Raw genomic sequence first — 288,358 nt, forward strand, 5'->3', positions numbered from 1 at the left:
CACAGCATTGGCAGAAAACAAGATGGCCAAAGGGAACATCGAGCTTTCTTTAGACTCTATAACAGCACTCTGACTCATCAAGTACTCTAACCTGTGGGAAAAAGATTTAGCTTTATTTATACCGCTGCTGCATCCTGGAAGAGTTCCCTCAGTTGGTCTGTGAGAGAAAAGGATTCAAATGAACGTGTCGATCCTTATACAGTCTGTAGACATCACAGTATGAAAAAAATAAAGACCTTATTGAACATTAAAGCATGTAAACATTTTAGAGTAGTAGGCACAACATACAAAAAAGAACATGAAAATGAACACAATAATGTCCTCTTTAATACTGTAACATACATCTGTAAGGAAGTCTTTAGGTTATCTGCTGCTATAACACGTTCTACATGTTTCATCCTTATTTTGTATAATACTGCTTCTGATCTTTTTCTACCTAAATGTGCACTTATTTTATTTGTTATTATTATGTGCATGCCTTTTTGCTTTAACAATGTACATTTCCCCTACTGTAGGTGCTACGAATAAAGGATTTCTGATTCTAAACTGTCATTTTTTGTTGCTATCCAGTTTACTTTTACCTAAAGGAATAGTTTCACACCAAAAATATGTCTACAGGTATGAAGTGAATGTCTAATGTTTGCTTTCAGCTCTATATGTTTTATAGCCTATTGAGGCTAATTAACTGTCTGAAAGTGTTTTAAGATTCTTCCCCATGTGCCTTTCTCTACAATGCCAGCGCTTTGATCACAGCAGAATAACTAAATGGCGACACTATGGGCAGAGCTGTGAAGGTGGGAACAAATAAGAAACTTTGTTTATCTACCTCGAACCACGCTGCAAGAAGAAGGATCCCGAGACATTTCTATGGGACAATCCCACTGTGCAAGGTGTCCTAGTGTTTCTAATGGAATACAAAGCCAGTTAAAAAGCCAGCGGATGCATGCAAACAACACTATTTAAATCATGATGATAACATGAGGCTTGTATCTTTAACGCTAGATTAATTTCCTGCCAAGTTTTTTTGTAGCCATAAATACACAAACCACAATCAGAGCATGTTCTGTTAAAGTGTTTCTCATGCATCGACTCTCCTGATTTAGTCTTATTCTAAAACTGAGGCCGGGTTGATTCAGTCTGACCAGTGTCAGCAGGTGGATATTGAAATGTTCAACTATGGTGGTGAGTATGTTTTATTGAAGTTTAAAGCTGGTTTGTATGAAATGTCCTTGTGATTTAATCCCGCTGTTCTCTGTTTTGAGGTTTAACTCCATTGCATGCAGCTGTCTTGTCTCACAAGGCTGTGGTTAAAGAGCTGAGGACTCTGCGGAATCTGTGCTCATATATGGCAAAGGAGCTGGCGCAGAGGGCACACACATGTACATCAAGACTCTCCTGCTTACGGGAGCCTCCAGTGGGACGAAGGTAACTATTCAAATCATTTCACTTTGGTACATGTCACACTTGTCGCATTACTTTGAAGCTACAAAAAAGTGGAAGGACGTGTCTTCACATGGCTGCCAAGGAGGTAAACGTGGAGCTGTTCAACATTTTCCTGGACCAGCCGCACTCAGCTTTAAATGTTAGTGTGGTGTTTTCAAAAACACTTCATATAATTTGTAAGGTTAAAGTTCATAAAGTTATTTGAAGGTATCACTTCCTGTCAATCTTGCATCACTTCCTGTCATGCTGTTAGAAAATGGTAGAAACTCAAGGAGGCCACATGTTTAGGCACTGTTAGGATCCATTTGCATCTGCATGAAAAGACTGATCAATCAATGTTGTAAGTGATTACATTTCATTGTTAACATGTTGTAGTTCCTATATCAATGCTTATTTGATGGAAAGATGTTTAAGAAACATGTAATGTTATATTGTATACATTTACAATGCAACTAAGGGTGTTTGAATAGACAACACAAGACTAAGATCGTTTTGCATTCTGTATTTATTGTTACAGTTTTCACTCCATGTCATGGTGAAGGAGTTACCAGTAAAGTTTCCCAACTATGACGACGACTCTTTTTCTTCATTTTGAGTGGAGTTTAACTTTGTGTTAAGTCTGCGGCTCTTACGTCCGGATAAGAACATTATAGTGAAAAGACAGTCGAGATCAGTTTTTACAAAGGATTAAAATGGCTTCCAGAAAGAGTGGGAAATCATCAACCTCTGGAGGAAGATCTTCAACCTCTTCATCAACTAAATACTCGTGCTAAAGCAGAAGCAGCCAGGTACAGGCAATAGAACCAACACCTTGTCACCTGGCTGAAACAAGCGTGCTACCGCCTTCTGGTCGTAGCGTTTCTTCATGTTCCCCTGGGTAGAGGTCAAAGCTTCCCTTGCCAAGGAGCAAGCACGATTTAGACGATCCTTAAGTTTGGCGACATACTCCGGGATACTGCAAACTGTTTTCGTAGGCATGATCAAATGCTCTTTAAGAACCCTTAAAGTACCTCTGACCTCATGTCCAAACACTAGCTCAGCAGGACTAAAACCTAGAGACTCCTGAACAGCTTCACGGGCAGCACATAACAGTAAAGGAACACCGTCATCCCAATATTTATGAGACTCATGGCAATGTTTTCTTAACATGCATTTCATAGTCTGGTGAAACCTCTCTAATGCCCCCTGACTTTCAGGATGATATGGGCTGGATGTCACATGCTTGATACCTAAGGTGTCAAGTACCCGGGCAAACACTTTAGACATGAAGTTGGTACCTTGGTCTGTTTGAACTACCTTCGGTAGACCAAACATGGAGAAAAACAGAAGTGCCTTGGTGATGACCGGGGCAGTAATTTTCCGTAGTGGGATGGCTTCTGGGAACCTAGTGGAAGCACACATGACAGTTAAGAGAAACTGGTTTCCAGTTTTAGTTTTAGGTAAGGGTCCCACACAATCCACAATCACCCTTTCAAATGGCTCTCCCATTACCGGAATAGGAATGAGAGGAGCAGGGTGAATCACCTGATTCGGTTTACCAACAACTTGGCACACATGACATGTTCGACAATAAAGAACTACATCAGACTTAAGTCCTGGCCAAAAGAAGTGTTTTAAAAAACTCTTTGATATGTTTTTGTTACCCCCATGTGACCTGACCATGGATGATCATGAGCCAAGGACATCACCTGAGAACGATAGGTTGTTGGCACGACAACTTGATAAATTGCTAAGGAGTCTGACTCCTCACAGGCATCACTAATCCAGCGACGCATTAATAGGTGATCTTCCATAATGTAGGCCATCTTCTTTGACTTGGCCTCTTCCTGACTGATAACAGAAGAGACATTTAGAAAGTGTTTCATCACTTAACTGGGCTGCCATGAATTCTTCCCGAGTGGCAGGCAGTTGTACAAGCTCTGAGCTGTTACTGGGTGATCCAGCACCAGCAGACCGGGCCTCCTCTGGCAGTCGGTCCGACACTGTCATGTCTTCAAGAAACTGCCCTGTAGCAAGAAAAGAATCAGACAAGTCCTCTCCGTATTTCTTTGACTGTGCCCTTGTAACAACACAAGCAGGAAAGATTTCGGGAGGTACTTCAGCTGATTTCTCTGCATCTAAACTTAGATCAGGAGAATCAATGACCTCAGGTACTGGCTTAACTTTGCCCCCAGCCAAGTCATTACTGAGGATGAAATCAACACCTTTGATGGGCAAGGCAGGGAGGACAGCTACTTTAAAGAATCCTTTGACAAGAGATGAGTGAATATAAACATTGTGCAAAGGAGCCGCAACTAGTGTCATGCCTACCCCTTGAACAACAGCACTTGATCCACATGATGATCTGGAGGTTAAAGGTAATATGCCTTCCCTAATAATGGACTGAGAACCTCCTGTGTCCCTAAGTACCTGTACTGGCAGCTAGTCTTTAGGATCCCCTGTTAAAGAAACAAAGCCCTTGGAAATAAAGGGTTTGAAACAGGGATCAGGTACATCATCTTCCTGGGACATTTCTATGTCTGATAGGGAAACTCCTTTAATGAGTCCCATGCCTTTTGGCGTTTGAAAGCGTTGCGAAAATTGTTGTTTACGCTTTAAGAAATGACACCCTGAAATAAGGTGTCCTGTTTTATGGCAGTAGTTACACTCACGGGGCCCCCGTGGAGGTGATGGTGGTCCTCTAGACCTTTCAAAAGTTGTTGGGCCAAGATCAGGTCTTCCGGTTTGTGATATTGAAACTCTATCTGGGCGCAAGGGTGAAGAAAACAGAGTCTTGTGAGTGAGTATAAATTCTTCTGCTAAAACAGCTGCCTTAGCCAGTGAAGTAACCTTCTGTTCATTTAAGAATATCACCATCCTTTCAGGCAAAGAATTCTTAAAATCTTCCAAGAGAAGTAACTGACGAAGACTCTCAAAATGATCCTTCACTTCATTAGCCGCACACCATTTATCAAAGAGAATGCCCTTCTCTCGCGCAAACTCAACAAATGTCTGCGTAGCAGACTTTTTATGGTCTCTGAACTTTTGTCTGTAGGCCTCCGGCACAAGCTCATAAGCACGCAATATCGACTCTTTAAGCACTTCGTACTGCAAGCTTTCTTCCAAAGAAAGTGAAGATACCACTTCCTGAGCCTTACCTACTAATTTGCACTGAAGTAGGATTGGCCACATGTCTTTAGGCCAGACCAGTGCGGTAGCAATTCTCTCAAAAGCACAAAAATATGAGTCAACCTCTGACTCTCTAAAAGTTGGCACTAAAGCAATATTTTTACTAACATCAAAACTCTTTGTATGAGAGACTGTATGTGAAGGTCTTGACCTCTCAAATGTCTGCTCTGAAGAGATTCTCAGGGCATCAACTTCAAGCCGCTTTAACGTGATTTCTTTCTCAGCTTCTATCTCGCGAATCTGCAGCCTGTGTTCATAGTCCGCTCTACGCTCCTTTCCTGGCCCTCCATCTGAAGACGGACAAGACGAACTTTTAGTTTGGCATCACTACTTGCACCTAAGCTACCCGGAGAGAAAGCCTCAAACCTAGGAAGCATTGCAGGAGGAGCTTGAGGACTAAACTTGTCAACTCTAGGTGTAGCTAATACTCTTTCCCTATCATCTTCAATAGACACCTCAGCCCTAGGCTGAGTTGACATGCTTGGGATTACAAGAATCTTTAACTCCTCTAGTTTTTGCAGGATTTTCTCTCTTATCTCTTTTTTTACTTTATACTTGTCTACTGAAATGTTAAAGTGAGCTGCGATACATAACATGTCATCTTTGCGACAGGAATACAACGTATCAACACTTGGACTTTCAATAAAGTCCTGTAAGTCAAAACCCATTTTTCAGCCAATGTACAACACCTACAATGACTTCTCAATTATTGGTTGTTTTATTTCAGGAAATAGATATCCCGGACGAGCCCCCCATTTGTTACGTCCCCACTAAGGTCTAGGGGACCTGGAGACAATAACGTACAACCAATAATTATGAGAGAGTCAGAGTAAAGGTTGACAAAAGGTTTATTCCTTGTAACCTATCATATAATACAATTAAACAGAAACTCTGTTTGTGAGGAGGAGGAGGAGGAGGAGTCGTCAAAGGATAGTGCCAAACAAAAGAAACAAGCATAACAAAACCAGGCCTATCTCTACAACTATCCTTTGAAACCAAACTCAAACAAAAACCCTCACTAACTAACTACAAAGAATTTGACAAAACAATATACAGGGGTGGCAACAATCCGCTTACCTAGTGTGTCTAAACAATAGTTAGCTCGGTGGTGAGAAATGTACAGGGTACCCCAGACTTACCTAACTCCTCCACCTCTCAACACACACACATTAACAAAGTTCAGATTATTCAAATAGCTTTAGTTGCTAAACACAGCCGTGTTCCTTCCTCAGCAACAGGCCCAGAGTGAGAGAGAGAAGACTTCCTGGGTGCCTCCTTTATGGTCGGCCCTGGTTGCTGATAGGCCAGCTGAGGGTGAGAGGATCCAATCAGCCATCAGACTCAGGTGCACAGGCAGATACCGATCAGCTGCTGATTAGCTGTGCAGAAGACAGGGAGAAGAGAGAAACACAGGAGGGAAGGAAAACCACACATGTACAGCCTGCCTGGCACGTAACACCCACTCTGACAGGACACTCAGTCCTGAGTGTGTCAGAGAGGAATGGGAGACATCCCTCAAATACAAAGAAAGAACAGGGGAAGACCAAGATGCAGCAGTGCAAATGTCTTCCACTGTCATTCCTCCGTGCAACGCCGTAGAGGAGGAAAATCCTCTGGTGCTGTGCGCTTTGATGTTCTCCGGGGGATCCACCCCAGAGGAGACATACGACTGACACAGCCTCACACAGCCAGTGTGACAGGTGCTGTGCCGACAGAGGCTGCCCTATTGAGCGCTCTCTGTAATGCACAAACAGACGAGCCGCGTAAAGCAGCCATGCGTGCACAGGGTTGGGTTGTAACGGAATACATGTAACGGCGTTACGTATTCAGAATACAACAATCAAGTAACTGTATTCAGCCCCCTTTACATTTGAAAAACGAGTAATCTGATTACAGTTACTTTCGTAAACCTGAAGTGAATACATTTTGGATTACTTATTGGAATTATTGGTGGAAAGATTTCCTCTCAACATTTAATAATCATCACAGCCCACAAAACCTATTACCGCCGCAGATGGACCAAAAAAGCGTTTGAATAAAAATCGCGGGTCCGCTCGCTCAGTGAAACAATAACAACGAAACATGGAGGAACAAAAGTCTGCGTTTAAATCGCGTGTGTGTGTGTATAGGTGTGTGTGTGGTTAAAACACATCAGCCTGCGGTCGCCCTTTAGCCTTACTAATGATTATTTCTGAAGGTAAACACAGTGAAGGCGGTGCGTGAAAGGCACTGCGCGGCACGCTCGTGAGGCTGAGTTAACCCTCCCGCTGCCTCCTGGTGCTGCAGAGAGTTCATGAAGTGAAGGAGGTGTTCCTTCTATAAACAGCTGTGGGCAGCAGATACTGTGAGTGTCACGGACATGAATTCATAGATCAAGGCAGACTGGTGCACACTCTCCGGTTTTGCCAATCCGGTGCTTGAACAAATATAGCTCTACACTCCTGGCCGAAATGTCCTTAAAATGAAGTCCGAGTTAGACATTTTAATTCATACCAAACAACGTATCATTCGGAAGGTGTTTTTGAAAAATGTCACATTTGAGAGATTTTCTGCCCAACAAAAATCCCCCACACATTGACGCTGCTGAAAACACCTTCCGAATGACACGTTGTTTGGTACCATTGGATGCGGAATACGTAATCATTTCGGGGGTGTCCTCAAATATGGGGGGGGGGGGGGGGCTAAAAATTTGTCCCGAACCTATCCGAGCTTCCTGTCAAAAGTTATTCAAGGAAAACGGGATTTGCCTCAAACTCGGTGGGCATCCCTATAGAACCTGGTCTGGGTGATAGCTTAGGCCCCGGCCTACATGTTTGTGAAATGTGGGCCCCGTGGCGGTCTGCCTTGTTACTGCAATTGGACTTTGAAAACTTGAAATACATACATACCCCACTTGGTGTGTGCGTTGGCCCCGCCCCCCTTAAGGTGCCCACCGAGTTTGAGGCAAATCGGTTGTGCACATTCTTAACAACCCGTGTCCTTGAATAACTTTGGACAGGAAGCTCGGATTGGTTCGGGACCAATTTTTAGCCCCCCCCCTATTTGATCACACCCCCCAATCTTGTACCCAAGATTCCTTGCAAGTATGTCATCGTGCCACCAACATTTGTAAATGAAAAACTCTTCTCTAGTAGGGGTGTAACGGTATCCGTATTCGTCCCGTACCGTCACGGTTCGGACGTCACGGTTCGGACGTCACGGTTCGGACGTCACGGTTCGGCACATGCAGTCACACGGCGAATAAGCCTTTTTTTTACGAGTGGGAAAAAAGTCTGTCCTTCAGGGCAGCATCCACTACACTATATATAATCCAGGGGGCGGTATTGCACCTAAAAGCTGTTTGCCAGCCGCCCTTAAACAACAAATGAAGAACAAGAAGAAACACAACAACAAAACGAACTAAATACAAGAAGAAGAAAAGTTAGTATGGTGAGTTCAGATAACACACAGGAGCTAGAACCCACCTGCTTCTTTTAAATCAGCTGTGTGGGAACATTTCGGGTTCCCTGTGGACTACAATAACGATGAAGTGCGCGAGTGGTGGATCGGACGAGGACGGTGTGTCGGCGTTGTTCGACAGCGGTGCGGTATGCTAATGGTAACACACGCCAAACATGCTAAATCATATCAGAAGGCATCACCCAGATTTGCCACTCACCGGAGCCCGGCAAAAGACAACAGCTGTTCAACAGCTGATCCCCGCTGTTTTTAAGAAGCCAATAGACATGAAAGCGGTGAGACCAAAATAAATAACGGAAGCTTTTGAAACACTTTCTTATTATTTATGATGTAATATTTTCAAGACATCCTTTTTAGTTTTACAGCTTGATGAAACCTTTTTGTTTGACATCAGCCATTATAGATACTATGGCCATCTGAGTGTGTGGTACTGTGTATGGTTTGTTTTTAACTGTTTAATACAGTTAATTATTCAAAATGTCAGAGTTCTTTATTTTTAAACTGAAACTTGCACTACTGTTCAAACATAAATAACAACAAACATGGAATTATGCATTTGGGACTTTTTTTTGCTTTTTTGTTGTTGTACCGAACCGTGACCTCCAAACCGAGGTACGAACCGAACCGTGACTTCTGTGAACCTATACACCCCTATTCTCTAGGCTTTTACCTGAAAACCAGTGCAAATAAAGAGGATTGAACCAACAACCTCTAGTCTTCAAGGCAGTGTTTTATCCCACTGAGCTATTTGACCTAGGACAATATCTTGTGTTCGGTAATCTAATTCTGCACTATGGTTGTTAAACTACCAAAAATCGATGCACCTCATGAGGGTCGAACCCAAAACCTCAGCGCAACCTGGCAAGGCTGTGGTTTATCCCTGTGAGACATTTGTCCTGGGTAACCCTGTGTCACTTGGTAATCTAATTCTACACTTTGGGTCTTGGACTTCATTTTTACTGGGTGGGTGTTGTATTTGGAAAAATCAATGCACTTCATGAGGATCAAACCTAAGGCTGCAGTGCTTCAGAATAGTCTTGTATCTCTCTGAGCTATCAGATATGAGGTTTATGGTGGAGTTTGTGTCACAACCTCTGCATGTTTGACTCATTTATTATGGGTGTTGTGGTGTAGTGGGGATTTTTTTACTGGGGGGGACGCTATTTTAATTAGGTAATCCCAAACAATGCCACACAAGTGCGCACGCGTGCAGTGCACTCACAAAACGGGCAGACAGGTCCACAGAAACTAACGGTATGCTTTGTCCCACTTTTGTTACTATGCAAAAAGCAGACGGCGCTGCGCTCAACACACACACAGATTCAAAACCATGGACACACTGGCACATAAATTACATAAACAATGTATAGGCCTACATTGCATAAACTACAGTATTGCAACTAAGCAGACCTCTCTCTCTCTCAATCTATTTAAAACTCATAACAAACAAACAAAATTCCCAAAGTTGTCCTGAAATTAACTTATTAAATAATAAACGAAACGAAAAATATAGCCTATTTATGCAAACAACTGAATCTGAAATTAATCTGATTAGGCCTAGCCTACATTGCAAATAAACAGACAGCGCTGCTTCACTCACACACACACACACACACACACACACACACACACACACACACACACACACACACACACACACACACACACACACACACACACACACACACACACACACACACACACACACACACACACACACACACACACACACACACACACACACACACACACAGATATATAGATAATAAGTGTCAGTGCTATTTTATGTTGTATTAGCGTGCATTTCCTGTTCGGAAAGTGGTGCTGTAGGCTACTGAGAGTAAACAATACAAGGTGTCCCTATTTTTATATATATCTATATACTTTATGTATATAATAAGTGTCAGTACGATTTTATTTTGTATTTGCGTGCATTTCGTGTTCTGAAAGTGGCGCTGCGGCTGTACTGATAGTAACTACAATACAAGATGTCCGTATATATCTATATATATAGATATATACATATATAGCCTACATATGTATTATATTAAGTGTCACGATCCGTCACGATCCGATTTTATTTTGTATTTGCGTGCATTTCCTATTTGGAAAGTGGCACTGTACTGATAGTGGTGATTTTATTGTGGAATTCTTAGCGTGCACTTCCTGTACTGACAGTGGAGGTGTCCTGAGAGTGGAGGTCTGCACCGGAACTGTCCTGAGAGTGGAGGTCTGCAGGCAGACCCCTCTCAGCTCTCCGCAGGGTCACGAGCCTGATGACAAATCATAATTATTTAAGGAAATCGTTTTTTTTGTATTATAATTACTGTGAAATGTATTATGTTTTTATCATTATTACAACAAATACACACTTGCAACTGATAACACTGGCAATGATTTTATATTTATTAGACTATTAAAAAAAAGATCATGCTCCAAATAAGTGGGGGTACGCGGCGTACCCCCCGCGTCCAACACCCCTACACCACTGGTGTTGGACCTTAAAAACGTAGGTATCGAACACACAACATCAGCTTTACTGAGCTTCCTCATAAGTCCATGGGCTATATGACAAAGAAACGTCTAAATATAATCGCCTTTCAAAGTAAATGTCTTATTGGTCAACCCAAGATAGGAATTGGACACACAACCTCATCTCTACACCACACATCTTCCACTCTGAGCTATATGACTGAACACACTTCACAGTTGTTAGCCCTAACCTTACCCCAACCCCAACCCCAACCCCTCACCCTAACCTTACCCCGGCCAATCAAAATCTTCAAAACCAAATCTTCTGAAACCTGCTCATATCCACTTTTCACAAAATCCATTTTGCCTCTTGTAACGGAATGGCACCACCACCAGATGTTGATGTAAAACTGTTCTCTTTGCTTATATTAATTCATTATCTTAGGTGCTTGACCTTAAAAGTCCCTTCAAATGATAAGCATTGAACCCTCAACCTCCTGTCTTTAAGGCAGTGGTTTACTCCTGTGAGCCATCTGACCTGGGCTGACCAGTGTGGCTTGGTAATGTAATTCTACACTTTGGGTCTGACTCTTGGACTTCAAAAAACATTTGTACTGGGTGGGCGTTGTATTTGTAAAAGTCACTGCACTTCATGAGGATCGAGCCGAAGTTCTTCAGAACAGTATTTTATCACTCTATATGCTATAAAACCTGAGATAGGTCTCTGGTAGAGTTTGTGACACAACCTCTGCATGTTTGACTCATTTATTATGGGTGTTGGACTTTAAAAACCGAAGTATCGAACACACAACATCAGCTCTACTGAGCTTCCTCATAAGTCCATGAGCTATGAAACCTCATAGAAACAATATAATAACCTTTCAAAGTCATTTTCTTTGTGGTCAACCCAAGTAGGAACCAACAGTTGTTAGGGACACATTTGTTCTTCTTCTGTGGGGAATTGGACTTATAAAGTTACTGCACCTAATAAGAATCAAACACACCACCTCAGATCTTCTAACCTAACATCGAGCATCTGTATGATCAGATGTGCTTTCCATATTTGTGAGATTTTGATTTCTTCTCTCTTGGTGTTGGATCTAACGCTAAATTGATAAACATATTGCACACTGTGGGAGTTGCACTCACAACATTTCTGAGGGCTTTTTTCTATCACACTGAGCTAATCCATCTGACAGGCAGTGTTACATAGAAATACAGCTAGTATGCAATAAGAGCAACTCGTGAAATAAGTCATTCATTTAGGTGTTGAGCCAAAAAAGTCACATTACCTTAATAAGAATTGAACTCATAACCCTAAAGCTTACAACGAGCACGTCTGCATTACAATGTTCTTTCTTTGAAGAGTGAAAAATAATGTAATACAAACAATCACCTCTTAAACTTTATTGCACGGTCATTTTATTTACAAATGCAGGTTTTTAGGGCTTGTTAACACAGCGTATGAATATAGAAATGAGGCATAGAGAATAAAATAAAGCAGCAGTCTTGTGGCCTACTTTAACAGTTTTTGAGCAGCATAAAACACAAAGCTTGTAAAACATCCTTGAGGGATCATATTGACATAATAATATTAATTACAATAATAATGGCAAAAAGTTGCATGTGATCAATGCAAATCAATACAGGCATGCGTGAAAAAAATGCATAGTAGGCAACAAAGTGAAACAACGGTCACACTTAAGTGTGCTGCTGCATATATTTGCAGGAACACATGTCATCTAAATGCAAGGAGCATTTACCACATATGTAAAGAGCAGAGACTCGATGCAGACAGTGAACCTTGCATATAAAAAAAAGCAGAGCCCGATCCTTCACAATAAAAGCACAGTTCTTAAGATGTAACTTACAACGGTAACGTAGTGGATAATTACATGACCTTAATCTACCAGTACTTGTGTAAATCTGGACCACATTTGTTAAAGTTAATCTACCAACTGTAACATTAAGAGTGAATCAAAACTAAAATCATGGTTATGATACATGTTACATGTAGCGGGCCCTCGGGCTGTAGAAGCTGTCCTTTTTATGCTGTAGGTTTTGGTTTGTAGTCCTTGGCTCACTTCTCAAATCTCTTCAATTCAACAAGAATGCCTTTCATGTTTTTACCAGCGAAGGATTTCTCCCAGACGTACACCTCGATGATCCCTGATCCCAGACCCCACCGCGGATCCTGTCGTCAGTGAGGACGGAAGAAAAAGGAAATGTAAGTTTGATGAATAGTTGTTTAAGAACAAATGCAACAATTAAAAAATAACAATTCCAATAATCCTGTCAAAATATAGTGGAAAAGGTTTTCAAATAATACTTTCCAGATGTAGTTGGAAAGATTTTTTTTAAATGTATAATAAAAAAAAGTAAAAATTTAAAAAAGAAGAAAGATAAAATACTGTGATCATTTTGAAAACATCTCTAAATTGTAACACACACACACACACTTATTGATTGTTGTTTCAAGGTTTTACGAGAGACAGCAGAGTTATGGCAGGGGGGAGGGGGATCCGAGCACCGTCAGCAATATGTGTGCTGCTGCTCCATAAAGAAAGTGGTGGCATTTCCTGCAAACAAATACAGCCCTGCGCACGCACGCACGCGCACGCACACGCACACGCACACACACACACACACACACACACACACACACACACACACACACACACACACACACACACACACACACACACACACACACACACACACACACACACACACACACACACACACACACACACACACACACACACACGGCAACAGAGAAATCACATTATCGTAAATGTGGTTTTATTAATAATAACAGTATCTCTTTTTAATGAACATTGCAGATACATAATAGAAAATAAATCAGAAATAGGTCGTCTCAAGAATCGTGAAAGTGCCTGGAATAATTCTGTGCTATATATCGTCATTATTTCATCATTATCATCATCGTCATCATCATCATCATCATCATCAGAGCCCAGACATGTTCATTTCACCGTGAAACAAAAATGTGGATACTATGCTTCTCGCTGATGTCAAACTCCTGTCCAAATCTCATCCATTTAACCTGCAGTCAGGTTTAGTGTTTCTACTCTGAAATATGGCTCGATTGTCGTCATCTAAACCCCGTTATTTTCTTGATTATATTCACAAAATGCCATGTCATTGAGCACAACTCCTCCCGTGTTAGGAAGTGGGGCCCTACCTTGAAGCAATATCTTACTTTTCATAAGGGGGGAAGGTCTGATTGAGACATGTCCTTGGAGTGAAATCAAAAACTGAAGAATGCTAGAAGATAAAGGGGGAATAACACGTTTCTTCATTTATTGTTTCACCTCTTTGCATATTTTATGGCACTAACTGATCTTCATGTGATGAGATGCTGCAGGTGTTTTAGCATGAGGTTAGAAAGAAACAGAAAAGATGGCACAGCTGCAGGAGGGACACAGTCTGACATAGCTCTTTTTTTAGTATGATTTAAAGAGAAAAAGGACTATTCTGTGAATGGTTCACTGTAGCTCGTCTAACTTACTCTAAGTAGCATTTCTATAGTGTAGAAACATATAGTCCAGGATTGAATCAACATCTTTAAATACATTCTTGTCTCTCTTTATTTGGAAGGGGTTTACAATAAAAGGTTATTTTAGGAGAATACACCCCATGATTATTGGTCAGTAGGTCAGAAATATAATTAATTACATCCTCTAAAATGTTACCTTTAAATGTTAAAATGCAATGGGAACCACGGTGCATTCTGGGGCGGCCATCTTTAGAGGATAGCGTGTGTAGCTTAAGCAGCAGCTGTCAATATCCATCCCCCCCGCCTCCGACTCTCCAGTCCTCTTCATAAATCCTTGGCCGACCATGTTTAAGAGGTTTCAAAGTGAAAATGTTACGCTTTTCATTGAGTTGTAGTCACTGATGGCCGACTTGACCTTGATGGCGACACATCCCATTCACTTTAACTAAATATTACTTTGTCACCCAGTTAGCAAGTGTTACAAGCCCTCGTTTATGTGTCAACCCAGCTGACAGGGGGATGGCTAACAAATAGCAGAGCTTGAGGAGATACTTGTTTGGCCCCGGACAGCCTTGTTTGGTCCTTCAGCCTCTCCTCGCTCTGCACTGACATCGCCCACAGCTCCATCACTCACAGCTCCATCACTGTATAATCAGCAAAACATAAATAAATCCTGCTGAACTGCAATCTGTTTAAAATGACAAAAACTCCTCTTTCTAATGATGAAAACAACATTTTTCTTTCTCTAGCAATATAAGACATTTAGTGAATGACCTAGGGTGAGCTGTGCAGTTCCACATAACAAAACTTTTTTTTATTATCTCTCTCCGATCTCTACCTCCATCAGAAACTTGAACTAAGCAAATATCCCTCGGGTTACAAAAATAGACTTTTCTTTTTTCATAAAATAATACACATAATGAATCTTCCGGTGATATAATCATCTGTTAAGGTAAATAGCCAGGCTGGTTTTTTTTGTCTTTTAAAGTAATCGTGAGAGAAACAGAGAGATTTGTAGCCGAGCTCCATATTCTTCATATCCTCCTCCGCGGATGTCTCGAAAGCGTTCGAATATGATCGATGTGTGAACCCAGCGTGTCCCTGCTGTCTGGACTCCGTGTTTTGCATATTCTGGTTGAGTCCAGATTCTCAACCCTTTACGGCAGCCTCCCAGGAAATCCAAACCAAATCCCGAAAAAACTCCCAAAGCTTTACAAACTACACCGGCCAACACATAAAGATAAAGCTAACAACGGTTTATCCAAAACATCTCACAGGCCATTGCTTCACTTTTGTACAAACCGAAAAAGAAGATATAGTCCCAACTGATGATCAAACATAAGAAGAAGTCCAAAACACTGATGCTACAAATAATTAGAAAACGTATGTACAGGACCCTGTATTCCTTGACTCTCCGGGTAAATGATGGTGGCATACAGGCATACAACAAGTCTCCCTTGTTTTAGTTTTTTTGTTGTTGTTCAGTTTCAATAAAAGCTCTCATTGGACCAAAAAAAAAGATGAAAATCTGCCACCACCTCATCCCCAAAGTATCCACCCTCCCCCTGATGTTTCCTGGTGCAAATTCAACAGCAGCAAGTGGCCAATCAGGCGCCTCTGCCTCCGGTGCGTTCAGGGTCCAAGTGCCAGAGGTGAGTCCTCTGTACAGATCTCTGTCACCAGATGACGCTGGAGATGCTGGTCTCTCGGGGCAGCAGGGGCAGCATGGCGTTGTTCGCGTGGGCCTCCTCCATGCTCTGTTGCCGCGGCGACTTGGCCTGCGGCCGCTGCCCATTGATGAGCGTCATGGGGATGTTGCAGTAGGTGTGCTGGCTGCCCAGCGTGGACATGGGTGGGAGCGTGCCGCCGGGCGCCATGTCGTAGTCGTAGCTACGGTAATAGTGTTTCTGCCTCATCTGGGTGTGGCAGGAGTTGTGGAAGTTGGAGCGCAAGTCCGGGTGTGCCGTCGCCATGGCGGTGGAGGTGGCCGCCGCCATGGAGATGGCAGAGACGGTCTGCAGCTCGCCGAAGGGGCCCTGCTCGCTGACGTCCAGCACCTGCTCGTGGGAGATGCTCAGGGGCTCCATCTGCTTGAAGGGCATCTCGTAGAGCAGCTGCTTCCAGAACTTGGAGTTGAGCTGGTTGCTGGACGGCCCGCGCCACTTGATGACCGTCAGCACCTTGATGGTGTGTTTGAGGGCCTCCACCTCCTGGTAGTTCATGATGCCGCGCAGCTCGGCGCACTCGATCAGGATGACCTTGATCTCGCCGGTCACCAGCATGTTGCGCAGCCGCGTCTCCAGCTCAAAGATACTCCACCCCCTCCGCACCACGTAGCTGGGCGTCATGACGATGATGAGGCGCTTGCTCTGGTCCACACAGCGCGCCACATCCTCGATGTAGGCTGAGCACACACACAGAAACACAGAGAAACACTTAAAAGCAGCACAAATGAGAAGCATCTTGTTTACTCTCTTTGTTTACAGAGCTTTAATTGTACATGAGAGCTTAGGCTTGATGAAAATATGATGAAATATTTTACATTTGGAGAAACGACTCTTTTATCAAATTTTCAAAGAACTAAATCAATTAACATTTAATGTATTTTACAAGACTGATTGAAACTTAAAGTTATTTATATTAAACATCTGAGGAAAATCTGCAGCAACACTGAGTCAGTGTCACATTACAGGAAGATAAAATAGACTCTTTTAATATATACTCTTACGAAAATAAACAACTTAGCATTTAAACAGAGAATTATAGACAAAAAGAGGACGAGGGTTGATTACTATAAGATGACAGTAAACAAAGAACACTGAAAGCCAGCCTACAGTGTGTGAACCTTCACTAAAACACATTTACAGTATGGTGTTCAAATCCCTCTGCGTAATAATATCCGTGATAAAGTGTTTCCCCGGGTTGTCTTGGGCGTCGGGAGGAGAAGAGAAGTGTGTGTGTGTGTGTGTGTGTGTGCAGGTAATGCCTGCACACACACACATGCCTTTTTTGGAAAGAGTCATCTTCAGCAGCAGGTAGACAGGATTAACTGAGCTTCACTTTTTCTAATCAAGGAGTGAGAAGATAACAAATAATGTGTACTTCACAATTACAGTCCACTGCTTTGTTTTCTTCTGGAACATATAGACAGAGTAACACTCGCAATTCTATTGGCTAGCGCTCCAATATATTTTAAATGATAGGCTAAGGGGCGGGACATCTCTGAGCGGCTGACCAATCCCAACAAAGCTGTCCAAATAACCAATCAGAGCAGACTGGGCTCTGGTTTCAGACAGAGGGTGAACAGAGGTGCTACAGCACATTAAAGCATGGAAACATGTTGATTATATTCTTTCTGGGACTGACCCCACGCATCAATTAAAATAAAAATGGAATATAGCAATGTGCCTAATCTGTAAATAACGTAATGCGAGTAAAGAACATTTAAAAGTGTACCCCCTTTATGCAGGATGTTTAGGTTGTAACTAATGGCGTCGTAAATGCTTAAAAAACAGTATGTATTATTGCAGTAATAACAGCTATTAGCGACCACCTCATTCCAACATTAACCACTAGTAACAATGTTTAAACACTTAGATATGATGATTTCTTTGGGTGATTTTGTGAGAGATACTGCATCGGTGTGTGTGGACACGAGCGTTAAACATCTGGATAATAAGTACCTCTAAGTAGTCTTGTGTCATCCTGGAAATGATCATTGGTGAAACCTAAACATAGATATTTGGATTCAAAGTATGATCAGAAGTTGTGGAGAAAAAAAGCATTTAAAAATAAAATAACAGTTTTTCTAATGTGGGGACACGGCTCTGGCATAAACTGTGTTTCTGCACTGGTGTTTTTTGCACAACAATAATCGCACTGACCAGTTTATTCCAGTTTAATATGGGATATGGAGCATAAAAAAGCATAGGAAACACTTTACTTTGGTGGCAGGTATTATTTTGCTGCCATACTAAAAAACATTGAGATGTGTAGAAATAATCCAGCATACCGGGGAGTAACACGCTGCTTGGCAACAGCTCACGTGTTGAAACCCCAAATGGCCAAACTGTGGCTTATGCTTTATTATATCAACTGTTGAGATGCTAATAGACTCCCGATGGGATCTAAATGTTTATACACGGACACATTAAGCCAGCGAGCTGAAGAAAAAAAAGGCAGAGGCTCTTTTTAAATCCTTGCATTTTTATGCCATCTTTCCCATATTACAACAGTCCCCCTCGAAATGGAGCACACAACCACAGCAAGGGATTCAGAGTACCACGTTGGCACGGGGCCAACACTGGAGAGGAGCATAATTAGTAATGGCGGTATGTGCAGGCAGATGCATGTGTTCAAATGGAGGCTAATAACATAATGATATTATCAAACTCATCAAATTGCGCGATGAGTTAATCAACGATAAGCACGGGGCGGGGTGAGGCGCTCCATTAGAGATATACTGGGGCAAAACATGCATTCATATCCATGCATCAAGAGCTCATGATGGTGCAGCTGACACCAGCACACAGCAGCATGCAGAGGGACGCTTTATGTGGAGCGGAATGTTATAATAATGTTGATAAGCTCTATTTAATTCAGCTTGTAAAGCCTCCCATTACAGGCAGGCTTTACATTGTGTAGGTAATGGCCTGTAGATACTTGTTGTAACGCAGTTGCACCTGTCGGCCACCGTAGAACCCTCTATTGATATGTACAATCAAAATATCTTCATTTCATCATCACAGTGTTTAATTTCTGTGAGCAACATATCTTAAGATGAATTGTATTCCTCAAAACTCCCTCTCACCTTTCAAAAGACCATGCTTTTACCAGGCTTTTATTTTGAAAGGATCCGAGGGTCTTCATCTCAGTTTATTAACACACGGCCTCCCTGCACAGCATGTGTAGAGGAGGAACTATAAAACGGACCGCTCTAAACTGCGATGGTTCTTCAGAGGCGCTGCAGAGAGCACGGGGATACTTCCAACACCCAGAAACACGATTAAGATAACCTAAAACGGCCACAAGTGGAAACTCTGTTTGGAGCAGTGGTTCCTAACACTTTTGTTTGTTAGACGTACCTCCCCGGATGAATATAATATATATATATATTGTTGTTTCACTACATCAAAACCACCCGCCATGTTCCCCATTTGTTCATTTGCTTCTATGGAGGCTAATGGCTTACGTAATAAGGATACATACAAGTTAAGTGTATTCCCTCCCCCATGTGTTTCATTGTGTTTCGGCTACTGCCTGAATATTCTTATTGAAACACAGGTTTTCCTTTTATTTTCTTTGTTCTGTAAAAAACATCCTTTTGATATTTATTTTCTCTTCTATTTATTTTGCATGACATTTGATATTCAGCTAATTGCAAAAGTGCCACCACAGTGCCTCGTTTTATTTCCATATATTTTATATAGCAGGTACTTGAAGAATTAGTACTACCAGCCGTAGGGCAGAACTGAGTGATGTCGTTATGTCAATATTCAACATTGCCTCGTACTTTGTTATCCTACAGTACTAATTCTTCAAGTACCTGCTATATAAAATATATGGAAATAAAACGAGGCACTGTGTTTTACTGTGGTACTTTTGCAATTACCTGAATATCAAATGTAATGCAACTAAAACCAGCAGTCGGGCAGAACTGAGTGATATCGTTATGTCAATATTCAACATTGCCTCGTATTTTGTTATCCTACTTTAGTTCACTGCAAACGTGGATAAATAGTCGTGTTGAATGAAATAACCGAAATGGAAATTAGGAAGTTAAACATTGAAATGGCTACTAAAGGCATCGATAAAAACAGTTACATTCCCTACCATTACATTCTTTCAACTAATCAAAAGAAGTGCAATAACATAAACTTAGGCAACCCTTAAACCCTTAAAAACCCAATTTATTTGACACCTGTGAAGCATTTTCATCCAGCTCAATTCCAGTGAAAGAAGTTGAAATACTATCAAGCCCATGTAGAATTAAACAAGATAGCAGTGTGTGTGCACCGCTAAAAATATATGGTGTCTGTGTGCCTCCTATCTTTAAAGTAAACAGGTACTTTTGGTTGGAAATCACTGATTTTAGGACTAAAACACTTAAAAATAGTGTCTTAGGATGTTTTTCTCATGCTTATTAGATGTCCGTTCTGCCCTAATTGCGACTGTATCCCCTTAAAAGCTGTAATATGATGTTTATTTAGCGTATATCTTATTGCTAACAAGCTACTTTAAATGAAATAATAATGCTTGCTTTTGTTTTACATCCTTTTCTGCCATTGGTTAAAAAAAAGCCCATTTCATAATGATTGGAAACAATGACGATGGCTCTTAAAGGGTCTAGTTACGCCACAACACAAATGCATCACAGAAAACAAGGCATGTCACCACGGCACGGACAACACGAGCAAGCGACAACACATTCGAAACACAACGTGACATCGCCGCGAGAGAGAGAGCTTACTTCCTGTGGGGATCAAGTCCCTGTCTGGAATGAAGAGTTTATACCCATAATGCTTCTCCAGCACGTCGGGGAGGATCTCCAGGGCAAAGCGCTCTTCCTCTCGGGTCTCCTGGCTCCACTGGTCCGGGTCCACTTTGGTGTAGGACAGGTAAGCGTCGTAGTCCTTGTTATCTGCCGGTAGAGAGGAGAGACAGACGCCGAGATAGGAGAAATGTCAAACCAGCAGGTCTTTCTTTAATTCACGTTATAACCCAGAATCAAACAACATGTGCATTAAGAAGCTCCTTACACCACTTTGCTCCAATTAAATGTTATGCTTCCTGCTTTGGTCAACAAAGTCTTTCCGCTGCTGTTCCCTCCAGATGCTCGTAATCTATTTCCATACGGGTGCGAAGGGAGCTATTCATTCAGTGGGAGACTTCATTGAGACATTACACTGACCTCTTGGCACTTCTGCCCATCCGAGTGCTTTTCATTACAGCTCCGTCCCCACTGACGAATAATGTTACCTTGATGGCTACTTTGCCCACTGCAGGCAAAACAAATTAGGCTCCAGGCTGAGCCCAATGCCCAACGGTGGCTGCGCGTGGCGTGGCTCCATCACCCACATGAAAGCTCTGATTGATGACGGCTTTGAGAGGGCCGAGCGGAAAGTGAGAAGTGAGGGAGGGATTTAAGCTGCAGCACTTCAGTACAATGAGTCAGGGGGGTGCGGATACCCAGGAGCCTCTGCCTTACAGGAAGGAGATAACAGCTCATGCAACAACTCCAATTGTGTGCTCAAAGCAAACTGAACATTTTGTCAATTACAGAGTCTCAGTCTCTTAGTCAGTAACCTGTAGACGGATACAACTGGGTAGCACAATATAGAGAAGTGCTTTTCTGCCTCAAGCTGAGTCAAGAACATAAATAAACAAATGGTTTACATGAAACCGGATAAACAAATAAAGGTAATTGTGTTCCCTTACTTCTTATTTCGTATGCACAGTCCCCTTTCTGATTCTGAGCTACGGTATGCATACAAAAATATAAGATTCTCTGTGTTTCTTTATTCACTACAGAAGCCATATCTGTGCCACGAAAGGAGAGGGAATTCAGAATTTGGAACACTTTGAGGCGCGATGGGAACACAGCCCTTTGAGGTAAACTCATTAGAGACACGAGCAGTCGTTGGATCAGCGAGTTCCTGTCTTCATTATGACTGTGCTTTAGACCACACCTGCAGCGCAAGAGATGGGAGGAGATGTTTAACCCGTCAAGAAGAAGGGCAGAGAGGATGGAGGAGGGGAAGTGGAGGTGGAGGATGGGAGAGGAGACGAGCAGCTGGGTTCAAGAGGAAGAATGTGGCATCCATCTTCTTTTTTTCTGTTACACGGCTTGGTTAAATGCTCGATTCTAATTGGTCAATTTGGATGTTCCAGAAGACAGACAGGAAGTGAACACTGACGGGAACACGGTATGGGCTCTGGCAGTTTCTAAACACTGGTTAGTGGAAAAGAAAAGGTGGACAGACATGGACGGAACCTCGATCAGTGCTGCGGTCATTTGAAGTTACGTTGCTGTGGCCGCAGTTTCAGTAATGTCGTTATTCCTTTTTAATTAATGCACATTATCTCTTAGTTAATATCTTCTGTCAAGATCTGCTCACCTCTAGATATGTTTCCCTCTGACACAACGCTTTGTAATGAATCAAAACTCCTTTTTATAACATGCAATTCCTTTTTTACAACATTAGGGATGTAAGAGTAATTGAACTGTAACCTCATAATCACTTAGTATAACTAACCGTTGGGTTTATGCTGCCTCTTTGTGACATACAGTAAATCTCTGGTAGCTGTGGTAGCTGTGTAGGCAGACCAGGGGCTATTTCAGTGAGCTGATTCACTCGAGGGGAGTCTGGAAGGCGGGATGACCCCTGCAGGAGCACCTTGAGGAGTCACTCCTCACAGGAGACCGCTGAGGTGTATCTGAAGGCGCAGCACACCTCTGACACACTCTTCCGTCTCACATATCGACCGCAGAGGGACGGACACTCGGAGGGGCGAGCCCACAGTTAGATGGTGAACTCTTGAACCCGCGGTGGAGAGTGCCAAGAGAGTCGGAGGCGTGATCTGGGCTCCATTGCATCGAATGGAGAGGAGATTTGAATGCAACACTGGAGTAGAAAGGCACGTGAGGAGGACTGCTAATGAGACGCTGGGTATTTCTAAATATGCTGTTCTGTTTTCCATGACTAATAAACAGCTACCTGAGGTCGTAGGGCTGCGGCTAATGATAATGTCCATTATCAATTCATTCTTTATTCAGAAAAAAAGAGAAGATTCCTGGTTTTCAGAATCATTTCCTGTATTTATTTTGAAATGAATTAAAGATCACATATTCTGCTCTTTTCTCAGGTTCAATGCCACTCTGTAGGGATGTAACGATATATCGAATATATATATTTTTTTCAATAATTTTTTTTTTTTTAAACCTTTATTCAACCAGGTGGTCCCATTGAGATCATCAATCTCTTTTTCAAGGGAGACCTGTCCAACATGGCAGCAAGTAGGTTACAACATGAACATAAAACAACAGATAACACAAAAGGACATCGTATTTACAGGGCTACATGTATACCTAGAGACATTGACAAGTACCAACAGTATGTTTATATCTCGCCCCGTCAATAAGCCTCACCTTCTTGGCAACAACTGTATTGTTTTTGAAGTGGTGGAGAGACAATGCACAGTTTGACACACTGCTGGCACCCATGGCTAAAGCATATCTCTCTGTCCCAGCAACATCAGTATATCAGCAAGAGAGTTGTTTCCACAGCAGGGGATTTTGTAAACGCCCGAACATCCCAGCTTCTACCTGGAAATGCTCATATTCCTAAAAGATAACCTTGATGACGCCGAGTGAGTGAGTTAGAGTTGAGTTACTTGAAAAACTAAAGTGAAACTTGATTTATTCTATTGCAGGGTTATTATATTGTTGACGCTTTAAAATACTACTATCCTATAAAATGCTGTACAAATCAGATAGAGAAAATAATTCAAGTAAAAAAAAAAATTCACATTCTTTTTCTTTATTTTTCAATATCGCGATAAATATCGTACTGTGATTTTTTGGTATCGTTACATCCCTACTACTCTGTGATGTTTACCTCTGCGTCGTTAATATGCAAATGTCCCGGGATTCATTACAGTCGCTGCTGTGTGCGGGATGTGTAAACTATTACTGCTTGGTAACTCCAAACTACACCGAACACAGGCGGAGGCTCATAACTCCACGCCGTGCTGACAACACTGACATTCATATTTATGGCAGGGTGCTGATGAGTTCCCATCCTCCGTGACAAGCTCGCTCTGCTTTGTGATCGTGAAGCCTATTATTGATTCCACTGACACCCACACAATGTGACAACTGAGCGCTCTTTAACTAAATAGCCGTGCTGACAAATAGCTGACAGTCCCCCCTTTTGTTACGTAAAGCTTACAGTTTTACATCTGGCAGGAGAGCGAGGCAATTAGTTCTTCGGGTGGCCGCAATGAAGCACTTTCTTGGCAGTGTGTGAAGATGCATTTTGGGTACAATCTCTGTGTTGCAGACACTGGGCTTTAATCATGAACAATTTATGTGTTTTAATATCTTACATGCAGCTTGTTCTCAGTGAAAAAAACTAAAAACCCTAAAGCAAATTCAGGCATAAAGTATTAGCCTGCGGAACAGTACAGGCTCACAATAGGCTCTGCTAGTATTTTTAGAAATGTAACAGTAATTCAGTTATTTTGTATGCATCTGTAATACAGGAATACAGTTACTTTTTATGTATCCAGATCACATAATCCTGTTACACGTCAACTCCCCAAGCCGGCTTTATCTTTGCGCTGAAACTCAGACATGAGAGGTTCAGGTGCAGCTTGTGAATGTGGCCGTGCGGCGGTAGCAGTGATCTAATCGACCGCGGCGTGGAGGAAAGTATCCGGGCTCTCCCGAGACCCCCGGAGGCAGCGTGCTGTGTCTTATTGAACCTGATCCCCTTATACTGGAGAACAAATTGAAAATCAGTTTCTCTCTCCAAGCACTCACTCGGGGTGGCGCAATTAAAGGAGACAATTGCTGTTTGGCATTAGGTTCAAGGCCCTACATTTTGTCTTCCCCTTTTCAACAAAGCTGCCTTGGGCCATCCATTACGGCAGAGCTCGTCTTTCCCGCGGCCGGCACCGCCCGAGGTATTGACTTTCATTGAAATGTCTGATGGCGGTTAAGAGAGAGAGAGCTGGGCGTGTATACGGAGAGGAGCACAATACTTTTTACCTTTAAACACTCATAACTCTCTCGCTGTCTCTCTTTCCACTCCAGCCTCTCCAGCCTAATCTCATTCCCCCTGAATTCATTGCAGCGCTGGTACTTGAGAGACTCATTACGGGGGAATCAAATTAAAACGTGCTCCTTGTCTCAGTTTGATGCATTCTCCAGCCAAGACTCATCCACCAGGACCAATCAGAGTTTGGTTTTTGTTTCACGGTTGCTGATGGGGCCTCAGAGTTAATGTTTTTACTCTGGCACAGGGACTATGTTTGGATTTCCTTCAGCAGGATATATGATCCCTTTACTCGTGTTTGCATGCAGACACAAGCTAACTCTTAACTTCATGTTTTCTTCTTACATTTCCATAACAGCAACTCACGATTATGTGCCTTAAGTGCTTTTTTACACCACTGGCCTATTGGAAGTGGGTTGCTTGTGGAGTTGTCCAACGTGTTAGGGTTACATTTGACAGCCCTTAAGAAACACACACACATATATATATATATATATAAAGCAATAAACACAAGTGAAATATCATGTACAGCAAATATTGCAAACTGGAATGTCTCACATCATTTAGTCTGCCTGTGTGTTTAGGCTGGTTATTCACTGAAAGAAGTATAACAATTCTTGTATGTACCCCGAAATCACCTGCAGCTGCAGCATCCTCAGTGTTTTAGTGATCAAGGCTGCTTTCCCCTCTCATAGCTGAACTCGGCAGCTCTGCCTGTTGGAGGCCCAGCAAAGCAGCGAGAGGGAACTGTTTGAAAACCTGAACTCCATTACCCAGAAGTCATGCATTGTGATGTCAGGAAACAGCACGGCTGACTAGTGATTCGTTTTTCACGAGGATGAAGACATGGAGAAACACATCAAAGACCCGGGAGTCGTTTTGCTGCTGATTAGGAGACAGTTTACAGAATGTTTTTGCATAAAGATTTAGATTTTGCTCAGTGGGCTGAAAAGACACCTTGAAATTGACGACAACATTTCTGTGTATGTAACGATGGGAGGATCTTTTTAGGCGGCATTTAGACCGATAAAACAGGTGCCTATTTGCATAAGAATAGTGCCACATCAAGATATGGAAAATAGCCCAGGTGGATCTTTGAGTAAAAATAAATATGTGCAGAGCAGCACTGATAGCGCTCAGGTTAGGGATTTAATTCTACAGAGGAGAGAAAGGACGCTTTCACAGCAGAGGAAGGCGCTTTAGAGACCCCCCACCAAAACAGGAAACACTGACAGATTATGGGAGGATTTATTATATAACGGCGCAAAGTAATGATGTCTTGCGCATCTTACCTCCATCTATATCCTCGCTGCCAAAGTGGTTCCTGTAGAAGAGCATGAGCTCGATCCGGTAGCACTTGTACAGCGTCACCAGACAGATGAGCAGCATCAGGATGGCTCCCAGCCCGCCGGCCAGCTCCATCGTGTACATCAGCTCCGCTAAACACAGTGAGAGGGAGACATTTTAATAACTTTAATTAAAACCAAGAAAACCAGCAGCCAGTTATAGTTAAATAGGTTTTTACCATTAAACCACTAAAGTTCACTCCACCATTGGAATGTTTTGTTTTATTCCAGAACGTCACTATGGAAAACCCGCGCTTCTATTGGCCAGAGCTGAATAACCAATCAGAGCTGCAGCATAGGCAGTATGAGAATGTTTGCGAAATGACAGAAAAGCAAGTAAAACACATTTGCTTTAAATGATTACACTTAAAAGCAGTGCAGTTTGTTTGAATAGTTCAAAAGATTATACTTTTAACAGTCACATTCATCATTGTAATGCGTTTTAGATGCTGTGGGACTTTATTTATTCCCTTCTTAGAAACTGCGAAATGTCAGAAAGTTGCAAGGTCATTTTGTATTTCTCTCATAACTTCAGCAAGATAAATACTCTTATACTTAAATTATGCATGATGCAGTCAACATGGATGAGAAAATGTCCCTAGCTATCTGAAAAATAATGTGTGTTTCTAGGTCCAGGTTTGGATGAAAAAAGCATCTCCTTCTGTGTTCGCTTTTGATCTCTACCCTTCCATTTTGTTTAAATTCTCCTTATGTCTTGATTATATCCACATGACACATAACTCTAACCGTAATGAAAGTACAACCCTTTCTATTCCTGTCACCTAATATATCTTATGTAAATGTATTCAACACTCACTGGCTTGATCGCATAATAACAAAAGAAAAATCAAATTGAGGCAGCGGGTACAAAGCAATAGCACATGACAGATCTGACGGCCACGCTTATGAAGATTGGTTACACGTGTGTGCGTTGAGAGGAAAAGCGCCTTCATCGACAGATGGAAGCGCTCCGCTCGCCCCGCCATCCGTCATTGCTGCAGTCCGACGCAAAACTCATGAAAAGCATGAGTGGGTACTCATGGAAGTACTGGACTTCACTGTTGATTTGTCAGCGTCACACTAACTAAATATCCCCACAGAAGGGTTATTCAGGAGGGTGATACACAATGGACTCCATGGTGCAACGGCTCGCCTTGAAAACCGAGTCGTTTGATTTGTCTTTTCATTCTGTCTCTTTCTAAAGGCTTTTTTTCATTTTCTGTCGGATGTCACTCCATCTTTCGCAGTTCCACATTTCCTCCCGGCGACACCTCACAAAAGCCGGGTGGTCAGCCTTCGTTGGGTGACTAATGGACAACAGTAAAAAGGCAGGGATCGCGCACACACACAAACATGGCCGGAGAGGACTTAGCGTGCATCGCCATCCATCACCGGCGCACGTTTAACCTCGATGCAGTGCGCAATGCCCATCTCAGTGCGGCGGCCATCAGGCTGACAGGTCCCATGATGAAGGATGATGTCCTGGAGAGCTAACGAGCGAGGCCCCGCGCTGCTTCATCACGCCTGTCTGGGCACGACCTTCAGGCAAACTTATGTACTACGCAAACAAACTGTGCAGAATACCCTGGCTTCCTCGTCTTGTCTCACTTTCTATCCCTTCTCCCCCTCTTCATGCCCCCCCCCCTCACTGAGCACTGCTCCTCTCCTCAGATATCTGGACAGTGTAATGAGCCAGCTGTTCCTCCAGCAGCAGACATTACAGAGAAAGAGGCCAATTCTTCTCTGCCCGGCATCCATATTGTAGCGGAGCTGCAGTGGGACGGATTAAGACAAATTAGCTCCTGACGACAAGAAGGCTTGATTTGATGGAGCCACATGGCATCGTGCGATTCATCACCCTTTCCCCCCCTGCCTCTATTACTGCATCTCTGTCTGTGCCGCTAGGGAGAGAGATGAAAAGGCAAAGTGGCAGTCGAATTGTAAAACAAAGAGAGAAAAGCAGCAGTGAGAACGGCAGGAATCGAGGTACTAGGTGTCATATAGAAAAGGCAGCGGCCTGCTAATCCATGTTGCTGCTGCTGATGTGAGATACAAAATGTACCCGAGGATGTGAAAATGAAGGGAGAAAGTTGGCAAAGACGACCTTTTTGACTGGTAGAAGTTGAACAACAAGTACAACACGCATCTCCGTGCTCGCTTTACATACAAGTGAGGACATATTCTGCTTGATGCCGGACTGAGCCGATCAAATTCATTGGGAGTGTCGTTGAGACAAGCGGGGAAAACTTTGGTGCATTTTCCCCACAAAAAGTACACCGTGAATGTGGCAAAACGGGAACCGGTCGATTTCTCGTCGACCAGCAATCATGCGAGGACCAGCCTAATCTTCTCTGGTTTATTCTGAGATTTGACTGTGCGGCATAAACCCCTTTAATAAAGCAAATGGAGGGAACTCGGTTGCCATCAAAGCAGGATCCAAAGCTGCAAGCTTAAAAGAGAGGAAACATATCTTATGTAAATGTGTTCAACACTCACTGGCAACTTTAAGGCTGCAGAGGCCCCCCAGCCTCCCTAAAGAAACTCACTTATATAACCACTTTGGAGAGTGCACGTCTGTATTTCAAATCACCACGGACTCAACTTTCAAACAGTCATCCTCAGTGAAGCGTCATCAGAGGAAAAACTCAGAAATGTTTGCTTGAATTAAAAGACAAGGAGGAGGGGGGAAGGCAACAGTAGTCAGTGATGAAAGATGAGAACAAGTCTGAGTGAGAGCTTCGCGATCAAAGGAGGGTGTGTGTGTGTGTGTGAGAGAGAGAGGGGAGGTCATTACCAGACAGCCAAACATCATAACACTGAAGGCTCTCCGAAAGCGATTTCTCTTCAATCTAATGCTTCCTCAGGCCGAGGCAGATGAATGGGCTTTCTGCTCTACAGTACTGTCCCATTTCTTTCCTCCCTCAGGCGAGAACCAACTGGTCAATTCCCCTAGTCCCGCTAGTTGTTCTTCTTTATACTCAGCGAAAGCTGGTGGTATTGAATGATATATTCCACCAAAGCTGTAACACGCCATTATTAAACCTCAAGGCATCTGCTAGATTAATGCTTGCATTCTTTATTTCACATTGTTTACTGTTGTTTGCTTGCCTCACCTATCTTAGAGAGCTGGATGTTGGCCTGTCGTCGCCCGTTGCCGTTCTCCACGTAGCACGAGTAGTTGCCCAGGTCGCTCTCCTCCACAGACTCGATTGTCAGAGAGATGGAAACTTCCTGCTCCCCTAGGTGCTCCCGGATAGTCCTGCAGGGGCGAGAAGGAGCACAGGAAAATGGACTGGTTGCATGTCGAACACTAGCACTTGCATTAACCGTAACATTACCCCCCTTTGTGTGCCTACTCGCTCAAAGTATGCTTAATAAAGAGCACGTGTGGCCCTATTTATCGCCATGAAACCTATACTTTGCTCTACTTTGCAGGGGTTACATTTACTTTATCAACGAACCATAAGGTAGGAGGTGACGGACCGTGACTGACAAGGAGCCGGCAATAGAAGTCATGACAGATTTCTCCTCAGCGAGTCCTTTGTCGTCTCGCTGAGGCTCTTGATGTTTACCGGTTGTGACATGTTCGGGGACAATAGTGTGACTGTCATGATGCACTACAGCGCAGAGCTATCACAAAACATTTTGCCACAAGGGTTAGGAAAAGGAAAAATCTCTTTAGATGCTTTTGTTGCATAGAATTGAGCCAGTAATATACACTTCGACAACAACAACAACACATGACAAAGACTGCTTTCTTCACAGAGAGTCCTAAAAACAACACTGGGACACTTCGATGCTTATTTGTCTCCACTGGACACTTGGCATGGTGTTGTGTGGACAACATTTATTTTTTTAACAGCCTACCTTCATTATCAGTGTCTTCATTCATTTAAAGAAGCAAAAGGAAACAACTAGCTTCAATGCGAAAACGCTGACAATGCTAACGAGCCATGCAGGGGATGTCAAAAAGTCAAGACATCGCTTTTACACAAACTAAGCACGTTTCCAATTAACAGTCTGGGGTCATGTAAATGTATAAACATTTCACAGTAGAGGCCCAAAATACTAATATGAACCTTAACATTAGCATACTATGTCCTCTTAAAGCTATTGTGTGGATAGACGCATGCAAACACCATGGCTACAAACATCACAAAGCCCTGTTTAGTGATGCATGGGGGCTAATAGTGCAAAGAGGTATGGGTGCATCTGCATCTGAAAAGAAAAACAAAACTCCTCTAATTCCTGCTGATGTATAGTTAGACTAAACAAAGCAGATTGTGAAGTGCAGGGGAGATAACACACATCACAATACAACCACTGCTGCATGGAAATAACTCGCATTAGCCTTCCAAAGTGCTAATAATTGGTATCTCACATAGAAAACCTCGCTCCCGCAGTGACATTTATTTTATTGACCATGAACAACGAGGAACCATTAGAGGTAATTATGTTACATTTACGAGCTGCTTTTATAAAAAATAAAATATGAAGAATTTATTTGAAAGCTTCCGGAGAGTCCCGTCTTGTATGCGAGCAGGACAATTAATTGAGTCTTTTATTATAATTCCTGTGAGCTTTTTCTAACACTCATCCCTCTCCATTGTGTGGCCACTCGTGCAGGGACACAGGGCTGTGCAAGGTTAGGATATAGATCCACACTGATGGCTTTTTAAAGAGGCCGCACCCATGTGTGACTTAACATAGACCAAGCTGAAACACTGTAGCTGTTTGCAAAGAAAAGTACAAATCAATCTGCGTTAACAAAAAGACTCCATCGTGGATTCTGGCTGGGGACTGTTTGTCCGAGCAATTGATGGTGTTGAAAGCAAATATTTTGTGGATAGTGTAAAAAGCAGGATGGAGAAGTGGATGCTGTACACACTCAGGGACGTTTGAAAAACATCTTGGAGTTTATGAAATGGCTGAGGGGCCTAATATTACATCCTCATTATTTATTTCAAACAAACATCTCACATTAGCCCGAAACCTTTTATTCCTCTTTGAACGGCTCTCACAGGATATACCATCATCTCTATATCATCCAGTAACATCTCTCCGAGCTGCCTTTATGGGACACCTGCACTTTTGAACTGTGCCGAGTTGTCATGATTTGCTTTATTTGACTGGCTGTTGCTCCATAAAGTGTTTCTTTCCTGCTGCCTGCCCCTAAGGTACATCGGAATTAGATCAGACCACAAGCTCTTAAAAGCAGACTTCAAATGTAAAATTGTTTACAATGACAGATCACCCAATAGCTTGGAGTTAGCTAGCATTAGCAACAGTTTTTGTTCCAGTTTCTACCCAGTCTGACACAGGAAACAACTATCACTGCTCACTAGTGTTTGGAAGTAAGCAAAGGAGTCCAATTAAGGCTGGGAGTTTAGCCTTTGCAGACCATTTACATGCACACAAACCTATAAACACACTACATCATCCCATTGGTGAGACGTACAACGCTAATAGGTAGTGGAAGCAATGCTGGACATATCTGAGTTAGAAAACAATGATATCCTACACTTAAAAGGTCACTGGATGGCCGTGCACCAGGGACTGAACACTGCAGCTGTGACTTTGCCTCTGAGATCCATGAAGTGTTGTTGCCAACCATGTTGAAACACGGTGCCAAAAGCATCATTTCATGCATTACAGGCGGTTCTTTAGGGAATTCTCCCGCGTGATTAATTTCCATTTCAAAGCTAAGAACGCATGGAAGGATGTCAGGGAGTGGGTTTGAAGCGGCGCACATGAAAAATGGGAACAAAAAATAAAATAAATAAAGACACATCGATGGGGAGGCGGTATCACGCAACAAAAAGATGCACTTGAACACTTTTAAAGACGCTCAGGGCCACACTCTTGATCTCTTGGCTTGTTACCTCATGTGAGTATCATATGAAAGCAAGGTTCCTCACCGCATGTGGTACACTTTTACTTTATTCCTCATCCTTATTATCCCACCTACCCAATGCCGCCACCTGCCACCCCCCTTAGTCTTGCAGGCTCTAATTGGCCCGGTGTCCTTCACAATAGAGCGCGGCGCTGAGAGCTGGACACAGTGTGCTCGATGGCTAATGGAGACATCTCCAAATGCCAGGTCAGTGACTCGGCCGCTAGCTCTCCTCGCAGCGCTGTCAGGCTGCTTACAGTTAACCTTTTCGTTGGGCGGTGCTGGTGCCCAGCGTGGACATGGGTGGGAGCGTGCCGCCGGGCGCCATGTCGTAGTCGTAGCTACGGTAATAGTGTTTCTGCCTCATCTGGGTGTGGCAGGAGTTGTGGAAGTTGGAGCGCAAGTCCGGGTGTGCCGTCGCCATGGCGGTGGAGGTGGCCGCCGCCATGGAGATGGCAGAGACGGTCTGCAGCTCGCCGAAGGGGCCCTGCTCGCTGACGTCCAGCACCTGCTCGTGGGAGATGCTCAGGGGCTCCATCTGCTTGAAGGGCATCTCGTAGAGCAGCTGCTTCCAGAACTTGGAGTTGAGCTGGTTGCTGGACGGCCCGCGCCACTTGATGACCGTCAGCACCTTGATGGTGTGTTTGAGGGCCTCCACCTCCTGGTAGTTCATGATGCCGCGCAGCTCGGCGCACTCGATCAGGATGACCTTGATCTCGCCGGTCACCAGCATGTTGCGCAGCCGCGTCTCCAGCTCAAAGATACTCCACCCCCTCCGCACCACGTAGCTGGGCGTCATGACGATGATGAGGCGCTTGCTCTGGTCCACACAGCGCGCCACATCCTCGATGTAGGCTGAGCACACACACAGAAACACAGAGAAACACTTAAAAGCAGCACAAATGAGAAGCATCTTGTTTACTCTCTTTGTTTACAGAGCTTTAATTGTACATGAGAGCTTAGGCTTGATGAAAATATGATGAAATATTTTACATTTGGAGAAACGACTCTTTTATCAAATTTTCAAAGAACTAAATCAATTAACATTTAATGTATTTTACAAGACTGATTGAAACTTAAAGTTATTTATATTAAACATCTGAGGAAAATCTGCAGCAACACTGAGTCAGTGTCACATTACAGGAAGATAAAATAGACTCTTTAATATATACTTTACGAAAATAAACAACTTAGCATTTAAACAGAGAATTATAGACAAAAAGAGGACGAGGGTTGATTACTATAAGATGACAGTAAACAAAGAACACTGAAAGCCAGCCTACAGTGTGTGAACCTTCACTAAAACACATTTACAGTATGGTGTTCAAATCCCTCTGCGTAATAATATCCGTGATAAAGTGTTTCCCCGGGTTGTCTTGGGCGTCGGGAGGAGAAGAGAAGTGTGTGTGTGTGTGTGTGTGTGTGCAGGTAATGCCTGCACACACACATGCCTTTTTTGGAAAGAGTCATCTTCAGCAGCAGGTAGACAGGATTAACTGAGCTTCACTTTTTCTAATCAAGGAGTGAGAAGATAACAATAATGTGTACTTCACAATTACAGTCCACTGCTTTGTTTTCTTCTGGAACATATAGACAGAGTAACACTCGCAATTCTATTGGCTAGCGCTCCAATATATTTAAATGATAGGCTAAGGGGCGGGACATCTCTGAGCGGCTGACCAATCCCAACAAAGCTGTCCAAATAACCAATCAGAGCAGACTGGGCTCTGGTTTCAGACAGAGGGTGAACAGAGGTGCTACAGCACATTAAAGCATGGAAACATGTTGATTATATTCTTTCTGGGACTGACCCCACGCATCAATTAAAATAAAAATGGAATATAGCAATGTGCCTAATCTGTAAATAACGTAATGCGAGTAAAGAACATTTAAAAGTGTACCCCCTTTATGCAGGATGTTTAGGTTGTAACTAATGGCGTCGTAAATGCTTAAAAAACAGTATGTATTATTGCAGTAATAACAGCTATTAGCGACCACCTCATTCCAACATTAACCACTAGTAACAATGTTTAAACACTTAGATATGATGATTTCTTTGGGTGATTTTGTGAGAGATACTGCATCGGTGTGTGTGGACACGAGCGTTAAACATCTGGATAATAAGTACCTCTAAGTAGTCTTGTGTCATCCTGGAAATGATCATTGGTGAAACCTAAACATAGATTTGGATTCAAAGTATGATCAGAAGTTGTGGAGAAAAAAAGCATTTAAAAATAAAATAACAGTTTTTCTAATGTGGGGACACGGCTCTGGCATAAACTGTGTTTCTGCACTGGTGTTTTTTGCACAACAATAATCGCACTGACCAGTTTATTCCAGTTTAATATGGGATATGGAGCATAAAAAAGCATAGGAAACACTTTACTTTGGTGGCAGGTATTATTTTGCTGCCATACTAAAAAACATTGAGTGTGAAATAATCCAGCATACCGGGGAGTAACACGCTGCTTGGCAACAGCTCACGTGTTGAAACCCCAAATGGCCAAACTGTGGCTTATGCTTTATTATATCAACTGTTGAGATGCTAATAGACTCCCGATGGGATCTAAATGTTTATACACGGACACATTAAGCCAGCGAGCTGAAGAAAAAAAAGGCAGAGGCTCTTTTTAAATCCTTGCATTTTTATGCCATCTTTCCCATATTACAACAGTCCCCCTCGAAATGGAGCACACAACCACAGCAAGGGATTCAGAGTACCACGTTGGCACGGGGCCAACACTGGAGAGGAGCATAATTAGTAATGGCGGTATGTGCAGGCAGATGCATGTGTTCAAATGGAGGCTAATAACATAATGATATTATCAAACTCATCAAATTGCGCGATGAGTTAATCAACGATAAGCACGGGGCGGGGTGAGGCGCTCCATTAGAGATATACTGGGGCAAAACATGCATTCATATCCATGCATCAAGAGCTCATGATGGTGCAGCTGACACCAGCACACAGCAGCATGCAGAGGGACGCTTTATGTGGAGCGGAATGTTATAATAATGTTGATAAGCTCTATTTAATTCAGCTTGTAAAGCCTCCCATTACAGGCAGGCTTTACATGGTGTAGGTAATGGCCTGTAGATACTTGTTGTAACGCAGTTGCACCTGTCGGCCACCGTAGAACCCTCTATTGATATGTACAATCAAAATATCTTCATTTCATCATCACAGTGTTTAATTTCTGTGAGCAACATATCTTAAGATGAATTGTATTCCTCAAAACTCCCTCTCACCTTTCAAAAGACCATGCTTTTTACCAGGCTTTTATTTTGAAAGGATCCGAGGGTCTTCATCTCAGTTTATTAACACACGGCCTCCCTGCACAGCATGTGTAGAGGAGGAACTATAAAACGGACCGCTCTAAACTGCGATGGTTCTTCAGAGGCGCTGCAGAGAGCACGGGGATACTTCCAACACCCAGAAACACGATTAAGATAACCTAAAACGGCCACAAGTGGAAACTCTGTTTGGAGCAGTGGTTCCTAACACTTTTGTTTGTTAGACGTACCTCCCCGGATGAATATAATATATATATATTGTTGTTTCACTACATCAAAACCACCCGCCATGTTCCCCATTTGTTCATTTGCTTCTATGGAGGCTAATGGCTTACGTAATAAGGATACATACAAGTTAAGTGTATTCCCTCCCCCATGTGTTTCATTGTGTTTCGGCTACTGCCTGAATATTCTTATTGAAACACAGGTTTTCCTTTTATTTTCTTTGTTCTGTAAAAAACATCCTTTTGATATTTATTTTCTCTTCTATTTATTTTGCATGACATTTGATATTCAGCTAATTGCAAAAGTGCCACCACAGTGCCTCGTTTTATTTCCATATATTTTATATAGCAGGTACTTGAAGAATTAGTACTACCAGCCGTAGGGCAGAACTGAGTGATGTCGTTATGTCAATATTCAACATTGCCTCGTACTTTGTTATCCTACAGTACTAATTCTTCAAGTACCTGCTATATAAAATATATGGAAATAAAACGAGGCACTGTGTTTTACTGTGGTACTTTTGCAATTACCTGAATATCAAATGTAATGCAACTAAAACCAGCAGTCGGGCAGAACTGAGTGATATTATGTCAATATTCAACATTGCCTCGTATTTTGTTATCCTACTTTAGTTCACTGCAAACGTGGATAAATAGTCGTGTTGAATGAAATAACCGAAATGGAAATTAGGAAGTTAAACATTGAAATGGCTACTAAAGGCATCGATAAAAACAGTTACATTCCCTACCATTACATTCTTTCAACTAATCAAAAGAAGTGCAATAACATAAACTTAGGCAACCCTTAAACCCTTAAAAACCCAATTTATTTGACACCTGTGAAGCATTTTCATCCAGCTCAATTCCAGTGAAAGAAGTTGAAATACTATCAAGCCCATGTAGAATTAAACAAGATAGCAGTGTGTGTGCACCGCTAAAAATATATGGTGTCTGTGTGCCTCCTATCTTTAAAGTAAACAGTACTTTTGGTTGGAAATCACTGATTTTAGGACTAAAACACTTAAAATAGTGTCTTAGGATGTTTTTCTCATGCTTATTAGATGTCCGTTCTGCCCTAATTGCGACTGTATCCCCTTAAAAGCTGTAATATGATGTTTATTTAGCGTATATCTTATTGCTAACAAGCTACTTTAAATGAAATAATAATGCTTGCTTTTGTTTTACATCCTTTTCTGCCATTGGTTAAAAAAAAGCCCATTTCATAATGATTGGAAACAATGACGATGGCTCTTAAAGGGTCTAGTTACGCCACAACACAAATGCATCACAGAAAACAAGGCATGTCACCACGGCACGGACAACACGAGCAAGCGACAACACATTCGAAACACAACGTGACATCGCCGCGAGAGAGAGAGCTTACTTCCTGTGGGGATCAAGTCCCTGTCTGGAATGAAGAGTTTATACCCATAATGCTTCTCCAGCACGTCGGGGAGGATCTCCAGGGCAAAGCGCTCTTCCTCTCGGGTCTCCTGGCTCCACTGGTCCGGGTCCACTTTGGTGTAGGACAGGTAAGCGTCGTAGTCCTTGTTATCTGCCGGTAGAGAGGAGAGACAGACGCCGAGATAGGAGAAATGTCAAACCAGCAGGTCTTTCTTTAATTCACGTTATAACCCAGAATCAAACAACATGTGCATTAAGAAGCTCCTTACACCACTTTGCTCCAATTAAATGTTATGCTTCCTGCTTTGGTCACAAAGTCTTTCCGCTGCTGTTCCCTCCAGATGCTCGTAATCTATTTCCATACGGGTGCGAAGGGAGCTATTCATTCAGTGGGAGACTTCATTGAGACATTACACTGACCTCTTGGCACTTCTGCCCATCCGAGTGCTTTTCATTACAGCTCCGTCCCCACTGACGAATAATGTTACCTTGATGGCTACTTTGCCCACTGCAGGCAAAACAAATTAGGCTCCAGGCTGAGCCCAATGCCCAACGGTGGCTGCGCGTGGCGTGGCTCCATCACCCACATGAAAGCTCTGATTGATGACGGCTTTGAGAGGGCCGAGCGGAAAGTGAGAAGTGAGGGAGGGATTTAAGCTGCAGCACTTCAGTACAATGAGTCAGGGGGGTGCGGATACCCAGGAGCCTCTGCCTTACAGGAAGGAGATAACAGCTCATGCAACAACTCCAATTGTGTGCTCAAAGCAAACTGAACATTTTGTCAATTACAGAGTCTCAGTCTCTTAGTCAGTAACCTGTAGACGGATACAACTGGGTAGCACAATATAGAGAAGTGCTTTTCTGCCTCAAGCTGAGTCAAGAACATAAATAAACAAATGGTTTACATGAAACCGGATAAACAAATAAAGGTAATTGTGTTCCCACTTCTTATTTCGTATGCACAGTCCCCTTTCTGATTCTGAGCTACGGTATGCATACAAAAATATAAGATTCTCTGTGTTTCTTTATTCACTACAGAAGCCATATCTGTGCCACGAAAGGAGAGGGAATTCAGAATTTGGAACACTTTGAGGCGCGATGGGAACACAGCCCTTTGAGGTAAACTCATTAGAGACACGAGCAGTCGTTGGATCAGCGAGTTCCTGTCTTCATTATGACTGTGCTTTAGACCACACCTGCAGCGCAAGAGATGGGAGGAGATGTTTAACCCGTCAAGAAGAAGGGCAGAGAGGATGGAGGAGGGGAAGTGGAGGTGGAGGATGGGAGAGGAGACGAGCAGCTGGGTTCAAGAGGAAGAATGTGGCATCCATCTTCTTTTTTTCTGTTACACGGCTTGGTTAAATGCTCGATTCTAATTGGTCAATTTGGATGTTCCAGAAGACAGACAGGAAGTGAACACTGACGGGAACACGGTATGGGCTCTGGCAGTTTCTAAACACTGGTTAGTGGAAAAGAAAAGGTGGACAGACATGGACGGAACCTCGATCAGTGCTGCGGTCATTTGAAGTTACGTTGCTGTGGCCGCAGTTTCAGTAATGTCGTTATTCCTTTTTAATTAATGCACATTATCTCTTAGTTAATATCTTCTGTCAAGATCTGCTCACCTCTAGATATGTTTCCCTCTGACACAACGCTTTGTAATGAATCAAACTCCTTTTTATAACATGCAATTCCTTTTTTACAACATTAGGGATGTAAGAGTAATTGAACTGTAACCTCATAATCACTTAGTATAACTAACCGTTGGGTTTATGCTGCCTCTTTGTGACATACAGTAAATCTCTGGTAGCTGTGGTAGCTGTGTAGGCAGACCAGGGGCTATTTCAGTGAGCTGATTCACTCGAGGGGAGTCTGGAAGGCGGGATGACCCCTGCAGGAGCACCTTGAGGAGTCACTCCTCACAGGAGACCGCTGAGGTGTATCTGAAGGCGCAGCACACCTCTGACACACTCTTCCGTCTCACATATCGACCGCAGAGGGACGGACACTCGGAGGGGCGAGCCCACAGTTAGATGGTGAACTCTTGAACCCGCGGTGGAGAGTGCCAAGAGAGTCGGAGGCGTGATCTGGGCTCCATTGCATCGAATGGAGAGGAGATTTGAATGCAACACTGGAGTAGAAAGGCACGTGAGGAGGACTGCTAATGAGACGCTGGGTATTTCTAAATATGCTGTTCTGTTTTCCATGACTAATAAACAGCTACCTGAGGTCGTAGGGCTGCGGCTAATGATAATGTCCATTATCAATTCATTCTTTATTCAGAAAAAAAGAGAAGATTCCTGGTTTTCAGAATCATTTCCTGTATTTATTTTGAAATGAATTAAAGATCACATATTCTGCTCTTTTCTCAGGTTCAATGCCACTCTGTAGGGATGTAACGATATATCGAATATATATTTTCTTTAATAATTTTTTTTTTTTAAACCTTTATTTAACCAGGCGGTCCCATTGAGATCATCAATCTCTTTTTCAAGGGAGACCTGTCCAACATGGCAGCAAGTAGGTTACAACATGAACAGAAAACAACAGATAACACAAAAGGACATCGTATTTACAGGGCTACATGTATACCTAGAGACATTGACAAGTACCAACAGTATGTTTATATCTCGCCCCGTCAATAAGCCTCACCTTCTTGGCAACAACTGTATTGTTTTTGAAGTGGTGGAGAGACAATGCACAGTTTGACACACTGCTGGCACCCATGGCTAAAGCATATCTCTCTGTCCCCAACATCAGTATATCAGCAAGAGAGTTGTTTCCACAGCAGGGGATTTTGTAAACGCCCGAACATCCCAGCTTCTACCTGGAAATGCTCATATTCCTAAAAGATAACCTTGATGACGCCGAGTGAGTGAGTTAGAGTTGAGTTACTTGAAAAACTAAAGTGAAACTTGATTTATTCTATTGCAGGGTTATTATATTGTTGACGCTTTAAAATACTACTATCCTATAAAATGCTGTACAAATCAGATAGAGAAAATAATTCAAGTAAAAAAAAAAAATTCACATTCTTTTTCTTTATTTTTCAATATCGCGATAAATATCGTACTGTGATTTTTTGGTATCGTTACATCCCTACTACTCTGTGATGTTTACCTCTGCGTCGTTAATATGCAAATGTCCCGGGATTCATTACAGTCGCTGCTGTGTGCGGGATGTGTAAACTATTACTGCTTGGTAACTCCAAACTACACCGAACACAGGCGGAGGCTCATAACTCCACGCCGTGCTGACAACACTGACATTCATATTTATGGCAGGGTGCTGATGAGTTCCCATCCTCCGTGACAGCTCATCTGCTTGTGATCGTGAAGCCTATTATTGATTCCACTGACAACCCACACAATGTGACAACTGAGCGCTCTTTAAACTAATATTAGCCCGTGCTGACAAATAGGCTGACCAGTCCCCCCTTTTGTTACGTAAAGCTTACAGTTTTACATCTGGCAGGAGGGAGGCGAGGCAATTAGTTCTCTTCGCAGGTGGCCGAATAGGGGGAAGCACTTCTTGGCAGTGTGTGAGATGCATTTTGGGTACAATCTCTGTGTTGCCGACACTGGGCTTTAATCATGAACATATTATGTGTTTTAAATCTTACATGCAGCTTGTTCTCAGTGAAAAAAAACTAAAAACCCTAAAGCAAATTCAGGCAATAAAGTATTAGCCTGCGGAACGTACAGGCTCACAATAGAGCTCTGCTAGTATTTTAGAAATGTAACAGTATATTCCAGTTATTTTGGTATGCATCTGTAATCACAGGAATACAGTTACTTTTTATGTATCCAGATCACATAATCCTGTTACACACGTCAACTCCCCAAGCCGGCTTTATCTTTGCGCTGAAACTCAGACATGAGAGGTTCAGGTGGCAGCTTGTGAATGGTGGCCGTGCGGCGGTAGCAGTGATCTAATCGACCGCGGCGTGGAGGAAAGTATCCGGGGCTCTCCCGAGACCCCCGGAGGCAGCGTGCTGTGTCTTATTGAACCTGATCCCCTTATACTGGAGAACAAATTGGAAAATCAGTTTCTCTCTCCAAGCACTCACTCGGGGTGGCGCAATTAAAGGAGACAATTGCTGTTTGGCATTAGGTTCAAGGCCCTACATTTTGTCTTCCCCTTTTCAACAAAGCTGCCTTGGGCCATCCATTACGGCAGAGCTCGTCTTTCCCGCGGCCGGCACCCGCCCGAGGTATTGACTTTCATTGAAATGTCTGATGGCGGTTAAGAGAGAGAGAGCTGGGCTGTATACGGAGAGGAGCACAATACTTTTTACCTTTAAACACTCATAACTCTCTCGCTGTCTCTCTTTCCACTCCAGCCTCTCCAGCCTAATCTCATTCCCCCTGAATTCATTGCCAGCGCTGGTACTTGAGAGACTCATTACGGGGGAATCAAATTAAAACGTGCTCCTTGTCTCAGTTTGATGCATTCTCCAGCCAAGACTCATCCACCAGGACCAATCAGAGTTTGGTTTTTGTTTCACGGTTGCTGATGGGGCTCAGAGTTAATGTTTTTACTCTGGCACAGGGACTATGTTTGGATTTCCTTCAGCAGGATATATGATCCCTTTACTCGTGTTTGCATGCAGACACAAGCTAACTCTTAACTTCATGTTTCTTCTTACATTTCCATAACAGCAACTCACGATTATGTGCCTTAAGTGCTTTTTTTACACCACTGGCCTATTGGAAGTGGGTTGCTTGTGGAGTTGTCCAACGTGTTAAGGGTTACATTGACAGCCCTTAAGAAACACACACACATATATATATATATATATAAAGCAATAAACCAATTGAAATATCATGTACAGCAAATATTGCAAACTGGAATGTCTCACATCATTTAGTCTGCCTGTGTGTTAGGCTGGTTATTCACTGAAAGAAGTATAAATTCTTGTATGTACCCCGAAATCACCTGCAGCTGCAGCATCCTCAGTGTTTAGTGATCAAGGCTGCTTTCCCCTCTCATAGCCTGAACTCGGCAGCTCTGCCTGTTGAGGCCCAGCAAAGCAGCGAGAGGGAACTGTTTGAAAACCTGAACTCCATTACCCAGAAGTCATGCATTGTGATGTCAGGAAACAGCACGGCTGACTAGTGATTCGTTTTTCACGAGGATGAAGACATGGAGAAACACATCAAAGACCCGGGAGTCGTTTTGCTGCTGATTAGGAGACAGTTTACAGAATGTTTTTGCATAAAGATTTAGATTTTGCTCAGTGGGCTGAAAAGACACCTTGAAATTGACGACAACATTTCTGTGTATGTAACGATGGGAGGATCTTTTTAGGCGGCATTTAGACCGATAAAACAGGTGCCTATTTGCATAAGAATAGTGCCACATCAAGATATGGAAAATAGCCCAGGTGGATCTTTGAGTAAAAATAAATATGTGCAGAGCAGCACTGATAGCGCTCAGGTTAGGGATTTAATTCTACAGAGGAGAGAAAGGACGCTTTCACAGCAGAGGAAGGCGCTTTAGAGACCCCCCACCAAAACAGGAAACACTGACAGATTATGGGAGGATTTATTATATAACGGCGCAAAGTAAATGATGTCTTGCGCATCTTACCTCCATCTATATCCTCGCTGCCAAAGTGGTTCCTGTAGAAGAGCATGAGCTCGATCCGGTAGCACTTGTACAGCGTCACCAGACAGATGAGCAGCATCAGGATGGCTCCCAGCCCGCCGGCCAGCTCCATCGTGTACATCAGCTCCGCTAAACACAGTGAGAGGGAGACATTTTAATAACTTTAATTAAAACCAAGAAAACCAGCAGCCAGTTATAGTTAAATAGGTTTTTACCATTAAACCACTAAAGTTCACTCCACCATTGGAATGTTTTGTTTTATTCCAGAACGTCACTATGGAAAACCCGCGCTTCTATTGGCCAGAGCTGAATAACCAATCAGAGCTGCAGCATAGGCAGTATGAGAATGTTTGCGAAATGACAGAAAAGCAAGTAAAACACATTTGCTTTAAATGATTACACTTAAAAGCAGTGCAGTTTGTTTGAATAGTTCAAAAGATTATACTTTAACAGTCACATTCATCATTGTAATGCGTTTTAGATGCTGTGGGACTTTATTTATTCCCTTCTTAGAAACTGCGAAATGTCAGAAAGTTGCAAGGTCATTTTGTATTTCTCTCATAACTTCAGCAAGATAAATACTCTTATACTTAAATTATGCATGATGCAGTCAACATGGATGAGAAAATGTCCCTAGCTATCTGAAAAATAATGTGTGTTTCTAGGTCCAGGTTTGGATGAAAAAGCATCTCCTTCTGTGTTCGCTTTTGATCTCTACCCTTCCATTTTGTTTAAATTCTCCTTATGTCTTGATTATATCCACATGACACATAACTCTAACCGTAATGAAAGTACAACCCTTTCTATTCCTGTCACCTAATATATCTTATGTAAATGTATTCAACACTCACTGGCTTGATCGCATAATAACAAAAGAAAAATCAAATTGAGGCAGCGGGTACAAAGCAATAGCACATGACAGATCTGACGGCCACGCTTATGAAGATTGGTTACACGTGTGTGCGTTGAGAGGAAAAGCGCCTTCATCGACAGATGGAAGCGCTCCGCTCGCCCCGCCATCCGTCATTGCTGCAGTCCGACGCAAAACTCATGAAAAGCATGAGTGGGTACTCATGGAAGTACTGGACTTCACTGTTGATTTGTCAGCGTCACACTAACTAAATATCCCCACAGAAGGGTTATTCAGGAGGGTGATACACAATGGACTCCATGGTGCAACGGCTCGCCTTGAAAACCGAGTCGTTTGATTTGTCTTTTCATTCTGTCTCTTTCTAAAGGCTTTTTTTCATTTTCTGTCGGATGTCACTCCATCTTTTCGCAGTTCCACATTTCCTCCCGGCGACACCTCACAAAAGCCGGGTGGTCAGCCTTCGTTGGGTGACTAATGGACAACAGTAAAAAGGCAGGGATCGCGCACACACACAAACATGGCCGGAGAGGACTTAGCGTGCATCGCCATCCATCACCGGCGCACGTTTAACCTCGATGCAGTGCGCAATGCCCATCTCAGTGCGGCGGCCATCAGGCTGACAGGTCCCATGATGAAGGATGATGTCCTGGAGAGCTAACGAGCGAGGCCCGCGCTGCTTCATCACGCCTGTCTGGGCCACGACCTTCAGGCAAACTTATGTACTACGCAAACAAACTGTGCAGAATACCCTGGCTTCCTCGTCTTGTCTCACTTTCTATCCCTTCTCCCCCTCTTCATGCCCCCCCCCTCACTGAGCACTGCTCCTCTCCTCAGATATCTGGACAGTGTAATGAGCCAGCTGTTCCTCCAGCAGCAGACATTACAGAGAAAGAGGCCAATTCTTCTCTGCCCGGCATCCATATTGTAGCGGAGCTGCAGTGGGACGGATTAAGACAAATTAGCTCCTGACGACAAGAAGGCTTGATTTGATGGAGCCACATGGCATCGTGCGATTCATCACCCTTTCCCCCCCTGCCTCTATTACTGCATCTCTGTCTGTGCCGCTAGGGAGAGAGATGAAAAGGCAAAGTGGCAGTCGAATTGTAAAACAAAAGAGAGAAAAGCAGCAGTGAGAACGGCAGGAATCGAGGTACTAGGTGTCATATAGAAAAGGCAGCGGCCTGCTAATCCATGTTGCTGCTGCTGATGTGAGATACAAAATGTACCCGAGGATGTGAAAATGAAGGGAGAAAGTTGGCAAAGACGACTTTTTGACTGGTAGAAGTTGAACAACAAGTACAACACGCATCTCCGTGCTCGCTTTACATACAAGTGAGGACATATTCTGCTTGATGCCGGACTGAGCCGATCAAATTCATTGGGAGTGTCGTTGAGACAAGCGGGGAAAACTTTGGTGCATTTTCCCCACAAAAAGTACACCGTGAATGTGGCAAAACGGGAACCGGTCGATTTCTCGTCGACCAGCAATCATGCGAGGACCAGCCTAATCTTCTCTGGTTTATTCTGAGATTTGACTGTGCGGCATAAACCCCTTTAATAAAGCAAATGGAGGGAACTCGGTTGCCATCAAAGCAGGATCCAAAGCTGCAAGCTTAAAAGAGAGGAAACATATCTTATGTAAATGTGTTCAACACTCACTGGCAACTTTAAGGCTGCAGAGGCCCCCCCAGCCTCCCTAAAGAAACTCACTTATATAACCACTTTGGAGAGTGCACGTCTGTATTTCAAATCACCACGGACTCAACTTTCAAACAGTCATCCTCAGTGAAGCGTCATCAGAGGAAAAACTCAGAAATGTTTGCTTGAATTAAAAGACAAGGAGGAGGGGGGAAGGCAACAGTAGTCAGTGATGAAAGATGAGAACAAGTCTGAGTGAGAGCTTCGCGATCAAAGGAGGGTGTGTGTGTGTGTGTGAGAGAGAGAGGGGAGGTCATTACCAGACAGCCAAACATCATAACACTGAAGGCTCTCCGAAAGCGATTTCTCTTCAATCTAATGCTTCCTCAGGCCGAGGCAGATGAATGGGCTTTCTGCTCTACAGTACTGTCCCATTTCTTTCCTCCCTCAGGCGAGAACCAACTGGTCAATTCCCCTAGTCCCGCTAGTTGTTCTTCTTTATACTCAGCGAAAGCTGGTGGTATTGAATGATATATTCCACCAAAGCTGTAACACGCCATTATTAAACCTCAAGGCATCTGCTAGATTAATGCTTGCATTTCTTTATTTCACATTGTTTACTGTTGTTTGCTTGCCTCACCTATCTTAGAGAGCTGGATGTTGGCCTGTCGTCGCCCGTTGCCGTTCTCCACGTAGCACGAGTAGTTGCCCAGGTCGCTCTCCTCCACAGACTCGATTGTCAGAGAGATGGAAACTTCCTGCTCCCCTAGGTGCTCCCGGATAGTCCTGCAGGGGCGAGAAGGAGCACAGGAAAAGGGACTGGTTGCATGTCGAACACTAGCACTTGCATTAACCGTAACATTACCCCCCTTTGTGTGCCTACTCGCTCAAAGTATGCTTAATAAAGAGCACGTGTGGCCCTATTTATCGCCATGAAACCTATACTTTGCTCTACTTTGCAGGGGTTACATTTACTTTATCAACGAACCATAAGGTAGGAGGTGACGGACCGTGACTGACAAGGAGCCGGCAATAGAAGTCATGACAGATTTCTCCTCAGCGAGTCCTTTGTCGTCTCGCTGAGGCTCTTGATGTTTACCGGTTGTGACATGTTCGGGGACAATAGTGTGACTGTCATGATGCACTACAGCGCAGAGCTATCACAAAACATTTTGCCACAAGGGTTAGGAAAAGGAAAAATCTCTTTAGATGCTTTTGTTGCATAGAATTGAGCCAGTAATATACACTTCGACAACAACAACAACACATGACAAAGACTGCTTTCTTCACAGAGAGTCCTAAAAACAACACTGGGACACTTCGATGCTTATTTGTCTCCACTGGACACTTGGCATGGTGTTGTGTGGACAACATTTATTTTTTTAACAGCCTACCTTCATTATCAGTGTCTTCATTCATTTAAAGAAGCAAAAGGAAACAACTAGCTTCAATGCGAAAACGCTGACAATGCTAACGAGCCATGCAGGGGATGTCAAAAAGTCAAGACATCGCTTTTACACAAACTAAGCACGTTTCCAATTAACAGTCTGGGGTCATGTAAATGTATAAACATTTCACAGTAGAGGCCCAAAATACTAATATGAACCTTAACATTAGCATACTATGTCCTCTTAAAGCTATTGTGTGGATAGACGCATGCAAACACCATGGCTACAAACATCACAAAGCCCTGTTTAGTGATGCATGGGGGCTAATAGTGCAAAGAGGTATGGGTGCATCTGCATCTGAAAAGAAAAACAAAACTCCTCTAATTCCTGCTGATGTATAGTTAGACTAAACAAAGCAGATTGTGAAGTGCAGGGGAGATAACACACATCACAATACAACCACTGCTGCATGGAAATAACTCGCATTAGCCTTCCAAAGTGCTAATAATTGGTATCTCACATAGAAAACCTCGCTCCCGCAGTGACATTTATTTTATTGACCATGAACAACGAGGAACCATTAGAGGTAATTATGTTACATTTACGAGCTGCTTTTATAAAAAATAAAATATGAAGAATTTATTTGAAAGCTTCCGGAGAGTCCCGTCTTGTATGCGAGCAGGACAATTAATTGAGTCTTTTATTATAATTCCTGTGAGCTTTTTCTAACACTCATCCCTCTCCATTGTGTGGCCACTCGTGCAGGGACACAGGGCTGTGCAAGGTTAGGATATAGATCCACACTGATGGCTTTTTAAAGAGGCCGCACCCATGTGTGACTTAACATAGACCAAGCTGAAACACTGTAGCTGTTTGCAAAGAAAAGTACAAATCAATCTGCGTTAACAAAAAGACTCCATCGTGGATTCTGGCTGGGGACTGTTTGTCCGAGCAATTGATGATGTGTTGAAAGCAAATATTTTGTGGATAGTGTAAAAAGCAGGATGGAGAAGTGGATGCTGTACACACCTCAGGGACGTTTGAAAAACATCTTGGAGTTTATGAAATGGCTGAGGGGCCTAATATTACATCCTCATTATTTATTTCAAACAAACATCTCACATTAGCCCGAAACCTTTTATTCCTCTTTGAACGGCTCTCACAGGATATACCATCATCTCTATATCATCCAGTAACATCTCTCCGAGCTGCCTTTATGGGACACCTGCACTTTTGAACTGTGCCGAGTTGTCATGATTTGCTTTATTTGACTGGCTGTTGCTCCATAAAGTGTTTCTTTCCTGCTGCCTGCCCCTAAGGTACATCGGAATTAGATCAGACCACAAGCTCTTAAAAGCAGACTTCAAATGTAAAATTGTTTACAATGACAGATCACCCAATAGCTTGGAGTTAGCTAGCATTAGCAACAGTTTTTGTTCCAGTTTCTACCCAGTCTGACACAGGAAACAACTATCACTGCTCACTAGTGTTTGGAAGTAAGCAAAGGAGTCCAATTAAGGCTGGGAGTTTAGCCTTTGCAGACCATTTACATGCACACAAACCTATATAACACACTACATCATCCCATTGGTGAGACGTACAACGCTAATAGGTAGTGGAAGCAATGCTGGACATATCTGAGTTAGAAAACAATGATATCCTACACTTAAAAGGTCACTGGATGGCCGTGCACCAGGGACTGAACACTGCAGCTGTGACTTTGCCTCTGAGATCCATGAAGTGTTGTTGCCAACCATGTTGAAACACGGTGCCAAAAGCATCATTTCATGCATTACAGGCGGTTCTTTAGGGAATTCTCCCGCGTGATTAATTTCCATTTCAAAGCTAAGAACGCATGGAAGGATGTCAGGGAGTGGGTTTGAAGCGGCGCACATGAAAAATGGGAACAAAAAATAAAATAAATAAAGACACATCGATGGGGAGGCGGTATCACGCAACAAAAAGATGCACTTGAACACTTTTAAAGACGCTCAGGGCCACACTCTTGATCTCTTGGCTTGTTACCTCATGTGAGTATCATATGAAAGCAAGGTTCCTCACCGCATGTGGTACACTTTTACTTTATTCCTCATCCTTATTATCCCACCTACCCAATGCCGCCACCTGCCACCCCCCTTAGTCTTGCAGGCTCTAATTGGCCCGGTGTCCTTCACAATAGAGCGCGGCGCTGAGAGCTGGACACAGTGTGCTCGATGGCTAATGGAGACATCTCCAAATGCCAGGTCAGTGACTCGGCCGCTAGCTCTCCTCGCAGCGCTGTCAGGCTGCTTACAGTTAACCTTTTCGTTGGGCGCCATTTGTAGACGCCAGGGATTTTCTGGTCACACGTCGAGACCGTCAGAGGACAACAGTGGGGAAGGACATGAAAGGGTGTGTGGGTGTGTGTGTGCGGTGCACTACGACAAAAATGTGATTCGACCAGGATAAGATTGTTGATTTGGAGTAATAACAAGAACATTTTGAGATACAAGATTAAGTGAAAGGCTGTTATAATAAGAACAAATGGTTCTATGTTGGAGAAAACTTGTCACAGAAGAGGCACAACATACAAATGTGAATCAACTTGGCTGCTCTACATAAAGTTTTCTAGACTTCTTTTTCCACATGGATGTTTCGACCACAATGAAAACGATAGTTGCTGTTTCCTGACATAAAGTTGAATGGGAAGTTATTTGGAGTGTGCCGTTTGGAAATGATAACCTACTTGTTTGAGAGTTCAGTAAACTGGAGATGCAATGTCCTCTACCTGAAACCAACTTTTTAACCAGAAATAAACTCGCTTTTCATAACTTCAAATGCACGGAGACCTCTTAAAAACAGCTGTTTTCCACCAGATGTTGGAGTACTGTTTCCATTTGGGTGATCTCCATCTCTCTGATGGAGGTCACACAAATGGAAAAGGAGGCCAACACATACGTTTATTCCCATTTTCTGTGCTGCTCTGCTATTAATGCCTCCACTTTATATTTCAGTGCAAACTAATCTCTGATTACTTGCACGGATAGAACAATGCCTGAACCGTGCATATAGATTGTTCATGATAAAGAATGCATAGCTATCTGCATTATTAAACAGCCGCATACATCATGCATGGATTTCATTTAAATGATGATAAAAAGTTCCCTTTGTGTTGATGTGGTGTAACTGGGTTTAAATAGGTGTGTACCAGTTGTGCTCCAAGGCCCTTTGCTGCTTGTGACGAGACTAAATGCACCTCATGAATTGGTTAAAATATGATGCCCGAGCTTGAGTTTTACTCCCACACACTCCCCTCCGCCTGAAACTCCTCCATTGGACTCCTTTGTTCACTTCCGGAACATAGTGACATCACTATGTAACACTCGAACATGATATATTCCCTTAAACACTTGGGATTAACACTAACACTCTTACTTCATTTCGGTCTCTTGAACGCGCTCCTCATCCAGATCCTCGATGAACTTCTCCCCCTTCATCCAGTAGATAAGTGGACTGACTTCTCCGCTGTATCCGAAGAACGCTCTGCACGTCAGGTTAAGAGGACTTCCTGTTGGAGACAAGAGACAGGGGGATGAGGTAGGAACCTGTAGGAACATGTGAATCAGGAAGATTGTTGCTATTTTTTGACACTGTCAACACTATATCATTTGCACAACAGGTAATATGTAGAGATACAGAGTGCACGACATTTCTTTCACAACATAAAAAAGGTCTGGTCATATGTGATATTGCATTGACGCACCAAACACCTAAACGATCACGAGCTTCCTGTTTCTATTCTCTTTCCAGACTCCAATTTACCCATTTCAGAAACTCAACAGCAGCCTCGAGATTCCATCAACTTACAAACCGTCTCTTTCTCTCTTAAACCATCCCAGAACCTTTCTAAATTCCCTAATGGCCTCTTACACGTTTAAAACACACTCTTTTAGCCTCTTTCGTGGCAAATTCACAGCACTGATGCACAGTCATAAAAGCTTTTGCACACTTTGGCACACCCTTTCCATATTAGACCCTACATTTACAATATAATCACTACATTCTGCAGGCAGTGCTTTAGGGAATGTAGCTAAAGTATGGGATTGTGATTTGCACTCTTAATGAATGCATAAAGCTTGTGTCAAACTGTATTGGCCAGTATCTACACACACCAAGACGGAGCTCGTACTGCAACCCGTACGTGATAGGCTAAGGGGCGGGGCATCTCTAAGTAATAAACACTGCTTAAATGTCCTAAAATATGATATTTGGGAGAGTTTAAAATGTATTTGTGTTAAGTAATAGTTGAAGTATAGGCAAACACTGAAAACAAAACCAGTGCAGAGAATACGAGACTAGAAAAGCGGTGAAAAATGGAGGAGAAGGAGAGAAGTCAGCTATCCCAGCCATTTGAGGTCATTCTGTGTGCGCTGGCAGGGGGCAGGCGGCAGGCTTCCTGGGACGATGAAGACCATGAGAACAGAGAGGTAAGAAAGTGCACAGGAAACACATATCAACAGATAAACCCCCCCGCCTTCACACCAGCGGGAGTCCTCCTCTCCGCTCGGCTCATTTTGAACACATGCCCTATCTGAGGAGAGACAGATAAACTCCTTTTAAACGCGTTTTCGCTCTCTGCCTGGGATTAGAGACCTCTCATTATTCTTTCACACTTATCACACACACGCCGGGCCCACGGCACATCCGAGAGTGTGTGGCCTGTGCTGTGACAGCCTCACCGGGGGGGGGGGGGGAAGAGCCACATCATCAAAGCCTTGGAATGACTCTGATCCATAAACAAGCCGCCGATGATCAAGGAAGGCTCCGGCAGTTGTGAGTCGAGGAAAGGCAAAAAGGTGATTCAGCATCTCTTCATTAGCACTCCCTGCTCATTGGCCCTATGGCGAGGACTCAGAAGTCTGTGAGATGGTAGATAACAGTGCCGTCTAATTGGGTAATGCTATTTCAAAGATAATAGGGATTTTATTTTACCAAGACCTGCTCTAATTTGACCCTCTCGTGCACGCTCAGACGATAGCTAGCTTTAACAGAGAAGATCTACTTTTGTGATTCAAAAGAGTTGGAGGATTTTGTCTGTGCATAAGAGAGAGAAACAGAGATGTTAGGGATGCTGGAATCTGTCCTGGACCACACATACACATTCACACACAATGCTATTCTTCCCACTTCCACAAGGGGGCTCTATGGTGCTACAAAGCAGGAGGGCCAACGTGCAGTTAGGAGCACAAGAAACAAACACACAAACACACACACACGCACCATTTCGACAGGTGTAGGCAACAGTCAAAGAAAACACAGATCCTTTTGTGTGCCACCTTTGATGTCAAGAGGCTTCACCCATGGATGGGAACAGCATGTTGTGTTGTAGCACTGACAGCTCCACTGCTGTGCAGACAACAGCCGCTGCGTCACTCTCCAACACGTATTCCAAGGGGCTCTCATGCATATGGCTGCATGTTGTTTCCCTAACGACGGCGTGGTAATTTGTGCCGGTTTTACTGTGAGCAGCTAAGCTTGCACGAAAGAGCTTGAATGCTCAGTTTGGGGAAATGCACAAACAACCGTGCAGAGATTTAAAAATGCACAGATTCCAAATCCCAACCTCTGGTCTTGGTCAGGGGGTTAAAGTGAGTCTTAATGCGATTGTCTAATCTCAATTATCTCCCCTTCGCCTGTGGCAGCGGGACGGAGACGTCAGCAAGATTTCCGTGGCTAAGCGGACACACTGGATGCCATGAGACCATGGAACAGGGTAAGAGACACAGAGTGGAACAGAAAGAGTATGCATTTCTGCGTCTGTGTGCATGTGACATGTATAGGAGGCTAGTGTGGGAGAAAGAGGACATATGTGCACGTCAGCGTGGATGACAGAGGAATCACACACACGGGAGAGCAGAGCATTCTTCGTGGAGTCAAAAGAGCATCGTCTTTGTGCGCTGATTACACATCACTACATATACACTGAACAAAAATATAAACGCAACAGTTTTGTTTTTGCTCCTATTTTTCATGAGATGAACTCAAAGATCTAAAACATTTTTTATATTCGCAAAATAACCATTTCTCTCATATTGTTCACAAATCTGAACAAATCCGTGATAGTGAGCACTTCTCCTTTGCCAAGATAATCCATCCCACCTCACAGGTGTGGCATATCAAGATGCTGATTAGACAGCATGATTATTGCACAGGTGTGCCTTAGGCTGGCCACAATAAAAGGCCACTCTGAAACGTGCAGTTTTGCTTTATTGGGGGGGTCCGAAAATCAGTCAGTATCTGGTGTGACCACCATTTGCCTCACGCAGTGCAACACATCTCCTTCGCATAGAGTTGATCAGGTTGTTGATTGTGGCCTGTGGAATGTTGGTCCACTCCTCTTCAATGGCTGTGCCAAGTTATTGGGTATGGGTATTGGCAGGAACTGGAACACGCTGTTGTATACGCCGATCCAGAGCATCCCAAACATGCTCAATGGGTGACATGTCCGGTGAGTATGCTGGCCATGCATTCACAATGCCATCAATAAAATGCACCTGTGTTCGTCGTCCATACAGTGTGAGAAAAAGTTTTTAGAGAGTACTTGTCCATGGACAAGTGAGTTTGGCAATTTACTTGTCCGAATACATTTTTCACTTGTCCAGAATGGACAAATATTGGGGCCACTGGAATCTTCTTCTTTGTCATCGTATTTTACATTTTTCCACGTTTTTTATGACACCGCTAATGTAAGTGAGCGGTAAGATTTGACTGCATCACACATAGGGTTGTGTATCGTTTGGATTTTAATGATTCCGGTTCTGCTTTTCGATTCCGGTTATTTTTGGTTCTCGATTCCGGTTCTTTGAGAGGGTAAATAAGTCCCATGACAAACTGGGAGAAAAATATATTTATGAAAACATTAAGTCAAATCTGTATTCCTATTTACAAATCACTTCATACTGTTTAATTTTTTACGGTTATTGAATACAATTATATAAAAATAATCTCTGCATTGTTTAGTTAGTTCCAAGTGGTGCAGTTTGAGAATGTACAATTGGCCCATTCTCCTCTGATGTTACACTGCAACCTGCCTGTGAGACAGAGTCCAACCACACATGTCCAACACATAGGACATAACCTAATAATAATAATACATTATATTTATACTAGCCTATAGGCCTAGCACTTTTCTACAACTCAAAGACGCTTGCACGCTTACACATGTCCTGCAATACACATGCTGCAGCTGCCCAGCTGCGCACTGTTTGTAAAAGTAAATAAATAGTATTTTCATTTCAATAATGTACTTTCTATACCCTGCTTCATAAACAATACTGACATCCCTGTGCTCCTCCGAGTCTGGGGGTCCGGGGATGTGAGGACAGCGCGAGGACACAGACAGGGAGGCTGCTTCACTTCATAAAGGAAATGGTGGTCAATATTAACAACATAGGAGTTAAAACGCTTAATAACCTTCATTACGTGTTAAAGAAAGAACATAAGAAAGTTTGACAAAGATGAGGCTGTTAAACGGGCAGCGGATCCGCTGTGTGTAGAAAGAGAGATAGAGAGACGCTGAGCTGCACCGTGCAGCGATCAGCTGATACGGAGCATAGAGAGAGCTGCAGTCCGCGGGGCTCGGCCTCGCCTCCTGTCCTCACAACTCTTATTAATCCCGGTTCCGGACAATTGTTATTTGTTCCTACTCGGAACCGAGTTTTGCTTCCCAACCCTGGCACTGTACTACACTTCCTGCTCCGCCCCGCCCCCGTCTAACTGTACAGAAAGCGACGAGATGCATTTCCTTAGGAATCGACAAGCAGAACCGAAACTAACACTTCTAAACGAACAATGGCGGACACGGACAATTTGCGAATGAGTTCTGCCTTTTGTAAACTGAATGTATCAATAATTTGTCAATAAATCAGGGCAAAAAACGTCACTTGTCCGCCGGACAAGTCAATTGAAAGATCTACTTGTCCGATATTGTAAATAACACGTCCCGGACGGTGGGACGTGTACTTTTTCGCACACTGCCATAACATACGCCTGCCCATACCATAACCCCACCACCACCATGGGCCACTCCATTCACAACATTGACATCAGAACACCGCTCACCCACACGACGCCACACACGCTGTCTGCCATCTGCCCTGAACAGTGAAAACCGGGATTCATCCGTGAAGAGAACACCTCTCCAACGTGCCGGACGCCATCGAATGTGAGCATTTGCCCACTCAAGTCGGTTACGACGACGAACCGGAGTCAGGTCGAGACCCCGATGAGGACGACGAGCATGCAGATGAGCTTCCCTGAGACGGTTTCTGACAGTTTGTGCAGAAATGCTTTGGTTATGCAAACCGATTGTTGTAGCAGCTGTCCGAGTGGCTGGTCTCAGACGATGTTGGAGGTGAACATGCTGGATGTGGAGGTCCTGGGCTGGTGTGGTTACACGTGGTCTGCGGGTGTGAGGCCGGTTGGATGTACTGCCAAATTCTCTGAAACGCCTTTGGAGACGGCTTATGGTAGAGAAATGAACATTCAATTCACGGGCAACAGCTCTGGTGGACATTCCTGCTGTCAGCATGCCAATTGCACGCTCCCTCAAAACTTGCGACATCTGTGGCATTATGCTGTGTGATAAAACTGCACGTTTCAGAGTGGCCTTTTATTATGGCCAGCCTAAGGCACACCTGTGCAATAATCATGCTGTCTAATCAGCATCTTGATATGCCACACCTGTGAGGTGGGATGGATTATCTCGGCAAAGGAGAAGTGCTCACTATCACAGATGTTTTCAGATTTGTGAACAATATTTGAGAGAAATGGTTATTTTGTGTAAATAGAAAATGTTTTAGATCTTTGAGTTCATCTCATGAAAAATGGGAGCAAAAACAAAAGTGTTGCATTTATATTTTTGTTCAGTGTATGTAACGGAGCTTTGATGGTGTCCTGGAGACACTACTGAGGCTATCATTTGATCATTTACTGTGTTATCTCTGAATATATTAAGACAGAACTTTTGTTGGGTCGGATTAGCCCTTATTAACGGAGTGACATTGTTGAAAGGTCGAGACCAGAAATGGTCCCAGGTTGGATTCGGACCTAGGTCCTCTACCTGAACCCCAGTAAATGGGCCCATCAAGGTTAAGTACTTCTTGAATCAATATATATGCTTTTAAAAGCACAACCAAAACCTCTTGACAAAATGTCAGAATGACAATCCAGCAACTTCTGGCATCGATGGAAAACTCCTCTTTTATCCGGCCTTTTAGGAGCAAGGATATTCCCTCTGAACCGTAATTAGGCCTTCCTTTAATGCAACCGTCTGGGCTGAAGATAAGACGACATGAGATTGCCCAGAAACTTGTGATCAGCGTGATAGCAAGCAACTGATCTGGACTGAGAAGAAGAATCCCAGGAATTGAATCAGTTGATAATTTGATTGTCGATGGTGAAAGGAGGTTCCCAGATTTGCATGCGGGCAGCGATTCTTGAAAATATTTGTTTACAATCTCTAAATGAGAGCGAGCATTAGCTTCATTATCTGCAAGGCATCCAGGCAGCGAAGGGTTACATAAGTGATGGAGCTGTAATTGCAGTGGTGGGGTACCCACTCAGATCGGGGTTGCCAGATGTGCTGGTTTGATTGTCTCTCTGTTCAGCCTTCACTTTGTTTTATTTATCACAGCCCAAACCTCTCCAGTCACGCATTTGAAGACAGCCATTGTCTGTGCTATGTTCAATATTCATTTAGTATGGTCCATCTCCTCGCATAAGTAGGCAAACTGCTGCTGCTGCTGTTCCCCCTTAATTAATGCATGTAAAGCAGATATGAAGAGATGCAATACCATTTCCTGAGTTCTATAAGCATGTTAATGTGTGGCAATCATAACACATAATGCTCTATGATACGTTGTGAAATTACAATTTCTCTGCTCCGTGCTACTTTTGCCAAGGACGAGCCGTGTATGGAAATTAAATAAGGTTGTACTGTTTAATATTACAGGGCAGCGGGAAACAGATAAGAAAACAGGCGGCTCGGGGTTGGGTAAATAACAAGTCCAATTTGAGCCTTGTGGAACTGAGAATGACATTTGCAAAGATGAACACCCACTCTTTGCATTGATGTTCTCATAATACAATGTTCTCCAGCACAAAAGCAAGAGCCTCTTATTGCTGCCCAACCAAAACAAATAATCATTACCATTTTTAAACCTTGTGTTCCTTGTAATATTGCATGGAAAAGTCACAGTTGACTTCTCGTAATGAAAAGCTAATTAGACATTAATAAAACACTTAAAGGGTACTTCACATAACATTAGACAGATGCCACGTTCAATGGAGGAAACAAGGTTATACTACAATTAGAAAACAATGGGAAGATACTATTTTGCAGACGGTTTTTTGGTGAATTGTGAAAGCTTTATATGGCGTTCAATCACTTGGCTATTTTAAGAATAGTCATAGTTGTCTCATTTCACAGTATCAGGGTTTTTCGAGGCCCTCAGAATATGTGAATATATGTGCACAACCACTGGAAAAGTGATTTCTTTATGATATGTCCCTTTTAAACTTTTCAGAAATCCGAGTTTTTGAAAAATGCTGATGTTGCTGCAAGATGAGAATAAGAGACGGTGAAAAGGCAAGGATGTGATACTAACAGGGCCTGACTGGGCTCTGGTGCAGGGCTACGCAGGCAGAGGAAGGACTCATGGTGGGCTTGGCGAAGAACGATCAAACCGTCTCAAGAATGTTGTAATGGCCCCATGCAGTTTCAACCACTGACAGCAGGCCAGAGAAATGGAGAATGTTGCAGGGGTGCATATCAAAAGAGATTAATACACAATAAAGGGAAGAAAGGCACTAAATAGCAGGTTCCTTGAGGCCTTGCTGGCTTACCTTTGAAGCATGCCCACACTGCCAACAGTCTTTTCTCCTAGCTGGAGCTCCCTGTGGTCAGGTGCTCAGCTTGGAGCCACTTTAGCCATGCTTGCAAGTATTTTCTCTCCAAACTATTGTCCAGGGTATCTCAAGTGTTCTCCCCTACATGACTACACATGACATACACTACTGTGAAATTGAGAATCTCTGCTTAAAACGTCTCCAGCCAGCTTCATGCACACTTACATTTGCTTGTGATTTATTGCAGTTACCAAATCAATGAAATTATTTTCCTAACCCCTGTGTGAAGCATTTGTGACCAATTACTTACAATAAACGAACAATTTAAAAAAACATATCGTACTGTGCTGTACTATCAAATTGTATCGCACTGTACCGTATAGTTATCCTAACGTATTGTATCATTTTGCATGGTTCTTTTGCTGTATGGTCAGGCTTCACCAAAGCATTGATTGTGGGCGAAGTGGCCCTTGTCTCTCCTAAGCCATCAGTGAAAGGAATCTAGCCCCTAAATGGTCCAGTGGAGCAACCTCAGTAGCGAAGATCTAGACAGCTTACTGTGCTCAGTGAGTGAGAGAGACAATGGGACTGAGAGGAAGAGAAAAAGTTGTGTTATATCCAAATACCCTCTCACGGGTAGTCCATGTAATGAGAACAGGACTCTGGTGCCGGGTATCTGCGGCGCACATGAGACAAATGAAAGAGGAAGCAAGGTGAAGTGAATGAGTGGAATAGGTTTGAAAAAACAGGAGCAACTTATCACCTCAAATCTCCCTGCAGAGGGAGGGAACCTGTGTGAGTGAGTTTGGAAATCATTGCATCACATTTCTCCAGGGGGAAGGTGGGAAAAGTAGAGCACTGGGTTTACACGGTGTGACTGTGGCAGGATTGCATGTCCTGAGATGTTTTCTGAGGATAGCAGCTTCACATTTTTCTTGAAAACATATTGCCTTTTCTAGACATGAGGGAAGACAGGGACTCTGGTTAGCCTGCTAGCTAAACATGGCTACACATTTAATTGTAAGTGCATTTTATCGTTCTTAAAGTCTCGATATAATAGACAACTATTTGGCAACTGTATGCTATTTGAGAGCTTTATAGTCAAAGTATGTTGTATTTTTTGCTTGTTATGGAGTATTTCTACCCATAGTGTTCAAAACAACCCAACAAATCGACAACATTTATTAATTTAATTAATCAATACATATTTTCTTGTTTCCTATAACACCTATCACAAGTTGGATGTTTTGGGAATAATTTATGAAAACATATTTTTGTCTATTGACCAATTGCTGACTTGATGTAAAGTGTCATTGACATGCTAACAGGCAAATAAATGGTCAAACATCGATAACAGTTTATAAATGTTAACATGTTTCTGATTTATCTGTTCCTATTTCCATTGTTTATTCTTCTTTTCTATGTCATCCTATTTATCACGTCTCCTTTGTCTTCTACCTCACATGTCCTCCTTCTCTCTCATGCCTTGCAGCATGTCTTGGGATAGCTTGGTACACAAACAGGTTTCTGTGGTGAGAGCAGGATTCATCCACACCTCCTCCTCCAGCTTTCTACCTGTCCGTCACTGGGAAACAAAGTGTGAGATCTCTGCCTGTGTGCGTTTGCGAGTGCGTGTGTGCGTGTGTGTGTGTCTGAACCAGTCGAGCATAGGCAGGATAATTGGAGTGATTTGCACAACCCATGCTTCAGTCCTTCCAATTTGCATGGGCATATGGAGGTAAACACATTCATGTTCACATGTTCAAAAAGGGCATGTTGGGGTTTTTCGGCCAGCAATAATGTATTTGTTAAACACGCCGTGTTTATAAATCCTTCATGTATCCGTCTGGATGAATTACCACGAGATTGACACGATTGTGTGGGGGCAGCAAAATGTCACCGTCATGTGAAATATCTGCCATGAAACACGGCGACAAAACTCTCCTCGGGGGCGATGACATGACCGACTGAACGAGGCATTTTCAAAATAAAAGATTAACATGCCGTAAGGTCGGGATCAGTGAATGTCAGATTGAGTCTTCAACGGCGTCTTTATTCTCCAATGACCGGAAATCACATGTAAAGTCTGTCATACAGAATAAACCCCTCCGAGTCCAAATCTCACCCTTTGATTATTCAGACATACTGTGGATACATTGATTTGCCTGTTCCCACCCACGACTCCTATACTTCTATTAAGCACTCTGGTGGTCTGATCAGGCTCTTGCCAGGTTTGTGCTGCAAGGAGTGGACGCAGAGGTCAAAGAGAGGATGTGATCTGCACACAGATAGAAGACTTAAGCCATTAAGAAATGAACCTTTCTTCTTGGGATCATGTGTGGACATGGTTGGCAGTGGAATTGTCAACAAAAGTCAGCCCCTTTGTCAATTCCTAACCACTATTCCTTAAACTAAGGGAAAACCTTGTGAAGGAGACTTAGAAAAAGAGACTGCTCTGACATTTAGCGACGTATTTTTGATGCGCCAGCTGAACTCCATTTAATTTGAAGTTCTTTAGTAGGAAAAGCATCTCTGTAATCCAAGGCTGTGTCCTCTCTGATCCTCTATGCCAGACTGAGAATACATAACCAGACTGTTGTGAATCTGTGGTGTCCTGATGTCTGTGAAGTTGCAGCCGCCTGCTTTGTAGCTCTGTACTTTCTAAAGGTGACATTTGTTTAACTGTTCCGTCCCTGTGTCACACGGCAGAGCTATTCAGCTGTATAGTCTCGCTTTACAGTAGCTGAATTTAGAATTCAGATGAGAAATGGCACGTCTTCAACGAACTGCCGGGCACTTAAACCCTCTTGCCATCCATTTAATTAAAAACAATACGATAAATTACGAGCAACGCTATCAAGAGGTGGAAGGGAGGGAGACGAGGAAGTAGCTGCAGGCAAGGTAAATTATGACCTTATGCCGGAAAACATTTTAAAGCGGGGATATCACGGTGTGTGCATAAATGTAAAGAGTGCTGTGCTGATCTGTCAATCATGCGCCGCTGCCTGAATGCAAACAGTGGGGGACGGAGAATCAGTAAAGGTCCATATTTCATGGTATGTTTCATGCTCCACAAGAAGGCACATTTCTGCACGTATGATGAGAGAAGCGTTTTCCTCGGTGATAACACAATCACTGATGTCTAGGGCCCTTTCATTGTTAGTATTAGCAGAAGAAGTAGAGAATATTAAAGATGTAATCCAATATGAAAGGACCCCCCACCGGTGCCTAAAACAACACAAACATCATTTTGGAAATTGTACACCAACAAAACACGACCAAAAAGCTTTTATCGCTGTTTGCAGCCGTCGCAGAAATAGACTGACAAACATCTGTTATAATCGGTAAACCAGCAGGCACACGAGGAGCTTTTGAGCTTATTCGCTTTATCCACTGTTCGACTAGTAGCTTCTCTACTGTCGAGACTTAGTCAGCGCTCCCAAATCCACCCCGTGATCGCTGCTCAGGGCATAATATTACTAATACTGTAACAGCATGATTACCAATACCATCTGAAATAATGCAGCATATCAGAAGCTCACAGGTTCAGATCACATGAGGCTTTTAGAGCCAAGTCGAATTATTGCAGGTCTTTAGGTACTATTTGCTAGACTTGAAGGGAAAGTACAACTACCACTATTTACCAGAAATGGTGGTGCATTATGGGAAACACAGGATGCAGCACCTGATCCATACTAGGAAATTAAAGTCAATACAATATTTCAAAGTCTTTGACAGTCCCCATTTTAACAAAAGTACATTGTATATGATAGACTAAGGGGCGGGACATCTCTAAGCTCTTGACCAATCACAACAGAGCCGGTCAATACTCGAACAAAAATAAAGTAAGACAATAATATCTGAGATGAAAGGGATATAATTGTGTGTGTTGAAGCTGAATCTATAGGACTAGGAGAGTGACGGAGTGTTGAAATGATTTCACTGTCTACCTGACTGCCATCCCTGTATGCAGGTGTGTGTGTGTGTGTAGAACAGCGGGTGTGTGGCGAACACGAGTGGCATACTGATGAGTTCCCAGCATGCATCGATCAAATTACACTGCCTACTCTCTTTCTTTCCCTTGGCTTGTCTTTTCAGTCAATCTCGCCTGTTGCTCTTGCTGTGTCCTGCTGGTAAACAACTTCACTATTCCACTAGTGACGCTCATGACCGGGCTGCTGCCACACGTTTTCACTTCCTGATGGCCTGCCAGCCTTGTCTTGTCTTTAGGAAAGCTATCAGATGCACTTGTATGGGATTTCTTCCACCTATTCTATACGTGCTCCCGTTAGTCATGCCATAACGCCTGCATTGGACATTAAAGCATGGAGAGTAGAGACACTAGATACTAATATGAACCTGAACACGAGCACACTATGTCCTCTTTAAGTCAGTCGACTAAATCCTTATGAAACCATTTATGTCCTTACAACATTTCATGGCACTCGATCGATGAGTGTTTGGGATATTTTAGATCAAATGATGAGGCAACAGACAGATCTTGCCATCCCTAGAGCCAGTGTGGATGATCAAAAAGACTCTCTGGCAAGTAGTAACATTTGGAAGGACAGAGTAAAAGAGAAAGAGAAAGAATACATAAAACACAAGTTAAAGCACCACAACACAACCGATCGAATACAGAATCTCTATTATCAGTTACTGAGCGGAAACACTGACGTGCACAATCACGAGTCTTTTCCCGCACGGCAACCTGGGATACGATAGTTTGGAGTCGGAGCTGGGTACTAACACCAGGAGAGAGGATGCTCTGAATGCTCAGTGGCTCTGTGCAGTGGACAGCAGGCCAGACGCTTTCAGAGGTCAAGCACTGCAGTCCCACAGACCCAAAGGCTGCAGGAGTGGAGTGGAGACGGAGATGAGGTGGAGTCAGGAGCAAAGTCAGGCGCTGCTCGAGTGCTGAGGACTTTTCTTTTAAGTGGAGCAGAATGAGTCACCTTGTTATGAGTCACATCTTCAGAGGCTCCTTGGGCTTATTTGTGTTCAGCATCATTTAAAAAGGTCCTGTTATTCTTTATGACGGGTTTCCATGTCCTGTAGTGTGTTGTATAGGTGTGTGTGCACTCAATGGGGTACAATGCTGGTATAGGACTGTGACTATTCAATGCTGAAAGAAAGGACGATGCACCTTTGAAGAGAGGCCGGCGCTGCGTCGCTGCGAGGCTGGGGGATAATCTGAGGCTGGGTAGTGAGGCAGTAATGCCAGCGCTCATGGGGAATTACTGGGGAGATTTGGAGAAAATCTGCTGGCAGCAATTTCCCTGTCGCTTTTATTAGCCTGCATGTGAAATGTGCGGCTGGTTTCTTTAATATGACAGGCTACGTCTTGCTTGTGTTAAAAAAAAAAAAAACGTTTCACCCCATTTCCATATGAGCGGGTTGATGAGGAACACGGCAAGAGAAGACGATGCGTCACCGTTATGTAATACCATTTGATAATGTACTCTCCCTTTACAGTTTGATCCTCTTTAACAAGGTCAGACACCGTACAGGGATTAAGGGTCTTTCTTAAGGGTGCATGTGGTGTGGTCAAAGCACACGGCCTAACAGCATTTGTGCTAGTGCTGTGTTGTGTGGTGATGAACCGTATCTGTACCAACCCATACCCTCCCCTGGGATGCATGCACACTTCAAAGCATCCCCAAGCAACATGCTATACATGCACCTAAGCACACGTTGTCTATCTTCCACTCGCACACGGCCTCTGCACACCGGGCCCACAGGCTCTCCACTGTTTAGTATGCACAGAATACATCGGTTGAATATAAAGACACAAGCAGCTAATTGTTAAGCACCCCGTTTCAAAGTGAAGGCTTTAAGGGGCTGCTGATTGGCAGCAGGGTAACCAGGTGTGGATGTTTCTCAAATAATAGTCACGTCCTGCTGACTTGCTTACACATTACTTGGTAGGAGAGTCAACAGTTTGAGACGCCTGCTGGAGCTTAATTACCGAGTGTTGTATCTCGCTGAGCCCTTGAAATGAAGTTTGTTTCGTTCAAAACAAATCAAACACTGAGTGCAGCGAATGATTATCTCGTGAATGCACAGAGGGTGCAGACTAGAGAGGGTGCAGACTAGAGAGGGTGCAGCAGCAGCTTCTTTCTGATGGCTGGAGAAGCAGCCATCCCAATGCCTCCTCGACGTGTATCATTAGACCGGGAGATAAACAACAACATTTCATTTTCTACAAAGCGCAAAAACGCGGTGCATTCGCTTCTTATCGTGAAGGTAGCTGTTCAGAACAACTGCAGGAATAACGTACTGTACTGTAGGAGCTGTGCCAAGACAAGTGGGAGTGAAGGTAGGAGCTTATAGCATCGCTGAGTTTCAATCAACTGTGGCTTTGGGTTCTGATCCTAAGTTTGGGTAACTGTGAGTAAGTGCAAAGGGGAAAGGCTGAGCACAACAGTTTTGGGTAGATGTAGCTGTGGTCTGTTATATAGGTTCTAGTGCATGTCATTGGTCCTGTCATCAATGCAACACACATAGGGGGAGGCAGACAACATACAGATTCACGATTTGACCACACTGCCTCTTGGCACTAACTTAGATTAGCAAAATAAATGTCGATATAACAAGTGTCATTTCACCGCATACATCTTGATTTAACAAAGCTACGACCACGGTGGCGAGGATACTGTTCCCACATAAATACTGCTATCAACATCTCGTCTTGCTGCACTCAACGGGCATGTGCTCTCAATGAGAGGGAACCAAGTAGGAGATCAATGGGGGGTGAATACAATCAAAAGCAAATGTCAGTCATATAAACTCGTCTTCGAAGGCATCATCAGAAATAGAAGCAAGTCTTGAATATTCAGAATGTGTTTATTCTTTGCAGTAGGCATAACAAATGTCCAACTGGATTTTGAACAAGCAGCAGTAGCAGAGGGGATGTTTCCTGCTGCGAGTCTCTTGTTATTTCTGTTGATTTCACAACTGGCATTTGCTTCTGCACGCTGTGGCTGCTTAGGAGGTGACGAGTTGGATTGCGGCAGATCAAAACATGTGCCACTGTGTTCGTGATTCGCACTGACTACATGTCTGCGTGCACACCGTTATCCTATTCTGAGGTAAAGCCCCCGAGGACAGGAAACCGACTGTCTGGCATTGTTTGGTTTTAGGAAATGTGGTGTTAGAGGGAAAAAGAGAAACACTGAAAGGTGCCGTACCTTGAGGGACAGAGCTAATGAAGCAGGTAATGAATGAACCTGCGTCCTAACATATCAGCTCGCCCAGCTGGAGCATAATGAACTGCAAAGAAAGTCACTCATCAGCTGTATAAAGTCTCGCCCAGCAATGTTGTTGGTGCAAATACCAAACTACTAATTACAAAAGAAGACAAATACCTCTTTGTTAAATAGGAAAAATAGAGAAAGGATGCTTATCTAAAGGTGTACAGACCTTTTCAGATGCAAATGGGCAATTATTGCTCAATCATGCTCTTAGAAAAACAATGTCGTGACTTATACTTACATGAATGGTCTGAATGCGTGTTTGCTGATGCATCACGATCCTGACCTGACCTGGACCTTGGATGAAGGTCAGCTCAACTTTGCCCGAATGAGTTCTTGACACAGGTTGCCGACCCTAACCCTTGTGTTAGCCTTGATTGTCTGGTAAACGGGAGGTAAATGTTCTCTGTCACGAGACATTAAACACCTCCAAAGACGACTAACACTTTAAGCAGTGGATGCATTTTGCATGTTGCATTTGTGACACAATCTCTTTTTTAATCTCATAGCCGCTGTCACAATAAAACCTACAATTCTCAATAGAAACGAGGTAAGGAGAAAAGAAACCGGGCCGATTAATCAAGGGTGAAATGGAGTGGCAGGTGGCGTCCCTGCTGGCCCGGTCCCGTCGTCCTCTGGTGTCCCGCTGCCCCCTCCCGGCCCGATCTGGCTCACCCGTATGCTCCCATCATGACCCCCGTTACGCGCCATCAAGCCGGGCCGCCGCAGCCACGAGCCCAGACCTCTAAAGACCCCTGCCTGAAGAATGTGTGTGAGTAGCTGTGGACCTTGAGGGCGTTTCCGCCTCTATCAACACAGCCCCTGCTGAGGGTGACACCTGCGGATAACAGTTTAATAGCTGAGTAATGTCTGTGGCCTCCTCCCCAGCTGTGCCGGGGCAGCGTGGTGAGGCAATTGGACAGCCCTTTCTTTAATGTGTGCACATGGATGTCTCCTTACAGACACGTGTACCCACACTGTATCGTTTTTAATGCACACACTGATATAACAGTCAGGAGGCTGTAAAAAGGGGGGCATGAGTGCCACCAGCCGGCCAACGAATGGGCTTATACATCATGTGTCATCCTCCACCTGCTGCTAATGTTTTCTCCTCCTATAACAGGTGTGTGTGTGTGTGTGTGTGTGTGTGTGTGTGTGTGTGTGTGTGTGTGTGTGTGTCCCCGCTGGGGGATGGTGTTGTACAGTGAAGTGTATTCTGAGGCTGTGCAATCTCTGCAGACCAAAAAAAGCACATTGTGTAAAAATGTTTTCGACATCAATCCATACATTTTGCAGAATAGGAGACCAACAGAAAATCAGTACATATTGATTCAGCAATCTGATGAAATCTTCCCTATTCAAAGAGACCACTGATTATATGAACAACTTAAGTCAACTCTATACACATGGAGGGATTCTGGAGAGGGTAAATATTTCAAAGTATGAAATTAAAGGATTTCAATGGTAAATGTGCCACCGAGGCGGAGCAGGAGCACGTTAGTGTCTGTTTGCATGCATGGATGCATCTGTGTCTCTCGGCGCTCCTATGAAGCTACATTCATAAATAAGCATCTATCTCCAACCCTGCACAGACAGGAGTCATGTTCATATTTAACCAAACTTAAAAGTTAAAAGTTTCTATTGCCCTCTCTGTCAACATGTAAAACTTTGTTGAGGAGTTTTTTTACTGGGTCCTGATAGACAGAAGAAAACTCTCCCTGGAGAAATGGAAATGATGTCAAGGAGAACTTGCTGGGAGGCTGAATGTAAGTAATGACAAGACTAATCTGCAAGCTTTTAAAAAAAACACACTTAATAGATGTAACAACAAGATGACATTTCTGAGACATCTCTGAAATGCTAAGTCATTTCCTGTTGTTAGAAAATGGTTTACTCCACCAGACCTCCTGCGGGGCTTCTGTTTTTAACTACAGCTGAGGCGTCTGCCACCTCCTTAAAGATAAAATGTCTCACATTAGAGATAATATTCCACTTGACTGATCCAGTCTATTTCTCTTCCAGCACATAGACAGATACTTGGCATCGCTTCCCTTCTCTTCCTTCTCATTAACTCCAGCTATCTGTGATGATAAGGCGGCAACAGTCTTGTAATTGTTCCCTACACTCAGACTCATGAAGGCTTTACTGTAAGACCACTGTAACCCCCAGTTTCCACTAGGTCCGGCTGCGTCGCGGTTTTGGTCCGACCTCCTCTAGCGCCATAACCCACCGGACGCGTCCCAGAAGCGTTTCAGAAGCGTAGCGTCGTGCGTGCAGGCTCGCAGTTTTGTTATTGATTCGGGCATCCTGGACATTTGTACTTCTACAAGAAAGTAAGTAGGCTACGTAGTTAAATGTTTTATTGTTGTGTCTGTTTAAATTGTGTTTATTGAATGGCTCTGTACTGTACCTACAAGTATTAATTAACTTTAAAGAATAGAATAGAATATATCTTTATTGTCATCACACATCAGTGCAACGAAATTCAGTTGGCATCTCTCAATGCAATACATAACATAAATAAGAACACATCCATAAAAACAGTGATAAAGCAGAGATAGTAGCAATAATAATCAGGGTCATCATATGCACTTTACCAGAATGTTAAAATATATAAAGCTACAATGTTTAAATATAAATAGTTACTAAAAAATATCAGTTGATACTTAATAAATATACAAATAAATAACATGGTATTTTAGGCTGCAGTCTTTGATGGGAAGTAGTGTGTTTGTATGTGTGCATGTTATAGTGCGTGTTGTGGTTGGACAGGGATGGGAGTGATGGAGGCCACAGCTCTGGGGAAGAAGCTGTTCTTCAGTCTGTTGGTGCGTGCTTTTATTGACCTGCACCGTCTGCCGGATGGCAGCGGTTCGAACAGTGAGTGGCCGGGGTGTGTGATGTCTCTGATGATACTGCTGGCTTTCTTCTGCAGCCGACTTTTGTAGATGTTATCAAGGTTGGGCAGCTCAGTCCCAACGATGCGCTGAGCAGCCTTCACCACCCGTTGCAGGTCCTTCCGCTCTGCGGCTGTGCAGCTGGTGTACCACACAGTTATGCAGCTGGACAGGGTGCTTTCAATGGTCGACCGATAGAAGTTTACCAGCAGTTTTTGTGGAAGCCTGGCCTGTCTTAGTTTCCTCAGGAAAAACAGTCTCTGCTGTGCCTTTTTCACCAGGTTTGAGGTGTTTGAAGTCCATGTTAATTTATTAGAGATGTTGACTCCAAGGAACCGTAGGTCTTCCACGCTCTCCACTGCTTCTCATGGATGTGGAGGGGGAGATGGACTTCCTTTTTTGTCCTCCTGAAATCAACAATGAGCTCCTTAGTTTTGGAGGTGTTAAGGACAAGGTTGTGTTCCTTACACCAGTCAGTCAGATGTTCCACCTCGAGCCTGTAGGCTGTTTCCTTCTTGTCTGTAATAAGACCGACTACTGTGGTGTCGTCTGCAAATTTCACTATGGAGTTGGAGGTGTGGATGGGGGTGCAGTCGCTGGTAAAGAGTGTGAAGAGCATGGGACTAAGCACACAACCTTGTGGGGTTCCTGTGTTTAGTATAAGGGAGGATGATAGGTGCTTACCGACTCTGACTTGCTGTGGTCTGTCAGTCAGGAAGTCCATGACCCACGAGCAAAGTGAAGAGCCAAAGCCAAGAATATTCAGTTTGCTGACCAGTTTGTGGGTCATGACGGTGTTGAATGCAGAGCTAAAATCCAAAAATAGCATCCTCACATAACTGCCTGGTAATTCCAGATGTGTCAGAGAGGTGTGGAGGAACATTAATATGTAGTTGTTACCTTCCACTCCACAAACTGCAGCGACTAAAAACCAGGCCTTGTCCTTTCTGATGTTGTCCTTGTAGTAAGCATCGGTTACATCATCTAAAATAGTGTGTTTTTCCACTTCCATGATGAAAACCTCGTCGTCCATTGTGCGTATCGTAGTGGAGGTGTTGTGATGAAGGAGGGGGGTCTGCTAAATTAGTATATGTGGGGGATGGGCCTGGCCCGGATGCTCACCTTTCCACTTCCTGCGAGGGGGGGCTGCCTGCCCGACCTTACTTCTGGGACGCGTCTGAGCCGTAACGCGGCGCGTGTGGTGGAATAGCACCCATTGACTAGAGTGGCCGCGATCCTTACGAGCCGTAACGCGGCGCAGCGCAGACGGACCCGGTGGAAACTGGGGGTTAGGGCATCACCATGTTCAACACCTAAAAAAAGAGTATGTTTCCTTGGGATTGCACTTAAAGGCTCAGAGGGAAGAGAACCATTTTATTAAGTTACCCCTACTCTTAAACAAACCGCAGGTCAGAAATCTGGTTTTCTCTTGACATAACACAGAAAATCATAACTTTCCAAAAACAAACTGCAGCAAAACTGATCAACATATTATAAAGCCTGAACATATTACCCCTGCAATAACACGAAGACAGGGAAACGGGTATTCCCAATTTGGGGAAATATGAAGAACTGGCTCCAGGAACAATAGAAAATCCATTACCATGTACACCTCAGCCACCTGACCCATGGTTGAGATGGTGATCCAAGAATATTTGTTAGAGAACAGTTGAGACTCACCACCTGACGACCTATCACGACCTTAATCATTTGAGGATGGATCATAACCTCATCCATCTCGCCAGTATCCTAGGTTACCATCTAGCACAGTGTTTCTCAAACTTTTTCATACCAAGGACCACTTAACCAATAAAAAAAACACTCGCGGACCACCTAACTCCACAAATATCCAAAATCACATCGCCTGAAAATGGTACAAACAAGTGGCAACATGTGTGACGAAGGTGTTGCGCTGGGCTATATCATGCAACAGAAAGTGAAACTTAAACTCGCTCCATTGCGGAGATATTCCCGCGAGAGTGCGGAAAACTTAAATGTATTTATTTATTTCAAGTGTGAAATTTTACCAATATACTCACGGACCACTAGGGGGCGCTCACGGACCACCAGTGGTCCGCGGACCACACTTTGAGAAGCACTGATTCTAGCAGACAACCTATCCTAACCTTTAACCTTCAAGGTAACTGTGTTACCATCTCTAGAGCATTTTAGCGATGGTAACATCCAACTTTGTGATGGGGATTTCCCCTTGAATGACAATGTGACTCATCTCACTGTATGCAGGGTAACGGGCTTGCTTAGTCAAACAGACTAAGGAGACAGAGAGCAGGGTTCACCAGTATCAACATCCATCTAGTTTCCTAATGATTAATGACAGATACATGACAGGGTCACAGCAGATGCACCCGTTTAGGACTAAAACCACCACTGCTCCACTTGATCTTGATGTTCTTGTAATGTCGAATTACATGAGCATTTCTTTCACATGAGAAAGGAAGCAGTGCATCCCATAATAATAATAATAATAATAATGATGGGAGAGAGAAGACCAATTATCGGAGAGAACATTAAAACCTCGAAACAAAGATCAGGAATGACATGGGTTTAATAGCTACAGAGAAGCAGGGAGAGCACTTTTTTGCATCTGTGGCTGTCAGCCGAGGGAGCTGAGTGGCATTCATCCTCCCTCAGCTTTCACCAGCCTGGTCAGTAAATCTCAGTCTCTCTTTCTTGCCTGCTGCTGAGGTCAGCTCGAAGCGGTCCAGACAGAAGGAGGAGGCATCCATCACCTTTTTTATACGTCCAAAGCCTCAGCCGCTTAATGCAGCCTGAGATGGAGCAAAAGACAATCCAATCAGCCGGCTGAGATTCCATCCCGCCACATTCCTGTGATTCGGCTATTTCCGGACGGAATAATGCACAGAGTTGCAGAAAGGGGGCTTTTGCAAAAAAATGCAAAGACGAAAACAGCACCTGCATACTGAGTGAGTGGATACATTTGGTGCAGGTAAGTGCGGGCAGGTTAAACACAATGTTTGTTGAGAGGGACATCATTTCCCAGGTGGCCATTCTTTAAAACACACTGTGACTCAACAGAAGCAGAAAATTGATGAGTGCTCTTATCATGTCATTGTAAAGAATTCCCCTAACATCAGGCTGGATGTGGAGCAAGATAAATTAGGAGCCATTTTCTGGAAACAGCCTCTCGAGACTAATAAGACCTTCTCAGAAAGAGAATTAATGTCCACTGCATTGTCCCCCTCATTCCTCATCGCTTCAGATGTGTGTGTGTGCATTGTCAGAAGAGGGCACGAGAGAGACAGTGGAAACAGATTATGACTACTGGAGACAATGGCGTACGCCCCAGTGCTGGAAATAGGCTATCAACTTCAGCTTGGATGCCCGGAAAGCTAGAGATCATCCACTGGCTCGCCCATTTGAAACCCTCAAATCCTCACAGCCGAAAACAACAAACCTCAGTTTCGTTGTCCAAAACCGAGAGGAGGAGCAGCTGATCCAGGAGAGTCATGATAATGGACCAGGAGGTGATTCTATGGCGGTCAAACAAACCAAGTTCTAATCAGCAATGCCAATGAATAATACAATAAATAAAATACAATACATAATTAAGTAAAAAAGTTGATTGAAATCGATTGATTTATCTTGTCCTCTTGTTGATCTTTAAAAGTAGGGATATTGTGTGAAAACGTGTCATCAATGGCATAAATACTTTTCTGTTTGTATGCAACATTTTATAAAGTACACACCACGGTTATTTAAGATGAAACTTCACTGATGCTCCGCCCACCGAAACACCATCCATTCGTCAAGTGACTTTCAGAGAGCAGGATTTGATGAGTGTTCTGTTTTGAAACCTCAGAAACAAAGCTTTTAGACTTTCTTGTTCTTCTTTCATCTTTCACACGGAGCACGTGTGCACACACTGGGAGCCAGAGTTGGCCTACATGCACTTGATTGTATTCTGCCGCAAGGGCACATTAAGATTCAAATCATGTCTGCCTCCCATCTTGATAAATGGAAAGAGTCTGCAAAAACTTCCCTAAATGGCCCTCTGGCATGGCTGGGGAATAAATTGAGCTAATCAAGGGTGGCCTCACAATCACTGCATCCACAAAGTAATCAAAGAGTTGAAAAGGAGACACACCGTGCATGTAGATGGTGGCGTGAGTGGATGTGTGTCAGAGTCAGTTTCAAGATATCTCCTCGCCTGGGCACTAAAAGCCACTTCGGGGCGCCGTGGCCATAATTGCCGCTTTGCCTCCATTCATTGTACATGGCACATGTAAAGCGGCACGTCAAAGCCTTTCAGTCATCGCTGTATGGACGCAGTCAGCACACAGGCAGGTGCCTATATTAATAACCACCTCATTCAGTCGACAGGCCGCTCAGGGATCCCCCGCAGACGCAGCCACGTGGACGATGCATGGTAAACTAAACGTTGGCACTCGATAAAAATGAGCTCTTCTGGCTTCTTTATGTCAGGATCTAAACCTCGGCGGACACAAACAGACGACGGGAGAAGGGGATGACATTGCAAAGTCCCCGTTAGCTTAACCCTCCCCTTCCCCATATGCTTTCACTCTGTTCGAAGTGAAACATGGTCAAATAACAATCTATGCCTTGGGGCCCGATGACCGCGGAAGACATCCTGGGTTTGGGGAAGAACAGCACACCTGCTTTCCGTGCTAATGGGCACGCTTGCACTCCCTCCAAAAAAGGGTTTCCTGCAGCCAATCTAGTCATTGGAGAGGATATCCTCAGAGGTGTGTGTGTGTGTGTGTGTGTGTGTGTGTGTGTGTGTGTGTGTGTGTGTGTGTGTGTGTGTGTGTGTGTGTGTGTGTGTGTGTGTGTGTGTGTGTGTGTGTGTGTGTGTGTGTGTGTGTGTGTGCTTCTTTGACCGGTTCCCCAGTGGAGATGGACTGAAGCGTGATGGATAACCACTCAGCTGAGCTGCTGTTCTTTTTCTACAAGCCTGGGTCCAGTCCCTCGGGCGTCGCTACGGAAAAAACTAGACTGAAGCCGCAATTCAACACAAATTCAACTTGATCAACTCGCACATGTTAAGCTCCGGGCCCTGAATGGCACTTTAGCTCTAAAGACTGTGGACGCTATCCTCCGGCACAGACTTATTTTCCACTTTGTGATTCTGTTAGTGTTCAAACACAACTCTTGTAAAATCTCGCTCATTTCCTGCAAATAATACCCTTTTCCTCACAAGAGCCGGAGCCCCAAGCTAGCTGCAGAGCTGAATCAGGTATCCATGAACATGAGGAAATATTAAAACTGCAAGCAGGCCTTTAATAAATAACCAGAGGCAAGACTATCCGTGATCATCCGAAGGTTAGGGTCGATTCAGTGGCAGCATTACCCATTCGCTCAAACACATTTCAACGCCCTTACTTACGACCAATGTTAAGCCTCAACTAAAGAGGTAAGTCACCTTCTCAAAAAACAATCAGCTCCACTATACCAACAGGCAGCCGCATAATGAAAACGTGACATTGAAGTTCGACGTGGAACAAAACACGGAACCGAATCATACTGTCAGAAGGAAGGACGAATGCAAATCTCTTATTTGAAATGGAAAGCGTGTTCACCTCCAACCTCCGTTGACGCAGAGCAAAAAGGAAATGAGTTAACAGCGTTTCCCTGGACCACTAATCCTTTAAACATCCCAGCAGGAGAACCTGGGACTTGCTGCCAAAGGATGGAAGAAGTCAAGTTGACATCTTAAGAAACACAAGGACAAGTGTGTCTGCATGTAGCACACAATAAACTGCCTTTCTTCTTACCCGGGGCGCCCGACTGCGCTGGTGAGCAGAACGAGGACATAAAGTGCATTACTGAGGGGATTTTCAAAAGGAAATGCTCCATAATCCCTCTGTTTGTGGCAACACGAGGGTAAACCAAGACTATGTCGGACCTGCAGTCTCCCATCCCCTTCCTCTGTCTGTCAAGGGCTCTCGTAAGAGGCCTGCTGAAAGCAAGGGAACTCAAGCGAAGGAAATGGACTTGGAAAGGAATTACATAGATATCCTGCTGAACATCCACTGTTCAGAGAGCGGCAACATCTATGTTGGGATTAAACGCGATGTACCATTACAAATCTCCAACGAAAGTGCTTCAGATATATTCTCTTACTATCGACCGCAGTCTGAACATGTAAAGTGTGCATGTTCAGTACATTATACTATGTTGAGTTGCGTACCCAGGCTTGGGGAGTGACGGACTACGTGTATGACGGATACACACAATGATCAATGGTGGATGTTAGTAAACATCCTTTCCCGCCTGTTTGCATTGAGTCTGTGATCTACAAAGTAAAGACAAGACAGTGATAAGCATTGCTTACACACACACACACACACACACACACACACACACACACACACACACACACACACACACACACACACACACACACACACACACACACACACACACACACACACACACACACACACACACACACACACACACACACACACACACACACACACACACACACACACACACACACACACACACACACACACACACACTGACCAGGCTCGATTGTTTCAAGACTCCGCAATCTTTTCTGCTTGGTGCCCGCTTCACCCTCATCTTATCTTATGCCTCCTCCCTCACACACGGCTGCCTCTCCTGTTAAGAGGAGGGACGCTGTGAGAGAACAGGCCCCAGTCCTCTGTGCTGCACTGATAGAGCTGTAATCTGAGGGCCGATGGTGAGCGAGAGGCTGATGAGAAAGAGGCCGGCTCTTATCACGGCGAGTGAGAGCATCTCAGCTCTCCGGGCTAATTGGCCGGGGAGCGAGCGTCCAGCTGCTGGGCAGAGATTGGGTCACCTGATGGCTGTCCTGTCACTCTGTCGCCAGGTCTACTTTTACTCTCCCTGGAGTTTTGAATGAACTCCGCCTGGTGATCCGCAGAGCTCAGGCAGGATGTGCTCCAGTGAACCCCCCCCACCACCACGCTGGGAAAACCAGGGAAGACTGATGTACGTTTGGAAAACCAGACTCCAAAGTGGGAATAGCAGTCCTGGGGCTACAGCACTCGGTGAAAGGATTACTTGAGCTTAACAATGGAGCCGGTGCATCACTCACGGGATCTGCGATACACATGCCTTGTTTACACGGCAACATTTCCTCACGACACCCCCTTGATATTTGCGTAAATGCTGAGATAATGTACCCACTAAAACGTGTCCAATCGCTCGTGATGGCGGAGGCTTGAACAGGAACTGGGGCAGGGAAGTCATTACAATTTTTTTTTGGCTTCGAGCTGAGCCGTATCTGTCATCACAGAAGCAAGCACTAAATGAGCACAGAGAAATAATTCAAGTTCACTCCGATAGGGTACGAGATGGAGGAGAATGAAAGAGTGCATCTTCTCTCCGTTTTATATGTATATTGTATTGTTCACTATGTGAGGATTTGATCTTTTTTTTTAATCCTACCAGCAACTTTAACAAAAGCCAGCAGATTTGTACAGCTCTAAACATCGTTGCTAAACTAAAAACGAATTGGCAATCTAAATAGTTTCTTTCCTTAAAAAGTGTTGTCTTATAGCACTTACGCGCTCACCAGAACTACCAACAAGACCATGCGGACGCTCCCTAGAGCAGGCAGCATAAGGTGAATGGGTTATGTTAATTGGTATTCATGGTAATAGGAATCTTTCTTTATTCTTTAATCTATGTAAATTTCCCTGAGATATGGGGAAAAGGACAGGGAGTACATTCCTCACAATCTCTCCAACCCTTGTACTCTACATTGTTTCTCTCTGGCAGCTCGTGTATAATTAGGCCTTCAGAGGAGCGTTTTGGACATAAAACGAAGTAGCTTAAACCTCAAATGAGGCGAGGAGCTCTGTTCAACACGCCACCCGTACAAGTCTGTTGGATGAATCCCAGTCCCCTTGTCACCACCCCTCACTCCCCCCCTCTCCGAACTGCTTGTATTAGCATAACATCCTTGTCAGACATTGTGAGGGATTCAGCAGAAGTGCGATGGTGGAAAGAGAAGGTTTCCAACAAAAAAGTGTAAAAGGAAGAGTGCTAGACGAGCAGCAGGTCTAAAGGGGAAAAGTAATTTCCCCAAACAAGATCTGCACCACGAGCAGAACGGATGCGAAGTCCCTTAAACGTGCCAAGTTCAATATTCGCTCTTCAGCAAATCTAATACCTGTGACATTAAAATAAAGCTGCTTTCGCCGGATTTGTGCTCCAGCGTGCCTGATAAGATCAACAGGGCAAGGCAACACTTGAATACTGACAGAGAGAAATTGGCTGCGAGTGCACTTCAAATCCACATGGAAGCGAGAGCAGACGCTCTTGAGCATAAAATCACTGTGAAAGTCCTGAACGGAGGAGTGATTACTAAGATTTTGTGTTATTAAAGTTCAAACAAAAGCTTTTGTCAGCCGTTCCACAAAACTAGGAATATGATAAATGTATAAGCTGACTATCTCAGGTATTAGTCACATGCGCTGTTTCCAGAAAGGGTTGGATCACTTTGTCTTACCGAGCCTTAAAGTATGTGATGTGTGGTGTCATGCTGCTGAGGTGGAGTATTTTTCAGAGTTATTCTTGTGATATAGTTTAAGAAGAAGCTCAACAATTCCCCGGTCGAAGTTGAAAAGTGCAAATCAGCAGGAAAGATTCAGAAGATATCAAGGATGAAACTGTCAAGTTTTCTCTGATTCAACAAAAGCGCTGCCGCATGTAGCAAGTGAGAAATAATAATGAAAGACATCCGCACAGGTTTATATGTCCATCCTTCTGTATGCACCGAGAAGGAGAAAGGAGAGCTCATCCCACTCAGATGTATTGTTACCCACTCTGTGCCCGCCTGCTCAGCTCCTTTTATGGAGAGATAATTGAGTCTATAAAGAGAAATGCATTACCTGAAAAGCAGCGCCACACACTTATTTAACCAAGACGCTGCTGGTGAATCATTTACACTGAAATGCTCGCCAGGTTTTGTTAATGTCAACGGAAATTCTCTATCACTGATGAACATGTTCAACTAAACTATTTTTAGGGATGACCAGTGGATCTGCAGCTATAACTGTTATCTCGCTTGTTTTCTGTTTACACTGTTATTCTGCAACAACATCACTTCCAAGATTCAAGGCTCCCCAACAGCACATAACAAAAAAACAACAATAATAAAAAACATGTTCACTATAATGGATTACCAAGCAGGGTTCTGTTTCTTTTACCACCATAGCTAATCAATAGTACGCTCTAGGTAGCATGCTTGCAATAATCCGTCCGTTTGAATGAGTTTTAAGAGAATGGCTGAATGGCTCACGCTATTCAGGTTCCCCGGAAAAAGAAGCAAGATGACATACTCCGACAACCTAAACAACGTAAACAATCACACTGGCTGACTCTTAACAAGTGATACAATGACTCTTTGGCAAGTTCGGCGCAGCGTGCAGATGCACCAGGACGTTAAATGATGTGTTATACGACACAGAGCGCGGACAGAGAACTGGCCACGGCCAAACGCATGTGTTCTGCAAGACAAGGACAGACAAGCAGAAGAATTACAGGGGCAGACACTGAGGGAGACAGACATTAAGAATTAGAGGTACACAGACGCTGAGCGAGACAGAAAGAGCGCGGGGGGGGGGGGGGGCCGTGCGTGGTGTAAATCACGGAGCCTGGAGCATGGTGCCGGGCCTGCCAAGCAGCTGTTTGGTATGCAGTGTGTAAACCCAGTTCTCTATCGGAGCTGACATCCTGGGCAGAGGAATTATGATGAGAGATGATTGTATCATGACTGTAATTGTAAATGTAAATCCTGCAGCGTGGCTACCCTCTTTTTGTGCATAGCGATGAGTTGCCCAAACAAAATTTACATTCCACTTCATATCGTGCGGCGACTGCATTACGTTGACAAACAATAACCATTGACAAATGAATAACATAAAAGGAGATGATTAACTCCAGAAAAGCAATCTGGGTAGATAATTTACGCCGTGCACCCGTGCTGAAGCTTCCCCGGGCTGCACTTGCTTTTTTCCGATGTATGTGGGTGTGTGGCGATGGCGGCAGAGATTTATATCGTGCATAGTTAGCGTGCATGGAGAGCCGCATATTCACTTGTCTTTGTCATTAAAGCACTCATATTAAAAAATGTCGCACGCCCGCTGAAAAACTTCTACTATCCAAGTTTCAAATGGAGAAACAAGTTGAAATGAAATGCCACATGTGTGATGAAACAGCTGCTGATTCCTCTCATTACCCAAAAACAACAACTATGTGCCACCGTAATTAGAGCAGTGTAATCACCGGTGAGTACACACACACACACACACACACACACACACACACACACACACACACACACACACACACACACACACACACCACACACACCACACACACACACACACACACACACACACACACACACACACACACACACACACACACACACACACACACACACACACACACACACACACACACACACACACCACACACACACACACACACACACACCTTCCATGTCTCCACTTTACTTTTTGTCCACACCCCCTCCCAATGAAGTGATTGGCAGCTCTGGTTTAAAAATCTGCAACCCAGAGTCCAATTACACGGGAGGAGGTGTGGAGTATATGAGTCCGATTACGGGCCCATCTTCCCAGAAATAAGGACTCTGTCACCGGGGAGCTCCTGGCCTCGCAAAAAGCCAGCCAAGCCTGGCCTCAGACGAGAGAGGAATTCTCTCCTGTGTCACTTCTCATTGAGGTGAAACATGCAGGCAAAGCAACCTGCATCGAGGCAGCGTGGCAGAAAGTGCAGAGACATAGTGTGGTATTTACATTTAGCAGACACATGAGCACCAGAGTACACGGAGATCTGGGCACAAGCACAGTGAAATGCATGATTGCACAACCGTGGATATTTGGACCTATTTTTAAACGTTAATAAACTGAATTCCAGAGAAGCTCCGTCTCACATCCCCAAACACAACATCAAGTGAACACTAACATTAATAATGCAGATCCCATCACAGTAGTTAGTCTTATCTACTTATAGAGAATGAGGCCCGTAGCACACTGCAGCAAGAATACTAAAAAGCAATTATTGCTCTCAGCCGTGGTGAGCCCCCCATTAATGAGGGAGCGGGAGACTGCGGAGGTTTGGGCAAAACTGCAGGATCATTTGTTCTCAAAAGAGTCGAGCTAATTGTATTCTGGTGAAGTTGGTAGACCCACATCAACACGCTCTTTCTCAGACTACAGGAACATTCATTCTTATAATTTGCATGCACATTTGATTGTTGCACAAGCGGGTTGTTTCTCTGCAGAGATAAAGCAGCTAAAGGTGCCTCAATGTAAGTAATAGCCAGAAGAAGAAGAACACGATAGCAGTTAGCATCAACACGAGCATGTTTCGCAGAATTGTTGGATAAGGATTGCTCTCCCCTTCTTGCTGACGCACGAGTCAACCTCCCCACAGCGAGCGTATCCTTCCATACCACCGGGCCAGAGGAGGCTGACTTTCAAGTGGGGGCATACAGTCAGGGCTAAAGCCTTCTGCGAGTCCCCTGGCTCCGAGGCTTAGGCGTCTCACACACACACATATCTTCTGCGTGAGTGAATGAGTGTTTATGTAGGAGGGATGTGCATTGAAAGGTCAAGAATCAGTCCGCATCCTCCCTCAGACGGAGGAGAGGAGAACAGAGGATGTGGGTGGGCAAGCGTATACATCCAGTAAACAGCGTGACAGAGAGCCTGCCCTGCTCTCAAACTTATTTATCCGCAACAAAAATGTATACAATGTCGGCAAGGGTCTCGTAATATGTCGGTGGGGAGGTAAAGCAATTGGACATTATAGAAAAGAGTTGTTTTGAATGAGGGCCATGAGGTTTCAACAACTGGCACATGAACATGGATTCCTACACTCAGTTATATCACATCTAATAATAATTAAACAAAATATGAACTCTAGGCCCACATACTTGCCTTTTTTAGAGCCTCAAGCGGCATCCCACTCTTCACCAGCTCCATGACAACAGAGGAGCCTGTGTCTATTGATGAAGACCATGAGAAAGATATTTTAAAGAGGACGCATTCTGCTCATTTTGTAATGATTGGTCAACCATTTAGGGATGTCTCGCTCAGCCTATCAAGTACAATTTGTTTGAGTGCTCGTCAATGAGAAGCCCGAGTGTTACGTGGTGATGTAATTTCAATCGTCAACTTTCCTATGCGCAACTTGGTTTCCCCTGCAAACCAGACTCGTGCATCACTGCCACCCCGCATTACCCCGACTCTCAGCGGCGCTCTGCTAACACATGAAATATATTCTCATAAAGGTCTTATTGGCCAGACGAGTGGACCAGAGGTTTCCAGACGAGTGTGCTTAAAAGGCTCATGGTGAGATTAAAGGATGTAATGATGTCTAGCTGAAAGCACACTGCAAGAGTCCAATTGCCAGGTAATTGTATGACTTAATGAGACAAATAAAAAAAATAGGTGTTGTTGGTTTGAACTCATCTATTATACCCACTAGCAGCATTTGTTCTCAATCAGCGATGTACTCTCATTCCGCTCCTGCTGTCCCCTCAATCAACTTGTAATCGTGTGGATTTTCCCGATAATTACTAATGTTTGTTTATCATTCTCCTTACCTCCCACCTGTCTGCTCCACGGGGATTATTCCATTCAATTCACCACAAGGCAAATAAAACAAACAAACACAATTAATACTCTCCAGGGTGATTGTCAACTTTTCGAAAGGCCCCTTTTAAACACAAACGCTTCACAATAAAAATACTTGAACGTGGAATGAAACGATTCCGAAAAAAAAAAAAGGAAAAGCTTAAAATGAAGCTATTGTTCTGTTATACTGGGGTTTCTGTATATTCCCACAGTTACAGCATAAATGCAAACACGTTTCTATGCTCTACCCTTTTCCTACATAGCACCAGAGAGACAGAAATAGCACGGCCCTGCCGATGACACCGAAGCACCCTCCTGCGAGGTGAATGAAATAACAGATTTTAAATCATCTCCTGCGTTGCATAATCAAGGCACAAACAACAGTCTTTGTATTCCCTTTTCTAAAGACAACACAAGATCTATTCTAGTGCTGGCCTTGGGCTGGCAACATCGACAGCGTGACAGAGCAATTCATGCTGATCGAGAATATTCTGTCCCACATAACGTCTTTAAATGAGACCTTGTTCAGTCTGAAACGCCTCTGAAGCACAGCTGCAGACAGGGTGTTCTTATGACCGGGTCGGCAGCGGAAAAGTTTCCTATCAAACAAGACTATCCGCTTATAGTCACTTAAAACTAGACAATGCCAGGTACTGTAGGCTGAAAATATGATGACAGCACATTTCATATCCATTCATCTCCCAAGTGAGTATGTTGCTTTAAAGACATCGTCAGCAAGAGTAATGGGATCACACGCAGACAAACAAATAAAAACATCCTCCTGAGCTACGGGGTGTTCACTTCCTGTTTTGCTTTAGTGATCTAATGTCCGGCTGTGGCGTCAAATGTGGTGTGACTATAAACGCAGAAAAGGTCAGTGAATTTATTATTCATATATTCAATCTTAGTATTGCCCCCCGTTGTACGGTGATGGATATTAAAGTTACAGGTTGCCTCCAAGCTCTCGTCGACGCTGCACAAAGTTGCTCAATGGTTACATGACTCGTGTCTTACTTTAAACACGAACAAAACAGGGACAATGTATTTCACGAATAAGAAAAAAACAACCACTTATCCACAGCTTCGTGTGAACGGTCAAATAATTGAAAACGTCAATGAGGTGAAATACTTGGGAGTGATGTTGGATGCCAATTTGACTTTTGAAAGCCAGATTAGAAGCATGACTAGAAAGCTGAAATATAACATTTTCAATTGAAACATATTAGGAACTCATTAACCATAGACGCATCGAAAACCTTTTTGCATGCCATGATACTCTCACATGTTCACTACTGTATAACCTGCTGGTCCCAAGCAACTAAGACTGCTATGAGACCACTTGAGGTTCTTTATAAACACGCCTTACAAGTTATGGATAGAAAGTCATTAAAACACCATCATTGCAATATACTGTCCAAATACAAACTGTTCAGTTTTGATAGTCTTGTTCTACTTTCCCGAGTTCGATTGGTATTCAGAATCATTCACAGTTCTACAACACCACCGTTGAGGGGCTTTTTTCAGTTTCGCCGTGAGCAGAGTTGCAGATCTAACCGTCCCTCTGAGGCGCACTGCCTTTGGACGATCAGCATTTTCGTTTACGGCCATCAAGCACTGGAATACTCTTCCAGTTGAACTTAAAACCTGTACTGATTTTAACTCGTTTTCCTGTGGTGCAAAACAAATGATATTAAGCAACCAGTCATGGCAACATTAATTACACATCTGAGTTTAACTGTATTGTCATACTATATCGTAGATATTTTATTTAAGTGTATTTGAAGTGTACTAAGTGTTATGTTCGTAACCTTAAATCAGGCTTTGTAATTATTTGAGTGACCGAGATCATGTAAGTGTATTTCAAGTGTACTATGTATTAATTTATTGAGCTGTACTTAAATCAGGTTTTAAAATTGTTTGACTGATAGAGATCATGCAATGTTATTGTTTGTTTATTGATTGTTATGAACTTGCCTGAGGACCACAGATGGAAATGAGCTATTAGCTATAATCTGGCATATTGCATCTCTTCTCTTTGCTGAGATTAATGTTTTTGTATGCATGGTCCTTCTATAAATAAATAAATAAATAGACTGTTTTTCAGTGTTGACAAAATGCATTTGCATCAATATGGATTTTCTTTTTAATGCCTCAGGTGTCGAATGCCTCATGATGGAGGTGCCAGACATCTGACCAACACAAATTAGAATCAGTTAGGCTTCAACAAAGAGAGCTTTGGAGACTTCACAGAATTGATTTACTAAATATAGCTGATAGAAGTGTCCACTACATTCAATGCACACTGGACTGCAGTTACGGGGCACAGGCTCCCGTTGCACCAGTCGCACATGTCCCTGAACTCAGCAGTGGAGCAGGTACATGGCCAACAGTGGAGAGAGTTTGCTTTTAAAAGTCAGTTCCCAGGTGAACTGTGAACAGGAAGCAGGTCGTTCCTAAAGAAAGAACAGGCTGAATACACAGGTGCAGAATCGATGGCACCTTTCCTTTTTTCAGCTTTGCAATTCAACAGAATACAAGAAAATATAAAACATATGACGAGTTAAAGCTTTCAAACAGAAAGTGGTGCTGGTGGAGGAACATACTTACAAAATCCAAACCTACAAAAGATACATTTTTTTAAAATGAAAACTCCAGCTCATGTTTCTTGCTTTAATTTGATTGAATGAATTACCGGATCATGTGACTGGGCTATTATTGACAAATTGGACAATAAATCCGGGTGAATTCGAACAATCCTCTTGTATTATTACTCCACAAAAAGATCCCCGAGTATCAGATCCAATTACACATGCTTCCTCCAGTTGTCTAACCTCAGGCACTGCTGCACCCTTATCACTATGAATTACCGTGTTGTCGTACTGTAATGCAACTGTTGAGTGTGGACTGCATTAGCAGGGGGAGCCATGAATGAGCCATTCCCCCCGTGGGCCGGGAGATTATAACCCCGCTGTTAAACCCAGGGATAATCACAATTTTCTGTCCTTGGGTGCGCTCTGCTCGATAGAAAAGTCCTTCAAATTCTGTCAATCTCTACCTGTGGCAACAGATAACGCACCAGGGTTTCACAGCCCACCATAATAGCTGCCATTGAACCACAGTGTTGTAATGTTGAGGTTTTGCTGGGAAGAAAAAAAATATAAATGTCATAGTTTAGTCAAGAGCATTCTCTACACACACATGCTTATTAAAACTAAAGTATGTGGTCCTATTGCTGCTATTGCTATACTCAAGTTTGCAAAAGCATCTTGCAAAGCCTATTCAGTGCATTCTTCCAGCTCGTGTGCATCGTATATTTGTGTTTTTGTATATTTTGGTCAGTGAGTTATGCGATCCGTCTCCTTTCACCTTGTAGAGGGGGGGGGGGGACGCTGTGAGCGTGCAACTGACCTGGATGCTAAACGGTGCGCTAAATCAGATATGATGTGCATTAACAAGCGTGATGTATTAGAGACAGGCACCTTGTGACACCGAAATAAAAGAGGAAGCAATAAAGACAACATACAAATATGAACCTGAAAAGGAATATAATATGTCCTCTTTAATGTTCATTAGACCCAGGAGGCGCCGGTCAGTATGATAACAACACTGATCAATCTCAATTCAATATCCATAACAAGCCTTCTTGAGTTCTTCCCGTTTAATCGGTGCCTAAAGCCATCATCGACATGAACCCATAAACACATTTACTGTTCGATGAACTGCTTTAACTTTTTCCCCCATCACTCTGTAAATCAGTTGCTTTTGTGCCCTGTGACGCACGCTCCCGCACGCTCCCGCACGCTCCCGCACAAACACCTTGAATCGATAACCTTGGCTGTGTTTTAGCTAAAGTCCCGAAGGCTGTAATGATACTTAAGAGCCCATTAAGGTGATGGAGCCCTGCAGCACGGTGTGGGCGACATGTCAGGGCCGGCTCTGAACGCCTGACAGAGGTCATGTTCACACAGGCTCGAGGCACTTTACATGCATGTGCATTTAGAATTTCAAGGGAGTCACTTCCATCTTCTTTATTTATTGCTTTAACAATCAGGGAAGTTATATCTTTAGTTATTTGTATGCAATAAGATGTAAACATATAAATAAGATCACATGCGTTTTACAGAAATAATGTTTGGATATATAAGATATTTCTTGTGACCAGCTTAGTTTGGATACAGCTTGTTTTATCTCTGTTTTTCTTTCCCTTTGCACATTCTACCTTTCTTATAATGAATGAATAATGTGTAATTATCTTTAATTGCTGAGCAGAACATTGAATAATGTCTCCGCATATAGAAAATACAAGGTGGTTAAAACATATGCAGCAGTGCATTATGCTATTTGCGCTTCCCTAGCTGCAAACCTCCCGACATGTATTTGTATTGTTTCTCTTTTGTTACATGACCTCCGTTGCATAAGAGGCTTGTTCTCCATTGTTTGCCTCTGCGGTGAAATTGATTAACATTGGGCTATAATTGCAGCAAAGATTTGGGGACAAACATTGGGCACTATTATCTTTCCCACTGTGTGACAAAATGGAGCCATAATTACCATCAACCGTTTCTGAAAAAAAGCGCCTCTAAATCGAGAGGAAGTGCAGTCCATTTGCACGTGCCTGTGTAATTGATGATTACCCCCTGCTGATCAAAAGGGACTTAATGTTGCTGCACACAGCTATAACAGAGCGGGAGGAGGGGTGGAAAGCATGTGCGTGACTGGATAAAAAGTTAAAGAGGCTTTTTGTGGTTTTCCTTTTCCTGTAGTGTGTGAAAGGTTTCGGTGCATGTCAATGGTTTGCAAAGGTTAACAACCCTGTGTTCCCTCGTTCAATAATTGTATTGTATGCCAACATCAACTCTGCAATAAATCTCTACTCCCATAGGTGCTATAATAATGTCTCATTTAGTGGTATCAAAATTGATGAAAAGGGAGGATCTGATCTGATCCGATCCTAATCTATTAATTATTCAAGCCTGTCCTTATACAGATCTATTGGTAGCTAACAGTAAATATTCACTGTTCTTGCCACGTGTTAGCAGAAATTCACAAGAGGGAACTTCAAAATTGTTCTCTACTTATTTGAAATCGTGTGATGGATCAATAAAAAAGCCACATAGATTTAGGTTACACTGCATTCCTTTGGTGCAAAGAGACACACACACACACACACACACACACACACACACACACACACACACACACACACACACACACACACACACACACACACACACACACACACACACACACACACACACACACACACACACACACACACACACACACACACACACACACACACACACACACACACACACACACACACACACACACACGCGCACACACACACGCACACATACGCATACGCAGTGTTCAACTAAGCCCGCATGACACAAATACATCTGGCCGACAGGCAGATTTCACAGCCTTCAAAAGCCTCACACACGTTACTGCACAAAGACCTTCGATCTTCCTTTGAGTGTTAGCAGCCAAGTTACACATCAAACACATAACACACACACAACACAGTGTTGGTCAAGACTGAATCAGAGACTGAACGGTCAGCGAGGAGAGGTGAGTGCAAACACACGGGGGGAAAAACGAGGAAGATGAAGAAATTCCTCAGTGCCGCTCGTTGCCTTGATGCAGGTTGACACACACTAGTTTCGCTGCTTCAGGCGCTGACAGCATTTCCCTACTGGAAAAAAAAAGCATCTCCATGGCAACAGCTTCTGCAGTTTGTAGGTTGTAACGCACGTGATGACATCATGCAGTCATCATCCGACAATCAGAAATACATGCTGATGCGTATCCACTCACGCGGGAAACACCTCGTGTTACCAAACAAAGACAAGCAAGGGGGAATCCATTGCAAAAAATCACATAATAGCCTTATAAAAAATATTCAACACATTCACTCATCTTTATGTATTGTTCTCACACTGTACATTTACATTTAATACAACAACTGTAATTTCTTTGCAAAATGTATATAAATATTATCCTTAATTAACATTTTGTTAGATGGAAGTCGGCCAATCTTTGTGTACACTGATGTCAGATACTCTATGTCATACAAAACGATATGCACATATTTGACTTTCTGTTAAGTCTCTACTGTTAATATGGAAATATTGTTTGTTACATATCTATTTTAATAATTTTTAATCCAATGCCTTTATTACATGCTGCTGTGACGATTTTGTTCTCCAAACTAGGGATCAATAAAGTACATCTGATATAATCTTATCTAACAAGTTTGCAAGACTATTGACTCGATGGATATTTAGTATGTCAGCTTCTGAAAGATCAATAGAGAACACTTTTATTTTGCATGGATTGATGCTCATGGTCGGCCCTGTGCTTTTAGAGGAGAACACTGAATCTGTTCTGATTAAATCATGTAAACATGTAACCAGTTCAACCCCACGGCCCCGCGGGCGGGGGCAACACGCAACATCTTGCAAGAAACAGCGTCTGAGGGCTTCTTAACATTTAACAAACTATGAATGTGTCATACCCACTTAACGGGAAGAAACTCAGCTATCAGACAATATTAACCATTTTTAGCTGAACGACACACAAGGGTAATAAGAAAAGCTCTGAATTAGCCCTGAGCGGAAAAATGCTAACGCACTTAGCCCAGAACTCACGGTAAAATACCCTTATTACTTATCGGATCTGCACAAACAAGATATCGATTAGCAAGCTGAGATTCCACAGATTCCAGAAATATAAGTATCATCACTGAGCGATCAGAACTCACGACAGGGGAAGCAAACCCAGACATCACACCACGAAGCATTACGGAGCAAAGACGGGAGAAATGTCTTACCTTTGTTGTTGTTCTGATCAAAAGTTGTGTTCAATGGCATTAAAACGATCAAAACGCTGCTGAAGGTTAATCCAGAGGTTAATCCAATGTGTCTGTGTCACTTTGAAATGATTACTGATAATCCATCATTGCATTTTTATGTCAATAATGGAGTTTTCATATATAGCTGCGATGATAGCTACTATAGCAGGGGGCACCAACCTTTTTTAGGATGAGAGCTACTTTAAAAAAATAAAACAAGTCGGGGGCCACTTTTACTTAATTTGTTTTAAATGTTGAAGTTAAATGCATCAATCTGGTGCACAACAGGAATGTATGGATACAGCTCTCAACACTCATATGAAAGGGAGATGTATACTTTTCAATAATCCAAACATCTTTAGAATATGATCACAACCAATAACAAATCATTTAAACTTGTTAAAGAGAGTGGAAGAAAACTTTTAAAGCCCGTGAGAAAAAGCCACAAAGGCTGGTAAACATGTGATACAAACATGGGTAATGCAGCAAAAGAGGGGGTAAGTATAACAGGTTTGAGCTGAGAGGAGAAGAGTGAAATATGGCAGGGTAGGGAAGACGGATAGAGAGACGCCACAAGCATGAACAGATGGCTGCGAAGGGAGACGGAAAGAGGGAGGAAAATCTGGATCAGGCTGAAAAAGGCCTCAAGTTCACTTTGGGGAATGGAGTAAACTAGGACACACAAAACTTAAATTCCAAAAATGAGACCTAAAAATAACGCAAAGGAGAACAACCCACTGAAGCCTGGCAGCGATGCTAGATGGTCAGTCAAAACAGAGCTGACTTTGAAGGAGCGTCCTCTCTTTAGGATTCATTATCTACCTGAGGATGAGCACCAAAGAGGGCTGCAAATTTAATGGTAATCCATGCAAATTGAGGGGGAAATGATGAACAGGGATTGCTGAGCAATTTGGTTCCACTAAATGTTTTTAAAGAAGGATAGATGCTATCCAATCGGAAACTGTTGGAACCTGTAAATGTTACTAGCTATGTAAACTGTAGTCGCTGTAAATATGCTGTATGATGTCCTTCTAGTTTTTCTGTTATGTGTATATGTATTCATGTGGAACCTACTTGCAGCACGTCACCGCTGAAAAAGATGTCAATGATCTCAATGGGATTCACCTGCATAAATAAAGGTTTGAAATGAAATGAGTCCCGGTGCAAATTAAGTTTCCTGAAGGAGGCATATTCATCCATATGTATGTAGAGTTATATCATATCCTGTATATAATGCAAGATTATAAGAGAGGCTATGCAGAACTCCTTCAGAGTGTGTTCTGGACCTCTTTTGTCTGCAAACTAGTGCACACTTCACACTGTCTACTCTACACCGGGTTGTATGCCGGTAAAGGAACAGTTATTATGGGGTTATCCAGAGTGTAAGCATACAACACACTCGGTCCTTACATTCTCGCAGCGCTGGTTTTCATTGTGCATTGAGAGACGTGTTGGCTTTCTACTGTCCTGATTTCAATGGGGAGCTCGTTCCACCATTTTGGGGCCAGGATTGCAAACAGGAGTGTTTTTTGTGAGGGTTACCTGGGTCCAACTCTCAGTGAGGGAGCAGCAAGATGATTGGCTGATGCAGAGCAAAGCGCAGGGTGGAGGGTATTGTTTAACCATGTCCTGGATGTAGGAAGGATCGGATAGCTGAACAGCACAGTAGACCAGTACCAGAGTCCTGGAGACGTCCGGGCAGCTACTGGCAGCCGGCGTACACTAAGAGTAACAGTTCCTCCATATCATTTAATCCCTGAGAAGCTATTTGAACATAAGAAATGATGTGACTCATTCAACTGGGTTGAGCCAATGCCATTATATTGTAATGTGAAACCGACCCCCATGGCTGATTTAAAGCTGGCCTGTGGCGGTCGTCTACTCTTCTGCTTTTCGTATTTCTTCTGTGTGTGCTCCACTACTATGCGACGCCTAACCTAGTGACCTCACTCACACATTTCCACACACAAAGCACCCGGGAGGCGACACGCATCGGCATTCTCCAGCAGACTGAGGGATGAGTGTGGAGCGGCTGGCGGATTGACAGCTGTTGCATGCGTGTAGATACCGCACATTATACTCCCTGACCAAAGTGACATGGAGATAAGATGCAACGGCACTGTTTACGCACAAAGTCGTCTGAATTACAGCGGAAACCCCGCAGAACGCCGCAAACACACATGAGCGGCACGATCCAATTTGATTCAGTGTTTACCGATCGTGCCTTTGGAGATGCGTTGGAGTCTTCGCCTTCTGTGGATAAGAAATAATAAAAAGGACGTAGTGTTTGAGCACGGCCTTGATTTCTTTGCCCTCCAGAGAAGAAGCTTGTTTAAATACAGGAAGGTGCACAGCGTGAAGCCTTCTTTTGGTTGGTTCGGTCATGTTTTATTCCAAAATAAATCTTAATGTTTGATGTCTTGCCGAACTGAAAAGATCTAACCATCTATCCTTTATCAAATATAGGTGTAGCTTACTTTTATAACACTTAGGTCTTTTCTTATGAACAGTACTGAAAATAAGTAAATGCTAATTTATTGATTAGTTAAAAAAAGGATTGGAATAAGCTTCTTTTGGAACTAGAACTTGAGAGCTTGGCCTTGGTGAAGGCAGCTCTGACGCTTATGCTACATTTTACCCACCTTTAGAAAGAAAGCTAACAACGTCTAGCAAAGGGCAAGTTTAAATGGTAACAATCATGACCAACTGTCAACACATTTCTACCGGACATCCTGTCTAACCGAGAAAAATCAATGCTGTGAAAAGCATAACCTATTGTCAGATACCGACAAATTTTGTGAAACGAGGCCTTCTACTCTGTGTGTGGTATTCAGCTCTCGAAGCTGTCTGCTGCTTCACGTCATGTGGGAACAACAGAAGTTAAAAATAAATGAACAACGAACAAAACACAAATCCTGCCTTGTACCGTGTGCCAGTAAAAGCCGGTCAGAAGCCTGAAAGAGAAAACTATTATTCAGGTGCATTTTTTTTTTACTCAACCTTTGCTTTTTAAACTCGACCATTTTTACTTACACAACATAGTGACATCAGTATGTAACACTCGCCCTTCTATTGGCTAGCGCTCAAATCCATTGAGTGTGACAACAAACACATATGAACCTGAAAATGAGCATATTAGGGCCCCTTTAAACACGAGTAAGTAGCTACTTGGCATTGCTGTATTATTCTGCATGCTATGCTGGAACCGGTCCAACTTGCAGAGATTGGACTCCATTATATTTAATGGACTTTCCTGCAGAACACTGATAACAACCTGAAATGTGTTTAATGGAGACTAATGATCTATAAGCTCAACTGAACAAACACTAAAAGCTTAAATTAACATAAATGGTTGTCTCTATTTGTCTTGTGGCAGCCATGTACTGCATGTAGCATCAACATAACAATAACACATCAAATGTTACGAGCATGAACATCAACTGGCAAATCCACAGCTGCTCATCACACTGCAGAAAGCCTCCGACATTTTTGTCAGGGAGAAAGAGCGACAGCACAGCGAGGATAACTAAAGACACCAACACACACGTTGACAAGTGATGCCACATCGTTTGAGTATTTATCCTAATGCATGTGCTGTATCAGCTAATGGAAAGAGAAGACTATCACGACTGCCTCCATGGCTCACTTTCCATACACATTAAAACACACACTCTCCCTTTTGCCTGCTGCTTTATTAGTTGATGAGTCATAGCTCCTCTAATCTGGGACAATCCGCTCAAAACAAACACGCACGCACGCACGCACGCGCACACACACACACACACACACACACACACACACACACACACACACACACACACACACACACACACACACACACACACACACACACACACACACACACACACACACACACACACACACACACACACACACACACACACACACACACACACACCACACACACACACACACCACACACACCACACACACACACACACACACACACACACACACACACACACACACACACCACACACACACACACACACACACAGGGGGGCAACTTGGCGGCATGTAACTCCAAGCCGGGGGACTGAGAAGCTGCCTGGTGTTGATAGGTTAGTGCTGTTTTCATTTCACACATCCCTAAAAACGTAAACATCAGTAACCACTGCTTTCACCATGAAATGGGCTAATTAGGTTTGTCCAGGAAAACCTAGCTTACTATTCTACCTATCGTTGAGTAAAGACGTGTTATTGATTATGCAAATGGCGCAAATCCCCTTATTTGAGCCGAGAACGTCCCCATCAGTTTTATTCAATCCATTATGTGATGCTTCTTCTCTAAGATATATTTATGATATTTAATTTATAATCTGTCTGTCTGGATAAAAAGCAACACCACAGCAAAGTGACTTGCCAAAAAAACTAAACTCAATACGCAGTTGTAAACGCTGACTTTTGTACTTTTTGTAAAGCAGCTACTGGGCACTTCTGCACTTTGATGGCCCCAAGTGGCAACAAGAGATCATTTACAAGACTTTATAACCAAGAACATATGCATGTGATGTTGGGAAGATACAGACTACTGTATCTACTTTGAATCTTTGACTTGACTCCTCGTTGTAGATGAATTCTTGTGCGTTTTGCAGCACGTGTGTGTGTGGGAAAGAAACTCCCTCTGGAGGGAAGAGAGGGATTTTAGCCTTTACTGACACAAGCACAACAACACGCCATCTATTGCACGTCTGTCCGTCCTGGGAGAGGGATCCCTCCTCCGTTGCTCTCCCTGAGGTTTCTCCCATTTTTCCCTTTAAACTGGGTTTTCTTCGGAAGTTTTTCCTTGTACGATGTGAGGGTCTAAGGACAGAGGGTGTCGTATTGTCATACTGATATTCTGTACACACTGTGAAGTCCACTGAGACAAGTGTAACATTTGTGATATTGGGCTATATAAATAAACATTGATTGATTGATTGAACCTGTATAACACACTACAGGAAAGGGAACACCCCAAACAAAGCATATTATACCTCATTCACACCAACGGTGTTTCGGGGCCGGTTCGGAGCTGGAGCTTGAAAAGCACCGGGTTTTCCTGTTCACACCGGTTCGTTTCAAGCACCAAAAATGGTCCGGCTAGAGCAAAAGCACCACATACGTCACGCTTACGTCGAGGCGGGGCAGGGGCAAGATCAAATCTTGAACAACAACAAAAAGCCCGCGTTGTATCCAGTTTGTACACAACGATGGAGAAACTTAACAAGCAGCAGTGGTCCACTGAAGAGACCAGCTACCTACTGGGAATCTGGCCTTCCGAAGAGGTACAGAGGAAGCTGGAGCACAATCGGCCATTGTTGTTGTTGTGGTGTCAGCTGTGAGGGGTTTCCGCGCGGTTTGGCTTTATGAAGCAGCAAACGGCTACATCATGACGCAAACGATGACCCAATGACGCAGCACCAGTCGGACTCTGGGCAGTGTGAAAAGAGCCGGAGCTAAACCGAAGAATCGGTTCTGAACGTGAAAAGCTCTAGCACGGAGCTAGAACTGGAGTTGCGTTGGTGTGAAAGAGGTATGTGAGGCCCTTTAACCTAAAGTAATGACTTATACCTAAAGGCTTTGCATCTGGAATACACATTGCATTGACAGCGACAGAACCACTCAGGCAATCAGACAAGCTCAGAGTGAGTGACAGAATTGGATCTGGATAATAAGAATGTCTGCATGTGGAACTGTTTACCTTGTATTATTATTTGTCTGAATATTATGAGCGTCAGAGGAGAGAAGATGGAAAACAAAAGTGACAGACAAGCAAATGAAGAAGTGAGGAAGAGACAGAATGAGCTCTTCCTGTTTGTTTGTACGACTTCCCTCCTGTCTGTATCCGTGTCTCCAGTCTGTGTGCGTGCAGAAATAAATCAGACAGAGAGCACACAACATTTTAACTGATCCTTGGTGAAGCAGTGATTAAATTAGCCAATCAAGAGTAAATTAAAACTGCCGGGGGTTTTGCCCAGGGTGTCGCACGGGGGAGCGAATACTTAGAAAAACCTCAACGACCTTTTGCATAACCATAACCGAGTGGTTTTCTTTGCCTTAACCATGCTGCCTCAAGGGAGCTTAGGCAGTAACCTCATTCGTTGTGGTTTGTCCGTGTGTTGGTTCCTGCGTCTGAGGAAAGTGGTTTCTCCAGACTGGCTTTGTTTTCTTCAACAATTCAACATTGTACAGTTCATCTGTGAAAGGTGGGGTAGGTCATTTTGGAGAATCCAGCTCGAGTGCGCTAGAATTTGAAAATACACAGCCGGAAGAAATCTACCACTTCCTTACAGAGCCCCTCCTCCAACACACACGAACGCGCACATGACCAATGAGGGCACGAGATAAGTGTGTGCCCAGATGGAAGGCTGACAGGCAGGTAGGCCATCCAGTTACTTTAGCCGGGCCGGCTCAGATGATTGGTCGTGCTTTTTACAGTATTACGGCTTCCACACATTTTTTGTCAAAGCACTTTTCATATTTCATATTCATTGCTATCGGGATGTTAAGAGCATTCCATGGAATATAACAAAAAGTGTATCTCGAGCCGGTTTCTCAAACGTACCTACCCCACCTTTAAGGACATGTGATGGAAAAAGACTAAAGGACCAAGTCCAGGGACAAATAGTGTATAGTGAAAACAATTATCCACCGATCAACAACAAGACACTTTGTCTCAAGTATGTTTCTGTCATAATTGAAATCAATAACAATAGGGCGTCAGTGCATGGAAGGACGCTCCATGTCTCCTACATGCGTGTGTCTGGCAGGGAGAGAGAATAGTCTGCTGTGTGCTCGCTAAAGAAGAGAAGGAGGCCTCCATGTTACGGTGAGCCTGAGTCTCACAGATTAAACCTGAGCGCCGCGGCTGCAGTTTCTCTCACTAGGATGCAACGGGGGGGAACAATTAAATATTTTTACAACAAAACATTTTCTGGGCACTTTGGTTTCATTGTTCGCGAACATTTCGGTCCCTCCCAAAGGCGATGTTTTGAACTGTGAAGAACCATTTTGGGATTTCATATTGGCAAGTACATCTCACCCAGAATACACAGGGAGGAAGCAATGGCCCAACTTCACACTCCTGTATGTACTGATTTAACTCAAAGTGGAAACATAACAAATGAGTATACCTGCATAACCATCCAGACTGCAGAGTAAGGTTGCTATATGTCTTTCCTGTCGGTATTCTTCTGTTTCTAGAAGGGGAAACTTTATTACTCCATGTTTCTTTTTCTGTCTCTTCCTTAAGACCAAGGCTTTTTTAATCTCTGATGAAATAAAAGTAAAGGAATTTCTTATTCCTACTATTTATAAGAACAAAGACACAATGACTACCTTTATCACTAAATCAGAGCAACACATGTCATCATGTTGCGTAACAGGAGTGATGACACTGTCTTGTATTATATCTGCTCTATTTTATTCTATTCCGGTCCATCGAGAGGTCGGGGTCACCTGAGCGTATCATAATCCCTCCCACTAGCGAGAAAAAATATTGTTTCTTTACCCAAGGTATAGAAACAAGGTGTTGCCTGACTCACAGCGGTTACGAGACAAATATCCACAACATTTCATCTGACACTTTCGTATTCCCTGCAGCATTAAACGCCCACGGAGCAAACAGAGGACCGCAACTGTGGATCCAATGGGCTGACACAAAGCAGACACACACTGTATCTGTGTGGCGGAAGACAGCTCTGATTGCTTTAGCACGTACGTGTCCCTGGTGACAGTGCGAGGTGGTAAAAGATGCAGAAGCCCTTTGTTTTGGCGAGTGTGACAAACCCTGAGCATTCGCCTCAAAGCTTGCATGAAGAATATTGCATTTCTATCCTGTGACGGTGCAGATATCTGTGTGGTTGTACAAGAAACAAGATATTTAGCATCAAAAATCTGTCCCGCTGCTCAGAGACTTGACTTGCCTGCCTTTCATTGAGCATATTCAGCACATACTTAAAAAAAGAGGTAACAGAAAAGCACCCATCTTAGTTCATTATAAACAGTAAAGCTCACTTATTTGTATCCTAATTATGTTCCATGTAATCCATTACGCCTGGTAGCAGCTGTATCATGACATCATAGATCTGTGCTTTCATGTGTTTGTCTCACGGGTCACTTGCTTAGTTTACTGCCACTGTCCACCCCCCCTCTAGCTTTCTGGCCAGACATCAGAGGCCGCTCCAAACACACACACTCACAATAACACATACACAATCAGAAGTTGGCCCGAAACACTAATGTGAGAGCAAAGAAAGCGCACGTGGGAGCATTGCCCAACCAAGGTCACGCTCCGGGGTGCAGAGGAGACGCTGTCATCTCCGTCCAATCTGGAAATAAATGCAGCCGGAAGGAAACCAACATGGCCACCTGTTTGGCTGGAAATACTGCGAAGGCAATTAGTAACTAACTAAATATCAAGGGATTGATGATGAGGGAGAGTTTGCATGGTTTGCATTTTGACTGTGGAGTTAACCGGTACACTTGGCTTCAGAAGAGAGGTTGCTAAACTGTTGAGAAATAAAAAATGCAAGCTGCTCCGCTGCTCTCAGCATTCAGGGAGAAACATCTCTGCACAATCTTAATAGAAATATGCATTAAAGTTCCTAAGATATTAGAAAGAAAGGATTATATTCCAGTCACCGGAGCAACTTAATGTCTCCTTAAAGTTTTGGAATAGGGGCTCAGAAAAGAGACAAGTGACCCCGTAGTGTCTATTTGGCAACACCCCCAGCCACTGGCATCCGCTGGGCTTTTGACTGGGACACACCCATTTGAGTCTGATCTGGAGTGCTACATCTGTAGGTTGAAATCACGGTTACCCTAATGGCTGTAATCCCGGTGCTTAGCAGCCACACTAAAAGGTGCATTTCATTTGCCAAGCTGTCCCACAGAGCTGAACAAGTGTCGCTGCTGTCGGTTAATCCACGTGCCGGTTTTTGAATCGAGTTTGGGTACAGTGGCAAGAAAAAGTATGCAAACACAATGTTCTGGTTTTATGGATGTCAGAAAATGTGATCTTATCTTCAAGCGGTTTTAAGCTAATGACACAAAAACATGCATACAATAAATGCACTGTAATTCCTCCCCCACCGCATTTTGTGTTTCCTTTTTGCTGTGTGTGAGCAATGTCCTTGCTGTATTGGTGTGTCTCTTGTTATTGAAAGATGGCATGGAGTTATTGCGGTTTCACTTCACAATGCTACACAAGATCAACTGGTCGATCTCTCTGTAGGCAAAACACAAAACCACTGTCGAGTATGCATCCAGTTATACTCAATTATCCACGTTACTTGAGTTGCACTTAAGATGCTTTATGTACTTTTGTCAGTAGGGTTCTTAATTATAATCCATCCATCTGCTAAACTGACAAAGACAGACGTTTTGTGACCTTCCTGCTTGCATGCAGGTGCAATGCAGAAACACGTAGAAATAGAGAACAACAACAAAGCAGCCTTCCTGTAAACTACATGCCAAAGCCCAATGTATGATTAATAGGTCCAACCAGAGACAGGAAGCATTGCTGGCACGGACACAAGGCAGTATATCTTAATACTCAAGTGGCTTGGCTGGTCCTCGATGCTATTTTCTGCTCAGGAGAGAAAACGCCTGCTACCATGTTTCCTTTTAGTTTGCAGAGACAGGTCCAAGGCTGCAGGTGGGAGCGGCTGACAGGGAGCAGAGTCAATGTGCCGGGCGGTGGCTTGAATTTAGAGGTCAATCAAGAGCCTAAATAGGACATGATCTGGTGCTCACGCTCTGGTGAGTTTCCTCAAAGTGTTGAGCAAGCTTAAGGTCCAGCGGGCCGAGCAGGTCTCGGAAGCCGTTGCACAGACTGTCCCCTCATTAGCGTACTTCTGTAAAACACTAATGGGAGTTGCCAAGAACCCCTTCCAATCACCACCAGCTACCCCTCCCTGTGATATGACAGTAACGATGTATGCCTCCACGCTGCGGGGCATATTAACCATTAGGGACAGTGTGCCGTCTTGTATCCACTTTCATCTGTAATAACTCAAGGTAGGACTCCGCCACATTCCCTCCCCTCTGTGAATCCTACATGATTCGCATTGCTCCGATTCTTCGCCCCAAACTCCCCCTACCTTAATTTCTCTCTCATTCTCTTTCCCCCACCTCCTCTTCTCTCTCTTCATCTTTGTCTCACTCTGTCTTCCCCTCCCCTGCCGGGCCGTGGCTTATCTGGAGGCTTGCCAGGAATACATAGGATCACTCGCAGATGTACAATAACTTGAGGGGAATAAATATGCCCTAATTGAGAGAAATGATGTAATATTGATCCTCGGGCCTCTGAACCTTTGGCATCGATGGAGCATTTCTGCCGAGCCCGTGACATTTAGAGGGATGGCTGGTGTGTGTGTGTGTGCGTGTGTGTGTGTTTGTGATGTTGGGGATAGGTGTTGCTGTGTAAGTATTTTTTTACTTTGTGAAACTAAAATGTGTCTGCTCAAGGTACGTGATAGGCTATGGGGCGGGACATCTCTAAGTGGTTGACCAATCACAACAGAGTTAGATGCTTTTAGGTTGAAATTGATGACGTTTCCATTTAAAGTTATCTTTGTTTTGCATGATGTTAATTAGGCCAAATGTTTCCCATAGATAAAGACATCAACTCCAGGCTGCTTTCAAACCGCTCTTTCAAATATATTGTTTTTATAAATAATCTAAACGACTACTTTGAAATGTGCTATATGAAAATAAATCTCACCTTGACTGACAACAAAAATAAAGACAGGTGAAGAGTAGAGATGCAAAGCAGGCAGGCGTCGTGTGAAGACAATACATGATGTTGCCAGCAAGAAAAACACAAAACCAATAAGCCCCCAAGCGATAACCATGTCATCCTGACCCTTCGACGGGAACATCCTCTCTCCAGGACTCTTGGTATTTACCTTGAACATGATCTATCGCACATGTCTCCCTGTCTGTGGCATGGTGGGCCTTCATCCCACAGCAGATTGTCAGCAACACATCAATATTAACCGTTAAAAATTGAAAAAAAACAACATTATACCATTAGAAGATAAAATCCATACAGCTACAGGAAGAAATGTGTTCCAGGATAATGGGAGGCTCAACATTCATAGATTGAGAACGTCGAGTAAAGGTTAAACAAAAGAGCATCTGTGTAACTGAGTTTCAAACCTTTGAGTTTGTAGAAAGATGAGTTCTTAACAATGGTGCTGTGTTTCAGGAAAGAAATGAGGCACCCTACAAATAAAATAAGGCCCCTTTAAAGGTAAGTTTGAGAAACCGGCTCGAGATACACTTTTTGTTATATTCCATGGAAAGCTCTCAACATCCCGATAGCAATGAATATCTGAAGTGCTTTGACAAAAAATATCATCTGTGGAAGCCGTGGCGCTGTAAAAAGCACGACCAATCATCTGAGTCGGCCCGGCTAAAGTAACTGGATGGCCTACCTGCCTGCCAGCCTTCCATCTGGGCACAAACTTATCCCGTGCCCTCATTGGTCATGTGCGCGTTCGTGTGTGTTGGAGGCGGGGCTCTGTGAGGAAGTGGCAGATTTCTTCCGGCTGTGTATTTTCAAATTCTAGCGCACTCGAGCTACGAGTCACTTCTCCAAAATGACCTACCCCACCTTTAAGGAAGTATTTGTCAAGTCTATATGGTTTAATATAAGCTTGGAGGAAGTAGGAGTCTGACCTGCAGCAGAATACAGCACATTGATGCGCTCACCTCCTCATTACAACACAACTGCAAACTCTAATGTGATGTCGCTGAGGATAATGATGCTTTTGTTCTGAAGGCATCCTCTGCCCATAGTCTATCATTAAACAGTGTGTCTCCCTTCAGACGAGCGACTGAAGACCAATTCCCACTTTATTATTTACCAAGCAACACGCGAGAAAGCTGAACCTCTGTGAGGAGTGCAGATTGTCAGATTGTTATCGAGGAGCTGGAGAACAAAGAGTGCTTCCACAATGAGAGGAAGCGATACAGATTCCCAAACTATGTAATTAAAAGGACGGCCTTTTGTTTACTCAGTAGCGGTTCAGAAATGATTATGTTTGATGTTCTACTACTACTTAGATGACAGGGATTTGCGGTGTGAAAGTTTCAACTTCAGCAAACAATTCTTACTAAATTCAGGTTAATGAGGCCCGATTAAGCGTGTTGGGGTTCTCCCTTTCCTGTAGTGGGTCGTATTGGTTTGTTGTGAATGGAAATGGTCTGCAAAGGCTAAGATATGTCGATAAGAGTTTTTCTGTACATATCTGGTACACTATTTGAATGAGACAAGACATAAGAAAAGGTGGAATAAGTTCTACTACATGTAGAAGCTTAACTTCTTCCTAGCTTGGAATAAAACAACAAATTCCCTCCAAACCCAAACAGGGTCCCAAAAGGCATCGTGGGCAACAAAAGCTAATTACTAACAGAGGCACAAGAGGACAAGAAAACAGGGCAGTTTTGGGGAAGGTAAATACACCAAAATAATTAATCAAATTACTCTGACATGAAACGACTCCTGGGATGTATTTAAATTAACTGATTTCCGATGCATTAGAGTCGAGGTGGATAGCTGCTCAAAAGGAGATGGAACAGCTTAAAAGTGTATTTCGGGGGAATTTAGCAACGAGGCTCAACACCACCATCACCCAGTTTTTTTCTTCGTTGCAATTTCAGAAAACTTGCCGCAATGTCGTAATGTCAAGTGTCAGGGGATGAAGTGGGATTTCTCGAGGGGGAAGGCAGTTGAAAGGTCTTGAAGTTTTAACAGCCAATCAGGATCAAAGGGGATCTTGCCGGATTATTCCCAGAATACAAACAGAGGCCGTAAATTCAATCTAACCCGGAATAAAAAGTCAGAAAAGGTAGACATGGAAGGCATGCAAAGACACACCGCATCATAACAAATCCAACATGGCAGCGGTATAAAGGTCAAAGGAGCAGGTGTGTGAATGCAGGATGAAGCTCTGGTTGTGTTGTTATATATATTACAAATAGTGAAAGCAGCTCGCGTTGAACCGTCAAACTGACTTACAGACCTGAACCTCTGTGATCCGTACCACGAAAGGAAAACATTCGAATGACTTGCCCACTGAGGCCTGAGAACAGCATTTACACAGCATTGTTTAATCAAGTATTTTAAATTAAATCTATTATGAGGATCCACATCCACTAGGAGACAAAAAAGGGACAATGTGTGCTGATTAAAAGGGGCCCCCGTTTACAGATCCCTTTGTGGGTCCCTTGAGTTCCTGTCTCCCTCTCACCTGCCTAATTAACTGCTATCCGGATACATTTATGCTCAGGAGAATGAATATCAAAATGATGCAAAGAAACCCGCCAAACTGCATGTGACTGGGCTGTCTCTCTGTGGACGACAGCCCAGCACTGAGAGGAAGTGATCGAGGTGTTGAATCAAATAGTTGTTCATACATTACGTTCATAACAATGGGTGCCGACGTAAACGAGCAAAATAAACCCGTTTCCACTATTCCTCAACCAAATAAAACCAAATGTGTCGCAGTTAGATGACATGTAATCCGTTACTCCTGAAGCCCGTCTCTCAGCAATCAGCTAAAGGATTTAGAACATCTCCATCATCGACTATCACAAAGCTTAATTACATGAACGTAAGCCAGAGCAGCGTGTATCCATGATCGATTTAAAGGTACAATGATCTGCGCCTATTTTCTGATTGCCGCCTTTTACCTCTGCGCTCCGGTTGTGTTCATCGCCCATGACAAATTGACTTCAAAGGAAGTCTCCATCATGACCCATTTTCCCTTCCACCAACAGCTGAGCTCTCGCCCAATACGGCACAAAGCGGGGCACTTTCCCATGAGCCCCTTGTGCATGAAAAGGCTGGTAAGGCGAGCGGTAGAGCACGGCTCTGAGGAAGCCACGTGACGCAACATGGGAGGCAATCATTGGAAGCAATGCTAACATTTGAAGGGAATGCGGAGGGAGATTATGAATGGTTTTACTGACTCATCACAGCCGAGCAAACACAAGAAGCGTCCATGTTGCACACGCTTTCACCGAGATGAATGTGATCAGTGTAATTACATCGAGAAGACACTCAAAAGGACAGGAGAGAAAGCGCCGACGTGCCTTTCATACCGACTGAAATACTTTCTTTCTCACACACTGTGTCGATGACTCAGCGCACTTTCCGACCGAGATCAAAACTCAAAGTTCAAACACAAAAGAGAATAACATTTCCTTCTAAACACTGGTTACTTCAAGTACTACTTGTGCTGGAAATCTCAGCTACAAAACATATTTACAGTAAATGGTAGAAACTAGTGTCAGCAGTTTTGCAGAGCGGAATTGGACTTAAAGTGCATTTTTTAATCAACTTCTTGGAGTTTTATTAAGTAAAACGTAGTATCATAATTTAATTTGACCGCCACGTGTCCACTGTATTTGCACAGCAAGCAGGGAATTGACAAACAAATCCCCATTGAAGTCGAGCGGCACCTACTTAAGGGGAATTGGCTTTAATAAAATAATCTAGAAACTTGAAGCGATGCCATTATGACAAGCAGGCATTTGGTGTGACGCACCACGCTGCATTGATGGGCAGAAATAGTCTCTCAGCGAGGGGAATGAAACGTGTCTCTTACCTATTGCCATCTCCATGACGCTCACTTGGCTCTCCGAGGGGAAGAGGATTTTGGGCGGCTTGTCTGTCAGGGGAGCTGTGAAGACAGAGAAAACCAGAGCACGTCACATGTCTCCTCCCTTGGACAGTAGGAGTCTGATTTATTCATTCAAAGACCATAATGCAAGGCTGCATTAAAAGGAGAACAACATACATGGAAATATAATGTGGACAGAGAAGAACATGGATGAAAAACTGTGAATTACCCTTTTCAAAGCTTTTCACTGCTTTCAAAGAAGCAGCTGCTTCAATGCGAATGCGTTAAGGCCGTGAGCGATGATATGGCTTTGACATGGACTGCAATACAAACTGTACTGTATACACTGCAGCTGTGCAACTATTCAACCACGGCTGAATCTACAATATACCCCGAGGTAAAAACCCTTCACAGCCGCAGTGTAAGGTTAAGAGCCACTGCAGGAGTATTTCCCGCTGTGCAGATAATGTGATCAGAAAATGTAAGCTTCTTGAAATACCTTGAATGATTACAAAATCTTATAGAAAAAAAATAAAAGCAACGTGTCGTGCATGGTTCGGAGGGTTACGTGATCCCAAAGGCATGCCGTGTGGTACATGTGTTCAAAATGGGAGCGTGGTCCGGATCTAAAAGTGTATCACATTAGGAAAGCCTTTCGTCCCAACGCCCAATGAAAATACTCCGGGTCCAATTAGACAGCTGCGGAGTAACAAAAGACGTATACTTAGAGGCTCCTCATTATAATGATTCCCTAATTGCTTCTAGTCTTCAAAGTGTCATCAGAGAGGTGGTTCTGTCTGCGCTCACTACGAAATACTCGCAGGAATGAGGCTTGTTTTAGGACACATGACTTGTGGCGTGACTGGAGCCGTGATCGCTGAGATAAACCTGGAGACGAGTGACAGGAAGGAGGAAGGTTTTCACAAGTTCACATTGAACCGGTTCCTTCCTACTCCAGTTCTCCAGTGATGTAAGTCAACACAGCGGAGGACGACTTCGCTCTGCAGTAGCTGCATGTTGATGTAAAGCCTTCAGGGGAGTTTTTATCGCAACAACTGCAGTTTAACAGAGCAGACGTAAGTTTTTCAGATGTCTTTCTTCCATTTATATATTCAGTTATTCTTCATGAATAACTTTGTGCCGTACATAACAGATGAGTGTTTCATGATGCAACTGCGGGACCCGTACAAATCAGTGTTCTGATTCTGTCTTGAAAAGGCCAGTTACACCATGACAAAGTGCACACATTATGCTAATCTGCCAGCTTCATATATACATAGATTATTTGTAACTTGTGCTTCAAAAAGCTCATACTGCCTGTGCTGCAGCTCCTCTTCCTGAAACCAGAGAACAGTCTGCTCTGATTGGTTACCTCTTATTTCAGAGGCAATATTTGAGCCAAATGTACACTGCAGTGGTATCCACTCAGTTGTGCTAATTAAAATAACAATTGAATTGTTCTGATGTCCAATCTATTGAAAGATAAAACCATGCCATGTCCTTTAAATAAATAACCATGCAATGTGTTAAAGCAGCAGGATAAAAAAAAAACCTATATGAGCTCATTAATTACTATTTCAAAAAAGAAGCCAAAGCAAATGATTAATTTTGCCTGCCGTATGTCAGTGCTGTAAAGAAATCTCATTTCCTCAATTACCTTTTTCCCGATGAAATATTCTCTGATGAGTTAGCGTCATTTTGACTTGAAAAGAGAAACAAGATGTGTTCTACTCTGTAGGTCCGTCTTAAACAAGCTGGGGATGCACACACGAAGCTATAGCTTGCTGCACACGCTGTTGAGTGAGTTTAAAAGTTGTACATTATGTATTTGCTTTAATGATAAAACAATCATAGAAAATAACCGGCACATTTGAAGCAGATCATTCTAGAGCAAAAGGTAAGAAAAGTAGAAGAAATGGTGCCTTTTATCCAAATCAAGGGCACGCTGCAGATCTGAGTCAGTGGGATCCCACCAAGCTGTAAGGCACGCAACAACACAACACAACACACACACACACACACACACACACACACACACACACACACACACACACACACACACACACACACACACACACCACACACACACACACACACACACACACACACACACACACACACACACACACACACACACACACACACACACACATGCTCTCGATGTGATCACATGATGATGGACGAGGGGATGGAGTAATGAAAGAGGGGGAAAAAAGACCTTGTTCTCTCCCATTAACTCCCACATCGCCTCCTCTCCTCCCCCTATCTGTGTGTCGCTCGCTGTGTGTGTCTGTGTCACTCTGTCTGTCTGTTTCCGTCGCTCTCGAGGGGGAGAAAGACAGGGAAGATGAAAAAGGAGGCAGAGGAGGGGAGGAGGGAGAGGGTTGTGGTCCTCTGTTCCCACCTCATTAAAGACCACTTCAGCGTGGAGTTGTGTGTGTGTGTGTGTGTGTGTGTGTGTGTGTGTGTGTGTTGTCGGTAAGCTTAAGACCCTTTTAACCAAAGACTGTTCATTGAAAATGTCATTTTTAATAAACTGACTTTGTCAAACCGTCCTCGCCAAGGCTCGACATATCAGAAGATATGTTCTATAAAAGAATCTGAAAGATAATGCAGGACTTTATTGTGTTGAATAAGTTGACAAGAATGTCTTCAAACTGGACTTTAGCCGAAGTCAGCTGCTGCAAACTGGGAAGGAGACGACATTTGTCAGCAGCTGTCAGGGACTGTTAAAGTTTTGAGACAGTGAAGGGCCGAGGGGACACATGGAGAAGGGTTCTAGATAACCAGCAAACTGAACTCAATAAGTCAGTTTGTCGAATATACTTTCAGCTGGTGAATTATACAACCTTTCTCTTTGAAATGAGGTGAAATGAAAAACACTATAAAGGAACAGCACCCGAGTCAATTTCTGGAAAGACATGCTGGTAGTACTACTTTTGTTCAGATTGTGGAAGTAGATTGTATTTTTGAGAGGCTATCATCAAGTACTTACAAGGTTTTATTGGCCACTTTTCTCTTCATGGCTAAATATACAGGTCAATAGACCGGAAACAGGCCATAGTAAATTCTTAATGTTACCTCAGCTGAAGGAAGAGTGCTTTCATTACCTCACAACTTAACCGGTGCAATTTTCCTACCGCAAACTATTTTTTTTATGAACAGAATGCAGTTAAATAAATAGTTCATGAAAACAACGACGCTGCTGCTGTTGCCTGGGATTGTACAGTGTGGGAGTCAAATGTTTGGAAAAATAACAGTTATTTTAGCGGCAGGCCCTCGTGGCGTATGCCCTGAAACATCTGCTTGAGGCAACGGGTGAAATGGAGCAGAGCCACGATGAGTGCGGTCTCTGATGATCTCTCGGGTGAGAAGGAGAGGGAAACGAGCGGCTTTAAAGGACGTAAAGTACTGGAGACCTGGGTTTTGCTTTCTCCTTAAGCTGTGTTATATTGCAGTTTAACTTTGAGTTGAATGCAGGTCAGTCAATTGCAGCAACTAACATTAGAAATGGTAATATTGGGCTCTGGGCTTCTGCACACCACTGTGTCAATCTGCATCCATTCCCACCTACTTATATCTGTCTGGCCAACAACCTCCATGATCCCAGCCATAGCACCGCTGCTAACAACTTCTATACGCCGCAACGTCTGCAAACAGCATCAGGGCAGCTGTTTCAACAGCGTGTCTGGCAGCAACTACGCAGATCAAATTATGTCTATCTGTCTGAAAATGCAGTTGAAAAGAATGCGCGCTCTGTGGAGTTGCAGCCACTTGTTATGACGGATATTTCCGAGGTGCAAAAAAGAAATCCTTTATCCGAAAAAGGATGCTGCTTGTTAAAAATGAGCTGGATGCTCTGCTCGACTCCCCGAGCTGAAAAGGGGATATTTGAAAAGCACTGAAAAATAGACTTTTGGGAAATACATGAACCCTAAAGAAATGACAATGCTACTCTCTCCGAGGATACTTGTTAAAAGATACCAATATAGAAAACCCTGAACAGAACATAATAAGGGGAGACTTCCTTATTGAAAAGGGTGTTGGATTAGGAGATCCATCAAAACAATTGAATACGAGCGGGCCCAGAGGAGAGGACAATGCATCACATAGGAAACCACATAAATCATCTAAAGCAAAGATAGCAGGAGCGACTTCACTCTCCACTGAACGGCTTTGAAACAGGAAGGCATGATTACTCACAGCGCTTGGATATGGTTCAGGTATTTCCTGTAATGAGATATCTTTTTTGGATCTGATGCATACTTGTACACTTTTGCACTGCTGAGGAAAACCTGTCCACACATGGATCATGTGCGGCTAATCATGTGTGGCTAGGAGACAGTTGCTTGTTAATTAGAGAGGGCCGGAACTCACTATTCACCTGCTTCTAGAGCGGGGGCCTCAGAAACGTGTTATTCACCGGCTTCTAGAGCGGGGGCCTCAGAAACGTGTTATTCACCTGCTTCTAGAGGGGGGGCCTCAGAAACGTGTTATTCACCTGCTTCTAGAGCGGGGGCCTCAGAAACGTGTTATTCACCTGCTTCTAGAGCGGGGGCCTCAGAAACGTGTTATTCACCTGCTTCTAGAGCGGGGGCCTCAGAAACGTGTTATTCACCTGCTTCTAGAGCGGGGGCCTCAGAAACGTGTTATTCACCTGCTTCTAGAGCGGGGGCCTCAGAAACGTGTTATTCGACTGCTTCTAGAGCGGGGGCCTCAGAAACGTGCTATTCACCTGCTTCTAGAGCGGGGGCCTCAGAAACGTGTTATTCACCTGCTTCTAGAGGGGGGGCCTCAGAAACGTGCTATTCACCTGTTTCTAGAGCGGGGGCCTCAGAAACATGCTATTCACCTGCTTCTAGAGCGGGGGCCTCAGAAACGTGCTATTCACCTGCTTCTAGAGCGGGGGCCTCAGAAACATGCTATTCACCTGCTTCTAGAGGGGGGGCCTCAGAAACGTGCTATTCACCTGCTTCTAGAGCGGGGGCCTCAGAAACGTGTTATTCACCTGCTTCTAGAGCGGGGGCCTCAGAGACGTGCTATTCACCTGCTTCTAGAGCGGGGGCCTCAGAAACGTGCTATTCACCTGCTTCTAGAGCGGGGGCCTCAGAAACGTGCTATTCACCTGCTTCTAGAGCGGGGGCCTCAGAAACGTGCTATTCACCTGCTTCTAGAGCGGGGGCCTCAGACACGTGTTATTCACCTGCTTCTAGAGCGGGGGCCTCAGAAACGTGTTATTCACCTGCTTCTAGAGCGGGGGCCTCAGAAACGTGCTATTCACCTGCTTCTAGAGCGGGGGCCTCAGAAACGTGCTATTCACCTGCTTCTAGAGCGAGGGCCTCAGAAACGTGCTATTCACCTGCTTCTAGAGCGGGGGCCTCAGAAACGTGCTATTCACCTGCTTCTAGAGCGGGGGGCCTCAGAACCGTGCTATTCACCTGCTTCTAGAGCGGGGGCCTCAGAAACGTGCTATTCACCTGCTTCTAGAGCGGGGGCCTCAGAAACGTGCTATTCACCTGCTTCTAGAGCGAGGGCCTCAGAAACGTGCTATTCACCTGCTTCTAGAGCGGGGGCCTGAACTCATTATTCACCTGCTTCTAGAGCGGGGGCCTCAGAAACGTGCTATTCACCTGCTTCTAGAGCGGGGGCCTCAGACACGTGCTATTCACCTGCTTCTAGAGCGGGGGGCCTCAGAAACGTGCTATTCACCTGCTTCTAGAGCGGGGGCCTGAACTCATTATTCACCTGCTTCTAGAGCGGGGGCCTGAACTCACTATTCACCTGCTTCTAGAGCGGGGGCCTCAGCAACGTGCTATTCACCTGCTTCTAGAGTGGGGGCCTCAGACACGTGTTATTCACCTGCTTCTAGAGCGGGGGCCTCAGAAACGTGCTATTCACCTGCTTCTAGAGCGAGGGCCTCAGAAACATGCTATTCACCTGCTTCTAGAGCGGGGGCCTCAGCAACGTGCTATTCACCTGCTTCTAGAGGGGGGGCCTGAACTCATTATTCACCTGCTTCTAGAGCGGGGGCCTGAACTCACTATTCACCTGCTTCTAGAGCGGGGGCCTCAGCAACGTGCTATTCACCTGCTTCTAGAGCGGGGGCCTCAGACACGTGTTATTCACCTGCTTCTAGAGCGGGGGCCTCAGAAACGTGCTATTCACCTGCTTCTAGAGCGAGGGCCTCAGAAACGTGCTATTCACCTGCTTCTAGAGCGGGGGCCTGAACTCATTATTCACCTGCTTCTAGAGCGGGGGCCTGAACTCACTATTCACCTGCTTCTAGAGCGGGGGCCTCAGCAACGTGCTATTCACCTGCTTCTAGAGGGGGGGCCTGAACTCATTATTCACCTGCTTCTAGAGCGGGGGCCTGAACTCACTATTCACCTGCTTCTAGAGCAGGGGCCTCAGCAACGTGCTATTCACCTGCTTCTAGAGCGGGGGCCTCAGACACGTGTTATTCACCTGCTTCTAGAGCGGGGGCCTCAGAAACGTGCTATTCACCTGCTTCTAGAGCGAGGGCCTCAGAAACGTGCTATTCACCTGCTTCTAGAGCGGGGGCCTGAACTCATTATTCACCTGCTTCTAGAGCGGGGGCCTCAGAAACGTGCTATTCACCTGCTTCTAGAGCGAGGGCCTCAGAAACGTGCTATTCACCTGCTTCTAGAGCGGGGCCTGAACTCATTATTCACCTGCTTCTAGAGCGGGGGCCTCAGAAACGTGCTATTCACCTGCTTCTAGAGCGGGGGCCTGAACTCACTATTCACCTGCTTCTAGAGCGGGGGCCTCAGAAACGTGCTATTCACCTGCTTCTAGAGCGGGGGCCTGAACTCACTATTCACCTGCTTCTAGAGCGGGGGCCTCAGAAACGTGCTATTCACCTGCTTCTAGAGCGGGGGCCTCAGACACGTGTTATTCACCTGCTTCTAGAGCGGGGGCCTCAGAAACGTGCTATTCACCTGCTTCTAGAGCGAGGGCCTCAGAAACATGCTATTCACCTGCTTCTAGAGCGGGGGCCTCAGCAACGTGCTATTCACCTGCTTCTAGAGGGGGGGCCTGAACTCATTATTCACCTGCTTCTAGAGCGGGGGCCTGAACTCACTATTCACCTGCTTCTAGAGCGGGGGCCTCAGCAACGTGCTATTCACCTGCTTCTAGAGCGGGGGCCTCCACCTGCTTCTAGAGCGGGGGCCTCAGAAACGTGCTATTCACCTGCTTCTAGAGCGAGGGCCTCAGAAACGTGCTATTCACCTGCTTCTAGAGCGGGGGCCTGAACTCATTATTCACCTGCTTCTAGAGCGGGGGCCTGAACTCACTATTCACCTGCTTCTAGAGCGGGGGCCTCAGCAACGTGCTATTCACCTGCTTCTAGAGGGGGGGCCTGAACTCATTATTCACCTGCTTCTAGAGCGCGGGCCTGAACTCACTATTCACCTGCTTCTAGAGCGGGGGCCTCAGCAACGTGCTATTCACCTGCTTCTAGAGCGGGGGCCGCAGACACGTGTTATTCACCTGCTTCTAGAGCGGGGGCCTCAGAAACGTGCTATTCACCTGCTTCTAGAGCGAGGGCCTCAGAAACGTGCTATTCACCTGCTTCTAGAGCGGGGGCCTCAGAAACGTGCTATTCACCTGCTTCTAGAGCGGGGGCCTGAACTCATTATTCACCTGCTTCTAGAGCGGGGGGCCTCAGAAACGTGCTATTCACCTGCTTCTAGAGCGAGGGCCTCAGAAACGTGCTATTCACCTGCTTCTAGAGCGGGGCCTGAACTCATTATTCACCTGCTTCTAGAGCGGGGGCCTCAGAAACGTGCTATTCACCTGCTTCTAGAGCGGGGGCCTGAACTCACTATTCACCTGCTTCTAGAGCGGGGGCCTCAGAAACGTGCTATTCACCTGCTTCTAGAGCGGGGGCCTGAACTCACTATTCACCTGCTTCTAGAGCGGGGGCCTCAGAAACGTGCTATTCACCTGCTTCTAGAGCGGGGGCCTCAGACACGTGCTATTCACCTGCTTCTAGAGCGGGGGCCTCAGAAACGTGCTATTCACCTGCTTCTAGAGCGGGGGCCTCAGAAACGTGCTCTTCACCTGCTTCTAGAGCGGGGGCCTCAGACACGTGCTATTCACCTGCTTCTAGAGCGGGGGCCTCAGACACGTGCTATTCACTCAATGATAAGGAGGTGGGAGAGATGGTGATATGTTTCAAGCCGCCTAGCCTAAAATATTCCTCAAGGGAGGAGTTGAGGATGAGTCAGAGAGGAAGGAGATGGTGGAGCTGCAAGAAAGCTCGGGGTGCTTTTATAAAAAAAGGCTTTTCGCAGCGTGGGAGAGCGAGCTCAGAAGAGATGGAGAGAAAAAAAGAATGGATGAGATGGAGATGTTGTTTGGCGCTTCTACAACACAGGAAAGCGTGTGTGTTGGGAGGCAGTGTGGGTCATTGCTTGGGCGTGCAGATCCTTAGTGATGGAAGTTGAAGGAGGAAAGCCAGCTGGGTTAACATGGTGCTAATTGCCATCATGTCACACCCATAGCAACCGTTAGGCAGCCTGGTGACGAGCGCAGGGTTCGATGCGACAGGACATGTTGTTTAGAATATCTCAAACTGATCTTTTCATATATTCTTATCCTGAACGTGATTTCACAAGCACAATATAAAAATAAATGTTTCAACCAATAAAGGTGAAAGCTCTTTTCGTGTTCTGCATGAGGATGCACATGACTTGTTGCATAGCAACAGGTGCAGGCACTTCCTCCACACATGCCTCTGATACTGTAAGTGTCTGTAGTTTGAGAAAGAGATGCCAGATTGACCCAGGGTCATAAATCACATGACACCCTGCTGAGTTCTGTCCTTTACGGCGTCACGCTGGAGAACATGTGACTTTTGACTGAGGCTTAAATGCCAGCTGGCTTTCATGAATGCACGAGGCGGCAGGTGGGATGTTGACCTCCAAAAGAAGGTTATCAAACTGCCCAGATGATTCATAAACTTGAGATGAAATCCAATATTTTTGCATTACTGTTGATGGGGGTTAAAGTAAATGAAAGCACTATGTAACACTCACTCGTTATATTTGGTGGTAAACTACACTAAACATTTCAATTTTAAAATGGTAGCAATTGTAACAGGAAACCAAATGTCCCCCCAGGGATGAATATGGTTTTTCTGGTTGCCGTTTAAACACACTAATAGCTGGCCTTAGTTTAAACTCAGGAGATGGTCCTCCCCGGCTCCGCGGCACTAAACTGTGTTAATGTGCCGGTTCCTTTGCTTATTCGGCCTACAGAGCACATTAGCATGATGGGAAGCTCTCGCCTCTGCAGGGGGAATTGTATTCCTGCAGCATGAAAACAACAGAAAGCCAAGGGAATTATATTTAAAAAAAATGGAAAATATGTAACAGGCTCGGTGTAAAGAGTAGTGAGCTTGAAAATAGACTTTCTACAAGACCAAAGAAGACATAATGGAGTTTCACCACACTCAGAAAGCCGATTTCTCCAGTTTCCAACAAGCATGAATATGAGAAATTAATACAGACGGCGTGATTTCAATAACGTAGGGTCGAGGAAAAAAGTACTACACATACATACACTTTCTTCCATATACTGCGTTCCCAGCAAGCATTTTGTCTTAGCTTTCAATTGAACTCCTCGACAGGCAATACCTTGTACTTCCCTGTAATTAAAAAGTGAATTAATCTTGAGTGCTGTCTGCCTGTCATAAATTCTTCCCATCTTTTCTCCCAGCAGCCTGCTTTCCAGTTCCCCTCGAAACATGTATTCACAGCAATCAATAGGGGCATTACTATGTGTATATATATATATATATCGCAGGGATTCAGTGTGACAGGTTGCCTTTGGCAGTGCTACACTTCCCACTTTGCACATGTTCTCCTCCAAAATGGCCGTCTCCAGATCTAAATGTGGATGTGGCTGCTGTTTCAGGGAAGCTGGGAGTAACATGTGTGGGAGGGTTCGAGGACAGGGCCGTTTAGATTTGACAAATGTTTGAGAAAAAGTTACAGAAACACAAATAGACTTGCGGGAAGGAAGAGGAGAAGAAACACGGCGAACGCGACGAGTTCTGCTTACTTGAACGTTTGAAATAACGTGAAAGAAAGTTGCAATTAGGCAGATGTGTAAACCGAGGCTGTGTGCTGTAATTAATCATGATTGCGTTAATTACACTTTGTTTTTTTGCCATAATGAGCTCTGAAATGAGACAAACAAGCAGAGGGGAAAATACAGAAAAGGAGGGATCTGATGCCAAATGACACACTGCAGCCTCACAGTTGCTATATTGAGATTTCATTGCTGTGGATATTAAAAAATTTCAATTCTCTCCCTGCGGCAAATAACTCCTCTCTGATTCCCGCTACACCAGAAGAGTGAATTATTTCTCGGCTCCGTCTGTACAAACTTTTTCATAAGCAAAGCCATGTCTGATACAATCTTTTAATTAAGATTGTACAAGTTGCTTCCCAATTCACAATATACTAATAACAATATACAGAGGATCCCGTCTCTAATAGATATTGCTTTTAATAAGGAACGCTGCTTCTGTGAAGTTATTATCGCTGCATATTTGAATTGTATTAATAATAAATAAAAGCTATGTTTCAAATGATCAAAATGGTCGATTACTTTGACTTACATTGTTCTTCTTATTCACAGCCCAGTCAAATTGGTGGTTAATTGTGCTTGGATTACTTTGCCACTGAATGGCTACGTGCCTTTATTTCAATGCCACAAGTAATTGGAATTAATAATGCATAAAAAAATGATATCATGCATGAAAAAAAATGCAGTCGGTTTTATACAATATGTTTACTTGTTGTTTCATGCAACATTGGTAATAATTGATACAAAACAAGTAAGTCACCCAATTATTTTAATTAAACTTGGTGTCTTTTTATGATTAAGTTAAACTTAAGACACAAAGTCATTACTGTACCAGAAAAACAGCGAGACATTCATGGAAACAAGAACGCATGTCTTTACACGTGTCCAATAGATTATGGGGCAGAGAGTAAGCTATTGTTATAAAGAGATAACTAATGCTAATTGTTATCATTACGCCAGACTTATCTGTGACTATGTAACATCTTGTAGTCCTATCTCTTCTTGCATACGATACAAAATGATGCACTGCCTATAAGTAGAGTGTATATATTTACTGTAAGGGTTGCTAAATAACATCATGTAAAAATAGACTGTCACTGCTTACACAAGCCACTTCTATCAACCTGCCGGCCAACTAAGTGTCAGCTTGTCTGGCAGACGCCTCTGTTATGCTCTTTAAAAGCTAAATAGATTTGTATGTTTTTTTTAAATTTGGTTTTGGGGTTTTTCCATCTCTATGAGTTTCGCTTTAACATAGGATTTTGAATAGAGAAAAAACATGTTGCCCAATTAGGAAAAGGGCCTAATCCACCCATTGTGTCCGATTGACCACTGTATGCAATCCATACTAAGCTTCAAGGCATGCTTAACTGTCTAGATAATTGTGCAGATAAGTTTTATTGCTAATATAATCTTTGCCTCTGTTGTGTACTAGAGTCGCTTGCATCCTCCGTTCCTCTACATGCGGACAAATACAAACTAGACTTGAACAAACATGTACCCCTCCCACACAAACAAGCAGGGTCAGTCAAATATTGGCATTTGACTTGAACCACTGAAAGATCTGATCGCTGGTGCTTGACATTTTTTTAGCCGTGTTTTTGGCGCTCGTCTCAGCGCTAAAACCTCCTTTGGAATGTGCATTGAATATAGCACAAACCCTCTGAATTATTCATCAAAGCGGCTGCAAACATACCTCTGGAAAGAAATATCATTACACCAGCCAGGCTCAAGCACTTCCATAAACAAGGATGTGATGGTCATTAATAATAAAGAAGCCCTCACACGGATGTTACATAAGCAGTAAAGAAATCCTTGGTAAAGCTAAAGTGTTAGATCGAAAACATGCTGCTGCCTTAGAAGCCATTGCATTTTGACTTGTAAAGTATTTATTAGTGTTATTGAATTCCCAAAAATACGACGCCAACGACTGTGAAGCTTCATTTAACCTCAAATGCTGCACATTCACCCGTCTATACATCTGTTGTTAAATATCTGCCGTTATCTGCGCGCTGCTTTTGTCATATGCAAGTCGGCTTCAAAAGATAGACGCCTTTTGGTTACTTTGGAGCAGATGTTCTGTAACTACATTTCATTTCTTTTCTGGCTGATATTGACTGTCTCCTTTTGTGTGTTAAGAACGTATGCTCTGTGCTACAGCAGCATTGTTATGGTTACCCCTGCCGGCTAAAAGGCGCTCCCTCTTGTAAGCCAGTAACCTCCCACTCCCCTTACTAGCAGCCTTAAACCCTCCAAAACACAGAGACTCTGTTTTTCTTAATGACAAACAAAGCGGTCGGCACAGAGGCGTCTCAACCATCTATTTATTATTTGTCACCCATTCATTGCATCCGCCCAACCCGACCAGCCCCCCGTTTAAAAACCTGTTTATATTTGACTTGAACTCTATTCCAACCTCCTCCTCCTCCTCCACTTGTTGCCAGCGGCCTGTTTAATTCCTGCCATTTCTGCACACTGGTCCCCTATTGCCGAGCAACGAATCCCTCCGCCCAGCCACGCCAACAAGCCTCCCATCCCCCTTCCTTCTCCCCTCCCTCACCCCCTCTTCCTTCCTCTCAGCCCCTTTGCCAGTGGCACTGCAAATCTCCGGAGGCAGGCAGTGCCAAGCGTTCCAGCTGTTTAAACAGGTCAGCGGTTGGTGTCTGGTGCCAGCCGGGCCGGGGTAGCTGTGCCACTGTGGTGCCCTACATCGGGGGTGTGTGCTAACCCCCCCCCCCCAAATCCGTTATCCTCAAGGGAGATGCAGCAAGAAACTGTAAACTGTACTGGGGCTCAGCTGAGAAATGCTGGATTTACATTGCGTCTTCTTTTACAGAGCAATTAGTCTGCATTGAAATGATTTAGCCAATAGCATCCTACAGGACGGATCTTATATACATGCACAGATAAAGTCATCATCTCCTAGAACCCCTCTGATCAGACCTGCCTCTGATACAGCTATTATGATTAAAGCTTTAATTGCATATGCTGACAGTACATCTCCTCCTCTGTTCCTTTTTTCAAACTCCAAGACTTTTTATTCAAACATAAAAGACGACTTTACCGTTGACTTTTATGAGCTGAGACCCTCAATTTATATGTTAGTCCCGGATATTGTAAAGGCTGTTAGTTCCTTGGAGACATCAAAGCATTCTTTATATTACACATTTAAGGAGAAATAAAATCACATTATCTTTCTTAAACATTAGCATCAAATGTTACGTCAAATGTTATGTTACCCTGACACCCTATTTTTAAGCAAAAAGGACAGTGTGCAGATCGTTTTTGAAGCCTATTGGAATCCAATGGAACAGATTGTGAATACATGCAGGCTGCAGAAAGTCTCCATTATTCCTCAGTTGTGCATGTCGTGGTGGAATCACATTGTGGCACGTTGAACACAACGTATCAGGAACACCTGCTTGTGCTGGTTGCATGCTATTTTTGCAGAACCTGCGCCTCAGTTTCAAAGAGGCTTAAATCTTGCATATATTTCCCTCCCTGCTCCCTTCATCTATGTATCGCGCATCGCCCCTGGATGACTGTAGAGGATGTAAAAGGTGAAATCAATAACAGTTCACAGCTTTTACCTTTAGGGTCACTTTAGTTCATGGAAAGATGAAGTTGTCCTCAGTGTGCACACACGTATTGCTTTAACACTGTAATCACTGATTCAACAGGACATATCATGCTTATTTTCAGGTTCATATTTTTATTTTGTGCTTCTACTGGGACACGTCTCCACGCTTTAATGTTCGAAAAGGTCGTTATATTTCTCATACTGCCTGTGCGGGAGGACCTCTTTTCACCCTCTAGCCCAGTCCGATGGGTCCGCTGCTAGCCGCCCGTTGACTGGAGGATGGCCAGCTGACAGCTAGCTGTAGAGGCAGCGCTACTAGTGATGAGCTAAGAGGCTAAGAGTAGGCTAAAAAGAACCTAACTGAGTTCTAATCCTCAGCGAGTTTGTCACTCGGAATATCTTTACATTAAAGATATTAATTGTTGTAAGACAGAGACAAACAGATCTGTCATTGAGACAAGACAATAGGGAGACACACAAAGACAAAAGCCCTTTGTAACGCCACATAGGGGAGGCACTTAGTGCTAATGATAGGTCTGCCCCTGCACATATTGTAAGAGATTGTTCACTGCAATTACAATATCATTTAGACATGCTCCAGATCTGTCACAAGAGCTGAGATGTATTACATCTAGCTCTCTAAGCCCACAACTCCATGCGAGATGAATATGAATTAAGCATATTTTAAGTCTCCTCAGCGAGTATGTGGGGGTGGCTTCTATCACTCCTGAGCCTCTCGCCCACAGACAGACCACATCAAAGTTAATTTCCGGTCTCGTTCAGATGATCGAGCAGAGTGAGAGTGAGGTCCTGGCTCTGCTGACCTGTGTGATGAGGCTGCGCACGGCAGACAGTGACACCCAAATGGGAAACCATGCATGTGCACGTGAAACTATTCTGGCTTGATACCTTTATTATCGTAAAGCATGGCAGTGGCACTCCTTAGGGCCAAAGCGCAAGATCCGTTTTCACCATCGCAATCCGCCGCCCACAGACTCTATACATCCCACATATGAGGTAACAATCCCTCATGGTGGGCGGTGACAGCTGTTTCAGACCAGGCACGGGAATGTAATTGGATGCTCTAGCTGTCAAGAAGAGCAGGGACCTTTTGATTTGGCCAGACTGTCCCACAGTGAGACAAAACATGAGGGAAACGCAATACTTAAAGTTTGCATTGCATTGTGGTTCACAAACACAAAGTAATCAGGTTACGTTACTTCAATATTTTGGCACTCAGATTACGATACAAAATGTTTTTACATGCTACTAGTAATTGTAATGGAATACATTTTAAATTAAACCGCCCAACTCTGGTATCCAGATATAGGGAGGGCAGAAGAAGACAACAAACAGGAAAAAAAACAGAATCGCAGTATGACAGGCCTATGGCAAAGTACAGCCAAGTCTCCTCCAATAATACACATGCAACCCAAGCAGGCCTCAGACAACCTTCGCTACGAGTTACCTGAATGCAACTTGTTAGCTAGAAATGATCCTACCTGTGAAACACACATCACCTACTGTAAATAGGGGCTATTATGCCTTTTGTGGTTTTCCCTTTCCTGTAGTCTGTTGGTTTCGGTGCATGTAAATGGTTAGCAAAGGCTAACATCCCCAAACTCCCTCCAAGTTTCTAATAGCTAGCACTCCAACACACTTCTACGTGATAAACAGTTGACCAATCACAGCAGAGCTGGCCAGCTAGCCAATGAAACCAGGCTCTGGTTTCAGACAGAGGGTGAAAAGAGTTGCTGCAACACAGGCAGTATGAGAAAAATAAAGAGCTTTTTGAACATGAAAGCATGGAGACGCGTCACAGTAAAGGCACACAATACTGATATGAACCTGAACATGAGCAGAGTAGGGCCTCTTTAAACATGACAAAAAGCTAATTCCTCTATATTTCTTTATGTTTGAACTGTTGGTCTGCCACAGCCTTTATGTTGCAACCATTGCAGCTTTCCTCTTGGCTGAACATGTCCATCTTCCATGCTTGGCAGGTTACTGCTGGGATAAATGGGCACATACAGTAGACGGCCTGTACGCACTACACTGTACCATTATAGAAGTGACAGCTACATGCACACTAAACGACACAAATCATTCTCTAATTGTAACCTTTGTTGCTCACTTCAACCACTATTCACTCCTGAGGCACTAACTCTTGAAGGAAAATTGCTCTGAAATGTCACCCCCCCCCCCCCCCCCCCCCACTGATCCCCCCCCACCATTATTTTCCTCTCTATCTCATATCTCATTGTAAACTCGCCGTCTGTATTTTTTGGTTGTGAGAAACATTGTGCTATCTCATAAATAAATAAAAAGCCTTGCAATGCTGTAACTACGCCCCGGAGTCACTGGGCTGCCTCCGCCCCCCTCCCTTTAAACTTCAACATAAGCCCGCTTTAGTGCCATTAAAATAACTTGTCATGACAGTATAGCCTGGGAGCAGTGCAATCAATTTCCATTAGATCAAGGCCCAACTGAGCATCGCCACTGAACTAAGCGCTGGTAAGCAATCTCCCTTGGTGTGTGTGTGTGTGTGTGTGTGTGTGTGTGTGTGTTTACAGTGTGTGAAGGAGCAAGGACGGGGGAGTAGGGAGGGAGAACTTGACAACTCCAACACGAGCTTTTCCTCCATGTCTCCTGCCTTAGCGGTAGAGGGACTAGAAATAATAATAGTCTCTTTTTCAATGTATTCATCGGGACCGCTTTACCACCATAACATCGTGTGAAATGATCACCGTCTGAACAATCCAGCTTGCCTTCTCGGTGCAGCGAGGGTCTCTCCCCAAAGTGATTTAGAATGCACCTTTTGCAAAAGACCAATCTGCAACTAATTAACATCAGAGTAATGTATGCCACCAAATGGATTTTTTGCTCAATATAAATTATGCAAGATGCCCCTCCGCAGCCTTCTTATCTCTCGGCGGGAATCAGCGGATCGACACGTGGCTGAAGTGTCCTTGATGGGGCGCTTCTACAAACGGCCAGAGATAGGGATGGCAGGGAAAGAGGGAGACAACGGGTAGCGACAACTGTGCTGAACTCAATTGGGAGAATAAAAATACAAATTATAAATCAAGAATAAACATAATAAAATCATTCATACTCGGCAAGATCTTTTTTCTAGTAAACATCTTCCCCGCACCAGCTCAAATAATTATGCAATTAAACAAACAGTGTGTCTACTTGGTGTGGGGTTCAACAAGGGAGGTTGCTAAACGTAATTTGTTATTTAAGAGTAGGGAATACGGAGCCTGGGAGCCATAGACCTGGGCATTCGACTCAATATTACCTTTGTAAAAAACATCTCGGCTGCAATCAATAGGAAAGCACCTCGGGTTGAGGATGGAGAACTGGGATGGAAGAGGCGGAGCTAGAAATGGACCCTATTACAAGTTACTTCACAACTGAAGTTCAGCTTTTAGAGATTGATTGGATCGGACTACCGAATAGAGTAATTTTTACAATGATAAACGATTTCAAATATGGAGGTGTTATAGCACACAAAAAGCTAACACCTGACGAAGGTAACGAAGTCTTAAAATGAGAAAAAAGTAAACGTGAGGTGGCTGATATCTGTCAACAGACTTGCGGTCAGAGCTGTGGTCTCATGGAGCTGCTGTGTGGAAACTAGAACATGCCCCACGATTAACTGTGAGGAGGACGAGACTCTACAGCACCTCCTCGTGGACTACAGAGCCCAGGAGGTGTGGTCGCTCCTACGGGGCATCGGGTTAGACTTCATGTATTGTATTCTGGATGAGGGGATGGACAATAAACACAGGGACCTTTTTCAGCTGGTAATGTGTATCACATGTATGAAGATCTGGAAGACAAGGTGCAAAATGGTACTAAATCAGACGATCATAAACAGTGGCACCATCGTGACACAAATACTTACTGAACTAAGGAGAAGAAAAACCCCAGACTCAGCCATGGGGCGTTTGAGTCCGAGCTGAGTCTCACTGGAATATAAACGTGCTGTTATTTATATATGTATTCATTGTGTTGTATGTGTATTATTAATGTAACTTGTGTATATCATGTACTGCCCAAATAATATTAAATAAAGTTTTCTAAAAAAAAAAAAAAAAAGAGGTAGAGAACATCTTCAAGGCTACACTCATGTACTCGTGGCCTTTAGAGGAGCCACACGTCTTAAATCACTAAAAATCAACTTCATAACAGAAGTGCAGACTCTTCAACAGCGCATTAAAGTAAAAAAGTAAATACAGATGCATTTCTAAAAAGCAATAAGACATCGTTAGTTTTCAAATCGCTTAATGGGGTAACTTGCTACACATGACTGTGGTGTGGAATATAATGAACACGAGTTTAGCACTGATTTTCACATCTCCAAAGCCAAGGCACTAAGTGAGTGCTAATTAGCAGAGGGAAGGCATTAATTATGTCACACGTCATCTTCATTAGCCATCCCAGATGTACGATGTGTCAGGGGAGCGCTTGTAAGCACAGTTTGATTATCGATAGACATCTGACAAGATGTATGACGACAGAAAAGGTGATGCACAATGTAGAGATCCTAAATCGATAATCCATTCGCATGCATGTTATTTCTTAGAGGTATTAAAAAAAAGAGTAGAATACATAGAAACTCTTCAGCTGTCTGAGAAAGCAATACGCATCAAAAGCACCTGTCAAATCACGAGGAATATGTCAAATAGCTGCCCACTGATAGTAATTAGGGCCTGTAAGCTGTTGATCCCACTTTCCTGCAGAGGGATTATTGTCATGGATTCGGTCTGCCTTTAAAAAAAGAAAAAAGCCCAATCAATGAGCTGCGAGAGAAGCGCAGGCACCATCTGTTCAACCCGGCATCACATCTGTTGCTTGGCTTCACCTGCTCCGGGAAGACCGTGTCTCCAAGGCGAAGAGGTTTCACTCAAAACCGTTTGGATTTCTACTCACGCTGATGTAATCACGCGCTCACAGAGACCAGCACAAGCGAATGTGTCAGGGCGACACAAAGAATAAGAGCACCTGCCAGTTGTTGAGCTCCACGGCTTAAAAAAGAAACGAACATCAGCACATGTGGAGAATAAATAGATGGTAGTGGATGTTATGATGAATCCTTTTCATCACCTGGGAGTGTGTGGGAGAGAGACTCCCTCTGGAGGGAACACAGGGCCTTTAGCCTTTGCAGACCATGTACATGCGCTACACCTATACGACACACGAGAGGAAAGGGAAACCCACACAAGCATCACAGTGCCTCTTGAAACACACGGTGAGGGAAATTAAAAGATCCTAGTTATAAAAAAAAAAAAAAGGAGCCGATGTCAACAGCTGGTCTTCGACAATTTCTTGCGAGAACATTGCACACGTCCACAAACCTTCATCCTTCAAAACACCTGCACCCATTGTTTGCTATCGGATGTTTACCACAGGTGGCGTGCCGCGCTTCAATGCTCAGTGCAATATGCCACTGCTCTACTTCCTCCGTAAAGCAGTCGTTTTAAAATCCCATTCGTCCTCTGTTACTATACCCTGACGACGACTCCGCTCTGTATGGCATGACACGCTCAGTATCTGCAGCACTTTACTTTCTGCTCCATTACATAAAGGGCACACTATTTCTACATTGCAAGTGAACTGCCATTGGATGTGAATCATGCACTGCAGAGTCTCTCTGGGTAGTGACGACTAGGTGACATCATGCGTCTCAAGCAATAGCTGGGGTTAACTCGACGGTATACGCAACACAAAGAGAATAATCAAACAGATGTGTTGTGTCCTGATGATCCCGTTCCATGTAATCCAAAACTCTCCCAGCTAGACTCTAAGAGCCCTGATACTTAGCAATACAAATCTATTAAACCTCCAGTCCATCCTGCCTAGTCCTGTGTCCTAAATCTTGTGACAAAACTCCAGGGGAGATAGTCCTTTGTTTGCTTGGAACAGCATTTGTGTCCAGAAAGTGCCACCTCATCAAACAGGGGGACAACTGATCAAAGTCATCTCACCTTGTGGAAAGCTGGCCAAGTCAAAGTGATTCATGGCTGCTCGGATCTGCCCGGCCGAGCCAAGAAAAACAGGCATCCAGAAAAGCGTTGCCAAATACCTGTCACTGTTTCACAGGAGCAAACAATAGCACGCCAACAGACGGACGACCTTAGGATATACAGGGGAGTAGACCCAGGGAGACGTCCCCCCAGGATTTAGGGATTCAAAACCTCCTCGTTATGCAAGTCAAAACACGTGTGACAGCAATGCACACACATCTCAGTAACATGACATCCTGTACTGATATACAGTCACCACATAACCACTCCACGGTGAGAACACTGTGCTCTGCAGGCTGCATGCTCACATACTCTCTCCTGTTTCCGCCCACTTTCTCCCCTGCTGGAAGCTCGGCAATCACATCTCCTGTGTGCTGCTACTTTGATGACGCCAGCAGGTGGAAACCCACGGGGATACTGAGTGTGCAGCACAGTGTACACACACTGTGCTGCTGGATTGATCAGAGCACCGGGCCGGTTTGACTCACCGGGGTTAGGTAGTGATGGCAGGGGAACGCATAACAAACAGCCTGCCAAACCACGAGGGACGGGGGCATCGCTGAAGACTTTGAGTTATGGCCGGCAGCCGGACACAGGGTGCAACAGCACGGACTGGACAGCAAAGTGCAAAACGCATTGTTCCTCAGTGAATGCTTTATGATCCGGTCCATCTCTTATTCTGCATTGATCTCACTTGTCCAACTTATATTCAGTGAGCTTTTGTTCCCTTTAGAAGAATGAGATGGTATCATAATGTCAGTTTGCAGAAACAAGAACAAGGAAATGCAAATAACAAAGCCCAATTTGAGACTCTCCGTTATTGGCTCTAAAGGAAAGCCTCAGGTCTGCCTTTCACCTCTGATTGATATTTGGTCTTGTAGGTGTATGGCAGAGGTGGGACGTGACACATGGCAAGAGCTGAGGCAGGAACAATGAGGTGAGGAAAAGATTGTACCATAAATCTTATAATACTAACACTATAATAATAAAAACTATCTTTCCATTTCATATTCATTCTTTGCCGATTTTTTCCCAATGGCATGTCATATTAAATGTTAAATGTGTCATGTTCTAAAGAATGAATGAATCATTCTTTAGAAAATAAGCAGCAAAGCACATGACAAAATGATATTTCTAATTCAAGGGAAATCTATCCATCATGCTTTAAGAGCTCTTCACTCAGCTTTAAGTGCATTTCATAACATGCACCTCGTAGGGAGTCTGCATGCTGACAGTGAACTGTGCGTCACGCTGGAGACCATTGTTCCATCTATGTTTATCATGTATCATTATTCCCTAGAGTAGGGATATTAAAAACAAACAAAGCATTACGATCCTTTAACTATCTATGTCTATGTCTTGTTGGGAACATCCATATCGTGTATATGCACAATGAATAGCTAAAACTATAAAAAAAAATGCCATGCTATAAAGAATAACAAGTCTCTACAAGTGAAATGCACCATTGGCCAAAGAAGCAGACAATTAATTCAAAATCAATGAGATTTAAAGCGACATAATATCAAAGGAAATGATAAACGCAAACTAAACTCTACTAAAACCTCATCAAGCCCCCACTGAGTACCCAATGAGCAGGTGGATTCACTAGGAGAAAAAAGGATTACTTTCTGAATCCACTCAGTGCACGCTCTTCGTTCTTCCACCAGCACCGTGGTCAGATTAATTATCTTCCATCCATTAAAAGGGGCAATTATATTCCAACCTCCTTCATATGGTAATGAGCCAACTCCGGGATGGGAGAGGAAATGTGTAATGGCCATCGAATGGTGCTGGCAGGAGAGCTACCGTAAGGAATAGAGGTGTAAGAGAGGCAGAAGGGCCATATTGAAGAGGAACACTGTGTTCATCTTAACAAGGATAGAGAGGGCCTGTTACCCACCACATACGTTCGTAATGTGCATGATTTAATACTGAAAACATATTTAAAGTTACCGTACTTTTCGGACTATAAACCGCGACTTTTCCCCCCATTTTTTTGTACAGCTAACGGCCACTAGGGAACCTCCTAAATCTATGGATTTTACAGGTAAAATTAACCACCTTTAACTCTATGGGCACTAGGACCGGTCCGCGCCCGCCACCTCTAAGGGCGGGCTCCAGCAGGAAAAGCTGGAGGCCGGAAAAGAGTGAGACAGGTAGCGCGCCAAAGTAAAAGTGGAACCGAGAGACAGAACGAGAGCAAGACAGACGGACAATTTAGCTGCTGCGGCTTATATGCAGGTGCGCTTTATAGTCCGAAAAGTACGGTAACTAAACTCCACCACTGGTCCACGTGTCATCAAAACAAGTGCCATATGTATTTGTAATCACAAATCTCGAGTCATTTGGTGCTCCTTTTACTGAAGCATATAAAATCAACGTACCTCAGGTTTAACAGCATTCATCATTGTGACAGCATTGCAGATATTATAGGTACATCTAATATTGAAAAACAAACACAAGTGTACCCCTTAACCTCTGATGCCCAACGTGTGTTATGATCACAGTCTGGTAGCATCACTAGCGTGCTGTCAAGTGTTCGAGCTAAAACAGAAAAGTAGAAAACATAGTAACATTACATGAGAGCAAACGCTATGCATTGATGTTTTTATCAACATCTACCTTTTATTCTGTCTCACTGCATACAAATCCACATGTTATTGGCCACAGAATAAAGATGGGAGGTAGAACAAAAGTTATTTGGGTTTCTTTATCTGGATTATGAGCTTTAGTATATTATAGTCACAATATGCAAAAGCCAAATACTCTCCAAATAACTACCAAGAAGAGCGAGGGGTATCAAAGAAGGAATGAGAGCTAATGTCCTTCAGTTACATTCCCGACAAACACCTGTGCAAATTAATGTTCCCTCCTTTAAAGTCACTTTCAAAACTTGTCCTGGACTTTTGTTGTTCCCTGTCTACATTTGCAGAAAATAGCCTGGAGCTTACAAAATGCACAATCAAGGGAAAAGCTCCCTTCATTCAAAGCAGTGGTTGAGCTGAGGAGGCAAAACGGTTTCATTTCATTTCCAACCAGCTCAATAACGTTTAATAAAAAGCAAGACCCTGATAAGGACTTCATAAAACATTATGAGTGCATCAGCTAATTTAAGAGGAAGCAGATCTCTTTTGATTGTTTTCAACCTCCCATTAGTTATTTAGATGCTCGCCCCGTTCTGTTCCTCAACCTCTCATTGCGTGCCGGTTCAATAAGTAAAGCAGGTTAACGGCATCGGTCCCAGCTCATTAGCTACACTGACTGTTTTATACACCACCGTTGCTACTCCCCTGGATATGTATTGTTTTATTTCATCCCTGCCATCACTTTATGCTACTGTAATATAACACATCAAACGCCGCACCTTACAAGGAAGTCATAAAACCGCAAAAATGTATTTAGAAATGAATGTCACTTTCAATTACCTGGCGAGAGAGCTCGTAATGTTTATAGTGGCGCTCATTATAATCGCACACAGTCTGACCTTTTGTCCCTTTGCACTGCTGTGAGAGAGTCACACGGTGGTATTGATGAAGAGGGAAGGGACAGGGGGTTTGGAATATCTGTGGGAGGTTGAGGATAATATCTACATTATATAGATTTAAAAAAGAAAGTACATACCGTACTTTTCGGACTATATAGCGCACCTGCATATAAGCCGCAGCAGCTAAATGGTCCGTCTGTCTTGCTCTCGTTCTGTCTCTCGGTTCCACTTTTACTTTGGCGCGCTACCTGTCTCACTCTTTTCCGGCCTCCAGCTTTTCCTGCTGGAGCCCGCCGCTTAAAGGTGGCGGGCGCGGACCGGTCATAGAGCCCATAGAGTTAAAGGTGGTTAATTTTACCTGTAAAATCCATAGATTTAGGAGGTTCCCTAGTGGCCGTTAGCTGTACAAAAAAAATGGGGAAAAAAGTCGCGGCTTATAGTCCGAAAAGTACGGTACTTCCGTCGTCTTGGCTTCTACCTTTAGCGAAACGCTCCTTTTACATCTGTGCTCACCAGGAGGTGAAATAAATTCAGCTCAAGGTATTTCAATTGGTACCAGCAGTGATTGGTCAGACAGATGTGGTATCATATTTAATAATATTTTTGATGTATTGGGAATTGAGAGGGTATACAATTGGGATAAATGGCAGACAATTACCTAAACAATTTAACTTTATTGCACACAATAAATGTGTATTACATTTTGGCGGACACCGATTCATTATGAAATCATTGGATCTATTAATATCAGTATATGTCCGAATAGTAGGTTTGGTTAAAGCCAGTAAATTGAAAAGATCAAAACAAAATGTACATTTTCTGGTCGAAACACTGTGCACTGTTCTTTCAAAGAACAAATCACCCTTCTTTTAAGGATGCGTTGTGTTTCATGTGCACTGAAGCAGCCACAGCAGACAGAAAGAGAAAATGCATAAAAATAATTGGGTAGTTAGCATGATCAGAGCAGCCTCCGTGGCTGCACAAAAGAAAGAAAACACCGTACGAAAGCTCAAAACGTCTTCAATCGAAGGAATTCAGCCTTGAAGGAGAGCAGGCCAACATGAGAATGAACGCCGGCGTTGCTCTCTAAAGTTAAAAAGCACTGCGAGTTCAGAATAGAACACTGAGGACTTGTGTAACACTTTGCATAACATTGTACTAGGGGTGCAACAACTAATCGACTTAATCGATTAAAATCGATTACCAAATTAGTTGCCAACTAATTCAGTCGTCGATTCGTTGGTGACGTCATCACGTGTGTTTTACACCCCGTTAAGCTCTAACTTTATTGGTCTTTGTATCGGTACTGGAGACATTTAAAAAAGATATGTCATGTATTATTGCTACAAAGACATTATATCGTAGTCTTAGTGTCGCCAACTCGTTTCTAATATGCAAAAAGACAAACAAATGCGTCTATGATGTATTTTCGATCTTTCTCTCCCCCGCCTGCTTGCGAGGGGGCGGGGCAGTTTACACACGGGCAGCTGCAACATGCAGCAACACACACACGTGGGAGATGGCGGAGAGAACGCGCTCCGAGGTGGTTAAACTTTACCCGTCTCGATGTGGAGAATGCTCGTTACCAAAAGTGGAATAAGAGTTTAGCATGTAAGGGCGGTAACACGAGCTATTTGTCTAAACATTTAGCAAAATTGCTCCACATCCAGACGGAGGAATGCACCGGGTTCGACTGTCTTTCTAGTAGCTCTGTCGCCCCGTCCACAGTAACGTGTCCACGTCAGGTGTTATGTATGCTAGCAGCAACACACGGAGCTAACTACATTATACAAACATAATGATTAGAGGTAACAGAGTTATTTGCGGACTTTTTGTGACAGAGCCTTCAGTGTGGCATCTCCCAACCTCTGGAACTCTCTCCCCCCCGAAATCCGCAGCGCCCCAACCCTGGACATTTTCAAAAAAGCCCTCAAAACGCACCTTTTTACCAAGGCTTTCCCTACTGTATAGTTAGTTTAATAGGTTTATTTGTCCGCTACTTCCCCCCCCACCCCCTTAACCTGTCTGCCTTTTTTCCCCTACTCCCCCCCCCTACCCGACTTGTAAAGCGACCTTGGGTTTCCTGAAAGGCGCTATAAAAATATTATATATTATTATTATTTAGTTTGTTAAAGTTTCAGCTATTCTTATATTTACAGTTGTGTCATCAGATTATTTAATACGATTTGTTAAAACACTGTTGTTTCTTTTGATGTGAAATATTATTTATTTAATTTGAATAAAAAGCAATGTTAGTTTTGTTCACAATTTAAGTTATTTCAATAATATATTTATTTTGGAATCAAGTATTCATCTTTATTGTCTTCATTGTTAGTTTCCACATGCCTAAAACAACCTCAAGCTAAATCTAAAAGTTGATGGCTAAATAAGAGCGTTTGAGAAATTGTGCAAGGCATACAGTAATAGTCCGAATAGTCGATTAATCGTTTCATTAATCGATAGATTAATCGATTATCAAATTAGTCGTTTGTTGCAGCCCTACACTGTACACTTTGTTACCTCAAGGCGAAATGGTGTCTTGTAACTTACAGTGAGAGTTAACTTTGGTCTCTCTTTTTCCAGTTCAATGAAATATACTTCAAAATGTAAAAACAACTTGTGTAACCTCAACTGTGGACTTGCAGTATTTTCTGCATGAAATTATAAGTAAAAATCACTAAAAACATCAAATTAACTCGATGTATATCCATATATCTAGTTTCTTTATTGCAGGTTTGGAAAAGCGGTGTACCATCGACCCTCGACGGGTTGCCAGTTTATCAAAAGGCCAAAAAGAGACACATTCACACCTACAGACCGACTAGATGTGGGAGTAAACCCAGACAGACACAGGTGGACGAGTATCTTTCTTTCTGAGAAAACCATAAATGCCATGGCCCAATCATCAATCATCTTCTGCCACCTCTTTTAAAATGCTTAATGTCTCCAAAGTAGATAGAGAGATTAAGACTAGTCCCCCCAGGATGACATTTTGAGGCTGGTGAGAAAATGAGTTATGGCTTAGCTCGCCCCTCACTGGAGTCTGTCGTCGTCTCTTTAAAGGAGACTATAAAGTGTAATCAAGACGCGGCTACAGCAAACACTTTGTCTGACCCTCACGCCCACAATGCAACAGCCCCATATCCATCCAAAAGCTCTCCACTTCTCTCTGCTTGTTTCAGTCTGCGTTATCCGGCATTTGTTCGCATCCTCGCAGACGTAAGTCGCCATATAAAAATCTAACTCGGCCAAATCTCTCACAAAGACGGAGAGGAGCTGTCGTTGTTTGAATAGCCTGAGAAAACTTTTACTCAAATGAATGTGAGCTCCACTTTTCTAAGTTATAGGTCCTTGTACTGAACGTGGATATACTAAGTTAAAGAGGCCATGTCATGGGTTTTTCCCTTTGCTGTATTACTGTATGGTTAAAAGGCTTTGTGCATGTAAGCGGTCTGCAATTCTCACCCACATACTCCCTGACATCAGACTGGGCTCTGGTTCCAGACAGAGGGTGAAAAGAGGTGATGCAGCACAGGCAGTATGAGAAAAATAAAGAGCTTTTTGAACATTAAAGCATGTGACAGTAGAGGCACTACATACAAATATGAACTTGAAAATTGGCATTAAAGGGCCCCTTCAGGTCGATATATTGATCCTTAATTTAAAGAATCACTCAGGGCAACATCTACAACTATTTTCCAATCAGGTACCCTAAAAAGAAGAGGAGTGTATAATGAAGTCGTACAATTCCCTGCTCTCCAGCGGCTGCTTTGTCAACCTGTCTGTGGCGGTGTCAGTGCGAGGCAATCTGTCACCCGCTTTCGGTTCAAGCTTAAATATTTGAACAGCCTTAAGAAAAAGTGCCGATGTGGCTCTATGTGAAATCCACTACTTAGCAATTAAAGCGGCCCTAGCCGTCACAGAGAGACAGTGACGCCGTTGAGGGCGACACCTTGGGAAAAGGTGCACAGATCAGCTTTAAAAACCGTCAATTCTTTAACGAGAATGTCTTTTTTTTTTGTTATAGACGATGTTTACATAGGCCTGAGCAACAAGGAGAATATCCTTTATTGGAAATAGTTTTGAAAAGCATTCAATATAAATATGTTTGCATTAAGACACAACTTAACAAAATGAACAGGACTCAGCATTAAAGAGAGACTTCCTTACCTGTGACGGACAGCTCAGTCGTCCTTCTTACCAAAAAGTTCCCAAACTCTAATTCGCAGGTGTAATTCCCAATGTCGTCTTCCCGTACGTCCTTGATGGAGAGAGTGTCCCTTTTCCTTTCTATGGTTTGTCTCCACTGCTTTGGTTTGCATTCCTTTATTATGTAAACACACGGTACAAAATGTCAAAATAAAGAAAGTGCACAGTGTTTGAATCGGCAGGAATACGCTTTTATTTAACATGAAATTCTTCTCGTTGTATGAACTTAAGGCATATTGAAGACAAATCCTAAGAGAGACCTATTTTACTAAACATGCTTTTATAAAGAGCAGCTTTTCACACAGCTATGGTAAACACAGTTATTGCTTACATTTGTTCGGTGCATTCTTGGTGCACACTAACATTCTTTAAAAAAGATGTTTAGGGGATGAACGGCTGTTTATCATTCTGAGGGAGGACTACTCATCTTGATTGAATTGCATCAGCTACTCTTAAATGAATCACTCAGTTAATGTATAAGTTCTTAGTAGCATCTACAGCTTTATTTCAACCCCGTAGGAAACAGGAGGATACTTGAGCATTAAAAGCTCGTAAAGCACTTCTGAAATGGTTCAATTCCTTACATCAGGGGTGTCAAACTCAATTTCATCGCGGGCCACATCAGCATTATGGTTGCACTCAAAGGGCCGGTTGTAACTTTAAGACTATATAAAAATACATATATAAATATATCATATATATAAAATAATGTATTATATTACATCATTGCCTCTGCATGGGATTATCATCGGATAGGGTAATAACTTCATAATTAACTATGTCTGAAAGCAGAAGTCTAGGGCAAGTCCCTTCAGTGCGTATGTCCCAAAATGATTTAAAAAGAAAAGCCAAATTCTGGAGAAAAAAAGAAATAGAAGTGACATTTTGAAATAATAATCTAATTCTGAGAAAAAGGAATTCTATGAAAAAATGCATATTTTGAAGAAAAAAAGGCAAATTCTGCGAAAAAAGTCATATTTGAGATGCATTGTGGGACATGTAGTTTATGGGCAATGTGCTTCTGTACCATGTAACCGTATAATAAACATATTATATTCTTTGCAAGCTCTTGTGGGGCCACATAAAATGAAGTCGCGGGCCGAATGTGGCTTGAGTTTGACACCCCTGCCTTACATCATGGTCATGTGTGTCCACTGCTGTCACACATTACAGTTCTCTGTCTTCAGGCAGATTTCGGGGCACAGAACACCTGAGGCAAAGGAAAACTGGGCCACTGTGGGATGGTTTCGAACTGTGGTCCAAGACAGGCCTCCCAGAATTAAATCAGCCCCCACTGACACAGCGAGAGCCAATAACCAGAGGGTGTGGAGCCCACAGTCATTACCTGCTACTTTAATTTGATTCAATGGGAAACTGAAGAAGCTTTTTGGCCCCCTAATCCAGCACACTTTAACGTTTGATGAATTGGCCCCCGAGCTCCGCCGAACAGCTCTATCAAAGTGGCCTGTTGGACACGAGGGGGTCTGCGCGGGTCAGCTCCACTGTGGGCGTAGGAGAAAGCTACATGTGGCTGTACACGGTGAATAGATTCATCTCTGTAAGATATATATTTATTTAATAAATGCTTCAAAAGTCACGGTGCTTGAAGTTCATTAGAATCTGAATGAAGCTGACCTTAACGAGGTTACTCTTCTTTAAAGGAGCTTTTTATTAATGTGCGTGATGGGTTTCAGGTGACGGACAAAAGCCTTTTAAAGGAAATTAAATCAGTGGTTATTATTCGAGAGAAAGGGTGCATGTTACCTTGTACCACACGATGTCGGGCTGCGCTCCTGGCTGTACGTAATCATCGATGCCCGGGCAGGTGATGTCTTTGTTTTTGCTCAGTTCGGCCTTCTCAAAGAACCTCATTTTGGAGTTGAAGCAGAGGTCTGTGTCGTTCTCGGCCACCGTGAGAGACATGGACACCTTCATGCAGTATGTAGAGTTCCTGCAGAAAGGGGGAAAGAAAAGGTTCATGAATCAGATAAGAAATCATAAGGAAGTCTTGGCTGAAGAACGCAAGCAAAAGATGCAAGCAGTCCAGCTCCGGTTTCACATACACTCAAAGTCTCATTCATTAGATTACATATGAATAGCTAACGGCAGCAGAGGCAGACGTATAGAAGCCTTCCTCTGGAAAGAAACATTATTTCCACAATAAGGGCTAAAACTGTTCTACCTTTAAAGTGTGTGTATAAATACTATATATAGTGTATGTGTGTGTGTGTACAAGGGGAAGGGACACTGTCGGTAACATGCGGCGACAGCCTTGAATGTCAACAGCGCTCTAAGATTGATTGAGCGTTTTGTTTTCACGCGTTAAGCAGATGCAGTGCGAGCTAGCAGATAAGTACTTGCTGCAATTGATGTACTGCAACTGCTCAGGTCATATACAGAGAGAAGGGAATGTATAACGTGAAGGCAGAATGGGAGTCAAATGCAAGATCACTTGTAATGTTTGAAGACTATATGCTTGCCTGGACTCAGATACCGGGGCGTTTTTATCCACGGTGGAATAAACACTTAATTTTAATGCCTGGTGTATGCAGTATCGCGATATGTGTTGTTCCTCTATTGGGAACACGTCTTTAAATACTAAACCAATCTGTGTCGAGCTTCACCATGTGTAACCTTGTAGGGAATCAGGAAGTGATGCTTCACGGTTACATGAGAAGTAAAGATGCAGCTGCTTGGCGTTTACTTCTTTCCTGTTTGGGTCATTAACGAGACAGCGATTCCGAGATTGGATCTGTTGCTCGAGTAATTCACGGGACCGGACGCGGGAGTCGACGAACACATTGAGTCTCGGGAACGTTGTGCTATTTGAAGAGAGGGAAATAAAAGCAAAGGTCCCGACAGATCGATGGGTTCAATAGGAGCACCTGTTCTTTGGGGAAAGCGGCCAATAAGACTGTCATAGTTGACAAGCACTCCAGCCCGAATGGAGGGAATCCCACCCCGGCCCCCCGCTGGTTAAAACACCAAACAAATTGGCAGTGTTTAGGAAAATCTCATTGCTAATTTTCCAACTAAAGCTGGTTACACAAATTGAGCTGAACCAACAGACAATTACAAACATGTTAAATCCTAACATAATTGCGCTGCGTTAACTGCCCCGTGGATTAGTGCAGCACACACTGGTCTTAGCTACAGTGTCGGCAAACAATCCCTCGCCGCTCGCAACTGCCCAGTGCCTAGCGCTCCCCCTTCACAGGGCCGTTGTCATGACGCAAATGTGACATGATGTGGAGATTATCCCAGACAACTCCTACCAGATGGACACCTGTGCAAATGAGATCCCACGGGAGCGCTGTTAAATATTCTGGGCAGCACTAATAAACTGGAAGACAGAGAGAGGGAGAGAATAGTGTCATCTGCTCCGCAAGAGTGATCGATGGTGTGGGCCAACACTGTGTCCTACGATGTCTTTCCAAGCATTTCACATCCATCGTGAGACCTTTCGAGCCAGGTGACTATTCACCGGTGTAATATTCATGAAGACAATCCGAAGAACTAAAAACGATCTATATTCCAGTGACTTAACCGTATGCTGAGCATTTAAATACTGCAGATGCGGTGATAACAAGCTAGCTGATGGCGTTAATATACTGTAGGTGACACCGTCTGTCACATGTGTCAAACCGAAGGGGCTATGCAATGTCGTGGCAATGATAGATAGCACCCGGCATACATCAGCTGAGAGAAGTGTCAGGCTGACAGATACTGTATGCAGCTGGAGGGCAGGCAGAGGACTGCAACACGCGGCACATGCACTGGAATGATGTGAAATGGTCGGTGAGGAGTTACGCAGCATGCTGAGAGGATTTTGATTGGCACACTGTCGGGAAACACGGCATTAAAAATATACCCATGGGATTTAGAAGTGGTGACACTCAGGGGTTAATTTGTAGCTTTATGTATGAAGCCTAGGTAGTGAGATCCCTCCTAACAAAAACATCCACCATATTTTTATTTTATTCACAGGGCAATACAACCAGATGCAAACCCGCCCTTCATCTCAGCGACTGTTCGCTCCGATATTAAATAATAGGCAGCAGAATTGATTTGAAATCCTCCCGAGGATCCGGGGCACCTGTGGGGAAATTAATGAACTAACTTAATGAATCTGTTAATTAAAACAACTCCTCTCTAATAGAAAATGGATGATGAAATAATTGCGATTACTCATTAGAGCTTACTCTCAACTAACAATAACTGTCTCCGAGTATTGTCTCAGCGCACAGCACAAGATCAATGAAAGGTTACCTGGGTATTACAGGGGAGTAGAATGAACCCACCGCATAGTAACCATTTACATATGTGATGTATCTATGCTGTACAATAACATGACGGTCTTGAATCAGGACCTACAGTCGTCAGCATTTTAATTAAAGATGAATGAGGTTTATGTTAATGCAGATGTCATAAAACACACGAGGTAAATACTTGCAGTAACTTTTAAATGTAACCGAGACATGCAAATGTTTGAAAACTCCCGTCTGTACATGACATCCTATTTCAAGAAGATTGTCATTGTTGATATGGCAGCATCCCAAGTGTCTCATCGGCTTAAATGGTTTCGCTACGCAGCCAGGCACATCCTCCATCACTGCAGCTTTCTAAAACCGTCAGAGCAATAGTCCAACTGTAATCAGGGCATCAGGCTCAGAAGATCTGCCAAATCATTACCGTGTTCCTGTTTGCTTGTCTGTGAAGGAAGCTTCCACTTTTTATATGGACGCACTAGATAAGTCTGGTCTAGCAGACTAGGCTCTGGTTTCAGACAGAGGGTGAAAAGAGATACTGCAGCAGTCCCAGTAGACGAGAGGCACTAAATACAAATATGGACCTGACAATGAAACAAAATGTTCTCTTTAAGGGACTCTAACCACAGGGCCCAAGTATATGAGCGACATTATTGGTCCACGTTGCTGCCTCTTGCGTCAGCATTTACCTGAGATTGGATTGAAATGTCGACCAGGGCTACATCAACGTGAAGGGTGGATGTACAAACAGATCGTTGCCGAGAGGACACACACACTGCAGCTAATGCAGCCTGGCAGGATTGGATGTGCACTGTCACTGCAGAGACAGACGTACCAACAGCTTTAGACAGGCAGCGAATCGTCAACATCAAACAGTGGCGAAGACCAAGACTGACACAACACCGAGAGGTCAGAAGAGTGGCCTCGATAAGGAGCTAGAGATTGAACCCGAGTATTTATATAAACATATATCATACAGCCTCCAGTACTCTGCAAAGTGCCTTCCCTGCTGTCCACACCAAGGCAAGATTAACCCACACCAAGACAGGGCCGGCCCAGTTATCCTAAATCAGTTTTTTATGGTGCCTGCATTATTTATGGCCAGAGCGAAGGTCATAGTAAGCAGTGGGAAGACTGGGGTCCTACCTGTGGCGGCCGCTCATAACTCACCTGTCGGCTCTCGCACCAAGCCCGGGATGATGAAGCACCTCGGCTGCCCACATCTGACTGTGGGCCAACTTGCTCCTACTTAGCCTCTGTCTACGAGTGTGGCACTTGTCCGCCATGCTGGAACAACCGACTCCCGCCATCCACCCCCCTTTCTCTTTAGCTCCCTCTGCTTGTGGTTTGTCTCTGTCCCTGCTTCTCTCTTGTCTTGTAGTACACAAAGTCTCAGGGAGGAAAACACACCACCTCTGCAGATAACGAGGTGTTGCCATGCTGGGAAAACAGTCATGCCGGCACCTGTCTGTGCTAGTACGAGGCAGGCACACACTCGCATTCACTCGTATGGATGCGGAAGGATACACATGGAATACATTGTTTAAATTGAAGCCAAGACAAGATCATATTTATTTAACTGGATGGTGAGACGAGGGATGTCTGAGTTTTTCCAAACATCGGCAGGTTTTTATTTCAAATGGATGCTTACTTTAGTGACTTAAATTAAATGGTAAAACACGAGAGAAGCACATTAGGGCTAGCATTCACGAAAATACCTTAAAGAGTAATTACATTTCCAGTGAAGACCCTCTTGAAGCTCTTAAAGGACCCCAAGGAGTCCTACAACCCCACCGTTAAAACTCTGGTTATAAAAATACACACTGCAGTACACATATACATCCGCAAAATCAATAATCTCATTGCGTAATCCTGCAAAAAACGAATGTATTTCCCAACAATACTGAGATCTCCCGCTTGTTCATCTCAAGCTAACTGAAGCACCTCTTGTGTGCCAATGCATGCGATGCCTTCGGGGAACTCATTTCCCATTCCACGACATCCCCCACTCATCGTTATGCTAGCAACCTGATTTCATAACAAGAACAAACAATTTGTCTCCATTGTATTCGAACTCTGTCATGACCTTATTCATTGGTCCCTGGGCCCTGTGGGGGGTAATGTATGAGCAGCCATTGCTCTGCATATCAAATGCAAAACCTTTTCTTACTATGTGCTGTTGCATTGAGTGGAGAGGCCATATTGGTGAAAAGATGTAAACTGGTCATAGTCAATCAAACAATTTAGGTTTGTTGTTATGTTTACTTGCTTTTTGGCCACTTGATCTTTCAATTATTATTATTATACGCTCACTGTTAGGATACAGGTAAGAGGTGAGTCCTCTCTAATATACCCCTGGCTGGTAGCTGTGGTATTGCAGTTGTTCAGTTCAGCAGGAAGAGAGGGGAAGCAGGGAGGCGTCAGGGAGGGGGGAGGAAAAGTTGGCTGTGGTGCCAAAGTGATTGTGCTTGGGGAATGGTATTTCTGACATTTGTCTGGCAGATAAAAAACACCATCAGATACGAGGAACAGAAGGTCAGTGTCCCTGCTATCAGATAGCGATGGTTTGGCATCTTGTTTGATGACTTGCTCTGCTCAGGAGAGCCAAGAGGATGGCGCTGAACATGTGACCGAAAAAAAAATCCCTCAGTTGGGATGTGGAAATAATGTATTTAACCTGGGTGTAAATGTGTGTCTAAGAATAACATAAAATCCTGGAAATAAATAAACTAAGGTTAGTCACATTTGGCCTTCTGGTGAACTGTTGAGGGTGATCACTCGAGCCAGGAGCCATTTTAACTCGGCTTAATCAAATGGAATCAAGCATGAGACAAATGTCCAATCAGAACGAGTGTGAAGGCCATGCATTGTAATTGGCTGAGAGCATAATGGCATAATGTAGGCCCATGGTGGATTACATTTGTATTCCTATTCTTCAAAAGAGTGACCAACATACATCAAAACGGGTATGCTGTAGCATCGGAGTCTGAAGTGTGCAATTTCATAAAAACATGTATCCATTCAGCATACTAAAATATTTAGTTTTTGATTTGGCCCATGAAAATATCCAATATCCTTTTACAGTTATTGAAAACTTAAATATATATCTGGAATATACCAATATTGTATGGGTTATGGGAGTTAAAACAATGAATACGTTTTTGCTGCCGTTTCTCAATGATTTGCCTGGAAATGAAAGAAATACGAAGAATTTTAACAACATGAAAAAAAAGTGAATCAGAAATCTTTAACTTAGAATAAGTCAAGGTTGTGTCTTCCCCACATTGATATCACAAGTCAATAAGTGCTTCTGGTTTTTTCCATATTATGTTAAGCCCCGATCAATGGTAGGGAACTGAATTGCTCACTCACAGCTGAACATCTATACTATAGGCTGATTAAAATGTCCGAATGAAGCACTGCATAAATGCACAAAAAAGCCTTCACCTTCACAGATGGCCATGGATGAATTATAATGCCATGCAACTGAAATGAAACAAAAAAGAGATGTTTTTGCACCTATGAAAAGAATAATGGATTGTAAACAAATCAGTATTTTAAATGTACTTTTTTCCCATTTATTTGCTTCAGTAGATGGATGTTTTTTACCATCCAGCAGAGGCACCAGCATTTGCACACTCACGCCATTGTAGCATCAGACATCCACACTGAATATCTGGCTAAGTTCACAGTGCTGCATCACAGGGCTGAATAAGGCACAGTGTGAAAGGCGGACTAAACCCAAACAGCAGCTCATACATCACCGAACAATGGCTGCTGGAAAAGCGCCTCCACTAACCCACATAGAGCCAACTAAAAGGCTGTCCAAAGGCTGTGTTGACAGAGCAGGCTCTCTATACAGGTGTAAAGAATATAGGGGAGCATCATCAATAACCTCAAGACCGTGAATGAAGCAGCTTTAAATCCATATCACACAATTAAAGAAAACCTCACCTGGACACTGTGAATAACTGCTGAATTAGATCGAGCACCAATTCTCTCACCACCTCTAGAAGTAGTTTGTGAAAAGTCCTTCAGTCATTGCTGTAATGTATCTGTGCTGCACTACTTTCTTGGATAATGTTTAACAACACCTTAGTGCACTAGTAGTCTAAGAATATGGTGTTAAACAGAGGTCCAGAGTGACTGAACATCTCGACAAATCTCGGATGAATTTACCCCAGTCAACAGAACTCTTCACTGATCTTTCTTGATCCTGTGAATTTTACTTTAATTCCCGTTTTTTAAATGATCAAATATGTATTAAAATATATCCACAGCCAAACGGTGGATTGGAGCAAAACATGATACAGACATTTATGGCTCTTACGAAGGATACCCTAAAGCAGGGGTGTCAAACTCAATTTCATTGCGGGCCACATTCGCATAAAGGTTGCACTCAAAGGGCCGGTTGTAACTATATAAATATATAATATATATTTAAAATAATGTATTATATTACATTATTGCCTCTGAATTGGATTATTATTGGATAGGATAATAACTTCGTAATTAACTACGTCTGAAAGCAGAAGTCTCTTCAGTGCGCACGTCACAAAACGAGATGCATTGTGGGACATGTAGTTTATGGGCAACCTGCTTCTGTAAAGTGGCATGTAGCCGTATAATAAACGTAATATATTCTTTGCAAGCTCTTGCGGGGCCACATGAAATGAAGTCGCGGGCCGGATTTGGCCCCCGGGCCTTGAGTTTGAGACCCCTGCCCTAAAGACTTTGGTGATCCCCTGAATGTCCATCTCGAACAAATAAAAGTCTTTAAGAGGCCGTATTATGCTTTTTGGGGTTTTCCCTTCCCTGTGTTTTATATAGGTTTTTTTTAATGGTCTGCAAATGCTAAAATCCCAAAGTTCCCTCAAGAGGGAGTTCGTCTCCCACTGACTCCCCTGCACTGTTGTGTGCAACCCCTGGAGATTCCAAAATATTCAAAGAGAATGAATCCTAATTATCCAGACCCAATGAGCCAGATGCCAGAAGTTGAGGGTGGAGAATACCTTTGTTTGGATAACTAGATGAAAAAGCCACTTTTAATTTCATTGAGACTTCAAAACCCCATCCATATAGGCCTCATTGGGAAGAACCACCACTGATTAACATCCATCAGGCCGTCTTTGTTATAGCCCTTCTCCTGAAGCTATTCCACAGAGCCACAGCTAGCTGATTGTCTTCTGCCAGGTATCTTATAACGCCAACCTTATATTATACATCATCCATAACGGCTGGCAGCCCAAACCATCCATGCTGCTCCTTAGTCTAGCGTCTCTCATTGGCTCTGACAGCGGGGCTGGATCAATTGGACAGGTCCTGACTCGATCTGAATGACAGAGTGTTCCAGACGGCCTATTCTGACTGTCACTTCCCTGAGAGATCACCAGACACTCCTGCCGACCAATACTAACACGGGCAACATGGCTGCTGTCGGGAGCGGAGAGGAAGTGCTTTTCAAAGTGTGTGTGTGTTGCTGGGAGGAAACTAGTAATTGTACCTGAATCAATTTTTAAGTATCCTTCCCAACCCTGGTTGTTGGTGTGCAAAGGTACCAGGTGTGGTCCAGTCCTCCACACACACACACACACACACACACACACACACACACACACACACACACACACACACACACACACACACACACACACACACACACACACACACACACACACACACACACACACACACACACACACACACACACACACACACACACACACACACACACACACACACACACACACACACACACACACACACACACACACACACACACACACACACACACACACACACAGATATACTCCTATGTTATCCTCTCTTTGTCCTCTGCTGGTGACAGCCCACGCGTTGCAGGGCATGCAGGAAACCCATTAATAAGCCCGGGACTGTGGCCGCTTGCCAACACCGGTGCACGGGGTTAAAGGTGAAACATTAGCTACCTGCCAAAGAAGTGGGATTCTCCCTGCACCGCTACATCTGTCCTTAATTTGACTCTGCACTCCCAGCACACTGCAAACAGATCGATACACTGAGGATATGGGTCTCTGTTTGACATTGAGGGCCAAGAACAATGCTCTTTTTTCACAGCTCCGGCCTCCTGAAACTGAATTAATAAAGTGTAGCATGGCCGGAGACCCCGCACTTAATAGCTGTTGATACAGCAAAGATGATTAGCGTGAAGTTGCTAAGCACTCCTACAGAAGCGTTAAAACCTGCATGTGATTGTCTCAAAGCCGAAACAGACATCCATCACATCAGTTTGCCCTGCTAATTTATGCTGCCGTTGAGCATAGAGGACAAAGCAACGGAGGAAATCATGCTACATTATGAAGAGAGGCTGGATGGAGAGATCAGTGACTTTAAAAGTGTGCAGAGAGCAGGCAGTGATTAAACTTCACTTACTCACCGCTCACTGCAACATGTTACAATTTTCTACCATTGCTGTTTTAAAAATAACATTGATGTTATTATTTCCAAAACATCTACTCCCTTTTCACGTCATGTTAGCCATACCGGCTTTTACTCTGATGTCTCATCCGTCAGCGAGGTAAATTAAAGATTACAATCTTTGTTATGGCTTACGGAGAGACTCTCAGCAGTGCTGAGGAGATAGTGGTATCCTCCAACTAACCGGATGACCTGGGTGTGTGTGTGTGTGTGTGTGTGTGTGTGTGTGTGTGTGTGTGTGTGTGTGTGTGTGTGTGTGTGTGTGTGTGTCACTCTTCTGCAGATGTTTTTGCTCTGCATACAACAGACCTCCTCAGGGGTAGAACATATGAACACCCTCGATTCGACACACATCACTGTTCATCTGCTCCCTTCCACTCATGGACAGTATGTGGCATGAGTGGTCCCACATCATATGTCCTTAATGCATGTGGATGTGTGTGTGTGTGTGTGTGTGTGTGTGTGTGTGTGTGTGTGTGTGTGTGTGTGTGTGTGTGTGTGTGTGTGTGTGTGTGTGTGTGTGTGTGTGTGTGTGTGAGAGTGAGTGAGCGAAAGAGACAGGCATACATGCTCTGAATGTTTATTGTGTACATGTGTGTCATCTTGGCCTGCTTTTAAATACAGATTGGAGGCACATTACGTTCCTGTCAGTGCAACGAGTCTCAGAGGAGCTATATGTGTGTGTGTGTGTGTGTGTGTGTGTGTGTGTGTGTGTGTTCGCGTAAGACAATGCCCTCTGAAACCTTGAGTGCAGCTGAGCAAATACACAAAGATGAGACAAGAGGACTAGCGCTAATGTCATGGAACACGTACTTTGTTTTACTATAAAGTAAATGCATTGCGTTGGAAATCCATAAAACAAATACAGGAATAACCCAAATGTAATTTGCTGGGAATCGTCAACAGAGTTTTGCTTGATGATAACACACTGGCTTCTAAGTGTGTGTGCAGCAGTGTGTGTTCTCTGGCTGATGTGGGTCTGTTATGAACACACTGACTGCACTGTGAAGCTTTGCCTAGTGCAATAACACCTGTGACAGGCAGCTGGCAGACACATCTCTGAACACACTGACTGACAGTCCCTATATTACTGGTGCCATATGAGAGGCACACCATAACCCCACAGCTGAATAGCCACGACAGAAAGTGGGTACGTATAGGATACAATAAAAGCTAAAAAACGGCTTTGTTAACTCAATATATCATTAAAAGGGGGATTTGGGGTTGACCCCTTCCTGTAGTGTGTTATAGTTTGGGTGCATGTCAATGGTCTGCGAGCGCTAACATCCCAAAGTGCCATAGATGACTTTGAAACCCATCATTTCATCTCTAAATAAGATAACTAACACAGTGACAGAATGGTATAAGAAAATGCGATGACAGTGGAAAGATCCTTTCTAGATGTTGTCTGAGGACAGCAGCGTTCATGCTTAACATTCTTGGACACACTATCAGTTCTTGCTTTGAGACAATAACATCAAGAGACACCATAGTAACAGGGATTGAATTGTTATAACATGCTCAAGTATGAAATGTATCCAGTGAGAGAAGATGTATTGTTGCGCTGTGATGCATCCGTTCCACCGCGCAGTGCTCTAATTCCCCGGGTCCCTTCATGTTTTCAAAATGGGAGAGAATCTCCTCACGTTAAAACACTGCCAGGAGCCTAATCCAAAAGCGATATGTTAACATATGCAAGCGCTGATCATCTATAGGACCCACGCTGCCGAGACAAAAGAGAAGAGCAATCCTCTGACTTGGCTGCGGTGAGTGGGAATTGAAAATGAGTCACGTCTACATGACGGCGCTGCTGTGCGGTTGTAAAATTGGATGAATCCATTTCTACATTTTGAACACATTGTCAACGCTCGAATGAAGAATGCGACAACAGCTCGCAAATGTCCTGCTGTAGCCATTTAAGGTCATTAGCTCAGTGTTTAAATGCAATGTTATTACTGCGGAGAGGCTGAATACAATCATGTGACTTTCAGAAGTTGCATAAGCAATCAAAGGCCTGGTCCTCCTTAAACCATGGCTGTCAGTCATTTGGACTGAGCCGTGGCCTTATTACTGTGTCTGCACGACACACAGAATATGCTAATACTGGACGATAAATCATTCCGATTTGATGGACCCACGTGATCCGACGCATGCATTGCTCTGCACTTCAGAACGCTGCATGTGACTCACACGCCCAGTATCCAATAACCGAATCCTTTTAAACAGCCCCTCCCCCCCCCCGATGAAAGCCACCGTATGTCACCATATAGAGCTGACTAATGAGCCGGCACAGAGACAATACCCTTTGCCCACAAGGTTAACACGTTATTACTATATAGCAACAAAGCACGTGCTCATCATTCAGCTTGTTTCTGCAACTCTAAGGTGACACATCTGGTGTCAGTAGACATCACACATATTGGCACTTAAGCTCAAGCAAATACTTTAAGTAATATTTTAAATGGATGACTTGTAATTATTAATGAATGGGATTTTACCTGGATAAATAAAGGTTTTGAATTTAATTGAATGAATAATAATAATAATGATGTTAATAATACAAGTAATAATAAAATAATCATAATAATGCTATAATAAATACTAATAATAATAATAATGAAACACAGGCTTTTCAATATATATTTTTTTTCAATATGATCTTCTTTTAACTAATATAATAATGAATGCAATATTTTTTTATTTCCCTTATTGTCTTTCCTGAAGCAGTTTGAGTCCCTCATCAGATTTAGAAAGCTCCTTCACGACATGGTCTTACGGTGCTGGAAGTAATCAGTGTATCTGGTGTCTACTTCCTACAATAAAGATCTGAACTCCCCCGTCCCCCACAGCTGCATGATTAACAGTGGAAATCAGTGCAGCTGATTGCAGCATCAATGCAGCCAGTGTTAGTAAATGTCAGCGTTGTACGTATTCCATGTGAATGGAGTTGAAAGTTAAGCAAAAAAGTAAACATCCTTGTCATGACTTCAAAACCTGCAGAACGCAACAATAGTCCAAAAGCAACGTCTGCAGAGAGAAATCATGTGCGATGCAAAAGTGCTCTGCATTCAGAACTATTATTATTCCTCTCCATGGTGGGCACATAAGTGTTGCCCCTTAATTTGGTTCTGAATGACGGAGACTGGTGACAAAGCAGCGCCACTTTTCCAAATCAAATCTCATGGCTCTACTTTCTGCGTGATTACACAATAACTCTGAGCTGACTGATTTTCTACCTCCAGAAAATGCTGCCAGTGTCGCTGAATAGAGAATTGTTGGATCGGTGCGGCCCGTTTCTATTCACGCCGACCGCCACAGCAAAGGGGGAGAATGCTAATGGTGATGAATAGTAATAGCCAAAACCTCTTAGAGTTGAGCGTATGAAACACATGGAGACCTGTGCTGGGTGCTCAAGACTACATTATTCCCCTGTCTACTAAATCATTTGTGTTTAAGCTAAATTAAACATTTCCGGAAAATATCAGCTCCTTTCTTTCAGGAATATGTTTTTTAAAGTCCCGCTTGCTCTTCTGTACGTGCTCCAAGAAAGTCGCTTTGCCATTTTAAAACATGTCTGGCCAAAGACAACCTTAATAACAATTCCTGCCAACGTGAGGGAGGAAGCCAGACATTTCACCACATTATAGAAGTCATAAATCAAACAACCATCAGGCAAGTGGAAAAGGAAGATAGTAGGAGGACCGCTGCTTTTTTATAGAGGACTCTCCCTTTCCTCAGTCTTCTCATGCTGAATTACTGTCCATTCTCTTTCATCTCACTCGTTGCTCAGAAAGAAGGACTTGTGAGGAAAGAAGAATAATCGATTTAACAATTGCACCTCATAGCTTACTGTCCCCCAGAATAAAGAAATAATTTAGCATATAAAACCTCACGCTGTTAGATGCTCTGTGGACCCAGGAGCAGTGCCCTTGTGGCCATAGATGAGAGAGACTTCATTAGAAGTCCCCAGAGGAGGACTTTCAAATAGCCTCATTCGCGCCCACAGGGTCTTCAGAGGATATTCTTTACACACGCACTATTTTACTCACACTACTAAAAAGACTTTCTCACAAACGCTTGCTCAAGTCAAAGGCAAAGCAAAAAAAAACACCAATTTAAATTCGACAGTTAAGAGGAGAGCAGTATTTCTCCACTTACCTTAAAACGCACGAATAATACCCCACATCGCCTAGCTCTGCAGGTCGAAACCATATGGCGTCCTCCTCTTTGTTCATCCTCGTGCCGTCAAAGCTGATGGGTTCCTCGAAGTCCCCGTGTCCTGCACTTTTGTACCACATGAGGCTGAGTCCAGCGCTCTGTGCGTGGGTGTAGTTGGCCCGAATATATCCATAGAATAAAGCGCACTTAATCCGTACAGGTTCCCCCAGAAGCACCTTGTATTTCAGGTAGTCCACTGACCAGTCTGTGCAGCCTTCCACTGAAAGAAAAGGACAGAAGAAAGGGGAATTACTTTAAAAAGTCCGTCTCTTCGTGTGCTTTGCCAGCAATCCTTGTGTCCCAATGAATCCAGAAGCTCTGTTCCCTCCATGCAGCACTAATACACAAGGTGTCCTCGTTAGCTTTTTTTACAAGAACACACACATATTTCATAGACACACATTTAACATACTGCATTGAATTAAAAGCTCATTTAAAAAAGGACAAAAGCAAGCAGGCTAAATGCACCTGACCCTGCTTTCACCTACTACAAACATCCCTGTATTTATATGTGACACTTGTGTCACTATCTCACACATGAATCGACTATTTACTGGCAATAAACCGTGTGTAAGCCTCGGTCAATATCTGTTTGAATGGCACTCATCTACATTTGACCTAAGGAAATCAGAGGCTGCAGGAAAGCGGCATTCAGAGCAGTCATATAAATGAAAAAATTAAAAAGCAGCTCGTCTCATACTGTGCTGCGGCACATGCCAAGGTGGAGCAATGGGGGTCTTCCTGATAAGAAATCTAATAAAGCGCACCAACTGTCAATCAAAAAACGTTTCAGACAGTGAATAATAATAACTGCCTTATTCATGCACAGCGAGCAACGGGATGGGTTTGATCCCCAGATGTTTTATTCCCATCTTTGGGAGCGTATGAGAGTCATGCGAAATCTAAAATTGGCACTTCATTTTGATCAATTCTTACCAACTCCAGGGGTGCTGATTGAAAAGCAAATAATAACAATATAACGAATGAAATGCAAATAAGTAAAATAGAAAATACATATCAATAAGATGCTTTTAAATTAAGTGTATTATTATATTAAGTGCTTTTTAGTAACATTGCAACCCTGCTAGTAATCCCAAATGTTTAAGAAATGTATCATTAATCAGATTTCTTTACATAAATGTAAGGGAGTACAGTTATCTTTTTTTGTATCCTGATTATCCGTTACCTTTACTCCCCAAGCCTGATAGTGAGTGAAAGCAAGTGTGTGTATGAAGGATACAATACATTTGGGTGTTTTTTAAAAGGTGGTAAAAACACAACTTCAGGTCATTTGTGGCCCGTCTCAAGAATCAGGATTAGCCAGCTATCTGTTAGTTTCACTTCCTGTTTTAGGATTGTTGCACCATTTTAGCTGGAGTAAATCAATGTTGTACAGCTAACCTGCTGATGGGCATCAAGGGAAGCAGATACAAGCCTCCTGTAGGATAATTAGAAGCAGACTTAAAACGGACCTTTGCAATACAAATGACTTCTGACCATAACAGCCGAGTGAATGGTTCTAAATACATTCCCAACCAGATTCCTGACAGAGATCTGTAGAACGCTTTACTTTTCCATCACTGCAAATCAGCTTTTGAAACGTGAATGAAAACATATATTTCTCTCTGCTATTTAACTTACATTTTTATATATTTGGAAAAACCAACTGGTCCAGCACCAAATCAAAAACCAACTCTCTTGCTTCATCTTACCTTATCAATTTCCCCCTTCCTGTTCCTGACATCCTCTTTTCCCTCGCCTCACCTCCCTGCATCACTCTTCCTTTAAAAACAGCTGGCGAGCACAGCTGCAGCAGACTCAACAGGCTGCGCTAATTGAGCCTCTATAAATGTTTTATTTACCAGCGAAGCAACTCTGCATCCAATCAGCGAGGTGCAGTGTGTGCTGCAGTCAGCGGGGACTGGGGGGGGTGGTGGGGGATTGATTAAACCATGCTGGTGTTGTGTTGGATTGTGTGGTACTGTATGTGTACCATGCTGGGAACACAAGCAAAAACACTGGTAGGTGCTGGAAAAAAGATGAGAGGGGAAAAGCACGAGGTGTTTATGCTATTAGAAAGAGTGACTGGGAGATATGCAGTATTGCAATAGAAGCAAAAGAGAGAAATATTAATGTTGAATTTTCTATACATTTTAAATGACATGAAGGGGGCCTTAATTGCTCATTTCTGTATTTATTGCTTCTCCTGTGCCATGTTTATTTGTCAGCTTATGTAACCCATGTGCAACATCTGCAGCACCTTTCCTGATGCGCCATGAATCTGAATCAGCAAGAAAGAGTCGTGAGAATTCAATCAGATGCAATGCTTTCAAATCAACGCCAAATATCTTTTTGGTTTTGTAAAAATGAAGTGGGTCCTCCCAGGAGCAAGACGATGAAACAAAAGGAACAACTAGACAAAATCAAACCAAGCAAATACAAGAGCTGGAGAAGGTGAGGTGTTCTATGCGAGCTACCAAACAACCACAGTCCTTTCATTGTGATTAAGTCTACATGTTGCTATGGCAACAAAGGGTTCTACCACCGCTCAATGAGAACTTGTTAATTCGTTTTGTGGGTGTGTGATAATAATAACTTGAAGGATTAAGGTAAAGGCAACCCAAGCCAAGGTGGTTTCACTTCTGATCATGTGTCCTAATTCAGAATCTAAAATGTTTCCCTCATAAAACATATACATGGTTGTTTCATTTCATTTCAAACCTTTATTTATACAGATAAATCCCATTGAGATCATTGATCATTAAAAAAATGAAGTTAATCCAAGAGTTATACCTAATGTTGATCAAGTAATACACATTTCCCACTACAGGGCAATATATGATATCATGCAAAATATTACAAATGCACCTGCATAGTATATTAAGTAAAAACAACGAAACATACTTAAAGGTGGGGTAGGTAAGTTTGAGAAACCGGCTCGAGATACACTTTTTGTTATATTCCATGGAACGCTCTTAACATCCCGAGAGCAATGAATATCTGAAGTGCTTTGACAACAAATCCATACAAAAATATCATCAGTGGAAGCCGTGGCGCTGTAAAAAGCACGACCAATCATCTGAGCCGGCCCGGCTAAAATAACTAGATGTCAGCTGTCAGCCTTCCATCTGGGCACAAACTTATCTCGTGCCCTCATTGGTCATGTGCGCGTTCGTGTGTGTTGGAGGAGGGGCTCTGTGAGGAAGTGGCAGATTTCTTCCGGCTGTGTATTTTCAAATTCTAGCGCACTCGAGCTGGTTTCTCCAAAATGGTGATCTTTGGATTAAGCAATTACATTTCATGCATGTTTGATCCTTCTAATACTGATTAAAAGAGATTTAAACAAATGAAATGGTTGATGACTAGTGGAAACACATAACATGTCGGTCTACTCAGCAGGGAATCACTGCCAGATAAAGGATGATTTTGAAAGCACCCCGAGGCATTTGATTACTGCACAGGATGTTCGAACAATATCCCCACAGTGTCACTGAGAAGTTCAAGAAAAATAAAGAAAAGCATCAGAAATCCTACATTCATTTCCCTTCAAGGGTGAACTCCAGCCCAAGTCGCTCAAAGGGCTTGCTGTATGTATCTCTAATACCGCCACGAGGAGTTTGCCAGCGCCAGTATCTGTTATCTTCCGCCTATCCTCAAATTACCCGTTGCAGACTTTTGACGGAGGGTTATCATTCATTTCAGTAAGCTAGGGTGGGGATTCTGCTTAATCTGTTGGCGGGAAACAAACATGCTACAAAGCCTAATTGAAGTCGATTAACATTTCCCTGCTCACCAGATTTCCATTCTGCTGGATCACAATTGGTGGGGGAATTGGCCAATCTGCTGTCTGATAATAACAACAGAAGCAGCTCGGCAGCGGCGGGGGGGAACACCGAGCAGAAGCGGCGTTTGAGGCTTTGTTACACATGGCCCGTAACCAGTGGTGGATTGAAACTAAGTACATTCTGCTTTGGTGTAGTTTTTGGGTTACTTTACTTGATTATTTCCATGTTATAGTTTATAGTTTATAGTTTATTAGGATCCCCATTAGCTGGTGCATAACAACAGCTAATCTTCCTGGGGTCCACAAATAACATAAAACATGACATTCGACAGTACATTACAAGACAATGATACAAATCGTGTACAACGTCAATTTTCCTTCAAACAGTGACTTTCATATCAACCATCACATACAGCTTATTTTCTGATTCCCCATTTCCTTGGAAAGGAAAAAAAAAAAGAAAAAAAAAAGAACAATAATAATAATAGTGATTTTACAAATGTCTCCCTTCGCTTCTTTTAGAGTAGAAAAGAGTTATGATACTTATTTCACAGCCTATATGAATACTGAATTCTGATTGGTTAGCTGGCTGGCTCTGTTGTGATTGGTCAACCACTTAAAGATGTCCCACCCCTTAGCCTATCACATACAATATGTCGGAGCGCTAGCCAATAGACATGGTGATGTCATCATGCTCCAGAAGTGAATAAGAAGTCCAATCCACCTCTACCCATACATACAAAAAGTGGTGATTTCTTTGTTGTTGGTCCTAAATGGGTCCATCCATACAGTTCTGTTTGTCAGCTACCAAATGGTCAAAGTACAAATGTTTGCCTGTCGCTATGCATGGAAATTAGGATTTCATAGAGCATATTCCCTGACATCACCCCAAAATGGGGTCTTCTAGCCATGTCCCGACGTAAGCACGCCATTAAACAAAGACAGGGCCGTTTGTCAGGCCTGCCTTATGTTCATGTTTTTCATGTTTGTCTCATTTGTCCAACTGGTGCCTCATTTACAAGAAAGGCTTTCATCCTCATGTTTAATGCCAAAACTAAACCAAGGAAGTGATTTATATGAAAAAGCAAAAACAACTTGTGTTTGATGCCAAAGGTAATTGGCTGCATAGATTCATTTTTTTTATGTTAAAATGTATTCATATAAAGAATAACCCGAGGTTTAATGCAAATATGGAGCAAAGTAAACAAGAGTAGGCCTTTTGAGTCTTAAAGCTGATTAAACTAACAAAATATACATATTGTATTCCATTATTTATATATGTATTATTTCACTCTTGAAAGGATCACTCTACCTCAAGTCAACACTCACTTATTTTGTTTATAGAATGCAAAATGGCTTTATAGATATTGCATCTTTAGGCCCGGGCAAAATGTATTAAAAAAAAAAATGTGTTAGCTGAAACGATGCAAAACAGATGCGACCAAGATGCTCGTAAACATGCATAAAAAGAAATGCTAGTATTTAAAGGGCACCTCAATAAAGCTAAACAAATGTTATGTCACTGTCTGCAGTTTACTGTCAATTCCCTGTCACCCGTGCTGCCTCCGGAGAGGAGGTGATCAGCTCATAAATGTAGTTACAGGTCCGCTGAGGGGTAATCGTATGCAGATTGAGTCAGGTCACCACGGAGAGTGTCTATTTTCTCATAAGCACTCAAGGAGATGCTTCGCTACCATTTTTCTTCATAAAGGCCGCTGTGTAATTCAATCAGAAAGGCATGCATACATTGGGCCTGGGCTGATTGGACACACACACACACACACACACACACACACACAATATATGAGGTGACGCGACATCAACCTTTACTTGAAGTGGTGTCGATGCTGCTCTGGCTCCAGGGTCCCTAAGGACACGTATCAACGGCACAGCCACTGTGCCAGAGGGGGGAAGCAAGGGAGGAGAAAGATGTCTCCAAATCTTAACCTGCCATTTTTCTCCCCTTGTGAAAACGCTGCCGCAGCAGAGTGGGTCTCCATTAAGAGGAACATAGCTCTGACGGGGGGGGGGGGGGGGCGGTAACCTCTGGGCTACTGGCGTACAGGAGCACATTACCTGCATGATTGAAGTACCTCCGGCAGGTCGCAGAAGAGAATGAGTCATCAGCCAATAAGGCAATCAGCCGCTTCATGTGAGCTCATGTTCTTACTGGTCTACATAAACACACACACACACACACACACACACACACACACACACACACACACACACACACACACACACACACACACACACACACACACACACACACACACACACACACACACACACACACACACACACACACACACACACACACACACACACACACACACACACACACACACACACACACACACACACACACACACACACACACACACACACACACACACACTAAGAAAGACCCAGGCTTTGAACAGAAAATCCACTTTTTCTAAAATTGCAGGAGGGAAATGACCACCAGTCTCCTGTTGATGTAATGGCATAGCAACACTCAGGAACTGTATGGTGACACAGCAGACAATCTATAACCAACTGGGGACCATGTATATGAGGGAGGGGCTGTGCAGTGAGGGGACATGATAAAGGAATAGTCAATGGCCAGAGCAATACAAAGGCAATGTACAGAGGGGGTGGTTTCACATTTGGAGAGAAAGCTAATTAATGTATTTCCACGAATACATCCAAGAGGATCCTACATGAGCATATTTAATATGTTTTCAGAAACATTATGTGGATTGATAGTTTTGCGGGGCGACTCCGGCTGCCCACATCATTTCAGTGACATTTACCTCCCAGTTCCTCACCGCAGATACACCCGCTCTGTCTCTCTCCCTGTCTCCCTGCTCTTTACTCTCATGACACTTCGTCTTCATCTGTCGCGTGTCTCTCTCGCCAAGTCCCTCTGATGCCTGACAGCCACCCACCGGTCTGTCATTTATATGCAAATACTCATATGTGATTGTTTAAAAAAAAAACCCGGGGGAACTGCTTTCCCTCCTATCGCAAAATAAACACAGCCTGCAATCTTCCCGGATGTTACCTTTCCGTATCAGATTCGACTCACCTGATTGGACACGGCTTGCAGAAAGAGCAGCCTGCAGTCTCCAATCACAGGTGAAAGTCTGACGGGGAAAGGGGGCACAGAGGGGGAGAGCTAATGGGGAGGTGGGACGAGGGCAAGTCGGACCCTTGCCGGGAAGGATAAGGAAAGACTCACAGTATAACACACACACACACACACACACACACACACAATTACACACACTCAAGTACAGGTAGACTAATTAGTTTTAATTACATTTCACACACTTCGCAATAAAAACATCTAATTGAAGTGGATTTTCTGCATTGCAAGGTCCAGTCTAAAACATTTTCTTTAGACTGTTGCAACGAACCTGCACCAGAACAAAGAAAACAATGTCTCAGGCTCAAATGTCTGCAATGGATTTGAGGAGGACTTGATTGCTTTATTGAATGTCTGCATTAGAGATTTGTGGCCACGTTTGGCTTTTTAATATATGTTCTTGGATTTGTCTTTTTCTTTTGTCTTTTATGATCTCGATGGAGGGGCTTTTTTTTTTTTTACTGGTCTTGCTTCATCTTCTATTCTTCAACAAGAGAACGGTAAAACCAGCAAGTTAAAGAACAATTTTAAAAAGCAAATGTCTCTTCAAAAAGTAAATCAACCCGTGTCTCTACACGCAAGATAAGGCCTTTTTTCCCTTTCATGCTAAAAAACATCATGTCTCTCTACATCTTATCAACCTTTTGGATCATGTCAGTGCGACGACTTCTACGTTTACTTTTAAAGCAGTGATTATGTCTCAGAAACGGCATTTTTGTATTCTTTCCTTGGCAATCAAACCATGACATTTGACTTGTATTTGCCCTCAGTTCGCGTCTATTTCAGGGAAACATTTGACAAGGAGCAGATGTAAGAGTGATCCTGTTTTGGCTGGGGTGTCCCAGCGGGGGAACTATGTAATCAGAAAAGCATCCTCCTGTTCCCCATGGCGTCAGTAATCCTCTCATCTAACAAACAGCCTTGGGAGGCATCGAGACACACAACATAAACAATACTGACTCCTGCAAAAAAATAACCCGAGTGCTGCATTGCAGACATGACTGCACACATCGGGAACGAGTGTGGATTTTCCACACACTCTCACCCACCCACACAGGTACAACATACACACACACCCCCACCCACGGGCCACACACACACGGGCCACGCGGTGCCTCCGCCAGCAGCCCTGTCAGCCTGTTATTTCGTGCTGTATCATGGCGGTGTGGGCGCGCTAAGCCTGTGACTCAGACCCTCGCCGGTCCACTACAGACACCGACACACTGTTTGGGAGTTGTGCTCCGGTGCCCCCGCGAAATGAGCGTTGGTGAAAATAGAGCGTGCCCAGATGGATCGAGAGCTTGTCATATCAGCCTCTGCACCAGCCGCCTGTGAAACGATAAAACGGCGAGAATATGTAACAAAGCAAGGAGCGGGCGGCGTGCTGATGGGCGCAGGTGTCAGCTCTTATACGTCAACTCTGACCTTATTTTTCGTCTCTCATTTTTCCCCACAGCGTTAACTACCGGAGCATCATCTTTTTTTGTGTTGCCTTTCTCTCTCCCTCTATCTCAAAGCTTTTCAGCTCGGCTACAGAGAGTGGGAGGGTGAGAGGAGGTTGTGCCGGCAGTTCAAAGAGAGAGGAAGAAGATTATGATGGAGAAATGATTCAGGCTGCACATCAGCGAGGACAGCCAGGTCCCGCAAAAGCCACACAAGTGAGGGGTTCACAGCTTTGCCATTGGCATCAGCAGTTATCCAGGTAGGCTCCTGATAGAGATGCGTTCAAGGTCAGGTATGTTAAAACAACAGATTCAGGAATATTGAATTTACAGGTAATGGAGGAGAGTTGCAGAATGAAGCATGTCTGCCAGGCTCACACATATACTCACACACAAACACACACACAAACAAACTCACACACACACACACACACACACACACACACACACACACACACACACACAGGCAGCCAGCCAGGGATCCAGGGAAAACTAGTGGCCTGGAACAAGAGTAGAGCCAGAGCTTCCCATTAGAGGACATTACTGTCAAACACTGGAACGAAAACTACCTGCTGTACACTGATTACAAACCTACCTCCCGCTACAATTCAATTACAAACCAGATAATATGATGCACTGCACTCATTCTCTGTGGCAGCTAGTGACACGGGGAAGTGAGGACAGCTGGCTGAGATGTTTCCTGAAAATGCCGATGCAGGTTTATTTCAGCTGGTACATTTTGGCTTTGTCTTACTGGCATGTCCATTTGCTTTGAATGATTGTGTTTGGGCAGCACGACCTCACAGACTAGGATGTGTCAAACGTAACATACACCGTATTAAAATGAATCTATCATTGCCATAAAATGCTGGACCAGGGTCAAGTTTTACATTATTCATCAGATCAACGCATCATAAAACAGATCAAAGCGGCAATTAAAAAAAGTGAAGCAGCCAGGGATAAGTCCACACATCATTGACAGCACTGCAGCATTTTGACTACAAAGCTTCGCATCGTACCCAACAAATCCATCAATTACAGTGATGTACGTATTCGTTATGGAACAGAGTACTGAGTGAACTGAAGTCAACCCAAGCGTCGATATCATTTCAATTACTGGTCATTTGTTTTAAAGAGTACATGATATTCCCATTTTCAGGTTCATATTTGTATTTAGTGCTTCTACAATGACATGTGTCCATGCTTTAATGTTCAAAAAGCTCTTTATTTTGCAACGTCCAATAGATATTCTTATCCAAATGCAGGCATGAAAACGGGTCAGGGGTGAAAAAGGTGAGAAGGATATTATCCCTCTAGGGGGGTCCGGGGGCATGCTCCCCCGGAAGAACATTTAGAATATTCCATATTTTAAAGCATCAATCTGATGCATTTTGAGATGCATTTTTTTGCCAACCTGGGGAGAGCTGGAGAAACTTAACTTCAGCCATGAGTCAAAAATATTATGACCTCCTTACTAAGTATTAGAGATGAGGTTGTCCTGACATTAAAACTCAAATGACCTGGACATCACACACTGTCCTATTCACACTGCATAGCCAGAGAGGCAAGTGAGGCATTTATTGTATCGGACTTCACTTAATAAATCATTAAAAGCCGAGTGAATTATTTAGAAAAGAGACGCTGACTCAAAAGAAGTAAAATTCAATAGAATCTGATTATAATGATGATTTTCTGTCTTTGTTAAATTAAATAATAAACCGACATAATGCAGATTCTAAATGAATGCTTTTAAAACACTGCAAATGGAGAGTACTTGTATTTAGGTCAGAAATACTTCCAACTATGAAACTAATTAAATAAGAGACGAACATGAGCCCAATCTGGTCATTTTGAGCTACTTTTTGTGCGTTATATAACCATGCAGGCATACTTGAAGCCACACACAAACACAGCTATATGTTCCAGCCAAATGCACACACAAGAAAAACAACTCCCTTAACACACACACTGTAATTCCCTTATCTCTCCGCCAACTGGCTGATAACAAGCAGTTCATTTTCCTCATTCGAAATAAGCCATTCTGCTCCAATTAGAAGCTTAGTAAGAATTTCATTACCATGTGCTCCCCATCTTCTCCCTGCAAATGCATGCCCATAGTTCAGCTATTGGGGAGGGGTGAGCAGTTGTGTGTGTGCTGAGGTGCATAACAGTTTAAAAAATGTATTCATGCAAAATGTCAGCAAATTAGAAACCTTAATGCAAATTGAATTTACAATAAATCCACCTGGATCTGCCACAGACGGAACAGGGGGGAAAAAGGAAAAAGCCAAGAAAATTTAAATGGAGATCCTGGCACGATGAGCATGCATTTGCATATACATCATTAATTAAACCGGGGCTCACTGCTATAGATGGATGACCGTCTGAGGGGAAGCTGCGGAAAGTAGAGCAGTGATAAAAAAGGTTAAAGGAAGAGGGGGAAATTCAGGGAAAGGAATAATGGCCAAGATTCAACTCATCTTATGAACGACCCAAAACAAAGGATGAGCCAATTAGCGGCGCTCACTCAGTTAGCTTGACAACATCCAAAACAAAACTCAAAAATAATCTAAAGCCCTCCAGTGAAAGACTCAGTGGGCTTGTTAGCGAGAATCGCAGGTTCGGGCAAGGTAACAATGGGGTAATTCAATATAAACAAACTCTCCGCAGAGGTGGTTGAGTACACTGAATTAATGCAATTGTTCCTCGGCTGTTCAGACTGGCGCTCTCATTTGGTAAGTGCTCCCACTGCAGCCACTGAATGCGGGCATGAAGAGAAGTGAGGCCTTTGAAGGTGTCGCTATGCAGCTTCGGAAAAAAACAAAAGTCGAGCTGAAAAGGCTTTTTTATTTCACTTTTTTTTTTAAATACACTTGTTCACACTTAGTTTGCAGCTACGTGAAAAGGTTGGGAGTTGTTGGTAATGAGTTTTAACTCCTCTCAACCAAATACATCTCAAGTTCTTTCAAATGGGCCATATTATGCTCATTTCCAGGTGTATTTGTATTGTGTGCCTCTACTGTGACATGTGCACATGCTTTCATATTCAAAAAGTGCTTTATTTTCTCATTTTTCTCACCCTCTGTCTGAAACCAGAGCCCAGTCTGCTCTGATTGGTTGGCTGGCCGGCTCTGTTCGGATTGGTCAACTGTTTACGAATGTCCCGCCCCTTAGCCCATCACTTAGGAGGGAACTTTGGGATTGCAAAAAAACCTAAATAACAGACTACGGGAAAGGGGATAAGATTTTGAATCGTTGTAAAACCGAAAGGCAGACAATTATGACATGATGGTGGTTGCATCCACATTCTCTATGGCTGTAGAAAGCAGCAACATGTGCATCGACCAAATACAAGTGGAAGTAAAAAACTGCACATCTCTTATGCGTCTAATAAAGTAATTTCTGTAAAGACAGAACATCAAAAGTTGAGCTACACTTGTGTCTGCAGAGCTTTCTCTCCCCCAGGCTACGTTAACAGATAACGCTGGAGAAAGGGCTGGAGGTCTGAGTCAAAACATCTCCAACTATACTTGCTGTAGCCGCACTGGATAAAAAGCTCTGATATTGATCAAATGCTAAGACTGATGCTCGAGGATATCAACCAACACAAAACATCTCTGCTGTTAAGCCGTCAATAGTCAAGTATGCGGAACAGGATTGAAAATCCAACACATTTGAGTCCTTTTTAATAACCCTTTTTTCCGATATTTTAATCTCCTTCTGCCTCCTTCATCCTCCCTTGGCTTTCCCTCCACCAGAAATCCAAGAGGTAGTGCCCTTGGTTGAAGAAAAATCACACAATAAAGGCTTTACAAGAGATATGAAACAACTCTTATTCTTCCGCTGAGATGAAGAGGATATCATGTAAAGAAAACAAATGTCTGACGTGATGAAAATAGGCAGGCATCGTTAGACACTGACAACAATTAAGGTTGTCTCGAGTAGAAACACATATTTTTCTGTCAATCCATTTGATTTTAAAGTCAGCACAAATGTGCAAATGTGGTTGCCGAGTTGTCTGCTTTTCCAGTCTGCAGATAAAATTATAATAGGAAATGCAGCGTCAGTATTTTAAGGGGGACACTGTCTTCTTTTTTATCTCCACTATGCCAGAAAGTTGCCAACCACTGTCACATTTGTCTGAAAGTCTGTTTTTTCCAGTGCATAACAAGCAGTATTGCGGAATAAAAATACTTTATTTTAAGCAGACCATTCACATTTCCTGCTGCAGTGATTGAGCAAGACACAGGGTGGATGTTTATCGGCTAACCAAATCCCTTCACATTGACTAAAAGGGAAGCAAATCAAGGTTTTCTCTGAGATGATGTGGCAAGAAACAAAATATATATATAGATCCAAGTTTGTTGTTTGACAAAATACCTAGGGGGTTTATCACTCCTCTTCTCCATCTATCTATCTCTGTCTCTGCCATCTTGCTCGGCTGCACATTATCTAATGAAGCAGAAATGCTATAAAAATAACCTTAAAAACCCCTCAGCCTGCCAAATTCTGACAAAAGCCCAATAGAGATGCTGTCATAAATTCTGAAGTCTGTGATTATTTTATGGACAGTATGGGAAGAGGTGAGCGGTTGATGCCGGTAATGTATGAAAGGACGGATACACAAAGGGGTAAGGAGAAGAAGTAGACAAAGAGAGGGAGGCACACAGTGTGTAGAGGGCGATACAAAAAAAGAGACGGACACAAACAGACAGGCTGAGAGCTTCATAACTGGTGCATATTAATGCGGCACTGTGGAAATCCAGCCGGCAAAGCAGCAGCCAAGGTCACCAAAGATTACCAGGACCATGACTAAACCGGCCGGGCGACGATTAACCCTCCCCTGCTCCTCCCGTCACCCATCCATCCCATCAGTCCCGGCACCTCTCACCCCGAGTCTGTCCCAGCGTAGGCTCAATCTGACGGGTGATCGCTAATAACCCAACAACCTTTTTCTCTCTCTCAGTGATCGGGAGAGTGGGAGGCGTGCTGAATTCATGCATTTTGATCACAGGTTGTGATGATGTAACACGACGAAGTTTCTTGTCACTTCTTCACCTCCCTCCTGTCCTTTTCCCCCAGAGGTGTGGGCGGGCATGACAGAGAGGAAGGAGTGACGAAAGCAAAGGGGAAACGGTGGTGGTGGGGGTGATAGGCGGTTGGTGTCCAATGATTACACCAGCTCGGGCCACCCTCAACACCCCCTTTAATCACCTCCATTAAACAAACTAATTTTTAATGGGGCTATTTTAGGCCACCGGGTCCCATTAGCACCCGCTCATCTGAGGGAGCAGGTTAGGGTAATATACACATGTATGCCATAAAGCATTATGGGAAAGATCTGCTGGCGACAGACGGTGGTCACGCCACATGTGAGCCTTCAGAGGGTCCCGGGAACTGAATGAACTGTTACAAATGTACTTGGAAGCAAATCAGTGGTGCTATGAAAAAAAGCTTAATGTGGACCAATACAGAACCACTTAAGAGGCCCTTATATCCTTGTTGGGTGTTTTCCCTTTGCTGAAGTGTCTTATATTGGTTTCTGTGCATGTCAATGGTCTGAAACAGCTACAATCACATTGTACGTGATAGGCTAAGGGGCGGGACATCTCTAAGCAGTCGACCTCACAACAGAGCCGGCCAGCTAACCAATCAGAAACAACTGAGGTCTGGTTTCAGACAGAGGGTGAAAAGAGGTGTTGCAGTTTGCGAAAAAATAAAGAGCTTTTTGAACATTAAAGCATGGAAACATGTCAACGTAGAAGCACACAATAAATATATATATATTAATAGGGGCATGACTACATTTGTGTTTTCCGCCAGAATCTGAGTATACAGCTCCCTGCCGAGCGGCTACTACAATGAATACCACACGTTGATGATCGTCTAATGAAAGCAGTAAACATGCAGATTAGAAACTGGATGATTTCCAAAGGTCTTTACTCCTCCCAGACAATCTGCCATCCTCTATTGAGGTACCATCAAGAACAATAGATCCCTTGATAAATAATACTATGTGGCAAAGTGGCAAAAAAACATTATTAGCCATACGTATCTTATTCTTATGCAGGACAAAGGCTTACGTGAGGGACTCTACTACATGACTTCATATTTTAGGTATTTTATTTTAAAGTCCTTTTGTTGTCACAGTAGCAGCATTATTGTTATCTGTGTCACACGTTACAGTCCCTTATATTGCATTTTAATGGAGTAATATACCTTTTTTTCTCACCAAAGAATCCCACTAGGGTATGACAGGTGTAATGAGGTCATGCAATACATTTGAATTTCATTTCTTATTCTATGAACCTTGTAAACCGATCCTCAGATCAACACATTGGCAAGACGAGCTGGCGGTATAATGGCTTCTCTTTTTTATTTTTTTATTTCTAGGAATTAGTCTGTCTTGCAGACGTTACGAGGAGATAATTAACTGCTGCTTTCATCTTCCTCTTAACTGGCATGCTCATTAACGTATTGGCCGTATCTGGTAAGAAAAGACACCTAATGTTTTCTGTTAATGAAAATAAACAAATAAATTACCAAGACCCGAGGCAATGAAATGGAGGCCGGGTTCTGGCAGGGTGACGGGTATCAGGGCTCGCAGGGCCGGCTTCATTACCTCGAATAAGGCAATCTCATGTGAGGATCACGCGGGCGGCACGGACATAATGATCATGATAATGTCAGCTGGCTAAGAATAATAAGATGAACTAACTAAGGCTAGGCCACTGTATCAAATGCTGCCTTCATTATTTCCTACATTTTGACATTATCGTAACAGCATTATTTTAAGTGGCTTCAGCAGCTTGCCATGTTTTAGAAAGCGGAAATACCTGAAAACAGAAACTGCATTTCCACATTAAATATTCTTCATTTACAACAAAGAAAAAAGGAAAAGACAGGACTCTTGGTATGTTCACCTGAGAAGAGTCAGACTGACTCTGTGTCACACCTCTGCAGATGACTTATCTAGCCTCAGTGCTCGACCAGGTAATGGACCTCAGCTGTCACTGATGCTTAATCTTTCTGTCAAGAAGGCGCATATATATTCTAAGAAAGGAGCACATATTTTCCTCTAGCGTCCAAATCTCCGCTCAGGCAGTCAGAACAGTATCTGAAATATCATATTCAAATAATAAGGTGGGTTAGATTGTCAGATACATAGAAGGGCAGGATTTAAAAACCCAGCAGCAATAGGAACATTAGAAAATACAATGTTTTAAACTTGATATTTCCATTGTTGCTGATTTTTGTTTTGAATTCAAGAAACGTTTTTTTTCCCATTATTGTAATGTTAAACTAAAAAGCATTCATCTCAATTTTTCTAATTCACTTCCAACCAAACCACAATAGGATTAAAACAGTGACTTCCTCTCTACTGTATGTTTTTCGGCCACGAGGGATTTTCTCAAAATAAACTACAGTGCTCACGTTCATCCTAAGGACGTTAGATGTGACCCAGTGGAGCCGGTTTGTTATCATTTTGAGACAACAATGGCGCATATGGCACACAGGAATAAGGCCTTGGATGCACAGGGAACAACAGCAGAGCTATTAGGAGAACAAGTATCCCTAAAAAGGATTTCCAAAGTGGACCGAACGGAAGAACTACAAAGAGCACAGCAAACAGTTATATATGCATGAGGAAGTTCTCACACCGGAGCGTCCTCCTCCTCCTCCATATGCAAAATCCTACACCAAAATATTCTTTCGGTCTCACTTCTAAGCCAATGCATAATATATCCCACATCTTGTGTTGCATTTACAATCAGCGTGACAGTTTTGCATATTACCTTGCTCAACCTGCAAAAGACCTTAGTGCACACCGGAGAAAGTTTGCACACCGCTCGTAGGATCTACGTCACACTTTGAGATGTGTTCCTACAATGGCACTGGCTTATCATCTCCGGTGTCACCCCCCTCCCTGCTGCTCTTCCTCTCTCCCTTTTCTTCAATCCCTCTCCCCCCTTTTAAGTCCCTGTGCGCCCCTCCCTCTCCTCTCTTGCTGTACACGGTATTTGTATATCAGTCGCCGAGGCGCTGTTTCTCCAGCGGCAGTGGTTGTCGCCCTAGAGTATTCTTGTCTGGCATCACAACACAACTCGGAGATCAGAGAGTTGAGCACTGTGCCTCTTAATGGGAAGATCTCCCCCCACAGGCTCCCCCTCTGCATGCTTCCATTTCATCCTCTCCCCGCTCCTCTTACATTTCCCTCCTCGACTCCTTCAACCCACTTTTCCCTCTTCCTTCCGCTCTCCCCTTCTGCAATCCTCTCTCCGTCTTTCCCTCTCCTCCTCCGTCTCTCTGAAACCTCTCTTAACTCTCACCCCCCCCTCCCTCCTTCTCTCCTCTCTTCTTCCTCTCGTGTGCTTGTTTTTGAACACACCAGAACCAGGACACGAGTCTCTTGGGGTGCCAAGGCGTCTTATATAACATTATAAAAAATTCACACACATTGCATGTTCTTATTACGAGAGAAGAAGAAGAAGAAGAAGGAGGAAAGAAGAAGAAGAAACGGGAAGAGGAAGGGGATAGGTTGGTGGGGGCTGCAACCACACATTAAAATAAAGTAAAAATACAAGTCGACAGCATCCTGCAGGGCCGATGTGGCAGCAGGGACCTTGGATCCTGCCTCATGATGAAAAACAAGCTAGCCAGCACAAGCCGCCTCTGAAAAGCAGGAGAGAGGAACTGCTGCACCACCCTTTACATATCCACCACATCTACATAATATGTATTGTTGTTGCACAGCGCAAACTCATTTCTTCCCGATATTACTCCTCTGATGGAGGTTTTCCTCATGAAAAAACAATACAATTACCATCAAATTGACGCCTGTCACGCCGCGGCCCTATTTCCACATTATCAATCATCAAAGGGAGTTATTGTGGAGGCAGCAAAGGCTTGTGCTGCCTAATGGTGCACCGCTTACAATATCCCGCCTCGTGAAAGGCTGTTCGTAACAAATCCGAGCTTCCCATTCATGAGGCGACTGATTTCGTCTGCTCGCCACAACAAGTTGAATTGCAACTGCACCAAAAATCATTGGTCGTTTGTACCTTTTTGTGCAGGCATGTGATATAGTGGATGTAAAGCCTGCGATGCACAGATCATCTGCAGAATATGAATTATTAATCAACCCGTTTCTCTTTCCTCCTTATCCCTCTTTCTTTCTTTCCTCGCCGTTTAAAAACACGACTCCATAAAGTCATGCAGAAGCATTTGTCATGATTTTACGAGCAGCTTGGGAGTGGAGGACTCTGGGTAGGAACATGCAGCATGATCCCATGTGGCCAAATGGTCTGACAGTAATGAACAAGGTCAAGTCAAAGAGAGACAAAAAGGACAAGTCGACATAGTGTCAAATTATCTTTATATATTTCTGTCCCTGTCTCCTTAGTATCTTTCCTCGGTTCAGTAAATCACATCGTTTCGCTCATATTCGACTCGTCAACCCCTGTGTTTCCATCTCTTGGGTGAATGAAGGCACTAACTGGCAATGGAGCCCTTATGTGTGCTATGTTAATAAGGATTTATCAGAAATTAATTCATATTAAAAAAGGTCCCCAGGTGAAGGACTTGCTTAATACACAGCCATGTAAACCTGGTATAATCCGCGAGCACTAGAGCAGACCAAACACTGTTGAAACTGTGAAGATGCACATGCATTGTTCACCAACATGCACACACACACACACACACACACACACACACACACACACACACACACACACACACACACACACACACACACACACACACACACACACACACACACACACACACACACACACACACACACACACACACACACACACACACACAGTGCAAACAAGCCCAGCTGGTGCTTCCTACCCTCTGATATAGGATACAACGCAGAGAGGCAGCTACAGTATGGGGAAATGGGTCAAGCCCGTCTTCTGCTAATCATCAGGTTAGAAAAACAGTCCCTCTGCAGGATTACACTGGAGGGCCGCACATCCAGCATCAGTGATCCATCCTGGGCGCCTTTTTGTCAACTAATGGACACGTGCCAAGGACACATTGTGCACTCCTGCTTGGATCCTTTCCAGGCGTCTTGCTGGTTTCACGAGCCAAAATAGGTCACGGCATCGCAGTTAGCCCGACGACCTCCTCGTGCGGCTCTTTTTTAACGACACAAAGGCATGCTGGGCTTTGCAAGGGGCTTCCCTGCTTAGATGGTTTTATCATTATTCAAAGGTGAAGAAAAGCTGCTGTGTCGCCACGACGCACGGCAGCTCAAGGTTAATCAGTGCATGAGAAAAAGTAGGATTGTTTCTTCCTGACTGCTGGTGCATTATGTGTTAGACCCCGGCGGAGCGACGTGACAGTTTAAATCAAACATCTCCGTCTCACCCATCAGGCATCTCTGCGTACGGGCCAAGTCCTTGTTGAGATCTGGATTCCCAACGTGGAGCCGCCGTTGTGCTCCGATTGCACAACGGCGAAATCTCTCACAGACGCATGCACACACTGACACAGCAGTATTCTTGGTAATAAATAAGAAATGAAAGCACGAGGCGCTGGCCGGCCTCTAAAAAGTTCAGCATCAAAGTCATACGCTTTTAGATTTGTACAGGTACTCATTTTCTTCCTGGTTGTTTGCGTTTCTTCCGAGCGAGACGTTTTATTGATGTTGACAACGTGCTGCAGCGTAGGAGAAGTGTCCCGACAAATAGATGAAGGAAGTTTAACATCCAAACCTGTATAGCGGTGTGTACCTGTGAAGCACTCCAGTATAAAGCAAATTGAATCAACAAGGTTAACTCTCCCAAACCCATCAGTCCATAAATTGTTGTCACTTTGGCAGAGACAAGGCTCGTTCTTGAGGCGCTTGTCCCAAATAACAAAGCAACACTATCCCAGTGCAGCTAACAGGAAGCTACATAACTTCATTGCACTTAAGCATGGCACGAATGGCAAATTGTGTAGATTTTCCGCATACTTACCCCCCTGCTCTGACACCCCAAAGCCAATAAGGCTTCCACTATGAAAGGGAAGCATTCAGTGAGGATGTGTAATACCCGAGAAAAGCATGCTAAGCTTGTTTCTAAAATGGCTGAAGGAATCTTTTTTTCCCTCACTCAGATCTGTTTTAGGAAGCAATCTAGCGTTTGGAAAATTTGCATTTCTTTGCAGGGGTGACTCATTAATTGGGAATGATTGTGGAAACTGCCATTTGTTCCACTCTTGTGACTTTTAATGCACCGGAGAAACAGGGTTGTTGCACAGGGGAATGATAATCTGAAACAGCGCTGTCGTTTCCGGCATCTAACAACAAATCCAAGTTGCTGCACGCCAGCCGATGTGGACGATTGCATGAAAAGCTGATGGGAATTAAACTGGTCATTCATTTATTTACAATGCCAACTGCCCATACATGAATTATTTCACACATTTCGCAGCTCCTGTTCTGGCATTTTGATGAATGACTTATGGTTAATAAATTATGTGTACCTTGTATTTACCAATTAACACTTGAAGAATTGAGAAAATGGAACCTAATCAACCGGTCTTAATGATGACTAACGTGATTTGAGTGTGAATTATATTAGCTGTTCAATAAGTTGCAAAACAGGCTGTTGGTTTTGTCAAGGGAATCTATAGAATCGACTGGCTCCAGGTGTGTGTGCTTGCATATTCATAGAAATGTGGTTCAATTTGAAATGAATTGCAATAATATAAAAGCAACCTCTTCTTTTTCTGCGAAAGCACCTGTGCAAAAGCGGACCGGGATCCCACTCAATGCCGTTCTCATTATTCCCATGATATACAGTGCAGTCACATAGCAGAAGGGAAGTGACACCTTTTCGTATTTCTCGATAATATGCCTCTCAAATTTGAGGGGGTAAGCATTCTAGTCATTTCAGTTCTCCAATTTTCGGGTAGAAAAGGTTGTCGAGAAATAATCGAAACCTGAATAAAGCAGAATGTAGCCTACACACAGGCAGTATGAGAAAAATAAAGACCCTTTTGAACATTAAAGCATGTAAACATGTCACAGTAGAGGCACAAAATACAATTATGACCGGGAAATTACCATAATAGGGCCCCTTTAACACTTCCTGCATGGACAGTACTGTGCCTTATGACGAATCCTAGAAACTAGCTTAAAGCAGCAAAGTGTGCTACAGTATATACAGCAGGCATGCATTTTGTTTTGTCCCAAACTGCAGAGCTTTGAATTTCAGCCAACAGAAACCGTTTAATCTTAGGTGTCATCAAAGCAAAGCAACGGACCGGAGAGGCCACACAGCGTCTGTATCCAACCAATTTACCCACAATTCTTCCCGAGTTGAAAATAGCCCATTGAGGCATATTTTGCTGCTTAACTACACAAAATAGAATGTTCAACAAATGCGTTTTTGATATAGGTGGCAAGTTATCAAATTACCCTGCCAGCCTCACAGTATTTTAAGTCACTGAATATTATACAGCAAGGCAAGTCGAATAATGCGTCCGTTTATATTCAACTCAAGGGAAGCAGAAGCAATGTATTCACACTGCATAAGAACAACCCAAACTCTCTATGAATACAGTGGATGTTTTTCATACTGACAAAGATGCTTTGGAGCCTTTCTGAAAGCAGTACACATCATCCCAGACGTCTCTGTTACAATAGCTGCATACTAGGTTAGTAGAAGTCTTTGGAAACTTAATGAGTTGCGAAAACTCCAAGTACTTAGGCATGAAAAGGCTTGGCAAATTTCCAATAGCAATTTAAAGTTATTTTCATACAGAAAGCACGTCCAATCTTCCATAACGGCCCGTCCACACAGCGGCGTGGGAAGCTTCTTCTGCCCATTCACTTTGAATGGGGCGACGTCACTTGTCGCCGAACTGCATTGTGGGAAGCAGAGAGGAGCTTTCCTGGCGTTTCAGGCTGAAAAGTTGAGCAATGTTCAACTTTTGAAGCCTCGGCAGAAGCGTCAGCCAATCGAATCATATGCCAGTACAAGCTCAAAAGAGGCAAAACATGTACAGCAGCAGAGTCAAGCCAGTTCAGTCAGCCATCTTCTGTTGAGGAGTCTTTGCAGCCTGATATTCTAACGAGATGCAGTTTGAATTCACAGAAGCACTCTGTCTTGGCCCTGATCCATAATTTAACGAAGAGCTGATTCAGATCACAACTTAAGAACTCTGTATACACTTTTATTATTGGTACACATGGACTAAGAGGATGTTTTTCACCCTTATTTAAAAAATGCTAAACAAAGTTTTGCATCGTCGTTAAAATTCACTTTTGTGGAGTCGACATAACCGCTTCTGATATACCAGCCAGGGTGAGAGAAATAGTCTTTTTGTGAGAGTAAAGGATGTAGCGCTGAATATAATCATCACTGGTGAAAATCAACCAAAACCACTCCAGGGTCATCACGAGAGGCATTTAAGCAGTACACAAACATTTGCCTCATCTTTAGATAAACATGCTGATGTAATACACCCCTGCTGAATAGTTTTCTGCCAACTCTGCAGGTGCGTGAAATCTTCTCAATTTTCTTTTTTTCCTGGGCCATTTCAATGAATTAGTGTCATGCATGACAGCAAGACTCGATGAATACTTTTGCACATGAAAAACAAAGGTGGGGAAGGGGCGACGGTGAATCCATTAGCCGTGCTATGTCTCACTGACTCCATTGTTTTATACTGTCTTCTGGCAGCAGAGGATTCACCTCCACGATGCGGCGGGACAAAGAACAGGTGGAGGCGATGAAAACATGAGCCCAGGCCACACACGGACCCAAACCAGAAAGCAGCTAACACAGAAAAGGAAATTAGTGTTTGCTGTGGTTGTATGGGTGGGTGGGTGTGCATGAGTTAATTGTTATACAACATCAGGGATTCAGCTCAAGAGAACCAAGACCAAGCACAACTCCAGAACCTTAAAAACAACACAAACTTTAAAGGTTCTCTTTACAGAATTCAGAGCATTTTTTGATTGAAGATGTTTCCTCCACTCAGTTATCTGGATATCAGCAGAAAAAGAGGCTCAGGAAAAATAACGATGCAGGAGCGTGCGATTTCAAGTGTGTGCAAGGGAAACCAGTCATCAAATCATAAATCTCTTTATATTGTCACAGATTTTGCATAACCAGAGAAATGTTTATTGAGGTAAAATGAAACCATCCACCCACAGGTGTCAACAAGTGTCTAATCTGCAGTGGTTGAACACCTCTGAGAGGCAGAAGGGTACTGTACGATGTGGAGTGTTTTACTAAAAATATCAAATACAATCTCTTTAAACAGTCACAGATCTTTTTTTTAAGTCAATGTATTGAACATGTCAGAAACAAAAACATATAACAATAATATATATATATATTCTCTTTTTTCCTTTTTACAAAAAAAAAAAATAATAATAATAAAAAAAAATAAATAAAAAAAACCAAAAAAAAAACAATACTAATTCTCAGATAGTCTGTCATGTTCAACAGGGGCAAGAAGAAGCTTAAACAAACTTGTATGGTCCTCCTCCCTCTAGCATATATGTTTCTTATAAATAAAATATTAGGTCATCGTCATCAGCGACATGTTTGTCTTGTTAATTTGTTTGCTTTTTGTTTTTTTACAAAACAATCAGAAAGAAATTACTTTTACAATTACAAGAAATAACAACAAATGGGATTTCACAGGTCCTGTTCATAACCACTAATGATTTGGCTCCTAGATAATACTTTCAGTTTAGATGCATCGTTACAGTTATTCCACAGACTAACACCTTTTGATGAGATGCAATGAAGTGTGGCATTTGTTCGTACGAGTGGTTTTTTGAAAATGCAGTTTCCTCTCAACATGTGCATGCTTTCTCTCCGTGTGATCTCAGTCCACCAAGAAGCTCATGCAGGCCCAGATACTCGTGTTTGCTTAATATGCTATACTCTCAACATTGAGACGGCTAAACCCATGGCTACTAGCTAACAATGCTAACAGCACAGACAATGGACGTAGTTGATAGAGCCAACAGCTTTTACCAAGCAGCACAAGCAGCCAGAACAAGTGTCACTTATCAATCGATATAAACCCACCTTTCAATGGGAACATGTAAGGTGTCAGTCAAACTGGCACCATCACATACTCACTAATTACGGCCATTTCTCAACTTCAGATGAAGCTACCCTCCAGGCATTACTTCGCTGAGCTGAATTCATGCGCCACTAATGAAATGTGTCTTGATGCAAACTGCCAACCCACAGATATCAACAAGTCTCTAATCTGCAGCGGAGAAAACCTCAGAGAAATTGTTCCTTAACACTAAGGAAAATTGCTAAGAAAGCTCCAGATGTGTGCACCGCGGCCGCTTTGTTCTATCGCCCACTGTGACAGGTCTAAGATGACCTCTAGACATTTATATTTAACTGAAGCACTGATTGCGAATAATATTACATTGCAGATGCAAGACCAACTCATTTAATGACAGCAACGTGGGACAGTGTATGTTAGAAGAACACTCAGTCCTCAACATGCCGTGCTGATCAGAGAAGAACGAGGCTGGTTGATAAATATCAGATACAAAGACAGAGAGATAATGAGAAATATTCAAATCTGCATAATTTCACAAAAATGTCACTTGTAACGATTCATGTGATTATGCAGTAAGTAGCACACAAGACAATCAAAGCCGCTCATCATTAAAAGACGTTTGATGAAATCATGTTTCTGTCACCAGTTCGTACGAGTAGTGACGGCAGTATGTAGTTCTTCATTTGAGTGACGTTCTTTCGCACTGGGCTCATACATCTTTTCAGCCCTTTGCTGTGGATCGAGGTAACAAAATGAAGGCCTGATGAGAATGAACAGTTGAGGAGTGTGTCTTGTGGTGCGAAGGAAAGGTCAACCAGAGTGATCAACTCTTCTGGGCAGGTAGCATCTAATCAAGCTGGTGACTTTGCTTAATGTACCTATTTGTCTCCACAGGGCCGCTGATGTCTATAAAAAGGAGGCAAACAAAGTAATAAGCCATTCTGTAATGCTGTATGCGCACACACACACACACACACACACACACACACACACACACACACACACACACACACACACACACACACACACACACACACACACACACACACACACACACACACACACACACACACACACACACACACACACACACACACACACACACACACACACACACACACACACACACACACACATCTTATAACCTTAAATGAGGCCTGCAATCCGACACACTGGGCTTTACTGCTGAAGACTGCCGCTATGGGAAGGGTGCCGCAGTCCTAAATGAGTCCCAGTGCCCAAATGGGAAAACTGTGGATCCTAAATGAGGCATTACAAAAAGAATTTGGATTCCTCCCACTGCACACAGAGAGAATGGAGAATAATATTTTATTTAGAGTTTAATTGCAGCTTGTGGCCCTGAGAGCCCCATCAGACAAACTATAGTGGAATCTAATATGATCGTAATGGTTACTGTCTTCACTCTCTGCGTCTCCGCGTGATCCTGGAGTGTATGGCACCGCCGGCATTTGTCCTTTACTCTTACTGAGAAAATGGCTTGGTTGTTCGGCAGTGTGGGGAAAACTAACAAGACAGATGCATTGTTAACCGTTTGAGATCATCCCAGGGTCTTACACTAAGCAACATTCAGAAGAAGAACGGTGTATACTAGAAATGTACTGTGAAGGGTCCAACTGTCATCATTAATATGATATAATGCAGTAACAAGTGATTCAATAATGCGTCTAACCTGTTGCATAGAGGATCAGATAACATTGATAACCGTTAAAATTGCCATGTATCTCCATCTATAATAATAAAGCATAATGTATTATCTAAAAAATGTACATAACAATACATTGCTTGTAAATGTAGCATTGATCTGTAGCTTACCTTTTTATTTTATTATTTGCTGTGAAAATATGAGTTGAAATTGATTGGAAATTAACATGGACGATTGGGTACTCTCACTATTTAAGAAAGACATTCAATTGCAGGGGGAACCATAAGAATACAGTCAATCTTTTCCCGACAAAAAATGGCCCAAAATGGCTTCGGCACCAAGAAAAGCGGCCGCTCTTCTCTGCTCGTTAAAGCATGTCTGACTGTGAGGCCCTAAAGTTTCCCTCTCAGTCGAATTCGTCATGGGGGCTGGTGTCCACTTGCTTCACTTCCAGCTGCAGTTGTGAAGAATTCCTCACAAGAGTAGCCTTTGACTTCGCCCGTCGTTAGTGTGGAAAAAGTTTGGATAAGAAGGATGAAAGGGCAAGCGCACCCAAAGGCCTAGCTATAGGATCTCGACTAAATTATCCAGAGCACATAAAAAGGTCAAGGCTACTAAAGTAACATGAACAAGAGGGTTGTTTGACATCACTCTTTTTAAAGTCACTCTCATCAATTTTATTTATAGAGGAGAAGATAACAACGCCGAGAGATGAGACCGCCCGAGTTGTGATTGTCAGGAGGAGGGAGGGATGCGGCAAATGACATGACACGCTTCCAAAGGCATGCTGGCGGAGACAACAAATCCACCCACATCTTTATCTGTGATCAAAGGAAAGATTTATGATTCTCTGCATGTGTACTCCCCCCTCCTTCCCCCCATCCGCCTGCTTCCTCACACACTATCTCTCCGACTTAGGGCTATCAGAACGAATTTGCCCGGCCAAATATTTTTGACCCTGCAACACCAACGCGAGGATGGAATGTCCCAAGAGTAACACTTTCATTAGGGCCACTTACTGTCCTGACCTTCTGCAACGTGTGCCCTTCTCTGTGGTACAAACATGGCTAATGCATGTTAGCCTCAGAATCCCGGGGCTAAATGATCTGAAACACAGGGCATACGCCGGAGTCACAGCTCGTCTCACTCTCTTTACTGGACTGACGGACAGCCAGAAGGGTGGAGATAGTGGCGGAGACACAGTGTCACTAGGGTGGTGATACCCAAAGGAACAGCCTTGGCTGGTATCAGAAATCCCTAGGCCACGTCACAGTTTCAATGTTGATACTAACATGACACACTAATACAGATGTCATAATTGTGACTCAGAAGCAATACAATGACTTGTCTCACAGGATACAGTTCAGCCGAGTTGTGGCCTTTCCAAGCTGTTTCACATGGATATCAAAGACATACAAAAGGATGATAGTAGGTTTTCCACAACTAGGATTATCAGCAGACTCGTGGGCCCCTTGCAAGACTGGAAACATAATGAAGAACATGAAGTATGCACCAAATATAATTAAATAAGTCCTTCAAAACACAACATCTGCCAATGGGGACATTTGTATATGCTCTGTCACTCGTGCTTTCCTGTGCACTCCCAGTTCCTGTCATCGTGATCCTGTCATCCTGCATTTCTAAACCACTGTTCTCCATCAGGATATTCTTCCAGATTAAACAGAGGGGGTCCATATTTCATCTGCTGACTGAACTCCCCCCCCCCTGCCTGCAGATGATCGTCTCTCCTATTCCCATGGGCCTATTTGTAATAAAGATGCTTCATATTGATAGAGTCCAAGGGTTTACATCTGTCTGTGTTGCTACCTTGAAGGAATATTGCTAATCACCTTCTATTTCTCACCACATGACCTTAATATAAATTACTAAAATGATTTCTTTCTTATCAGTCACATCTAAAGTATGTTTAGGTGAGGTCAATTAAACCTAGGGAATGGTCAAGGTTAAATAAGGTGGACGTTGATTCTTGGTGAGAGGCAGGGATAGATAATGTGTTCTACTTCTGATTTTGCTACATACTGTACAGAGGAAAACACTATTCACCATATGTAAGATGCTTGTCTGGAGAATGTTAATATAGGTCCTTTAAAGCATTTGTTTTTCTCTCAAGTAGGTGTTTGCTTTTGTTTTCATGTTAATAGTTAAAAAATACATATTCCGCTTCTTATCAGGTTCATATTTGTGATGTGATTTATGACAATGTTCCAGAAGTAAACAAAGTAGTCCAATGGACGCATTCAGAACAATATAACACACCACACGAAAGTGAAACCCCCCAAAGGCTTCTTTCACACAGCTACAAGGCTACTTGCCTTTGAGAAACTTGGAGTGACACTCCACTGTCTAACCTCTTTTAAGCAGACAGGTTGACTAACAACACACTTGCATTCACAGTGACAGCCTGGCAGGGTTTCCGCAGAGATGTGCACCACTGCTACGTTCATTAAATATCCACCACCGTGGGGTTAAATGACTTGCTTAAAGGCAGTCTGGAGATATATGTGGAATGTGCAGTATGAGTTTCTTTAAGTCCGTGCATGCACAATGTGCGCCTTCTTTGGGGATTTGAGAAATCTACTCTTTTAACCAGAAATACACTTTCCTTTCCATTAGGCTATCACTGCCCCAAAACTTCTTATTGCTTTTCCAGCAGACTGGAACCTGGAATCTGCACGCCAGGAAGCTTTCTCCAAAGCCAGTGCCAGACTATCTCTGTCTCGCAAACAGCTCAAAGCGCCTCTTTTTGTGCCTCGTTGGTATTATTTTGCTGTTGCTTTGCACGTTCTTATGAGCAGGTAATGCATGTTGTATCCACAAATAAACCCATTAAAGACCTGTCATGTCATTTACACCAAAGTACACAATTCTGAAACTATAATATGCACTCCTGCATGTCGTGTTTAAATCAGTCATCTATACATAAGGTTGGCAGTGCCCCCGAGTGCTGCTTTCCGGGTTAGCAACCGTTAAAAAATCCAAAGCAGGTGAACCGGGGTTTACCCTCCGTGTACCAGGAGAGGGGTGGCCCCAATTTTTACAGGGTTAGCGTCTGATAATGGAGTAGACCCTGGGTTAATTGTTTTTCAGTGTGAACTAAAGGTAAGAATTCATAAAGTAAAAAAGAAATGTCATCTATTGTATTTAGTTAATCGTATAACATGTATGTTCTTTTGATTTGATTGTTACTCAACAGAAAGACCTGGAATCATAAGCTTTTATCCTGTCTACAAGAAACCAATCTGTCAACCTCCTGTTTTTTTCTGAAACGTGATGCCAAATACATATTGCATGGGTTAATTAAATAATGTACTTTATCATACTGTACGTATACAAAATAGGTGTATACTGTAGATTGAAGTGACTTGTGAGAGCGTTTGTTAATACTGGTGTTGCTAAGTCAGCGAAATGTATCGGCTGCATCGATGCACCCATTCCCCAGCTGAGATATACTGCACAAATCTCTTGTCGAGAAGTAAGAGCGAGCTCCTTTAAATCAGCAGATTGTCAGTGTGTCTGCGGCTGCGAGCATGAACCTGTGAATGGAAAGAGAGTGGAGCGCGGAGGAAGGGACTGAGGCTTGATGGATGCATTTCAAAACAAACATTTGACAGATTGGAGCTATCTAAACATTTCTCAGAGGCGGCGCTGGCGTGCACGATGAAATGCTTTAGTTAAACCTCGCTGAGCACCCGCTAGCAAATATTAACGTCGGGTAAATAAATGGACATTTCTGGGATTTGGGGAAAAGAAAAATCGACAGTTTTTTAAAACGTTGTTGCATTATTGCTAACAAGGTGATTTTGCCTGGCTGACGGAGGAGAGGAAAGAAGCTGCAGATCAATTGTGGTTCATCAGTAAAACCACAGAATAGTTAGAGTCAATAGAGCGAAAGAAAGAGCCACCGCCTCTCTCCATTTAGCCTTGTAAGACATTCACTTGTCGGCCCTTTCCAAAAAATCATTCCTTTTCATTGTTGTTCATGAAGGCAGTTGACAACCATGCAAATGATATTAAATGACCATGAGTTTGATTTGCAGAATCTTTTCTAACTAAAACGAGAGGAAAAACTCAACTAAACACCAGCAGGAGTTGTATTGCACAAGAATGCTGTAAAATGGCGTAGTCATATGTTTGAGACCTGTATCCATGGCGACTTCTCTAAAATGAGAGCAGTTGGAGACTTATACAGAAGCACTGAATGTATAGATTTTCATTATTATGTGAATGTTCCTGTAAAATGGCTACAGAGAATGACTTTTACAAAGTACAGGAAATGGCAAAGCCTAATATGTTTAAATGTAAATGTCTCTGGTTGTTTAGAAGTGGAAGAGACTCTATCCTGCTCATGTTCAGGTTCATATCAGTATGTAGTGTCTCTACGGTGACATGTCTCCATGCTTTAATGTTCAAAAAGCTCTTTATTTTTCTCATACTGCCTGTGCTGCAGCACCTCTTTTCCCCCTCTGTCTGAAACCAGAGCCCGGTCTGCTCTGATTGGATCGCTGGTCGGCTCTGTCGTTTATTGGCCAACTGCTTTTTCACACAGTAGCTATTGTTGCTTTCTCTAAAATAATATCCTCTTAGCATTTTGAGTGAATCTTTATCAGTTGGACGTGCAATTAAAACATTGATGTTAAAACATTGATGTTTTAATTGTTAAGCCTCTTACACACCAAACTGACACCTCGCCTCCCGTCGCCTCACGTCGCCTCACGTGTCGCACTGGAACACACCGCAAAGACTTCAGCCGACGGCCAAGAAGCACGTACGAACTGCGCATGCGTGAGTGGCAACAACTCTCCTTACCAGCAGGCGGCGGTAGTGTGTATTCGTCATTCAAAAGAGGCAACAACCGGAAGACAGACTGCGTGATAACCGAGAGAAGAAGAACAGACTGCGTGATATAAACAAACAACAAATAGCGTGTGCGTTCCATTTTCACTCTACAGCGAGAAGCTCACGGGGCTTTCCTGAACCTGCGTCGAGAGCTGGAGTTCAATGAAACCTCAGATTTGCCTTCTCAATAGTTTGTTTGGGTCCCTCACTTCCGTTTCGCTTCTCATGCACTGATTCGCTAAGCTGAACAGCCAATCAGAGTGATTTCGTGACCCAAACGGCCTCCCCATTCAACATGTTGAATCGGCGGCGGAAGGTGTCGGCACGGCCGAAAAAAGACACGACGGTGCAGTACACACCAATCTGAGTAGGGCGACACGACACTCATCGACGGCCCGACATCTATCGGCTTGGTGTGTAAGGAGCTTTAAGAATGTTTGATGATTATCTGTTTAAAGTGTAGATAACTAGATAGCAAAGTATTGAGGTGTTGAGGGTAGTGTATTTAAGTGTTCAAAGTGAAAAAAGTCTTCAGTAGTGTGTGCTCCTATATTGCATTAACATCTTGAGCTAACGGGGTCAATGGTCCATTTGCGGTCGCTGTGATTGCTTCTGAAATGGCACCGAGTCAGGAATGTTCATTTTCCCTGACAGCCCTCTCCCTTTAAAAGGCAGTGTGCAGCTTCTAGTGTGGGATAACATAAGTATATACTGTGGATGTCGGATCAGACAGAGGAGTGTAAACACAGGACATTTCGCTTGAAGCATGCTGGAGGAAAATTATAACCTTTCCTAAACGAGCCACAAATGGTGCAAAATTATATGTTAGGTGAGTAAAGGGTTTTTTGGTCTGTTTATACTGTATCTATGTGTGTTGCTTTATTTGTACTTCTAAACAGATATAGCTTTTAATTAATTTATAAAAGTGTTTCTTTCTGAGGGGTTAAGCTACTAAACAGGCAGGGAATTATTTTCCTTAATACCTCTCCCTGCACTGTGAGGCATTTTCTCATGGTGTTGCAGACATATTGGAGTGGGTGGATGTGCAGACATCAGGACACGGCGATCTGTCCACACTGACAGTCACACATTTACTTTGCCGCAGTAGTCACACACTTAACGCAATGTGAGTTACCCTGATGCTCAATCTTTCTAACGAGAGAAAGTCACTCATCTAGATTTGTTTGCACTTCCCTCAACCAAGGCCACATCTACACTATCCTAAGGAGGCCCTGTACTGCTTTTAGAGGTTTTCCTTTCCTGTAGTGTGTTATATACTGTAGGTATGTGTGCATGTAAATGGTCTGCAAAGTCTACATTTCCAAAGTTCACCCAACACCCTCTCCTCCTGCGTAAAACGCCTCCATTCGACATGTCACAGTAGAGGCACACAATACAATATGAAACCACTGCACCCAAGTGAGCAAAATAGAATAAAAGTACATTTCTAAAATATATTAAAGGTTTAGGACAACAACAAAAAACAGAATTGACATTAAGTTCAATGTTGGCACTTATTTTGAGGGGACAAAACAAACTGTCTTCAACACCCACATTTGCTGACGCATTGTGTACGCATTCACACTAAAGCTTAAGCTTCCCTTCACGATGGCCTTGGAAGACCACTGAGGAAACATTTCCATTAACCAGCGAGAGCAGCGGGCTACACTTGGGGGGGCTGCTGGAGCAGGAACCTATATAGGTATATAGCGGTCTGCACAGTGCAGCGAGGTCAAACATACAGTGCCTGCAGGGCCTGTGTGCACATGACCACACTGATCTCTGATGTTTAAGATGCAGGAACAGGATGCAGTCATATGGAAAGGAGTGCAAGAAGGGGTCACGGAGGAACACACACGAGACAAGATCCATATGTGCAGAGACAGGAAACACACATGGACAAAGACAGGGGCGGCTGAGAAAAAAAACATGTCCCCTGGAGACTCCCAGCCAGCGAGGAGCAGGGGGTCTTGGAGCTGTCAGACACCCCTTTGCCCACACATGCAGCTCTTTGGGCCACCGGGAAAGGCCTATTTGTTCCTAAGAATCAACGCTGTACACAAGCTTCCAGTTTCAAAAGTACAACATTTAAAAAAACTCACAGAACACACTCTGCTGCAGCTTGAAAAGAGCCATAGAAAAAATATGTCCCTTTCAATTTTGTGTTTTTATTTGAATGGCAGCTGTCCGATTTGTCAGGAGATATTGCCCACTTTGTTTTCACACTCCATGGCTTTCATCCTTTGGAAAATGTCAAATATTATCTTTCACACTGTCGGCATTATCGGAGCAGTGCGTGCAATGAGTCACGTCTATGCACATATCCGTACATAATTTAGGGTGCTCAAGTATTCTGTCTGTTGAGTTGCCCTGCATTCAAAAGTCATCCGTGTGGAGGGTAGACAGTTGAATTATGGAAGACATGCATTCAACGTACATTGTAGCGTCTGCTTATTATTGTTCTTCAATGCACTAAAGTAAAGTACATGAATCCTACTTTGTGTCCATGTCGTATACATGTCGTTCAAGCCGTGGAGAGCTGCTCTGACAGCACAATGAGAAAATGAAACCCTTTTTCTTTCCAGAGACCACACTGGCCACTCAGACTGTAAAGCAGGACAGTCAACAAGTTTGTCATAATAGGATCAAGGCACACAAATTGTGTAGCCTTAAAAAAAAAACATACACATAAAGACAGTAAAGCCTTATTAGGGCATGATTTCAATGCTGATTTATTCAGTGAGGCATAAGGAAGCATATTTACTTGGGTAATGTACTTAAGTCAATGTTTGAGGTACATTGCCTGAGCATTTTCAATCTATGCAACTTTATATTTCCAATCAACTACCTTTTGGAAGCTGATATTGTTTGGTTTGCTCCACCACTTTTTTTTTGCAACTTTTTCTAGTTACTTCAAATTCAAATGAATAGCTAATACACAATATACATGAACTCATACATAATGGGAGTATCATTACAGGTTAAAACATATCCAAAGGGTTTTGTGCATGTAAATGGACAATTTAGTATTGCTACTTTTACTCAAATATACGATGTGAGTACTTTTCCCATCACTGGATCTATTAGAGTTTTAACAAAATAAAACACCAATGTGTACTAATAACATGTATTGCAAATATATATATATATATATATTGTATGGAATGTTCCAAAACTTAGCTTCCAAATAAAAAGTCTCTTCAAGAATGTGACATTTTGGCTACATTCTTTTTTACACTGAATATGTGTTACAAAGAAGTGCTCAGATTGTAGTTAGAGAGTTGAGATCCTCGTGAGAAAACACGGTCTAATTTATACCTCAATAAAGACAGTGAGTGGGCGAGTGAGCACAGTGCAGCACGGTTCAATATGATCTGATTATAGTGTCTGCAGAGAAAACACCGCCAACATTTCCTTCACAACAGCTTTAAGGTTTCCATTGTGCCTTTGTGTCCCACACTGAGGCATCATAGGATTCCTATCACTGTCAGTGGACATGCTGGCAGTGTGCTGGGCACACTGTGGCCTGCCTGCGGGGACGCTGACTTCCCTACAGCCGTTCCCTGTCACAGTAGCCCATAATTGGCCCCCTGCTTCTCACCAGAAAGTGCCTTTGTGTGAGTGTGTGTGTGCCTGTATGTGTGTGTGTGTTGGTGCGCATACGTGTTGGCTCGCCTGTCAAACTCTGGGATGACGCACAGAACCATGCGTACCACAGAACCCTGAACTGCCATGAAGACATTCTGTCAGCTTAGAGTGGCTGGGAACTGCTGAGATAGTTCAATCTGCAAGCTTTTTCACAAGGTTAAAGTTGGGGATTTTCTGGAAGGATGTGCCATATCTGATCGCGGTGGAATAGTGCCGGAATAATAGATGTCGGAAAATGATGAAAACGCAATGCAGGGAGCGAGATTTGGCCGCAATGGCAGAAATGTGATATGGAAGAACAATTCGTTGTTATCAGTTGGAAATGTGGGCTCTCAAGTCGTGAGTATCATTTGAGGCCGGTTTTAGTGTGGAATATGGAGGCGATGTGAAGGGGAAGGACATTGCTTTCATGTAAACATGCTTGGACAGTATGAGAGCTTGTACAACATTCAACATAGCACAGCAAGCTCATATCAAGCTGGTTACTAAGGAGGGTTTTCTGCGCACCAACAAGAGCCCATTAAGCTCCAACCAAGGACAATACTCTCTGGTACATTAGGTTTCCAAAGAAACTACAATGAATCCATGACATGACTCCACCACAAGTCTGTTAAACCAACAGGAGTGGGATTCAGAAGGTAACTCACCATACGATGCTGTTATCGCATGATACCAGACTTAATGATTATGTTTTCTATATACTTGTTCTTTCAAATGAAACAATGTGTGAAGAAAACCATCTATTTCATTTTTGCAAAAAGCTGTATCCTTATACAATTCATCCAATGTCTATCTACACTTTTGAGTCCCCTCCTTCCTCTCCTCCCTTGGGGTCAGACAGAGGAGGTGCTGCTCCTGTTGACAAGTGAGGCCTGGGGGGACGGGGTAGCAGAGACCTGTGATGTGTCCATCCTCTGGAGAGGTGAGTCTGACAGTGAGGAGAACTATAAGCGGAGGTGCTGTCAGATTATGCAGCAGCCCTGAGGCATTAAGGGGGGTTAGTCAAGAGAGTGTTGTTGTATATTTTCAATGACAACTGTTTGAAAAGTGGCCATTGATGCTGAGCTTCTAGACGAAACAATGATTTAAGAGAAGAATATAGTGGAACATAGTGTCTGTATGTTAAATCTTAACTTTGTTGAGGGAAACATTATACTTTTTTACGAAGAGGTAAACGCTGCTAATGCCTGTTAAGTCATTTTCGTGCACATATAGAGCAACAAATAGAGCCAAGGACGATGAACCACCCTGGAGAAAGTAAGCCAGATAGACACAAGATAAAAAGACAGAGTGAGTCATCCCAACACTAAACTTTTACAATACCTCAATCTGTAGCGGTAAGCACATTGAGTAATAATTTTAACGGGACTGACAGTGCGGCAGCAACAGTTTAGTGAGGTCGATACAACATTTAATTAAGAGGAGCGTCGCAGTTATCAAGAACACTCCAAACTCTGTTCTGTAATAGCAATGGTTCATATTAGGATGATTGTCAATCAGAGTAAGCAACGGCACGCAAGAGCTGAGCACGAAACCAACCCATTCTTTTTATTTGTGCTGCTGTGTATGACTCCACATTGTAATATGTTACAGTGCAGTGTTTCTCAAACTTTTTCATACCAAGGACCACTTAACCAATCAAAAAACACTCGCGGACCACCTAACTCCACAAATATCCAAAAACACATCGTTTTTTACAAATCGCCTGAAAATGGTGGCAACATGTGTGATGAAGGTGTTTATCTGGGCTATATCATGCAATCGAAAGTGAAACTTAATCCTGTTCGATGGCGGAGATATTCCCGCGAGAGTGCGGAAAACTTAAATGTATTTATTTATTTCAAATGTGAAATTGTACCAATATACTCACGGACCACTAGGGGGCGCTCACGGACCACCAGTGGTCCGCGGACCACACTTTGAGAAGCACTGTGTATGAGCAGATTTTTAGGGTCCATGGGCCAAAGAATATTTGCAAAGAAATGCCGCTGCACCAGCACACCTGACACTGAGCACTCCTTATACCAACATGTCTGTTATTCCAAATACATGCTGCTGCACTACGTAGGTACATTTACATGTTTTTAATAAAAACATACATTTCATCATCTTCATGGCTTCACTTCCTTTTATCTCTGCCATACTGCAAAAACAGAAATAGAAAGACTTCCAATTAAGCTAATGTGGGTTAAGAGGAATGATTTAAGTTATGTTTAGTGCCCTGTCAATCATCAGTGATGGTGTTAGTAGTGTGCAGAAGCAACCGACAGAGATGTATGAGATGCAAGTGAGGAGTAGGCGGACAGAGGGGACGAGAGCAATTCAGAAATAGACAGGCCATGTATAAAAACTAGATGACAAATGACAAAGTGTGAAAGGTAAGGAGGAGAGAGAACGGGGGAGGGAGGCTCGAAGAGGCAAAACTCAGATTGGAAACGATGGGGCGAGTGTACACGAGAAGCAAAATAGACGGGTGCAGAGCCACAGCAGAGATTACAGATTTGCACGTAACTACTCTTTTCAGCTGACACAGGAGAAACGCTACACTGTGGATTCGCATAACGAGACCACTGGACCATCATTAAAATCCAGAGGCCGCAAGACAAACCGAGCCCCACCTGACTGTCGGCTGTTGGGGCCCCCCAGAGAAACGCGCCTTGTTGAACCTGCTCCTCTTCTGTCAGCACTTTCATAAATAATTCACCGAGCACTCTGGGGCAACGGAGCCGTGGAGTGTACAGTACTTCTCCTCCCCTGTCTTTCCCTGCTTTATTTTATTGCCCCACATTTGCAAAACACAAACAAGATGGGCTCATTTGCATAGCTGGAGGAGACCTCAGGGTGCAGGTCATCAGAGCAGTGAACTATGCAGGAACTTTAACAGGAAAGTGTTGACACAGACTTAGGGTCAGTGCGGCAGGAAGTTTTCAAGTGTGCTAGAGTGGTGCAGTGATGACATATTTTATACACCGATGCAGAAGGAAGCATCACAAGGGCCAGAAGTAACTAGCGAACGTTAGGCTATAAACGAGCTGTGGCATGGTCACATGACTTTACGAGTCAGAAAGAAATACAGATATGGAAGTTAATGGTCCTATTTTGTTCTGATGCTTTGTTTAGTTCATTGTCGTGCAACTCTGATGCTTTAATGGATGTTGAAACGTACGTGCAGAGGTCGAAAGGGAGACTTTCAAAAGGCAGCCATTTCCTCTTTTTCTCTCATCACCGTCACACCTTTTAGTCTTGTGGGGAAATCAGTCACATTATGATCATTTTAAGGACCGTCAGTGACCTTTCGTACTGCAAGCAACGAGATACAGTAGTTCCTGGAATAATGTAGCGGTACTGAAGGACTATTTGGGGAATCATTTTGGTAGTAAGAGGCCCACAACTTGATAAAGGTTAGTGGTGGAAGGATACTTTAACACCTAAAAAAGGAAGCAAAGCTAATGGAAAATGTCTTATAGTTTTGTGTTAAAGAGAGCCTATTATAATTGCTGTGGTTTTACCCCCCCCCCCCCCCAAAGAAACAGGGCATATTAGAGGATTACATCTATAACTACAAATGCTGAAACTCGGTTTAAATAAGTACAAACTGCTAAAGAAACGATTATCTTTCTCGCCTGTTATATCTGGTTATAAACTGGATATCTCTCATGAAAAAAAGAAAATATATATATTAGTTACATTTGAGCAACGTCTTCCATTGATTAAGAGAGATTGGTGGCCTTGAAAGGAAATAAAAGAAGCTGTGCATTGATAAACATAATTGTGGCGTTTTCTTAAGGGGTGAAATCAAATGTTCTTGCCAGGTTTCAGCGTCTGTAACCATGGACTTATTTGTATTTGAGAAAGTTACTGAACCGGCCTTCCTCGCTGTCCGTCTTTTCTCAGAATACACTAGTATTTCTTGTCACAGCAGCCTCTGCACCAACTGACCCTCCCACGACCATCCCTCTCCGTCTTATCGTCTCCCTCAGTCCCTCAATGCACCATCCCTATTCTGAGAGGGGAGAAAATAGTCCATTGAACCTTTTTGACAACTGGTATAAATTGCTGCCACAGACTTGTATCATAAATATCATTGCATACTGCAGCAGGGCTAAACTGGAGCTATGATGTCCAAAAGTACACAACAACAATGTGTACTTTTATCCTGCAGCATTACACAACATCTGAGGAGGTAACAACACGAGCAATGACTCATCAAAGCGTCCTTGAAATCCTGACACTACTCATTTAACATTAGAAAAGACAAGTGGAGTATGCCTAATTGTCTGTGTTGTCTAATATCTGGAACAATAGAGGGTCCATTAGGCGCAGTGCACAGACGTGACTAACGTAATAGCAGTATATGATGGAGTGAGCAACCATTTAAGATAAAGGAGATGGAAATTAGGAGCATTTAAGCCAGAGATTCAGTATTGTCTGGTCCCTTGAAAAAGAATATCCTTCTGTGTAATCAAACACTACTTATTCTTGCTTGTGGGAAACTTGTGTGTTGTCTAATCACTAAGAGTGAGGCACGCTGTGATGTCTAAGCGATGACATGTGCATATGTCTCGGCAGATCTCTTTGATGGAGGCTCCACAAACGCCTGACTGAAACAGATTCTTCTTCCAGCAGTGGCTGTTCAATGAGAAGAGGGGGGCAAAACCAAGCCTTATTGGTGACTGAAAGGTAATTTGTATCTTGGCGTTCTGTGTATTACAAGGGCGCAATATGTTCCTGCTGCTAATGATGAGCTGCTGAGTGAGAAAGACACGGTGCCTTCGCTGAGCTAATAATAAGCAGGGACAAGAGAAAAGATTTAAACCGAAAAGTAAGAAATGAGAGGAAGACGACAACAGCCTCTGCCAGCATGCACACACCAGAGTCATGCATGAACTTAAAGGGGGCCTATATGTTTTTGCGGGTTTTCCTTTCCTGTAGTGTGTTGTATATTTTTATGTAAATGGTCTTGAAACAATTTTTTCTTGAACATTAAAGTATGTTAACATGTCAGAGTAGAGGCACAACATTCAAATATGAAACCTTACATTTGCATAATAGTCCTTCTTAATACTACCAAGGTCAATGTGAAGGTACAGGAGACCTCACCCACTCACAGTATTCGTAATGCAAGGAATTCAGACAACTAGTGTCTTAAATATGAACGCATATCTCCCTGCACTCTGAGCCCTAAAGAGCCGGAACCATCTAGGGCTCAGTTCCTTCATTGAACCACACCGTGTTCTCTGTTATCAGCCTTTTATTTTTCATGCCAAAGTATCACAAATTGCTAGTTCTTTTTCACGCGAAAACTGAAAGGCCTGTTTGCCAGCAGGTCAAAGGGTTATCTGTGCAATGAAAGGCAGACAAACAGTGAGTGGGATTTGGTCTGATTTCACAGCAGAACAGAGGTGACTGACAACCTGCGAGATCCGTCCCGGCGCATGATAATAGGGGCTTGGAATATGCCGAGAGAAATGAATTGGATCTCACAGGGCTCAGGTTTGTTGGTGAATTGCTTTGAACTATTCTCGAAAAAGAAAATCCCTCAAGTCACGCTGTGAATATTTGCCGTGGCATCAATGGTCTAACATACGTGCACTAAAACGTGTGTTTCAATACATCTGTTTTGATGTGATTTTGGAAATGGGAATTGCAAGGATTTATTAAACAAATGGTTTTCTGTGAATTAATTTCCTCAATTTTGCAAAAATGTTGTCAATGGAGTCTTAAAACCAGCAGATGACCAAAACAATACAACTCAAGGTCCACTTAAAAGAAGAAAGAATTCATCAAATAATGATAACAATGAGGTTAAGACCTTTTTTAAGACCCTGTCCATACATTTTAAGACCTCATCGCCACTTTGAGTTTTAACTGGTTACCTTGGCGACACACTTTACCTCACATTCACTATATACAGTATTGATTGTCCTTCCTCCTTATCTTCCAACCATTTGGAAGCAGACTTGCATTTCCCCATAACGATGTTGTTTAACAACCGGCGTAAACGGACCTTCGCGCTATCAAGCAGTGAGCGGGCGACGTCCTGTTCAGGTGACGTCAAACCCAACGGGATGCCATAATAAACTACACAGAATCACACTACACACCTACGCCATGACTACATTCAGGCACACTGTAGAATACAACCTCTTTGGACCGTTTATATACTTATTGAAAACAAGCTACAAAATGTAATACCTTGGAAAATGCCGTTTAATACTTTTTAATAGCCTTCATTTTCGCTAAATTGATTTATCAACTTTTAATACTTTTTAAGACCCCCTGTTAAAGGAGCGTCAGAAAAGTTCCATTAGTTCAGTAAGTGTAGAAGAAAAAACATCTACTGCAGCCAGACCATTTTTCAAGTGGACTGTTTTTGCCCATGTGGTGGAACATCCTTCAGGTGAATCCCTGATCCTCCTTATCACCTCTCTTAGCCTCTCCAAACAGGTCTTATCGCCTCCTGAACAGTAATTAACAGGAATTACACAGAGCTCCTATCTGCTCAGCTCACGTCCTGACCGCGCTGAGCCCTTTCCCATTTAGGACCCGTCTGCTGGGAGATTACCGCTGAGAGGGGCTAGCTGTTCCATCAGGAGGCGCGACACAACTGTTGAGCTTTTGAGCAAAGCTTTGGTCACAGCATTGGACACTTTGGCAGATAAAGGTAAAGTTGGGTGCTCGGGTGACGTTTAATTTGTATTAGACTATGGCGATGTGATCTATATGCATGCTTCTTCCTCCCTGCTTAAAAAGCTGGACTCTGCGTACCATACTGCTATACGTTTTGTAACGGGTGCAGGCTCTCGCACCCACCACTGCACTTTGTATCAGTCCTTAGGATGGTCCTCTCTGTACCAAAGAAGACAATCACACATGTTGATTTTTATCCTTAAGTCATTGCTAGGTAAGCTGCCCTTATATATCTCCAGACTTCTGTCATTTTATACTTGCTTTTTTAATACTAGACGAGCAGCAAATGGGATGCTTTTAAATGTTCCTTTGATGCAGTCAGAGCTTGGTAAAGCTGCATTCTCCCACTATGCTCCCTTTTTATGGAATACGCTGCAAGTAAAACTTTGTCTAGAGGCACTTCCTACTGTAAATGCTTTTAAAGGTATGCTACGATTAGCCCTTCATGAAACATGTAACTGTTTTACCTGATGCTATTGCTGATGTGATTATGCTTCTTGCCACTGCACAAATGGCCTTCTGTATTTATATTTGAATTGTATGTTTTTTTTGTTTAATGCCTTTGTTTTATGTTGAAACTTGTTGTGTGCCGTGTTGGTCAGGACTCCCTGGAAGAAGAGATCTTGTATCTCAATGGGACATTCCTGGATAAATAAAGGATAAATAAAAAATAAAAAATAATTTACTGGACTTCTTTCTGTGGATTGATCTGACTGCACATAGTCTCTTGGTTGATCCTCCTTAGCAACCGTCTGTTTTCTCCTTAGCAGCGGTCTTTTAGCGACAATTAACAACCTTATCTGTGAAATGTCCAAATTGATCAGAATCGGCCATGCAACTAAGCCATTTGATAAAGAGTAGTCAATATGAGGAAAAAATATAAGTATAACAAGTGTGTGTCTTACATAAGGTTATCATAGTGTTTTTGAAATGCAACCTCTACTTTGGATATCAAGGAGATGTAGGGAGAGTTAACCATTTCAAATGCTCCGTAAAAATGATGCTTTAAGGTGAATTGAAGGTTTGTGAGCTGAACATTTCCTGTCTTTCAACTGTGTAGCTTTTTAAATAGAAAAGGAGCTTTAACTAAAAAACAACCAAAGAAATGTATTCACATAATTCCCACGTCTAATCGAAGGGGAAACAAATAATGATGAAAAGATGGACAATAGTCCACGACACATCTCAGGCGCCCCCTTTCTCTATTTATTTTCCTTCTCCATTTGAGCCGTGCACACTCGAAATGTTTAACAGGATCCTTGAGAAAAGCCTCTCCACTTCTGTTTCCGTGGCAACTGGCATGCATTGGAATTGATGACATCTCCTGATCGCCCACTTACTTTGCACTAAAAACACTCTGCCTGTGAACTTCGCCCGTGCCTTTTTCCCTTGTAGAAAGACAACACTAATTTTCCCACAGATGAGGGGAAAGGATGCTGCCAAATATTTCGATTACGTCCATCTTAAACCAGCAGCATGGTTGAAAGACATTACTTTAGAAGAGCACCAGTGACTTTGGGATTGTAGCCTTTGCAGACCGTTGACATGCACAGAAACCTATATTACAGACGACAGGAAAGGGAAAACCCCAAAATCACAATAGGTCCCCTTTAAATAATGTGCAAGGGAAATGCATTCAGCCAATCGTTCTAAAATCAAATAATTCAACATGACAAGCCTAACAGGGTGTCAATAATTCATGGTCTGCTGAGTGGGGAGATTTGTATGTCTCACTTACCAATATGAATAGGGTTTAAGCTTTAATGGCTGTCTTCTTAGCTCCACCTCAAACTCTGAGAGAAAGAGTGAAACTCTGTCCTTTCGGACCATCTAGTTAAGCGTTTTTGTCTAACAGTGTCCCCATACCTCACACTTTCATTCTCTCCCTTAATTAACATAGACGGGCAGCCAGACAGCTCCGGAGGCCAGAACCCATAGCAAGAGCGCTTGTTGTCACCTTGTTACCACCGTAATGGGTTCAGACGAGGTCCCTCTGACACCGGAGAGAGGGGAAATCAATTCATGAAGCCCGGCCCTGCGTACTCTCCACTTTGCCTTTGTCTCCCTTTGCCCTTCCTCCCTTCCCACGTCCCTCCACCTACACAGCCCCGCTTAAACTGTTGGCACCACACAGCGGAGAGAACATATTCAACATAATCACGCTGCACGCACCAGCAACCGGACGCACACTTCATTCGGCTTCATTAGGACCACGCGCTGACAGAAAATGAACAAGCATTCCTGGAGTGTCCATTCAGATGTATTCATTAACTCTGAGCCACATTTCATCCACTGTTGGTTTTGTTTGTGAGTGTTTACAACTCAACAAACACTCAAAAAGCCAAAGTCAACAGCGCAGAGGCGTCAGTGATCGCTTGTTTAAACACTCTCTCAAGTGCTCCTACCTTTCGACAGTCAGAGGACAGCAGAGGCACGGGGCCGTCAAATAGCTGCATGTCATGCATGATAGCAAGAGTCAAGGCTGTCAGCGCAATTAGCACACTGACTCATTCTGCGGGCCTGAAGGAGGTCAAGAACATAGAAAACATTCCCTTGACTTACGATGAATGAAAGGCAGGTTTTATTTCATTTGAACCCGAGACACTTCCTTGGTGGTTCGTCCCTCTGAAGGAATAGCTTTTTGAATAACATGTTTTTGTTTGATAAAATTGAAAGTTGTGGACATTTGAAAGAAGATGTCTCTTATCTACATTTCCCCCACATAGGTTTTGTGCACATCCTCTCTTATTACTCTTACGCTAATTTGTTTGTTTAATACGATTATGTTGTGACACTCTAGATTTCTCTATTTCTTTTTCCCACAGTCAATAATCCTTAAACCCCCCCCCCCCCTGAGCCAGTCATGAATGCCCACTGAGTTGTCAGCCCCGAGCAAATGTACTCTGATCAATTGTACACGGTCAGCGTGGATGTTTAATCGGATAATCTGCGCCTAACTGTCTCACGTGTACAGCATGTGTGTGCGCACAGAATCAATATTCCAAACAACGGAGGTGTGTGTAGCCTGCATGCTGACGTAATAAGTGTGGGGAGCCTTCAATCTTCATTTCCTTCGTGTCGGAATAAACAAATTGTTGACTTGATATACTTTGTTGTATTTGTTCTACTGCCTTGATCTCCTGCTCCCATGGGTGAACAGCGTTTAGGGTCACACACCAAACATGCCTGGAGGAGGAAGCAGAAACCTCTCTGTGGCGTTCTAGATGAGTGCTCCGATCCACCACCAGGGAGCCCGAGGCACATTTGGAAAGGGTTAAACGCCCACTTGCAATAAATTAGGTCATTCAAATCAGTCAATTATTGATGTTGACATTGCATGTGCATTGTGTTGCTGCAGCGCGGGGATCACAATTCCATGATATGAAATGTTTCCTAATCCTTCCTCCTCCCCTCTGCACGGGAGATCAAAAGAAACGCTGGAATTGCTTCCCATGGCAAATTTGAAATGGTTTTTCTGACAGTATAATATTTTACCCGACTGCATTTGGCTTTTGCTATGAACATGTAGTTTTCTTATTTTGTTTGATGTGCCTGAGCCACACAGAGAGGGACATTTTAATGTTGTCATGAGGCTCAAATAAAGAACACTGACACATGCATTTGAATTCAATAACTAGTCATGTTACTGAAACCTTGAGTGTTGCAAGCAGCTAACGACCACATGATTGTGTTTGTTGTACACAGTTCCCTGGTTGCGGTTTCTTGCTGAAATGGTTAAGACTGATCCTGAGAAAGAAAAGGGGAAAGCGGTGGGAATGTTTAGTGTCACCCTCCTGGTAGAAATAACTCCCATGCCAAACACTTTCCTTTCCAAAACTAATCTCCTATTTGCATATTAAAGGCAATGAAAGACACATACAGAACCATAATCCTTAGCTGTCCTTGTGTTCTCTCAAGACCAGGCACTTGGTGCACAAAAAGATGACAGAGAGCCTTAGAGAGCAGCAAAAGGAGGCCCTTTTAATGCCTACGCCACACAATTTCAAAATCGCTGAGGGTGGCATGCACATTATAATAAGGCCGCATTTGAATTTCAATGCCGAGCAAATGAAAGGTGTTAGAATGGGACTTTTATTTTGGGATTGAGATGGAGTGTTTCGAGGCAGGAACTGGGACGGAGGTCCTGTCAACAGTCGATCAAAACAGCATTACCATAAACTGTTTTTTTTGTTATCTTTATCCCAGCTGTTTTGCAAGACGTGTTTTCATTAAACCTGGACAAACACCCTAGGTTGCAAGTAAATTCAACCGATTAATTAACAGCTTAATATCACCATCACCGGTTTTAATTAATTGCCATTGCAGAAAAAAACTGTAAGGTCAACCCTCTCGTAAAAGGGGGTGTTAATCATTAGGCGCTTTCACACCAAGTACTTTTCCTAGGAATAGTTCCCGGGACTTTTATTTCCTGGAACTATCTAGTAAATCGCGTTCACACCGGAATAAGTCCCTGAGGGAGCCGCTGACGTCACTTCTTCTTCTGCTTTGGGCTCACTGGCAGGCCGCAAACAACTTCACGGCGTATACTGCCACCCGAAGTCCCCGGCCGGAAGTCTCGGAGTTGGGGACTCCCAGCAGCTTCTACTGAAGCCTTCCGAGTAAATCGTCAGAACGCCGACACCTCCTCATCTCCACCGCTCCCATGTTTTCTTTGTGTTGCCATAAGTTATTCTCTCTCCGTTGGGTGCGCTGGGGCTAATGCTAATGCTAATAATGCTAACGCGAGCAAATAAAATGCGGCTTCACAAAAACTTTTCTGAGTTTTACAGGGCGTGGTTTGCAATTCGCCCAGCCATATCAGAAATTGGAACCTTTTTTCTCCCCAGGAATGTTCACAAAAAAAAGTTCCAGATCTTTTTGGTGTGAACGCAAAATCCCAGGAACTATCGGAACTATTCCTGGGAAAAGTACTCCGGTGTGAAAGCGCCGATTCATCAAGCTGTGTGATCTGTTTCTCTTCCATCATCGGACTTGTTGATGGGTAAGAATAGCATTTCCACCACTCATTAGGCTCCACGTGAATGGAAGGAAAAAACATATTTTGTCAAACAGCAGCGAGCAGACTTCACAGCTAAGCCATGGGCCTCATTACACACGCTCAGAGGCTCACACTTCAGGAATCAACTTAATTGGCCGCCTGAAACATCGCATTTTTTACACGGAAAATGTATTTTAAGTGTTTTTGATGTCAGATGATATACGCGAGGAAACTTCCCTGAGAGTAGCAGAAACAGTTTAATTACCCTCTGGCAAGATCACACGCACAACACAGGCAAAGGCTGCGGAAAGCGAGAGAGGGGGGGATCTCTAATCCCCGTTCCTGAGAGCGAGATTGTGCGAGGGGATGTGCTGAGAGCGCAGAAACACTTTGGATTGTGAGGTCGCAGCATGCCGTGTTGCTTGGCTACTGGCAGGAAACAGAGATGCAACGCCTACTAACATCTGTAGTGCCTCTCAGTTAGCAGCAGGCGCTAATAAAGACTTGAGGCTCTCTCCAGGCTGAAGCCTAAAAGGAAAATGTACAGTACAGTTGTTTTGACTTGAGAGTCTCCTCATGTAAACTTAGTAGCTCTCATGTCTTCCGTCTTTTAGCACATTGCATGTCTCCGCCCATCACACTCTTTGTCTGCTGCCTTCATCTCATCCGAACTCCTTAATAAACTCCAAAGCCAGCAGAGCAACACACATATGTCAAGGCTGTTTGATCCATAGCTGATCACATCTACAGAACTGCCACTTTATGTCATATACAAATAAATAAATGAAAGACACCTATTGTAACTGACACATGATGATCAGTGCACACACACTTTCCTAATGCTGCACCGTGCACATCTCAGAGGTGCTGTGAGGGAGGCTGTGCGGAGCCATGCTGCTCTGTGATTGGCTGATGAGAGGCTTTTCCTTCAAGAGGCCTTGGAAATGACGTAGGAACTTAATTCATATGTAGAATGTATCGATCATTGCACTGCGGGGAAATCAGCTGCCATCTTCTTCCCTTTTTGAGGGCTCCGGATGATCGTAAATAAGAGGTGTTAAATATTTCAACCGTGCGCCACATCAAACAGAAGCAATAACCATGACAGGAAAATATGTGAAGGAACTTCGATGTAAATCGTGCCCAATGAAATTACAAGGCATGCTTAGAGGGGATTTTTTGTATCAAATGTGTTGCGTCTTAATTATAGTAGTATGTATGTCCCTAAACATATGCTTTGGCTTTGGGATTCTTTCCTACGGGGGAGTACCAGGTGATTCCTGGCTAATTATAATAAAAATGCTAAGCAGCGGAATTTGAATGGCTTGTATTTTCTGATCAGCGGTGAGAAAAGCAGCCAGGGCCCGAAGAATAGAGTCAACCTGGTTTGTTTCCAGAACTCCTGCAGTGCGTCAGTCCTCCTGCAACCAACAAAGGCGTACTCCTCGGCGAAGCAAGCTTACACATCCTTTCTCCCGTGCAAGAAAAAGGCAAACTGAAAAGCCCCCTAACTTGGCAGGACTCCATTGAGACCTGTAAGGATTCACTGGGCCTATGCTTGTTGCGGAAATAGCTTGATTGTGCTTTGACCAATCCCAGTTGGACTAAATAAAGAACGGGATAAAAAGGGAAAGGGAAAGAAAAGCGTACAAAGAGAACAAGAGAGTAGTGTGTTTTGTTCTTAGCTGTCATTGAGCGACAGGGAGACTGAACAGGGAATGAACACAGTGAGAGAGGATGTGTTCAAAACTTTCTAATAAAGGAGAATTGAAAAAGGCCACATGCTGAGTGCCTGGCTGACGCGGAGAGAGGCTTGACAGCCTCATCAAATGCAACCTTGTTGGGAGGCTTTCACAAAGCGTCACCTCTCAAGCGGCCACAGCCTCATTGTGCGGGCTAGGCTAATTAAAAATCGCAATTCATGCAGTTTCTTTCACAGCGGCGACACGGAAGGCAGGAAAAGGCCAGAAACTTCACATCCTTTGACATTATCAGTCATCGCAGTGTTTCCACTCCTAACAAGCAAATAATTGGTTTACAAGGTCAAATGGGAGAAAAACTCTATTCCTACAGTTTTCCTGCGTAGCCTTTTTGGACTTTTGATTCTTGCACATGGACAGAAGCCTTGTTGGGAGGAAACACTTTTTCCCTTTCCTGTAGTGTTTTATAAAGGTTTAGTGCATGTGAATGGTCTGCAAAGGCTACAATCCCAAAGTTCCCTCCAGTGGGAGTTTCTCTCCCTCACAAATTAAACTTAAGTGAGTGCCTCAATCAATAGAAAGCCAATGCACTGCAAGAGTCAACACTGGAAGACAACATAATTGAATGTCTCCTAGATTCCAAAGGCTGAGACAAGTGAAAATCAAATGACCAGTTTGCCTGATTTCCACAAATGACTTCATCTCGGTATCAAGGAGGGATGTGAGCTATCGTTTAGCACAATCTCCCTACACTCAAACACATAATGCAGGTGTGTGATTTAAAAAATAGATGTACAATCCAAATGCAGCTGCCGAGAGGCGTACATAAAAAAAGATGAAAATGTTTCCCTTTAAAATATAATGAATATTGAATGGGGCGTGCATTGCTTTAATTATTCGGTGACGCATCCATCCGACTCCCGAGCGATGCTGTCTGGCCTCGAGGAGAAAGTTGCCAATCAATGGTAGCAATAACTATCACGTTCAATTCACGGCAGGTGGAGGAAGGATGCTGGGTGAACACACAGAGAGGTTACAGAGAGACACTTCGACAGATCCGAAGGGACAGAAGCACCATTGAAGGACCTTTTTTAATTTAAGAGCAAACACATGCATCCAGTACAGTGGTGCTACTGCTGGATAAACAGGCGAAGAGTGGCGCAGAATGAGGGGAGTACCCGCAAGGATTGATCATGCCGAGCAGCCCCAGGTTGAATGTGTGATATTTTTGGGTACAGTCCCATCGCCGCCTCCAGGTAATTTGCACGGTACTGAGAGACTGGTTCATTTCCCCCCGTTGTTCAGTTGGTGAGAGAATACAAATTATTTCCGTAACCATTACGTCCAAATTGCCCTAACCTTATTACAAATGTTACTTTTCATTTCAACGGTTTCCTTTTTCTTTGGGGAGTTGTTTTCCCCCTGGAGTCTTTTCCCTTAAACCTGAGAGCCATATGTTCTTAAATGAAGCCTTCTCCGTGTTTAAATCCTCTTTCGGACTAAAGCTCATTATCATCCACACATATAAGCTCTCAAATTGGTACCAAACACCCCGGCTGCTAAAGTGGGCAGCATCATTTGCTAAGGGAGCCTGAAATGAACATATTATCTTTTAGTGGACAAAAAATATGAAACTGGAGATAATGCTGAGGTTTCAAGGCAATGACCAAATAGAGGAAAACCCATTAAGGTGGAAGGAGTGTTTCATCCACAGAATGTGTATACGGTTCACATGTGTGCGTGTGTCTTTGCCGAAATGAAGTTTAAGTGACAGTGAACACCCCGTAGTGCTGAAATGTGCTTCAGTTGATATGTTTGCACTTTAATGGCTTTTAGCACAGATCTTTGTGAATTGGACAACCCTCAAAAAGCACGATCGGGCACATTTAAAATGCTTTTACAGTATAGTATAGAAATTGCAACCAACACCGTTTTGGGGCAGATTGTTTTGGGACATATCTGCGTGATTGACAGGTGCCTGACCCTATCGGGTCAACCCACGCTTCCACCCCACTACCCAAATCTGGATTTCAGTAAACCAAAATCCAATCATCCCATGGGCTTTATAACGCCTATGTGTGACATGTTTGTCGAGGCAATGCCTTAAACCGAAACGCCTCAAAGGAATACAAAAAAATAGCTGTAATTGGATACGTCTTTGATCCACACACGGGAGCACTGACAGCACACTGGAGCTTTAAACACCTCCACCTTCGGCTACACAGCATATCTTCACTGAGCTTCTGGCATTTGTCTCAATTGCCCTGGTGTTGTAACATTATTACAGTTCAGGAAACGGACCACGGAGAGACTATTCCGCTCGTAAATCGGGCGCTTCATCGTCATTCATCACACGCGGAGGACTGTGGCATCTATCCCCGACCTGGACCACATATCCACAGTAACCCCCAAAGAGGAGGCTATGTGGCACACTTGTTGAGTTTCTCCCTGGCTCTCTCTAAGAGCAGCATGAGGGAAAACAACTCCATGTGGCAAGCATTTCATTTCCAATATCATGTGTGTGATCAATCTCCCCTGCAATGAACGGGCGGTGCAGTGGAGGCAATCATTCAACATTTGTGGCAGGTGTGTGGTATTGACCGAGGGAAGATGAACCGTGGGTATGCATCACTGTGTGTGCCTGTGTGCGTGCGTGTGTGTGTGTTAGTGAGTGAGAGAAAGAGATAGAGAGCACTTCAAAATCATCTTAAAAAGTGTATACAGCTTTTTTCCAGGTTTGTTTTAGTACATTTGGATGCTACTAAAACACTGTTACATGCTGTAATGTTGAAAAACCCTCTATGCCTTTGGGTTTTTTCGGTTTTTCAGACCATCTACAGTCCATGAAGAAAAGCATAAATAACACAAAGTCAAATGGCATATGGCATGGCATGCGCTGACGTGCCCTGTTAGGAATCACTGTCTCGTCCAATTAAGAGGAGCCTTATTATTGGCCAAATTGCGAATAGCCCCATTAATGTGGGAGGACGTTTCTACCCTTAAAGGACATATTAATGTTGAAATTCTCCCACAGGATTGTAAATTGAACTGACTGTCACAACGTCCTTGATTCTTTCTCCCGCAAGAGCAACAGAAAAGTGTGCGAAGAGAGGGGGAAATATGTCGTGGACCTCCTGTAGCGGCAGTAGATAAATATACCGGGAGAGACGGATGATGAGTGGCGGCTCACTAATGGGAACCAAGGTCTTGTTGCGGCGGCGTGTTTTATTTACAGCTACTCTTCATCAGAGTGACACGCCGGGCCCTATAAGACCGTCCTTAATAGAAACGAGAAGCAGAGCAGGGATCTGCATGTCCAAATGGGAACACGTGTTGGAGAAGGGTTTTTATGTGTGCGTGAATGACAAAGTGATGCATTCACCGTGATGGAGTGTTATGGTTTATATTATATACATATACATTCCTGGAATCACTGGGAGACAGTGCAAAGGTGAGCATCATGTGTCTGGGGACTCATCAATGTCTGCGACGTGAGAAATTGGGACTAATGACTGTACAGCGGAGGGGAGGAGATGGAGGCTACATTTGTCTCCGTCAGTGTCAAGGACTATGATTGTGAATCTACAACTGTCGCCGATGCTCACTTGGGGGACATGTTTTGTTCAGGGGAGACTTTTAGTGAATGTCAAATAGAAATCAACTTTAAAGGCAAAACGCTGAAAAGCGGATTGTGTTCCAGCGTCCCTGGTTCTAAATGGGGGTCTGTCTCTTCTTCGATAATGAATAAAAACGTTTGTGAGCCCATGTTCGAGAGGTTTCTGAACTGCTGTGTGGATTTGGGAGTCAACAAATGTGATGAATGGTCGAATAAAGCAAGCATGGACTCAGAGGAAATCCACTGAGTATTATTCACGTTTTGGCTTTGTGGAGACAGCAAATATGTTATCATCAGACATGCCGTACAACTTCTCCTAAGCGAGAAGCGTTGCAGGGAATCCCTGAGGATAACACCAACTCCTAATGAATACATACATGAAGCAGCATGGAGCCAAACGGAATACCAAGAAGCATTGCAGGGTTCACGACGTGGTGCACATGAATACTAAGCGCACTAAATACATTTGAAAACGACTACAGTATTAGAGGAAATGTCTTGCTCAGTTTCTTCAGCGATGCATTCTCATGCCCCGTCTGTATCCAGGTCTTCCAACAGTCTTCTTTAGTATCCAAAGCTCCCTCTCACTGTGGTTTTAATCCATGTTCAGAGGTTAGAAGAAGAATAAATGCATAGTTATTACTTCAAGAGGAGTCAGAAGTGAGACCTTGCGTGAACTCTGCAGTTTCTATTTTATATTAAATTAAATGCAGCTGTGTGGCGCACAGAAAGAGGATTCTGCTCTCCTCCGCTCACTGCCAAGTAACCACGCGGGCAGTTTGAGGGATTCCTCAGTGAGCTCTTCCAAGCATCTATTGTATGGTGTGGCACAAGTGGCCAACAAGGGGGCCGATTGTGTGTTTAAGACAATAACAGCGACAGCAGCAGGAATACCAAGTGCGACAGAAATACTCTCTTTCCATGAATCCCTCAAATGCAAAAATAGATACAGCTCCCCCTTTTCTGTTATTCAAAAGTGACCAAACATCGTCAAAACCTCCACGATATAATGTCTTCATGCTTTCAATGTCAACAGTTTAGCTCTTACCTAATAATTGATGAGTTAAGGGTACATTAAGGATTTCAGTATCTTCAATTTATTGGAGGACGCTGCCATAAATGACCAAAAGGGTCTGGCATTGCGCTACAGGAAGAAGCAAGTCATTGTTTAGCGTCTTTCTAAAGGCCATTTTGACAGGAGCTGTGTCCCTACTTAACAGATTCTACTGGGCATGCCACAAGCTCATTCCAGTCATCTTACACACACTGGAACATGTAAGCATCTGGGCATTTAAGCACAATTACAGTCACCTTAAACTATTGTAGAATAGGAGAACATCTCTTAAAGGACATATCAAATCAAATCTATCGAATGTCTCACTTTAACAACATTTGGACCAGGGAGACATTTTTTCAGATCGTAAACACATTTCTCCACAGAAAATGAAGCCACAACGCGTGGTGGAGTTCAACCAAGAGCCATCTCCTGGAATGAATTGGGCGGCGTAGGTTTTAACATCACTGACAATCCAAGAGCATCCAAGGGCCGGGCTTTCAACATCCGGCTTGATGTGCTGTATGAAAACTATACGCAATTACTATTCTGTTCACTCAAGCGTTCAGGCCGTCTCAGCATTGTTCCAAAGAGGAACCGCAGCAGAGGACAAATGGATATGTTCTCCTACTTTCATGCTGAGGATTAGTAAGGCAGATATGCATTGTATGTGTTTGCACTGTTCCACCTCGAGTACAAATGCAGACAAAGCATTACTCAGAGACGGGTGTTTTGAATTTAATCATCTACAGATAATAGCAGTGCACATGCAGCACTGTGCAGGGGTTTCTGGAGTGTGTGTGTGTGTGTGTGTGTGTGTGTGTGTGTGTGTGTGTGTGTGTGTGTGTGTGTGTGTGTGTGTGTGTGTGTGTGCGCACGTGTGTGTGTGTTCATGCCTAGTGAAAGGAAAAGCAAGTAAGATAGTGGATCTATTGTTCCTACGGGAGTTAATCAAGATATTTAATTTCCTTTAATGGGCGGTTGTCTACAGTGAGATTCTTTTCATAAAAGTGATAATGAAAAACAGGACATGTTTACTGAGTTTGGAGCAGCTCAGTTCATCTTAATATAGATTGAACCATTAGGTTGTTTTGTAAATTCATATTGGATGGTGATATTTTCCTTAAGATATTGAAGCAACTTCTAAGAGTTTTGATGTACCGTACTTTTCGGACTATAAGCCGCGACTTTTTCCCCCTTTTGTTTGTACAGCTAACGGCCACTAGGGAACCTCCTAAATCTATGGATTTTACAGGTACAATTAACCACCTTTAACTCTATGGGCACTAGGACCGGTCCGCGCCCGCCACCTTTAAGTTGCGGGCTCCAGCAGGAAAAGCTGGAGGCCGGAAAAGAGTGAGACAGGTAGCGCGCCAAAGTAAAAGTGGAACCGAGAGTACGAAAGTACGGTAATTAAAGCCAAAGTATTGGCCACATATTTTTGGACCATGCCTAGTGAAAATGGCAGGTGATCAGAGAGCCAAAGCTAAATGAGACTATCACTTGTTTTTTTCAATCTCCAATAAAAATATGACCGAATGAAACTGAAACTGGTTTTATCTCATAAATAAAGGAACCCTAAACCCTGGAAAATGTTTCATTGAAAAAAGTACCTGCTATGACACCGGGATCTGCACCTTCCTGACCCCGCTGTATCTTTCCATTCAATATAAATGAAAGCAATGCAATTTAAAACGGGCTTTCATTGCCCAGAACAATGGTGCCCCCAGCATGGCTTCTAATAAAGACGTACAATCTAAAAGAAGAAGGAACAAAGGACAGAGGTCTGGCTCGGACCGGGTGTTCATTTATCAGCGGACACATTTCAAATCCTTGCCACGGGCAATGGCTCGTGAAGCATCCGATGAGATCGCCCGGAGGGACTTCTGCTGGAAAAGCAGAAAGCCCTTTGATGAGCCTTGGGCCATTCCCGCACCTGTGTCTAATATGCACGGGTAAAACCCCAGACGCAAGCAGCCTCTGGAGAGAAAAAAGAATGCAAAAGACTTCCTTTATGTTTCATCTTAGCCAGTGTGGATTTCTCCTCTAGCGTGCATCCTTCCTCTTGTAGAAAGTAATTGTCTTTTTGGAATGGAGAGTCAATTGGTATTAATTCTAGAGATACTTGAATATTCAAATAAAGGCTGCAGAAGCAAGTTGCAAAGTGCTTCATAGATCCAGAGAGTACTCACTCACACACTAAAACTCGAGTGTGTAAAGTATAGGTGCAAAAGGTTTGTCATCTCTCATTATTTAATGAAAGGTAAACCCTTGGAAAATAAACACCTGTTATTATTATCTTCTACAAGATACAAGACGATACCATGCAAATGATCGGCAAAGATAATCCACAAACTAAGTCAAATTTAAAGGTCTCCTATTCTACTGTTTTTCATCAATATATCACAGGTCTCAGATATATACAGAGCCTGTCTCTGATTGGCTCCAAACACCAAACAGATCATGGCAGCATTACCCATAATCCCCTCTGTTTCAGCCCTGTTTCCAACGTGCTGATTCTCTAGAGGCTTCTCAATACTCAAATTTCCCCTCCTCAACTCCTCGACTCCTCGGTCCTCCGGTAGTGACCCGGAAATATCCAGTCTCTGATTGTGTTACGTTATTATGAGAGTGCTCTCATACTTTAAATTGCATATATTTATATAAATATATTTGTGTGTGTGTGTGTCTGCATCTGTAGCCTGGTATTGTCTCATTATACCGCACTCTCAATGAATTCAAAGTAAATATGTGGGGGAACAATGTTCAGCTGATCTAACAGAGATTATTACATGGCTTAGTTGAATACTCGATTCTGATTGGTCAATTCAGAACACGTGACACGTTGTTAATACCGAACAGACAGACCGCTGTCAAGGACTTATTGACCGTTGTTAAGGACGCTCACATCTTCAGAAAGAAGTCCGGTCGATTTAACTGTATACAGTTGGGCCGAAAAGCAAACTGCATGCAGTTTGCTTTTCGAACTGGGACAAGAAAAACAGCGGAGAAGTAACGGGGCAGAAACCCTCCTTTTTACGCAGCGGTCCAGACATAGACATCAAACGGCGACACATATTCACTTGCCAGTTACTTTGTCATTAGGGCAGGGATATCTAGATACTTTCCAATGTTTGACATCATGAATTGTGCTACTTTTAAAGCAAGGAGCGATGTTTTCAAATCTGTAATCAAAAATCTCCTCAAAAACGCAAGCAGGTCCTACCGTTGGCTTTTCAAACTGACAAGAGACGCTCTCACTGTTTTTCAAATGTAACAGTTTGAAAAGCAAGCAAACTGTCTGATTGTCTTTAGTTTTCCGCTGTCGTGTGATAGCAACATGGAGGATTTTAACATTCATTTTAATATATTTGGAGAGCACAGTAATTTGGAGTAATAGTTAGTGGCTGATGAGTCCCCAGTGAAGAAAAGAAAAAGACAAGAGGGACAAGAAAACAGCGGAGAAGTAACGGGCAGAAACCCTCCTTTTTACGCAGCGGTCCAGACATATACATCAAATGGCAAAACATACAGTGTGCAGTTACTTTGGCATCAGGGCAGGGATATCGAGATACTTTCCAAGGTTTGACATCATGAATTGTGCTACTTTTAAAGCAAGCAGCGATGTTTTCAAATCTGTAATCAGAAAGCTCCTCAAAAACGCTATCGAAGCAGTTCCTGCCGTTGCTACGTTAGTTCAAACAGTAACATCGGACTATTTTTCTTCGCGGATGCATGTCAATTTAAATCAATACATACAACTATTTTTTAAATCAATAAAATCATTTTCTAAATCCATAAAAGCATTTCAATTAATATTGGGAGTCATAACGTTACTTTGTTGAGAATGTGGCCATGTAATAAGCGGGATAATGTGCAGTGACTTGGTCATTATGGGGAAAAGAACACCTTCATGCCGATCTAGATCCCTCCGCTTCGCGTCGGGCTCCTGATCAGCCTGTCGGTGTTCTTTTCCCCATAATGACCGCGTCGCAGCACATTATCCCTTACTTATAAAATATGACAAAACACTCGACAGCTGATGCAGCTGTTGCCACGTAATAATGAACGGACGTCGCTTTAATATGACCGCTCAGAGGAGAGGAGTTCTCATTTCTTTAAACGTCTGCTGCTTCCCCTCCTCTCTCCTCGGTTCCCCTCCTCGGTCCTCCGCTCGCATCTCCTGTGGGCGGGACTAAGTCTCGAGGAGGGGAGTCGAGGAGGGGACATTTAAGAATTGAGAAGCCTCTCTTGTCTGTTACTTTAGATGAGAGACATTTGGTTACAAAGAACTCAATGGTGCTCTAGAGGAGATGCAGGTGATACGGTGTGTGTGTGGGGGGGGGGGGTTACCTTGGTTGCTTGGTTACACAAGCCAACATCGTTATGACATCACAAAGTGGCCAAAATCTGATCAGCTCATTTTCAGACAGGTTTTTATAGAAATGGATCAGGACAAAAAGAGAGAGAATCTTTGTTCCTGAAACGTTCAGAGTCTCTTTCCACAGAGGGGACACATGTTGATGTAGAAGAGACATGAAGAAGAGGGGACACATGTTGATGTAGAAGAGACATGGAGAAGAGGGGACACATGTTGATGTAGAAGAGACATGGAGAAGAGGGGACACATGTTGATGTAGAAGAGACATGAAGAAGAGGGGACACATGTTGATGGAGAAGAGACATGAAGAAGAGGGGACACATGTTGATGTAGAAGAGACGTGGAGAAGAGGGGACACATGTTGATGTAGAAGAGACGTGAAGAAGAGGGGACACATGTTGATGTAGAAGATACATGAAGAAGAGGGGACACATGTTGATGTAGAAGAGACATGAAGAAGAGGGGACACATGTTGATGTAGAAGATACATTGAGAAGTGGGGACACATGTTGATGTAGAAGAGACGTGGAGAAGAGGGGACACATGTTGATGTAGAAGAGACGTGAAGAAGAGGGGACACATGTTGATGTAGAAGAGACATGGAGAAGTGGGGACACATGTTGATGTAGAAGAGACGTGGAGAAGAGGGGACACATGGAGAAGAGGGGACACATGTTGATGTAGAAGAGACGTGAAGAAGAGGGGACACATGTTGATGTAGAAGATACATGAAGAAGAGGGGACACATGTTGATGTAGAAGATACATGAAGAAGAGGGGACACATGTTGATGTAGAAGAGACATGGAGAAGAGGGGACACATGTTGATGTAGAAGAGACATGAAGAAGAGGGGACACATGTTGATGTAGAAGAGACGTGAAGAAGAGGGGACACATGTTGATGTGGAAGATACATGAAGAAGAGGGGACACATGGAGAAGAGGGGACACATGTTGATGTAGAAGAGACGTGAAGAAGAGGGGACACATGTTGATGTAGAAGAGACGTGGAGAAGAGGGGACACATGTTGATGTAGAAGAGACGTGAAGAAGAGGGGACACATGTTAATGTAGAAGATACATTGAGAAGTGGGGACACATGTTGATGTAGAAGAGACGTGGAGAAGAGGGGACACATGTTGATGTAGAAGAGACGTGAAGAAGAGGGGACACATGTTGATGTAGAAGAGACATGGAGAAGTGGGGACACATGTTGATGTAGAAGAGACGTGGAGAAGAGGGGACACATGGAGAAGAGGGGACACATGTTGATGTAGAAGAGACGTGAAGAAGAGGGGACACATGTTGATGTAGAAGATACATGAAGAAGAGGGGACACATGTTGATGTAGAAGATACATGAAGAAGAGGGGACACATGTTGATGTAGAAGAGACATGGAGAAGAGGGGACACATGTTGATGTAGAAGAGACATGAAGAAGAGGGGACACATGTTGATGTAGAAGAGACGTGAAGAAGAGGGGACACATGTTGATGTAGAAGATACATGAAGAAGAGGGGACACATGGAGAAGAGGGGACACATGTTGATGTAGAAGAGACGTGAAGAAGAGGGGACACATGTTGATGTAGAAGATACATGAAGAAGAGGGGACACATGTTGATGTAGAAGATACATGAAGAAGAGGGGACACATGTTGATGTAGAAGAGACATGGAGAAGAGGGGACACATGTTGATGTAGCAGAGACATGAAGAAGAGGGGACACATGTTGATGTAGAAGAGACATGAAGAAGAGGGGACACATGCTGATGTAGAAGAGACATGAAGAAGAGGGGACACATGCTGATGTAGAAGAGACATGGAGAAGAGGGGACACATGTTGATGTAGAAGAGACATGAAGAAGAGGGGACACATGTTGATGTAGAAGAGACATGAAGAAGAGGGGACACATGTTGATGTAGAAGAGACATGGAGAAGAGGGGACACATGTTGATGTAGAAGAGACATGGAGAATAGGGGACACATGTTGATGTAGAAGAGACATGGAGAAGAGGGGACACATGTTGATGTAGAAGAGACATGGAGAAGAGGGGACACATGTTGATGTAGAAGAGACGTGGAGAATAGGGGACACATGTTGATGTAGAAGAGACGTGGAGAAGAGGGGACACATGTTGATGTAGAAGAGACGTGGAGAAGAGGGGACACATGTTGATGTAGAAGAGACGTGAAGAAGAGGGGACACATGTTGATGTAGAAGAGACATGAAGAAGAGGGGACACATGTTGATGTAGAAGAGACATGAAGAAGAGGGGACACATGTTGATGTAGAAGAGACGTGAAGAAGAGGGGACACATGTTGATGTAGAAGAGACATGAAGAAGAGGGGACACATGTTGATGTAGAAGAGACATGAAGAAGAGGGGACACATGTTGATGTAGAAGAGACATGACGAAGAGGGGACACATGCTGATGTAGAAGAGACATGAAGAAGAGGGGACACATGTTGATGTAGAAGAGACATGACGAAGAGGGGACACATGCTGATGTAGAAGAGACAGGAAGAAGAGGGTACACATGTTGATGTAGAAGAGACATGACGAAGAGGGGACACATGTTGATGTAGAAGAGACATGACGAAGAGGGGACACATGTTGATGTAGAAGAGACATGACGAAGAGGGGACACATGTTGATGTAGAAGAGACATGAAAAAGAGGATAGGTCTCCTTGTGTGTATGGGGTTAAAAATCAATCTGTTGAAGGACAGCCTTGATTGTAATTGTGCCCGCTTGTATGTGATCCCATGCCACCTGAAGCACAAATCATGTTCCAGTCAACAGACTGGAACATGATTTGTGCTTCAGGTTAAAAAAAGAGCCTTGACATCCTGGCAGGTTCTAGAGATTCACAACTGTATCAGTTAATATAGCTCCTTCTAAATGGATTAGATTAGAACAATAAAAGATTTACCTGAGCCTCTCTTCGACACCACTTTCAGGCAATGGACCACAACGGCATGAAGCAGGATCAGAAGAGGTATGGGAGCTTTCATTTTTTACCAGTCCTGCAAGGAAACAAAAGCTTGACTTATTATTCAGTACTAACAAACAGTCTGTGAATACTCCCAATCCATCTAAAACATCAAAATAAAAAAGAGAGATAATGATTTCTGGCAAGAGATGCTCGATCAAAGCTAAAATAAAAATATATAAGTTCTGAGCCAATAATTGGAGAACTTTTTACAAGACCTAAGCTTAGTTGGAAGCAATCGAACAACCCTATGTGCAAATTCTATGACCTGCCTCTGCTTTATTTATACCAGCCGCTCTTCAGGGACTTGCTGTATAATCAGGAGGAGGCTGTTGATGATACAAATGCCAAGATCCATCTCTATCAAGGCAGACCTGAGCTATGCAGCTTTGTCAACTATACCTACAACACTGATTCAACTTCTCTCCCGATCAACGTGACACGATCAGGTCCTCGCTTAGATCAGGATATCTCTGTTGATATACAGCTGTGTGAAGGTGCGAGGTGGATACAACGAAATATGGCCCAATAAACCAAGAAGTACTAGAATTGAAGAAGGGAATGACATGAAAAGCTATACATCTCCTTGCTACATTCAAAGAGAGGCATTTCTGGCGTCCATGTCGGCCACCGTGGCGCTACCATTGGTCTTTCAGTCACGACAAAGATGCTTCACATAGATTCCACAAAGCTGCACCAGAAAGCCCTTTGAGAGGAAACCCTGAACAGCCACCACAATAACCCTTGAGACGCTCACAGTGGCATGCGAAACTGGCCCGAAGCCAAAGATGGCGACATTGCCGTGTTCTCCTCGTCAAAGGCCCATTGTCGTCAGCCCTTGCTCTCTGCAACCAATGCCACCTCAGAGAAAGCTAAACGCCACCGCACACAAATCTTATCTTTTTAATTACTTTTCCCTGTTGGGTGCAAGTCGGAAACATAAGCACAAAAGATGGTGTCTTTCTCGAGGAATCCACTGAATCACTAGACCTGCTCGGTATTCCTCCAGTTCACAGTGATATCTGTACCAAAGCAAGCCTTTATGTTATCCAACAACGTGCTTGCGATGTAGGCTAATTCATTTCCTTGTTATACAGACTTTACTGATGAGCAAATATAGTAAATCATATTATGTTGGGAACACGGAGTATACACTATGCCTGCATGTGTGCAGAGAGAGAATTGTGAATGATGGGATTAAATATATTGAAGAATCACACATGAAAACATGACACAGTGCTGCCGCGCTTTGAGATTGTGTGCAGCCGTAAATAAGAAAATGGCTCCAGAAGCAATTTCTCACTATTTTTGTTTGGCTCCCACCAAGGCAGGTTAGGTTATTTATGTTGTTGTATGGGCAAGGGAGAAGGTTTAAGGGTATGGTTTAATAGTAACAATATATATTTATTTATTAGGGCTGTCAAGTTAACGCGTTAACGCAAACATTTTTTAACACCACTAATTATTTTAACGTGCGATTAACGTATGTGTGTGTATTTGTCCTCGGCCCGCCCCGTAGTTTCAGAGCCCAAAGGCTTGACGTTGTTGTTGTTGTTTTTGTTGTTGTTGTTAGTTGGATGGTGGGCGATTCTAGCTAGATATATGGATACACAAAAAGGTGTTTTAAACAGCAAGCCAAGCCCCCAGCTGATGCCGACAGCCCCGCTCCTGCCGCTCGCTTGCGGCAGACCACGCTTGAAAGTTTGCCGGGGAGACGCCTGCACAACAACAGCGGTAGCTAAATGGGCGGCTACAGCTTAACATTGTGGAGGACGAGGGGCTGCGTTAGATAAGTCGGATCGCATCCAACGTGTCGACTGCACATCACAGCGCATTATTTTTGACCCACAGTGGGAACTTCAGTCTCATGCTTTGACTGGTATGAAGACAGAGGAGCGGAATTTCGCAGACAACTGTAAACAGGCTTGTCTGTTTGAGCAACTGGCTCAGTGCAGAGAAGTAGACAGGGTTGGGGGAGAGTGTGTGAGAGAGAGAGAGAGAGAGAGAGAGAGAGAGAGAGAGAGAGAGAGAGAGAGAGAGGTTATTGTATTGAGAATATTCAGGAGAATATTTGTCATTGTTCCAATGATAATATTAATATTAATGATTAATATTTATGTATACTGGATGATGTCCAAATACCCGCTGCAGATGCACCTCTTCCAGCCAGTGTAAGGGGAATATACAATGATGATGATGATGCAGTCCAGAAACTCATAAATGTACAGCCCCTCTGGAAGCTTCAGGGAACCTCGGACTCACAGTTCTTGTATTTGATGGTATTTTGTGGGCAGAGGTCTTCTGGCGAGGAAGAATACAAATCCAATTAAGGTGGTACTCAGCCTGCAGAGCTTGTCAAGCGACATTCAGACAAAGGGTGCAGTTATTTTTAAGGTGTGAGAGCCGAGTGGAGATAAGTGCAGTCCAGCTGGGCGTGTGTGACATGCTGCACAACTCAAACCGCATCACGAGAGTGAGGGAGAATGCCACATGTAGGTAATTGCTGAGGCATGACGCGGCTGACTTCTCATGAAAAAGGTTTGGTATCTTGTAGCAGGTGCTCCTTATAGTCTTAAATACGTCTGTTGGGACATTAAGTGAAAGTCTGGAATAAAGTTGCATAAAACAACATAGATTAGCTCCATGGCATAATGCCGAAACCCGCAAAATAAAGCAAAAGTCTAGACAACTTGAAAGGATATGGCGTTCCACTAAACTTGAAGAATCTCGTTTAATTTGGCATATTACTCTCAATGAATATAAGAAAGCACTGCGTAAAGCGAGAGCAGCCTACTACTCTTCATTAATAGATGAGAATAAAAATAATGCAAGATTTCTTTTCAGCACTGTAGCCAGGCTGACAGAGAGCCACAGCTCCATTGAGCCTTCTATTCCCTTAGCACTCAGTAGTAATGATTTTATGTGCTTTTTTAACGATAAAATTGTTACTCTTAGAAACAAAATTAATGACCTCTTGCCTTCGACCAGTATAGTGTTATCAACAGCTCCCGGAATCGTAAGTTCTAATATTACACTAGATAGTAAACTAGAATGCTTTTCAGCCATTAACCTTGAACAATTACATTCAATGATTCTCTCTTCTAAACCATCAACGTGCATGTTAGACCCAATTCCAACTAAGCTGTTGAAGGAAGTTTTTCCATTAATTAGCACTTCTTTATTAAATATTATGAATATGTCTTTATTATCAGGCTATGTTCCACAATCATTCAAAGTAGCAGTGATAAAACCGCTTCTTAAAAAGCACAACCTCGATCCAGAGGTTTTAGCCAACTATAGACCTATTTCTAATCTTCCGTTCCTCTCAAAAATTCTTGAGAAAGCGGTCGCAAAACAGTTGTGTGATTACTTAAAAAACAATGATTTATTTGAAGATTTTCAGTCTGGCTTTAGAACACATCATAGCACAGAGACAGCTCTGGTTAAAGTCACAAATGATATTCTAATAGCCTCAGACAAGGGACTTGTCTCTATTCTTGTTTTGCTTGATCTTAGTGCTGCATTTGATACTATCGACCATGATATCCTATTGCAAAGACTAGAGCACTTAGTTGGCATACAGGGAACTGCTTTAGGCTGGTTTAGGTCCTATCTATCTGAACGCTCTCAGTTTGTACGTGTTAACGATGAATCTTCCACGCAAACCAAAGTTAGCCATGGAGTGCCACAGGGCTCAGTGCTCGGACCTATTTTGTTCACATTATATATGCTTCCGTTAGGCAATATTATAAGGAATCATTCTGTAAACTTTCATTGTTATGCGGATGATACTCAACTATATTTATCAATCAAGCCTGATGAAATTAATCATCTAAATAAAATTCAAGACTGCCTTAAGGACTTAAAAACGTGGATGACCTTAAACTTTTTGATGTTAAACACGACCAAAACTGAAGTTATTGTACTTGGCCCGAAGAATCTACGAAACAAATTATCTAAAGATATACTAACTATGGATGGCATTAATTTGGCCTCCAGTGAGACTGTAAGGAATCTTGGTGTTATATTTGATCAGGATTTATCCTTTAACGCCCACATAAAATCAATTTCAAGGACCGCCTACTTCCATCTACGTAACATTGCAAAAATCAGGCATATCTTGCCTCAAAACGATGCAGAGAAACTAGTCCATGCATTTGTTACTTCTAGGCTGGATTATTGTAACTCTTTATTATCAGGGAGTACTAAGAAGTCAATCAAGTCGCTTCAGCTGATTCAAAATGCTGCGGCTCGTGTACTAACCAGAGTTAGGAAAAGGGACCACATTACTCCTGTTCTGGCTGCCTTACACTGGCTCCCTATAGAACACAGGATAGAATTTAAAATTCTTCTTCTCGCCTACAAAGCCCTTAATGGGCAGGCGCCATCTTACCTTAAAGAACTCATTATACCCTACTGTCCTACTAGGGCATTGCGTTCCAAGAATGCAGGGTTGTTGGTTGTTCCTAGAATCTTTAAAAGTACAATGGGAGCCAGAGCCTTTTCTTATCAAGCTCCACATTTGTGGAATCAGCTTCCAGTTTGTGTTCGGGCGGCAGACACCCTATCCGTTTTTAAGAGTGCGCTTAAGACCATCCTTTTTGATAAAGCTTATAGTTAGGGCTGATTAGATTCAGCCCCTAGTTTTGCTGATATAGGCTTAGTTTGTCAGGGGACATCTTACTTCTTCCTTCTCTCTGTCTATACCCGTGTACACTCATGTTCCGATTAACCCAGCTTCCCCAAATGTCTTTCTTTTTGGTGTCTATATACGCTGGGATCCGGAGTCATGGATGATCCTGCGGTCCTGTGTCCTGGATCGCGAGCGCTGGATCTTGAGTCGTGGCTGTGGTCCTGGATCATAGGTCCTCGATGGATATCCTCGTGGATTCATCTTCCTATTATACACACATGCATTTCCAAACATTTGGACTACCTATGTTGCAAATGTATTATCTTTTCAATTTACACACGGCATCTATTGCACGTCTGTCCGTCCTGGGAGAGGGATCCCTCCTCTGTTGCTCTCCCTGAGGTTTCTCCCATTTTTCCCTTTAAACTGGGTTTTCTTTGGAAGTTTTTCCTTGTACGATGTGAGGGTCTAAGGACAGAGGGTGTCGTATTGTCATACTGATATTCTGTACACACTGTGAAGACCACTGAGACAAATGTAACATTTGTGATATTGGGCTATATAAATAAACATTGATTGATTGATTGATTGCCGGTACACTGATGGTTTCAAATGCACTCTCAGTAGGACCCTTCTCATGTCCGCTGTATACATAAGTGCCAGGTCTTCTGAGGGAAAGGCTTTAATGGCCGGCTCTGTTGAGGAGATCAAAGGCAGAATTAAAAAGCCGTTGAGCTCATCTGGCAGCCGCGCACGTATTGACGCGGGCACTCTTGCATTTGTAAAACATGATTGCCCGCCACATGTCTATACACTTGTTATTTGCATTGAGGTGCCTTTCAGTGCTCCACTTAACGCGTTCACTTCATAACCATGATGGCTGCTTTCACTCAGGCGCCTGTGATGTTATATACTTCCACCACTCTCCCTAACCCCGATTACTTCATTGTCACCACAGCATGATTTATGGCGAATCTGTTGATGCGTATTCCCATTTCTTGTTATGGTTCTCCCGGATATTCTGAGTCCCATCTCATAGAGCGCCATTCTTTAAAGAAAAGCTCATCCTAAAAGGTGCTGTCACCTGCCTCTCATTCTTTTGATTCTTTCTCCCCCCATGACAGTGTTTCCTCCTCAGCGGATTCATCCACAATTCAATTATTTTCAAGGAGGGTTCAGAAAGAGAAATGGGCTCTCTCTCGACGCTCTTGGGGCCCGGAGTTGGCCCAGAGGAATGCATCTCCCTCTCACACAAACAATTTCAGCAATTGACGGCCGAGGCTTCACCGCGGCTCGTCAGGGGGATATTGAGATGATGATTTATACGGATCTCTCATTTTAAGTCTCTCTTGCTCAGTCGCACATTTTCTCAGGGCTGTTCACACCGAAGGCCCTCGTGCTCCATTCTGAACCACTGCTCGTATCTGATACTTCTGGATGGCTGTTCATATCTTTAAGGGACATTACCCATTTCAGCAGCCAACAGGAACTGACAGCAGAAGGCAATAACAGACAACCGTGTTTGTGCCGACATATCTCCCGCTTGTTTGGAAAGCATTTCAATCCTATACATGCTCTGGAATATCGATGGAAATTAGTTTTAAAATGCTTGACATGTTTCATCTCCTTTGCTACCAATGTTGAAAGTAGCCCTCCCACTGTCAACCCTCTCCCTTCTACCTCTAGTACAGGAAACTGATATATACTCTGCTTGGTGAGTTATTAACATTTCTATTTGTGAAGAACACTTTTCAAGCCCTTGCACCGTTCGCTGACGCACACACGCACACACACACACACACACACACACACACACACACACACACACACACACACACACACACACACACACACACACACACACACACCCACGCAAGTCTGTGCTCTCTTCACTGAATTATTCCATGTTGGACTATCTACTGTAATAACCTTGCAACCACAAGCCTCCATGTTCCTGATATGCACACATGTGAGAGAGAGGGACGAGGTTGCTTCTCGAATGCAATCGACATCTCTGGATATGTTTAGCGGCGTAAATGTCTTCAAATAAATGTTTTTTACAGCGTGAGGTTATAAATATGCACCCAGTCAACTTCGTCCCTGGCAACAGAATAAAAACAGCTTCAATACTAAAAAAAAAGAATAAGAAACAATGAGAGATAACGTGCTCCCGTGTGAGTTATGCAATCGTGTTGTTTCGTTAATTTAGCTCGTGGGAGGGATACACAGATAATTGAATGGTGTCGTATTTAAACCACTGTATAATCATTGCTTTACTGAGCCAACTTAGCTATTGGCTTTTCATTTGATGTCCAAAGGGACATAAACAGATCACTGAAGATAAAATATGGCAGATGCAGTATAAAGTAACATTTAAATGTCTTATTTTAAACAAAAAAGTTCACTTTAGATTAATTCTAAGAGTGCACACACAGGCTAGTGCACACACACACATTCAAACTGTCTTTTCAGTCACGTCAAATTCTTAGTCCCATTACCTGATCTGCCTGCTAAATAGATTCTTTATCCCGCCTGGCTGTCACGGAAATAAGGATGACATTAAGTGAACGGAGCTCTCTCTTTGGATATTCTAGGCCAGGGCTTAGTGGACCAAGGGAGAGCCTGCCTGAATCACTGAGAGGGAGAGGTGAAAGGGGAAGAGAGGATGAATGAACGCTGGAAAAGGGAGGAGAATAGTGGATGAGGAGAAGGCAACCATGAGATCATGAAATGGTGCCACACAGAAATAACTGCGGATTATGTTTGGAACTGTCAAGGCGGTCAGTGATTAACATCTAAGTTGACTGTCCCTCCAACTGTCCATAATAAACTATTTATGTGATTTAAAAGATTGAACCAATTTGCTGCGTCTGCACATGGCACATTTTCCAGTGTTAATAGATGTTGATCTTTCAAAATGTAGATAATTATTTGGGTTGTCAAAAGGATTCTTTTGTTTACTCGCAGCTGCTGTGGGCACTGAAGCTGCGATTCATAATGTCTCAACGTTGTAGATTGACTGACGTTTATGGATTCATAGCACAGTAATGATGAACGCGCTGCCAAATTGACAGTGATGATTCTGCTCTATTGCTCCATCACAGATCATTTAGCTGCCTTTGAAAGGATGCCATCAGTCCATTTCTGCACATGTGGGACAGTTGTGGTCACGTGTTTCTAAAACCGGCTCACTTTATACTATGAAAACAAATAACAGCCAACTGAGCTATTGGCGTTTTGTTTCATATCAAAATGGACACAAACGGATCTATATAAATAAAATATGGCAGAAATGCTCACTGTATTTTGTGATATTGGGCTTTATAAATAACAGTTGATTGGTGGATGTAATGTGCTTATCTAACAAATTGCATTTTATTCTTGGAGCAGCTATCCGCAACCCAGTCTCACAGCATTTCGTGTTGTAGTCACGAAATTAATTTAATCTATGGATTCGTGTTCACCGACACGATTTTCGTATTTTTTTCGTGTCACAGAACGATTTGAAAAGCAATGTATTTGTATTGGTAGTATGTTTCGTGCCTGCACCACGTCTTTTTGTCCGGTCGGGTCTTGGAATACCAGAAGCTGTTTGGTTCATAAAAACATTTTCTTACTCAATATCTTACCCTATCCCTTTTATTTTCCTGGTCGAACGTACTTATTGTAAGTCGCTTTGGATAAAAGCGTCAGCTAAATGCAATGTAATGTAATGTAATGTAATTTTAAATTGAATAATGTCCGAGTTTTTTTGCCGTCCACGAGGAAAAGAAATGGGGGGCCTCAGAATACTGACATCTGTATTTGTTGTCATCTTTTTTTCCTTCTAATTTGTTATTATTTGGTGCAGGCACGAAACATACTACCAATAGAAATGCATTGCTTCTAAAATCGTTCTGTGTCAGAATACTAAAATCTGTATTTTTTTAAATCTGTTTTTCCTTCTAATCTGTTATTATTTACTTTGCTTTTAAAATCGTTCTGTGTGACACGAAAAAAATGGCAAAATCGTGTTGGTGAACACGAATCAATAAATTAATTTCGTGACTATAACACGAAATGCCGTGAGACTGTGTTGCTATCCGAGAACATGTGTAGATTGACTTTTCAACCATCACGTCTGAACTACAGTGTCAATCAAACTCTAAAACACGGTCAGAGTTCAAGTCATTCAGCTCGGGAGGAAGCATGCTACAGCAGTAGGTGCATCTCAGAGAAACAGCCGTAATGCTAAATAAAAGGAAGTTTCATCAAACCGGGGTTGAGACTTTCAAAAATAGCGATGAAATATTCACAGGCTGAAGCGTATCTCCCTATATCTCACACACACAACCTCAAACACACATTTTTTACTCTGCTACTAAATTTAAATCTGTGACACTGAGGCTGATCTGCTGCTGAAGCGACGACTCTCTCGCTAACTCTACAGTATGCTAATGCTATTCATTGAAGAGCATCAAAGTCTGAGTTCTTCAAGAGGAACAGACTTTAAGAAAGTAAAAGAACGATGCATATTTTAATTTACAGTATAACAGCAGGAAACAATTCCTCTGGATAGGTTTTTCTTTTTGTCCTACAGTATGGAGGAAGGAGGATGGTCGAGATCCATAGTACAGAGCATCTTTTCATAGATTACATGGAAACATAATGATGGATCGGTGAAAACACTTAAAATTAATATTCCTAAATCATAAAATGGACTTTTATTAATTCCTCGTGGGGAAATTGTTTCTCTGCATTCGACCCATCCTAGTGTTAGGAGCAGTGTGCTGCCATTTTGAACGGCGCCCCGGGGAGCAGTGTGGGGAACGGTGCCTTGCTCAGGGACACCTCGGTAGCACTTGGTCTTGCCGGGACTTGAACTGGTGACCTTCCAGTTGCCAAGCCAAGTCCCTATCGACTTCGCCACCACCGCCTGCAAAAATGACATAAGTAAAGGCCTAAAATATAAAAATAATGCTCTTTTATCCAAATGACTTAGCTAAATACACCGTCGTATCTAAGCAGCAGAACCACGGGGTGATTTAAGGGGTAATAAAAGGGGATTGTCACATTATTAACACCGTTATTAAACTCCTACCCTACAGCAACTATAATCATTAAGGCTGCTAAACATTTATCTTGCTGAAAAAAAAATAGGAAAAATCGAATCTACCACTTGTAAGAATCAAATTGAGCCGAAAACAGAGACCATGCCCCGCCGACAGCAACAACACAAACAAACCCTTTGAAGAAATAATCAGTCTTTCTTCTAACACACAATGTGCATGAAATTGTGCAGTCAATGTATCTGACTGTCTGTCGAGGTTGTGCGCTGCTTGAAAGTACTTCAGCTTTCATCAGCGATGAATGCACAGCTTCAAGGATAATGATGGATGCGCCACATTTCAAATGATTTGATTGAAATATACAATACAGTGGCAGCCCCCTTGCTTTTCATGATGACATTGAAATCAGCCGAGGCACACGTAATCTTAAAACAGAAACATACATTATGCAACGTGCATATTGCATCCAAACACGTCAATGTGAAAGCTGTTTGTCTTTCCTCAATACATGTCCCTTATATGTCTTAACCAAACAGCCCTGCAAGAAAACATAAACGTAAGTGCTCAGGTGAGCAGATGCACTGCTGTTACCACTGAGAGCTCAACAGTGCAATGCAAATAAGCTCTTCTACGGTAGCAGACGAGCCACATCTCCATGCTAGGCAGCCCAGATTCAATATCGTAGCACAAGGAGTACTGCGTCCCCAGGCCCTTCTTGTAAAGTGGCCCATAAATCAAGAACCCTGTTGAGAGTTGGTCTCTGTGGGTCTGGTCCAGCGGGGGGAACAGAGCCGCGCTCCGGCTGGGAAGGAGGCACACAAGCAACCCCCCCTCAGTTGCAATGCAAAGTATGTCTTAGCCATATAAAGTTATTACCATCATTAACCACAGTGGGGATTGGATTATTAGTGGAATTGCTATGTTTGAATATATATATAGAGATTATGATGTGGCTCAGTGTGTTCAGCCATGCGCTTCACTGAACAGGGTCAAACTGTATGTATTAATGTTGGTTTTAAGTTTCACTTAACACAGTAAGTAGGGCTATGAACGGAGGACAATGAAAGTAGAGGAGTCAGTTTACTAAAGATTGGCCCAGACTGAGGAGCATTGCATGAAAACACGATGCCTCCTCATTCATTTCAATGACATTTCCGTGCAAATTCAAAGACGTTTCTCCAAAATAACTTTGAGGATCGTCAACGAGCACAGCACGGCATCGGCCAATCAAATGTGGGCATTGCAGGTCATCCTTTTCTAATCTAAATAGGAGAAAGGAAAGCAATTAAAGATAAAGCGATGGATTAAACACTTAATATATTTCTGCATGCTGATGAATCATCATTTTGAGTCACATGACATTAGACGTTAGAAGTGGTCTATGGTTTTCGAGCTTCTGTCTGAATGGACCCATCTTGTTCTATATATGTACGGATTAGCTTCAATATAATGTTGCCACGGGTCTCATACTGTATAGTATTGTATGTAGTAGCTAACGACAAATGAAGAACTGCTAATGAAGCGCTTCTTGATTTCACTCACTATTAATCCATTGACGTCGCTGTGCTATTTTCAGGTCTCGTCTGGCTCAGAGGGGATGTTTCTCACAGAGGCTACACATGGACACACTCACTGACTGTATGCAAGCAGCCTGTGTTCATAGAACCTATGATATTGTTAATAAATAGATATTAACAATACTTGACTGTTGTCAAATCTCCTGAAAATCGAACCACCAGCCACGAAAACACAGGTCAAAAGGTGGATAACGACCGCTGCTTGTGATTGCATAACATTAGACGGCTGTGTCTCTTCTTCGGTGGTGTTAGCCAGCCTCGAAATGCATTAGCTTGCGGAGCCCTCCTCCTGCCAATCGTCATTGGTGTGATTTTTTTCTTATCACCACAACAACGTACGGAATGTCACAACAAAGCCTTCATGAATGAGTAGGCACAGATCCGACGAAGAGAGGAGGGGAAATGGCTCATTTTGCTTCCCCTGGCATGCAATTTCCATTCTCTTTCCACATCTCTCTAAAAGCCATCTAAAACACATCAACTTCATCTGTGTAGGCCGGATGGGCCTCTGAGGATCACCTCCAGACATGCTACGATGACACTGGGCCTGAGAAGAAAAGGATGGAATTGGCAATGCAACCCTCTTGCTTATAGCAACGGGCTTCTTATGCCACTGCCTTTTCAAAAGAAAAGACAAATAACTTCATTCACTTCTCATTTCACTTGCCCCTAGCAAAGAGAAATACTGTATATTGAGGTAACTGATCATTTCTAAGATGGCCTTTTCATCAGAGGAAGTACTTTGTTTTCATTTAGCTGTGTTACCATTGACCAGCGCAACATGTATGCTCCAGGGCCTGACCCTCTGTGGCTGACCCTGAGTCCTTTTACTTCCTGCTTTAACAAAACAAATTGCTTTTAAATTGCATTTGACTCTGATCAGTTATGCTTTGATCCCCCTTGAATGCACACCCACAAGCACAGAAGCATTTCTTTTTTTTCAAGAGCAATGCAAAGAGACCATTGCCATGCTTTTATTGCAGTATTAAGCATTACTCTGTTTGGATAGGAATGCCATTACATGCAGGAAGTGGATAAAGGAAGCATTTGAGCAGCAGATGCTCGGTTCACATCCATACATGAAGGCATTCACATCAAGGTCTCAAAAGTAAGTCGACCATGAAAATGATTTGCAGGAGAAGACCATTCGTATTGATACCTACCCTCTGATGAATAACAGCAGGGGAGCGCATATACAGTAGAGAGCTGTAGGGCCACCAAGCGGGGGGGGCCTTTACTTTTCAATACAGCCTAGTCTCGCCTCAGTGAGTAATCATGGTTGCTATATTTTTTCTGAAAGGGTGGCTTTCCTTTTTTCAGCATGAAACAGATTAAAGGACAGATAACTTGTGTTGGACTCTTAATCCGGCCTGATATACCTGGTGGGGTTATACAAATGCAAATAATGACATCTCTTAAGGGCTGATGTCCCTGAGAGGGGTAAAGCTACCTGAGGTCCACCAGTAAAGTATTCATAAATGGTATATCCAAATATATACAGGAAAATAATCAGATTTTACGTGAATGAATGGTATATTTAGGCAATATATTGCCCACTCTTTGCATAATTAAAGCAAATTATCTAAATTGATTTACATCTAAACTATTGAGAGTGGAAATAACAGCCTTACGGTAAGGCAGTGCTAGTTTATCAACAAAAAAAGAAATTGCCTTAAACTTGTTTTACACAAGGAATTTAAAAAAAGATACAGGTAGGAAGAATTCAAGTTTAAAAGCTACAAAAGAAAACTACCTCTGGAGGGAACTTTTGGATTTCAGCCTTTGCAGACCATTTACATGCACAAAAACATATAACACACTACAGGAAAAGGGAAAACCCCCAAAAGGATAATAGGGCCCCTTTCATAAGATAGTGAATATAACAACATAGTTTAACTTACTAAAAAAATACTCAAATGTGAGGTTTCTGATGGGGATGAAAAACACGACTATTTGGTGCAGACTGTGGCGGGGACATGAATAGAGAAAGGCCACAAGCCACTGCTTTAAAAAAAAAAAAAAAGGTCTCTTAGCATAATTTGGGACCGCTGAATTAAAACAATGAGTGGAAAGTTGGAGGTGAAAATACTTCAGCCAGAAAGGATAAATAGATGTAAATGTTGGTGTTCACTAGGGCTACACGATATATGGTGTCGTGAAAAAATGTAAGACTTGCGATATTCAGTAGGCAAATTAACTCAAACATGTCATGTTACAATTATTTTGCCGCTTGCTACAAAAGGATAACTTGCGCGGCTCTCATGTCAGGGGTACTTGAGTGAGTGACAGCAAACCACCGATCACAATCAAATCTCCAAAGCAAACGGACCCGGAGATTAAAGGTAAAAACACTGAATAAAGTAGTTTCATGTGTTCTCCAGGGCGGTTTGGCGCTGCTAACCGAGCTAGCTCAGCTTGTTGCTCTGATAACTTAAGATCCAGACGTCCGTGACTAAAATCCTTCATCCGGTTAAATATAGTTACAAAAAATACCAATTGTATACTGTAGCATTAACGTTCAAGAAAGGATGGTTTGCTGGGAAAAAATTGTATTTTCTTCAATTCCTGTATGTTTTCATATCGCAATATATATCGCAGGGGGGGGGGGGAATCGCAATGTCAGTTTTTTCCAATATCGTGCAGCCCTAGTGTTCACCCTCATGAATCTTTCTTATGAGCAGAGCAACATGGCCAGACATATTGTAATCTACCTGATCTACCATACTTGTCAATCCAGGACATGATGTCTGCAACAAAAATAAATAGCTTGGAATCAGATCGATGCCCTGTGATTGTGATGGAAAATGGAACAAGGCATGAGGAAAGAGGAATCTCATCTTCACGGGGATTGGATTTTCAAAAGATTTAACTGAGAGCATGTGTGCTATGCACGTGGTCCACAACAGTCAATAAGTCTGCACAGAAGTCCGAATGGAGGGTGGTCGGCTGAATTTGCACACATGCACATTGCCGCCCACACACACTAACACACAAGCTGGATCACCTCTGGGTATTTCGATTTCCCCTTAGGTAGTCTTATTAATGTAATTTAATATCCATGATTGAGGTGGCCTCTCTCAACATTCTTCCTCACAAATCCTCATCAATTGCTCCAATCACTCCCCACACAGAGCCAGTATTGCACAGTGAGACAACCCTTATTCCTGCTATGTTATCTTTCATTTGAAAGCCTCTGACTGCCTGCCCCTTGATTGGAAAGCCAAGGCCAATAGGCATTGGTGACAGCTCCTTGAAAATTAAAAAGTATCAATCAAGACAGGAAGGGGAGGAAGCTTGTGATGTCTTCAGATACGTCTGTCTGCCAGAGAGAGCATTGCAAGCCAAATTGGAACAATGGTTATTAGCAAATATGTACTAATGTAATGTAACTAATGGCACTGAGTTTGATGTTGAAATTCCAACTTTATTAAGAGCCTCCACATACCCAGTCAGAGTCCAGAGTCGAAATGAATTTAAAAAACTGATTAAGTACAACAAATGTGACTGAAAATGACCCCGCCAATAAGACAGTGACTTTAATGGTGCATTAAGACACACTTAATTCATCAGGGAGCAGAAGAGGAATTGAATGCCGCTGGGTAAACTTGACCAGCATAAAAAAAAGTGTGCCAATGCTGGATGACATAATCTCTGTCTAAATCAATTTTTGTGTGAGAGCACTCGACTCAGCTCAATATGTAGCTGCAGGGCTTGCGTTAAGTGGTCACTGCCACTTACCTATAAATTCATGTGCTGCTGGTTGCTCCTGTGGCAAAGCGTAACCCCTGGTATTCGAGATAAATAAAGATGATATTAAAATATCATAAACCAAGAATATATCACCTACAGCAGAAGTAGTCAAGAAGAAATTGAATTGCAGAGCAAGATGACTTCAGAGCAGTGGGAATGGAGCACACATGTGACAAACATAGACATCTTATTTTATTAACGAGCTGCTATGAATAAGTCTTTCTCTGCCTGCAGGCCTTGGCCTTAGGAGTTGATTGTTTCTAACAGTTTAACAGAACAATGTGTAAGAAGGAGCAGCTTTCTGGCAGTCGTTACATGAAAAAAGGTGAGTTGCAAGTTACAAGGCTAGTACCTTGCGTAACTCATATGTAGTAGTGGGTGAAAGACAAAAACACCCCCCTCCCCATTTTGTTAAGCCAGCATCTGCTCTAGCTTTACAGCAGTATAATTTCCTGATTCCAAAATATGTTTAAAGCAAACTCCAGTCTGATCCAAGACAGAGTGGAGCTCCAACATCCATCTGGGTGATTATAGGCCATCATCCACCCGAGCATGAGAGGGAGGCAGGGGACGGGAGAGGAAATACTAGCAAACACCAAGGCAGAGAGCTGACTCGTCAAGCAATCATTCAGCAGAAATAATTTGAAATTACTAAACCCGGGCACTGCTCGACACCCCTTTTCTGACACGCGTGCATGTGCACATGCACATACACCCACTCACACACGCATCAAAACCGCGCACTTTCCACAGGCGCTTATACACACAAACACACACACACACACACAACATTGCTGACGCACCAGAGCGACACCCAAATGCGCACAGTGTTATTGCACATTTAACGTCGAGATAAAAATTAACCGTAAAATTAACAGCCCGTATCCACTGACACAATGTAATTGGTGTGCTTGGATGATTGGGTTTTTACTAAAGAATACAGACGACTTCAGCAGTCCACTTCAGTGTCGTACTGCAGCCGTGAAGACTTCCCTGTAACATCCACTGAGCTGAGGAGGCTGCATCCGCAACTAAAGCAAAAGGAGCCAGTGGGATTTATGAGGGGTAAACACTAAATGTGCATTTAAGTGCCGCATATTTGGAAACACTGGAATCCGTTTGTAATATCAGCATAATCCAAGCGGATCGTTAGTGCCCACAAACTGGTTCAAGCAGATCTACAGAAATCAGCACGGGCATCAAAATAACTTTGGAAACGAATAGACCAAACATATATTGAACTTACCCACAAGCAGTTTGCAAATGATAGCGTACAGCTGTGTGAAGGTGCGAGGTGGATACAACGAAATATGGCCCAATAAACAAAGTACTAGATTGAAGAAGGGAATGACATGAAAAGCTATACATCTCCTTGCTACATTCAAAGAGAGGCATTTCTGGCGTCCATGTCGGCCACCGTGGCGCTACCATTGGTCTTTCAGTCACGACAAAGATGCTTCACATAGATTCCACAAAGCTGCACCAGAAAGCCCTTTGAGAGGAAACCCTGAACACCCCACAATAACCCTTGAGACGCTCACATGGCATGCGAAACTGGCCCGAGCCAAGATGGCGACATTGCCGTGTTCTCCTCGTCAAAGGCCCATTGTCGTCAGCCCTTGCTCTCTGCAAACCAATGCCACCCACTGCCACTCTCACAAAATTACCGCACACAAATCTTATCTTTTTAATTACTTTTCCCTGTTGGGTGCAAGTCGGAAACATAAGCACAAAAGATGGTGTCTTTCTCGAGGAATCCACTGAATCACTAGACCTGCTCGGTATTCCTCCAGTTCACAGTGATATCTGTACCAAAGCAAGCCTTTATGTTATCCAACAACGTGCTTGCGATGTAGGCTAATTCATTTCCTTGTTATACAGACTTTACTGATGAGCAAATATAGTAATCATATTATGTTGGGAACACGGAGTATACACTATGCCTGCATGTGTGCAGAGAGAGAATTGTGAATGATGGGATTAAATATATTGAAGAATCACACATGAAAACATGACACAGTGCTGCCGCGCTTTGAGATTGTGTGCAGCCGTAAATAAGAAAATGGCTCCAGAAGCAATTTCCACTATTTTTGTTTGGCTCCCACCAAGGCAGGTTAGGTTATTTATGTTGTTGTATGGGCAAGGAGAAGGTTTAAGGGTATGGTTTAATAGTAACAATATATATTTATTTATTAGGGCTGTCAAGTTAACGCGTTAACGCAAACATTTTTTAACACCACTAATTATTTTAACGTGCGATTAACGTATGTGTGTGTATTTGTCCTCGGCCCGCCCCGTAGTTTCAGAGCCCAAAGGCTTGACGTTGTTGTTGTTGTTTTTGTTGTTGTTGTTAGTTGGATGGTGGGCGATTCTAGCTAGATATATGGATACACAAAAAGGTGTTTTAAACAGCAAGCCAAGCCCCCAGCTGATGCCGACAGCCCCGCTCCTGCCGCTCGCTTGCGGCAGACCACGCTTGAAAGTTTGCCGGGGAGACGCCTGCACAACAACAGCGGTAGCTAAATGGGCGGCTACAGCTTAACATTGTGGAGGACGAGGGGCTGCGTTAGATAAGTCGGATCGCATCCAACGTGTCGACTGCACATCACAGCGCATTATTTTTGACCCACAGTGGGAACTTCAGTCTCATGCTTTGACTGGTATGAAGACAGAGGAGCGGAATTTCGCAGACAACTGTAAACAGGCTTGTCTGTTTGAGCAACTGGCTCAGTGCAGAGAAGTAGACAGGGTTGGGGGAGAGTGTGTGAGAGAGAGAGAGAGATAGAGAGAGAGAGAGAGGTTATTGTATTGAGAATATTCAGGAGAATATTTGTCATTGTTCCAATGATAATATTAATATTAATGATTAATATTTATGTATACTGGATGATGTCCAAATACCCGCTGCAGATGCACCTCTTCCAGCCAGTGTAAGGGGAATATACAATGATGATGATGATGCAGTCCAGAAACTCATAAATGTACAGCCCCTCTGGAAGCTTCAGGGAACCTCGGACTCACAGTTCTTGTATTTTGATGGTATTTGTGGGCAGAGGTCTTCTGGCGAGGAAGAATACAAATCCAATTAAGGTGGTACTCAGCCTGCAGAGCTTGTCAAGCGACATTCAGACAAAGGGTGCAGTTATTTTTAAGGTGTGAGAGCCGAGTGGAGATAAGTGCAGTCCAGCTGGGCGTGTGTGACATGCTGCACAACTCAACCGCATCACGAGAGTGAGGGAGAATGCCACATGTAGGTAATTGCTGAGGCATGACGCGGCTGACTTCTCATGAAAAAGGTTTGGTATCTTGTAGCAGGTGCTCCTTATAGTCTTAAATACGTCTGTTGGGACATTAAGTGAAAGTCTGGAATAAAGTTGCATAACAACATAGATTAGCTCCATGGCATAATGCCGAAACCCGCAAAATAAAGCAAAAGTCTAGACAACTTGAAAGGATATGGCGTTCCACTAAACTTGAAGAATCTCGTTTAATTTGGCATATTACTCTCAATGAATATAAGAAAGCACTGCGTAAAGCGAGAGCAGCCTACTACTCTTCATTAATAGATAGAATAAAATAATGCAAGATTTCTTTTCAGCACTGTAGCCAGGCTGACAGAGCCACAGCTCCATTGAGCCTTCTATTCCCTTAGCACTCAGTAGTAATGATTTTATGTGCTTTTTTAACGATAAAATTGTTACTCTTAGAAACAAAATTAATGACCTCTTGCCTTCGACCAGTATAGTGTTATCAACAGCTCCCGGAATCGTAAGTTCTAATATTACACTAGATAGTAAACTAGAATGCTTTTCAGCCATTAACCTTGAACAATTACATTCAATGATTCTCTCTTCTAAACCATCAACGTGCATGTTAGACCCAATTCCAACTAAGCTGTTGAAGGAAGTTTTTCCATTAATTAGCACTTCTTTATTAAAATTATGAATATGTCTTTTTATCAGGCTATGTTCCACAATCATTCAAAGTAGCAGTGATAAAACCGCTTCTTAAAAAGCACAACCTCGATCCAGAGGTTTTAGCCAACTATAGACCTATTTCTAATCTTCCGTTCCTCTCAAAAATTCTTGAGAAAGCGGTCGCAAAACAGTTGTGTGATTACTTAAAAAACAATGATTTATTTGAAGATTTTCAGTCTGGCTTTAGAACACATCATAGCACAGAGACAGCTCTGGTTAAAGTCACAAATGATATTCTAATAGCCTCAGACAAGGGACTTGTCTCTATTCTTGTTTTGCTTGATCTTAGTGCTGCATTTGATACTATCGACCATGATATCCTATTGCAAAGACTAGAGCACTTAGTTGGCATACAGGGAACTGCTTTAGGCTGGTTTAGGTCCTATCTATCTGAACGCTCTCAGTTTGTACGTGTTAACGATGAATCTTCCACGCAAACCAAAGTTAGCCATGGAGTGCCACAGGGCTCAGTGCTCGGACCTATTTTGTTCACATTATATATGCTTCCGTTAGGCAATATTATAAGGAATCATTCTGTAAACTTTCATTGTTATGCGGATGATACTCAACTATATTTATCAATCAAGCCTGATGAAATTAATCATCTAAATAAAATTCAAGACTGCCTTAAGGACTTAAAAACGTGGATGACCTTAAACTTTTTGATGTTAAACACGACCAAAACTGAAGTTATTGTACTTGGCCCGAAGAATCTACGAAACAAATTATCTAAAGATATACTAACTATGGATGGCATTAATTTGGCCTCCAGTGAGACTGTAAGGAATCTTGGTGTTATATTTGATCAGGATTTATCCTTTAACGCCCACATAAAATCAATTTCAAGGACCGCCTACTTCCATCTACGTAACATTGCAAAAATCAGGCATATCTTGCCTCAAAACGATGCAGAGAAACTAGTCCATGCATTTGTTACTTCTAGGCTGGATTATTGTAACTCTTTATTATCAGGGAGTACTAAGAAGTCAATCAAGTCGCTTCAGCTGATTCAAATGCTGCGGCTCGTGTACTAACCAGAGTTAGGAAAAGGGACCACATTACTCCTGTTCTGGCTGCCTTACACTGGCTCCCTATAGAACACAGGATAGAATTTAAAATTCTTCTTCTCGCCTACAAAGCCCTTAATGGGCAGGCGCCATCTTACCTTAAAGAACTCATTATACCCTACTGTCCTACTAGGGCATTGCGTTCCAAGAATGCAGGGTTGTTGGTTGTTCCTAGAATCTTTAAAAGTACAATGGGAGCCAGAGCCTTTTCTTATCAAGCTCCACATTTGTGGAATCAGCTTCCAGTTTGTGTTCGGGCGGCAGACACCCTATCCGTTTTTAAGAGTGCGCTTAAGACCATCCTTTTTGATAAAGCTTATAGTTAGGGCTGATTAGATTCAGCCCCTAGTTTTGCTGATATAGGCTTAGTTTGTCGGGGGACATCTTACTTCTTCCTTCTCTCTGTCTATACCCGTGTACACTCATGTTCCGATTAACCCAGCTTCCCCAAATGTCTTTCTTTTTGGTGTCTATATACGCTGGGATCCGGAGTCATGGATGATCCTGCGGTCCTGTGTCCTGGATCGCGAGCGCTGGATCTTGAGTCGTGGCTGTGGTCCTGGATCATAGGTCCTGGATGGATCTCCTCGTGGATTCATCTTCCTATTATACACACATGCATTTCCAAACATTTGGACTACCTATGTTGCAAATGTATTATCTTTTCAATTTACACACGGCATCTATTGCACGTCTGTCCGTCCTGGGAGAGGGATCCCTCCTCTGTGCTCTCCCTGAGGTTTTCTCCCATTTTTCCCTTTAAACTGGGTTTTCTTTGGAAGTTTTTCCTTGTACGATGTGAGGGTCTAAGGACAGAGGGTGTCGTATTGTCATAGCTGATATTCTGTACACACTGTGAAGACCACTGAGACAAATGTAACTTTGTGATATTGGGCTATATATAATAACATTGATTGATTGATTGATTGCCGGTACACTGATGGTTTCAAATGCACTTCTCAGTAGGACCCTTCTCATGTGCCGCTGGTATACATAAGTGCCAGGTCTTCTGAGGGAAAGGCTTTAATGGCCGGCTCTGTTGAGGAGATCAAAGGCAGAATTAAAAAGCCGTTGAGCTCACTCTGGCAGCCGCGCACGTATTGACGCGGGCACTCTTGCATTTGTAAAACATGATTGCCCGCCACATGTCCTATACACTTGTTATTTGCATTGAGGTGCCTTTCAGTGCTCCACTTAACGCGTTCACTTCATAACCATGATGGCTGCTTTCACTCATGCGCCTGTGATGTTATATACTTCCACCACTCTCCCTAACCCCGATTACTTCATTGTCACCACAGCATGATTTATGGCGAATCTGTTGATGCGTATTCCCATTTCTTGTTATGGTTCTCCCGGATATTCTGAGTCCCATCTCATAGAGCGCCATTCTTTAAAGAAAAGCTCATCCTAAAAGGGGCTGTCACCTGCCTCTCATTCTTTTGATTCTTCTCCCCCCATGACAGTGTTTCCTCCTCAGCGGATTCATCCACAATTCAATTATTTTCAAGGAGGTTAAGAAAGAGATATGGGCTCTCTCTCGACGCTCTTGGGGCCCGGAGTTGGCCCAGAGGAATGCATCTCCCTCTCACACAAACAATTTCAGCAATTGACGGCCGAGGCTTCACCGCGGCTCGTCAGGGGGATATTGAGATGATGATTTATACGGATCTCTCATTTTAAGTCTCTCTTGCTCAGTCGCACATTTTCTCAGGGCTGTTCACACCGAAGGCCCTCGTGCTCCATTCTGAACCACTGCTCGTATCTGATACTTCTGGATGGCTGTTCATATCTTTAAGGGACATTACCCATTTCAGCAGCCAACAGGAACTGACAGCAGAAGGCAATAACAGACAACCGTGTTTGTGCCGACATATCTCCCGCTTGTTTGGAAAGCATTTCAATCCTATACATGCTCTGGAATATCGATGGAAATTAGTTTTAAAATGCTTGACATGTTTCATCTCCTTTGCTACCAATGTTGAAAGTAGCCCTCCCACTGTCAACCCTCTCCTTCTACCTCTAGTACAGGAAACTGATATATACTCTGCTTGGTGAGTTATTAACATTTCTATTTGTGAAGAACACTTTTCAAGCCCTTGCACCGTTCGCTGACGCACACACGCACCACACACACACACACACACACACACACACACACACACACCACACACACACACACACACAACACACACCCACGCAAGTCTGTGCTCTCTTCACTGAATTATTCCATGTTGGACTATCTACTGTAATAACCTTGCAACCACAAGCCTCCATGTTCCTGATATGCACACATGTGAGAGAGAGGGACGAGGTTGCTTCTCGAATGCAATCGACATCTCTGGATATGTTTAGCGGCGTAAATGTCTTCAAATAAATGTTTTTTACAGCGTGAGGTTATAAATATGCACCCAGTCAACTTCGTCCCTGGCAACAGAATAAAAACAGCTTCAATACTAAAAAAAAAAAAAAAGAATAAGAAACAATGAGAGATAACGTGCTCCCGTGTGAGTTATGCAATCGTGTTGTTTCGTTAATTTAGCTCGTGGGAGGGATACACAGATAATTGAATGGTGTCGTATTTAAACCACTGTATAATCATTGCTTTACTTGAGCCAACTTAGCTATTGGCTTTTCATTGATGTCCAAAGGGACATAAACAGATCACTGAAGATAAATATGGCAGATGCAGTATAAAGTAACATTTAAATGTCTTATTTTAAACAAAAAAGTTCACTTTAGATTAATTCTAAAGAGTGCACACACAGGCTAGTGCACACACACACATTCAAACTGTCTTTTCAGTCACGTCAAATTCTTAGTCCCATTACCTGATCTGCCTGCTAATAGATTCTTTATCCCGCCTGGCTGTCACGGAAATAAGGAATGACATTAAGTGAACGGAGCTCTCTCTTTTGGATATTCTAGGCCAGGGCTTAGTGGACCAAGGGAGAGCCTGCCTGAATCACTGAGAGGGGAGAGGTGAAAGGGGAAGAGAGGATGAATGAACGCGGGAAAAGGGAGGAGAATAGTGGATGAGGAGAAGGCAACCATGAGATCATGAAATGGTGCCACACAGAAATACTGCGGATTATGTTTGGAACTGTCAAGGCGGTCAGTGATTAACATCTAAGTTGACTGTCCCTCCAACTGTCCATAATAAACTATTTATGTGATTTAAAAGATTGAACCAATTTGCTGCGTCTGCACATGGCACATTTTCCAGTGTTAATAGATGTTGATCTTTCAAAATGTAGATAATTATTGGGTTGTCAAAAGGATTCTTTTGTTTACTCGCAGCTGCTGTGGGCACTGAAGCTGCGATTCCATAATGTCTCAACGTTGTAGATTGACTGACGTTTATGGATTCATAGCACAGTAATGATGAACGCGCTGCCAAATTGACAGTGATGATTCTGCTCTATTGCTCCATCACAGATCATTTAGCTGCCTTTGAAAGGATGCCATCAGTCCATTTCTGCACATGTGGGACAGTTGTGGTCACGTGTTTTTCTAAAACCGGCTCACTTTATACTATGAAAACAAATAACAGCCAACTGAGCTATTGGCGTTTTGTTTCATATCAAAATGGACACAAAACGGATCTATATAAATAAAATATGGCAGAAATGCTCACTGTATTTTGTGATATTGGGCTTTATAAATAACAAGTTGATTGGTGGATGTAATGTGCTTATCTAACAAATTGCATTTTATTCTTGGAGCAGCTATCCGCAACCCAGTCTCACAGCATTTCGTGTTGTAGTCACGAAATTAATTTAATCTATGGATTCGTGTTCACCGACACGATTTTCGTATTTTTTTCGTGTCACAGAACGATTTGAAAAGCAATGTATTTGTATTGGTAGTATGTTTCGTGCCTGCACCACGTCTTTTTGTCCGGTCGGGTCTTGGAATACCAGAAGCTGTTTGGTTCATAAAAACATTTTCTTACTCAATATCTTACCCTATCCCTTTTATTTTCCTGGTCGAACGTACTTATTGTAAGTCGCTTTGGATAAAAGCGTCAGCTAAATGCAATGTAATGTAATGTAATGTAATTTTAAATTGAATAATGTCCGAGTTTTTTTGCCGTCCACGAGGAAAAGAAATGGGGGGCCTCAGAATACTGACATCTGTATTTGTTGTCATCTTTTTTTCCTTCTAATTTGTTATTATTTGGTGCAGGCACGAAACATACTACCAATAGAAATGCATTGCTTCTAAAATCGTTCTGTGTCAGAATACTAAAATCTGTATTTTTTTAAATCTGTTTTTCCTTCTAATCTGTTATTATTTACTTTGCTTTTAAAATCGTTCTGTGTGACACGAGAAAAATGGCAAAATCGTGTTGGTGAACACGAATCAATAGATTAATTTCGTGACTATAACACGAAATGCCGTGAGACTGTGTTGCTATCCGAGAACATGTGTAGATTGACTTTTCAACCATCACGTCTGAACTACAGTGTCAATCAAACTCTAAAACACGGTCAGAGTTCAAGTCATTCAGCTCGGGAGGAAGCATGCTACAGCAGTAGGTGCATCTCAGAGAAACAGCCGTAATGCTAAATAAAAGGAAGTTTCATCAAACCGGGGTTGAGACTTTCAAAAATAGCGATGAAATATTCACAGGCTGAAGCGTATCTCCCTATATCTCACACACACAACCTCAAACACACATTTTTTACTCTGCTACTAAATTTAAATCTGTGACACTGAGGCTGATCTGCTGCATGAAGCGACGACTCTCTCGCTAACTCTACAGTATGCTAATGCTATTCATTGAAGAGCATCAAAGTCTGAGTTCTTCAAGAGGAACAGACTTTAAGAAAGTAAAAGAACGATGCATATTTTAATTTACAGTATAACAGCAGGAAACAATTCCTCTGGATAGGTTTTTCTTTTGTCCTACAGTATGGAGGAAGGAGGATGGTCGAGATCCATAGTACAGAGCATCTTTTCATAGATTACATGGAAACATAATGATGGATCGGTGAAAACACTTAAAAATTAATATTCCTAAATCATAAAATGGACTTTTATTAATTCCTCGTGGGAAATTGTTTCTCTGCATTTGACCCATCCTAGTGTTCGGAGCAGTGTGCTGCCATTTTGAACGGCGCCCGGGGAGCAGTGTGGGGAAACGGTGCCTTGCTCAGGGACACCTCGGTAGCACTTGGTCTTGCCGGGACTTGAACTGGTGACCTTCCAGTTGCCAAGCCAAGTCCCTATCGACTTCGCCACCAACCCAGCCTGCAAAATGACATAAGTAAAAGGCCTAAAATATAAAAATAATGCTCTTTTATTCCAAATGACTTAGCTAAATACACCGTCGTATCTAAGCAGCAGAACCACGGGTGATTTAAGGGGTAATAAAAGGGGATTTGTCACATTATTAACACCGTTATTAAACTCCTACCCTACAGCAACTATAATCATTAAGGCTGCTAAACATTTATCTTGCTGAAAAAAAAAAATAGGAAAATCGAATCTAACCACTTGTAAGAATCAAATGAGCCGAAAACAAAGAGACCATAGCCCCCGCCGACAGCAACAACACAAACAAACCCTTTGAGAAATAATCAGTCTTTCTTCTAACACACAATGTGCATGAAATGTGCAGTCAATGTATCTGACTGTCTGTCGAGGTTGTGCGCTGCTTGAAAGTACTTCAGCTTTCATCAGCCGATGAATGCACAGCTTCAAGGATAATGATGGATGCGCCAACATTTCAAATGATTTGATTGAATATACAATACAGTGGCAGCCCCCTTGCTTTTCATGATGACATTGAAATCAGCCGAGGCACACGTAATCTTAAACAGAAACATACATTATGCAACGTGCATATTGCATCCAAACACGTCAATGTGAAAGCTGTTTGTCTTTCCTCAATACATGTCCCTTATATGTCTTAACCAAACAGCCCTGCAAGAAAACATAAACGTAAGTTGCTCAGGTGAGCAGATGCACTGCTGTTACCACTGAGAGCTCAACAGTGCAATGCAAATAAGCTCTTCTATGGTAGCAGACGAGCCACATCTCCATGCTAGGCAGCCCAGATTCAATATCGTAGCACAAGGACGTACTGCGTCCCCAGGCCCTTCTTGTAAAGTGGCCCATAAATCAGAACCCTGTTGAGAGTTGGTCTCTGTGGTCTGGTCCAGCGGGGGGGAAACAGAGCCGCGCTCCGGCTGGGAAGGAGGCACACAAGCAACCCCCCCTCAGTTGCAATGCAAAGTATGTCTTAGCCATATAAAGTTATTACCATCATTAACCACAGTGGGGATTGGATTATTAGTGGAATTGCTATGTTTGAATATATATATAGAGATTATGATGTGGCTCAGTGTGTTCAGCCATGCGCTTCACTGAACAGGGTCAAACTGTATGTATTAATGTTGGTTTTAAGTTTCACTTAACACAGTAAGTAGGGCTATGAACGGAGGACAATGAAAGTAGAGGAGTCAGTTTACTAAAGATTGGCCCAGACTGAGGAGCATTGCATGAAACACCGATGCCTCCTCATTCATTTCAATGGACATTTCCGTGCAAATTCAAAGACGTTTCTCCAAAATAACTTTGAGGATCGTCAACGAGCACAGCACGGCATCGGCCAATCAAATGTGGGCATTGCAGGTCATCCTTTTCTAATCTAAATAGGAGAAAGGAAAGCAATTAAAGATAAAAGCGATGGATTAAACACTTAATATATTTCTGCATGCTGATGAATCATCATTTTGAGTCACATGACATTAGACGTTAGAAGTGGTCTATGGTTTTCGAGCTTCTGTCTGAATGGACCCATCTTGTTCTATATATGTACGGATTAGCTTCAATATAATGTTGCCACGGGTCTCATACTGTATAGTATTGTATGTAGTAGCTAACGACAAATGAAGAACTGCTAATGAAGCGCTTCTTGATTTCACTCACTATTAATCCATTGACGTCGCTGTGCTATTTTCAGGTCTCGTCTGGCTCAGAGGGGATGTTTCTCACAGAGGCTACACATGGACACACTCACTGACTGTATGCAAGCAGCCTGTGTTCATAGAACCTATGATATTGTTAATAAATAGATATTAACATACTTGACTGTTGTCAAATCTCCTGAAAATCGAACCACCAGCCACGAAAACACAGGTCAAAAGGTGGATAACGACCGCTGCTTGTGATTGCATAACATTAGACGGCTGTGTCTCTTCTTCGGTGGTGTTAGCCAGCCTCGAAATGCATTAGCTTGCGGAGCCCTCCTCCTGCCAATCGTCATTGGTGTGATTTTTTTCTTATCACCACAACAACGTACGGAATGTCACAACAAAGCCTTCATGAATGAGTAGGCACAGATCCGACGAAGAGAGGAGGGGAAATGGCTCATTTTGCTTCCCCTGGCATGCAATTTCCATTCTCTTTCCACATCTCTCTAAAAGCCATCTAAAACACATCAACTTCATCTGTGTAGGCCGGATGGGCCTCTGAGGATCACCTCCAGACATGCTACGATGACACTGGGCCTGAGAAGAAAAGGATGGAATTGGCAATGCAACCCTCTTGCTTATAGCAACGGGCTTCTTATGCCACTGCCTTTTCAAAAGAAAAGACAAATAACTTCATTCACTTCTCATTTCACTTGCCCCTAGCAAAGAGAAATACTGTATATTGAGGTAACTGATCATTTCTAAGATGGCCTTTTCATCAGAGGAAGTACTTTGTTTTCATTAGCTGTGTTACCATTGACCAGCGCAACATGTATGCTCCAGGGCCTGACCCTCTGTGGCTGACCCTGAGTCCTTTTACTTCCTGCTTTAACAAAACAAATTGCTTTTAAATTGCATTTGACTCTGATCAGTTATGCTTTGATCCCCCTTGAATGCACACCCACAAGCACAGAAGCATTTCTTTTTTTTCAAGAGCAATGCAAAGAGACCATTGCCATGCTTTTATTGCAGTATTAAGCATTACTCTGTTTGGATAGGAATGCCATTACATGCAGGAAGTGGATAAAGGAAGCATTTGAGCAGCAGATGCTCGGTTCACATCCATACATGAAGGCATTCACATCAAGGTCTCAAAAGTAAGTCGACCATGAAAATGATTTGCAGGAGAAGACCATTCGTATTGATACCTACCCTCTGATGAATAACAGCAGGGGAGCGCATATACAGTAGAGAGCTGTAGGGCCACCAAGCGGGGGGGGGCCTTTACTTTTCAATACAGCCTAGTCTCGCCTCAGTGAGTAATCATGGTTGCTATATTTTTTCTGAAAGGGTGGCTTTCCTTTTTTCAGCATGAAACAGATTAAAGGACAGATAACTTGTGTTGGACTCTTAATCCGGCCTGATATACCTGGTGGGGTTATACAAATGCAAATAATGACATCTCTTAAGGGCTGATGTCCCTGAGAGGGGTAAAGCTACCTGAGGTCCACCAGTAAAGTATTCATAAATGGTATATCCAAATATATACAGGAAAATAATCAGATTTTACGTGAATGAATGGTATATTTAGGCAATATATTGCCCACTCTTTGCATAATTAAAGCGAATTATCTAAATTGATTTACATCTAAACTATTGAGAGTGGAAATAACAGCCTTACGGTAAGGCAGTGCTAGTTTATCAACAAAAAAAGAAATTGCCTTAAACTTGTTTTACACAAGGAATTTAAAAAAAGATACAGGTAGGAAGAATTCAAGTTTAAAAGCTACAAAAGAAAACTACCTCTGGAGGGAACTTTTGGATTTCAGCCTTTGCAGACCATTTACATGCACAAAAAACATATAACACACTACAGGAAAAGGGAAAACCCCCAAAAGGATAATAGGGCCCCTTTCATAAGATAGTGAATATAACAACATAGTTTAACTTACTAAAAAAATACTCAAATGTGAGGTTTCTGATGGGGATGAAAAACACGACTATTTGGTGCAGACTGTGGCGGGGACATGAATAGAGAAAGGCCACAAGCCACTGCTTTAAAAAAAAAAAAAAGGTCTCAGCATAATTTGCTGAATTAAAACAATGAGTGGAAAGTTGGAGGTGAAAATACTTCAGCCAGAAAGGATAAATAGATGTAAATGTTGGTGTTCACTAGGGCTACACGATATATGGTGTCGTGAAAAAATGTAAGACTTGCGATATTCAGTAGGCAAATTAACTCAAACATGTCATGTTACAATTATTTTGCCGCTTGCTACAAAAGGATAACTTGCGCGGCTCTCATGTCAGGGGTACTTGAGTGAGTGACAGCAAACCACCAATCACAATCAAATCTCCAAAGCAAACGGACCCGGAGATTAAAGGTAAAAACACTGAATAAAGTAGTTTCATGTGTTTCTCCAGGGCGGTTTGGCGCTGCTAACCGAGCTAGCTCAGCTTGTTGCTCTGATAACTTAAGATCCAGACGTCCGTGACTAAAATCCTTCATCCGGTTAAATATAGTTACAAAAATACCAATTGTATACTGTAGCATTAACGTTCAAGAAAGGATGGTTTGCTGGGAAAAAATTGTATTTTCTTCAATTCCTGTATGTTTTCATATCGCAATATATATCGCAGGGGGGGGGGGGAATCGCAATGTCAGTTTTTTCCAATATCGTGCAGCCCTAGTGTTCACCCTCATGAATCTTTCTTATGAGCAGAGCAACATGGCCAGACATATTGTAATCTACCTGATCTACCATACTTGTCAATCCAGGACATGATGTCTGCAACAAAAATAAATAGCTTGGAATCAGATCGATGCCCTGTGATTGTGATGGAAAATGGAACAAGGCATGAGGAAAGAGGAATCTCATCTTCACGGGGATTGGATTTTCAAAAGATTTAACTGAGAGCATGTGTGCTATGCACGTGGTCCACAACAGTCAATAAGTCTGCACAGAAGTCCGAATGGAGGGTGGTCCGGCTGAATTTGCACACATGCACATTGCCGCCCACACACACTAACACACAAGCTGGATCACCTCTGGGTATTTCGATTTCCCCTTGTAGTCTTATTAATGTAATTTAATATCCATGATTGAGGTGGCCTCTCTCAACATTCTTCCTCACAAATCCTCATCAATTGCTCCAATCACTCCCCACACAGAGCCAGTATTGCACAGTGAGACAACCCTTATTTCCTGCTATGTTATCTTTCATTTGAAAGCCTCTGACTGCCTGCCCCTTGATTGGAAAGCCAAGGCCAATAGGCATTGGTGACAGCTCCTTGAAAATTAAAAGTATCAATCAAGACAGGAAGGGGAGGAAGCTTGTGATGTCTTCAGATACGTCTGTCTGCCAGAGAGAGCATTGCAAGCCAAATTGGAACAATGGTTATTAGCAAATATGTACTAATGTAATGTAACTAATGGCACTGAGTTTGATGTTGAAATTCAACTTTATTAAGAGCATCCACATACCCAGTCAGAGTCCAGAGTCGAAATGAATTAAAAAACTGATTAAGTACAACAAATGTGACTGAAAATGACCCCGCCAATAAGACAGTGACTTTAATGGTGCATTAAGACACACTTAATTCATCAGGGAGCAGAAGAGGAATTGAATGCCGCTGGGTAAACTTGACCAGCATAAAAAAAAGTGTGCCAATGCTGGATGACATAATCTCTGTCTAAATCAATTTTTGTGTGAGAGCACTCGACTCAGCTCAATATGTAGCTGCAGGGCTTGCGTTAAGTGGTCACTGCCACTTACCTATAAATTCATGTGCTGCTGGTTGCTCCTGTGGCAAAGCGTAACCCCTGGTATTCGAGATAAATAAAGATGATATTAAAATATCATAAACCAAGAATATATCACCTACAGCAGAAGTAGTCAAGAAGAAATTGAATTGCAGAGCAAGATGACTTCAGAGCAGTGGGAATGGAGCACACATGTGACAAACATAGACATCTTATTTTATTAACGAGCTGCTATGAATAAGTCTTTCTCTGCCTGCAGGCCTTGGCCTTAGGAGTTGATTGTTTCTAACAGTTTAACAGAACAATGTGTAAGAAGGAGCAGCTTTCTGGCAGTCGTTACATGATAAAAAGGTGAGTTGCAAGTTACAAGGCTAGTACCTTGCGTAACTCATATGTAGTAGTGGGTGAAAGACAAAAACACCCCCCTCCCCATTTTGTTAAGCCAGCATCTGCTCTAGCTTTACAGCAGTATAATTTCCTGATTCCAAAATATGTTTAAAGCAAACTCCAGTCTGATCCAAGACAGAGTGGAGCTCCAACATCCATCTGGGTGATTATAGGCCATCATCCACCCGAGCATGAGAGGGAGGCAGGGGACGGGAGAGGAAATACTAGCAAACACCAAGGCAGAGAGCTGACTCGTCAAGCAATCATTCAGCAGAAATAATTTGAAATTACTAAACCCGGGCACTGCTCGACACCCCTTTTCTGACACGCGTGCATGTGCACATGCACATACACCCACTCACACACGCATCAAAACCGCGCACTTTCCACAGGCGCTTATACACACAAACACACACACACACACAACATTGCTGACGCACCAGAGCGACACCCAAATGCGCACAGTGTTATTGCACATTTAACGTCGAGATAAAAATTAACCGTAAAATTAACAGCCCGTATCCACTGACACAATGTAATTGGTGTGCTTGGATGATTGGGTTTTTACTAAAGAATACAGACGACTTCAGCAGTCCACTTCAGTGTCGTACTGCAGCCGTGAAGACTTCCCTGTAACATCCACTGAGCTGAGGAGGCTGCATCCGCAACTAAAGCAAAAGGAGCCAGTGGGATTTATGAGGGGTAAACACTAAATGTGCATTTAAGTGCCGCATATTTGGAAACACTGGAATCCGTTTGTAATATCAGCATAATCCAAGCGGATCGTTAGTGCCCACAAACTGGTTCAAGCAGATCTACAGAAATCAGCACGGGCATCAAAATAACTTTGGAAACGAATAGACCAAACATATATTGAACTTACCCACAAGCAGTTTGCAAATGATAGCGTACACTCTGCTGTCAGTTCTGATAGCCCCACACCATCACGGTGTATCAGAATCTGTTCTGGTCTACAGAGTAAAGCAGTAACGTTTGAAAAAGAAATCACAAGGAATCCCGTGCCGTGAAATAGTCCACTTCTCCAAAAAAACGCAGCGTCTATCCACAAAATTACATATTGCCAGGCTTGACTGGCGCAAATCGGAGCACAAAAACACCTGCAACCGGTCACTTTGAAACAACAGGAGTGGAGAAAATGAAGAAAAGCATGACAGTGATTAGGGTAATGGTCGAAAGAATCAATGAAGGGCAATATCAGAGGCAATTAGTCTGATGATCCTCTTAATTCAGTTAGCCGCTCACAGCCCGGCAGGTGAGCACCGCCTTTAGCAGGACTACACGAGCGCAAATTTCCAAAGTGATGTGCAGAAAAAGACACATCGGATGCCGTCTCTCTCTCTCTCTCTCTCTCTCTCTCTCTCTCGCTCTCTCTCTCCTCCGCTCTCTCAGAGTGCGGCGAGAAGTCAGCATGAGCTGAGCAAGACAGCACAGGAAAAGACGGGATTTGGCGTCAAAATAAAAGCACGCAATCACTCATCAAACATAATGCTTTAGTATGCTATTTACAGAGGCTACAGGGCAACAACTGCGGCACAAATTATTGCCAGACATGTTCATATCTCACACGGACCGTTTTAACAGATTATTGTATGACTTTTCCCCAAGTGCTGTGCTCATTTGAATGCATTTTCCTGCATGGCTTTTATTTTGAAGGACAGATCAGAGGCCTTGTTTGGATACTTTATCTGGCTTGACCTATAGTACCAATGTGAACGCTCCAATGTGAGCTGCGTTCCTCTGGAGCCTTCACCCTCCACATGGCGCAATGAGTGAAACCTTCCCAATGAACGCTCATGAGGAAAATCAATCCTCACTCTGCGAATGTTTTCGAGAAATAAATGTGCTTGTAGGAATCACTTGGGTTACACAGAGGATAAAGAGCGCTGGATGGAGCAGGCAGCTTTAATGCAGTGCAGCACAAGTTTGAGGCTAGACGCACTGCCGCCATATGGAGATAACAGAAAGGGCTGAAATGTACTAAAAATGGTCTTCAAATTACCACGGTGATGTACCAAATGAAAGTGAAAACACATGTTCAATGCTTAAGCCTAAAATGTTGAATATTGTTGTGCTGTGCGTAAAAAAATCATTAATTTTACAGATCAATTGGTACAGTGTATTGAGACTTTAAAAGTAACTAAACTAAATTGTGAAATGATATCAAAGTAACAAGGCAGTAGTCACATTTAATGAGCAGGATATACACACACACCAGACCTTAATTTTAAACAAAAAAAGGTTCAAATGCTTTTGTCCATTCGCACACAAAATGAAATGTTCTCCTTTTCTACTTCTACTTTTTAATTAAACAACATTTTCCAATCTCACAGACAAATATTGAAAAACCACTTATTTGCTTTGCAGTGATACCCATTGTATTGTATCAACATTGAGAGATGAATGTGATATTATGTCTGCACACCAGTATTGATGAGTAACCAATCGACTCACATCACAGAGGCATGAGACAAACCCCAGTGTTGCTGAGGATGATGGATGCACAGTAAAGCTTCTTTTATTCCTCGATTGCAACGGCGTGTTACAGATTAAGGGCTGCTGGGTAAGCAGGGGCTCCGTGTCGGAGAGCCCGGCTGCAGAAAACGGACCCGTTTGATTTCCCGCTCACTGGCTACCCCTGTCAAGACTTTGGCCTCTGGCACAGCGCTGGGGAATTTGGATGAGGGGAGGGCTTTGAGAAGGAGGAGAAACCACCCTCCTCTGACTGAAAATGTGCACTTGTGAGCTTTCTTTGTCATATGCAGACCCTGACGTGAATAGGGGTTTCTTAATGAGCAGAAGAGTGGACAAACACGCCATTGATTCCTCCTTCCATCCGAGGTTGTCATCCGCAAATGGCCTCAACTCAATCAACTGGTTAGGGTGCAACGTTGAGGTCAACTGTCCAGTGAGGGATGATTGTTTGCTGCACACTTCATGCTGGTTTGAGGAGTTGTCGTGACTTGAAGAGTTGTGTGATGATTCGGGTGCATTCTGGATCTGCTCAGTTACAGTATGCTCCTCCATGGGTTAACACTACAGTGATATGAGTCACTCTCAAACCCCGGTTTAAAAACTACAAACACATCATCACTGGGCTCAAAGCAAGGCTGTTATCCAACCTTCTCAAAAGATGACAATGAAGCAACACTGGTATGAAGCATTAGACTGTTCCAATTAAAAGACACATCTGCTGATGTATGGAAAACATGTCAGAGGTTCTTTTTTAAATGAGTTACTACATGGAGGTGTAACATAAATTAATGTGAAACTTTAAAAGATGAATTTGAATTGGACTGATGATGAGGGAGGTATATGATAAAATAAGGTCAGAAGTAGAAAATGTACTCAGATCCTTTACTTAAAACCTCCATTGGACTCCTTTGTTTACTTCCTGAATGAAGTGACATTCCTATGAAACCACTCGCGCTGCTATTGGCTAGCGCTCCTACACATTGTACATCGTGGTTAAGGGGCAGGACATCTCTAAGGGGTTGACCAATCACAACAGAGCCGGCCAGCTAACCAATCAGAGCAGACTGGGCTCTGGTTTCAGACAGAGGGTGAAAAGAAGTGCTGCAGCACAGGCAGTATGAGAAAAGTAAAGAGCTTTCTGAACCTTAAAGCATGGAGACATGTCACAGGAGAGGCACAACATATAAATATGAACCTGAAGATTAGCAAGAGGCCCCTTTAAGTAATCCTGGATTGCCCGTTTTTATGAAAAATTATGCAAGTAATATTAGCATCTAAACCAGACAGTTATGCAGTAGTTATGGAACTAATTTGGTGCACAACCACAGCATTTTCAAGGGTTTTAAAAAATGTGATATCTTAATTTTTTGGTTAAATTAACTAAGGATAAAAAACGTACTGCAACACACTCTAAAAAGGCTCAGCCATATGTCCCTGCCCCGCTCCCTCAGCTGCTTTTCTTTTAACCTCATTTGGACTGGGAGTAATAATCAGACACTACTTTGTGAGAAGGGTTGTTTTCTGGGAAGGCTACACATTTCATTGGGGTAATCAGGTCACTGGAGGAAGACTCGAAGCCCTTCTCCAATTACTGCCTACCGAAACACAGAGTACCAACAGGACTTAGCAGAAAACATCTCAACATGTAATCCCACACGGACTAACAAAGCGTGACCCTTCCTATTAAATAAATACGCATGTTTTAATTTGTTCCTTGAATAATGGTAGTGAAGACACTAGCAGCAAACATATTTTGAGTCTGACTGCCTTCACATACTTTGTCAAAATACCTCTAATTACAGGGTCCTTTCATATGTAGGAAACATGTCTTCAGGTAAATCATTTCTGACAATAAGAGGATATAACCTCTTGTAGAGATGCATGTGTATGTGTTTGTGCGGTGATGTCATCACGCAGTTGATGCATTATTCACCGCTCATCTCCAATTCAGTTCAGCTCCGATCAGAGAAGATTTAATGAGATACGACTTGACATAAGTTGGAATGTGATAAGAGTCCACGGCGCTGCTGCTTCTGATGCATTTTTGACAACCGTGGGGAGTCATAGCACCATTTCTTTTTATCTCTAAAGTGTTTAAAGAAATGATAACAGCCATATCCAAGGGCTTTATTTGTGTTTATATAATACTGCCCCCACATGAATGCAAAATCATATTTTTATTATTTTAGTAGCTTATTGATGAACAGAGTTCTAAGATGAAACAGCAGTGTATTTAAAGAGGCCCTGTTGTGCTTTTTGGAGTTTCACCTCGTGTGTTATATAGGTTTGTGTGCATGTAAATAGTCCGAAAAGGTCCCAAAGTTAAGGAACAAAGAGCCATCGCTATGCAACACACACACTTCTATTGGCCAGCACTTCAACACATTGAACGTTATGGACTTAGGGGCGGGACATCTTAAAGCGGTTGACCAATCACAACAGAGCTAACCAATCAGAGCAGACTGGGCTCTGGTTTCAGACAGAGGGTGAAAAGATGTGCTGCAGCACAGGAAGTATGAGAAAACAATGTGAACATTAAAGTGTGTAAACATGTCCGATACTGCAACAAATATGAACCTAAAAAATGATCAAAACAGGACCCTTTAACCTGCACAGAGTATCGTTGTGCCACTAAGTGGCCAGCATATTGTGTTTCTACACGTCTCCTCCAGTATGCGAGGGAATCCAACACATGTGTTGCAAAGCCACAGTGAATCCCTGCTATGTCAAACAAAGACGGCCCAGACACTTAGTTCACGATGGACATTGATTTATCAGAGAGAAGAAATCTCCGTGTCATGTTAGCTGTTAGAGTTTATTTCATACTGAATGGCTCATTCAACTGGGGAGATGGCATTCATATTACATTTGTTTAGTTTTGTCGGGTTTTTGTTGAGCTTTCTTAGTGCCTCTGTAATGTTTGGCCATTTTAGCATACATCTCTAAATAGAGATAAAGACACACTCAGTGGTGTGCAACACATTTCCACCTGGATCCTTCTCACCACTTTCTTTCTTGCGTTATGTAAGCAAGAAGAAGTCACTGAACCGACTGCCTAAAATAAACAGTTGCATGCCCCAGCAGAGGCCCGTCTGGTTGCAGATATTTGTATAGCCCTCATGGCCTACAGCTGACTGCTCAAAATGGTAATACTTCTCAGGACGGCACTATTCACTCTTAAAGCATTTTTACTTGAGATTGTCTCAGTGGTCTTGCATCACTTGCCTATACAAACTCAAAAAAAGGAGTGAATTTGGGGGTTGAATACCCCTGACTTGTACTGCATACAAACATGTAGATCTCTATTCTCCTAATCATTTGCTCATATTCTGCTTTCATTTATATTGTTTTTACATTACATGACATTACATTACATTTAGCTGACGCTTTTATCCAAAGCGACGTACAATAAGTGCGTTCGACCAACAAAATAAAAACTTGAAGAAAACAGAATCATATAAGTACATCAGGCTTCATAGAGCAAAAACATTTCAAGTGCTACTCAACTGGCTTTAGGTAAGCCAGCCCTTTATTAGTATATAAGTGCTTTGTTAATAGTTCTATCGCTCGAAGTGGAGTCGAAAGAGATGAGTTTTCAGTCTGCGCCGAAAGGTGTGTGAGGCTATCTGCTGTCCTGATGTCAATGGGGAGCTCATTCTACCATTTTGGAGCCAGGATAGCAAACCCACGTGTTTTTGCTCATGGGAACTTGGGTCCCCCTCGCAGCGAGGGTGCAGCGAGTCGTTTGGCTGATGCAGAGCGGAGTGCACGTGCTGGGGTGTACGGTTTAACCAAGTCCTGGATGTAGGAAGGGCCAGATCCATTCGCAGCATGGTACGCAAGTACCATTGTCTTAAAGTGGATTCTAGCAGTTACCGGAAGCCAGTGGAGGGAGCGGAGGAGCGGCGTGGTGTGGGAACATTTAGGAAGGTTGAAGACCAGACGAGCCGCTGCATTCTGGATGAGCTGCAGAGGTCGGATGGCACATGCAGGTAGACCAGCCAGGAGGGAGTTGCAGTAGTCTAGGCGTGAGATGACGAGAGCCTGGACCAGAACCTGCGTCGCTTTCTGGGTCAGTTGGGGACGCATCCTCCTGATGTTGTAAAGCGTGTATCTGCAGCAGCGGGTTGTAGCAGCGATGTTTGCAGTGAAGGACAGGTTGTTATCTAGGGTCACGCCCAGATTCCTTGCAGTCTGAGTCAGGGAAACAACAGAGGTGCCGATGTTGATTGTTAGGTCAAGAGTGGGACAATCTTTTCCCGGAAGGAAAAGCAGTTCAGTCTTGTCAAGGTTGAGCTTGAGGTGATGAGCTGACATCCACTGAGAGATGTCAGCTAGACAAGCCGAGATGCGTGCGACGACCTGGGTCTCTGAGCGGGGAAAGGACAGAATTAATTGGGTGTCGTCAGCGTAGCAGTGGTATGAAAAACCATGCGGGCTAATGACAGATCTGAGCGAGTTTGTGTACAAGGAGAAGAGGAGGGGACCGAGAACAGAGCCCTGAGGGACCCCTGTAGTTAATTGACAAGGGTCGGACTCCGACCCTCTCCAAGTAACCCTGTAGGTACGGTCTTTGAGGTATGAGGTGAGGAGGGAAAGTGCAGAGCCTGAAACTCCAAGTTCTTGGAGAGTGCGAAGGAGGATCTGATGATTGACCGTGTCGAATGCAGCAGACAGGTCCAACAGGATGATGACAGAGGAGAGGGAGGCTGCTTTAGCCGTGTTCACTCCCTCAGTGACAGCAAGGAGGGAAGTTTCTGTGGAGTAACCTGCCTTGAAACCAGACTGGTGCGGATCCAGAAGGTTGTTCTGATGTACACGTATTGACCTTCATGCTTTGCCCAAGTTACAGACACATGAATCCAGTTCTACTCCAAAACATGTATTTTGTCTACTGCTGAGGTACATTTTTAAATTGGGTTCTATGAACCTTATGAAACCATTTCAAAATGGGAGAATAGGTGTTTTTTCATTTTTCAAAGTGTTTACTTTCTGCAGAAACTTTCCAGCTTTTAAAGGGATGGAGCGACAGCAGGGTGACCAACAGCCAGGCTCACCTTAGAAAACACTTCACTGTTAAATGCGTGAATAAACCGACCCCCTTGTCAGTAACATTGTCCATGTACGCTACATGTGGATACACTGAAGTAGAAATATTGCTGGGAGTCACCATTTCGCTAATGTGTTTAATATAAATATGTGTTTTGCCATGTTGACGATAAAAGCTACCCAGCATAAATATGTTCAAAACTAATTTGTCATATTTTGATAAAAACAGAGGATCAAGCTCTCCAAAAGAGATTTAGCAAAGAAGTGCATACAAACAGCATTCCTAGACGTTTGCAGCCCTCTCATTATTTTTTGATGATGCAGCTCAAGAAGAAAATGAGACCCTACACACATAGAAATATATATACACAGGGGAGGGAGGAATGAGCAGCTTAATATCAGAGTAAAGACATATTTATTCAAAGAGTATGTGCAACTTGACGGGATGTTTAATCCTGCAGAGATAAGGACAGATGCATGTTCTCTGCACAAAAGCAGTCCCTGTGGACTCCTTTGCATCTCGTTAAGTCGAAAATAGGTTAATATGTGGATATTATCCTGCTGAACTGAAGTGTAAGGATCATAAAAGTGTTTGCTACAGAGCTTATGTTCTGCAATATACCGAAATCCAATGGAAAAATCCCTCTGCTTTTTGACGCGGGAGCCCTTGCGATGCCAACTTCCGGGTCGGCCTAAAAAACACGTCATCACTGCACCGCTCTATTGCTTCATCTATATGGGTCACAACTTCAAAGCCAGCCTATTCTGGTGTTTGTTTGTTTAAAGGAATGTGAATGCGGCAGGTCTGATCCAACCACAATGTCCTGCGCGTCTCCCTGAAATGTTGTTTAGGGGGTAATAGAGTGATATGAATAATAAGTAATTCCCGGTGAGCTCTGTTAGGCTTTGAAGTGGTAACCAGGCTATCCAGCCTATGCACTTTGATTCATAAATGATGCATCAAGAGGTCCAATCAAGATATTCAGCATGCTGAAACAAAAAGGCTCAGTGCCTTCATATGGACATTGCTCTTCACTTAATTAATGGAAATAGACCCAGGTGGTCCCACGTGTTGCTTGATGTCAAACCTTAGATCATATTTGAAGTGCGCACCTCAGGATGAAACGCGAAATATTCATTAATACGTACGAGGAAGCGATGAGCTGCAAGTGGAGTGCTTAATATGGATTCTAATGCATTTGGGGTACTTCATTTTAAAACTCGGCTGGGTGACATGCTGTTTGATACTCATGGTACCTGTCACTGTAAATAGAGTTTTGTAAACTGTACCCTGTACATTATGTTGTATGTCATCCGTATTGTTGTTCTGTTGTTTTTATGTTACATGTGTAACTAATGTCCTGCAGGTCACCCTTGAAAAATAGATCTTTTGATCTCAAGGGGCTTCACCTGGTTAAATAAAGGCTACAAACTATAAATCTGAAATCATCTCAGCAAAATACAGAAAACGCCATATTGTTACAGGATTAGAATAGTGTGGGAATCTCATGTGACTAATAAATGACCATTGAATATTTATTTTTAAAACGCATGATGCCTCCCACACAGCTTGATCTTACCACATGGCGTGTTGCTCAGTGGGAATGCCGTGCTCTCATCCAAGTGAGTGAGGGTATAGGATTATCTATTTAAGAAATTACGCAGGGGCATATATCACCCGGTGAGACTGTCCAGAGTATGAGTAAGAGCCACTGGTTTGTGGTTGGCATAAAAACCAGGTGGTTGGTACGTTAATATCGGGTCTATTTCGGGAAAAGCCTTGCTGCAAAATGTGTCCTGCTTTGAAAATGGTGACTGTATTGTAAGAGATTTAAGTCCCATTATGTTTTCAGAGCCAAAGTCCTTATAATACTGTTTATAAATATAGTTGAGCTTTGGACAATGGGCCCTTCTCAGTGGCACTTCTTCATTTAAAGGAGGAAGGTTGAAAAGGCCCTATTCTACTCGTTTCAGGGTTTCATATTTGTATTTTGTGCATCAACTGTGACGTGTTCACATACTTACATGTTGAATCCAAGAACACCGTTTATCAATAAGTTACTCATATTATCAGAACGCATCTATACGACAAGGCTTTCTAAAAAAGTAAAACAATTAAAATCACATGCATTTGAGGGCCTCCCGAAAGGGAATCTCTTTTTCTAACAACAGTATTGTTTTAACCCACTGCCCTTGAAATAGACAGATCGAGCTTTCAATAGTAGAACAAAGCTGTTCACCACAATTCCCCGAGCTATGATTACGAATAATACATCCCTCAGGCAATTCCGAGTGAAGGGCAGATGATGACTAGAAACTTAGCATGTGGTCGAACTACGGGCCAACTAAATGGTTACAAAGCCAGATGGAAAGCCTGCCTTCTTTATATACATATGGTAAAGTATCATATGTATACATAAATAAACAGAACGATTGGCAGGTTTGGCATTGCCTGTCCCTATTGTCCATCTTGAGAATGACTCTATTCATCACTTCATCGCAGCTCTGGGCAGAAAACGGCGATCCGTCTCTGATGGCATGTAGCACAGCTTTGGAGAGCCATCACGCTAAAGGCCAGGTTTGTTTGAAGTTCGCTTTGCAATGCATCAGTGGCGATGACCTAGATTTCCTATCTCTCGTTCCTCTAAAAGTGCAGAGAGAGACAGCCTCGTTTCAGCCCTCTCCATCTTCTAACTATGTCAGCTTGCCTGTAAACATTTGGCACAGAGTCACATTGCTGCGTCTCCCCATTTTCCCCGCAGACAACTCCCCTTTCCTGGTGTCAACTCTCGACTCGCCGAGTGTGTGTGTCCTTGCAGCAGAGCTTTTCCTGAGCTGAATGAAAGGGAAGTACAGTACTAGATGATATACAACAAACAAATGATGCAACGGATGCATAACCCTGCAACTGCGAGGGCAAGTCATCACTTTCAAAGTCTTTTTGAGAAAATAATTGGGATTAAAAAATAATGACTATAGGCATATCTGTTTTTCAAGATTGTGCACAAAAGGAAGCATTTGGAGAAGACATTTGGGTCATCATGTTCCTGCTTTTTTGGCTAGAACCGGTCGCTAAGCCTCCTGCAGAGAAAGACTATGCTACTCAGACCTATTAAAACAAAACACAGGTTAAACCCCAGGTGAACCACGAGCTCAACAGCATGGTGTGTCTGATTCCCTGACCTCACGTCTTCCAGTCTGTAGTCCTACTCTTCCAGCCATCTGCTTTCATGGTGCGTTTGTCTCTTTGCTTGACAAAACTTAAAGAAATGCGAAATACAAGGAAAAGAAACGGACTGCTTTGCAGCCAGCCTGCTGCCTCTGAAGTTTATTTTGATCATATCTAAAAGCAGCATCTTAAAAGGACCTTCCATCTCTACCTCCTTCCCCTTGCATCCCTTCCTCCTGCCCTGTGTCCTTACCACACAGCCAGAGATAGAGTACACCAGAGTGAAGGCTCAAGAAACCACTAAACCACTTCAGCTCAACAGCAGATTCAACAAGCCACATTTTTCATTATGCAAGCGGCACAGCATTACGTAGCCCTGTCAGTCAGAGAAATTGCGCCCTCTTCGCCCGAGTCTTTTGTTGGTTTCCTAGGTGACCGTGTAATCTGACATCATTAGACATGTACAGTAAGCTAGCTGCAGGTGCTTTGTTCCAAAATGACCTACCTGCATAATCCTGCAATACCAGCTACCTCTCACTGTGTTGTAATTACCAATAGAAAAAAACACGTTTGAACAACTCTGTCAGACCTCACGGTGCCAGTGGAAAACAGAGTGTCTCAGGAGTGCAGCTAATTAATGTTCTTTCAAGGAAAATCAACCGCACACTGTAGGCTTGTGTGTGGGTTTGAATTTTGGCTCAGGTCCTAGCTATTTTGCTCGTTCGGCTATGCTTCTTAATATCCTCTGTGTGCAGTAGCAAGTGCAAATTAAAAAAAAAACGGGATATGATGGATTGCTCGGCTTCCTCACAGCAAATGAAGAGGCAACAATTACTTTTTTTTTTTATACTTTTTTTTAATTATTTTCAGGAAAAACAATACAAACAAAACAAACAAAAGTAGTGCCAGAGATCAAATAATTATCTATACATAATGTAACTAAGGTCAGGGTTCGCTGTGGCTTAGTGCAGGGTCTTGTAGGCAGTCCACTTGAACAGTTTCTTTTCAAATTCTGGTAGTTTCATTCCGAGCCTATGGGTGAGTCTTTCCATATGGAGTATTTCTCCAACAACTTCCAACCAATCATTGGCTGCAGGGGGTTCCTCCTGCAGCCATTTCCTGGTGATTGCTTTTTTTGTTGATGCTATCAGTATACGCACAAGATATTGGTCTCCGTATTGGACAATGCTCCTTGTGAGATTTCCTAAATAAAGTACTTCAAAAGTGTTCGGGACCTCATATCCCAAAATCCGCTTGAGCAAAGTCCATACAACATCCCAGTATCCCTTCATTTTCGCACATTCCCATAAAACATGTGTATGTCCAACATTCCTCTCCCCACACAGTCTCCAGCATGCCTCCTGAGTACGTGCGTATTTACTTTTAGTCCTGGGAGTAATGAAACATCGGATTATATTTTTCCAACAAAACTCTTTCCACATCCTTGAGCTGGTGGTAAATTGCTGTACAGTACATATATTATACCAGTCTTCATTGGACAACAGCATATTGCTCTCTTTCATCCATTTATCTCGAACATACAGTGTAGAAGTTTTCCTGCTCATGACTAGACCTTGGTATAGCGCTGACATCACTTTACAAGAGACACTATTGTATGCTTTACACAATGTTATAATTACTCTGTTCATTTCGTGCTGCTGGTGTGGTTTAACTTCTTTCTCAAAGAAATCTCTTACTTGTAAATACCTAAATAAATCCTGGTTATTCAAATTGAACTCCTCTTTAAGTTTTTGAAAGCTTTTGATTTGACCCCTCTCAATTGTAGTGGCGATTGCTGTAATGCCCTTGTCTGACCAATGTCTATATGTTTTATCGAAAATTCCAGGCTTAAACTCCGAGTCATAAGTCAACCAACTAAGAATGTTGATCTCTCTTTCCAAGTTGTATTTTCTAACCACTGTAAACTAGGTTTCAAGAGTGAATTTAGTGATAGGGTCTAGCAATTCCTCCTTGCTTTTGAACATAGTTCTGTTCGCCATCATGCTTGGGATATGGTAGTCTGATACTGTATTTAATTCAATATCTTTCCATTTTGCAGTATATGTTGTATCACACCAATTAACTAAATAACGGAGTTGAGCTGCGTAGTAATATTCTTGAAGATTCGGTAGAGCCATCCCTCCTTTATCTGTAGGTGCTTGGAGGGTTGTGTATTTTATCCTCGGTTTCTTTCCCGCCCAAATGAACCTTGAGATTGTGTTGTCCCATTCTATGAATTGTGATTGGGGTGTTTCTACAGGTAAAGATTGTAACATATACAAAATTCTTGGAAGTATATTCATTTTAATAATTTCTATTCTTGAGCTGAAGTCTAGAGTGAAAACTGACCATCTTTCCATATCTCTTTGGATTTCCTAATTTAAAGTGTTATAGTTCGCTTCATTTAGTGTTGTTAGGTCACTTGTTATATATTCACACCTAAATATTGTATTGCCTTTGCGCTCCACCTGAGTCTGTATGCTTGTTGAATAGGAAGGGATGGGGTATAATTTATAGCCATCACCTGGGTTTTTCCTACATTGAGCTTATAGCTCGAGAGATGGCCGTATGAATCAAGTAGTTTCATACGTTTTGGAAGGCTACGATCTGGCTGCGTCAGGTGGATCAATATGTCGTCAGCATATAGTCCTATTTTGTGGAAGAGGCAACAATTAAACATTTTCGAGGCAATAAAGTTTAACCTACAACCGACGTACCGTTTTTTTTACACAAAATGGAGCGAGGACTCATCCATTGTTGCCTCTTTCTGATTTGTACTACAAATAACTTAATGTTACTCTGTAGTATTACACTTTATTGCATTAATGGGTAATTGTAATGTTTTTTTAAGCTCTTGATTATAATGATGGTACCTGTTGGTTTGCACCCTCCCTGTCAATAAAGGGGGGCCAGTCATTTTGATTCTGATTGATACAATAAAGGTCAAAAGGAATGTTGTATTTACATGAATTGATTGCTAGTGACCTTCACTGCAATAACTCTGGTCCAACTTATCCACCAGTGATGTTATGGTTCAAAGGATAGGTGATATCAGAGAGTGCACTACAGGCCTGAGGCTCTAATGCAGCTGCACACTACAAGGCTGAGATTTACACCTTGCAACTGTCAGAATATCCTTGGTTACCAAAAGAAACCAAGATAAAATATTCTACTGCAGAATTTCTGGTCAGGGCATTTTGCAAAACCTAGAATATTGTTGCTTTTAAATAGTCAGTACAAATTGTGCATAAGAAAAACTGCTGTGCTAGGATGTAAGCTTGTTAAGTCAGGAATGAAACTGTAGAGACATCCAGTTAAATATTTCATCTTAGTTTGTGCATGAAGTGTCACAGTAGGATGAGGCTCTTGCAGAAAAGAGTCTTTCCACAGAAAATGTGTCATGATCAAGATCAGATAAAACACATCCCTCTTACGGCCCGTCTACACTACAGCGTCGACAGCGTCGAAAGCTCCAAGCTGCCCATTCACTTTCAATGGGGTGACGTCACGTAGCCGCGCTTTTTCGCCGAACTGAATTGTGGGTAGCAGAGCGAGGCGTCTCAGGCGTCCCAGGCGACCAGAAGTTGAACATTGTTCAACTTCTGGTCGCCTGGACGCCGGAGTAGCCAGCGCCAGCCAATCAAATCCCATTTCCCAAAATCTGACAGCTGAAGCGCTAGCCAATCAAACCGCGTCTAAGCTGGGAGAGATATCCCGCCGTTCATTTCTATATTTCAAAAAAAGTTGGAGGAGAAACTAACTATCGCCGTAGCGAATCACCCGGTTTTGTATGACCAGACCCTCTTCACCTACCGGGATACAAACCGGAGGAACCAGGCATGGAGGGAGGTGGCAGAGACAGTGGGGGAAACTGGTAGGTTTTCGCCTGTTTGGGGAGTTTATATATATATTGCTCGCATAAAATCCCCGGGGGTTTTTGCTTTGTATGTCGGGGGCGGGAGATTCATGTGATTGGTTGTTGGCCGTGTTGCTTGAATAAAATCCCCAAGCTCCAGACACGCCCAGCTCCAAGCTATTTTTGGAGCTGTAGTGTGGACGCTCCGTTACCCCTGATCTTCTATAAGATAGCACTAAAATCGGATACTTATCAAAACTGAAATGCGTCCCTTGTGTAATCATCTTTCTTTAACATTTGAGGATTTTCTGTTAGTAATTACAGTCAAGTGTTAGCAACAAGCCGTTTCAGAGTGGCCTTTTATTGTGGCCAGCCTAAGGCACATCTGTGCAATAATCATGCTGTCTAATCAGCATCTTGATATGCCAAACCTGTGAGGTGGGATGGATTATCTCGGCAAAGGAGAAGTGCTCACTATCACAGATTTTTTCACAGATTTGTGAACAATATTTGAGAGAAATGGTTATTTTGTGTATATAGAAAATGTTTTAGATCTTTGAGTTCTTCTCATGAAAAATGGGAGCAAAAACAAAAGTGTTGCATTTATATTTTTGTTCAGTGTAGTTCCTGAACAGTGTCCTTCACATGCTGATATCCAAGAGAGGGAGTTACACAGTCACAAGATGGAGGGATAGAAAGCAATATTCAATGTTTAGTTCAGATTAGCTCCACGTCAGAAATGAGCATGCTTGTCATATGTCTATCTCCATAGAGGCTGAATCGTCATGTTAATCACATAGCTATCATATGCCTAAAACAGTCCTGATGCTCTTTTGGTAAAGTAACTCAAAAGTAGGCTATATATAAAAGTAGTGTAACTCATTACATTTCAGAGACAGTAATATTGTAATGTAACGTAGGCTATTACTTAAAAAAGACAGTAATAAGTAATGTACTGTATTACATTTTAGAAGTAACTTGCCCAACACTGCAGATGATCCAGTCATCTCGTTGCTGCTTTCGGGCTGCGAATAAACATAATAATAATAATAATAATACATTTCATTTCGAAGCGCTTTTCCAGGTGCTCAAAGACGCTTTACAGTGGTGATAAAACATGATAAAATAGAATTTAAAAATGTATAAGAACATGATAAAATAAAAGTTATTAAAACAGCAACACAGCATAATTCACAGATTAAAAGCCAGTCTGAAGAGGTGTGTCTTGGTCAGTGTTTTGAAAGTGGGGGGGTCAGTGCAGTCTCTGATGTGTTGGGGGAGGGAGTTCCAGAGGGTGGGGGCAGCGATGGAGAAGGCTCTGTCGCCCCAGGTTCGGAGCTTGGTTCGTGTGGGGATAGAGAGGAGGTTCGCTTCTGATGAGCGAAGGCTGCGGGAGGGGGTGTAGTGGTGGATCAGGTCGGCGAGGTAGGGGGGGGCCTGGTTATTGAGAGCTTTGTGTGTTAACAGAAGGATTTTGAAGTGTATTCGTTGACGGACAGGGAGCCAGTGCAGGTTTTGAAGGACGGGGGTGATGTGGTCTCTGGAGCGGGTGTGGGTGAGGAGGCGGGCAGCGCAGTTCTGGATGTATTGTAGTTTATTTAGGATTTTGGATGATGAACCATACAGGATGCTGTTGCAGTAGTCCAGTCTTGAAGTGACAAATGCGTGGATGAGGGTTTCAGCAGCCGGGAAGGTGAGTGAGGGACGGAGGCGGGCAATGTTTTTCAGATGGAAGAAGGCGGTCCTGGTGATGTGGTTTGTGTGTTTGTCAAATTTGAGCTGGCTGTCAAAGATTACTCCAAGGTTGCGAATGTGAGGAGAGGGGGTTAGAGTGGTGCTGTCAAGGGTGAGGTTGAAGTTCTGAGTGGTGTTGGTGCGGGATGGGGGTCCGATTATGATGATGTCAGATTTGTCGCTGTTCAGTTGAAGGTAGTTTGTTTGCATCCAGGATTTAATTTCTGAGAGACAGTTGGTGAGTGTGGAGTGAGTTGTGGCAGTGATGGTTTTTGTGGAGATGTAGAGTTGGATGTCATCAGCGTAGCAGTGATACTGGAGGTTGTGGCGACGGATGATTTTTCCAAGGGGGAGTATGTAGAGGATGAAGAGGAGGGGACCAAGCACCGAACCCTGGGGGACGCCTTGGTTCAGAGGGGCAGTGGAGGAAGTGCAGTTATTGATGTGGATGAACTGGTGTCTGTCGGTGAGGTATGATTTCAACCAGGAGAGTGCAGTGTCAGTGATGTTGAGGGATGATTCCAGGCGGGACAGCAGGATGGTGTGGTCGATGGTGTCGAACGCTGCTGTGAGGTCGAGGAGGATGAGGATGTTGAGATTGCCGGAGTCTGAGGAGAGGAGGAGGTCGTTAGTGATTCTGAGGAGGGCCGTCTCTGTGCTATGCTTTGTCCGGAATCCTGACTGAAAGGGTTCAAACAGGTTATTGGAGCTGAGGTGGGATTTTAATTGGAAGGCTACAACACGTTCGAGTAGCTTTGATAGGAACGGGAGATTGGAAATGGGCCGGAAGTTGGACATGATGTCATGTGTGAGTCCGGGTTTTTTCAGTATGGGTGTAACAGCAGCCAGTTTGAGTGAGGGGGGGACTGATCCAGAGCAGAGGGAGGAGTTAATGATTGTGGTTATGAGTTGGGAGATGGGGGGGAGGCATTCCCTGACACATGTAGTTGGTATGGGGTCCAGAGTGCAGGTGGAGTTCATTCCGGCCATGAGGGTGGAAAGTTGCATTGGGGTCACAGGGCAGAACCGGGATAGGGGCTTTGAGGTGAAGGGGGGGGAGCCAGTGGGGGAGATGGGGAGGGCTGTTGAGGAGGTCAGGTTTCTGTAGATGCTGTCGATTTTGGATTGAAAGAATGAGAGGAAAGAATTGCACTGTGCGGTTGTGAAGGATGGGGTGGCGTTGTCGCAGGGTTTAAGGAGTGTGCTGATGGTGGAGAACAGAGCCTTGGGGTTGCTGGAGCCGGAGTGTATCAGTTGTGAGTAGTAGTTGGTCCGGGCTGCTTTGAGCGCATTATTGTACTGATGTAGGTGGTCGGTGTAGGCATGGAGATGGACTGTTAGAGTGGTTTTCTTATGGAGGCGTTCCAGTTGGCATTTTTGTGATTTCATTTGGCGGAGTTCAGGGGTGTACCAGGGAGCTGAATGTGTGAAAGAGACAGTTTTAGTTTTTTGGGGAGCCAGTTCATCAAGGCAGGAGGAGAGGGTGGTGTTGTAGTAGTCCACTAGTTGACATGGATTGTCAGGCAGGGGGGGGAGGGAAGGCGGACATCTTGCGGGTGATGCAAGCTGAGAGTGCTGAGGGAGACAGGGATTTTAGGTTTCTGAAGGTTATTGTGCGCTTGTGTTTTTGGATGGGGATGGGGATATTGATGTCCATGGTGATGGCCAGGTGGTCGGAGATATGAGGGTCGAGACTAGATAGGTGGTGGGCGGTGAGACCTGTGGAGCAGACTAGGTCAAGGATGTGGCCGTGGCTGTGTGTGGGGAAGTTGATGTGCTGTGTGAAGTTGAGGCACTGCAGAGTTTCCAGAAATTCAATGGCATATATGCTGGTTGGGTCATCAATGTGGATATTGAAATCCCCTACGAGGAGCACAGATGGAGATATTGCAGATAGCTGGGTTAGAAGGTCAGAGAGGTCGGAGAGAAAGGTGGGATTTTGTTTTGGAGGGCGGTAAATGATGGCTGTGACCAGGGGAGTGGGACCAGAGAGCTTAAATACCAGGTGCTCGAATGAGGGAATATCAGGGATGGAGATGGTGGTGGCTTTCACATCCTTCCTAAAAATAGCAGCAATACCACCACCCCGTCCGTGTGGACGGGGTTTGTCAAAATAGGTGAATCCTGATGGAGTGGCTTGGTTTAATGAGAAATAGTCCAGAGGTTTTTGCCAGGTCTCAGTGAGAAAGAGAAAATCCAGGTTATTGTCCGTTATGAATTCGTTTAGAATGTGGCTTTTATAAACAACTTGTGTTTGACTTTTAGGCTGTCTGAAGGTATGGACAGCTATCAAAGCTACTATACATCACATTAAGAACAATGTACAAATGTTATATATGTATTCAACTTGTGCCACACCAGACTTACGTTTCTGTGGTTGACCGTTACTGTGACACATCACTATGGAAGATAGTTTGTGTGTTTTATTCCTAGCATCAAGGTTATTTTCATGTATGTAATTATTTGTCGTGCACAGTGTAGAGTCTTGTTGTGATGAGAGGGATACAGGTATTTCATAAATAAAACGTGCTCCCTGGAGAATAGCTACAGCATTTATATCACAATTTAATCGGAGCTGATCACAATTTATCATGAGTGATCCAGTCATCTCGATGAGGGTTCGGGCTGTGAATAAACAACTTGTGTTTTACTTTTAGGCTGTCTGAAGGTATGGACAGCTATCAGAGCTACTATACATCACATTAAGAACGATGTACAAATGAAAGTCGGACACAAATATATAATTTAAATGATTTATTCAAGTTTGCTATGTTTTGAACAGGCATCCACACAGTCACCTACTTTGTAATGTTCGATACCTCCCTGTAAGCGTCACGATATCCACCTCTCACCCACAAGTGCACAACCTCACATACGAGTACTGAATGTGCATCAAAGTGATCGTAGGAAGGCAGATATAGCAAAAGATGAACGTAAACGACAAACGAGGCGATCGACATATTTATTTCCTGGTAAGTCAACAATGGGTCCTCAATGTACACGCCCCGGGTTCCTATGACGAAAATAATAGAATGTAACCAGTTGTCATCAATCAATCAATGTTTATTTATATAGCCCAATATCACAAATGTTACACTTGTCTCAGTGGACTTCACAGTTTGTACAGAATATCAGTATGACAATACGACACCCTCTGTCCTCAGACCCTCTGTCCTTAGACCCTCACATCGTACAAGGAAACACTTCCGGAGAAAACCCACAGTTTAAAGGGGAAAATGGGAGAAACCTCAGGGAGAGCAACAGAGTAGGGATCCCTCTCCCAGGACAACACATCCTCACTCCCAGGTCGGCCTATGTTGACGTTATGTCAAGTCCCCTGTGTCGGCTTTTTCCAACGCAAGGGGGGGGGGGGCCTTAGCGTACATTTTCAACTTTCCGGGATGTCCATAGGCTTCTATATAGCTCCCTAAACGTATGTTGTAGACGACTTGAGATCGCGAGCGAATGCTACCTGCAGATCCATTCTCACAGCGCTTATCAACCTTTTTCTTACTCAATATCAAGCCACACATATTGTTTTTACTTCTTTATTTTAATTGAATAATGCAGGACTTTTGCTGCCGTCAGTTCTGCGGCGGGATTTGACGCTCATGGACGCACGGCATTCGTTTGTGTCGACTGCCCTTAAAGGCAATGTGAGCGTCCATTCTCATTGGATAACGGAGAATTGTACACCCGGAGAGTAAGTATTCCTCTTACTGTCGATTGATTTTACAGTGATATCGGCACTACTCATCGACTAAAAAACACCAGATTATCCTTGTTAATTACACAACATTGATTGGTTTAAATTGTGTGCAATGCTTTTGTATTTTTCCCCTTCGATTCGGAGAAACAAATATTTTTTCGGAGTAAAGGATGGCAGAAGACACTACACTACCCAGAATCCCCAGCTATCGTTTGGACTACACCATGTGCTCTGTTTGACTGATCTACAAATTTCTCCCTGCAGAAAAAAAAAACATGGCCGAACTTCGTTTTATTCTCGGTGGAAAGTTAGTTTGGCCATTAAAATGCGTTTTGATGTCATTTGATGCGAGAAATATGAGTTGTTATTTCAGATTATGTGTGCAGTGGATGTACATGATCTTTAGTTTGCTAGTTATTACGAAGATTACTTCAGGAAATTGCGTCCATAGAACGTTTTCATTGTTACCAAAGTGGTTGCTAGGGACTCTGCTATCGATATTATTTCTGTTATGTTGTGTAACTGTTTAATGGTGTTATCTTTATTGCTACCCCCTTCCCCGTCAATGTATAGTGTTGGTCCACAGCGCAAACATATTAGTTTAATAAAATCCGCATCTAAAGATATCCTACGTTATTTTCCCCTGTGCAACTCCAGTCTCACAGCACATCGTTATTAACAAATACCGGAAACAGACCGAAAACATTTTTTTTAAATACAATAATACTTAATTTCGAGAGTGCTTGCTTTTCTCTTTGAAAGTCATCACATAACGGCATTGTAATACACGGTTCGGCTGCATTAAATATTACATATCTGCCGTAGTTCTGTATTTACAGAGCCCTGATGAGAAGACTTCTAGACAAACATGAGGAACTGAAAACGTGACGTGGATCATAAATATATCAGCCATTAAACAACATCTTACATTTATTTTCACACAATACGTCTCCTTGCAGTATCAACACTAATTCGGCTGACTTTTATATTTGATCCAATTGGTAGATAGGCTGTATTTACACCACAGCTGATATGAAGGGACACCTAGTGGTTAAAGCATGTTATTGAATTTCATTATTTTTATTATTAGATATTAATAGGATCCCTATAAAGTATATTCATTACTCGTTATTCTCTACTAATAGTTAATTAAAGACTGTATATAATGACTATTTTGCACATCCCTTTCAAGATTTCAAGATTTTCTAAGGTTTATTGACATATCATATAGGCCTACACAACTGTGGTGTAGTTATGCATTGAATGAAAAACTTGGGTTGCAGGTTCCTCAATAGTGCATTACAAGACATCTATCAATATTTGTGCATACCTCCAGCAATGTTAACTATGTTGAAGCACTTATTTTAACTGATATTATACATAATGTATTATACTCTTATAAGATGTATGTAGATATTTCATCTCCGGCCTTGTCAGGTATTGAACAATCAATAAATAAAGAAGACAGAATTGTTAAATATAAAACACAGAATTTGTGTGATTATACTAAATGATTTACAAATAAACACCACTGCATATTTACAACTGTTACACATGCTGATGTAACGCAAATGTTTCAACTTGGGATCAATAAAGTATATCTTATCTTAAGCTGATCGATGGCTACTGCCATGAAAATGTATGCTAAGGGCCCCCCCCCTTGCGTTGGAAAAAGCCGACACAGGGGACTTGACATAACGTCAACATAGGCCGACCTGGGAGTGAGGATGTGTTAACCAAGACGGACAGACGTGCAATAGATGTCGTGTGTAAATTGAAAAGATAATACATTTGCAACATAGGTAGTCCAAATGTTTGGAAATGCATGTGTGTATAATAGGAAGATGAATCCACGAGGATATCCATCCAGGACTTATCATCCAGGACCACAGCCACGACTCAAGATCCAGGGCTCGCGATCCAGGACACAGGACCGCAGGATCATCCATGACTCCGGATCCCGGCGTATATAGACACCAAAAAGAAAGACATTTGGGGAAGCTGGGTTAATCGGAACATGAGAGGACACAGGTATAGACAGAGAGAAGGAAGAAGTAAGATGTCCCCCGACAAACTAAGCCTATACCAGCAAAACTAGGGGCTGAATCTAATCAGCCCTAAATATAAGCTTTATCAAAAAGGAAGGTCTTAAGCGCACTCTTAAAAACGGATAGGGTGCAAACGGGGCAAAATGCTGAATTACTCTCCGTACGGTTGGGAAACCATCCTCCGGGAATCCCTCCACCTTAGTAAAGGGAACAAAGGTGGCCACCGGAGCCCTCAGGGTTCTCGGGTTCGCTGCCGCCCCCTCCTGGTACCTCCTAATGGCGGGGAAGCGCGGCCAGACCGGGTCACATCTGCCCGTCTGAACCCGGGAAAAAACTCTGTCCATGTCGTCCAGAGCCACCCTCTCCCGTCCTAGGGGAACGGGGAGACCTCTGCAGGCTGCCGCCTTGCCGATGATCTCCGGCAGCTCCAGCATGATGCCACCCAACGCGTGCTCGGCCGCCACACCCGCACCCCGCTCCGACTCCCGAGTCGTCCGACTCCTGCCCAGCACTCGGCTCTAGGGACATGCTGCCGTCCCTGTGCTCCTGGACGGGCCAATCGTCCTCCTCGGCCGCAGCAGCTAGAGCATCCGCTCTTCGCTTCCTGTCGGCTGATTTGACACAATGCGAACAAGCGACCTGCTGGCTGAGAGCCGCGTCCGTGTGCTCTGGCCCCAGGCAGGATTCGCATATCGCGTGTAGGTCATACACGGGGGCGCAGGGGGATTACCCAATAGCGATAGCCTTAGAGCAGTGGTTCCCAAACGGTGTGCCGCGGCACACTGGTGTGCCGTGAGGCAAGTCCGGGTGTGCCGTGGGATTTTGTGACAACCATACATTATTATTGCAATATACAACTACATAAAAATTATTTTTTTTTTATTTACTATATCAGTACTTTGTAGGTTTATATGTACGTAATCTGCGCGACTACATCTCCACCTGCAGTGCTGCATAAACATGGCTGAGTCAGCGATAACTCTCGAGAGGTGGAGGACGTATGCCCATTATTTTGAGTTCATCCGAAGAATAGACAGGAATGTGACGGTGAGGTGCAAACTGTGTCCAGGCCAGAAGCTGTTATCCACTGCTGTGAACACCGCGTCAAACCTCAACAAGCACCTGCAAAGAACACATGCTAAGGTAGAGCTACCGCACACGCTATGTGTTTGTTTATATCACAGTCTGTTCTTCTTCTCTGTCTTCCGGTTGTTGCCTGTTTTGAATGACGAATACACACTACCGCCGCCTGCTGGTAAGGAGAGTTATTGCCACTCACGCATGCGCAGTTCGTACGTGCTCGGCTGAAGTCTTTGCGGTGTCTGGTTCCAGTGCAACACATGGCCAACACGCAGGAGAACACGCCGACGCAACAGAGTGAGCAGAGATAGACTGCGCAAAATATACAGATAGCAGGAGACATAGAACAGCCACGGTCAGATAGGAAAACATTCAGGATGGAAACTGAACTAAAGAGAACATTTGAAACTTTAGCAGTCTGCGTGATCTGCCTGCAGGGAGGGGCGGGCCGGCCCTGCGAGTAAAGTAACGAGTTACTTTATGTAGAGAGTAACGAAGTAGTGTAATACTTAAGTAATATGTAATATATTACTTTTTTTTAGTAACGACTCTGCTGAAATGTTACATTTATAATTTGTAGTTCAGGACCATGGACAATGCAGCTTCCTTGCATTGACAGTTATCTGTGCTGAATTTCCTTTGTCTCATTTTTAATGTTGTGACCTGTCTGGTTTAAATGAGTGTGTTGCTGCTTTGATGAAGCCTAATTTGATAACGTTTCAAATTCATTTCTGAAATATTTCGTTACTAAATATTTCATGAGTAATATAGTTGTCTTTGTTACATTTTATTTGGCATTTGTAAATAATTATGCACATTTACAGATATTTTACATATGAGTGATAACACGTGTTATCAGGGCTATTTTGCACAATAGGTGTGCCTTGAGATTTTGACTTGTCCTTTGGTGTGCCTTGGGCACAAAAAGTTTGGGAACCACTGCCTTAGAGGGCGAAGCCATATACGAAATAGAACCTCGCAACGGCTGCGGAGCGCATTTGCGCCGCATTTGGGCATAAGATGAGGTTTGTGTCGGTGTGATCTGCATGTAGGGAGGGGCAGCAGCCATATCATAGAACTAGCTAGATCTGATGGATTTGGACATAAACACGAGTGAAGTATACCGGACGCGAGAGAGAGAGATCAGCACCTGCAGCTCTGCCCGCTGTGAGGGACCGGTGAGCGGAGCAAAACACACCTTTAGACGTCAACTAACACATTTAGCTATGGCACTGTCGTATACATTGAATTATTCAATTTGATAATATGTAATCAACTTAGGCACCCATCTCAAAAAAATAAAAAATTAATAAAAAAATTAACTCATATTCGAATACCTGAATAATTATTCGAATACCTGAATAATTTCGGATATTCGATTAATCGTTCCCATCCCTACAACATATAATATATAACATTATGCAAGAGTTCTGCAACAACTTATGTGGCATAGATTAGACACAAATACTGTATAAAATGCACATGAAAGTTTAAGATACAGGTGAAAAAAAATTGTTATTTGGCACAAAATACAAACTTGAATGTAACATGGGGCAGTGAGCCACCGATTAAAACGAACCGAATAAGTATCGTGTGTTGACAGTTCAGTAATGTGATGAGTGAAAAATAGCCTCATAGAATTTCTGCAAGCAAGACACTTTCAAGCTATTAATACGGCTCGTAACGAGCTCTCTTTCTCAAAATAACATCTTCAATGTTATTAACTTCAATTGATCAAAAGTGATCAAATACAAATGGTTCCACATTAGCTTGGAGCCATTAGCAGTTTTGGTACGAGGCCAAGCTGATGGATTATTCCTTTAGCGTCTCGGAAAGAGCGCTCTGAAGCTTTTGTTATCTTTATTGTCATTTTGCTGACACAATTGCCCACTCAGCACAGGTACGGCCCCAGATTTGAGGAAAGTAAAGATGCCTTACAAGGCAATACCAGCCACAGGAGTTCACAGGGGGCAGCTCTCTAATGATTTAGTATCTAAACTTTTTTTCAGGCTATTTTCAGGGAACTCAATTATATTTTCAATCCAGAGCAATAAACTTAATTTATCCCTGCAGGGCAATATTCATGTCAAGCATAACATATACAGTCAAACATAATCTAATACGTAAACCCATAGGACTACAAGAAATAACAACATCTTATAGAGAGTATTACTTAATTTTTTAGGAGTTGCAATATTTCAAATCTTCTTGCTTAGTGTGTGCATTACAGTGATCTTCTCTCACACACACCAGCACACATTCAAAATGTACTTTAAAACACATGTAATGGCATCCACGGTCATCATCGGTGTAAAACACAAACTGCTGTTGGAAAGAAGCAATTATTGAAGGTTGATACTGAAAGACTTGGGATGTGGGATATATAATGGCGGTAGGTAAAACACTTTTGATACCAACTTCAAAATGTGAAGCGTGAAGATTTCCTCTGGCTCACACACTTGCTACAAGCCATCTTTACAACCGACCTTAACACATTTTTCGCATGATCTACATCTTACAGTTTGTCTCCCGTGGAAGAAGATGAAAGCTTACATGGAAATCTCTGTCAGATAAGAGTATGTCTGAGAATATCAGGAGGGCACCTGCTGTGAACTCAAGGTAACAAGCTACATTATTCCACATGCTATAAAGGAAAGAGGCTCTATGCAAAATATCTTGCAAATGACTGCTGTAATGTGGACTCAAGTGCAAATATTAACCTTGTAAGCTGTGAAAACCCATAGTCTTAATGGATTTTATTACAAACCTCTTTAAGATGCCGTTTAATTTGCAGTGCCTTATATTCTAATCAGCAGAATAATCACAAATCAATGCAGATGTCCCTGCTTATTACAAACTCTAATTTCAGCGCGGTTCAATTTCACCCGCTAATACCCGCTATCTGTTCCTGTGAAAAGCCCATGTGGTCAGACCGAGGAAAATATCTGATCAATAATTCACTCTAGATTGAAGCAGTCTTGGAGAAAGCCTATCAGGCTGAGGTGGGGAAAAGGTTAATTCTACATGAGAGCTTAAGCTGAAAGGTGTGGAAACCAAATGGGTGGAAAAAATATATGTATATCACATAAATCATTGTGGATGAAAGAGGAGAAACCTTGAAGGGTTCATCACCTGGGATGAGATATGTCTGCTGCATGATCTATCAAAAGCAACTCCAGTTATCTGACATGTGGCACTATCTACATTAGTATTGAAATATTACTTCACATGTCTACACTGGTGCTCACAAACAGACGGGACACTACGAAACACGTCCATCTTCCTGTAGTGTAAAAACAATATAAGTGCTTTAGACGTGTGCACCGCTGGACAGATAGACTCTTATTTGCACTCAACATGCCCCCGGTCGATTTGAGCATGCTTTAGTGAAAACCGGGTAGTGCAAGAGTCACCATTATCCATTATGTGTCCTACCCAACCTGTTGAAATCAAACTTGACTTATAAAAGCAGTAGCTATTGATGGTTCTACCATTGTTTTACAAATTGCAATCAACAGACTGTCACAGTCATTCATTTAAACTCTGCTAAGCGGCTTCATTTTCACAAGCTTTCTAAACATTGCCTTTTGGCACATTTGATGCATTGAGTGCACAAAAGTCACCAGGATATTGTCGGCTTTCTGCAATACATAGATTTCCTTAACAACAAGGAATTGGTTTTGAAGGTTAGCTCTGCAATTTCCGATGCACAATTCATCACTGTGATTATTTAGATTTTTCTGAATGTATACAGCATATGAAAGCTCCAGAATACATGAGTCCCTACGATATATTTGCTATTCATATATGGACAATTGTTGAAGAAGAAACCCAAATGGGAATCAGCATTTATGAGGTTTAGAGAATTTAGAACAACGCCAAAAAAGTCCCCAAGTACATTTAATCAGTTTGAATGAAACGTATGGAAGCGCTTAACGTCTTTACTCTTTTCTGATTCATTCCTTTTCAGTCTTTGGTGACAGGCTACTGAAGTGGACCCTCTCTGTATGAAATACAATATGGAAAGGGGCATCTGTTTCACGGATGTTTTACTCCGTCTCAACAACCTCCATGAAGGGCGGATTTACTTTCCATTCCCTCATTTTAGATATCATTCAGGCGATGTCTTTGTAAGAAGTATTCAAGGGCAGAGTGGAAGTACGTGACCCTCTTCTCTTCTTCGATGGAGGGTTGAGCTCCAGCACTGCTGCCAGTGTCAGATGCCAGCATTGATAACGCCAGAGGCATGATGGCAACTGTCCACCCTGGAGCCTGCATTTTAAAACTGCTCCTGCCTGCAGCTTTCAGATGGGATCTAACTGCAGAAAAAGAAAAACTCAGCCTCAGCAAGCCTTTTACTCTATTTGTGTATTTTCTCCAGCTCTTAAAGGTTTTATGAACATATATTTTAAAGTAATATAACAATACTGTGTTGTGATAAGTCCTAGATAGATACATCTTCAAACATGTTTTGTCTAAAGTGTGTTTCCTGCCTTATCTGTGAAGCTTTCAGGCAAGGAGCACACTGCTGAAACTAACATTCACAGCAAATCAAATAAAGCCATTAAATGTCACAGACCTCAAAACCAAGTGAGAGATGATCCACCCTGAGCACACCCTCCAGACATGTTTAATGGTCGCCTCCAATCTCAAGATTGCAGATTCTTTATCTGTACAAAGAAAAACACACCTGGGAACTGTGCCTTTGAAAAAACTGTTTCATCATTTTCTACTGAACTGCTTGACATGTGATGCAAAGATAATTAAAGGAAATGCAGGTGGTGGAAAGAAAATGCCATATTTTTCTGATGCTTCGACACACCTGCAGGAAATTAGAGCGGGAATGGCTTCAACCACCCTCAGCTTCACAGCATGAAAGGTGCACGTTACAGGAGGCAAAACTAATTATCGATGAGGTCACTGAAACCCCATCTACCAAGCTGCCGTTTCATCTGATCTCAACCCGTGGGTGTCTTGCTGCTCAAATTAAAAACAAGTAACAAGCTCAAAACACACTCCTAGTTGGAGGGCTTACTCTAATACAGTTAATGTGGAACTTTCTTTCCATCTACTTTTGAAACAGCCGCAATTAAACTGCAGCTAAAAAGCCCATCCTGGTCTAATGTTACAATAACTCGTTATGCAATGACTCATGATCTGCTTGCTATAGATTCTGGCGTACAAGTTCTACAAAGCCATTGTCACTCACAACCTCTGTAATCTTCAATAAAGTAAACAACGTACTTCCACTGCAGGTCTTCCTGAGAGCTACACTGGCATTATTTCACAAACATCTTACCTTTTCAGTACTGTTCATTTAAGTTGTTAAGGCAACATTTTATAAATTTATGACATCAAAAAGTAAACGTAATTCCAGATTACAGTTTGTACAATCACTGTAAGCGACTCATACTCTTCATAGAATCACATACGAGTGGTTAGGGCACTAGCCTCACACCTATGACATTGAAATGTGTCTCCTTCTTTTTGAGTTTTCTTAAGCTTATATGTGACAAGAAATACAATTATGAAACCTGGAATTAGCATATTATGTCCTCTTTAACAACTGTTTCCACTTAACAAAGACAAATTGATTAGACATGGGATGGAAATTGCCATCAAACGCCACGTCACAAGTGTGACTTAGGAAATGTAAAGATTTTGATTTCACATCAAAATACCTCGTATTGAGTCAACAGGTTGTATTACATTAAGCTTTGCACATTTGAAGAAGCATTCAGCAGCAATTCTGCTTTTGAGAGCTCACTTTGTCGATGCGATGGCTGTCATATGTTGTCATATCATCAGTTTCCTTTTGCCAAAGATATTATTTCAGTAAAAAGGCCAATAAAGGCTACAACGTGTCACAGGAGATGGCACATTCAGTTCTCTACGCAGTTTGGTTTTTTCCTTCAGCTCTCTTTATCTTGTCCTCCCACACTCTCCACCCTGTTCATTCACTGCACTGAAAACATTTCTCTTTTCTCCTCGTCTAACCTGATTTTTTTCCGTCACATGTATACCGTCTCTGCGTATGCGCGCGTGCGTGCGCATCAATGTGGTTGAGTGTAGGTATAGGCACAATATAGCATCCACTAGGAACTCCTCACACCGATGGCCCACCAAAGCTGTGATCTATAATGTATCTGCCATGAGACCTGTGTGCACACGAGTGTGAAGAGAGTCCAGGTCTGTGAGTGTGAGGGAGAGAGTGAGTAACTGTGTAGGGGAGGAGCCTTGAAAGCCATACAAATTGTGACTAATGATAAGAAACTAAACCCAGACCCATTCTTAGTGACAAATAGGTATAGAAACTTTTATACAGAGTAATGTGACATGTGTTACTGCACACACTCGCCTTGAAAACAAGAATACACTGCATAGCCATAGAAATATTGGATAAACAAGAAGTAAGGGGTAGGAATCTAGGGAAGGGCCATTCGACTCACCTTTTTATTCCTCAGAGCCCGTTGTGGCTTTATGGATTGTGTTATCTTCTTGCTAAAAATTATACTATTCTGGGATTTACACACACACTCCCAGCATACCGCCACCATTCACAAAGTGTGGCTTCCTTGAGGCCTCTCCTCTTTCCTAAATAGGATTTAACAGTGAATTGAAACGGTGTTAAAGGGGCCCCATTATGCTTTTGGGAGAGAACTGCAGCATGTAATAATAATAATAATAATAATAATACTCATATAGCGCTTTTCTAGAAACCCAAACACGCTTTGACAGCTGGAGGTTGGCAGCAGCAGAGCGGAGGGAGCGAGTGGGAGTGTGTCTGTGGAGAAGGTCAGTCAGGTAGGATGGGGTCAGGTTATGGAGGGCTTTGTATGTCATCAGGAGGATTTTGTACTGAATTCTCTGGGGGATGGGGAGCCAGTGGAGCTTGATGAGGACGGGGTGATGTGTTCACGGATTTGGGTGTGGGTGACGGGCGGCGGAGTTCTGGATGTATTGCCGTTTATTGAGGATTTTTGCAGGTGAACCATTATAAAGGTTGTTGAAAATGGTCTGCAAAGGCTAAAATCCCAAAGTTTGCTCCAGAAGGAGTTTCTCTCCCTCACACTCCCTCCCCCTCTTTAAATCTAAAATCAATCAACCGATAGTAAGCTGCTGAGTTTAACTACAGCACGTTTCGTAATTAGTTTCTTGTCGTTTTTTATAGGCTGACTAGTCTATAGTTCACTATTACTTATTTTAAATTACTTATAGTTATAGCTTTAATGCAGGTTTTACCACTCTACTACTGTGAGACGGCAACAGTCTGAAATACCTTGCACACATCTGTGCGTGTTCAGAAGGGCAGTGAAAGGTGTGACAAATTAAACAGATTAGTTGAAGTAGAACATATATTGTTTAATGCAATTTGCCCTGTGAATTTTTTTTTTCAAAAAGAGATAACCACAAAGCGATATTTAACTGAAAATACTAGGGAAATGTTTACTCAGAATTTTTCTTCCACACTTGCCCCTGCTAACATCTCAGTAAATTAGCTAGTAGATCATTTTAATTCAAAAATTAAAAATGTTATAGATGCCATTGTTCCAACTAAGGTAAAGGAAGTGACTGGGAAGAAAATATCTCCATGGAGAAAGGCCATGACCGTGAGAACAGAAAAAAGAGAATGTCGAAAAGCTGAACGCAGGTGGCGAAAAACAAATCTCCAGGTTCACTTTGAAATCTATAAAGAGAGACTTGGCCTTTATAATTTGGAATTGAAAAACGCACGACAATCGTTCTTCTCTGACATCATTACCAAAAACAAAAACAACGCACGTGCCTTGTTTACTACCGTCGACAGACTAACTAACCCCCCAGTGTCAGTAGCCTTTGAATTTCTATCCACCAGGGCGTGCAATGATTTTGCCTCCTTATTCACTGACAACATTCAGAAAATCAGACAAGCCTCTGCATCAGGAACAGAAAATGTGGTCTCTGTGTCCACCTAATAACAATTCAAACACCATGACACAATTCCATCAGATTAATGATAGAAACTTAGAGGACATTATTCAACTTCTGAAGTCCTCCTCCTGCTGCCTTGATATTATTCCAACAGGATTTTTCAAAGATGTTTTTCCTTGCATGGCCTCAGATCTACTTCATATATTAAACAAATCTCTTCACTCAGGTATTTTTCCACAGGCCCTGAAAACTGCAGTCATTAAACCGCTCTTAAAAAAGAATAATCTAGATGCTTCAGTAATGAACAATTACAGGCCCATATCAAACCTTCCATTTCTAGGTAAAATCATTGAAAAAGTGGTTTTTCAACAGTTGAGTAATTTCTTGCATTTAAATAACTGTTTCGATGTGTTCCAGTCAGGCTTTCGTCCAAACCACAGCACTGAGACTGCTCTTGTAAAGGTCTTTAATGACATCCACTTAAACACAGACAGTGGCAGAACTTCAGTGTTAGTATTATTAGATCTCAGTGCTGCGTTTGACACTGTTGACCACAGCATATTACCAGACCGACTGGAAAACTGGGTGGGACTTTCGGAAACAGTTCTAAATTGGTTTGAATCCTACTTAAAGGACAGAAACAACTTTGTTTCTATAGGTAATACACATCTGAGTTGACAAATATGACATGTGGGGTTCCTCAAGGCTCCATCTTGGGGCCTCTTCTCTTTAACATCTACATGCTACCACTGGCTCAGATAATGAAAAACAACAAAATAAGTTACCATAGCTATGCAGATGACACACAAATCTACGTAACAATTTTACCAGGAGACTATGCTCCAATTCAAACACTGAGTAAGTGCATTGAACAAATAAATGACTGGATGTGTCAAAACTTTCTCCAATTAAACAAAGATAAAACTGAGGTAATGGTTTTTGGAGCAAAGTCAGAACGTATAAAAGTGAGCGCTGAGCTTCTGTCTGCAATGTTCAAAACAACAGATAAAGCCAGAAATCTAGGTGTAGTCATGGACTCTGACCTGAGTTTCAACAGTCACATTAAAACAGTTACTAAATCAGCCTACTATCACCTAAAGAACATATCTAGGATTAAAAGACTAATGTCACAGCAGGATTTGGAAAAACTTGTCCATGCCTTTATCTTCAGTAGACTCGACTACTGCAATGGTGTCTTCACAGGTCTCACTAAAAAATCTATTAGGAAGCTGCAGCTGATTCAGAACGCCGCTGCTCGAGTCCTCACTGACACTAAGAAAGTGGATCACATCACTCCTGTTCTGAAGTCTTTACACTGGCTTCCTGTGTGTCAAATAATAGATTTCTAAATACTGCTGCTGGTTTATAAAGCACTGAATGGTTTAGGCCCAAATTACATTTCTGACCTCCTGCTAAATTATGAACCATCCAGATCTCTCAGGTCTTCAGGGACTGGTCAGCTTTCTGTCCCCAGAGTCAGAACTAAACATGGAGAAGCAGCGTTCAGTTATTATGCTCCAAATATCTGGAACAAACTCCCAGAAACCTGCAGGTCCGCTGCAACTCTGACTACTTTTAAATCCAGGCTGAAGACTTTTATTTTTGTCGCTGCTTTTAATTGAACTATTGATATCTTAGACTGCACTGTAACTTTTATCCAAGTACTTTTTCTTTTAATGTTTTAAATTTAATTATTTTCTCCATGACATTTATGAGAGGGACTGCTCGAAAGTAGGATATTTGGGATATCCGTCGTAGCCAGGGTTTACGATCAGTTTTTGGGTGATTTGTACTGAGGAACAAGTATCACATCACCGACGGGTGACAAATAGTGTTTTGGTAACACGGGGTGTTCAGGTAACACTTAAAGACTTTGTTATGGAACGCAAAGCAGAGTAGGGGGCTAGTACACCCTCCTGAGGGTCCGATTGTGGATGTCATGCGAGCATAACATGGTAAAAACAATCAGTCTAAATTAACAATCGGGACGGAAATGTTCGGATTTCCAAAGGGAGGTTCTGTGAATAAATAAAAAATCAAGAACCGAAATAATTGAACTATTCATATCTTAGACTGCAATGTAACTTTTATCTTTTAATGTTTATTAGCTTTTCTTTTTAATGACTGATTTTAAATGCCTTTATCTGAATGTCTTTCATTTTTGTAAAGCACCTTGAATTGCCTGGTGCTGAAAGTTGCTATATAAATAAACTTGCCTTGGTTTATTTGAGAGTCTTTTGCCTATTTTCTCTTATCTCCGACTCACAGACATTAATTACCCGTGTGAGTCCATGTGGAGTGCACACAACACGGGGAGGTGGTGCACCACTTGTGCTGGTAATTATTTTGTACTTCACCAAGCTTGTAGACAACCCACTGAAAATGTAAGCAGCATCCACGATGACAACACATCAGCAATGGGCTGCTCTGCGCTGATTACAGAGTCTGAGCCCGTAAAGTGGATTAAACAGAGATGGTGACATAAAAGGTGAACTCAATGCTCATAGTCGCATGAGTCACATTTTATTTCAACTCTTTGTTTGCTTAACTTTAATCAAATTAATTGCATCGGTTTAAATGAGAGTATTTGGGTTAAGAATAAAAGCAGCAGTAGCAACATTTATCTCCATGACAGTCAAGGATGGTAAACATACTTCCGAGTGGATGTGCATTACAAGATCTGAAAGTTTTCAATTCCCCCAGAAATAATTTGAAGAATTCGAGCAATGTTTTAATTGTATCTAACTTATCTTCCATTTGAAATATTTCAGCACACTGTCTCTATTTTGTTCAATCTCCTAACCGTGATTTAGCTCTTAATGAGATGCTTTACACAGGGAAAAGGTCTCAGTACTGGCTGCTCATGCTGAGCTCTGCATGCCGGCCAGGTGTCATCGCTTTACACCAGTGTTCAGAGACAGGACCCCTGACTGTCACCAGCTGCTGTCCTCTAATCTCCATAACCCTCATCTCTCCCTTCTGTCTCTCTCCTTATTCATACTCTGCGTTAGTCTTGTTTGTTTCTTGTACTCTGTTCATGGATCCTAATTTCTACCGCTTGTCTTTGGCTCTGACTGTTTTCATGTCCCTCTACCAACTGCTGTTGAGGATTGGAAACTCACTTGGCAACATTTTTGCAGAAAGGAAAATGTTCCTTTGATTGGTTTGAAATTGCTGCAGTAACTTTATCCGACAAACGCAACAATCCCCAAAGTTGTTAATAAATATTTATAAATTACAAGCTGTCACTGGCCTTGTCCAGTGGACGGACAATTTTTTAAGGCATTAGGGTTTTGTCAACAGTGAAAAGAGGAGGCTGGATCAAACAATGTGGCCTTGTTGAATATGGATTATAGTGATTTGGAGAAAGTTGTTTTGATTTGCACCCTTTCCGTACGGTGGCCAAAAGGTGCTCACACGCTACAACGGCCCAACACATGCCCATTAGGAGAAACACACTGCAGCTGCAGAAACGATGCTAACATATAAACACAAGTGTGCCAACATACAGGCAAATGAAGAAACATCCTTACCAACTTGATGAAACACGCGTAAGGAAGCTCAAAACGCATATTAGCGTTTCTACAGCTACAGTGTGTTGCTCCTAATGGAAAAGTGTTGGCTCAGTGTAGCACGTTTACACCAGTCAGTCACCATTTATAAGTTGTTTAAAAGGTATTATACAAGAGGGAAAGTAAAGCATGTTTTGTTTGTGCTCATCATTTTAGGAACTACTTGCCAGTTTTTAAGATATGTTACCTGTCGAATTACTCTTACAGAATAAAGGGCTGCCGATTCAAACCCAAGATCTGCGTGATCACTCAGAGCATCCGTCTGTGGGTGTGCGGTAATTACACTTTGGAGAGGCATAATAAAGGACATGCGAACATGCAGTACAACCACTTGGGTTAGCTGAACATTGCTTTACAACAGCAGCTGTCATTATTCCTGGACCAACTCTGGTAACCTTTCGAAGTACAGAGAGGAGGAGGTATTCAAAACCAGAAGTTAGGAGTGGGCGTTCAAATTCAGAGACGTTCTGTCCAGTATTACAGTCTCCCACGAATTGCATTCACACGGAAAGAAAATGTAAGATACTGAACATAATTGGGTATTGATGCAGCTCCTTTTGCAAGAATTCAACCATCATGTCAGAAATGTAAGTTAAAGCTACTGCAGTCAACTCAGAAAGCACCACGGATCTTTGTGATATCGGCAAGAGTCTAGCTGTGATTAATCAATACATCTAGCTTCCACTCTTCTCATTCATCATTCCCTTTGGCTTTGTGCTTTTGGAATTATGCCTGGTGATATATCAACACCAGTTTGCAGTCATCAAACTGTAACCCTCACCAATGATTTACTTTCTAAGCTTGTTAAATACCGGGCTTCTAATCAATGTTACCAGCTTGTGTTGGACTGATGCACCATGTGGAAAGAGCTTCAGTAAAGAAGAACTTTCATAAACAAATGGGCAGACAGCAGCACTGTTGGAGACAATGCATCCATCATCACTATTTCCAACACGTTGTCCTCTCATCAACCCTTGTTATACCCAGAGAGAAGTGCAAATTATCTTGGAAGTGAGTCTGTCGGTATTTGTTTTTTGTGAACAGCTGAACTAAAAGGACCTTCTGTATCATACATTGACATAAAGCTATGCCTCAGGCCAACATTATCTTCAAAGCAACTTGATCAAGTGTCGAGTGGTAGCGAGACTGCTTTGAAATTGAACCTTTTAATGTGAGATCCTGATGGTTTAAGAGCTGTTTAGTCAAATGTAAATGTAATGTTCAGTATCTAATGTCTAGTCAAGCTGGTTTGAATGCCAAGTGTAGAGTAATGCTGAGGAGAAAAGTGCTTTCTTCTCTCAGTCACCTATACTTACTGCCATCTCTGTGAGGCTGAATTAATGCCACGCAGGCCTCACATCTCTATGTGTGCTCTGCGTGGGCGGCTTCCTACACAGAGAAGATATGAAATTCGGCTTTGTCAAAATTGAAAATGATAATACATTTGATATGTCTGCCTTTGCCTTTAGCACATTCTGTACGATTGATGTGAAACACTCAGGAAAAAGCTGTGTGGGCAGCACATGCCTGACTCAAGTGTTACAATAATTTGTTATGAAAATGTGGAAAAAAACATTTACAAGGCTTCCGTGTACACTTAAAAAGGGGAAAGTGATGTGCTTCATCGAAATGTTTATATTAAAGCACCTTTTCCAAATTAAACATGTCCCTCCTCCATCTGTTTTCATTTCATTGTTCACACAATGTTCTATTTCTGTAACCGAGCGCCCCTCAGTGTAGCTTAACGTCAATAACCGCGGCATCAATGAATATGAAGTCCTCTCTGCTATGATCCTTCTATTGTGACTCCATCTTGCCTGATACAAATATTCACTTCATGATTAGGGTGTAGATGTGACACAAAAACAGCCTCTATACCACCACACTATGAAGAGTAAAATGTTATTTGATTATTTCCCCTTTCAACCAAGAGAAGAGGCATATTAAAGCTCCTCTGATCAGGCAGGAGCGACAGAAAAATGCACACTTGAATGGATTGGCGCTGGGAAAAAAGGGTTATGAGCTCTATAAAGATATCATCTACAAATTCCCTTGACTGGACGTCTACACAATAAAACGTAAGTGATACGGGTTTGATCGGAGGTGGAGGGTGAAACGGCTCGCTGGAAGTTGCCAGGCCATTTAAAGAAAGCAGAGAACCCAAAAGGAAAAGTAGATAATATTGGTTTTACTGAAACATTATTGTTCCCAGGAGATTCAAGATTCACTAGGCTGGATAGTCTATTTCATCAACACCATTTATTAAGGCTCTGTTTGCACAACTTGGACAATCCTCCACTCTCACAGAGACAAATCAAAACTTGCAATGAAAGGTTGGTTTTACATGTTTTGCCAAGTCCCTGATGTTAACTTGCACAATTTCTGGATTATTCAAATATCAATCAATCAATCAATGTTTATTTATATAGCCCCTTAGACCCTCTGTCCTTAGACCCTCTGGCCTTAGACCCTCTGTCCTTAGACCCTCACATCGTACAAGGAAAGACTTCCAGAGAAAACCCACAGTTTAAAGGGAACATGGGAGAAACCTCAGGGAGAGCCACAGAGGACGGATCCCTCTCCCAGGACGGACAGACGTGCAATAGATGCCGTGTGAAAATTGAAAAGATAATACATTTGCAACATAGGTAGTCCAAATGTTTGGAAATGCATGTGTGTATAATAGGAAGATGAATCCACGAGGATATCCATCCAGGATGTAGAGGCTAAGCCAACGCTTTAAGCCTCTGAGGATCCGCTTGGTGGGTGTAATTGACGCACACAAGTTTGCTGCCGAATAAAGGTCAGAAACAAAGTTTCCAGTTTGAAACAGTCCATGTATTTCCATTTTACTGGTTTCCATTTACTTGCTTCTTTCCATATTCACCACACGATATTACCGTTTACACAATACCTTTGCTTTGCTTGTAATCCCGTGTTTGTGTGTGTGTGTGTTCTCCGTGTGTGTGTTCTCCGTGTGTGGTCAAAAACTGTATGGGCCTTCCGGCGGAACCTCTCACCAACACACATAGGTTCCTACCTTTATACCCACAGTTAATTGGCTCCTACACAGGACTTATGATCCAGGACCACAGCCACGACTCAGGATCCAGGGCTCGCGATCCAGGACACAGGACCACAGGATCATCCATGACTCCGGATCCCGGCGTATATAGACACCAAAAAGAAAGAAATGTTGGGAAGCTGGGTTAATCGGAACATGAGAGGACACAGGTACAGACAGAGAGAAGGAAGAAGTAAGATGTCCCCCGACAAACTAAGCCTATATCAGCAAAACTAGGGGCTGAATCTAATCAGCCCTAACTATAAGCTTTATTAAAAAGGAAGGTCTTAAGCGCACTCTTAAAAACGGATAGGGTGTCTGCCGCCCGAACACAAACTGGAAGCTGATTCCACAAATGTGGAGCTTGATAAGAAAAGGCTCTGGCTCCCATTGTACTTTTAGAGACTCAGGAACAACCAACAACCCTGCATTCTTGGAACGCAATGCCCTAGTAGGACAGTAGGGTATAATGAGTTCTTTAAGGTAAGATGGCGCCTGCCCATTAAGGGCTTTGTAGGCGAGAAGAGAAATATGTTCATGCTTAGCAGAGCAGCCAGTGTGTGTTTTAAAGAGGACAGATGATGCTCATTTTCAGGTTCATATTAGTATTGTGAGCCTCTACTGTGACTGAATTAATATTCAAAAAGGACTTTATTTTAGTTAGCAGCTGGAGTGCAGATGTACTGCAGGGTGATTCATACCTGGCTACTATTTAAAACGTAAGAACTAACTGGGATAGACACTCATGTGCAGTTAGATCGAGGGTAACTAACAACAACAGATCTGCTTATTCAGAAATGGATATCTATAACTGTCGTGCACCCTGTGAATAATAATTATGATGCTTTTATTCCACTCACTGTTCTCTTCCCGACCGTTATTAATCCATTTTAGAAAGAGAGGACATCATGACAGATGGGATACTTCTTGTGCTCGTGTCCTCCCACTTTGATTGCAGCAACCCATCCATACTGCCCAGGGGGCCATATGTGCTGTCGTCCTCCTTCGAGGAGTGCAAGGAAGGGGCATGGAGATACGCCAGCTCACTGTAGCCTCGTTTTAAACACAATGCCAAACATGCAAAGGTCACGCGTTGTCACTACTTAAGACAGGAAGCCTATAATGTCTTAACAGCTATGCAGTTTTAGTTCCCGGATTAGTTTTAGTCAACGCAAACGGTGTGTCCGAATCAGAAAAACTACCCATCATTTTCACATTTCTCGGCTACGAGAGGAGATGTTTTACTAAGTAATTTCAGGGGAGGTAGTTTGGATCTTGTATTAAGAGTAAATCAAACTGGAGTGACCTCGGCCCTGACAGCCACTGCAGGATTGTGCTGTGAGGAATATACTGTGAAAAAGTGTCTGTTGGCAAAAGTCCAAGGCTGCTCTGTCATGTCAGAAAGAGCTTTTATGGACCATTTCCAGCACCATGACCATGTGCCATTTCTTTTGCCCTGAGTCACCTCCTCTCGTCAGTTCTACCCCGGAGTGCAGCATTTGAAAGGAAAGAAGCCCTGGTTGGCTGTTATCTCTAATGTACAATATCTTCTTAAGCTGACGTGAAAAGAGCAGAGAAGAAAAACTGAACAGGTGAATTCTGCATCAATCGTTTAGGTCCCGGCCCCCTGCACAGTCTTTGTTTCTTGTCAAAAACTATGACAGATTGGAAGCAAGTAAGGGAGGTCAAAGGAGTACAATAAAAATGTTGCTTTCATACAATTTCTGAAAGAAACCAGATTGAAATGTCTGTTTCATTGTTGTTATCAAAAAAGGCTTTTCTTTGGCTAAGGGTGACATTACATTTGAGAAAAGCTACAGGTCAATGCTTCTGCAAGGGAAGCACCGCATCCGCCGCTGATCTAAAATTACAACTTCCAAATACCAAAGCCATTACAAAAGCAGACTAACATAAATGACCCTCGGTGGCTTTTCAGTTTCACTTCATCACGAGTGATATGAACAAACTGATTCAGTCGGCTGGGTCCACTCAACTGTGTTAGATGCTGTTCCAATTGCCTCCAATCTAGTTCCCTTTGTAGAGCATGTATTGCTTCTGGCATTTGGAACCATTCACCGTGCACAATAAAATGAAACAACATACAGTAACAACACCAAATAAACAATATAGTGTCATGGCTTCCTATCAACAGAGATGTGCAGAGGATATAGCACACATCCTGATAATAAATTAAAGACTCACGCAGACACATGGGGGAAGAACTGATTGCATTTTTTTTTTTAGAGGTGACAGTTATGTTAATGCGGCATCCTAATCTGTCAGGAGCACTCCTTCAGGATTGATATTTTGACAGCATGACAGACTTGAGCCGTCTATTTTTGGGTGGATAGATTCGACTGTCACACTGACTGAACCGTCTTGCATCTGGATACATATTGTGTTTGAGGGCATATTCTTATTTAAGCTTAGAGTTTTTGATAGTATAAATAAAATGTATCTATCTACTGGTTTAGGGTTGCAATGAATGTTTGTTAAAATAAAAATAGGACTGCATTGAATGATGGAGAAATGTGTTACAGATCTGTGTTACAACAACTAGTAATCCTCACATTTATAAAGCTTTTTAAGTGACTTAACAATTTGTATCACATTGTCTGTGAAATGATTAGCTATGTACCAACTCAATCTGGATATTCTGCAAGTGCTTTTGGGGGGTTTTACCTTTCCTATAGGTTTTTGTGCAAGTAAATGGGGACATATACAGTATACATACAATATGTAAAGTAAATATATATACACACAAGTACTGCTCTCATATCAGCATGAACAAAACTCATCAATCATTACCTCCAGCAGTGGAGCCATTTCCAGCCATTTCAATGTTCTATATTTCTTCAAAAGTCATGACATCACATGACAGGTAACACAAACGGCCTCATATCCAGGTGCACAAGGCCCCCTTTTCAGGGGCAGCTCACAGAATGATTCTGCAAAATGAATATGTTAAAGTACAATTTCTAAGACTTTCGGGGTTATTTTGTTTTTCTTAAAGGGTCTACAATGGATGCAAGTGATGTTCTTCTCAGTTCCTAACATGCTGTACATTCCCACTGAACTCATCCTTCACATGTGCTGCGACTGAATAAATGTTCCCGGAGGCAGCAGGCATCTGACCCAATGATGGCTCTTATTCTCCCCAGCAGATGCAGAGAGTGCAATTACTGCTCACACAATTACTGCTCCTCACAGCAGGCCGTCGGGATCACTTTCTGTCTAACGCGCCTCTCAAAGAAAAATCTCCAGAGCAATGCTGAGAGAAGGGATCCTCTTAGTGGGCATTTCAAGATGTCATATTGAAAGATAATGCGTTTGAACTTTAAACCCTGAAGAGGAGACTCATGGAGATTTTAGTATATTATTGACAGCTAGGGCTGTGCAATTAATCGTATTTTAATCGCGATTACGATTATGGCTTGCGACGATTATGAAAACAGCATAATTGACAAAATACGATTATTTTGTTGGGTGCGCTTTCGCCCCTCCCTAAAAGCCCACTCGGCCACGTGGGAGTGACATGTGTTGTGAGTGTTCAGCGGGAGCGAAGATGTCAGAACAAGAGCAGCAACTCGTTAAAAAGAAGGGTAAAACTATTTCCACTATTTGCAAGTACTTTGTCATTACATTTCACATCGCTAAAGATATGTGCCCAGTTAGCACTGTTAGCAACCAGGGCTTCAAGCAACTTGTCAACACGTTGGACAAGCGTGACGCGATGCCGTCTCGGTATTATTTCAGCAGGTCTGCGCTGCCTGCACTATATGACAAATGCCGTGGGGAAGTTGAGAGAGATGTGGCTTCAGCTGACTACTTTGCGACCACAACAGACCTATGGTCTAGCCCAGGGGTGCCCAACCAGTCGATCGCGAGATGTGTCTAAAAATAGAACAACAATATTCTGTTTTATCGTTAATGTCCTGTAACATAATCTTCCTGTGCCAGAATAATGCACTTGAACGCATCAAAGCTTTGTGATTGGCCGGCGTCACCCCATGTGTCGGGGCTAGCTGAGGGTCTTCAGTACAGGTGGCTTGTCACCTGCCTGCGCTCATCTCTGAAACCAGACCATAGAGGCTTCTCAATACTCAAATTTCCCCTCCTCAACTCCTCGACTCCTCGGTCCTCCGGTAGTGACCCGGAAATGAATTTCAGCGCGCCATTTTGAAGGACATCTCTAAACAGACATCTCATTTCTCTAAATGCACACCGAGGATCGAGCGTCGAGGAGGCTCTCTGGAGGAGCTATAACCGAGGATACACTGATGGTTCCTCCACGGCTCCTCCGCGGATGCATTTCCGGGAACGGTGGATGCGTGACGCACAGCCGGACTTATCTCAGCCAATGACAGCTCTGCATGCATCCCCTGGATATTATTTTAGAAACTGCTCTCATCGCAACGTGATGTTTACAGTGAGAACAGCTGTGAGGCCCGTGCAGAAAGCAGAGCAGTGTGTAAAATATATATCACTCAGTATAACAGACCTACTCTCTTTATTTGCTTTAGTTTAGTAGATATCTACAAAGAGTCGATATTTTTCTAAGACCATTTAGTGCTTCACATAATAAAATACACAACGGCTGTAGCCTGATTATGCGTTAGGAGCTGTAGGTGTGTGTGGTACAGTGTCGGTGCGTGTTGTACAGTGTTTAGGTGTGTGTTGTACAGTGCGCAGATGCAGCGGACAGACAGGTCTCAGTTGGTTTGGTGTCCTCTGCTTACTTTTAATACTTGCAAATACAACTTTTGGCCCGTAATTTAAATTCCCCATTTCAGCGACCACAGAGAGGGGGGGATATATCCAGTCTCTGATTGTGTTACGTTATTATGAGAGTGCTCTCATACTTTAAATTGCATATATTTATATAAATATATTTGTGTGTGTGTGTCCGCATCTGTAGCCTGTTATTGTTTCATTATACCGCACTCTCAATGAATTAAAAGTACATATGTGGGGGAACAATGTTCAGCTGATCTAACAGAGATTATAAAATATGACAAAACACTCGACAGCTGATGCAGCTGTTGCCACGTAATAATGAACGGACGTCGCTTTAATATGACCGCTCAGAGGAGAGGAGTTCTCATTTCTTTAAACATCTGCTGCTTCCCCTCCTCTCTCCTCGGTTCCCCTCCTCAGTCCTCCGCTCGCATCTCCTGTGGGCGGGTCTAGGTATCGAGGAGGGGAGTCGAGGAGGGGAGTCGAGGAGGGGAAATTTGAGTATTGAGAAGCCTCTCATGTCAACAGGCTGGTGTTTCTTGCAAAACATCTTTAAAGGGAAATGGAAACACTTTTCAAACTGCTTTCCATGCGACAATATTATTATTATTATATCTATTTCCAATGTAAACGATCGAGATACGCGAATTTACTTTTTGAAATACGTGCCTAATGGGCGCTTCCATTGCTCCGGGACTTTTCCAGTGACGTCACTGACTGGGTACGGCTTCCTGGGCCAAAGCTCAATAACAAACAACATGGCGTGCAATGCACCAGTAGTTTACATTACAAGAAAACGGTCGTCGTCAGGAGTTTATTGTATTGCCCCAGGCTGCACAAATGGATTTTATACAAAGAAGGAAGAAGTACATTTCCATAGGCTGCCACTAAAGGATGAGAAGCTGCTCAAAGTCCAGTCTGGATGCCTGGTTCAATACAAAACATTGGATTTGAAGCCAGGATCTGTTCCCACAATATTCGATTTCTCAACGTATGCAGTCGGGAACACCGACCGTCCCAGCACGTCGGCCGCGCAAGACAATGACAGTGTCAACAAACGTGAAGTTCGAGCCACCAAACGAGTTGCTTCAGCTGCCGAGAGAGAGGTAAATTTCAGCACTACCAGATTACTAGCTCACACATGTATTTACTGACACAGTGTGACCTTATTAATTAACGCAATCGCGTCCAAACTAAATGGTAGCTATTATTATGACGCACAATAGAGAATTGGGGGTGTTCTATAGCTCAACTAATTAAACTGGCATACACACGCTCATCTGTCGAAAACAGCCATAAAAAGGCTAGTATTGCTATTGATGGATGGTATTGCAGGACCCAGAGCGCACGGAGCACAGAGCGGACAGCAGATAACGGAATTGCAGTTTTATTGCTTATAGATTATCAGAACATTTCAAAGGGGACACAGCCCCATTGGATATTAACCTATGGATTAACTACATCATCGTTTTTATCGTTGTAATGCCATTGAAGACCAGTTTAGACCAGACAATGAGGAAGGTAAGCCGTTAGCCTGGCGTATGTTAGTACCTAGCGCCACTTGTTTTGATGTACGTTTTTGTGGATAACCTCGCGAGTTTGTATCTTTCAGTGTTGATAGATACAAAGGAGATAGATTCTGTGTCTCCTTGCGATCATAAACGATGTGTTGGATGTGCGGCTAGGATAAGTAATAAGGGAGCTAGGAGTGATTTTCGGTGCAGTAATAGGTTAGCATTTTCGCTCGGGGCTAATTCAGAGGCTCACCGTTAGCATTGTGTTTTTAAAAATTTTTATTCCGGATCGTATGCCACTCTATTCGACCGAATCGGTTCATAAGCATAGGCCATGGGATGCCTGGTAACTGTAGATGCTTCCACATCAATGTCATCTCCCGACGAATAGTCAAATTCATCGTTCAAAACGTTGATCTCGTTGCAAAATTCCTCCATCGCTGCCATATCTGCTACGTTGTGTTGACTTCCGGTGGAGCGAAAACACAGCCAGTGACGTCACCATTTGGGACTTCCCTAATGGCGGCGGCCTGGTCCCGGAATTCCCCACCCGGCCGGCGGATAATTAATTTTCTTTTGGCGAGTAATATCATATACAATAAATATTACGATCAATATCCATTGTAAAATGAATAAACTACCGGAATATTATAACTGTAATTGGTGTTTCCTTTCCCCTTTAAGAGATGACATGAGCAGCCCTACCAGCATGTGCCATGGTGGCCTAAACATTTTTATTTGGTCTTAAATTGTAGTTCAACATTTATTTCCTGTTACTTCTGGACCATGACGGTTGGCCAGCCTTCAACGTTTAACTGAGTGGAATATGTTTTACCAACATGTTGGCTATATGTTAAGGAGTTTTCAGTAGGTTGTGACTGTGACAGTGCACTGCATCATATTTGATTTAATTTGGTCTAATTTATTTTTATTTATCATATTAATAATATATGTTTAGTATGGTTTTGGAAGTGTGCTCCAACATATTTGTTGATCTTGTTTATTGGTAAAATATTATTTGTTTTAAAGTTCAATAAATGGTCAATGAATAATCGTCAAAATAATCGTGATATCAATTATTGACCCAACTAATCGTGATTATGATTTTTGCCATAATCGCACAGCCCTATTGACAGCAGTGTATATTTAGCCAAGCTATGGATAATACAGTATTATATTTACAGTGACTACAGAAAAGTAATTGGTGATTAGAGAGTAAATACTACTCCAGGATTCTGCAGCACATTTGAATAAAGGACTGTACTTTGACAATAGGCACACACACTCCTCTCTCATTGAGTTGTGAGGCTATGTTGAGCTTTATGTTTCTCACGTGGTTGATATTGTTCAGGAAGAAGGCTTTTCTCCTCATATTATTAATCAAGCCAACAATGCATGTAAGGAAGCCAGTGGCGCAGAATGTACTTGTTTGCCCCTCAATGGCACTCTGCTGACCAATTTCCCATCAGCTGCTCTGACTCACCCCATTTTGAAGAAGCAGCGCAATGACTTTATTACCGCGGCACAACCAGACAGGGACTCATAAAGCTGACGGGTGTGATAACTCGTTCCCTACCTTGTCGTGGCTTGGAGAGGAGGATGGAACAAAGGTGTGATGGAGAAGGGCATGGAGCCATCGTCTCACAGTGTGCTCGATGGGTTTTTCGCAGTGACACCCTGTCGCTCCGGATTTAAAGACTGAGCGGAAGGTCCAGACAGTGACGGGTGATGGAGTGCCGTAGATGCAACACAGGGCTTGTGTACCTTTGTGTTTACGTCTTGCTGTGTACATCTACAAAGAGCCGTTTGTCTACTTGACTGAGGCCCTTTTAAGGGCTTCGGGAGATAAGGGCATTCCTGCCTCTCTTTTAGAGAGGCACGAATGGGTTCTTCTTTAAACGAAGGTTCTTATTTGTATGTTGTTTGCATGACTTTATGATCAAAAAGCTTTTTATTTTTCTCAAAATGTCTGAGCTGCAGCACCTCTTTTCACCCTCTGCCTAAAACAATAAGCACATTTTGTTTCTTGTAGTTATGAAATGCCAAATGTTTAGAACACAATTTGGTGCAAAATCCACATTCCAGAACATCCAGAAACCGATATAACACACTAGAGGAAAGGACAAACCCCAAAAAGCAGAATATGGCATCTTTAAAACAGTGTATGTGTAGTCATTGATTTTACTGTTACAAATAGAGTAACAGTCAGACATATGTGTTGGATCTAGTAATTATGTAAATCATCACGTTTGGATGTGAAAGTGGAAAACGTGGTGCATGTTAAACAATTTAGTAAGTGAGATTTTCAAAAATCATTGTTTTATCTAATGACAAAAGGGTTTATCCACCTTGTAAATGTGCTTAAACGCTTGTTATTCTCCAACAACCCAAACTTTTATTTTATTGTGAAATACAAAAGTCATCAAATGATTATGTTTTTGTTAAAAGCTTTGACTTACAGGTCAGCGTATTTTGAATAGCCGAGCAGGTTAGGAGGTCATTGCTGGTGAGGCTATCATTTCCTACGCACAGCTCTGTACGCTTGCTCGGGGGTAATGTCGACCTCTGCACTGACTCAAACGTATTGCTGGTGTAAATCACACACACACACACACACACACACACACACACACACACACACACACACACACACACACACACACACACACACACACACACACACACACACACACACACACACACACACACACACACACACACACACACACACACACACACACACACACACACACACACACACACACACACACACACACACACACACACACACACACACACACACACACACACACACACACACACACACACACACACACACACACACACACACACACACACACACACACACACACACACACACACACACACACACGCCCTTTCGCCATGAATATTTGAACAAGTATACATAGTCTACATACCATGCTGATTCACATTCTCTAGAATATTATTGCGTCCCTGGAGCCATGCTTGAATGATGCCTTTGTGTATAGAACCATTCACATTTTATATTCTGTATATAAAAGACACATTCTGCATATAGATGATAAAATATCTAAACGATGCACTTGATCTGGTTTTCTCCGTGAGGTTACTGGGGACACAGAAGTGACGGGGTGTATCCACAGTAATGCATCTCTGCTCACAGACAGATGACACACCTCCAGACCTATCTGTTCATTTACCTCCACAATCAAGATTCACGGCTCTATTTCCCCTGCCCTGTTTGCCAGAGGTGCTCGCTTTTCTTCAGTGTTAAATGAATTAAATGGGCAGGGGGCCAAAAGCACTGCTCATTCCACATATCAGATATGGCGGGGTGGCTTCGTCTCGGGTATGTATAGACAGAAATTCGGAGGAGTGCGTTCACACGTTGCTTGCGGCCGATTCGAAGTGATGAAATTTGGTTTCATCGCTCTGCACCGCGACCTCTATTTTCACTGATCAAGCTGTGTTAATGTCATGATAATAAGAGAAGAAAAATGAATAACGGCTTTAAGTTATAATTACCATTATACTATACTTTTAAATGCCACACAAAAAGTCGGCTGAGGCACGTGATGAGCATGGTTGCTCCTCTGAATGAGCTGCAATAAGCCTGGAGAAACCGTGAGCAGCAGACAGCACAGCCTCCGCTCTGCACGACTGGCTCTTCTATGGCAGCATACGGAGGACTGCCGCTGGACAGGTGGCTCCTACATCTGGCCCATTAACTCAAAACCACTGCAATGACTCTCCACACCACTAAGAGCCTGTTGAAATAACATCATCAGGTCCGGTAAGAGCTGACGGCCGCCTTGCCCATCGCCTGCTCACTTAAAAATCTGGAGTGTGAGCTGTAGTCCCCAATATCTTGTTCAGCCCCTTTGTATTCAAACAGAGCCCAGACACGCCAAATAAACTGCATCAAAATATGTGTTTGTGTTTTACCGTCAAAAGCCGCCATTCATCTCTCTGACCGTATGGAGAAAGATATCAAGTGATACAACTTCTACAACTTTAATACATATCTTTACGGATTTTAGTCAAGAGCATCTAGTAAAGGTGTTGTCTTTGCTGCTGCAAATGTTCAGTATTCATCACTCGGATGTAGCAGCCAGGTTTGAATAATATATGTTCTTGTCTGAGGCTTCATCCGAGAGACATGTGTGTCCCTTGTGAATTCCGTGTCCCTGTCAGGTCACGGTAGTTAACGTGAACAAAGTGTCCGGGTCTTTGGCCTTTACTTTCTAGTCTCCAGTCTCCTGACTCTCACGGACAACCCCCAACCTCCAAAAAACATGCCTCTTGCCCCGAGCGCTGCACCAAGTGACATCTTCTATCCATCAACTGCGGCGCTGCTACATATGAAGCAAAAATGTGCAGGGATGGCAAATGTTTCATGCATAAGATATTCAGGCTACAGCACATCCACCTACGTTAACCCAGGAGAGCGAAAGACGGGGGGGGGGGGGGGGGGATTTGAAGATGGATTACCAGATCCCGTCACGAGAAAAGAGGCTGCTATGAGCAAGCAGCAATTTCAGGAGAAGGCACTCAGAGCGAGTGGAGTGTGTGCAGAGAGGAATACAGATACTCATTTGCAGCAAAGACTTTATTTTCATGTCAACTAAAGAATACTTTGTATTAGTGCTGTCAAAGACTTTAGACCCCAAGCTAAAAGCCACTCTTCTCTGGTCTCTCATAAATAATAAAACGAGATGTCATGGTGGCCCTACATTTTAAATGATGGAGCCGCTGATATTGTCACAGATAAGTGGAGATAACACATGAATTTTTGCTTCCTCTCATTGGGTTTTTAGCAATCAATTTCCGTGCAGCCGAGCTACATTTGGCATGTTAAAATCATAATTCAGGGTTGAACAGGCAAAAGGGGACACAAGCAAAGAATATGTGGGTTATTCCTTAATTAATCATCATGCTACACCAGTGGCGAATAAGGTAGAATGCTCTATTTATCTCCTGCTGGCAACAACTCTTGTAAACAACAAATAAAACCTTTAAAAAAATGATTTTCTTGTCCTTGAAGGACAAGGTCTTGCTGTAGTAGTTTCTCCTAAATAAATAAAGACCAGTGTAATGAATGCCGGGTCTTTCTCCTGCCAAAAACTGCATTACAGTCCTGCTAATGGTTTCCCTCGACTGAATCAAGCTCTCTGCGGACATGCACCCAGAAAGAGTGAATTAACCCGCCAGAGATGAATTGTGGGAGGTTACAGCTACATGACCCCATTCACAAACAAGGGGCATTGAGTATCGTAAGCTCTCTGAAATGAACAACAATCCATCACACACAAGGTTAGCAGCTCTCACTCAGCATTGCTTTTTCATCTCAAAGACAGCATGTGGGAAATGTTTCTACAAGAGCATCAACATCATTAAACAACTCTGTCGCGTCAACAAGACTGACTGAAATCATTTAACAGAAAAAGTGGTGGTTATAGATTTCAGTGTTTTCATTTTTATGTATGCATTTCCACGGTTATGGCAAAAGAAAAGTCTCACTACGTTTCCTAGAAATGAGCACGTTTAGTATAGTAAGCATAAATAATTAAAGAAGTGCTTAAGAACGGATTATGTAGCAACTGAGCAGGGCAAGTCAAAAGGTTAGCACAAGGTAACTGAAAATGCTTTGTGTGACCTGGTTCTTAACCTTAATATTGATGGTGCCTGAATTTTATTCTCCAAATGTTCTTAAGGATACAATCTTGAAGCAATGCTATTGATGCTGCTAAATCCTACACACTGTCCCTTTAAGGCCAGGTTACAAACTCTTTGGCACACATTCACTCACTTTCATGCCGAACTAGAGCTGTGCAAATGTGGGCACACTATAAATTGGATGATGTGGAAGAATTCAAATAACCTTGTGCGTCCTTCCTTGGCATTACTATCTCTCCCTCTAGCTCTGCCCTTCTCAGTTCTTTTCTATTGTCTGATAGATGTGGGTCTTTTATTTACATTTTACATTTACATTTTTCCCAATCATGCAGATTGGTTTTGTGCCCCACACTGCATTTGCACTGGCTTCTTAAGGTTTTGGGAGGAATTTGAGTAAGGGCAGTGTGTCTTCGGTGACCGTTTAAGGTACATCACTGAAAAATATAGACTTCATCATAGCAAAGGGCAGATGTGCTAGGCTGGAGATATGAAGGAAGATTTTTGAAGCTGATGAGTAGAAAGACTTGATGGATTCAGAGGCCATCTCTGCCTGACCCCTGGGGTTTGTCATTGTCATCTGTCATCAGACAACTATTGCTAGCTCAGCAAGTCAAACGCCTGCTGCTCATTACAGCACACAGGGCCGCTGTAGTTTGTCCAGGGAGTCAGACTCCTGTAGCTCAGCCATGTTTAAAATTGTCACTCATAAACAAAGTCCTCAAAGCTGCAACAGTGATACAAGGCATTGAGTAATCATTTGCTTAGGGTTTATATATTCAGAGCCCTTTGGGAGGGAGATCACTCATACTCCATCTTACACACACTGTTTAATTATGTTCTCTCTAAATACCTTACTCTGATATAGCCCCATGGGAGAAGCAGGCAGGTTTGGGACTCACCGAATGCATGCAGCTCCCTCTGGTCAAGTGCTGAAACAGCAGAGCGTGAGCGTTTCTCCTGCTTGGTTGCAACATCATCATTTTCAGTGCCTGTGATGGACAAGAGGAGAATATTTTCATTTTTTCATTTCAAACCTTTATTTATACAGATAAAATCCCATTGAGATCATTGATCTCTTTTCCAAGGGAGACCTGCTCAAGTAGTTCCACATGAAACATAAAAACATAAATAGAACAACAAAAGGACATCATCCAGCATCATTTACATAATTATCCACATAAACAGGTACCAATAGCTTCCGATTGACTAGCATCCAACCGAGCTTTAAAAACATTTAGTGGCACCAGATTGTTCAGTTTCCATTTAATTTGCAGACTATTCCAAGACAGAGGAGCTGCGCATCTAAAAGCTGTCTTCCCTAAGACACATCTTATGATAACATATTTTTTAACAGCTAAATAAAAAACGTATTTACCTTTTATATGGACACGTTGGCAAGTCCATCAGCTGACGTGTCACTTGCTGTAGGTGTCCTTGAGATCTGGGGGGGAAATAATAACACAAAAGTGTAACCATCATCATACATGTACATAATCTCATCTCACAGAGCCTTATGGCAACATCAAAACCTGCTAATAGAGGTCTGCGCAGGGCCGGCTGGCTCCGTCCCACCAGGCCGACAGCAGATGTTAGGCGCACATATTTATTTATTTGTTTCCACTGTTCTCTCCCAGGCTGTGAGTGTATGTGCAACTTGTAATCTGCTAGACAGTGTACCGTTTGACTACAAAAGCCACAAATGGCTAATCAAACAGTATTTATTGGAATTGCTATCGGGATTTTTTGCAAATAAAAAGAAAAGTTGTGAAATGTTTATAGTGCATGGCGAAAGGAAAGGTGCTGCTGGGGAAGTCAAATAAAAATGGTTAGATTTATATGACTTACTCGCACAAATCAAAAGTTGCCAAAAGGGGTTTTAGAATCTGTAAAGAATAAGGCATCCTCTGCATCGAATAAGGAAAAGTTCCCCCGAAAAGAGCCTTTTACGGGGCAGACCTGATGCAGTGGGCTGGATAAGTGCTGAAGAAAATCTGCAGATGTTCACAGCTGTGCTGCAGAGAGCACTAGGAGCAGGTGGGGAGGTATTTCAGGCATGGCACCGCAAATACATCTATTCCTGGCATTAGCTCTAATTCCAACACATCCAAATACACAAAATTATTACTGCTTTTAATTAACGGTGTTCAAATGTCTATCTCTCTAACCAAGATACTTTATTGGAAAAGGAACTAAGCAAGCATTGTTTTTATTCTTTTTGTACCTAATATTTCAAACACTGAGGACAGGTGAGGTAGTACATGTTCTCAAATGTAAGATTATTCTACATGTAGGCTATGTTTACAACATTTAGACCCAAACAATACAGTAAAAGAAGCACACACAGCCATGAAAAACGTGCACTGGTGTCCCCAATTAACTATCTGGACCCTTCTCATAACTATTAATTGTCCTCTATTTCTGGGCTTTGGGGACATTAAACAACTTCAAACACTTGCAAATAAAACCGGAAGGTACATGGAAACAACAGAGCCAGGTGTTATGGGAATAAAAAAGCAGGAAAGTAGCCACAGGCATACAAACTACAGAGCAACTTTAGCAAAGCTAACTGAACATTGTATGTTGTGACAATATACTGTATATCTATAGGTTGTGACGCACCATTATTTACATTAGTTTCAACTCTGTAGGCTATTACTCTTTTCGTAGACATAAGAAGGTTTGCAAGTTATTTCAAGAAAGCTAGCTTAAGTACAAATGTGCTCAATAAAGCTAGCTTCGGCAACATTTGCACGACAACAGCTAGCAAGCCAGCTGTAACAGTAGAAACAATAGCAAGCCTCACCTGTTGCAGACAACATGCAGCTCCCTTTCGGTTTGTTTGTAGACAAAGTTCTTTATGAATTCGCGCAACACAAAACTGCGTTATTTATTTATTTTGTAACTATTCGTTTTATGTTGGGAAAAAAAATCGAAAAGTGGTGTAAATTGCCGCCACTTCCGACATTCACCTCTGGTCAAGACTAATTAGCTGTATCACAATATGACAGTGCAGGTGTGCCAAAGAGGCTGCATGTGCATCGCCTCACGAGTCATAATGACTCCACTGTAAACAAACTGTATTCTATTTTTAAATATGACGTTTGCGTATTAATTAGTTATTTTTTGTAAGGAATTTTCATACTTTTTATTAATAAATATAAAGTTATTCAATATTAACTGAGTCTAAGATTTGTGTTGCTGTTTTTAGTAGTAGGCTACACATCGAGGTTTGAGTCATACTACGGTAGCCTCGTAGAATAAAAAAGGCAACCAAAATATAGCAACATGGTACAGTATGACACATGCTGTCCCACAACAGTGGTCCCATAAGCATTATTAAGCAGAAGAGCAGATTATGACAACCATTCAAGACAATATTTTATGAACTTTATGAAAAAAAGGGATGAATGCATTACATTTGTAACACATGTTACAACTCCCTCTTATTCCCAAAGGTTTTAGGAGCATGCATTATACTTTCATTTAGGCCTATGGCTGTTAAGATTAATTTGTGAATAAATGAAAAACTTTAAAACCCTATTGTTCAAAAGCACTGTTCATGCATTCTCCTGTGACCAAGTGTCAGAGCAAGACAGTGCAAAAAAAAGCAGCTTTCAGCTTGTAAATCTCACTCCCAAAAGAACATATCTAATCCGAGTTAGCTCTGTCTGTTTGCTTCAACATTGTTTAGCTAAAACAACAGAACAGCAGGGAGTCATGGTGATTAAAGAGACCACCCCTCAACTGGAGGATGCTGCGTTCACACCCCCGTGTTGGCAAGCATCTGTCCAGTTGTTTGGCGACACAGTGTACCCCCAGGATCGCTCAGGGGAGGTCTGTTCTTTTAACCAACTGGGGGAGGGTTTACATCACAGTCTCACAAACTTTGGGGAGATGAGTACATCCCCTAAAGATTATGTGTTGTTCTGCAGGATTTTTGGTAGACAAAATAAACTTTTGGCTACATTTAATTAGTTGTTCATGCACAGCTCATACCAATTCAGCCATAATTGTTTTGTCCATTTAGTATGAGAGAAAATGGGCATAACTTACATGTGGTGGCCTAATCAACCTGAATTTGGAGATTGTAAAGATCATGTTTGGTTCTGCAGCATCTTTGGTGCAAAAAATCTACTTTTTGGTACATTTAATTTGTTTTTCATCCACAGCTGACACCTGACATTTGGAGTCCTATTCAGCCTGAATTAATTACATTTGTTGTCATTGTTACAAGAGAATTTCATCAGACTGACATATTTCCAAAGGGATCATCTAAGTAACACATTCTAATTTAAAAATACTTCATAGCTATAGCGACTGTTTCCAGAGCTTCATCGAGCCAAAGCATCCACCTGAGACGACTTTGCTTGCATAATTATAAGCTCTCTTCTAACAGCCAAAATCATAAAAAAAGGGATGCAAAATCAGGGCTGATCTGACAGGAGAAAGAGTGATGGTGGCTTGTTCATTCATAATCACCCTGAATTAATGATTGAGTGAGACTGAGAGGCACGGGGCATATGGAAAAGAGAGGGCTGCAGATGCT

At 42.9% G+C, this 288,358-nt stretch overlaps 1 protein-coding gene across 1 annotated transcript; it reads right to left on the reverse strand.

Moving 5' to 3' along the window:
* Positions 1–13,314: 13,314 nt before the first annotated feature.
* Positions 13,315–235,497, reverse strand: LOC117459876 (interleukin-1 receptor accessory protein-like 1-B). The gene is made up of 12 exons (XM_034101040.2): positions 235,081–235,497; positions 203,012–203,105; positions 144,009–144,288; positions 130,891–131,077; positions 129,088–129,241; positions 101,688–101,762; positions 49,923–50,055; positions 45,761–45,906; positions 42,594–42,740; positions 36,982–37,152; positions 34,208–34,252; positions 13,315–16,466 (listed from the first exon to the last, which is right to left on the reverse strand). The coding sequence occupies exons 2-12, from the start codon at positions 203,091–203,093 to the stop codon at positions 15,739–15,741; spliced, it is 2,148 nt and encodes a 715-aa protein (XP_033956931.1). The 5' UTR covers positions 203,094–203,105; positions 235,081–235,497; the 3' UTR covers positions 13,315–15,738.
* Between the last annotated feature and the right edge of the window lie 52,861 nt (positions 235,498–288,358).

This window comes from Pseudochaenichthys georgianus, chromosome 2 (assembly GCF_902827115.2).
Source record: "Pseudochaenichthys georgianus chromosome 2, fPseGeo1.2, whole genome shotgun sequence".
NCBI lineage: Eukaryota > Metazoa > Chordata > Actinopteri > Perciformes > Channichthyidae > Pseudochaenichthys > Pseudochaenichthys georgianus.

Excerpts from the sequence above, each read along its gene's own strand:
- LOC117459876 (XM_034101040.2), bottom strand. The coding sequence starts at position 203,093 with ATGAAAGCTCCCATACCTCTTCTGATCCTGCTTCATGCCGTTGTGGTC. Across the intron at positions 45,907-49,922 it reads GTTCAAGAGACCGAAATGAA|GACTATCCGGGAGCACCTAG; the intron begins GTAAGAGTGTTA and ends TCGCCCCTGCAG. Across the intron at positions 37,153-42,593 it reads CAGCGAGGATATAGATGGAG|ATAACAAGGACTACGACGCT; the intron begins GTAAGATGCGCA and ends CTCTACCGGCAG.